The following is a 288,358-nucleotide window of genomic DNA, read 5'->3' as shown; positions in this document are numbered from 1 at the left end:
AGCATTGTCTACTAAAAGCTGAAATTTAGAATACTTAAAAGTACATTTTAAAGTCTAGCGACATAGCATTTATTTTCAGTGCTAAAATTCGTTTCTGGTACCCAAAGAGTTAATTCAGGACATTAAATGATTTTTAAAATACATACATAAGACAATTGATTATTAAATTATTAAATATTTTCTAAGTGTGTGGGAATACCAAAATAGTCTGAAGATGTAGTGCAATTAATTTTCATCTACTACTAGAAAGTGTAGCAGATGAAAATTACTACACTTATAAGATAGACAAGAAAGGTATATATTTCCTCAGGAATATCTTAGAGAAATGGATACATCTCTGTGATGGACCCTTCATATAAAACATTCTCAGAAATTATGTGTTTAAATACCACAGACAAGACCAATGGTTCACAGACACTCTTTCTGCCCCAAAATATGTCCCCTAACTATTTGCCACAGTATCAGTCCCCTCGCTTGAGACGGAAGTCCTTAACATTTAGCTGTTCTTTCGGATCCTGTCTGCTGAGAGACCATATTAAAACTCGCCTGGGGGGAGTGGGGAGGCCCAGCTAAGATGTTAAAAGAAACAAAGCTCTGTAGCCTTCTCTTGTGAGCATAGGTTGTTTTTATCAGATGCCCTAAGTGCTGAGAAACAGGATGAGTAAACTCTAGGGACAATGGGAATGGGATGGAAGGAGGGGTAGGGTCTGTCCCTCCAGGTACCAAGGCTGGAGGACCCTACGTTAGGGACAGAGCAGGCCACACCAGAACAAGTCATTAAAAAAGAACGACAGGAGGAATATCAAGGAAAAAAAATGTCTCCTTTCTGAATTTTGCTGACTGCTGGCCCCAAGTGGAAAAACATGATATTCTTTTAATCCATCAGCTTTGAAATGACTCTCCAAATGAGATTTTCTGCATTGTTTTCATTTCACCAAAATTTGTTTCTTATTTATTCACTTAAAATTTACAAAAGTATAATCATTTGTAATTGACTCTCTTAAAATTTGGGGTATACGTTCCAGAGATAATGCTTTACCTGTTTTTACAAAAAATTCTGAGAATATCTTAGTTTACATGTCTATCATCTCTACTTGTTGCTCTTTACAAATCCATACTAAGCTAGTCTAATTAATTCTTAATTTTATCCAGATTCCGTAAAATATCTATATTTTAATTTAATAGTGTCTGCAAGAAACAATCGTTTTACAAAGAATTTGGCTTTTAAAATATTAAATGGTTTAAAAAACCATAGCGTACTTTTATTCAGTGCCAAACGCTTATGTAGCTATTCATTCTTGTTAATGTGTAAGTACTACATGTGTTTATTCATGTGATGTTCTTTTGTAATAAAATGAAATCAAGTAATAACATATCAACCAAAACTATCTGAATTATTCAGATTCTATAGATGCAGAGGTTCAGAACCACAATATTGAAGACAGACTTAAATAATGCTTTCCATTGTGAGGAAATGCAACAAATTGAAAAGCTAATCAGAACATCAAAGCAAATATATGTTACCCAGGTCTTCCTACACTCTAACAATAAAAAATGTATTGAACAGCAAGTCTTAATCTCCATTTATTCATGATCATTTTAATAGTCAACAAGTAGCTAGCTTCAGGGTTGACAGTTGAAGAGGTCTTAAAATGGAGTGTATCAGTATGCCTAATAATTTCCTACTAAATTGACCACATCAAAAAGCATTTATATGTGTCTCTCAATAGAAGACAATAAAAGAAAAGAAAATTGTTGCCACTTATCAACTCTGTAACCATTTTTTAATAACACAAAAAAATAGGTGTTGTGGGGGCCATCACTTCCCCCATCCAACAGAACAATAAAAATAATATTAGGGAAGAGTGGATCATATCTGGAGCTTTTATTAAAATTCTTTCAAAAATGTACAGTTAGATTTATTTTAGGTATTTGTCTCCAAGATTAGCAATACTTTTATATTTTCTGTACATATGTTACAGCATACAAAGACATTCTGTAAAAGCAAGAAGTTAATATAAAAGTTCTTGTCAGTTTGTGATTGACAAGTCCTTTTCATTTCTAAGGTTATTATTTTGGGAAATCTCAAAGAAGGAAAACTATGTAATTACATAAATAACAAAAATGTATCTCTAATTTGCCTCTTTTCCCAGAAGTAACCTACGGTGAATTGATCTGTGACTTCTCTTTTAAACATAGAGTTTTGTTTATGAAACAGAAACTTGTTCTCTTTTCACATGATATCTTAAAGAAAATTTAGGGAAAAAATATTCAAATGTCATAATATAGAGCTTTCTTTTGCATTTTAAAACTTTCCTGCTTTTTAATAGCAATTTAATAAATTACGCCTTTTTGAGGGTTTCTAATGCTAACTTTAATACAACACTTTACATTGGGTATCTTTCACACTGCAATTCAGATGTTATTCTCATTGGTGCAATGTGCCTTTTTCTTTTTCATTATCTGGATCTTGAATAGTAGATATTTTTATAAAACAATCAGTTAAAGATGCAAAGGCCCACATTTTCTCTAGCAGTTATTTTTAAAAGCACTTTCAAACTAAAACTATACCTTATCTGTCTTTAATATTTTCGTATAAAATCTTAGCAAATGATCCTAGTATAATATCTTTTAAAGGACTTTAGATATCGACAGTTGCAAATATGAAAAGAATATTCTTTTCTGTACCAAAGGAAATAAAGCGCTGTTTCAATCACAGGTGCCAACACTTAGAAATGTTTCTATCTTCACACCAAAGCGTAAGATACTCTAGAAAAAAACATTTTTGAGTTTAAATTTCACATTCAATATGAAGTTAAAACTCACCTTTTCTCGGTGACGACTTGTTGTTGAAACTGCCATCAACTTCTAACTGTTAATGACTCTTTCAACAAAAACGGAAAACAGTAAAGTAGTCACATGTCGTAAGAGTAGGGCTGTGTTGGATGCTGCTTAATTTCAGTACTAGAGAAAAAAAAAAGGCAGGGGGTGGGGGTGAGCACAAAAACTTTTAAATAAAACCACTTCCTGCGCAGATACGGTTAACCACACACATCACATCATTACTTGATTTGAAGAAATTGCCTTGTATAGTCAACAATATCAGTATTTTTCAATATGATTTCCAATTTTCAAAAACACTTATATAGATTTCATCAATTCTGATTTAATGGGGAAAATGTGCGGTTAAGAATTTAGCAGGGGGAGGAGCAGGCTGTTAAGCCCCGAGGAAACTTCCTCTTTCTTTGCCTTCTAGCAAGGGCTTAAAAACCTAAGTCTCTACTGTCCTGTGGTTGGCTTGAGCATGTTCACATGCCATGAGGAGGCTCTGCTTACTAACTTGGGAAACCAAGAAGCCACCTCCAATTCACAGAGCTGGTGCTTCTGTCTCACTCGGGGGTGGACCCACAAAGAGATGCCCCAGCTACGAAGTTCATGCGGCCTTGGACAGGTTGCATTAGAACTTCAGAGAACACAGCCCAGGTCCCCGAAGCCACCTGGGAGAAAGGAGGGTGCTCATCTAGCATATGCTGTGACGTTCGCTCTGGCAGTGGCTCTCACACTGGTGTGCCCACTCGGGCAGTTTCCTAACAGTCCTGAAATCCACTGAAAAGCCTTTGCGCTAGCTGAACGTTTCTTTATGAAGAAAAATACAAGAAAGGATCCAAAGGGTATCATTTTTGACATGCTGCTGTGTGCCTATTTGTGTCAAACTTCAACCAATCCAAGACACATTTTGGGGGGAGGCCTAACAATAACTGTAAGATGGGCATCTTTATTGAACCACAGAGTTCGAGAGAGAAGCTCCTGGATGTCCAGGCTTGGATGGTTTTGTGAGATTTGCAGGATATTCACAAAAGGAAAAGCTTCCCTTTCAAATATGTGAGAAAGTTAAGTCATAATCTCATGTCATACAAACCAATTAGACTAGAAATCTGTGTCATAGCTTTCAGTGGTATGCAATGTTTGGCACACATTAAGACAATCTTTAAAGACTGGCACCTGAGCTAACTGTTGCCAATCTTTTTTTTTTTTTTTTTTAATTTATTTGGTATAGGGGCCAGCCGGTGGCGCAGCAGTTAAGTTCCCACATTCCGCTTCGGTGGCCTGGGATTCGCCGGGTCCCATCCCGGGTACGGACATGGCACCGCTTGGCAAGCCATGCTGTGGTAGGCGTCCCACATATAAAGTAGAGGAAGATGGGCATGGAGGTTAGCTCAGGGCCAGTCTTCCTCAGCAAAAAGAGGAGGATTGGCAGCAGTTAGCTCAGGGCTAATTTTCCTCAAAAAAAAAATTATTCGGTATGTATGGCCCAAGTTAAGGATGACATGTCCCTGCAAGTTAATCTCCAGAACCCTCCTTTTTAAAATCATATTTCAGATCGACCCCTAGAACTCACCGTTAATTGTCATTCCAGGATGCACCTTTTTGAGTGTTCAGAGCCCTGAAGGTTTGTCCTCAATGTTCCTCCTTAATACTGAGGAGAAAATGGAAAAATTGTGATACCGAAAGTGAAGAAATCAGAATGCAGGCCTCTATTCTGACACTGTTATTTATTCAACCTTGGCCAAGTCACTTAAGCTCTCTGAGATTCAGATTATTTATCCATATAATAGAACATATAAATAAAAAAGACCTTCCTTTGGAATAAAATTGTTGGTTAGCAATCTTGGGAGCTTCTTGGACGAAATCTGAAACTGGCCCCCCATGCACAGAGGGCGTGGAGAAACGGAAGAAAGAGGGAGGCCCCTCCAGCTTGGTAGGCGGCAAGTCTAATAAACAAGGGAACTTACATCTGAGGCTTGTCTTGAGCCCTGGCAAGATGGAAAGATCTCCGCCCCGCCTGTCAGAATCTTAAAAGTTTACGTAGGGGCCTTCACGGGGTTCAGCCACATCTACCGCCCAGATGGTCTCAACAACACATTGCTCTCTCAAGGCTGCGGCCTTGAAAATGGCTCCCACTGTGGGAACGGTGGGTAGAATGTACATTTCAAGGACAGGGGAGGGGGTTATGGAGCCTCTGATTGCCCCGGTCGAGCTCGTGGGTCAACCGGCAGTCTCGTCCTCTTCATGACCTCCTCCAATACTCCACACTTCCTCGTGACTGGCACTTACAATTTTGTGTGACCCCTCTTTTGTAATCTGCCCTGAGAGGCCAGCAAGGGGTTTATTAGCCCTGAGGTGGTTCACTTGGCAGCTGTCTGGCTGCACTGGAGGCAGATACCATAGCGACAATATAGCCACATGCAACAGAAAACATGGATTAAGATAAGGTTCCAAATAAGTTACAATTTTTTTTACCAAGAGCCCCATGATATGAAACCTTGATTTATTAAGTCTGCTAGGCTGGGGTTGGATCATTCGGGGTGTTCACTTGTGTTTTTATGTGATTTAATAAAGATGATACATTAAGGGCCGGCCCCGTGGCCGAGTGGTTAAGTTTGCGCGCTCCGCTTCAGCGAAAAAAAAAAGAAAAAGCTTGGCAACAGTTGTTAGCTCAGGGCCAATCTTGAAAGGAAGAAAAAAAGAATACTGGTTCTAGCTTGTTCTTCCTTAAAATACTGTTTTAGGGTAGTTTAATTACCTCTCTGGAGTGGTGATACACACCATGGCAGTCCTGATGAGCTAAAGAGGGGCAGCTGCCCTTATACCCAACAGTTGGATTGATTCCTTTGTCAGGCCCACTGAAGGAAGGCATTTCTATCAGGTGCCCATCATGTGACCAGATGTTATAGGAGCAGCAGAAGTTTAAGTTCAAAAAGACACAGATATTCAGTAGGAACTTGTATGAGAAAGTCATCCTCTTCTATGAGAATTACACTTGTGGCCTTAGGTGATAATGTGGCCGCAGCTTTAGGAATGTAACCTGGTTGTGCATGCCATACACGTTGGTCCGGGGGAGCAGCACTGTCAGTTGTGAGGAGGTGAACTGGGGTGGGATATGAGAAGGTGGTGCAGGTTTCCTTCTAGGTATAATGCGTCTTCATTGTTCTGGCTTGCAGCAGGACAGTGGGATCCCATGGAGACCAAGTAGTTCCCCCATTGAATAGTAGGGGTGTGAAGTGACTCACTCATCCCCATGAATTCCATGAATTGTAAATTCCAGTAGATAAGGCCTTTTCCAGGTATGATGGGACTTGGTGTTCTCAGCAGCATAGCACATTGATCCATGGTGTGAATCAGGGCAATGACTCTCTCTAGAGGCTCCATAATTTTATGGTGTTGGGTGTCTTGGCAGGGGTCCCTAGTCTGGGATGCGGGGCAACAGGCCCTACTGGTTGGTTGTTTAAATGCATTAAAGCCTGGAACAGTACTTCAGTCCACCGGACCAAGGAGGTTTTAAATGTTAGTAATTTAATATTTTGCTTTAATATTATATTTTTCCTTTCTACCAACCCTGCTGCTTACAGGTTATAGGAGAAACGGAACCTCCACTCAATGTCATGGTCTGTTACCCAGGCTTGCATATCATGATCCTTAAAATGTGACCCCCAGTCACTGTTTTTTCTATGAGGGGATCCACACTTGGTACTCAGCTTCTCTAATTCCCTAATGGTGGTAGCCTGGTTTGAACAGCAACAGGGAAAAGCTTGGGTTAGGCTAGACTTGGTGTCCATATAAACCAAGGCATATTTAGAACCCTCCTTGGAGGGAGGGGGCCAACATAATCAATTTGCCAGTCCCTTACCAGCTGGGAACTCTGGTGGGTGGCCCCAGACTTCTTTGGTATTTGACTTGGGCATTGTTTAGAACACACAGGACCCGCTGTTACTGCATTAACCAACCAAGCCACCATATTTCAATGGCAATATGGCATCCTTGGCAATATACCATCTTACCCAGGTACTGCAGGGCCTCTGTGTACCCAATCTGCTGTATCTACTGAAGGGTCGGTTGCTAGGGCTCATCCCCAAGCTAGGGCATCAGCTTCCTGATTGCCAGGTGTGTCAGTGCCTTATGAGCCGGGATGTGGAAGACAGTTGGGACTGCCTCAGGCTCTTGCAGGTGAACCCAAATGTCTTTCCACATATCCTGACCCCACAAGGCTTGTTCATGATCGTCCATCCCTCAGCTTTCCATTGTCCAAGTCATAGGGTTAATCTCTTTAGCACAGCTCAGCTGTCACTGCAAAGGGTTAATGGCCAGAGCTGGTGAGTGCTCACCAGCCTAACCATTTTGGATTCAGCCCACTGGCAGTTCATTCCTGTTTCCATCCAGATGGTGTCGGTGTTGGGCTGAATAGCGACAGTAATACATGTGAGTGGATTGCCCGGAATAGATCCATCTGGATCCCAGGCATCAGTAGAAATATTTTCCGTTCTCTCTCTACAGGCTACAGAGGCCACCAGAAATAGGGGTGGGGCATTTGGAGGATCTACATATTTTACAGGGCCTGGTAGCTCTCGCAGTGTTAGAGACAATGGGCTAGTGGACAGAGTGCTCTTCTGCTGCAAATAGACATGGCACTTACTCAAAGTGAGAGTCTGAGCCATGGCAGAGGTGGACCAATGAAACATCTTTTCAGCACACCCCTTGATAGGAAGGAAAGTTCTAACCATGGTATGCTGTTCCTTCATGAGAGACTCTACCTGGAGGAGCACTAAGTACATTGTTGGAGTATATCGGGTTTCACACCCTTCCACAGCTGGGACCAAAACCCCGGGGATGCTCTCTCCTATTGTCTCTGCCTCAGTGCCCACCCATACCTTCCAGAGTCACAGGCACCTTTAGCTCAAATGTTAGCCCTGCTTTGGAGATGCCCAGAGGTTTAATCGGCTTCACTATTATTTTCACCTTCTCAAAGGCAGCTTGCTGTTCTGATCCTGTCATGCGTCGTTCTTTACCAGGCAGTATAAGGGACGAAAGGCTCTGTGCTAGGCAGGGAATAAAAATCCTTCAAAAATTTCAAAATCCCTACAAAGGCTTGTGTCTCTTTTATGTTCTTAGGGGTTGGATAGTCTTGCACCTCGTCAGTCACAGCTTCTGGAACAATGCACATCTTACCAGATCAAATGAATCCCCAAAACTCTACAGTGGTGCCTGGGCCTTGATTTCCTGTGGATTTACTGCCTATTGTCTCCTTCGAAGATGTTCCAACAAAGCCTGCAGGGTGGCCTGTGGCAGAGGCAAGTCTTCACATTTTAACATTATCTTATCAATGTAATGGGCCCATTTTACTGATGTAGGGAAGGAGAAAAGGGACAGGTCTCAGGCTACCGACCCCTGACATACTGTGGGGCTATGTAGGTAACCTTAGGGAAGTACTCGAAAGGTCCACTGCTACCCCTCCCACATGGAGGCAAACTGATCATGTGACTCAGCAGCCAGGGTATACTGAAAAAAGCATTTGCTAAGTCCAGTACAACACAGTATGTTCCTAGGATCACGGCCAAGGTATACAAGATGGTGGCAATGTTGGACACAGCTACATGGATGGGAGGCAAAACTTTGTTCAGTTCTCAAGAGTCATCTCCACGAGCCATCTGACTTTCTTACCGCCCATATGTGGCTGTCGAAAGCACTATGTGCAGAGTGTACAATACCCATTCAGTGCAGTTCTTGGATAGCTTCTCTCATTTTCTTATGCCCCCAGGCAATGTATATTGTTACTACCCTTTATGGAGGTGGTAGATCTGCTGGTTCCCACTTGGCATTTTCTCTCAGCACTGGTTTGATTAACCCGGAGGCAGAATTCGCTGATGGAGGTTTGCAGAATTTGGCCTTGTAGGAAATCAATGCCCAATATGTTCTCTGGCATTGAAGAGATAAAAACCTCATGTTCTTGTCGGGGAGAACACCCGATTTGTAGTGTTGGAGAGACCTTCCTGACTATAACCGTTCCCGTCTGTAACCATTGATAGTGCTGAGGGGTTCAGAAAACTTCTGAGGGTTACCATATATTAGAGTACATTTGGCTCCAGTGGCAACTGGAGCCATCACCTTTTGTTTATTTCTGGGGGACCAGTGAATAGTGAGCTCAACATGGGGACTTCAATAACCCACAATGGCCCTCACCTGGAGGCAATCTTGGCTTGCATTCTATACCTGTGGTGTTGGAGGTACCCATCTTGAATAGGACTGTATCCCTGAAGCCTCTGCTGTAGCAGGCAGGGCATCAAAGATAGTAGAGGCAGGTCGGGCAGGTGTAAATTATTGTTTAGGTTTTAAAGTTTCCCACAGACAAAATTACATAGCACTGGGTTGTCAGTCTTTCTTTTCAGATAGGGTCCCAGCACCAAAGAGGTCAAATCATATTTGTTTCCAGATTATTTTTATTGGGCTCTTTATAGGCCAAATAAAATTTTTATAAAAAGTTTTATAAAATAAAAAATAAAAAAATAAAAAGTAAATAAATTTTTTTATAAAAATTTATAAAAATCTTTATGAAATTGGGATAGCTTTTCGCATTCCCTCTCTGTCTCAAGCCTTTCCCATAGCCCGTACACATTCTCAGGATTTGTCAGTTTCCTCAGATCAGCAATGGGTTGCCCCAAATCATAAATGTTTTGTCTTACAGCTAGGCTCAGTGTGGATATCAGCATCCCATACAAGGTGCTGGGGCAGACTGGAGTAGCTTGGACTTCATTCCTGAGGTGAACGACCACCAAGACACGGTGTAGATTTCCTGTCTCATTTCCAACTCCCTAAGAATTTACTGTACCCCCTTTATGCATTTCCAGGTTCCCATGGGCCCAGGGAGATCCCCCTCCTTGGGCCAAGCCTCCCTGCAAGCTAGAATAATCCAATCTATAAGGGACAGGGTGGACATGAATTCCTTGAGCACCAGGCAGGAGATGTCAGAGGGCAGGGTATGTGGTGATGTTGCTCATTTTCTCTACCTCTTGCCAAGTCAGAGAAATGCCATGGCTCTCCATATCCCATAGCTGCACTAACCATGTCTGGATACTTTCCCTGGCCTTTGCTGGAACTTAGCAGCTATATCAATAAGCTCAGTGGAAGTATATTCTCTTATCATGAATGTTTCCTGAACTGGGGAGCTGTCCTGCTGGCTGCAGTTGTTATTGCTGTGCTTTTGTTTTCCTTGGTATTAGGGGTCAGAGGGCACAGGGCCTTCCATCTGTTTCACTGTCAATCTCCACAACATCCTCCTCTTAGTTCTCCTCACTTCCCAGGGATTCCACCTCTCAGCATCCCAATCAGGCTTTGTGACAAATGCTCAGACTTTGATCTGCTGCAGCTTGTGCCCTCCCAGCTTTGCACCACCGCACTCTAAGGTCTCCAACCTATTATCTTGCCTTCCCATCTCATCTGCAGCCCCGAAGTTAGCAGAGTAGTGGTAACCTCACCTCTTTCTCTAACCTTAACTCTTCTTCGAACTTTGTAGCTTGAGCTGCCGCCTCTAGTTGGTGATCACTGACCAGTCAAGCTGCCCACAGATGAGGCCAGCCCACTGCAGCAGCCATTTGTTTCCCTTCTTCGCCACAGTGCACTCGGCACAGTTCCTCAAACAAGCACGCTAGACCAGCTGGTGTTTTCGGGGCACACAGTGGTCCACAAGCATCTAACATCCAGGCCACCCTTCCTCACATAGAGGTCGATAGCCAACTCAGGATTTCGTCTACTGATGTCTCTTTCTCAAGGCCCATTTCTTCAGTTTCCTGGCTGGTTTGCCAATTGTTGGTTCATAATCTCAGGAGCTTCCTGGGTGACAAATGGGAAGCTGGCCCCATACACAAAGGGCAAGAAGAGACCAAAGATAGAGGCAGGCCTCTGCAGATTGGTTAAGTGGCAGGTTTAATAAGCAAGGGAACTTACATACAAGGCTTGTCTTGGGTGGCAGCAAGATGAGTAGATCTCTACACCTACCTGCAAGAATATTAAAAGTTTATACAGAGATTAAGTGGGTTTAGTCACATATACCATCTAGACGGCCTCAACAACATTGAAGAAATTAGAAGAATGTCAGGATAAATGGAAATATACTATGTTTGTAGATAAGAAAACTAACAGTGGAGGAGTCAGCCTGGTGGTATAGCAGTTACGTTCACATGCTCCACTTCAGTGGCCAGGGTTGGCAGGCTCAGATCCCAGGTGTGGACATTCACACTTCTTATCAAGCCATGCTGTGGCTGGAGTCTCACATATAAAATAGAGGAAGGTGGGCACAGATGTTAGCTCAGGGACAATCTTCCTCAGCAAAAAGAGGAGAATTGGTGATGAATGTTAGCTCAGGGCTAATCTTCCTCAAAAAAAAAAAAAGGAAAGATAAAGAAAACTAAATAGTGGAAATGAGTCAATCTGTCCAAATCAACATACAAACAGATTCAATAAAATCCCAGTTATAATTGCAGCTGAATTTTGTTTCTGTTTTTGTTTTTGTTTTAAGGGGGATTAGCCCAGAGCTAATTGCTGCCAATCCTCCTCTTTTTGCTAAGGAAGACTGGCCCTGAGCTAACATCCATGCCCATCTTCCTCTACTTTCTATGTGGGACGCCTACCACCACATGGCTTGCCAAGTGGTGCCATGTCTGCACCCAGGATCTGAACTGGCAAACCCTGGGCTGCCGAAGCGGAATGTGTGAACTTAACTGCTGCACCACAGGGCCGGCCCTGCAGCTGAATTTTTAAGGAATGCAGCAAGCTCTTTTCAGAATATCCAAAGAAGAACAAATGTCAAAAAACCCTTATGGGGGCCAGCTCCGTGGCCGAGTGGTTAAGTTCATGCGCTCCACTGCGGCGGCCCAGGGTTCAGATCCTGGGCACAGACATGGCACCACTCGTCAGGCCACGTTGAGGTGGCATCCCACATCCCACAACTAGAAGGACCTGCAACTATGATATACAACTATGTACCGGGGTAGGGGGGAGGTTGGGAAATAAAGCAGAAATAAAAAAAACAGATTGGCAACAGTTGTTAACCTGGGTGCCAATCTTTAAAAAAAAAAACACTTGTTAGGGGCTGGCCTAGTGGTGTAGTAGTTAAGTTCGTGTGTTCACTTCGGCAGTCTGGGGTTCATGCATTCAGATCCCTGCAGTGGACCTACACACCATTCAGCAAGCCATGCTGTGGCAGCATCTCACATACAAAATAGAAGAAGATTGACACAAATATTAGCTCAGGAAAAATCTTCCTCAAGCAAAAGAGGAAGATTGGCAACAGATGTTAGCTCAGGTCCAATCTTCCTCACCAAAAAAACAAAACCCGAAAAACAGAAAACCTGTTTATTTTGAAACAGAAGAGCAAGAATTGATGACTTGCAATATCAGATACTGACATAATCAAAATCACATTATTAAAACATTTCAGTGCTGGCCCAAGAGTAGCTCAGAAAAAGACTGTATTTGTTTGAGTACTTGATACATGACAAAGATTGCATCATAAGATAAACAGAAAGGAATAGATTGTTTAGTAGATGGTGTTGGCAAGACACACTCAGTAAATCAAGAAAAATAGAGCAGGGCCCTGAATTAGACCACATGCAAAGCTGGACCCCAGATAGACTAAAATCTACATTTGAAAGGTAAAACCAAGAAGTTGATACAATAAGATTAAGGAAAACATTTTGCACACTGAAACTTTCTTAAAAGGTATCCTTAAATCAAAAGGAAAAGAGCAAAAATATATGGATTTGACTATACAATAATTAAAGAGTTCTGTTAATCATAACACACTACAAATTATAGAAAAATAACAGACTAGTAAAAAGTACATAGACTCACAAAGGAATCGTGCACATCAATAGGAAAACAATGGGCAAGCCAACTGGAAAATAAGGAAATAATTTGAGTAAACAAATCATGAAAAGGAATGCATTAATATCTGACCATTATGTAAAGAAATGTACAAACTCCCTAGAAATCACAGTTAAAACAAGTTAAATTAGCTCCTATTGAAATGGCAAAATTCTGGATGAGAATTTATAGAGAGAGGAACTCTCATACATTACTGGTACAACTGTAAACTGAAGCCATTCTAAACAGGTAATCTGGAAAAAATTAACAGAGGACAATATATGCATGCACTATGTTCCAGCAACCCAACTTTGGTGTAAATATATGGTCCAGGTAAATTCCTTACAAAGATTTGTTTTCTTTCTTTTGTCAGAGCAAGCTAACTGATTTTGTGGCTCTGGAGTCTTGTGGCTCAGGTAATATTTTCTTGTATTGTGTCTGTGTCTTTGTGTATGATTGGGGGAAGACCAGAAGTTTCTAGGCCCTTTGAACAGATGTTGTGAGTTCAACACTAAAGGAGAGTAGAAAAAGCAAGAAAGGCTTGACTTAGACCAAGAAAGAGATTCCCGGTGACTAGGATGAGAGAGAGAGATGGTTTCCCTCATAGGAGGAGAGCTGTGCTCCACGTCCAAGCAGCTTCCCAGCACTGGTGAATGCTGCAATCTGCAGGCACTATCTGCTCATTTATTGAACACTTACTATATACAGGCAATAGAGTAAGCTTTAAATATACTATATATTAGTTAGAAAAAAAAGCATTAAAATATATCACATTTTAGACAGTAATCATTGAAAAGGAGAAAAAAATAAAAACAGTGAAATGGCGCATGAAATGTTGACATATAAAAATTTTGTCAGATGAGAAGAGAGGTCTCACCAAGGAAAGTAAAGAACTAAAGAAAGTGAGGGAGCCAGTCATGTGGATTTAGGGGTGGAAGCAGGTATTCCAGGCAAAAGGAATAGCAAGTGCAAAAACTCTGGATGAGGATTGTGTCTAGAATAGTTGAAAAACTGCATGGAGATCAGTGTCACTGTAGTGAATTGAGGGCGAGAGGAGTATAAGGGACAATTTCAGAGAAATACAGAAGCCTAGACCATAGGGATCCCTCCCTACCTTTCTGAAAATCTGAGTTAGAAGGGGAAACACTAAGATGATTTGACTCGCGGTTTTACAAGACCAGTTTGTTGTATAGAGAATTGACTGGAGGAGGTAGGAATAGAACCAGGCAGACCAATTAGTAAGCTGTTGCAGTGATCTATGGCAGAGATGATTGGGCCTTGGACCAAGGTAGTGGCAGCAGGTATAATGGAGAAATGGTCAAATTCTGGATGTGTTTTGAAAGTGGATTCAACAGAATTTCCTCTTGAGCAGCTGAGGATAAATCAAGTGTAGAGCCTGAACAACTGAGGAATGGAGTTGCTATTAACTGAGATGGGAAAGACTTTAAAAGAACTGCTTTTGGTGCATTGGGGCACACTGAGTTGTAGTACATGTTAACTTTGAGATTCTTATTTGTCATCTCAGCAGAGTTGACCAATATGCAGTTAGATATGAAGATCTGGAAGTCAAGAGAGGAGTCCAGGTTAGATATAAATTTGGAAGTCATCAGCATAAAAATGGCATTTAATACCATGAGACTGGATATGACGGGCTGTAGAGTAAGTGTCTATAGAAAAGAGGAAGTTTCAAGGACTGAGCCCAGTGCTCAATCTAAAGATTGGGAGAGAGAAAAAGTTAGCAAAAGAGACTTAAAACGGGCAACCAGGAAGGACAGAGGAAAAACAGGTGAATTTGATGTCCTGAAAACATTTTTCAAAAATGGGAGATTTGTAAGTTGTCATATGCTGCTGATAACTCAAGTAAAATGAAAGTGGCAAAATTACCTTTAGATATAGGAATATAAAGGTCATTTTAACCTTGACAAAAGATATTTTAGAGGGATATGGATAAGAAAGTCTTATTTTAATAGATTGAAGACAGAAGCACACGTATCTTTCAAGAGTTTTACTCTATAGGAAAGAGTAGACGTAGAAGAAATAGTGTGGCTTCTTGAGGGAGAGATGCAATCAGAGAGTTTTGGCTTTGTTCTTTGTTTGTTTTTAGATGGGAGAATAGAGGCATGTGCGTATGCCATTAGGGGATAATCCTACAGAAGTAAAAACTGATGTTGCCAGATAAAAAGGAAAGTGTTGTAGGACACTGTCCTCAAGCAGAAGAGCAAGAATAGGATCTCAGGCACAGGTAGCTTTATTGGTCTTAGTCTTGGCTGGAAGCGTGGGCAGCTCATTCTTTGTAACAGGAATGAAACCAGAGCACATGGCAAGGTGCAAAGATGCAGGCAGGTGTGGTATTTGGACTTGGTGGAAAGTCTCTTCTGACTGCCACAATTTTGTCAGTTAAAGTAGGAAGATAGGAATGAGAATTCGAATGAGGGAAAATGGGGCAAAGAATTAGAGCTTTTAGGGGAGAGAAGAAAATGTGAAACAGTCCAACACCATGAGGCTTCTGGGGTGGAGGGTAGACACATCTCCATACGCCACATTTTTCCAGGAGCATCAGAACCATCTGTTTCAAATTATGCCCCTGTACTTGGACAAGGAACATTGCAGAGACATTCATAATGGTCTGAGGAGATTCCCTGAGGTCATGGAAGCAACTGGAAAGCCTGTATAGTTTCAAGGGCTGAAGGCTGGATGTAGAATTGGGGAGCAAAGTGTGATGGAAATATAATTTCTCACTAAGGAAAGTGGTTGAGGACAAGACCAGATTTAGATTATTTATAACAAGAGAAATAAAAGAAATGTGACATTTCTTGCAACCAAGTGTTATACTGTTACAGAAAAAAACCGTGTGCACTCAGTCATTTGGTTATTCATTCATTCAACACATGTATAAGGGGAATTTACTATATTCTACACTCAGCACAAGCTCCAAGGGTACAATTTTTTGGAGATTTTTAATGTCATTTGGTGGAATGTGACAGATAGCAAACAAATATAATATAAAATACATTAATAAATAATATGTCCAAGAGTAGTAAGAACCATGGAGAATGTAAAGCAAGATCAGCAAACAGTAAGTATACACAACTCTTCCAAGAAATCATAATCTAAGAGGAAGTTAGATATGTGTTAGATATGCAGGGCCTTGAAGAAGAAGAGGTGACAAGAGGTTTTGTTTTTCAGATGGGAGAATAATAGCTTGAATCTATACTAATTGGAATGATGCAGTATGGAGGGAAAATTTGTCAATGTAACACATAAAAGGGATGCTCACTGAAGAAATGACCCTGAGTAGGTGAAAAGAGAGGTATTGGTCTGAGCACCAAGTCATAGATAATTCATAGAAACAGGAGAAAAAGGAGATCATCCAGATGAAGGTGGATAGGTAAGGGGGTTTTTAGTAGCGACATTTCTGACAAGATGACTTTTGATGCAAGACATGAAAAAAGTCAGAGGGAGCCTGGTGTGTATCTGGAGAGCCATAGTCCAGACGAAAAGAAACAATAAATGCAAAGTTAGAGCATGCTTGGCAATTTGAATAATAATAGACGTGTGTCTCTAGAAAGCAAGCAATGAGGGCGAGATTCTACAGGGCACTGGATGCCCAGTAAGAATAATAGTTTTCATGCACATCATGCAAGTCACTGTGCTAGGTAGTGAGAATTTAAAGACAAAGACTTCACCTCTTTTCTATCCCCTTCACCTCTATCAAGACTTTGTCATCACACCTTGGCTTATTCTTTTCATCTTACACATTTGGATATTGTAACATATATAAGGGCAGTCTTTCTTTCATGGCCACAAGGAGTAGCTTGACTTAAACGGCCACAAGGAGAAGTATCAAGGAATGTATTTCTGGAGCCATGAGGTTCTGGGTATCTGTACCTAGCCAGGTCCCAGCAACATAGGCCTTACTTCCTGGTTTCCACCTCTACTTTGGGAGTCTCTGCGTATCACTCCAATGAAAGGAAGAGGAAAGGAAACAAGCTACGTACAAAACATTGCACTTCATACTATAGGAGTATGTGCAAGCTGTAATGGAAAGACTTCTTGTTCTAGCAAAACTGCCTACGGAGCTGATACGGATCTGCCATATCACTGCAAACACTTAGAAATGCAAGAAAAACTATGAATTAAACATATTTAATACATAGCTAAGCCTCCCAGAAAAGAAAGTCAAGTCACTGAAAGACAGGATTGAAAAGGAAATCTGAGGCTAAAGGAATAAAACTGTAGGCTGCTGCTATGGCAGACCAAGAAACCATGTAGTTCCTGGGGTCAGAAGTTTTCATGCTCATTGAGGAAATGAAGAGATGGCACTGGACTTGCCCAAAGCCAGGGGTTAGAACTGAGTCCTGCTTAAAGATAAGACCTGAGAATGGCTATGACTGCAACAAAAGAGGAACTAAAGTAGATAAAAATAAGAAAGCTTGTCAACACTATGGTCCTCAGTGGAAAAAAAAAGTTGTTTGTGAGAAGTTGAAAACGGATTCATGTTGAGAATTCAGACTCAAAATATCTTTTCTAATAGTGCAAACTCCAAGTCCACAAGTTCATGAAACCCTGCTTTTAGACCACTGAAACCAGGTGGCATTTGGAAGAAGAAAATGCAAAATTACTATGTAGCAAATACTTCCTCAACCAAGAGCACATGGAAATCCAGCTCCATCCACATACTTCCACTCCCTGCATAAGATGCTTTCACAATGAAAGCTTTCGCAATGAAAAAAAGGACATATATTCCTCAGAATTTGTGATTATAGGAAGTCTACAAAGTAAGGATATTTAAGATGAATACAACAATCAGAAATAAGATAGATTCCACTAGGAAAATCAGAGCTCTACAAAAATAAAGACTGGCATATTTATATAAGAACTAAATACAAATTTTTAGAAATCAATATTAAGGACTTATATCATACTATCTTCTTGATTATCAGAGACTTTTCTAGCAGTAGATACATGACCCTCTTCCACTTGTACCAAAGAGAGTATACCTATATTGGATCATGAATTAGAATGGAAGTCCTGTATTATGATGCCTTCTAACTGAAATATTCTACCATTGTATGATTTTCCTTGATAAATAAGTAGCAGATCATTATAATTCAAAAGTTCACATAATTCTTTTCCATATGTAACTCTCAGAGATTAGGTTTGACCCAGCAATGGATATTCTTGAGTTCTTAATGAAACAATATAACCTAAAAAATAACTTCAAATAAATCTGTCACTCTTGAAATATGACAGAAGTATCATTTGCATCATCATAGATGGAACATACTTCATTCTTCTAGCTAAAAAATAAGCAATACTATGAATTAGTAAAATCATAATTTTTATTGTTCTTCTTTCTATTTGCTTTCTGTAGAAATGAAATGGAAAGTAAAGATGACTTCTGTGTAAAAACTGCTCACGGGAAAAAAACACTTCTTACGTTTATCAGCCTCCTGAATTTCACATCTTTAGAATTGAAGTAGCCTTAAAATGTATATGTACTTTCTAATGAGTAGATGACAAGCACTGAAATTTAAATAGCATTGTAGGTAGTAATCTTTTTCTTTTAATTTCTAAAAGTAATGCAGATGTAAAATATCTAAAGATTCCACTTTATCACTTTATGTCAATTGTGTTGTAATAAACACCAATTATCCTAAACTCTTGGCCAAAAATTGCAGTTTTCCACTGTCTTTTTCTCAAGTAAAATTTGATACTAAGACAAAAAAATACTTAGTAAGATTAAAAATTCAAAAGATATATTAAAATCAAAACAGATGAAGGAAGAATTAGCAAATTTGAAGATAGACATGAAGAAAACTAGAATGTGGCAAAGTGCTGAAAAGGTGTAAAATATGAAAGAGTAGATAAGAGACATGAAGGATAGAATGCATCTCAAAGGAGTTCCAGAGGAAGGGAACAGAGAAAATGGGGGAGAGCAAAATATAAAGAGATGACAGCTGAGAACTTCATTGACTTGATAAAAAGACTTGAAGATGTTATGGGAAGACATGGATTAGAAGATGGTGGATTATGATGAGAAGTAGGTTCAGGTGTGACTTCTGTGTGCCGAGATTTTTCTGAGCCGAGTTTTGAAGAAACAAGCTGGTGAGTTATCAGAAGGTGTATGTGTGCACATGGAGGAAGGCATTGACTGATGCAGGAGTGCCTTCTATTCTGGTAAATACGGTAACTTAGAAATCTCACATTCACCACTAGAAGAGGACTGTAATTATTCTCTCTGTGATCACCCGGCTGTCATTATACCTGGGTAAAAATTTTATTTTACCAAAGACAAATCAAATAGTGGCCTTCCTATTTTCCAATGAGCTATATTATGAATGGAAAGTATAAGTCATTGAGGAAGATATCTGATGGTGTGCTGGAGCAGCCTCAAACCAACTTGCAAGAGCCAAGTGTGCACGTGTCTTCTCAACCCTGTGCTCAGTGACATCATGTTGGTAGCCTGAAAGTGGCCATTATGAGGGTATTTACACCACGAAAATTGGCAAATTCTACAACTTGGGGCTTTAGCTTTCAGAGAGTCAGTTATTAAATAATTTATCACACATAGTTAAAGCTATCATCTATTGGTGGAATGAAGCAACACACCAAACCTCAAAGCAACAATAAAAGGTTAAATCTACAATATTTTCCTAACTAAAAACAATAACAAAAAAACTTTTAAAAAAGTTGCATAACTTATCAGAAATAGAGTTTGGATTATTATTTCAAGATTTTAGATTACAACTAATCACTACTGTGATTCATGCTGGAACACAATAGAAGCATTTCTATCTTGTTAGGTTCAAATGTACTGTTAGGTCCTCTGTGAAAGAACAGTAATGAGGTTAAAGAGCCTTGTTTTTGTTCACTACCAGAAATGAGAATGATTAGGACATGGAGAAAATTATAAATAGTGGATTAAAGTTGCTAGACTTGGCAAACACCACAATGATATATTTTCCTCTACAACAGTGACAATAATTAGAATAAATAAAAATAATTAACTAGAATCCTTTACAATCACTTTTAAAACATGTATGGTGAAAATACCTAAAAATTTTCTCCCGAAACTATGTCTTTATAAGTTTACGTGGGTCTTATACAACTGTACGTCTTATAAACTGGCCAAGATATCTTTGTTTGGGAATGTCTCAGCTAGGCAGAGTTTTAAAAATATCATGTGGAAGAATGATTTGTGCCAATGATATTTTGGTCTAATAAAAAGGCCTATTTAGATATAAAGTGGCACAAGATTGCAGGAATGCTAGTTGAAACTGCTGTCTACATCATCTTGGGAGACAATTTTCCATGGCTCTCTTGCATTTCTGGTCATCTATGAGCCAGAGGCATTAATGGCTTTGTTCTGGAGTAGATTTTCAAGGATTTTGTACAGCAAACAGCCTTGGAAGATCTAGTGTCTTCTCTGGAGCAGAGGGGAGTTTTGTTCATTGCTCAGGATGGTGGAGATTATGTCTCCCTTTGGGGCAAAGGTTAGTTGAGCAGGTTTGCCCTGATATATGACTGGGTGCTCCTAATTTCAAGGTCCCTCAGCTGTAACACAAACTCACTGTGTGTACTTTATCCACCTTAGCCCATCTCCACATGTCTCCACAGGGCCTTCAAAGCAAGGGAAAGTGATGTGGACATGAAGTGCGTGGGGCCTGCTATACTGGGAGTAAAAGCCCTTTGTCTCTGACCCAGGAATCTCTTGTCTTCTGCTACCATCTATGAAACTGCAGCAGACTAATTTGTTAGCTTGTAAGGAGTGCAAAATCTCAGACCCTTCCTAGTTCTCAACACATCTGACACTTCCAATTTTGACTTTTCTTCCTTACATTGTGCATCATTTCAATCACTGGTCATTTCATCCTTTCCTCCCTATTTCTACTCTATATCACCTTATTTCTCACTATTTTTAATTTACTCAACCTGACTTCATCCTCTGTATCAGGGCACAGCACCTACTACAGAACTTGACAAATAGCATACATTCACTGAATGAACCAATGCGTTTAAAAGGTTCTGTCTCTAAAGAGCATTTCTCCCTTGGTTTATCATTGACAACCTGAATTAGATGTGCATAATGTGAGTTAATTCAGTTTTGAATTTCAGTTGTTAATTTCCTTTTAAATTGTAAGATAGTGGACTGATTGTAGCAATTTCATGAACTATATTTTTCAAGAGTTTGCTGCACCATTTTCTTCTTTCTAGGGGATTTTTTTCTCTCTCTTTTCCTTTTGATGTGCAGGGCCGCTTAAGTCCTCCATGCGTTTCTGGAAAACTAAAACCCCAAATCTAAGCCTGTTGAACCTCTTGTCACACAAGTATTTGAAAGAATGATACTTAGGGGAAATAGAAAATGACACTTTTTCCCTCATCTTTTGAAGACGAAATGATCCACCCCCCTTCAATTCTGCTAAAAGAGATTCCCAGCTCATTTTCCTTAGCACAGCTTTAAAGTGTAAAAAACTCATCAAACATCTTTTCCTCTGAGACAATGTCATCTGAGTTCAAAGGATGTACACAGCTCTGCAAAACTGCTGTCTTGTTTCAGTGATAAGGCCTTGGCTTTCATTTTATGTTTGATTCCAAGAAAATCAAATCTGTTTTTATGTACACTATGACTATAACTAAATCAGGAAATTAGGAGAAATAATCTATTTCTGCAGACAGCTGGAGGCAAAAGTTTCCAGTTTTGAAGAAAAATCCTAAAATGACTCTTCAGCTAGGTTACATTTTCACTCTCAAGATATGCTCAGTTATTAAATTTGAAAACATATATTTATTCTTCCAGACAATGAACAAAACCTGTCCCGTTGCCCTTCTCATGATTAACTCTGTGGAAACCTTTACTGGCTACTTAGAAGACTGAGGGCAATGCTTGTTTGTTTGCTTATTTTTTCCCAAATCTGTTCGAAACTCCTGCACCGTAATGATTAGGAGGTCATTTTTTTTAAATAAAAAGTTCAACAGCCATCCAATGATGTACTGAATCAGTGTTTCTCGGCATGCATCACAGAAAATCTTTACTTTTAAAAGACATCCTAGAACGTGCAATTTTATCTTATATCTTCTGTTTCATTCAACGTAGTAATACTCATTATAATGCTTGAGCTACAACATATAAATTTTCTGACACGTTCAAAAGTAGCCTGCAGATATTATGAAATAAACTCCATCTCAACAATACTCAGAAGATGAAGAATAAACATCTTCCTCATTCAAACTCCGTTATAAACACTCAGCTATAGAAATTAGCAAATTAGTTTACTTCTTCCAAAGTGAAGATGGAGTTGTAAATATTTTTTCTCTTCAAGTTCATGTATATCTTGAGTAAACTAAAAATATTAGGATAATTTAAAACCTGCAAGTAAAAATATTCACCAAAATGACATCAGGAGTAACTTTGCTTTAAATGAATTTATTCATTTTCAAACTCAAATATCATATTATACAAATATTTAGAAAAATTTACACTGTATATGTCCTGATCAACTATATGCATATACTTTTGGAATGAAGGGGGTTGACACCTTGACTTTTCAGGAAAGTTCCTCCTCCCTTTTCAACAAACTTTACTAAAACTCTTTTAGTATCTGATGGGGCATCATCATGCATAAAGAAGATTGTTGAAAATTAACTTGAATATCTCTGTTATTCTAACACCTTTCAACCTCATTTATAGATTCTGATAAGTTTTGTGAACACTCTAATAAATGAATTTACAGTACTCAAAAGGTCAGTTGAACTCTGAATAATATTATAATATTATCAGTGTTATGAAAGAGGTCTTTTATTGTTATCTAGTTATTATATTTCAGCTCATAATCAGGAGAGTATTATCTGTAAACTGTTAAGTTACAGATTAAAGTTTAAAAATCGAGCTATTTTAACCTGTGACTTTTTAGATTTTAGTTGTTTTAATTGTCATTGATTAATTATACTGATGGAATTATTTCACTAGTTATTTCAACTATATCAATAGTTATAACATTTGTTTATTCAGCAAATATTTCTTGGGCATTTAGAACATGTTAGCACACCTCCCTTATGAGTTACTCTCTCCTCGCTCATCTTTCAGTTCCTTGAATGTGCCAAGTTCTTCCCTTCTGGAAGCCCTTATCCTGACTCTCTGCTCTGACTCAGAGGCTCTGCAGCCCCTTCCCATGCCCCCCTCCCCACTGTTTCCGTAGCTAGTTCCCACAGACCTCAGCTTAAGATGTCATTTCTCTGTTCACCTTGTCTATGAAGCCCACTATCCAGTTCGACATTTTCTGTCTTGGCCTCCTATTTCTTTTTTATCATACTGAATTATTTCATTTATTTTTCTATTTATTCATTTCACTTCTTCTTCAAGAATGTGAGCTCTATTAGTTTAAGTAAGTTTTTGTATTGCTTATAATAAGCATCCCCAGCACCTGATTCAGTGCCTGGCATATAGTAAATGCCTAATAAATAATGAATAAATTACTTGCATTTTTGCAATGTTCAAATGAGATAATGTTTGTGAACTCAGTTTATAAATAGTAAAAAGCTACAGAAAACATCAGTTCAATTCATTTCAATAAACACATATTGAGTACGAACTTTTGTTGAGTTTTGGAGTATCTATAAGTTTAAGATGGGTATATAAAAATGATTACTATTTAGTCTCTATATTAAGTAGGATTAGATTCAGTTATATATAAAAGAAAACTTCAAATGGTAGTGGCTTGAACACATAAGAGTTAATTTTTCTCACATAATAAATTAAGTAGGAAGTTTCTGGCGCTGATTCAATGTCTTAGGATGGTGACTCTTTTATCTTTGTCCTTATAGTCTCAATATGGCTGCCTTAGCTACTGCCTTCATGTCCTACGTAGCACAACAGAGAGATGAGAAAAAAGCACTCTCCCAAATGTTCCACCTAACAGTTTTGTTTAATCTTATTGGCCAATACTGACCAGAAAAAAATATTTGTAAATGCGATCTCTCAGTTGGGTACACCGACACTCAAAAAGAAAATTGGGGTTCTGTTACTTAGGAAGAAAGGAAAAATGTTCATTAGATAAATCATTGTTTTTAGTCTTTAAAATCAGAGTTTAGCTAAAAAGCATTTTAAATGGTTAATATGATTGCTTTTATTTTTACTGTACAGATAAAAAATCTAGCAAAATACAAAATCTAACAAGATACCTTATCTTCAGCTATGAATAAATAAGTAAATTCTACGTAATTAATGAAAAAATAGTTCTGTGTACCTAGAGTTTATATATATGTATATATAAATATATATATGTGTGTCTCCGTGGGTGTACACACACACACACACACACACACACAGACACACACACACAGACACACACAGAGACACATATCAAGGAGTCAAAGGAAGGCTAAGTCCTGGGATTAGGCCAGGGTCAAGTTTGAGAGCATTTTATCCTAGATGCTCATTCTTTATTCTTAAATCAAAGGGGAGCCATCAAAGATTTGTTATACAATCTTTGTTAAATATCATTCTGGTGGATGGATTGTGGCTACCTTTTTGTTGTGTGTGTGTGTGGTGTGGAAGATCAGCCCTGAGCTAATATCTGTTGACAATCTTCCTCTCTTTGCTTGAGGAAGATTGTCTCTGAGCTAACATCCATGCCAATCTTCCTCTATTTTGTATATGGGATACCATCACAGCATGGCTTGATGAGCAGTGTTTAGGTCTGCACCTGGGATCAACATGCAAACTGCAGGCCACGGAAGTAGAACGTACAAACTTAACCCCTATGCCACCAGGCTAGCCCCTGTAGCTCCTTTTATTATTCCGCTTGACTCAGGAAGTTACCTCTTGAGATACTGGCTGATCCACGGCAGTGTCACACAGTAAGAAAACGCTGCCAGTATGGGAAGATGTAAGTGAGTCCTTCCCTTTGTAGAGTCACATATAGGCATCCTTCACAGGTGGTGAACATTCTGCTATCCAAACTCAAACTTGCTATATCTCTTTCACCTCTTATTATGAAAAACTTTACTATTTGGCTTTACTAATTGACTGGCGTCTTCATCTCCTCTCCTTGCTCTATCTATTTGTAGAGTAAAATCCCTCTAAGTCAAGATAAATGGGATCCAGACAATAATAGATCATGCAAAACCTAGGATTGTATTATTATGAGGTTAATGAAATGGCAGGAGCTCTCCCGTCAACCAGCCAGCTGCAAGTTCTGAGAGGTGCATTTACCTACAGAATCCCAATAGCTGTCGGTTTCATCTGTGATTTGGTGCCACCTCGTGGCACTTGTTTACTTCGGTTTAAATATAGACGGGGACCATTCTGGTTTTGTGGCTGCCTGGGACTTCCTCTACAAAAGGAGCAAATTCAGAAATCTCACTGTTACATAACTTTATAGTTAGTTGGAGGCAGGGCTAGTTCCATTAACCAAATCCAGTGAGATTTGGGCAGAAAATTACTGGAAATGTGGAACACACCTTGTCTCCTGAGTAAGGGCTGCCTGTGCTTGCCATCTGCCCACTGTCCCCAAAAGGTGAAAGAAAGCTCACTTCCTAAAGGAAGGCCAAATAGTGGAGGATGAGTACCATTCTTTTTACATATGATTCTAATTTGTTGCAAGATTTTACTATATTTAAAATATACTTCTCACTTTCTGGTGTACGGCTAATTTGACATTATGTTTTAGGTAACTTCCTTCTTTCATTTGTCCTAAAGACAATGAGCAGATCCAACAAGCAAGGATAATATTCAAAATATTCAAATAGTGGTAAGCTATAGAAATTAACCAGATGACTATTGACGTGAACAGATATTGCCTATAAATAGCAAATATGGCCTTGTGCCCATACTGGCTGGGTACCAGTCATGCCCAAAGGCAATGCTCCAGGGTCAAACTGTTCAGAACAATATAGGGCCAACACCTTACCCTCTTAGAAGGCTGTTAGCAACTATCGCCAAGATGAAAAGTTACCACTGAGAGATTTCACATTTTATAAAAAATTACAGAAAACTAAAATACTTCTCAGTTTATTTTCCTTTGTTTTATATTTTTATATGTAATTTAATAAACCAGCATTGCAAGATTAGTGTCCTCTCTCATTTTCTTTTCAATAGTATTTCAGCTACCTATATTGTGAACTTAGCAGGCTTTTGCTGACCTGACAACAGAATTCCAAGTTTCAAACAACTACCTTACAAATGGATCTTAAAAACGCAAAGCTGGTGACCTCTTTTATTTCAGAAGTAGGGGGTAATTTCAACCCTATTGAAGGATTAGTATCACTGACCACTCACATGTTAATACGAATGGCCTTAGTTCTTCTACTCTGACATGCAGCTGAGACCAGAGGAGCGCCTGCCTTGAGATGAGACCCATGTTTTAGGGGGCCTTGCCCTCGTTCTCTTGTAGCAGTGCTCCACCTCATGAGTGAGGCGTCCATGGGGCCAGGAAAATGTGCCCAGCTGGAGTTGTGTCTCTGGCCCCCTAGACATCTACCGATACTGAAAATTTGGGAATTTCCTGCCCAATGAGCCAAATTCTGCTTCTAGATCTTACTAAAGCCGCTTCCTTGCTTCCATCTTTCTGAGGGTTGGCCACACTGGCAGATGTGTGCACCACTAGGCCTCAGGCTTGGCTAAGGAAGAGCTGTTTTGGAGAGAGGAGTTGGATGAAACAGATGTCCATGCCAGGGAGGTCCCGCCTACTGTGGGATGGAGCCCAGGGTGGGAAGAGAGAAGGGGGCTCAAACTGAAGAGCAAGGGCAAGGGGTTGGCTCCCCTCCCCCTCATTTCAGGGTGGACTCCAAGGAGCACAAGAATTCTAACTTTGAATCTGGTTTTCTGGGTCTTTATAAAGGAATACATGTCCAGGTAGGAAGATAGAACTAGGTATTATTTAATAGTTTGTTAATTTGTTTTATAACTTTTAAATACTGAGTATTATAATATCTGAGTCTCTATTTGTCCTCCTGCCGGGGCCCTGCAAATGTTAGGGGCGGATCTAGGAGGGAGTGGGGAAAAGGAGTATTATTTTGGTGCTGAAGCACTGAAGTCAAGGAGGTAGTTCCGTGGAGGGTTTTGGAAAAATAAAGGCTTATGCACCACAGTTGAAAGACAGGAGAAGGTGTCCAGAACCTAAAGGTTGGGTTCAGAAAGTCAGATGTGAATATTTTATGGGGATAGTTTTCTTTGTAACATTTTTCTAGATCTGATACCAGATATCATCTTGTGCGTTTGGGCACAGAGAGGCAAATGAGCTTGGTATATTTCCATATAGTGCTACTTCATCTTCCTTCTTGCCATCTCTAGATCTCATCAATTGCTGCCAACATCTACTCCTAAGTGCCTGATCTTTTTTTTTTCCTTTTTTTTAAAGAAAGAAGCTCAAGAGAGAGAAGTTGGCAAATGGAGATTTGAGTCACAATAAATGGAGACATGTGATTAGAATTTATTGATAAATTTGATGAAGTTTGACCAAATTCAATTCAAAGACAAAATGTACCAAACAAAGTTCTCCTTAACTCAGGCAGGAAACCAAAACTATTGAAGAGAGACAGGACAGGAAAGGACGAAATGAAATATAAAAATATTTTCTGAAAATAAGTAGCGGTCAATTAAGTTTATATGTATATAGGTTTTGCCAAGGTAGGTTATAAAATATATTTTTTCCTAAATTGTAGTCTCCTCTTCAAGATCCAAAAGACCTTGGTGATCTCTTCAATAGTCTGCAACGTTAGAAGTTGACTGGGTGCCTAGATTGAGCACTCAATCTCATTTCTCCCCTAGAGCCCAAATGACAGAGGACCTTGAGTAGTTAAACAGTATTAATATGTAAACAAATCAGATTTTAGAGTTTGAACAGATTCCACTAGCTTAGAAAACACCTATGTATTTAGAGAAGTATCAGACGTGTTGCCTGACTCTGAGGTACTTCATTCATAGTGTGCTATGATCCTTTACAGAAGAAATACCTAATGACGTTCTCCCTATTAGACTAAAAACTGATATTGCCTGGGTTTTCTAACTTCACCAAATTTAGTGCTAGTACAAAATATAATTTTTATAACATATATATATGTTTTATTCCATATAATTTCATTCTTAAAGAAAGGTATTGACTTATTAGGAATATCATCTTGCTTTGATAAGTTGCTAAAGAAAATCCCCATTAAAAAGGGGTCTTTCTGTAATTTTAAATGGGAACCATTTTCATGCTCATATTACTCATTGTAATCCTTTATAAATTTTCCCTCTTATGTAGTAGTTTTAGGTGCTCTGAATTATGCTAAATATGTGTTTCATGTTTTCAGTTATTCTGTTTACCTTGCATCTCATGCCACTGCATATTGAGGTGTTGAAAAACATTTGATGCCACATTGGTAGAACTATAGTGTCTTAATCAAGAGACGAAAGTGTTGTACGTATAAATCAGTCACTGCAAAGATACATTAGCCATATTTAATGAAATTTTAAATGCAGGATCTGTTTTTTACTTTTAGCCTTTGCATATTGATTCATTACTTAAAACTGAATACAAAGACAAAAAGAACTTTGAAATACATACCTCAGAGTATTAACAACTACTCAGCTCTTGATGTAAATGTCAGAGAAAAAAGGAAAAGATTTGGTGAACTCTCTATCGGTGAAATACCGAATTGTTGCTGAATAGCATTATAAATGCCACTGAGATCATGCTTCATCTTAAAGCAAAATAAGCGTAGTGTCATTTATATGCTATGTGAATGTTGGCGCAATAGTTGAAAAATCTTGCTCCAGAAGCAATTTAAGAAGGTGGGACCACTATGTGACTGTCCAGTTCACTCTTATGTCATAATGTCTTAGGTTAGAAATTGTCCAGGAAATAATATGTTTTAACTGTTGGAGTCTTTTCTCCCCCCAGCAAATTACAGGACCATAAGTTTTCATTTTCCCCAATGTCTTTTCTGCTATAATAATGGCTTGAGGATTTAAATCCTGTGCTGTTATTGTGACTTCAAAGCTTTAAAACTGCAATTGAATGAGGCAGTTCATCTGTCATTATTCAAATATGAAGCAATTATGATGAAATAAAGATAAAATTCCGCTGAGAAATACTCCAATCAATTTTCACTTATATTTAACTAGAAACATGAAATGATGCTTAGAAGGGTAAGTTTAGGTAATAAAATTGAAGAATAAAAAAGCATGAATTACTGATGTATAACTGAGTCGTTTGTGGAGGTTTCAAGGTGTGTAAATAAAATATGTCACCAATATTGAGTGAAAGTTTGGTGCATGATAAAAAAAAAAAAGCCAAAAAACAAACATAACACTAAGAACAAAAACCCACCCATTACTTAAGTGGTCAGAACAGTAGTTAAATTTATGTTCCCCACAGGAAACCTGGTAGAATATTTACATTTTTAACACTTGTACCCCACCCAACCAACATAAAATTCAAAGATCCGATGTGACCCTGTGTTTTTTTTAGAAAAGATGTTAAAGGCAGTGAAAGACACATGCCACAATTACCAATAAATAAAGCTTTTATTTCTTTATTCTGACTGAACGTTTTACATTCCCTCGCTTGTACCAACTTCATTTTTTTATAATTGTTTCTCTATCTTTAACTTTAATATTTTCTTTTTTAAAATCTAAATTTTAGTACCCCATTTGTTTAATCAAATTGTTCAAAGGGCCATCCAATAAAATGCTCAGCTGTGTTGTAAGAAGAGCTAGAAATAGAAGAAAAGTAGAATATGCAGCATTACGTCAAATAAGAATTTTATAAATATGTTTTTTATTAACTATTCTTCCAATAATTCAGCACACTTTTATTTAAAACATTTCTACAGGGGCCAGCTTGGTGGCATGGCAGTTAAGTTCATGTGCTCTGCTTCAGCGACCTGGGGTTTGCAGGTTCAGATCCCTTGTGTAGATCTATGCACTGCTTGTTAAGCCATGCTGTGGCAGGGGTCCCACGTATAAAATAGAGGAAGATGGGCCCAGATGTTAGCTCAGGGCTAATCTTCCTCATCAAAAACCAACCAACCAACCAACCAACCATCCATACAAACAAAAAACATTTCTACATTGGGGCCAGCCCAGTGGCGTAGTGGTTAAGTTCATGCACTCTGCTTCAGTGGCCCAGGATTCACAGGTTCAAATCCCAGACACGGACCTATGCACCACTCATCAAGCCATGCTGTGGTGGTGTCCCATATACAAAAGAGAGGAAGATTGACATAGATGTTAGCTCAACGACAATCTTCCTCAAGGAAAAAGAGGAAGATGGGCAACAAATGTTAGCTCAGGGCCAGTCTTCCTCAAAAAAAAAACAAAAAACAAAACATTTTTACATTAATCTTACATTCTCATGATGTTCAAACTCATATAAGCATAATATTCTACTGTTAGTAGCCTGATTTATTATTTTCTCATTTTTTGCTTTAGATATATAATTTCTAATATAAGAAGGACCTATTAAAAATCTGTCTCAGTTATTGAAGTTTCCTCTACTACACTAATAATAAATATGATGAGTAAGTTTAGTATTTCAAGTAAATAAGCCTTCTATGAATGCCTACTGTGTTCCAGATCTCTATCCAATATTTAGAATTTGAAGACTAATATAATGAATGGGGATGAAGACAGAGAAGTAGAAAGTTGCAATGGAAACACAAATAAAGGAGTACTTAATTTTGCTATGAGAATATTTAGATAGCTCATTTGGTGTCCCATATTTTTGCCACAAAAGATAAAATAACTGGTTGCCAGTTTGGTTCATTTCTTCATTGATGCAGTTCTCCCATTCGTATATTATATAAATCTCAGTTCCACATTTCCCATAGAACTTTGGAACATCTATCAGTAGACATGTGACAATATGTCAGGAACAAATAACAGTGTAGAAGGCTTTTCACAACTCAATACAAAACTCAGTTACAAATACGCATCCTAGTACTTGGAAACTGACAGCTCTCTTAATGAACGAAGAAATTTTAGCAAAGAAGAAAAAGTGCAATGCATTCCAAAGGAGACGAATCAGCAAGCACAGAAAAATAAATAAATAAATAATGTGTAATACCATGAATTAAAGACTTAAAAGACAACTGCTTAGGTACAACCCACAAAATGAAATCAGTTGTTTGCACAGCATTGACATGAATCCACACACATTTTATTTATTTTGTATTTATTTATTTTTATGAGGAAGATTGGCTCTGAGCTAACATCTGTTGCCAATCTTCCTCTATTTTATGTGGGATGCCGCACACTGGGCGCTAGGTCCCCATCGGGATCCAAACCTGCGAACCCCATGTCACCAAAGCAGACCACGCCAATTTAACCACTGCACCACCAGGCCAGCCCCACACACATTTTAAATGTGTTCAAATATTTTGTATTTCTCAACAAAGTCTTTAATTCTGTTATGCATTTTTCATGTTTCATTATGTTTTTTTTAATGTCCTTCTTTCATTTTTTTTATTTTATGTTTTATGGCAAAGTTGCCCTACAATCAATTAGTTATGCAGTGAAAAGCTGCTTACGGGAAAAGTACTGAGAAGCAGCTCTTGGAACTCTGCTGTGGGAGATAAGGAAGATACACATCAGCAAGTTTAGTTAGCAAGTTAAGGCTTAGCTGAGACCTGAAAGAAGGGTGGAATGCAACTAGGGAACCAGGCATGAGAAACGTCTTCTAAGCAGAGAATGGCAATTGCCACAAAGCAAGAGAAAACATGGTTAATTCTGGCTGAAGAGTAGTTTGGAGGAACTGGTGAATAATGAGACATGAGGTTTGAAAGGGTATCAGAACCAGATAGGTATTCTGTCCCCAAATTCCTGGACCTATTTTAAGATTTAAAAAAGGGATAGTTTAAAAAAGGGTTCCAACTGGTACACATTTGCTTGTTAGAAAATATGTTCGGCTGTAGTGTGGAGAACTCCAAGGGTGGGATATGACACAAGACAGAAATATATAAGAGGCCCATTTCATTAATGCAAGGCAAAAAAAGAGTGGCTGAACTATAATCCTGACCATGGAAATTGACAAAAATGAACAAATTCTCGGGGTGGTAGGAAGTAGCATCAATAGAATTTGGTGAGTAATTAGGGAAGTTGAGGGAAGGGGCAGTCAATAAATGCCTCTCTGGCTTGGGCAAATGAATAGATGGGAAGGTTCTTAAATGACATAGAGGATGAAAGAGGAAGAGCAGGAACAAGGTTTATTTGGGACAGTTGGGAAGACAGTGAGTTTAATTTCAACCACGTTGAGAATGAGATGTCAGTGAAGTCCCACTGTAGACTTGATTAAGAGGGATGAGAAATGCATCACAGTAAAGTTTTGAGGACCCTCTGGAAGATAAAAAGCCCTTAGTGGCTTGCAGGGTAAAGGATGCGTAAAAAGTGAGGTGAGAGGTTATCAAGATCAATTTGGCATATTTTACATTTTCTCAAATGACTGGCCCGGTATGAGGATATTGCATTTAAATCAATTTAGCGGAGGCAAACAAGAACTTTGCTAAAAGAGTTCTACTAAGAAGGCTCAGCATTTGGGTAGGAAATAATTTCAACAATTAGCAGCTTTCATTATTCAGTTTATGATCAAAAGAAAGACTCTTTCCTTTATTACTCAAACCAGACACACCAGCCTCCAACGTCTGGTCCTGACACTTACTTGATTTTTATCCTTTGACAAGTTCCTTAACTTCTTTAGTGTCTCCACACAATAATAGATAGATACAACTATCTTGGCACATTATTGAAAGGCCTGAATGAAATAATGTGTAAATGCCTAGCATGTTACAGAACTAACGCTTAGTGTACAGCAGAACTAAAAACAAAAAAATACAGTTTTAAAGGGTTCATTTTCTTCCCACTCAGAATATCTCTTTTGCTTTAAGTACTAAATAACATGAATCTGTGTTCCGTTTTTATAACTGTTTGTCGCATTCATTCAACAACTGCTTTCGTAGCACCTACCACATGTATGGAGTGATGTTTCTTGTCACCAAGGAACTCCAAACAATGTAAAACATATTCCCTGCCTTGGAAGAGCTTATACACTCAGTAATATAAGCCCTGCAAGGGTGAGACAGTAAAACGGCAATAAAACATCATCTGTGGAAGTGAAAGAAATAGTGGACCACTTCCACACAGATCTGGATGGTCCAGTTTACACTGATCATCCCTCTCCTGGTTGCCTAGAGTGCTTAGGTAAACTTTTTTGAGGCCAGTGCTCATATAGAACAGAGGTTAGAAGAGCTGTCTTGATAGTCCATCAGATCTGGCTTTAAATTCTGGTTCCACTGTATTAACAACATAACTATGGGCATAACTTAATGATAGGTTATAACTAAGTAATATCTTAGGGTCTCAAAGCCTGGTTCTGAAGTAGAGATTGCTATGAGGTTGCTATTATCTGTCACCTAGCATTGTTTAGACACTTAAATGGGTAATATAAAACCTCCATTGTGATATCTGACATACAGTGAAAACTCAATAAATGTTAGTTAGTAGTTGTGGTAAAAAAACAGCAACAGGAACATTTTAAGTTTAGGAATACACACAGACACACACACACGGATATAACCTCAACAGAGAAAGCTTGAAATTGTCCAGCGTAGAATTTGCAACAATTTGGAAATGAAATTTGATACAGGCACAGAGCTAAATTTTCTGGGAAAAAAATTTCAAATAGGAATATTTTACTAATATTTGTATTTAATTTAATATATATCTTTTGTATTTGTATTTGATTTAATATATGTCTCTAGAGAGAGGGAGAGATATACATGCACACACACACACATATATAAAAGAGTGGTAAGATATCTTTTTTAAACTATATGCACAAAGGAAAAAAAAAGATGTCTGGTGAAAGATCATTGAACTCTTGACTATCATTCAACTGAGTGGGATGAAAACTGGTTTCCCAGAAGAGGTCTTAATACCATTAAAAGTTTATCTGAAAATTGCTTAAGCAGTTTATCAGGAATGCTAATTTCTTCCCAGAAGGAGGTTGTGAATTAAAAAGTCTGTGCTAGACCAGGTTAGGGACAATATTTCCTTTATAAATCTTTTAAATTATTAAATTTATTAAATTTTGTGAATTTATACATAAAACAATAAATTTGTGAGCTGACTCTAGCAGTTATAAAATAGCTGTGTTTCATTATCCTTTTTTTTAACAAAAGCAGCTTCAGATTAGACTTTTAGTCACCCCAAAACCACCTGCAAAGATATGCCTTGCCCCAAAAAACCACATAAATTTATCAAGCAAGATTAGCTTTTTCAACAGACTTCTGAATATGTATGTGTTTCTCTGTGTATTTGTGTGTGTGTGTGTGTATACACCATGGTTCATTTATATTTTATAACATTTCTACTTTAAACGTGAACTTCTGATGGCTCGTTATAAACTATACACCTTTACTCGTGTACCTGGGCTCATTAAATTAAAGATGAAAGATCAGAAACCATTCAGGGAAAGGGGCCATCAACATAGCAGGTAGCAGGAATGAGATCCTGATGGCAAAGCCTGACATCTCACGTAGACCTGTACACACAAACAACAGCAAATAGAAGTGTTTGGATAGGAGATGCTAGGCTAGCCCACCTCCATTTGACCTCAAATCTTTGATCTTGTTTTCCTGACTCCAGTCTTTTGTCTTTGTTCACTGACTTCAATGCCCATTTTCTTACTCTTTAGCTGTAAAGCACTCACTCCTCAAAATACTTATTGCTGAGAATGTTGAGGACTGAAATCTCTCAGTGAATTTCTGTGCCTAAGCTGAGGTTATGCTCCCCTCCTCCTCATGCCCCAGCTTTCTGCATCTATGGAGAGGACATTGGAGCCCCATACAAAGGACCTCAATTGGAAGGCTATTTTGAAGGACCATCTTGGCCAAGACTCCCTGTGAGATTGGCTGAGAAATTTGTTGTAACTGTTAAAGTTCATCTTTTCCCATCAGCACAGTCCTGCTTCCTTGGCCCCCCCACTCCTGCACACAGACACATGTTGAAAGCATTTCCCAATAAATCTCCTGTGTACATATCTCCATCTGAGTCTACTTCCTGCAACTGTGGACCTCAAAGAAAACATGGAGGAGTGATCTGGAAGGCTACCTTCCAAGGAAAAATCTGCCTTTGGTTACTGACAGTAGTAAAAGATGGAGGCAAAGTGTTTCAGGGTAAAAGGGGATCAAGGATTCTACAAGGCAGCAAAGGAATAGTAAGGGAGAAAGGGGAATGGTCATAAACCAACCATGATAGGTAATCTAATGACCTCCAAAGATGCCCGTGCCCTAATCCCTGAAAACTTCAAATACATTACCTTACATGACAAAAGGGAATTTGCAGTTGGGACTAAGATTAAGAACCTTGAATTGGGGAAAGCATCCTGAATTATCCAGGTGTGCCCAATCACACGGCTCCTTAAAAGCTGAGAACCTACTGGCTCTGGTGAGAGACTCTGCAGCAATGATCAGAGAGATGCAATGTTTCTGGCTTTGAAGACAGAAAGAGGTGCCATGAGCCATGGAATGCAGGCAACCTCTAGAAACTAGAAGAGGCAGGAAATGGATTCTCCAGAAACGAATATGCCCAGCAACACGTTGATATTAATCCAGTGAGACCTATGTTGGCTTTCTAACCTATAGAACTGTAAGATAATAAATGAATTGTTTTAAACCACTAAATCTAAAGTAATTTGTTACAGCAGCAATAGAAAACTAATACACCAATCTGGGAAAGAACTTGAAGGAAACAAAGGCTCATTGAGGAGGTGCTAAATTGCAGTAACAGAAACCAATGGCAACGTGGAGGAAGGAACAACAACTTGGGGAAGGAACATAAGTCAGTTCTCATGTAAGTGACCTCCCAGAGGTGGGAAACTAACAGTGATTGCTATTAGATAATCGTTTTTCCTCCTTAGTTGCTGCTTATGAAAGATCTGAGAAGACCGTTCCCCATTTCTGATGCTGGCAGATTATTAAAATAAGTGAAAGTACCTACTCCAGTTAGTAGAAAGGGTTATGTCTGGACACAAAAGGCATCATGTAACCCAAATGTGCTGCTTAACGTGCACAAACAAAACGACTCCTTAGAACTCAGTGAAGCCAGCCTAGTCTTATTCTTGACAGATGACTAAGTATTTAAGGGCCAGGAAACTGATGACTGTTTTTTAAACATTATTTTTAATTCTGTTGCTCATGAAATCTAAAAAGTATGTAGCTATTGAGGTGGAAGTAATAGTCCAGTTAAGCAGACAAATCGCTCCGTGAGAATGTCAGGTAGCAGTTGGTTCCAAGAGAAGACATTTTTTGTGTTTTTAATATTAATTGAATTAATTAATAATCTATTATTACAGATTCGATGAAAGTTCGTAGGTGGAGTAAGATTACTCTATTTTCCATAATTTCCTGCTTACATGTTTGTTTCAAAACTTCCAGGGCTAGCAAAAAATACAACAACTAAAACAAAACTGTCCAATGTGTCCCTAAGGGCCTAGGGACTTTTGACTTTGATAACTAAGCATCTAGGAGGTACTCGTGCTCAGAGAGTATCTCCCCTTCTCTGTAGGTTGCAGGGAGTGGGAGTAGGTTATCAAGTCCCTTGGATAGCAGAATACTTGAATTATTGTTTCCTTCTCTTCAAAGCGTGAGAGCAGTGGAAATAGGTGGAGGAGAGAACAAAGCAATGCTCTTACAGGTGGGACCACCCCTTCCTAGCTGGGATGGAGGGTAGTGTATGGAAAGGGTTGCTCCTGTAATTCCTACAAATCAATGCATATATCCTGCTTTCAATGCTAAATCTCCCCTATTTGAAATGTGTGTAGTAATTGAAGCAAGAGAATCCTCTGAGTTGCTGTTCTGTTTTCTGACAGGAGAGAAGCAGGTTTATGAGGACGCTTAAGCAGCTAATAGAGTCATCAGAAATCTCCATTTGTTATTCTCAGTGAGGAGTTGTGTAGCAATTGAGAATTCTGGAATCCACACAGAAACACAGTGTAGAAGAGAGAAGGAAAAGTAACATGCAGAGAGTGAGAACTTAAGGGTTCTAGAGCTCAGCTGTGTTGGTCCTGAGTTTCTACATCAGTAAAATGTGTGGTTGTAGAGTGTAAGGGCCCCAGTGACCCTTAAACAAGCCACAAATCCAGACAGGAGGCAACAATGTTGGAGACACATATTCTTTAAATAAAAGTCCAATGTGAATAGTTTTTCCTCCATTATTGGAAAACAGGATGCTGTGGTTGATTTGCAGATAAAGTGACTAGCTTGTGTTTTGGAAAAAAATGTTATTAAAAAATAGACTTCATCTTTCAGCACTAGAATCCTGTTCAGTGTGGGACTTGCTTGTGTCCCGAGAGGCATCTGGGAGGTGAGGAGGCATTTGTGTCAACTTTTTGTCACATTCTACCTGGGTCCTCAGCTTGTTCTGTGGAATGTGGGCTGAATTAGTCACCCACACAGTTCAGGCTGTTCCTTATTTTTAATCTTTTTGGATTAAGAACCTTTCATTGAATTTTTGAAAGTGAAACCTGCTCTATGCAGCCGTACCACCACACTTAGATGACAGTCTTCTCCTTGAATCATGTCCTCCTTCCCTTAAAGAAAATCCAGGAAGTTGGGACTTGTGAGGATTTCCAGCAACTAGAAAAGAGAAATTTTCACTTATCCCTTTAGTTAGGAGTAAAACTCTCCTCCTGTCTCTTCACTCTCATAAAACTTGGTAAACGCACTTCTGTTTAGTTCATTCTCACTTAGATTTAATGATATTGATGTATATTTCTGGTTCTTGATTTTTTGGGATGGGAATCATGTTTTCTCTATTTCAATATCTATTTAAAGTGTTGGGTATAGTGCACTTAAAAATATTTGAAAATTCTAAAACAGAATTTTTTCTTTTCTAAAGATTGGCACCTGAGCTAACAACTGTTGCCAATCTTCTTTTTTTTTCAGCTTTTTCTCCCGAAATCCCCCCAGTATATAGTTGCATTTTTTTAGTTATGGGTCCTTCTAGTTGTGGCATGTGGGACACTGCCTCAGCATGGCCTGAAGAGCGGTGCCATGTCCTCGCCCAAGATCCAAACCAGCAAAACCCTGGGCCACCAAAGCACAGTGTGCGAACTTAACTGCTCGGCCACGGGGCCAGCGCCTGAAACAGAATTTTTAATGATAGCCTAATAAACTAGTTCTTAACAGTTGTGCATTTAAGTTGATTCCAGTTGTAAATAACAATCTATAAAACTATAGATTTATTATATACATCTATAAATAATAATAAACCTATATTTATAAATCTAAATCCACATCTACATAAATAAATCTATATCTATAAACTCTATATGATAAATATATAGATTTATTTTATTATTATTATTATCGATTATTATAAATCTAGTCTATAAGTAATATTTGAATAAGTTTGCCTGAATATAAGTTCATGTGAATACATTTGCATTTGCTTGTTATTCCCATTTTTCAGATGGGAAATTAAGGTACAGAAAGACTAAGTAACTTGCCCATTGTCATACACTGACTCTGAAATTATATGTTTACCTGCTACATAATGTAGGCTCTCAACCCTTTATTTGAAACTTTTGGGTCCACTTGTGATTTAGAATTTTGAATCTTTCTGAGTTTATACAGTAATATGAAACATATACACTATGTAATACTCCCAGTGGGGTGTAGGACAGCACTACTTACATGCATTAATCTACCTGTAGCAAATATACGAGTATTCACACTAAGTTTAATAAATAAAAGCAATAGATAGCCTTATGTAAATTAACATCAAATGAGTTTGGGCCAGATCAGGTTTTGACATCCAATGAGTTAAGAATACCTTTCCTTAATTAGTAAGCTTAGTCCCCTCACTACCCTATTCCCAGTTGCTTCGTAGGGCTTCCAAGCTTCGGGAGTAGAAGGATAAGGATGCGGTATTTTGTGCTTACTTGAGTAGTAATATTTAAATTCTTACTCTTTTAACTTTATTACCAAGTTATACGGAGCATTGCAATTTAAGCTTCTGATATCTTCTCCATGCAATCTACAACACTGGAGACAGTCCCAATTGTTCTGATTACCTCTTCCTGTTCAACAAGTCACCTAGAATTTAGAAGTTAAAATCAATACACCTCATGAACTTTGGGTCCAGAATTTGAGAAAGATTGGCTTACTTATTCTTCTACTGTATGTGACATCAACTGAGGGCACTCAGTGGTATTCAGCTGGCAAATGGGCTGGTCTAGAAAGGCCAAGATTTCTTTACTCACATATCCGGCACTTTAGTGGGGATCACCAGATGGTGGGTTCAACTAAGCCTGTTGATGGGAGGCTGAAACGCTTTCTCCAGGATGATGCTCTGAAGGTAGTGGAGCTTCGTCCATGGTGGTCAGCTTGCCCTCCAGAGAGTGATCCAAGGGATGAGTATAAACAACAAGGCTTCTATGACAACCACAAAAGGTTCACATCTTAATGGTCAAATAAGTCACTAAAGTCAACTCAGATTCAAGAGGATAATTTGATTCCACTTATCAGTGGGAATAGTAACCAAGAACTCTCGGCCACCTTTAATCTAATAAGTCACATAAGAAAAGGAAAAACAGATGAACATTTTCTAGCAATTAGTTTTCCAACTTCAATGTTTCCATTTTTGCTTCATTTTTTATTACTGAGATTGAATATTATATTAAGTACTTTTTGACCATTGGAATTGTGTATGTATGTGTGTGTTATCTGTTTATATTCTTTCTCCTTTATCGGGGTTTATTTTTCCCTTATTGATTTATACGGGTTCATTATAGTTTTTACATCTTTAGGAATCTTTTTTGTTTATATGTGTGTACAGATACAAAGGCACTAAAATGAACTCAGACTAAATAATTTTTGTAGAGATTTAGAATTATGGAATCGATTTTATCTTATTTAATCTCTGATTCCTTGGGAAAATACTCCAAGCTTAGTGACATAGACGCAAATAAAAGGCCTGTGAGATACACACAAGGCACACACTCACACACATACAACACACACATGAAGTTATAAGATTTTGTGTGATTAAACAGTTAGAAATTTTAGAAAACTTCTACTTCTTAAAGACCATATGCTACATCTGTTTTATGTGTTATATTCACTCATTTATTCAAAATAATTTAAAAATAAAAGAAATAGGAGATGGTGGGAGGGAAGTGCTAACATTTATGGGTTGTCCATTGAGCCGGCTGCTTTGACAAGTGGCTTATGAAAAGGCGTTAGGATTTTTAATTCTCAGAATGACCCTTCAGAGTCGAAACTAGATGATTACTCGTTCCACCCACAATATTATAAATTTGAAGGTGAAGGAACAATTTTCACCATGTTATGAATGATAAAGTTAAGGAAATTGCCCCTTATCATAAGTAGGAAGTCAAACTCCATATTCTGTCCTCTTCCCTATAATGCTTCCCTGAATTCTCCCTATAAAACCACCCTGCCGCTAGTGGTCTCTATTTGGAAACTTCATTCAGATCATTATGCAGCACATTTAAAAGACACTTGTTAGTACTACGTCAATATCTATTCCTACTCACAGACATAATATAAAAATGTAGCAGCAGATATCTAAAAAATGAGGAGAAGTTTTAAAAATCTGCTTTGTAGGTATCATAAAGAGCATTTCAATAATAAGAAAGCAAAAAAAAGTACAGCAAGCATTATAACGAGTTGAAATTTTCCAGTGAAAATGCTGTTTGTAATTTTTCAGTGACACACACTTACTAAATAATATGTAAAATACTGACACCTAATGTTAACTTTTTGTATTATAACTTCAGAAAATTTTTCAATCTCCAAAAACAGAATTTAGGAAGCTACTAAAGAATTGTTAAATTAAAAAATTATGTGGTTTTTTAAAAATAAAGTTATTTGACTGTCTGATGTATTAATGGTATAATATTCCTAAAAATTAAAGGTAGAAAAGGCAGCTCATCTGCATTTAAGGCTTCCAATAAAGCCATGGGCACACAACTGAATTGAAAATTAGTGGCATGAATGTGTTATTGATAACACCTTAACAAACTAATGTTTTAACGCAGAGGTCAGTAAAGCTTTTCTGTAAAGGACCAGAGAGTAAATGTTTTAGGCCTCGTGGATGATAAAGTCTCTGTCACAACTGTACAACACTGACCTTAACAGACCTTAACTGACCTCACAGAGTAAGAGAAACCATAGATAATATATGAACAAATGAGCATGGCACAGTTCCAAGGAAAAGGTGGCAATGAAATTTGAATTTCATGTGCCATGAAATATTATTCATTTTTTCCCTCTTTTCACCACTTCAAAACATAAAAAACCATTGTGAGCTTAACAGGCTGATCAAAAAGAGGTGGTGGGCTGGATTTGGCCAACAGGCCATAGTTTGCTGACCCTGTGGTAATGACTTTTAGTTGAATGGTCAATGTAGGACAAAATGGAGAAACATTTTTCTCCCTTTGGGATGAGAACAGATTAAACAAAAGGAAAATTCAAAGGTCGAATAGATGTTTTGGTTCATATGATTTCCACTCACCTCAGCTGCTGGTGCCCACTAACCTGTTTAAATTAACTGAATTGGCTACAGAAACACTGAAACTAAGTTTTAAAACTACATTCACACATTGGTGTTTTTCTATTATTTCATTTAACTATATAATGGTCAAACTGGAAAGGATCCTAGAGAACTTAGAAAAAGTTTTTGAACTTTTAAATAGAAAATCTTGCCTGTTAAATATGTTTCTCAAAAAACTGCAGCTTATTTTCACGTGAAGCTCTTTTGCAATGCACGGAATTTGTTCAGGATGCTCTTTCCCCAACCCTCTGTTCCCTGTTTCTCGTCCTCCAGGCCTCATTTAATGTCACCTCCTGAGTGGGGCCTTCCCTGAACAAATTGTTGGTAAAAGTTCCTCCTTGTCCATCTCCCTTTCTGCACTCTGTTTTTTTCTTTACAACTCTTACCCAAACTCGGACTGCTGTAACATCTGCAGTGTGTTCATATTATGGCCATCTCCCGCAGGAATCTGGGCTCCCTGGGACTGAGATGCGGTGCCCTTTTTCATCAGTCTGTTCCCTGAGCCTAGCATGGGGCAGTGTCTGTAGCCAGGGCTCAGTTAATATTTTTGAAGGACGAGCGTGTAAATCAGATGAAATCAGATCGTCTTTGGTTGAAGTGCAGCGGTGAGGGTCCTGGGCCTCCTCCTGCTCCGATTCTTGCCCTTCTCTCAGCGCTTTTAAGGAAACTGCAGAAGTTCATTTTAACATGAGGAGACTGAAGTCCAATAAATTAATATCTACTGTGTGGTTACTTAAATATCCTTAGCAAAATTATGTTTTCTTTTCCTTTTAGGGAGGCAGAATCCGGAAAACTTAGTATAATTAAGGCTACAATAAGTAACATAAAGATGACAGTTGAAACAATATAAGACAGGGAAGCAACAAGATGACTTTAAGAGAGAAAAGAAACCAGTGGATATCACTGACCTGTGGCAAAAGACCTGAGAATGGAACTCCAGAGTTCACCAAATGCTTCCTTGTTTATTTTTCTGAGAAGTGAATGGAGTAAGGAGTCATTTTATCTTATTTTACATTTGAGGAAATGGATGTGCAAAGTTAGTACTTTATGAGTTTACCATGCATGTTGTAAAAGATGAGGAAGCTATGAATAATTAAAAGAAACCACATTTTCAGTGTGCTCCGAGAGAGGAAATACTGCGCGTTGGTGAGGTATGTGAGCCTTAGAGAGAGACTGCCAGGTTTGGATTCCAACTCTACCACTTTCTGCCGTTTTGGTCTTGGACATATTACTTAACCTTTCCTGCTTTATTTATCATATGAACACGATGATATTTATCTCATAGGGTTGTAATAGGGATTAAATACAAAGTGTTTGGGTAAAGGTCTGGCACACATTAAGCAAACAGTTAACTCTAGCCATTATTGAGCTTTATTATTTATCATACCTAATAGATACTCATTAGATGAAGCAATGATATCTATTAGAGAAACATGAGGTTTTTAACTTCTAAGAACTCAACTGAAATGAATAGGAAAGCAACAGAAGTAGTTCTTGGTTAAACAAGAATATATTTTCTCTCGTGGAATTCTAATTGTTTCAAATATTCTCCATTTCTCAGAGTTTGGTCATCAGTCCTAAAGTGATTCGCCCATCCATCCATCCATCCATCCATTCATTCATTCATTCATTCAATGTGTTAAACACTGAATTAAGCTTTGGGGATATGAAGATGGGTCAGCCATGATTCAATAGTTAAGTGAATCAAAATTACAATAGAGTATAATACAAGCATTAATAAAGATATCCCCAAGTGAATGAACATAGTGTGGAAGATACTCAACATGGCCTAGAAGAGTCAGAGCATCTTCCAGGCAAAGTGAAGTTTCTATTGATTCATGAAAGTTAATTGAAATTAACTAAAGAGACAAAGGTGGAAGAGCATGTCAAGCAGAAGGAACAACACGGAGATAGTAGACTGATGGAAGAATAGTTTTAGATACATGTCTAGTGGTAAAAACGGGCTAAGAGGAAGTTAATATGCACAGGTACAAAAGATCATATCTAGAAGAACTTTGAATTTCATGTCAAGAAAATGGATATTTTCTAAAGGTTGTAGAGTTATTAAAGGAATTTTAAAGTAAAAATTCATGTACAGGTTTGTGTTTTAGAAATACTTTCAGTTACCTCTTTCTGAGTAACATACCATCTTAAACTTAGTGGCTTCAAACAATAAGACTTTATTACTTCCATGACTCCATGGGCTGACAACTGTCCTTCTCCTTTACATCATGGTGGCTTAGGTGCTAGACGGCTAGAAGGTTCATCTTGGCCTCATTCATGTTTGGCAGGTGTGTGCTGACTTTTGGCTAGGAGCTCACTGTGGCTATTACTATGGCTTTAGTTACCTTAGGCTGTTCCACATGCCCGATTAGGCTTCCTCAGAATGTAGTATCTTGATTTAAAAAGGATTCCAAGTGGCAAGAGCAGAGCTGCAGCTCTTTTAAGGCTCAGACTTGAAAATTTCAGAATGGCATTTCTGCTGCATTTTATACATTAAAGGAGTCTAGTGATAGTACCAATTCCAGGTGGAAATGGACCACACAAAGGCATGAATATCAGGATATATAATGTGACTAGGTATTAGAGTCAATTCTCTGGCCCCTAATAACTCAGGGCCTTTCCAAATACAAAATATGCTCACTTCTAAGACTCTCAAACTCTCACTCCATTACGGCATCAGGCTAAAATCCAGGGTCTCATTATCTAAATCATGTTCTGGTAGGATCGAGGCTCCTCAAGTGTGGCTTCTATTAATCTAAAAGCCTGTGTATTAAAGAGACACATATCTAAGCCAACACACCCAACATAATATGGTGAGGCAGGAACAGAGAAACTACAATAGACATGCTCGTTCCCAAAGGGAGAGAATATGGAAGGCACGTAGCAATCACTAGTCCACAACACTTCTGAAATTCAACTGGCACGTGTCACCAGTTTCTGGATTAGGGCTCAGGTCTACTCCCTTGGAGCAGTTCTCTGTAGTTCTTGGCGTCACCTTCTGTTCTCTTGATTCCACATTCTGAATCTTTATTCCTTTTCCATGAGAAATAGACCATGTCTGAACCTGAGTAGCCATCTCAACCAGCTTTCTGCTTACATTAGTTATCTATTACGTTAGTTACCTATGACTATGGTAGAAATTACCTGAAAACTTAGTGGCTTGAAACAATAAACATTTATCATCCTATAGTTTCTGTGGCTCAAAAATTCAGCAACAGTTTAACTAGGTCCTCTGAATCAGGGTTGCTCAGACTATGTCAATCAATGTGTTTGCTGAGGCTGTAGTCATCTCAAGTCTCAAACAGCAGAGGATCCACTTCCAGCTTCACTCAAGTGGTTGTTGGCAAGATTCAGTTCCTCATGAGCCCTGGGACTGAAGGTTTTCATTCCTCATTGGCTGTTTGTCAGAGGCCTCTTAATTCCTTGCCACATGGTTCTCTCCATAGGGCAGGAAAGAATATAGCATCTGATTTCCGTCAAACTGAGAAAAAGAGAGAGCCAGAGAGGGCAAGCAAAACAGAAGCCAAAGTCCTTTTGTAATCTAATCTTTGCAGGGACATCTTACTTTTGCCATAATCTAGTTATTAAAAGAAAGCCACTAAGGGGGCTGGCCCCATGGCCGAGTGGTTGGGTTCGCGCGCTCCGCCGCAGGCAGCCCAGTGTTTCGTTGGTTCGAATCCTGGGCGCGGACATGGCACTGCTCATCAGGCCACGCTGAGGCAGCGTCCCACATGCCACAACTAGAAGGACCCACAACAAAGAATATACAACTATGTACTGGGGGGCTTTGGGGAGAAAAAGGAAAAAAATAAAATCTTTAAAAGAAAAGAAAGCCACTAAGTTCAGACAACACCCAAGGGGAGGAAATTGCATGGGGAATAAATAACAAGATGTAGGGATCATTGGGAAACATCCTGGAAGCTTCCTACACACTACCTATAAAATTTGGGGAACCCATGGACCTATTTTCATTTTGAACGGTCTTTGTCTTTCTAAGTATGACTGATACAATTCTTTAGAAACTGTGTAGACTTTCTGCATATCAAATTAGAATCCACTCCATTGAATAAAAGCAACATCCATACGTAGCATTCCCTATTGAGCTAAGAGTCATAGTGCTGAGAAAAAACACTATCAAGGGCCTCAGAAGTGATCTTGTCTAGTTGAGAGGTCTATAAAATCTCAACAAAAGATCTGACAGCCACACCTTCCATCTGATCTTGAGCCTGAGGTCATGTTTAATGGAAGAATTTGATCTCTACCCTCAGCTTTTATTTTAATTTGGGAATCTTTTTTTCAGAATGAGGAAGTCCATAATTGAGAAGCAGTTTTATTTCCCAACCCTGGAATTCCTGGGTTAAAAGTGCTCCCTTTTTATTCTGATTGAATCTGAACAGTAGTTCTTTCTTTACTTCTCCTCTCTAACTCCAGTTCTTATCATGTGGGTATGATAAGACATGGATACAATATGAGCAAACAAAAAAATCGAAACAAAGCTGTTGGCATTTTTAACATTCTGTCTGGAAATCTTAGCTAAATACACAAATTAGTTAGATATATTTTCTCTCTTTCATGTTACCTCATGGAAACCAGATTCCCACCATTTTACACCTAACTGACAGGGTTCAACATTTTTCAAGCTTCCAAAGTCAATGCATTCACTATCCTTCCAATTTCCATTAAGAATCTTTTAAAAACTTTTCTAGCTCCACGTGCTTCCTGGTCCTAAAGCCAGTGCCAGCTGTTTTAGGTTTTTGTTACATCAGCACCTCACTTCTAAGTAGCAACTTTTTGTTTCAGGCGTCTATAACCACGTAACTACCTCAGAATTTAGTAGCTTAAAACAGCAATGGTTTACTATTTCTCACAACTCTATGAGTTGACTAGGTCTTTCTTCTGCTTAATATGATATGCGCTGAAGTGCTAGAACAACTTAAAAGTCCAAAATGGTCTTACTTATACAGCTGGTGATTAGTGCTGGCTAGATGCTGGAACTCAGTTTGAGCTGTTAGCCGGCGCCTCAGTTCTCCCCCATGTAGTACTCTCCGTGCAGTTGCCTGGGTTTCCACGTAACACAGTAACTGGCTTCAAGGAGGAACATTCAAAGTGGCAAAGCGGAAGCTGAGGATCTCTTAAAATGAAACTTTAGAAGTTACATAATGTCACTTCTGCTATATTCTATTCATTAAAGCAAGTTACAGAACCAGGTTGGACTCTATGTGGGAAGGGACTACATGAGAGCCTAAACACCAGGTGGCACGTTCATTAGGGGACATCTTTGGAATCTAGCCCCCACAGAAATGTATTGGCAGGGGTGTGAAGCATAGATTATGGGGGGAGGAGACGGAAAGCAGTGAGAATAGGATTCTGTTAGCCTAACCCGGGCAGGAGATGTTTACAGCCCCAACTAAGGTGTTTATAAGTGGGTGGAGAGACACAGAAGGCATTATGAGGGCCGCCAGTAGACTGAGAGGCTAGAGGGAGTGGGAGAATTCTAGGATGACTTACAAGTTTTACTAGTGTAGTTTTAATTACAGTGGCCTCATTTAACAACTAGGATGAGAAATAGTTTAATTGGATGCTTAAACCAACCTAGAGTTCTTCCCTCTTGAAGTTCTGAATGCTCTTACTCAGTTATTCACAGGCCTCCTCTTCTCTGAATCATTGTGTCCCACCAGCGCTAATGAGACAGGGCAGTGATAAGCATATTGAGCTCCTACAATCTAGCTCAATGATATTCTCCTTTGCAGTGTGCCTCCATTCCCATCAAGGCCTAAACCGGAATCTGCTATTCCCAACACTATAGCCATTGTGTCGTTATTCAATTCCACAGAGTTCTCAAAAATCTACAATTCACCTTTACTCCTAAATAAAGAATTCAAAATGTCTTTCTATCATTTCCAAAGCAGCTTTAACTGAGAAGACAGAGAAACTTGCTTTAACAGAACTCCCTCACAAAACACCTTTTACACATATTCCTGTCTTCCTGGACCCCAGAGGAGAGAAACCCCAGTCTCAACACTGAGGAAGCCTAAAAAAGACAAATAGGTGGTTACTTGCTCCAAATGTAAGTCAGAGCATACTTAGAGCTCCCCAGAGGTAGGCCAAGAATTCTCTTTCCTGACAGAGTAATAACCAGATAACTTTTGGCTAGTACCTGAGCGGAGATTTATAACCAGAAGAACTGGATATATAATCCAACCAAATAGAGCCGTCATCAGACCTACCAGATAATTTTAGGTAGTTCCTAATGCCATTTAAACACGTGGAGACTACAACAGATTATTGGTGATACTTGGATGGGCAATTGCATGTGCAGACTCCTATCCAAAACACAGAGTTTACCTAATTCACATGAGTTGCCTATAGTTCTATACATGACTCAGTCTATTCCCTTCTTGCTATGTTTTGAATTCCCAGCCTGGTCTATAGCTGCAGAAGTTTAAATTCTGACAGTGAGATCAGGATTCTCAGTTTCATTACTCACCTGTCCACTTGCGGGTTCTTCCAGAACCGGGACTACATGTCCATTCTAAGCAATGGTCTGCTGGTAAATGTTTAATGGTTAAGTGGTAATGTTTAAGCAGTGTAATTCCAGTATGAATGTTGGTTGACTATTTATTAACAATAACGTGTAAGCTGAAAGTGAAACAACAAAGATATAATTAACTGGTTCCTCAGTGATGTGTGACGTTTGCTCAAACAGATCAGTTTTGAATATTGAAAAAATATTTCCTCATTATTTTGTTATGTGTAGTGTAGAAGCTACAGACACGATACAGTTGTAAGTTTTATCTGCATTATTGTTATTTTCTCCTTAAGTCTAGAAAATCAATAAAACAATAAAATTAAACCGTGATTTGTAGGGTTTACCAATTTCCATGGTATAAGTACTGCCATCATAGCTGATTTCGACCTACCAATGTAATGTTGAGGCATGCAGAACTAGAAAGAGATATGCAGGCCATTATGGAATGTTGATACTATTCAGATATGATAGACGTAAACTCAAAACTATAGATAATAGTAAAATAAGTAGGAAGTAATGTCTTGAATATTTATTATCATCTTTCTAAAAAACTTTTTATTTTGAAACAATTATAAATGCCAAACTATAAGTTGCCAAGATATATACAAGGAGTTCTGGCATACCCTTCATCTACCTCCTCCAATGTTGACATTTTCATAACTATAGTACAGTAATAAACTAGGAAATTGACATTGATACAATCTATAGGCTTATTCATATTTCATCAGTTATATACATACTCTCGTGTGTGTATGTGTGTAGTTCAATGCAGTTTTATCACACACATGGCATCATATAACTATCACAACAATCAAGACATAGAACTCTTTTATCCTACAAGGCTACCTCATGCTACCCCTTTATAATAAGCCACTTCTGTCTTGATTTTCAATCCTTAACCCCTGGCAACCACTAATCTGTTCTCTATGTCTATAAATTTATTATCTAAAGAATGTTAAAAATATTATATAAATTGAACCATACATTATGTAACCTTTTGAGATAGACTTTTTTCACCCAATATAATTCCCTTGAGGTCCACCTAAGTTCCTGCAACTATCAATAGTTTGGATTTTTTTATATGTAAGAGTAATGTTCCATGGTATGGATGTACCACAGTTTGTTTAGCCATTTAGCTATCAAAAGACATTTGAGTTGTTTTTCAGTTTTTATCTATTATGAATAAAGTTGTTAAAACATTTGCATACATATTTTTGCATTAACATAGGTTTTCATTTCTCTGGTGTAAATTCCTCAAAGTACCCTTGCTGAATTGTATTGTAAGCACCTTTTTGATTTTAGAAGAAAACCAGAGTGAGTATACCATTTTACATTCTAACCAGCAATGTACAGGTGATTCAGTTTCTCTGCATCCTCATCAGCATTTTGTATTATCACTATTTTTTATTTCAGCCATCTGTACATGTTTTTGCATTAACATAGATTACACAGCTTAAGCACTCAATATATATCAAATATTTTAAAAATTCATACTATACGCAGGATTCTATATTAGGAACTGATTCTCTACTAAATCTCTAAAAATTGCAAATAAAATGAATGAATTTTCTTTATGATAAGTGTTCCAAAAGGAAAATCTATGTAAAAAAATCTATGAAGGGCTGGCCCTGTGGCCGAGCGTTTAAGTTTGTGCGCTCCCCTTCAGCAGCCTGGGGTTTTGCCGATTTGGATCCTGGGTGCGGACATGGCACCACTCATGAGGCCACGCTGAGGTGGCGTCCCACAGAGCACAGCCAGAGGCACTCACAACTAGAATATACAACTATGTAAAAAAAAAAAAAAACTATGAATATAATTTTTAAATATTTCCTAAACTGTAGATAACTAAATACAATATGAGTTGCATGAACAAAGGACTATGAAGATTATTTTTTCTTTGTCATATACTTTCTGTGTACTCAAAGTTTCCTTACTAAAAATGTCTTTAAATGTTGTCATATATCTGGTAGCAGTGACTGGATTAAGCTTTGTCCTTTGGATAACCTCTCCTTCAGTCATTGCACATGCATATATATACAAACTCACTGGCTTTATTTTTTTCATGACGTGTATGTTATTCTAAATTTCCAGGATGTACCTAGAGTTACAGAGATAAATATGTCTCATTGTGATTCTTCCTTGAGTTTCTGATAGTTGGGATAAAAACGCTTCTACGTCTGTACTAGGTGTATGATGCTGGACATTGTCATCTGATGGCTCTCCTCTTTTTCAGATTATGTACGTTAAATACACAAAGGGAAGAGCAGGTTTCTATTTACATGACACCATTCCTCCTCAATTTGCTCAAGCCTGGATGACAGTATGTTGTCTAGCTTTTTCCAGAAATCTTCTTTTTTCATCTACAATAATAAAAATTCAATTTTTTGTCCACATGTTTAAAATGTTTTAAAGCTGCCATTCACTAACAGCCTTAGTTTAGTTACACACAAACTGTTTGAATGCCATCAGAAGTTCATAAATTACAGCTTTCTCTCTAATTATGAGCCATACATTATTGTCTAGATCATCTGTCGAACAAACAGCTTTTGTGCTTGCCAAAGAAAATATGGAGGTGTTCTTATTTACATTGTATGTCAAAAATATAAACAAGAACACAAACATGGTTTACTGCTTGTTACAATTAACAAAACCACCACAATCAAAACATTACCTGTTTTCCCCCCACTGAACAGTATCTTTTTAAACACAGTTGATTTTTGCAAAAAATTTGTGTCCTTAACCCACATTGAAGAGAAAAAAATCAATATCAATCTTGCTGAAATTTTAGATTAACTATACATGAAAGAGAAGGTACATGTGCTAAAATATGTTGAGAATCTAGAATTTTCTTAATATTAAATTGAAATGTAGAGGGCATACCTGCTATGATGTGAGCATATCTAAAATAGATATAGGATTAAGGTTCAGCAGAACTGAAGAAATATTAGCATAAGTATTAATTAGCCTTCTGAAAAACATTAATTATTAGTTTGTAATCAATTTTACTGTCTTCATTCTTTTCAGTGAATAAGATTCTGATTTTCTAGAAGTCTATTTTTTGTTGTTGTTGTTGTTGAGCAAGATTGGCCCTGAGCTAACATCTGTTGCCAATCTTCCTCTTTTTGCTTGAGGAAGATGGTCACTGAGCTAACATCTGTGCCAATCTTCTTCTATTTTGTATATGGGACACTGTCACAGTAAGGCTTGACGAGCGGTGATAGGTCAGCACCCAGGATCCAAATCTGTGAACCTTGGGCCATGAACAGAGGACGTGAACCCAACTACTGCACCACTGGGCCAGCCCATAGAAGCCAGGCAATATGTTCATATACTGTTAGTTAAAATGGATACAAATTAATCTTTCGTGATTAGTGAAATGCTCTTGTTTACATAGTAGACAATAAGAAACGTACTTTTATAGTTTAAGATGGCTTTATTTCATTATTGACTATTTACCAATTTTTAATTTCTAAATATAATGATTCTTCTTATTTCTTGACTACCTTCTTTGTATCACATAATGTGTGATACTTTCTTTTCAATTTTATTAAAGTAATTCATGTAAATAGTTAACAGTTAAATTGTACTGCCTGTACTCTTAATGGGTGCCACATATTATTTAAATGATTTCATGTATTAACCTACTTAATCTGTAAGAGAACCCTTTGAATTAGTACTATTCTTGTCTAATTTCACAAACAAGGAAACGAAGGCATTGAGCATTTAAGTTGCAAGATCATATGACTGGAAGGTAGTAGAGTCAATATTTGAACGCTGCATTTTGATTTCAGTCTTTGAAATTAACCCTTTAGTGTACCTCTTTGCATGTTTCAACTCTCATGCCCAAAACAGTAGTCCTCTGACCCATTCACACCTACTTTAATTTCTGTTAACCAAGAGGCCACAGCTCTCAATGATTTTAGCTGTTTCTACCTATATTAATTCCATATTTTTAAATAATATGAATTTATTGTTATTTCTTTGTCTTCAAATTTGCAACATTTTTTTTCTGACTGTGGAAATCGAGGATTTAGTTATTATAGCTCTTCCTCTCCCCACAGCCCGTAAACACATACACACAAATACACTCTTTCTTCCCTCTTCCTCCAAATATAGTGAAATCATGATTTAGATTACATCGATATTCATTGTCTTCATGTTTATAACTACATAAATATTATTTACAGCTGGTGTTGTGTGTATATGAAGGAATAGGAACATATGTTAAAATATATTGAGAACATAGCTTTTTTGTAACATTAAATTGAGAAATAGCATCACTTCTATACCACATGGCTTACTTTGATAATGTTTCTCTTATTGTACATTCCTACTTTTTAGAGTTAATAATTGCTTTCTTTTACAATTGCCCAATATTGTGATCTCTGTACTAATTTGGATCCTCAAATTAGTTCTGACAGAACTTAAAACTCTCCTCAAAATGGTGAAATATATCAGACATTAGGTATTTATTCAGTTTGTGAGCATGTATGTGTGTGTGTGAAAGAGAGACAGAGACAGAGAGACAGCGACAGAGACAGAGACAGAGAGGTAGGTATCCATCCCTGGAGCCCTCTGAGCATTTGCTCCAATCTAGCGTGGTTCCTCTCTAGGGCTGATGGATTGCTGTTGAGATGGGACTTTTCCTCATGCTCGTTTTGGGAATCTTAATGCCTTATTTATTTATTTTTTGCCACTCAGTCTTTTCTGGTAGTTTCTGAGAGATAGTACATGGGAAGAAAACATTCTAAGACATCGCTCACCTAAAAATATCTTTCTTCTGTCTTCACATTTAATTGATAGTTTGGCTTGCCATAGAATTCTCAATTAAATAATTTTCCATCTAAATTTCAAAAGCATTCTCCATTATTCTCTATCAGATTTGGTGGCAAGAATCTCTATATCACTGTGATTGTGGATATTTTTAATGTAACAATTTTCTCTGTAAAATTTTTAGAATCTTCTTTTTATCCCCAGTGACTTTCATTTTTCCTGTGATGTGATTTACATTTTTTAAAACAAATTTATTATGTTTAGTACTCATTGAGCCTTTTCTTCTGAAAGCACAATCTTGTTGTGGGAAGAGTTTCATTTCTTGATAATTTCTCCCTTTTGTTTTATCTGCTCTCTCATTTTGTAACTACTGTTAGACAGATGTTTACCTCTTGCTTTAATCTTCTAATTATCTAATATTTTTTTTGTTCTACTTTTAAAATAGTTTCTCAATTTGATATTCCAGAATTTCTTTTACATTTTTTATTTCTGATACCATATTTCTTAATTTTCAGGAGATTTTTCTTGTTCTCTATGAACTTTTAATGTAGTTTCTTGTTCCATGGTTTTCCTTTTCCCTAGGAAGATATTAATTATAGCTTCTTTCCTTTTTCTCTTTTTTCTTCCATTGTATTATATGTTTCCTGTTTGTTCTTTTGGATTCTAGCCTGCATTTGAAATGTTATTGTCGAATGTCTGGTGATACATTGTGTCCATTCCTTTCTAAAACTGGAACTCTAAAAACCAGGTGCAAACATTTTGTGAAGGGGCAGAACTGTTTCATTGGTGCACAGCACTAAACCACAAAGAGACCCATGTAAGGATTGTAGCTTTTATCAATTGGACTGGATTGTTTTCCCAGAGAGAAACTTATAATCATATTCCTGAGGCAGGCTGGAGGGGAGGTGGATGTGAGCCTCAGTGCACACAAAATTTCTTGGGAGCCAAGTGGGAGAAGGGAGTTAGGGCTTTCACCATTTAGAATGCAAAATTTTGCTAAATCAATCTATTTTCAGTCAAATTGCTCATCTATCTCTTATGTTATCCTCGTGTCCCTAAGCCTAGAACTACACTAGTTTATCCTCTCCAGAAAGTAAACTCTTGCCTTTGTGTGAATGGGGAAGATGCAATATTCCATTTGCACAGCTGGAAGAAGGGATTTGGGGTCCAATTATTAATTTTACAGACTTTCAACGACCTGTTGCCCATCCCACCATGCATGCTGGCCTTCAGAAATAACTGGTACCTCCAATTCCTAAATATTTCAAAGAGTCTTTGACCTGAATCAGATTACTACTGTTTGGTATCCTCCCCTCTCACGCAGGCAATTATATTTCAGCTTTCTTTATCCTGCTCAGTGAGTTTCCTTTACTTTCTAGCTTTGAAAGTGTGTTGACATCTTTCGTACACTCTTGCCCTTCTCATTTCGGGGGATATTTCTATGTTTATGCCACTTTTATGCATTTACTATCATTTTTTGTGAGATAGATGACTAGTATCACCTGGAAATACAGATTAGAATACTGTAATTTTGCTCCCCTAAAATGATTGTAAGTTATACAACTTTCCCAGAAAAAGTACTGTAAAACATTGTTTTCTTATTCTGTGTTTACTTTCTCTGACTCAAGAATAGATTTAAATCTTTGAAGAAGATGAAATTTTCTAATGGGTAGGTAAAGACACAGGTACCGGATGCTGAACTGCACAGAAGTGCATGGATCCATCATAATGCACATACCAGCTTTGACTCGACTGAAAGCCATTCAACGGAAGTATTCACTAACCTTTAACGTGTTTTTCTTCAATTCTCTTAAGTATTGTTGAGAGAATAAACATAAGAAAGGAAAAGATAACAAATATAACATATAAAAATATATGTAATAAGTTTGCTATAAGTTCATATGGCCATCAATACAATCAAGTAACAGTTATAAAAAGGCAATATTATTTAGAATTCAGTGAAAAATGTGACATTTGGAGTCAGTTACCCGTTTCAAACAGTCTGGTTCTGTTGTTGCCTTCTAAAAAAAGACTGTCTGTGATTCTCTCTTTCTGTTCTTTTTTTTCCTCTTAATTGCCATTTTTTCCCAGACCAGCTGTAGCATCTATGTCCTGACTTTGATCCAACTACTTACTTTAACCCATAGAGAAAATGTCTCCCACAGACTCGGCATATATCATTGCAATGTCTCCATTCTTGACAAGCTTGCTGTTTTAACACAATAGAATGCATGGAGAGCTGCATGAAGTGAAGCTCCTACATACTTGGAAAGAGAAAATTAAGACCTCTGTTTAGTAAATATTGGCACAAAAATGAAGTTCTTTTCACCTAAAATAATATTGCGAGTATATGCAATCGAAATTTCAACTGGGGCCCAGGAATCCAATGCTAGTTAGCTTGTCATTCATGAGAAGCCATACTTTAAAGCATTATTCTCATCTGACTTAGGACAGTTAAGTCAGTCTCAACTTTGGTCCTAGGTAGGGCCCTGGGAGAGGGTCTTTGATGTCCTTTTAAGGAAAAGAAGCTGCAATGAGATGGTAAACACATAACCAGTATGTTAGATGACCTTGATTCTGAGAAATTTAGAACTACCTCCAAATTGGATGAAAGGATAAAAATTGAGTTTCTACCTATGGAAAACGGGTATCTATCTAAGCTGGGTACTCTAAAAAAATTTTTTTTGAGGAAGATTGGCCCTGAGCTAACATCTGTGCCCGTCTTCCTCTATTTTATATGTGGGACGCCTGCCGCAGCATAGCTTAATAAGTGGTGCATAGGTCTGCTCCTGGGATCTGAATTGGTGAACCCTGGGCCACCAAAGCAGATGGTGTGAACTTAACCGCTATGCCAAGGGGCCAGCCCTGTTCTAAATATTTTATATGTTTCTGACATATTCTAATGAGCTCAGGTCTGAACAAATTCAACAGTAAAGGATCCTTTATCAGCTGCTCTTTGGAGACAAAGGTCACAGGAGTGGCCTCAAGATAAATGTGAACAACATGCATGATGTGTTAGAATTGCACATTTCTCATTAACTATCTGCTTATAATGGGCTAACTATATATTCAGCACAGAGGTAAGAACTGAGGGGCATACAAAGAAAAACAAAATATTAACCACGTCACTAAGCAAGTTACATTAAGGTAGGGAAAAAAGATACATACACAAATATAATATTCCTTTCAAAATCCATCATAAGGAAATTATAAACACAATTTTTAGACATGTAGAGGCAGAAGGGATGTTTCCTTCATGAGGATATGTGGTGGGAAAGATCGCACACATGATGTGATTGAAATTATGGCTTTTGAGGCAAGTATCCTGGATTCTTGTCTAAGATATCATTTATTGTTTTTTTCTTAATTTTCAAGCATTAACAAAAGTACAGAGAATCCCAAATATTATCACTTGGTTTTAAAGCTTATCAAGATTTTGTCATACTTTTTTCTTCTTCCTTCCTTCTTTTCTTCTTTCCTATCTTCCTTCTTTCCTTCCTTCCACTCATCCTTTCTTCCGATGGTAGGAAGAATAATAGGCTCCAAAGATGTCCACATCCTAAGCTTCAGACACCTGAGTATTTTACAGTATACGGGAGAGGGGAATTATGATAGCAGATGGAATAAGGTCGCTAATCTATTGGCTGTAAGAGAGGGAGATACTCCAGGATTACCTAATTGATTCCAATGTAATCACAAAGGCCCTTAAAAGAGGAGAGGGAGTCATAAGAGTAGAGTCAGAGGAATCTGTCACTATGAGAGAATGACCAGAGAGCTGCAACATTGCAAGCTTTGAAGAAGGAGGAAGGGGACCAGAGCCAGAGAATATGGGCAGCCTCTAGAAGCTGCAAAAGGCAAGGAAATGGATTTTCTTCTAGAACCTTCAGAAAGGAATGTACCCTGCCACAACCTTGAGTTTGGTCTAATGAGATACATGTTGAATTTCTAACCTACAGAATTGTGAGTTAATAAATGTCTGTTGTTTTAAGCCACGGTTTGTGGTAACTTGTCTGTCATCATGTTTTTTTTTTTTTTTGGCAGATGAATTTTAAAGCAAATTCCAGACTTCATATCGTTTCATTCCTATGTACTTGGTATATATATCTAGAAGTAAAAATATCTGCTTATATCTATAGTACAGTTATCACAGCTAAAAAACTGAATAAAAATCCTTGTCATTCAAATGTTTTCAATGTATATATTTTTATATTTGGTCTTTGAATCAAGATCCAAACTAAGTCCATATGTTACATTTGCTTGTTATGTCTCTTCAGTCTCATAAAAATTCAGGATGGTCCCTTCTCCCTCACGTGTTCCCTATTTTATTCACACCATTGACTTGTTGAAGAAACTCGATGAGCTACCACGTAGAATGCCCTGTATTTGCTTCTTTTGAGGGTCATTTAACTTATTTCTCTATTCCTCATGGTTTTATAGACTGGAAAATAGCCTAAAAGCTTGATTGAATTCAGATTTATTATTTCCTGATTATTCCACATAAGAAATGTTGTCTACCTCATATTTCATCACATCAGGGATGTAGACAGGTTGTTCCAGCTTTAGTGGAACTAGTGCTGATCAGAGTTTAGAGGGCAACAATCAGATGCTCTCACTATGTAGCTTCTCATCAACCTTTCTTTGAAGTTTGATCTTTTCCTGAATCAATTATTCAGTTGAGTTGAAAACAACTATTTTCTAGTTATTATTCTTTCCTTAAGGATTAACTGTAATTTTCTATAAAGAAATGTTTTTCTATAGTGGAAGAAAGTATTTATAATATGCTATTCTATTTCTTATATCTAAGAAAGGAGAGAAATGTGTGTGTGTGTATATATACATACACACACACACCACACACATATATATATTTACCTATATTTTATATTTTATATATAGACATTTCTTCTATTACTTTATATATATATATTAACAGAAAAATAAACCAAAACATGAAAAATATATGCATAGATAGTGGGAGGGATGATGGTGAAGAGGTAGGAGCAGAATCTAGACTTTTCGAGTATATCTTGCTTTGAAGATTTGAAGTTGAAATTATCTGTCTTACACAATTCTGAAATGAATTTTAAAATTTAAAAAGATATTTGTAAATATTGAAAAATATTTCCAAAGTGCCAAACCTAAGCATGTATGTAATTTGGTGGTGTAACCATACAGAGAAAAGTTACTACAAGTGGCTTTAAAGCACAGTAATTTGACTTTCTATTCCTGGTGAGATGTATTCTAAGGACTAGGAAAAAAAATCTTCAAAATAATCTTAAGCTGTTCTAATCAGATTGTTCATAATAGCTTTCATATTATTAATTCTAAAACTATATATATATACATATGATAATGGTAGTATATATCATATCTGATAAAACCAGTAATTAATACTACTAGAACCAAAATTTTCAGCATGAGATATAAATATAAAATCAATTAAGTTCAATTAAAACATCCTGTTATCCTAAATTAAATTTAAAATATGAATATGAAGTAAAGACATAATTTTTCTTTAAAAACCTGTATTTCCTAACTCTGTTAACTGAAAGTGCTGGAAACGATGATCAACCCAATTATAATGAGCACTCTTACTGTTAAGATTATGGTTTCTAAATACCGTTTTCTTCGAAAAGGAACTGAATATTCTCAGAGAAATCACTGACGTCAAATTTGATGTATATTACAAGGTAAGCCTACATCTCGTCAAAACTAAAGCAATTAAGCTATCAAAAAACAGTTGAGGTAATGTCAAAAAGACTCAGGAGCCACCTTAAAGAGTAAAAAATTGGAAAACTAGAGTGTTCACAAAAATACTAATTGCAATAAAACAAAGATGCGTCAGAAATGTTTAAATCCATTAGGTCATAATGATCCTCTTTATTATTTCGTTCTTTGAGACTACATCTTGCTGAGATTAAAAATAATATTACTAGGGGCTGGCCCAGTGGCACAGCAGTTAAATTCATGCATTCTGCTTTGGCAGCCTGGGGTTTGCTGGGTGAGATCCTGGGTGTGGACTATATAGCACTGCTTGGTAAGCCATGCTGTGGCAGACATCCCACATATAAAGTAGAGGAAGATGGGCATGGATGTTAGCTAAGGGCCAGTCTTCCTCAGCAAAAAGAGGAGGATTGGCGGCAGATGTTAGCTCAGGGCTAATCTTCCTCAAAATAATAATAATAATAATATTACTAGAGGGCAGGGAACATATCAGGTATCTTTCCCAAAAACATAATGTAGATGCTAATGGCCCACACAAGCATCAACTCCATCATCTGAGTAACAGGGTGCCCTAATCTACTGATTTCCATGTATGCTTTATGATGTGATGCTTCCAGGGTGTTTGCCAGTTTCTTTCCTAAGGTCATGCAAAAATCCGTTTACTTAAAAATCAATATTCTAGCAACTTCAGTTTATGAAACAAAGACATAACACAATTTAAATGTAAACCCATATAGTTTCGCACTCAAGAGTAAGTAGTAAGTTATTGAGTAGAAAATAGCTGTAGAAAAATTCATTTCTTTAATTTGCAATTAAGTTATTGACTCACACCCAGGCTTTTCTCTGTTCAGTTTTGTATAGTAAGTATAACTTAGTGTTAAACAAACAGCCCTATGTATTACAATAGCTCCCAAGGGCATCACTGGAAAAGAACTGTTATTTATATGAATGTACATGAGTTATTGAGAAAGCATATTTCATTTTTCACATATTCTACTTACGAAACCTGTAACTACACAATATTTTTTGTTTTCAGTCATAAAACATTTCCTGGCAGTTTAGCATGTTGTGGGGGATTAGATACCAGAAAACAATTAAAAACAACAACAACAAAAAGCCTTTTAAAATGACATGGCCCAAAAGTAAGAAATTCTCAGAACTCCAAAATAAAAGCAGGAACCTGGGAAGGAAGCAAGGATCAAAGTACACTTGGGATCAAAGCACGACTTTCATTCTAAGATTTTCTGCCAAATCCTGGCCATTGAACTTCAGTGTTGATAACTGAATGGGACATGGATCAAGCCTAGGACTGGCCAAGATAAATAAGCTGACAGGAGAGCCCTACATAATGCTGACAACCAAAGAATACAGACAGGGTCAACAAGAAAAATTAAAGTCTTCTGAAAATTGGTAACTATAAATTGGCCCTCGCATAGATTCACATTATCAGTTTCATGCTCTTCATGTGAAAACGTGAACTCATCTGAAATACAAAATATTCATCTGAAAACAATAATTTTAAATGTTCTTGTCAGAAGAGACCCTGGCCAACTGGCAAAAGCAAACAAGAATGTCTTTGGAAAAACACACTTTAACTCAGTTGTCAAAGGATTCCAAAAGGGTCAAGATAAATGAGCAGTTCAAGTTAACAATTAAACATACACAAGGAAACAAGACATTGTATGTGAAAACCAACAGAAGCAGAGCTGTAAATTCATCAGGTATTAGATATAGAACACAAAATACTTATGATTATTAAGACTAGATAAAGGAAATACTCTCTTAGATTGAGTCCCATAGAAACAGAGCTTAAGACAGAGATTTGGATAATGATGTTTTATTGAAGGAATGCTCACCAGGAAAAACCTGTGAAGGAGGGAATAAAGGAGACCATGGAAACGGAAAATGCTGGGCAAGCATATAAGAGGCAGATAAAATTCTAATCTTGGCTTAACCCACAGATTAAGGTTGGTTTCAGAAGCATAATCTGCAGTGTGTGTGTGTGTGTGTGCGCGCGCGCGTGTGCATGTGTGTGTCCTCATTCTGGTTTTTTTCCTTTTACTTGTGTGGAGGCTTTACACTTATTCTCTGTTATTTTAATAATCCCTCTGGTTATTTTAACACACATACATGACAGAGACAATCAGTAGTTACTATTGGCAAGGATTTGGAGCCAGGGAATTCTCATTTCCTACTGGATGGAGTGGAAACTGGTACAACCACTTTTGAAAAGAGTTTGATATTACATAGTAACGTTGAACACGTGTGTGTGCCCCCTGACCCAGCATTTTTACAGTTCTATGTCCTAGACTAACTTTGGAACTTGTGTACTAAGATTATCAATAGCAGCATTGTTGCAGTATTAAAAATATTTGGAAGAACTTAAATGTTCACTAGCAGAGTGAATAACTCCAATTATATAATAGAACACTAAGCAGCAATGAAAATAAATGAAAAGCTATATGCAACAAATGGATGATTCTCAAAAAATACGATGCTGAGCAAAAGAAGCAGAAAAATATATACTGCATTATCACATTTATATAAAGTTCACATACAGGCATAATTAGCTAATACGCTCTTATGGGTACATACACAGGTGTAGAACTTTAAAGAAATAAGGGAATGATTAGCACAAAATATGCTTTGGTGATTATCTCTAGATTTGGGGAGACAGGGGCATGCAAGCTGGGAGAAAGGGAGCTTCTAATGCTCTGTTTCTTAACCTGGGTGACAAGGTCACAGTGCTGATCATGCTTTGAATGGTTTGTATATATAATTTGATGTAATTTTAATGTGATTAGCATGAAATATTTTATAATTTAAACTTATAAGAATCTTCATACACCTTCCCTAACTCTACCATCTAATTATGACTCCTGAGATTTTTCTTTCATAGGATAATCTGTTTGTCTTTCATAGAAGTCATTGTTTCTAATTATATATTTACTTGGGTGTTTCTACGTTAAGTATCTGTTTCTTGCCCTAAACTGCATGTTCCATGAGAGCTGAAACCACGTCTGTTTTGTTTACCATTGTGAGGTTCAAAAATGCTTCCTGCTGGGGCTGGCCTGGTGGCGTAGTGGTTGAGGTCACGTAGTCCACCTTGGTGGCCTGGAGTTTTGGGTTGGGATCCTGGGTGCAGACCTAGCACTGCTTGTCAAGCCACACTGTGGCAGCATCCCACATAAAACAATACAGGAAGGTTGGCAACAGATGTTAGGTCAGGGCCAATCCTCCTCATCAAAAGGGGAAAAAAAATTCGATTCCTTCTACATGTAGTCCTGTATAGTCAAGTGTTAAGGTTTTGAGAACTTTTCCATCTATGAAGATGAGTTTTGTCAAAAGTTGGAGTGGGAAGTTTTGCTATAGCAATTATGCAAACACTCAGTTAAGTGAGCTAACATATAAATAGAGTAGCACAATACATGGTCATGGCAAGTACTTGATAAATATCAGTAGTTACTGGTGTTGGTGTTGAAGTTCTGCATCTTTTTATTTAACTCCACCATCCAAAGTGGTTGTCGAAGTTTACTTCATTCAAATTGGTTTCATCAGAGGCAATAATTATGACGTAGTCACTCTTCCTTGCTGCTTATGTACAAAAACAGAATATTTTGCAAATTCATGAATAGTGATTTTGACATCAACAGCTGAAACTAAGGAAGTTCAACACGCTGAGCCTAACTGTAGGCTTCTTAGCAGATAAGAAAGGTCATAGATTTGGGACAGAGGTTGAGAGATGAAGTACTAATTTCCTAATTTTAATCTTCAATTGCAAGTATCTTGGGGTGATTTATTTCACTATTTTAAAGTCTTATCAGTGAAAACTCCCATTAAAAAAACCAAGAGATTATGATAACATTAAATAAAAGGTATTCTTGAAAAATGGATTAGGACCCAAGAGTGAGTGGAAAAATCAATTTAACGAGTTTCAACCAAGATTTGTTGTAGTGAGATAAAATAGAATAATAAATATCAGAGCACAGGCAAATACTTTATGAAACTTTTGTTTTAGCTACATACACCTTTTTTTTAAAAATTGGATCTAAGATGCTATCTATTTACTGTGAGCACCATGCTAATGTCAGAGATAGTAACGTGAAAAAATGGCCAATGGCAATGGTAAGGAGCTGTTGATTGAAAATTGAAAGATATTTCTTCTTTCACAGATGCTAAAATATGATAAAAAATTGTGTATTAGAATTGATGAAATAAATACTGGTCACCGATATTAAATATATTTCTTAGTGTGGATTGTGGCCAAAAATATTTGAAAGCCACTTCCCTAGAAAATGTATTCCTGTTCCTTAGATTGGAATTGGATGAACATGGTAAAATCATACATATACCAAACTGTTCAACTATAGTGCTGATAAGAAACTTCAGTAAATTAAAGCTAAAGTAATATTCCCCAAATCAATACAAAATTTCCACATATTATGAAGTTATCAGTCAAATTATAAGTTAAACCAACAACAACATTTCACTGAGTGTGAAACGTGACAGCTACCAAGACTGTGTACATAATACTGGGACCAAAGAAGACTTTAATCCACTAAACAGCGAGAAATTGGGCAGCTATGTGGACTCCTCAGGGCCACAGATGCTTAAAAAATTATAATAGATTTTTCTGTAAAATATACAATTCATTGCCAGTTATGTGAAGTCATTTTGAATGCTTTCAATAATTAAAATTTGAATAATAATAAAATAGCCACAGCAACTTTCAGTATTATTTACTTAAGCTGTTCTAGAAAACACAGCTACTCTTTCGTTTCTGCAGAGTCAAGTACAGAAATGAGCAGATTGATAAATTTGTAGACATCATGGAAGGAATTGTAGAGAGGAACTGGAGCTACTCGGATGCCATCTGGTTCCCGCTTGTCACACTGTGGGGGCAAAAAATGAAGCCACGATAATGTTAGCATTATTCACATAATAAAAATTTACATTCAAGATAAACTTACATAAAGCTGTCATGGGATTTTTCTAAAACTTAATAGATAAGCAAATTTGTATCACTTTGAGTAAAACATAATGTTTCTATATTATTTGAAACTCTCTTCTTAAGAGTAAGTTAAATATTAATGGATTGTTACATGAATATCCAATGTCCTTTCCTGAAGTCCACTCAGCAGTCATCTCCTTTAAACATTCAGTAGATCACATACACATCTATTTGTGGGGAGACCCTGGAGAGACTGGAATCTCGGACATATTTAAGTGAATGAGAACCTCACAGTGATCTGGAGAGTTTTAGTCAATTATCCTTATATTTAGTTCTCTAATCCCTAATCTTGCAGGTAAGGAGTCGTCTACACCCCTGGCAATGCCAAAATGTCATGAAATAGAAAACAGGCCAGATAATTTGGCCTAGCCTGAAGATGCCCGTGACTATCTTTAAGAAATACCCACTGTAGGTTCAGCAACATAGCAAATAGTTTACATACGCTGGTCCATTTAACTCCCATAACAACTTTTTGAGCTCAATAGTTTTGCACCCAAAATACAGCTGAGAAATCTCAAGCCAATAGCTGTCCACCAATTTTCCCAGGAGCACACAGCTTGGAAACAGTAGATCTTAATTTGAAATGCTGACATTCTGATTTGTGTCTCTGGAATCTGGGGTGACTACTCCTACAGTTTTGGAGGACTGCACGAATGAAGCAGTTCCTAAATTACATAATCACTGGAAATAGAGACATTGTTACCATTTTTTCCTGAAATTATTCCATTGGCACTTATTAGTTCTCTTCAAGAGACTAAGAAGACTACTTAGGGCTAGCAGCTAAAGAAATTTATTCCATACAATGTTAACGTTCCTGAGATATGTCTGCAGATCTTTTTTGACTTAGTTCAATCAAACAACTAAATAAAACTGCCTTCTTTTTCCCCCTCCACTATATTGATTTTACCTACTCAATAAATATATATTGGGGCTTTCACTAGTAAAAACTAGTGAAAACATGTCCTAATTGATTATGATGAAACCATTCTTTCTGTTCAAACTGTAAAGAAAAGAACGAATAAATCACATAACACTGTATCTTATATCCAAAATTTGTGTTTTCTTGTGTTTTATCACAAATGACACATCTCTAGGTCCTTAAATTAGCATAGTACTGAGTACTCAGGTGGCAGTTAATTTACCCTCCCTGACTGATCGATGTGAAATAACATGCAGCAGTGAATAAACCACAGAACCCAAAGTTTACGCCAACTATGCAAGCCACCGACAAACCTGGTAGCGAAGCAAGAGGGATACTTACAACCACTCCTCTCTTTTCTAGGTTTTGGAATACATATGTCATTGGAGCAGAAAATGTTAGTGTTAGCTGGCAGCCGCGCTCCTCTATACGGGATGGAGTAATGATGCTCACGATAGGTTTCCTGGTGTCTGCTTTGTCTTTGCTATAGTAGTGCTTGATCATATATTCCAGATAACCAGTTAGCAAAATAGATTTTCTCCTCAATGCTTTCATAGTTGCTTGCCTAAAGATCTTCAGAATGAGAAACAATCAGATCAACAGTGTCTTGCTGATTTACAAAGAAGCAAAAATTAACTGTAAGTCACACATAAAAGAGGAAATGCCTACTTTTGACCTTTGCAACGAACAACCCATTTTAGATCATCTTTTTGTAAAAACATGTCCTCTTTTAAATGCTTTGCCATGAAAAACTGAATGCAGAGTTTCCATGACAGAAAAACTATACAAATGTCAATAAACAATACTTGCAAAAGAAGAAAAAAGTAAGTTAATATAGTGTTTCTTTAGCCAGCCCTGGTGGTCTAGTGGTTGAGATTAGGTGCTATCATCGCCACAGCCCAGGTTCATCTCCTGTTCAGGAATCACACCACCCATCTGTTGATTGTCACACTGCGGTGACTGTGTGTTGCTGTGATGCTGAAAGCTATGCCACTGGGATTTCAAATACCAGCAGGGTCACCCATGGTGGACAGGTTTCAGTGGAGCTTCCTGACTAAGACAGACTAGGAAGAAGGACCTGGCACCCACTTCCAAAAACACTGGCCATGAAAACCTTATAAATAGCACTGGAGCATTGTCTGATACAGCGCCAGAAGGTAAGAGGATGGCGCAAAAAGACCGGGCAGGGTTCCACTCTGCTATATACAGGTTTACTAGGAGTTGGAATTCACTTGATGGCACTGACAGCAACAAAAACGTTCCTTCAGAGTTATTTTAAATTAGTTTAGCATAATTAGTATAGATAAAACATACTTTAATAAATGTACTTAAATATCATAAAATTCAAACATTTCCTCAAAACTATCATATACCATCCATAATCAAGAAGGCTTTCTTCTATTCCAATGTAAAGTTTGTTTGATCCACAAAACAGTAGAAAAAAGCTAAACATGCTGCATATGTGGAAGGCAGTGTTACTAATACTATTTATAATTGCCTTGCCAATTCATCTCTTCTAGTTTAATAGTAACAAAACAAACAGTTAAAAAATATTGCTAAGTTTTATAGGATAAGGAAGCAAAAAATGTTAGGTAATACATTTATTAGTACTGAAGCATTGGGCTTTCTTTCTTCTTTCATCATTTTTTTTCCCTGTTAAACTCCAACACTGGTGCTATTTGCTGCCTGAGGTGTCTTATAGTAAGATGAGTGACAAGGGCACACAATAACTGGTGCTGGAACATTAGAGGTCAGAACAGATATGTTTGCTAGCTTATCTCTTAAGGTCAAGTAGAGTTTAAAAATATATCCTACGTATAAGAATTGAATGAACTGCAAACAGAACATGATGCACTGACATGCCTCTAAATGTCCCTTTTCTGTGTCGTGTTATGCCACAAAGCAAAGATGGGGTCATTTAGTGATAGCTAGACTTTGTGAAGTCTACGAAAATAGTTATTTCTGTATCTGCCTGTGGCATGTGTGGGTAGGCATACTAATGGGGCTCACACCATTCGGTCATAGATTTTCTTGACCTGCATTTGCATGGAGGCTGTGGATTTGGCTAAAGGAGAGGATGGGCATTGCATTGAAGGTAATAGCTTCTAAAGAAGAGAGGAGAAACAGAGGACAGAAGAGCATCTGTCTTTCTCCCCAAGCAGACCTCACAGACTATGTCTGCAGCCTGGAAGGAGGCTCAGCAGCAGGTTGAAGCTGATGTCTCTGTTTCAGACAGCGTCTGAGATCGGCAGTGCCCACAGTACTGCTGGAGGCCTCAGGAAACCCCCGTATCCTGGAGTTGGGTAGAAGCCATTTTTTCCTTTCCTGGTGTAAAACAAAATGTAAGTGGATCTGACACAATGATGACTCAAGAGAGCCCAGTCCAAGAGCCCACATTCTCACCCAGGGCAGGAGCAGGACAGGCAAGATGCAGCCCACCAGCGAGGGGTTTGACTGTCAGGTTCGGAATAGAAGAATAGGAGAGGAAAGCTTTTCAGGCTTCTCTTTAGGGATCAATAATAATTCAAGGAAAATTTCATTAGTAAATAATTCTGGGAAATGTTCTGATTTTGTTAAGGGCCCCAGAAGATGCAGATAGGAGCAATGTGTGAAGTAGTACTTTTAACGATATTTCATTTGTATTCATACGTTGGTAAGACTTTGGGGAATATTACTTAAGTTTATAATTTTGTTTTAAAGAAGGTTTTGCTCTTGCGGATTTCTTTTCATAACTAGAAACCAATTTTTTTTTAATGCCAATATCTCAATTGTAACATACTGTTACTCTTTGTTAATAATAAAATAACTTTTAAATATAAAGCTATTTTCCACATTATAACCACAGTAAGGGCAGCTGAATTCTGAGATACTCTTACATTCTTCTCACAGAGTGTGAAGTCTCTTCTGAAGCCTCACATAAAAATATTGAGGGGCCAGCCTGGTGGTGTAGTGGTTAAGTTCATGCATTCTACTTCGGGGGTGCAGAGTTTGCAGGTGTAGATCCTGGGCACAGACCTAGCATCACTCATCAAGCCACGCTGTGGCGGTATCCCACATAAAATAGAGGAAGATTGGCACAGAAGCTAGCTCAGGGACAATCTTCCTCACCAAAAAAAAAATTGAGGAGCTAATAGGAGTTGACAGGGAACTAGAATAAGTATCCTCTTTTTTGTTTCTTATTATTCCTATGCATTCTGTACTGAAAAAGGACAATTTCTCAAAATTAGAAATATGAAAAGTATAGTTTGAAAATATTCAGTTTACAACAGAACTTTTGGCAAAGATTCAATGACCTGTTTTTTTTCTTACTGAGTAAAACGAGAGCAAAGCATTGTCTCCCTAATAACTTCCTAAGGAAACACTTTGTACATTTCTTCTGACTTGCTGTGTACTTTAATTGAATGCTCTAATTTTGTATTTTGAAGATGATTATTCTTGTACTGAATGGGTCTAAAAATTGTCTACTGATTGCCACCTACAAATAGGACTTTCAAAACACAGTGTAAGTATTGTTTAATTTCAAGTTAGTACTTGGAAAATTGAGAGGACCTCTGAAGTAATCTGGTCCCAATATCTTCATTTAAAAATTGAGGCAAGTAAATTCAAGAGTAGTTGTCACTCATTTAAGGTCACACTCAGTGTCCCCATGAGGGATGGAGTATTTGCCTCCTGGTTCCTACCCTAGTGTTCTTTCCCTTGATCCACAATATTTTAAAAATTATTGTGTAAGTGATTAAAGGCAACAGTATAAAGAAAAGACAGTTTGAAACTGATTATAAGGTGTTATTCTGAATGGCATCAATCCAATGCACATGTAATTGTAAACAAACCATATTAATCTTTTTAAAAAACTCGTATTGCAAATCTGAGTTCATAACCATGTACATTGATTCGTAAGTATAGAATCTTTCCTCCAGTTGGTATTTGACTATATAGAAAATTTTTCAAAAGGGAAGTAGAGACGACAGAGAAAGGTAGTTTGATTCATGTATTTCTTTCTTTCAATTATTCAAACTTCAATGACCTATCTCTTATATGCAATAACTTTTAAACAAAGAGGGTAAGTACCAACATGTTTAACTCACTGATGTTTGTTCACATGGCAAACTCAGAAACATCTAGAAAGTAGAAGATTTTAACAGTGAGAGAATGGGAAACAATGAAATGAATTATTTTGCAATTTCAGAATTTTGAAAATTATAATGTGGAGGAAGAATTTTGGAAAACACTTTCTTCAATATAAGATTTGATTAACCTAAAGTTACTTAGAACACAGCCTCAACAGTGAATGACATAAGTAAGGTATTTCCAAGGGACTCTAGAGAAATACACAAGTGATAAGAAGCTCCAGACAAGTGTATACCCCTCTTCTCGTGGCTTTCAGGGTCCTTTGCTAGGTTTAAGTTTAGATATCAAACGAAAAGATAAATCAGACTTCAGATTCCAGCTGAGAATAAAAACCTTGTCTAGGTGACTATAATACAGTGTGGTACGAACCTCGTGGGAGGGAAAATAAGAATCTGACTCTTCCCATGGCAGCAGGGCTGAACGCTGGAAGAACAGGCAGCCCTCTGTAGGGCACACTGCAAGGTGAGAGAGTCTGAGAGAAAATCTCTGATATGGCTGAGAAGTCATTTGCAAAGATAAGGAACCACAGAGGAAATAACTTTCAGTACTAGTTCTTTCGGAGGTATGCCTTGGTGCCTTTCTTTCATGTTGAAACTCACCTTCTCCCTGGTTTAAACTTGCAGAGTAAGCAAAACTTTCTTTTGTTTTAATGTTTAACAGAAGTGTGTCTCTGAATGGATATTACAAAAACAATTCAAATATCATTATCTGAATTGCTAAGCAGATTCTTCCCCCACCCCCAGCAAAAAGAAAAACTTTCAAAGAAATGTATCACTGCCTGAAAAATCTTATCACTGGGTCTGTTTCAACTTTAAAAAAACCAAAAAAAACAAAAAAAAAAAAAGAGAGATCCGCCAAAAGTGAAAACAGCACAAGCTCCATCTAGTGGTCAAACTGAGTAGGTGTTCTTTAAATTGGAATGGAATGAAGTGAGTTGATTGCCATTGGTGGCGAATTTGTATACAAACAGTGAACTTGACGCTGCCGTCCAGTGGCCAAAATGAGAAACTGCTACAAGTGTTCACAGAATCCTAGAATATTAGGTTTAGAAGAGATTTTGGAAGTTTTTATTCAGTCACTCATAATGGAATACTCCACAACAGAATTTCCTAAAATATTATAAACTAGATTATTCGAAGAGGCTTTAAAAAAAAAGCAAACTTTTATTTGAATAGCTATATATTTAAAATCGCTATTAGAGCTATATATGTATATTTACTTAAAATATATTTCATTTAAATGTAGGTATATAAAATATATTTTATTAATATTATTAAATTGTATATAGTTATTAACTATATATTTAAATAAATTTAGTCTCAACCTGAAATTACTATCCAAATACTTAGTTAGATAGATAGATATAGATAAGTACCTAGATATATAGAAATAAACAGATAGATAGATATACATATCTAGAAAAATAAATTGATTACTTGGATCTTATTATTTAGGGTGAGATTAACTTTAAGTAAAAATATGAATGAACTATGAAGAAAAATATTGAGCCAGTAACAGTAGAGATTATACACGGATATAAAGGCGTAGTAACTCTAGTTAAAAAAAACCCATCCTACCTCATGAGAAAATGTTGCTCAATCTTTGGTTTACTCTGACTATTCATAGTTTGTTTTTTTCCCCCTTAAAGTAAGGTTTGCTATAGTTTTGTCACATGGCATTTTGTTAGTTCATTGACTCACAGAACTAACTAGAAGCAACAGAGTTCCGAGTAATCACAAGGTCTGGCACATAGTACTTTCTTAATAAACAAATGCTGAATGAGTGAATTAATCAAGAATTAAATATTGTATCCTTCTTTTTGTATATAGAGAGACCAACAGAAGATTAAATAACTTCTTCAAGTTCACACAAATTCTAAGTGGAACTAAAAATACATCTCCCCAGGCCACTTCCATTCAACATTTCTTAAGGGCCCACAATGTGCCATGCACTGTGGTAGGGGCTGGAGAAATAAATTAAAAAGTGACAGTTTGCCCAGGGTCACTGACCTAAAGGAGAACACTGCCCTTTGCCCACTGGTCATGCACGTGCACACTTATAATCTTGCTGTATAGCAGAGAAAGATAGTACTACAACATGTCACAATCAGGTAAAGAAAAAGGTAAAGGTATGGGAAAGTTGGAGCATAGATCTCTTACCTCTAAACTAGCGTGTAAGGAACAGACCAGCAAAATGGGAGGATTGGAAATTCGGAATCCATTGACCCCAGGGATTAACTGCAGTTCTGAAAAATTAATATCATGTCATTCTTATAGAAAATACCTTAAAAAGTGTCCTTCATAGATTTTTTTTTTAATGACAGTAAAGTAGTAGGAAGAAAAAATAAGACTTAAAAATGTTTATTCCTAAAATTTCTGAGATATTTAAGAGAAACTTTTTGGACCTAAAATCCTGGCACCTTTCCCCTTTGCCTGCAGTTTCTGTCTCCCCTGCTCCCACCTCCTTTGCAGCCTACCAAACACCACAGCTCTTAGAAACGAGGTAAAAACGCCTCTTCTTGAAGCTTTTCTGGGCCCCATCTACGCCCTCCCGATGCCAAGGCAGCAATCCTTATTCTGCCCCATCTTTGCTTTTCTATTATGAGACCATGCCAATGAGAGGAAAACAATATTTGAATGGCTTATAATTGTAATGTCACCAAAGGCAGAAACATGAATGAAATGACCTATGAAGATGACTTTTAGCACTAGGATTATTAGGTCAAGTGACCTCTCTTAGGAGGGGAAAAAGGCCTTTTAAAAACTGATCTGCCTAAGTATGATGTATTAAAAAGGTAAATTAATAGAGGTTATTACTCTAATTAGAATTAATTAGATTAAATAGCAGCAATTTAAATCCAATAGCGTTAAGATTGCTAGTTAGAGATCAAACTAAAACTAAGACTGACTAAAAGAATGCTAGAATACTCTGAGTCTTTAGAGAGTCACCTAATCCAGAGTTAGGCAAACTGTGTAAACAAAGTTTGATTAGAACATAGTCACACTCCTCCACGTATGTGTGTCTGTCACTGCTCTGCCACTACAATGGCCGAGTCGAGCATTTGCCTCAGAGACAGTATAGCTCTCATAGTTTAATATATCTCCTGTCTGGCCCTTCACAAGAAAAACCTTCCCAACCTGATCTATCCCAGTTCCCTCCTTTACAGATAATAAGACCCATCAGAAGGAACTGAAGTAACTGGCATAAGAGCAGAGCTGATTATTTCAGCCGCCAAGATAAAAAACAGGTTTCATTATTTGACCGGAAGAAGCCATCTTGATCCTTGGCATCTTGGTTGCTGCAAATGGGAATATATTTAAAATAATATCTCAGATTCGGAGCAATCTAAAGGATCACACTGAAGTTGAACTGTCAAAACGTTTAGGAAGCTTTCTGAATCCCATGTGACTGAAGAATATAGTCACTCAGGAGAAAGAAGTAGGGCAGTTTGGGATCCCCCTATGCTCCCTGTACTTTCATTTCTAACCACTGGGGTGTAACTGTTACGGTTTGATACATGGCAAAAGTCACAAAAGGAGGAAAATTTGGGTAAAGAGAGAGACAAAAAGGAAATTTATAAAATAGCACTCCTACGTGCTACTTGATTTACAGCTTTGAACTTGTCTTATCCTCAAACAAAATCCTGACATAGATATTATTATTTATATTATATATATAAGAAGGAAAAAGTCCCAAGATGATATAATGTGAGCAGCATCACAAAATTATTAAGCAGCAAAGTGGGATTGACATCTAAGTCTCCCTGGGTCTGACTCCAAGCCAAAACTTTCTTCCTATCCTCACTGCCTGACGCGTTGGGTGCTCCATATTGATGAGATCTGAACCTTGCATATTAGCTCTCACTTTCTCGTATCTCCCTACAAAGGGGTAGATTCAAAATCATGCTAAAATCTACAAACACTTAGTCTTACACTCTGGAAATGTCATTTCTTATTTTAAGAATTCTCAGTGGCATTTTCAAAGTGCACTCTCCATGAGGCATGTATATTACGTATCATACAAAGACAGATGAAAATTGAAATAAAGTTAAAATAAAATGACTTGTGAAGTAAAATTGAATGCACTTACTGTTATCCATCTTAAATCTGGTGCTGAGTTCGTGGCCAAACCATCCCACTAACCTGAAATATAAATAACAACATTAGATATTTTGGTCTACAAAAATAGCCACAATTAACGTAGGACTCTGGGGTCTGCATATTAAAACAATTTGTGATATGATTTATCAAATGTGTAAAGTATAAATGCTACAAGATATCATAAGGTTATTAAAATTTATAACCTTATCAAGAATGAGGATAAAATCAATGTATTCATATTACTAGATATATTATTTTTATGAAGTTAAATCATCCAAAGAGCTCCATATAACCACATTTTATTTAAAATAAAATGAACGAAAATATTGTTTTTCTTAGATTTTAAAACAATGATAAAAGCTCAAAAAGGAAAAGCAATTAATACAATAATATGTTTTTTGCAATCAATCTCCTAAAGAGAAATGGTACAAAAGCGACCTATATAATTGTTGCAAATTTTTGAATAATTCCCTAAAGAAATTGGTTACTTTCATATTTTAATAAGAATGTTAATTGGCCACACATAAAATACAAAAATATAGGAAAAATCATACATGATGTGTGTGTGCATATTACATGAAAAAAATTACAAAGTAGTTCAACAAAAATATAAAATTTGAGAAAAAGTGACACAATATTTCTGATAATCAATTCTCCCTAAAAAATCTTTTAGTTTTAATGTTGCCAAAATAAAAAATTCCAAGGCACTTTTTTTGGAACTTGGTAAAATGTTTTTAAGTTTATATACAATATATGATTTAGAATAATAAATTTTGATATAGAAGATTATACAGGTGAGTATGCTATATATTATATAGCATATTATAAAGTTCATTAAATGAATGACCAGAGTACTAGTAAAAGAAGTAGACAGAATGACAGAAAATATAATAACAGCCCTAGATTATATGAGAATTTAATAAGTAATTGTGACATTTCAAAAAATGCAAAGATGAAGACAATATATTCAGATACTTAGTTGGTTTTCAAAAGAGAAATTTCTTTCTAATTATATAAACAAAAGAAAATATTCAGGAACATATCAATAGATTCATAAACATTTAAAATTCTGTATTAAAAAGACAGACAAGGGACCGGCCTGGTGACATCATGGTTAAGTTCATGCACTCCAATTTGGTGGCCCGGGGTTCACAGGTTTGGATTTCAGGTGTAGACCTGCACACTACCCATCAAACCATGCTGTGGTGGCATCCCACATACAAAACAGAGGAAGACTGTCACAGAGGTTAACCCAGTGACAATCATCCTTAAGTAAAAAGAGGAAGATTGGTAAAAAATGTTTCCAATTTATCCAAAGGACCATTTGGATTACACTATTTAGAGTACTCTAAGATGTATGTGCTAAGACAATTAGCACAATACTATTCACAGTGTCAAAGCAACCTAAATATCTTGTAAAAGAGAATTAATAAAATAAATTATACTGCTTTCATATGACAGAATACTCTGTAGCCATTATAAAAAATCCTATTTAAAATAATATATATTCAAAAGAATAAAGTGGAGACAACAATATTTAGAGTATTATTCCAATTTTAGAAAAATAAATATAATGTATACATTTATATGTAACTCTGACCAAGATGCTAAAATTTTTAATTTCTGTTTTATTCACATCTACATTTTCCAGGATTTTCTAAAAAGCTTTTATTTTTCTAGTTTGTGTATATGTGTGTGTGCGTGTGAGGAGGATCAGACCTAAGCTAACATCTGTTGCCAATCTTTCTCTATTTTATGTGGGATGATGCCCAACATGGCTTGATGAGTGGTGCTGGCTCTGCGCCCGGGGTCTGAACCTTTGAATCCCTGGCCACTGAAGGAGAGCACGAGAGCTTAACCACGACGCCACCAGGCCGGCCCCTGAGCGTGTGTTGTTCTTGCATCAGAGAAAAGTTCTAATTATAACTATAACCCATATTCGTTAGTTCAGATTTTTCTTAACTTAAAAGTTAGTTTAAAATAAAAGAAAGGAAAAAGAACTAGCTTATTTTGTACATTTTTCATATGTATATTTTTACGTAGAAGTAGTCAGCAGAATCTGGTTAATTATGTAAAATGATTAATCTTTTTACCCTACCACTTAAAAATATTCTATGGCTTCCCTTTTTTAAAGGGAAAAGTGTATAGCATATCAGCCATTTCAAAAAACTCATAGCATATATACCTTTCAAACCTTGTTTCTAACATTTCTTCTCTCATTTCAAATCATTCTTTCTCAAAATCTATCAAACAGCTCTCCCTTCACTCCTGTTTTCTGCCTGAGATGCTAACATAGGCTGAAGCTGCATACGAGGAAGTAGAGAAAAGAATCAGGGCAGAGTGGTGAAAGCCCATGAGGTATAATATCTAAGGAAATTCCGGTAAAAATATACTTTCTGAAGTGAAGGCAAGGTTTTCCAATTTGAATTTCAAAAGCGATACCCTTGATACAACCACAGGTAAAGAACAGGGGTGAGCAGGATCATTTTCAGAATGGCTGCTGTATTAGACCTTACGAAGAAAAGGAGGAGGCAGAACCATAAGAAGAATCGAGAGGAGCCCTAAGAGTGAGAAGCATGAGAAACCTGAAAGGCCACCCAGTCCTCTCCCCTAAGCTCCATGCAGGTATTGCTGACCTAGAAAAATTCAGCTCGTTCAGTGATGAACAATGAAAGAAGAATGGGGTATTGCACTGCCACAAAGATTCTACGTGAACAATGTAAAAATAGCAAAAGAAACAAGCACCGGAAAAGGTTTCCAGAAATCTGATGAAAATGAAAATAAGTGAATAAATAAATAAATAGAAACTTAATGAAACAATAGTCCATATGATGAAAAAATACCAAGTAGAAATACCGAAATGGGACTGATACAGCTTGACAGTAGGAGGATGAAAATGAGCTCGTAGAAATCAAGAAAGAATTAGAAAATAGAAATAAAACACATGAAAGAAATAAAGAAGAATTGGAAGGAATGCCAGGAAGTCGGGAAACTACAGAAAGACAGCAAGGGGCGGAGCGTGGCTGTGAGGAAAAAATAAACAGAAAGAAAGAGAAAACAGAAAGATTTAAAATAATGTAGAGAGAAAATGATAAATATAATAAGCATACAAAGAAGTTCTATCATAACCAAAGTGAGTTACCAAAGAAGAAAAGCAAAAAAGGAAGAATTTTTAAAAAGTTATAATTCAAGACAACTTTGATTAAATAAAAATTGATTTGAATCTACATATTGAAAAAATGCAACATTATCTGAGCAAGTTGGGGGAATTAACCCAGAGTGGCAAATTTCATTTATAATTTATTAAAATTATTGGACTTTAAGGATGAAGAAAAAAATTGTGGCACAAAGGTGAAGACAGGATAAACGAAAAAACATAAGATTGGTTTCAAATTTATTATATGCAACTGTTCAGTGGCAGAACATATAAAAATACTTATGTAATACTCGAAGAAAAAGAAAGAAAACATAACGCACGAATATTACGTTTAGGTAAACCAAACTATAAAGGTTATTGGTGCAAGTAAGAATTTGGCTAATATTTTTCCCATGAATTCTTCATGAAAATCTTCCTGAGGGTAAACTTAAAGTTAGCATGAAATGACTGAGGAAATTATGACAAAAAAATATGTGGTGGATATTGAATGTATTTAATTATAGGACAAAGATTAAACAAATATGGGTATTAAAGTGACAGAATAAAATGAAAGAAAATGTTATGACAGTGTAAAAATGAACAACCTGCAAAAGGGGAAGTAAACTAATTTTACTGATCATCTGTAATTTAAACCTGATGAATTAAGTAATAGAAGTATAATCAGATCTAAGAATGCAAAGTAAACACCAAGAAAGTGAAAACTCACTAAATCACCGGGTGATGGGAGGTTAGGCAGAAAAGGAGGAGAAAATCTGCTACATCTACGATTGCTCATGGAAGGGAACCAATAAAAGAAAGAAGAAAAAATTTTAAATTAAAATCTTCTTAAATATTAGAATAACTATTAACCGAAAAAAAATGGCCAAAAAAGCAAAACAAATCTCATGTCGAAAGACTTTAAAAGCTCTAGGAACAGAAAATAGAGCATTAAATGACACTGAATTAAGACCAGCCATAGCTGTCAGAGCAACAAAAGTCAATGGGTTAATTCATGTATTGAAAGACTAAATTATCAGGTTATACCACAAATCAAAGAGAATCAGTTAAAATGAGTGATTCAGAAAGAAACAGAATAAAAGGATGAACACAGGTAAAAATGGAAAATGCAAAAATAAAGCAAGTGTGGATGTAATCTTTATATCAGCAGACCGAAAAGAATTAAATGATTTGAAGAAGTATGATTTATAATGCCAATGAATTAAAATAATTTACAGTAAAGATAAAATTTCTAGACATCACGTAACAGAGCAGTAACATTCATAAAGCAGACATTACAGAAGCTACAAGGAGAGAGAGAAATATCCTGTGGTTGAAACATTTTACTAACCTCTGAGTTTATGACAGATCAAGTGGACAAAAATATCAATTAAGAAGGTAAATTTAATTGATAAATGTTTAATGCTTTGCCCTGAAATGCAGATTATAGCTTCTTTATAAGTGCTCATAAAATATTGACCAGAACTAACTACACAAAAACCTTAATATTTTTAAAGTGGATATATTGCTGACTATATTTTCTGATTGCAGTCCAATAAAACTAGCAATTAATAAGAAACACACAAACGAAGAGACTCAATTACCTGGTAAATTAAAATAAAGTTTATCTCAAATTACTTTTATGATCAAACTAAATTGGTAGACTTTCCTTAACAGAATGATAATGAAAACATTATAGATGTTGCTAGAATAGTGCATAGAGAAAATTTCATAGCTTTAAATTTCAGATGAACAAAAAAGTTAAAATGTTAAAGAAAATAAATCCATAATGTTACAAAGAATAAGAAAATAAACTGAAATAAAGCAGTCATATGCAGTTAATAAAGACAAAAGTTGGAATTAATTGTTAGAAAACATAAAATAAGTTACATTGATGCTTAAGTTAAAAATCAGTTTGGGAGAGGAAGAGGATATCAATCAATTGAGAACGCACAAGACAGTGTAGCCATGAAAAATAAAACATTATGGGAAGGGGTAATCACAAAATACAGAAAAGGAAAAGCATCATGAGAGATAGATTGCTAAAATCAGTTTTAAAACCTATATAAAAAGGGATAGTGTTCTAAGTGAATGTTATTTATCCAAACTAATACCAAAAGAGAACTAATATCTAAACCAATGGATTTTAACAGACGAAATAAATATCTCAAACATCTAAAAGTCATAAAAGAAGGTGGTCTCACAGGGAAATTCTACCAACACTTTCCAGAGTCGGTAATTCCAATGCTATTTAAACTATTCCAGAGCATTAAAAACAAAAACAAAACAAAAAAGCATTTTGGGAGGGATTTCCTTTTTTTTTTGAAACAAATATATTAATATCAAACCAGTTAGAATTGCACACACAAATTACAAGCAAATATGACTTAAGAATATTAATACAAAAATCTTAAAAAGAGATTCAAACAGGACATTCAAATAATAATGTGTTAGGAACAGTAGGGTTTATTTAAGAAATGCAAGAATGGCTCTACATCAGCAAATTTATTAATATGCAGTTCATTATATTAATAAAGCTAAAAAGAAATCATAGGATTATCTCCATAGACCCTGTAAAGACATTTTCAATGTTCTGCAACTATTCTTAATTAAAGAAAATCTAAACTAAAAAAAATAGTAATAGGAAGATACTTATCGCAATGAAATAAATCTGTCAGCCTAAAAGTTAAACTTGGGCTTTAAGGAGAAACACCAAAGGTACTTTCATTAATACTAAGATTTTGCAGTTATAAAAATTGGAAAAGAGGAAGTAAATTATCATTGCTTTCAAATTATATAATTTTATACCTTATATGAACAAAAATATAATTTATTAGTCTGGTATGAAATCAATATGAGAAATAAATATCTGAAATTTGATATTTCAACAGACAAATATATTACCAACAATTGTTCCATACCTAGACAAAGAAAATTTTACAACACTCCTGAATCTAAACACCACCACCAAAAAACCTGTGTGGTATTCAACATCAAGAACAAAGTCAATTCTCCTCAAATTGACATATAAATTTAATGATACCAGTAAAAAAGAGAAAGGATTTTATTTCTTTTATACAGTACTGGAGAAGCTGATTCTAAGGCCATATGGAACAACAAATCACACTAAGCTCCCTAAAAAATAAAAGCAAATGAAGTTGAATATTTCTACAAAATATTACTATATTATAAAACCTCAGAATGCAAACAATGTGGTACTGTGTTAACAAATCAATTAATATACAATTCATTATATTAATAAAGTCATAAGATCATTTCCATAGACTAATGAATTATAAAAGCAAGTTCTATCAGGCAACAATCTATTTAAAAAATTTATTTGCAATCCGTGTCACAAGAGGTTAATCTTCCTGGTATAAAAATATCTAGAGATCAATGATACAAAAATAATGACTGAAGAAAAATGACCAAAAGATGTGAATAGACCATATAGAAAAGGAAAATGGCTCTTAAAAGTTAAAAAGAAAAAAAAAGAGCTCTCTGCTTACTAATGATAAGAAAAATGCAAATTAAAACTACATTGAAATACCATTGTTCACCTCTAAGATCAGCAAATATTCAGAGGTTTGAGTATGCACGCTGTTGATATAAACATGAGTAAAGAGTAACTCTCACATATTGTGGGAGTATAAGTTGATGCACTCCTCTGGAGAACAAATGAATAAAAGCTCTAAAAGTTACAAATACATGTATCCTTTGACCTACCAAATTCACTTCTGGGAATTTCCTCATCATAACTTGTACAAGTACGAAATAAATTATGTATAAGTATAGTCATTACATTCCTTTTAGTAATAGCCCAAGATTGAAAAAAACCTAAAATTCCTTCAATAGGAGGCTGTTTTTATAAATAACGGTAAATCTATATAATAAAATACCATATAATTGTTAAATTAAAAGTGAATGAGGAAGAGTTCTATGCCCCGAAAGGGAATAATCACAATAGACAGGAAACCAAGAAATCAAGATGTAAAATAGAAGTTACAGTATTTTTTATGCATACTAAATAATTACTTGCTTATTTTTGTTTTTCTCCCCTAACAAGAGCGTAAGCTCATGAGATCAGACACATGCCTCTCGCAGTTTATAGGAGAGTGTTTGTGATGTAGGTGCTGTGACGTGTAGTAGATAGTTGGAAGGTGAAGCATTAGTTAGGGTAACTGAACCAGCATGGGATGGTCAGGGGATGCTCTGGCGAAGAATCTGAGCAGAAGGATGAGTATATTTTAGTAAAAGAAGAAGAAAAGAGTGTTCCGGATAGTCAAAGCAACCTGTACAAAGTCCTAGAGCTAAGAAAGGATAAGGCTCTCTAGGAGTTAAGTGACTTTCTCAAGGCAGACTACTCCATGTTGCGTAATTGACAATTATGTCAACCATTTGAGATGTAGCCAGTCTGTATTGAAGAGGCGTCATCTGAAATTTATTCAACATTTTTTAAAACTTGTTTTTCTTTTAACTTTTTAAATCTCTCATTTAAACTGGAACCAAACTGTAAAAGCACAATTACCAAAAGTTAAAAATATTTTTTGGTTAGAATACAAGTCAGAACTTTCTCAAGTCTAATATAAATGAGCTCATGTAACTGAACTCCATCAATGGGGTAAACTGAGAGAAAAAATATTTATGACAATTGTTTATATGACATGCTGAAGTTTATCATAATGGATATTTACATTGAAAAACATTGAGAGCTGATGTATAGGACAATTATAACAAGGTACCTGAGACTTTTCTGGTAATGATTTATAAAATCCACGTGCACTTGGAGAATCCTCAACTTATATTGTGTAGAAGAAAGGAAAACTTTAATAATACTAGTAGAAACAACCAGATCTTTTTCTACATTACATATTCACCCATTGAAAGATGTATCTATGAAAACACAGAATTTAAATTACGACTGCATATGAAGTTTTGCTGCAAATGTGAAGAAGAGATCATCTCATTCCAACTGAAATAATCAGCAACTGTGAAATTTTACATGACAATAATCAACTTAATGCTTCTGAATAGCTGTCCACTTTCACTTTTAAAAGCCTCAGGGCCAACTTTATTTTTAAAATTAACTTGCCAAAATATTTCAACAGAGTAAATTTTGAGAGCAAGCTATATTCTAGAACTTGTTGATGTTTAGACTGACAGCTAAACGATAGATGTTGAATAGTCTGTAGAAAAGTAAAGATAGGATATACTTCATAACAGAGAAAATAGAAAAGGCAATTCCTCAGTTCAGGCAAAAACATTTATTTGGCATTACTCTAAATTCAGCAAAAGCCACTGAGTTTAATTCAAAGAGCCCATCAATCAATATCTCATTGTTTGAAGCTGGCATTCTGTCTAAACTACACTATTTGTTTCTAGTAAAATCTGAGTTTCCACTTCTAGATGACTTATTTCTGTCTATACCAAAATAGAAAAGTTTTGCTTTGAGGGGAAGTGTGGATGATCTCATTCCAATGCTCAAAAATCTACGATTATATTTCAGCAATCTTACCTACGGCCAATCCTTATCTCCATAAACAAGACAAAATAAAAAGGAACAAAATATAGGGGAAAAAAATCTTACCATGGAAATAAGAAGGAATACACTTTACATAAGTAAATGAACAAATATCTAAGCTTACATTTAGCACGTCTTTGTGCCTCCGGGAACATAAGGAAGTTTAAGGGTGTTAAGAGGTTGCTGTTTGTTCTTTATCCATCACCAGTCATGAAATATTTATCATTTGAAAGCTGACCAGATTTTCAGTTGTATGCAATGACTCTGTTAATAATCGTCATAGGTCCACTCTGTTTGGCTCACTGAGCATTTTGCATGATGTCTCTGATCTGTCCTCCACCTCCAACACACATACAGACTATGTGGGTCAATTTGCCTCCACCTCCCTTTTCCACTCTTATTTTTGTTTTTGTGTTATACTGGCTGACCTTAAATGAATTCTGCTGATTTTTTTTTTTTTTTTTTTTTTACTGTTTACTAAATTTCTAGGTGTGTACTTAATATTCAACTTCAGAATTGATGTCAAATGATTTTTCCAAAACAAAGTACTAAATCTGATGACAAAACCGATGGTCCAGTTTGGATTCTGTTCCTTCTACCTATGATATTTTTAGTCACACATTAATTGCCAATTTCCCCTGATTTGAAAAATCTCCAGATTCAGGGACAACTACTGATGTAACATTGTTGGAAAAAAATGTTTGGGGGCAGTAAAAACTTTGAGGATATTAATTAAGAATTTTTCTCATCATTTACAAATAGTTTCCTACAATTTTCTTCTTCTCCACAGTAAATCAATACATTTTATTGCCTTAGGATCATTTCTTACGTGGAGAACATCGAAGGACGTATATAGTAACGAAGCTTTTTAGCTTTGAGTTCCAAAATAAGTTTTTGAAACGTAGAGCAGAGATAGTAGTCTTTAACAGCCAAGGTTTCAGATTCGCAATAGACATTTTAGAATTCTCATCAACACATTTCTTGTATAGCCTAGCACAAAGTTTATGCAGTAAATGGCAAAGAGAAAAGAGAAAAGAAGATACAAGGACCCTAACCCGCAAATAAAATAAAATTGGTTCACGCTAAGGAAGGAGAAGCTGCAGAAAGTCAAGAGAAATATTGGATTCAAGTTCACAATACTGAGCCAGGCTGCATTGTCTGCCTCCAGTTCAGTTCTATGGAACGGAAGTTGGCATGGTTGAGAAGTCAGTGGGAACTCCAGACATGCTTGGACATATCTGATGAAAGCAATTGCCTGAGCCATGTTTCCTTAGACCTAGGAGGCAATCCAGAGGGCTTGCGTAGAATCCGTCCAGGCCAGCTTGGTCTCCTAGTCTTCATGTAAAAATGTTAGCAGAATGGAGCTGTGATAGCACCTTCTTTTACAACCTAGGAGAGTATCCAGAAATTCCTATGACCCCAGAGAAGGGAGTAGAAGTGACCCAGAGACTCAGCAACCCCAATGGAACCAGAGGGTTGGGGTAAAGAGCATGTGGTTGTGGTAGCTCCACAGACATCTTGGAAGATGCAGTAGTAAGGGGAACAGATGACCGAGGGTGTGCCAGGTACATTTTAACAGATTCCGGGAGACGGCTGTGGGCCAGATGCCTCTCCCTTACCTAGGTCTGAGTGCTCTGTATTTCACCTACCCCTGCAACCTCAGATGCCATCCTAAGAAGAAAAGGACAAGAAAAGAATTCTGAACTGTCAGAGCTTAAAAATTTTGAATTTACTGAGAAAAATCACAAAAGTTACTAAGCTTACCTAGAAGTTACAAGCCTGAATTTCCTGCCTCAAATAAGTTAATAGATAAAAATAAAGAAAACAAAATTATTTGCTCACCTAAATTTATGACCAAATGACATTTACATATATAACTTAAAAAATATATATCAAATCTATTGTTAGAATCAATAATAAAATATATTTATCAAAATTCTGAAATGTTATTATATTAAATATCAGAATCAGAACCTATCTTAATTTGAACACACAACGGATATAGCAAAGAGTTAAATTGAGTGGGAAAACAAAACCACCATACAAAGTAAGTGTTTATTTGAGGCACTTATGTTTATCATGATGTGTATTTATGAAAAGCCCGTTCTTTCAGCAGGCATGGAACGAGCTGGGTACTGAGGGGACTCAGTCTCCGTCCTTCTACTGAGGGTAAGATTATGTTTGCATAAAAAGGAGGAATTAAGGAAGGAGTTCCAGCCTAAATGAATTAGACCCACTCACCATCATTTAAAGCAGGGGCATTGACTATTACTGTTATTATTATTTTTTACTTTTTATCTTTTGAAAGAGAAGAAAAATACTGCAGTTTGTAAAAGAGAATGATTTCTTCTGTAGTTACATATCAAAAAATAATATATGAATCCTTTTGCACATAATGCTTTCTGTGGAAATGGATTCAAAATTTTCCTCCTGGCATTTTCTTTGTTAAATATCTGAGGCAAATACAGTGGCTGTGAGACAGGGTACTGAAAAAGAAATGGCAATATGGTTTTTTCCCTATTTCTTTTTAATAGAATCAAAATAAAAACTTAGACAAATATTTCAATACTTATTTCTTATTTAGCAACTTTTCTTTCATTTTTGTGTATTCGCTAAAGGACTAGGCATTTGTCATTTCTGTTTGCGGAGTGATATTAAAAATTCAAGATTATGAGTTATGATGATTGCTGGGTGTATCTGACAGAAACATCAAAGACCTGGTGTGCGAACATGGTGTCACAGGAGGAAATAATAGCTTGCGCTTGAAAGTACTGATGACATGTTCATAACCCAAATATGAAAGAAACAGGTGACTACAAGCAGGGAAAAATGTGTTCTTTAGAAAAAAAAATCAGAACTGATTCTCTAACTGAGGTTAAGGAATCATTTTTTACACTTTATTGACTGAATCTATAAAATTAATTTAATTTTATATCTGAAAAAGTAAAAATATTATATTATGATTGTTTCCAAGTTGTCTATCTCATTATTTGATGATGATATGCCCCTTTTGCATTTATTCACTTAAAAAGATTTGGTTATTTAACACTTGGTGTGAAAGACTCTGGACCATCCGCACTGGAGATTCTAATGGTTTACCAACCATCACCCTCTGCCATGACATCCATATTGCCACTAGATGGAAGTTATATAATCCCATAGAACATTCAAGAGTGGTCTAGCTAATTAAATTATTGGTTCTCTTGTCAACAGGAAACCCTATTCAAAAGGCATGATTGAGCAAAGCTTTTGCACAGTGAACTGCTAAGGAGAAAAGGATGGAAACTAAGACATGTTTGCTCGGAAATGGGCACAACAGTTTCATATCATCTCACTTATCTTTGCAACAACACTCTGAAGTAGGTATTTTTTCCACCGCTTAGATTTGAGAAAAGTAAGGCTTACAGAGATTGAGTGATCATCCAAAGGAATATAGCTAGTTAAGCCCACATCCTGCAGGGACACTGACCCATCCTTGGAAGCTGAGTAGAAGCGTACAAGTTAGAAGTAGACCTGGATAAAGTAAAATAGTTTAATGGAACTTAGAGTAGAGTTGATACTTGCTATTAGTGACTCCATTTCTATCATTTGTGTTTCTAATTAAGCTATCTTTTTTTTTGAGGCTTATTAGAGTTTTTCTATATTTCATTCATTAATTCTTCAAAAATAGTTAATGAGCCAATTTGCTAGAAACTGGAGATAGAGAAAGTACAGTGAGCTAAAACACAAACGGTCTCTGCTCACAAAGAGTGTAAAGCCTACTGGGTGTGAGTATGCCTGGGGGTAGGAACTAACTAAATAAATATTAATTCAACAATAGGGTCAGTGGGTGACCCACCTTCACTACCTCCTGGCATTCATGCCTCTGTGTGGACCTCTTCCCTCTTAACTATGGGTGGGACCTGTGACTCTTCATCAAGAAGCAAGAATCCAGGAGACATAGTGAGGTGGAAAGAATTGAGAGAAAGAAAATGGACTCTAACTTAAATGTTTGATATTAAGGAATAGCTAAGGAAGACAGAATTGCTGACATGTGACATTAGGAGTGAGACATTGAGTGGACTAAAACCCTGAGAGAAATGAAACTGGGGGCTAAGGAAGATGCAAAGTTTCAGTTTCATCAACATAAATATTGAAGTTATTAAAAGAAGGAAAGTAGACTGAGAGAAACAGAAGAAAGAAAATCACATCTCTTTATAGATGCTATTTATACCGTAATTCCCTATCTATTAGTAGGAAATGGGGTCTGAGTACTCCAGAGCAGGAAGGTAATATAATTTTCTATCTAACATGGCACTAAAATATAACATCTAGAGTTGACACTAATGTCACTGAATTCAGTGATCAAAGTAATTACTTGAAGAAAATATTGATCAAAGCTACTTAATATGCCATAAATACAAAAACAGTCTTCTGCCATGTAGCCAGAAAAAAGGCAGGAGGATATATTCCATCTTGTATGTGCTTTGAAGTCCTGGGCCAGTAGTAGAATTGTTTCAACTGTCGCTGATTATTCATGTGATGTGTTTCGTCCTTTGCACATCTATTCTGATACAAAGTATTAATCATTACCATGTTCTTTTAATCATTGGAAGTATCCATCTTCAATCGTAATGAAATTCTAAATGTTATTTCTTCTGGAAATAATTGCAACTTTCTAAAATTAACTGTTCTATACTTTTACTTGATAAAAAGAAATTTAATTATTTAAATGGGATATTGTAAAAAGAGAATGACATTTTTTAGTTTATTAACATTTATTTTTACCCAAAACCCCTTGTGAAGTAAAACAAGTCAGGATCTCTTCTTTAATGTCTGATACTTGTAGGTTACTCTGGATATTTTAGTGGAAAACAGCATCAATGATATATCTTTTAATATAAGACCCCATACTAACATAATTCCTACCGTAACTAGATTAAACTTTTGAAAAACATTGTTAATTTAAATAAAAAATAAAAGTAAAAAAAATTCTATTTACTACAATAATCTGTTAGAGAGATGAACTTTTTTCCCCATATTATCTTTCAATTGATAGAAAGTGAACAATGTGAACCCAAGTGATTGACTCCTCAAAGATCTTGGAAAAATAGTCGAGCAAGTTTAACTTAAGGATGCATGGTTTTTCTCTGATTTAGGTTCTTGGAGCTCTTTTAATAATTTAGGGAGCAACAAAAATAAATGTTAACTGAGCCTTCATTATGAGCCAGACATTGTTGTCAGTAAATGCTTAATCTTCAAAATAATCCTATGAAGTAGACGCTGTTATTATGCTCATTGTACAGATGAGAAAATTGAAGTTCCAACACAATTGATAAATAGTCTAAGATAAAACAATTATTAGTTGTTGAAGCCCAAAAGTAGATATCAACCATTATGACCAAGGATATTCACAAACAAGTGCGAAATCATCTGGTGCAGATTTTTAAAAAATGAATCAGAGATTCTATAAAGCAATAGTCCCCAGATTACTTAAATACTGCACCTAGGGTCCTGAGCGGGCAGAATGCCAGGCTAGATGACAGCCACATTCTTTTCATACACAATGCTATTTCTTCCCCCTGAAAAACTGTTCTTTTGACTTTGTTCTTTTATATCTCTGTGGTTAATTCCTCTTCTTCAAAATCCATCTAATTTAGTGAATGTGGGTAAACATATCACTCATAAATTACACCTGGAAGTCATCACAAATGGAGTGGGGCTGTTTAAAGTCAAATAAAGAAATTATTATTTCAAAAAAGTATTCATTCAAATCAAAATACATCACAAAGAACTTAAGGGAAAGTTAAATTCATTTTAAGACCCTTCTACTTGAAATGTAAGAAAGGTAAAATCAACACACAAAAGAAATATAATCTAAATGAAATCTTGGTATGAATTCTTAAAGACAAATATTCTAAAGCTACTAAAGCAAAATTAAAAATCATTAAATTATTTCATTAGTAGCTATTATCACAACAAGTTCATAAATCCTATTTACAAGCTAAATATGAGCAACAATAATTAAGCTGCAATTTCATTGTACTTGGATTAGGAATTTGAATTTTTTGCCATCAAAAATTAAAAATCAAGCAGGGAGTTAATTTACTTAGAATGAAGATATTAACAGAATTTTGAGAGAAAGTGTTGGCAGAGATCCAATAAATAATAAAAAGTAAAGATTTTAATATGCTTTGGTGTTCTTTGAACATCATAAATTTCCTAAAAGGAGTTTCAAATAAGTATTATCAAATGGAAAGTATCACTTATTATAAGCCATCTTTGAAGCATGATATTCAAATTCAGGAAGAGAAAGTCACCAGGGATCCACTGAATATGATTTTGGATGCAAAGAGTTATGAAATGAAATATCCAAACTCTCCTTGATCTCCTTAACGAGACTTTAATGGCAGAATCTCCAGTATGAATCCCTAAATATTTCATGAACGGAATTAATTTAACTGATTATGCAAACCCCTTACCTCTCCTCGTCCCATACCACACCAAAACTAAACACAACAACTATCCCCGTTTTCTTAACCTATGCTAAATACGCAGTTCATCATTGGAGCAAAATCTAACAGATAGAGAAATTAGATCACAATCTTTTTAAAGAAAGTACATTTGTGTGGAAGACTGCTTTCATAGTATCCTTTAATTTGACAATTTATCACCATATGTTTAATAATTTAAGTGTGTGTTTAGGAATATGAACCTGACTAGGAATAAGTTTCTTTTTGTTCCTTTTCCTTTTCCTCTTCTTTTTCCTCTTCCCCTCCCCCTCCTTCCCTCCCCTCCTTCCCCTCTCCTCCCCTCTGTCTCTCTCAAGGACACAACTTAGAACTAAATACAATTGTCGTACTGCTTTCATGTCTTCAAAAAATGTGCTGAATGGGACAAACTGTTACAGCATTGCAAAAAACACAGAACATTTGGGGTACAGCATAATTGTTTATTCTTAAACAAAATCTGCAATAGCAATTGGGGATAAGTTGGAATGTTTGTCATCTTACATCCTAATGTCCTCTGTAACCTAATCTCAAGTCAAAGCACGTTACTTAAAATCCTCATCGAATAATCATGTTTCACAGAATCAAAAGTTCCACAAAGTTTTTTTATCCAGGAAGTAATGAGAAATTTATTCATTCAAATAGTTTTTACATTGTTTTAATTCTCATAAGAAAAATTTGGACAGCTGAATTTTAAGAAATGTATAAATAGCACTGTTTCATACTTGAGAAAATGAAAAAGACGAGAAAGCTATAGTAAAGTCTGAACTTACTGTGCCTTATTGCATCCACCTGTTACAAAAAGGTGGAGGGGAAGAGGGTCACCAAGGTCAATGACAGTCAATGACACATAAATTTCCATCCAGTTGGTTTTAATTTCTGAGCTATCCCTACCAGCAGTTCACCTTATTCTGATGTTTCATTTCAATCCCTTCAGAATCAGAGTTTTAAAGCCGGAAGGGAACTTCAGAAATCCCTCAGACCTAACTATTTTTCCCATGAGAAAACCAAGACCTGGAGAGGTGGAGAGACCTGAATTTGCAATTTTGTTCCACATAAGCAGTCAGTGGCTCCCTTTACTTTATGATAAGAATCAAAATTCCTTACTTGGAATGCAAGGACCTCAATATTCTGGTCCCTGACTGTGAAGACGCTCATAAAATCCCCTGCATGGAACACCCCACCACTGCCTGGTCCCCTTCAGTCCAACTAAGAGGAAGATTTCTCCAGTCAGCTCAAATATCACCTCCTCCGACTTCTCTCTAACCTCTCTTTTTTCTTTTGCTGCTCACACTGAATGGTAAAAATGGTAAGTTCCAGGACAATGAGGACTCATTCATGTCTGTATCCCCAGTGCTTTGCATGCTGCTTTGCCCATAGTAGATGCTCAATAAATACTATTCTATTGATAAATGAAGTAACTGTATGACATCTGATTAACAGTGTACCAGCCCTTTACCCAAACGTCAAGTTAGTCATTGATTTGCTCTTCATTCTTCTCTCTCTATCCAAACGTTTTGCTGTGTCTTCTTGATTCAATTTCCTAATAACTCTTAACTCGGTCCTGCTTTCTTCGCCCCATTTGCCGTGACCATATTTTAGATAGTGAGTGGCTCACTCTCATTAATTGTAAACCTCCCTTAACTGACACCCATGTTTCTGTTCTTGGCTTCCTTCTGAGTGCTGCCACCTGTCTTTTATAAAAGATCCAGAATCCTACAGCTTCTCATCACCTCCTCTGCTACTCCCCTGCTTTGAATTGCTGTTACTCTTGCCTGCTTCCTACAATAGTACCCCAGCAGGTTCTCCAAAGTCCACCTTTACCCTCTTACAGACCATTCCCACAAAACCCACCTGAGTAATCATTTTAAAAGTTGTATGTCATGTCACTTTTCTGGCAAAATGAGTGTGGTTTCTAGGTCTTTATATTGCCATATAAGGGCCTGCATTTTCTGGACTGCTTTATCTCTCTAATTTCATTTACTAATCTCTGTCTTGCACCATCTATTCCAGCCATGCTGCCCTCGTTGCTGTTCCTCAGACACTTAAGACACTGTTGTGTTAGAGCCTGTGATAAACTACTCCCTCTGCCTGGCCCTCTCTTCACCAGATAACTGCGTGGCCCACTCTTCAACTCCTTGATCTCTTTATCCACATCTAAATTTCCCAACAGGGGCTTTCCTGAATGCCTTTTTAATAATGCACATCGCCAAGGATCCCACATAGAGTCTTCCTATCCCTCCTTTTTCTGTCCTGCTTTTCCTATTTCCATAGGACTTATCAACCTCAAACATATTATATAATTTGCTGTTTGTTATATTTATCGTCTGTCTTCCTTGCTGGAATGTAAGCTCTACGGGGGCAGGGACTCTTGCTTTTTGTGTCCATACATCTTAAACACTTTAAAAATTGCCTGGAATATAGTATAACTCAATAAAAATTTCTTTAATGAGTTCATGGGTAGTCTAGGGGCATTATGTAGCTGTGCCTTCAAGGATTATGAGCCAAAATTCTTCCACAATGTTCAGTGAAAATACTAATTTCATTTCATGAATAATTATAGACTTTTTTGCACTACCATTTTGTTTGTTCCAAGCTCTACTCATCTCTCATGAGCCAAAGTGTTTCTTCCAGCCTCTACTGACAGTCTTTTCTAGCCAACCAACCAAATTTGGATGACCAAGTGCAAACAAGGATGGGTTTGAGCATAGTAAAACTCTGCCGTCAGGGAACTAAATTCCGTTTGGTAGGATTTGAGCCTAGTTTCATGGATACACAATCCCCCAGTTCAGTTCTTAGGCCATCCCTCACAGCAGGGCATTAATGTTGCTAAACTACCATGTGGAGTGAGAAGAAAGGCTTGAGAAACAGAAACACCATTGCTACAGTTCCAGCTATATCGGAATCCAGAAGTAACAGTAGTTTTGGTAAATATAGGGAAGGTGGAACTAGTGCATAGGAATAAGGATCAGAGAAGGCAGTAGCTATAAACTACAACAAGAGGCCAACAAAAAAAACAACTAAAAATCAGAGAGAGTAAGGAGAGCTTAAATCCAGGCAGTTGATGACCAGCATATTTGTAGGAAAAGTAAAAGCACAGCTAAGTGACAGAACCAGATTCAAACATACTAATGACAAATAAGAATCTTGAAAACTGACAGCATAGGTTGCATGAGTCTGTAAATTATACATTCATCCATAATGCCAGCAACCAGTCCACGAGCATGACTATTATAAGGCTTGATATATCCACGACATTAGACAGTTAGAAGTTATCAATTCACTCTTAGTTGGTAAAGAAGATCTCTATTAATTCCTGTTTCCTTTTTCTTTTTTTTTTTGCAGAAGGTTAGTCCTCAGCTAACATCTGCCAATCCTCCTCTTTTTGCTAAGGAAGAGTGGCCCTGAGCTAACATCCGTGCCCATCTGCCTCCACTTTATATGTGGGATGCCTACCACAGCATGGCATGCCAAGTGGTGCCATGTCCGCACCCTGGGTCCAAACCGGTGAACCCTGGGCCACCGAAGAGGAACGTGTGCAGTTAACCGTTGCGCCACCGGGCAGGCCCAATTCCTGTTTTCTAAAAAATATTCATCTATCCACAATTGCTCTGCTCTGCTCTAAGTCAACAAATTTAACACTCCTCTGGAAAGTAGTTTGAGGAGCTATCACAAAGTTCAATTCCTTTTCCTCCTTTCTTTTGCCCACTCTTCTGTAAATATCGTTAGGATAGAGTGCTTCACTAGCTCCTGTCACATAGTCAATTATATCTTCCAATCCTATTCAACAGGAGGCTTGCTCCCATATGTCCAGTGAGCTAACAGTATAAGCACAGTTATAATGAAGCACTTCCTGATATCGTTAGTTTTAGTTAATGAAAATTGTTTACTGAAGTTTCAGAATAATATATTGTCCTTAGAAGAGCTAAGTCAATATTTTCTTGACATGAAAGTTTTATTAACAAATAAAGCCTTTGAAAATCCTCCTCATATACTTTCTTGAAATATATTATGATTTTGAAATACTAATTTATTATCCTTTGAGATAATATTGATGTTAAAAGCACAAAAACAGAGATGATGTCTGACTTTAGGACTTTAGAAAGAACTATTTGCAATGTTGATTAAAATACTTGTGAAGGATTTCTTAAGTTGTCTGTAGCTAGCTTTCATGGATATATTTGGTTTTTGTAGAAACATATGGAAATGCATATTTAATTTGACAGTATTTTGCAAATCATACCCCCTTCAGAATAACTTGCGAAGTAGAAATGCTTCCATATGCTAGAAGATGGTTTGTCTCTTATACTGAGAGTAAAGAAAGAGCCATATATTCAACGACAAAATTTTAAAAAATATTTTCTTAGGCATTGTGGATTGTGAAAGTAAAGAAAGATCAAAAGGATAATGTCCCTGTACTCAAAGAAATTTATAACCAGTTTTTCAAGCAATCACATTGGACATGCCAAGATGAATTGTCAGAAGGATCACATGCCCCTTAAAAGAAAGAGCCAAATGGCCATTTTCTGCCTAAGTTGCAATGGCTTGTGCCAATTCTCCTGAGACCTTGACCAAAGCTGACTAGAGTAGGGATTATATGGGAACCAAGGCAAGCTCTCTATACATGAACTGGTCGTGATGGAGACAGATCTCAATTCTAGAGAAAAGGATAATTCCCACTCAATCAAATTCTCTCCTCTGGAGTCAAAACAGGTGAACAAAGAGAAAATGGGTCACGTGAGTTCAGACCTTTGCTCTTAGCCACGTATCAGAAGTGTTCTCGTGGTCTGTGACATTAGCCTGCCCCAGTCTTGCAAGCGCCAGGACCCAGTGGGTTCCGGTGTGATGAGCGTTCCCCATGCTGCTCTGCTCGGCATGTATCACTGCACTGTGGCTGTTTTGGCAATCATAAAGAGCCAGAGAGAAACACATATTTTCTCAACAAGAACAAATAAAAGTTTAGCAATAGCTCTTCATAGTTAATATTTTAAAAACCCCTGAAGATTCCAAAGGTCGCTTTAGGGACAAAACCTGAAGTAATTAAAACAAGAGCTGAAGCTCTTTGACAAGTTTTACTTTTTATGTTTGAAAGGTTCATTGACCTCATATATCTTCAGAGACACTAGACTGCAATTTTAGAAGGGAAAATAAATTTTGAGGTTTCAAAGGACTTCAATTTTCCCAAATTAATGATTATGTCATCATTATCTGAGAGTAGTGATTTGTGAGCAAGAATGGCTTTATGTAACTTTTTAAACTGATAGTTACTATTTTGGCTTTCTTTTAAGAGCCAGGATTACTTTATCTCTTGAGCTGAAAAATCAGATTATTTACTGAACTTATTTTTAACTGTGATCACACCTCAGTGCCTAAAGGTTATTTCTATGATCACAGTTTAAATTCACCTGACACAAAAACTATCTGGATGATTTTGCATAGTAAAAAATTGTCAAGTCAAGAAGATGAGAGATCCTTTTAAAGTTCTTGATCTAAAATAGTTTCTGAATGAAGACACATGTAGGTTATATGTCATGATTCCATAGATGAACTTCCTTCTATCAATTTGTCTTCTTTTGGATCCCTAACAGTGAAGATTTGGGGATTAGGGCTTACAGCAGCCATAACCCACTCCATGTTCATGGCTCTGGAACTAAGAGACAGCATAAAGTAAACTTGATTTTGCCACTGTTTATAATTTCTAAGATATCGTAGAATAGATAAAGAGCAATTTTATCATAATAGGCAGACTTTTAAATGTTAAGTCAATAACTCAGATTCCATAAAAATTCTAGTGGAGAGTATAAAAAGGAAAAGATCACTTGACATATCCCTTTAAGAAATGTCATTTAAGTAATTCTTTCCTCTTCTTTATACTTCCTTAAATTTATGAAACTAATCAAGTGAAATCTCTCTCATAGGCAACAACAATTTCATCTTTCAAAGTAACAGAGAGTAAATTTCTTCACTTAGTTACTATAGCATTCCATTTTGCAGAGGATTCATCTCTGGAAGTTTTCCCGCTGCCTTGCTTGAGCTTTTCTGAACAGCTCTGAGTTCGTCCTCCATCCCTCTATTGCTTCTATGGCTGTCTGAGAATTCACCTAGCAGTTATGTGTTAAGAAGTTGCCTTATGGCACATATTCCAAACTCGTGTTACCTGTCATTTAAATCATTTATTTGGCTATTGAATGGTGCCTCTCCAAGTGGATTGTAAGATTTTAAAATCAGAGGCAATATCTTATATTTATTTCCATCTATGAAAGTTTCTTGTACAAAAATAGTTGTTGGTTATGTCTCCTTAGTTGACTCAGGATCGTTCTGTTTACATGAGAAAGCAATGAGCACCTTAGAAAGGATACTTGTGTTGGAGTAAAATAAAATGGAAGTTTCACCAAGTTTAATTCTTGAGATTAGAAAGATATATAGATATGTTGGAAACTCTCATTATTTGATGATAACAAACGGAATCCTGGGAAAAGGTCATTTAAAATAAATTAATTTTAAACCAGTAACCAAACTTTTATAGTAATTAGTGGAGAAAAAAATAGAAGATTTGATTGAGATACTCTTGAAATATAAAGTTTAAAATTATATAAAAATTTTAACTAATACTTTAGATTAAAATTATAACATGCTAATTATTAAAAAGAATATATAATAAGTCAAGTATTGATTTTTGGTGTATTTTGACAAATATGATGATAGCAAAATATAATCTCTTTCAAATTACATTTAACTTTTTCAAATTGACCATAAAGATGATCATTTCTACAAGAATTTTTGAAGCTTTCATCATTTCCTTTAAATCTTTGGTATCCAAGTAATTTGCTTCTGAAGTACCGTGTCTAATTTCCTCTCCTTCATCTGCTAATGGTTGTAACTCTGACAGAGTCTCGTTGTCTGTGATTGTGTGATTCAGCCGTTCTTCAGCATCACTCGCATCATGAAATAGTGAATCTCTTTAAAAATTTTACTTCACAACCATTTTCATTATCTGTTATTTAAAACATTCTATAATCAGCAAGCGATCAAGATTTTTTATAATAATTCATAGAGATAGATGCTGATACTAATTGGGAAAGGGTGTTCAGTAAGGGCTAGTTTTGTAAGTGGGTAGTTCATTAATGACTATTTCCTATTATGATAATCTTTGCTTTCCTACATTAACACATATCTTTGGGAACTGGGATAATACTTTGATAACCAGGCGATCTTGCAATTTGCAATAAGGTGAAAATAAGAGCTAAAAAGTAAGCAAGGAGTAAAGATGAAAATACAAATTGGTGTCCTTTGCAAATGTCTATTGTTGAAATCATGACTGTAAATGAGACACTCCTGGCAAGAGGACCAAAGGTTGAGGCATGGAGAGAATCAATGAAAAAGCGAAAGTGCAAACCTTGTAAAATATAGAAGAGTGATCACATACATTGTAGCAGAAGCAAGAGAAAATGGTACACTGGAAGCTTATGAGGTAAACATTCATGGCAAAGGGGATGGCCAAGTATATCTAACACGGCTGAGAGGTCAAGAAGTTGTGGCTGAAAAGCCACGCACGTTAATACTGATCACCTAACTCCAGAAACAGGCTAACTAGGTAGAACAGGTGCCCTGGGAGGCCTTGGTCATATTTCAAATAGAGATTCTGTGAAAACTCTCATTGAGAAATCTATTGCTATTGGCTCATCCTATTTGAAAGCATCTGGAGTCTTGTGAATTGACACACCTTGCTACTACCACCTACACTCCTTGTTCTCTCAGCCTCTAACAAGGAGACCTAATGCAGGTACTAGACAAAGACGTGATAAATAGTAAGTCTGAAGGAATCACTAAGAAATCAAAATGAAGATTAAGTTACAGATAAGTTTTGAGCTGTGGCATTCTCCAGCATTGCCTGGAGAGGAATGTAGAATCGAAAATATCAAGTCAGCATTCTCCAGAGCAGCTGTGCATTAGATGACCTCCCCATATAACATTAACTGTACAGTTGGGCCAAGCATTGCATAAGCTTATAATTTTTTCAATTCTTTTGCTAAATTTTCTTGATGCTTATTTTTATCCTTTGCTAGGTTTTCCTGAATATTGTTTGATGTGTCTTCTTTTTTTTAAGTTGCCAAATAATAATACAAATTTCTGAGTTCTAAAATTTGCCTTAACCATGCACTGAAGTCAGCCTGGCTCTTCAGTTGGTTCTTCCTAATCTGCAAATCACTTATTACAGTAAAGGAGATGACTCAAACCCTTAATAAAGCCTTTAAAATGTCATCTCTATTTAAAGACTTCAATCAAACACCTCTAGCTGATTATGGAAATGTGTTAGCAGGATTTGAAATTCTAGCATTTTCATCAAAATTATCAGCAGAACCCATTCTTGGGCACTCAGAAAACTTCAAAAAAAAAAAAAAAATCCCAGGGGAAATGAGTATTTCAAGAGATGGACTACATGAAAGCATTTGGAAGTTTGTTACACCAGCATGGAAAGTGAGGAACAGCAGTTTTCTAGTATGTGTGATTTCTCTGGACACAGAAAAAAGTAAGTGATAGAAGAAATCTTAATAGCTCAAATTATCCTTCCTGTTTTCATACTAGAGTCTCTCTAAAAAAGGGGAGGATTTAGAATTGCAGTCTATGGGCTCTTACAGAAGAATCTTTTTATGGGCTTCAGATATCTTTGAATCCCCTAAAATCAAAAGGTTAAGTATTGACCTAAAGTGTACCTGAAAAGAAAACATTTATAGAGTAAAAAAAAAGAATTCAAGAAAGTACATTTTTTAGTGATACATTTCTGATTGTCAAATTCTTACAATTAAAAGTATTTCCCTTCATAACTCAGCGTAATAATCGTTAACGTTATAGACTGAATTCAAGTCAGCTCCAAGGAAAAAAACCAAGATGGCATTTATTCAGAACCAGCCCTAATTTAGTACAATTCTTAGCTGCAGAAAAGGTTTAGAATATGACACTGGAATGAGAAAAGGTGATGATAAACTAGGAAAAGGTCAACTTCTAGTTGACAATAACAGCTTGAGTTATGACGCTTAATGCAGTGGATTGACTCTGGTCTCATTCTCTTTATTGGCAAAGGGTTCTGGGAAAAAGTCTTAGGTCATCAGTTGTGAACAATGGCCAAAATTGTCTATTTAAACAAAAAAAGAAAGTGAAATTTCTTGGTACAGATGTAATTTACCAGTTGCTAATGGAAATATCATATAAAAGATATTTCAAAATTATACACTGAATATTAAACTTTTACAATGCAGGGTTACATATCCTGGGATCCACCCTCTACATTAGGTGGGCCAACCATTCCCATAATGCTCTTCTTCCTCAGACTTCGCATTCTGTTCAACCATGCACCTAGAATACCCCTCACCTAGCTTCCACCTTCATCCTATTCTACCTCTTTATCAAAGGATTTGACTACACCACTGTACTGTAAATATATAGTCAAAAGATATAAAAGGAAAAATAATTTAAATATGTATACTTTAAAAATACTTGATAGGAATGAACGACTGGATCAGGAAATGTTATTTGGATACTATTTGTTTGAAATAACATGTTTGGCCACCAGATGTCGCCCGTTTGTAAGCAACAAAGTTAACTTCACAAAGTTTGCAATATCAATAGCAATTTACATTCCACTACAGGGTAGAAGTGGCAACACTGGAATTAGTCACTCTGACATCATATCAGGAGAAATCTTGAGTCAAGCCTGATTTGAGTCGTCTCAGTCTCCAAAGCCAGATAGTTAAAATGCATCGACAATTAATAACATACAATTTTCAAAAAGTTAATAGCATGGCTCTCATACAAACATAAAATGAACACACTTAAAGATCTCACTCAACTCATTAACTAGTGAGGGAACTGGGAAGATGGTAAAGCCAGTACAAGAAAGAATTCAAGGAATGGAGACTTACACAGACTGTCTGTCAAAGGTCTGATGAAATGAGCTTGGTGAAAGATACGAATCTGTTTAATGTCCTAAAGGTCACAAACCGTAACCTTTGGGGTTATGTTTCCTGTTGAGAATAATGATTTCTACCTGGCAAAAGTCTACGAGTTTACATGCAGCTTCACTGTGAGGCAAGAAAGTACTTGGCCTCCTTGTGTGTACCACTTACACAGCAATGCTTAAGGGGCTGTGCTTAGAGCTTTCCATGCAACATCCCATTTTATTCTCACAATAATTGCCTGTGAGGTAGATGCTGATGTTATCTTTATTTAGATACTAGAACACTGAGAGGTCAAGGAACATTCTTCAGGTTATGGACCAGCAGGGATCTAGCTGGAGTGGGAATCTGGTCTGTCTAGATGGTCTTCTCCTGGGAGCACAGACTTAATAATTAGAGTGTCTAGAGGATGTTGCACTTCTGTGAGATGGGGCACATGTGAGCACACTACAACCCCTTGGCCTTCTTCTGTTCCTCATCCCCGAAGGGCAGTTAATGGTGAAAGAAATCTCAAATGTAATAGACTTGTGCTGTAAGGTCAGAGTTAAACTGCTAACATTTGTGCTCTCAAGAATTTGTGTAGATTACTACCACCCCCCTGAGACTCCACCTGCTTGCCCTTTGGGTTGATATAATACATCAGATCTTCAATTACAATGAAAATAAGTGGAGAGTGGAAAATGGTCAGAGTGGTAAGTCTTCATACAAAAGCGAGCAATATCTTATATACTGTCTATTTGGAACACAATTACACTACACAAAATGCCATCAATAGAGTTTGCTAAAAATGAAAAAGAGAACTTGTAAAACATGGATGGTATTGTTATAATATATGCTTTATATTCTTTTCAGAGAATTTGGGACATGGGGAGAAATCTGATGAAGCGACAATATATTCGAGGAAGATGTCTGCCTGACAAAATACCTGTGTAAAGAAAATGCTCTATTTAATTTTAAAACTTTAAAAACTGAAGAAATTTTAGACACGATTAAATGAACTATAGAAAACCATCTTAAATTTCTAGGAGTTATATGCATAGAACCTCAGAAATGTGAGGGGCTCCAAGCTTTATTACCAATTCAGCTTCCATTCCTGTAAAGATTATACTTCTCAACCAGTGGCTGAGAAGATTCAGAAAACTAATCAAATATCATTATATTATTAGGAATCTAGACAGCCTCCTCACCACACATACTCTGATACAACTATGAAAAGCTTTTTTTCCAGAATATAATTTCTTTATCTCCATACCATAAAAATGAAAGGAACACTTATGAGTCCCCAAGTCAAATAAAAATGTGTGAATTTGTTGGTTTATCACATTTGCAATTATCCTTGCTCTAAAAAATGGAGAAAGTTATATAAAATAGAAAAGTACTGCTTTTTATGCAGTCAGTCTGTTGTTCAGCGTTCAGCTTCCTCAGTTTTCATGGATTATAAAATCTTTTAGGACAGGAGGTATTCCTTACAAGACCATCATATAATGTTTCCAGCTTTAAAGGTAGATGTAATTTTAATAATAACACACCACATTTAAGGCTCTATTAGGCACAGCTCTGGTTCCCTTTGATTTATTCATCAATGTGAGGAATCTGAAATTTTCTAAAGTCTAATTTTTGAAAAAAAACTAGGTAGTCTCTTTGCATTTAACCATCTGCTTTACATGATTACAGTGACTCATTTTTTAGCACTGAAGCTTCCCTTTTTGTGATTAAATTTCTTTTTCAACCCATTGAACTCTTCGGAAAGCATTTATTTCTGATAAAGCATATCATTGTTAAAAGAGTAGTAAAATAATTATAATCAATCCAGATTCTTATTGGATAGCATCTTAAAGAACTAATGTAAATTTAGCATTTTATTGATGCAGATTAATGTATTCATCACCAAAGAAGAATCTGAAGATGGTACTCACGCAGGTTTAACTGTATAGGCATGCTTTTCATGGATAAAGGCACCAGCAAGACCTCCTGCTCCTGCATTTAGATACTGGACGGAAAATAAATTACATTTATGGGTTTACCTGAATATATGACAAAAATAAACAATGTAATCATTTGACTTTTGTGTTATGAAACCAACTTTTGACCAGTTTCAATATGTGTGACTATTTGAGCTTTAATAATAAAACAGAATTTTGGGTCACCTTGTTCACAGAAAAACAAATGAGACAACATTATTAATTAAGAATAAATAGTTAACACTTTTTAGGCAAATTTTGCAGCAACTCATTGACAACAGTTCTCCTGAAGTCTATCCGATTTCAAAGCTCATTCATGTCAATTATTTTGTCACAAAAATTTTTAAATAATAATAAGAGGATTGTGTTTTAAAAACACCTAAGTTAAAATAAAATTGGTTTCATGTCTATGTTACCTGCCAATTAAATAGTCTTCAAATGTCAATACCAACTTGATTCCATAAGAATTATCTATACAAATGTAGAAATTTCACAACATATCAACAAAAAAATTAAGAACCTAATCAATTTGAATTAAGTTTTAAGTGTGGAACTTTTTCTGTAGAACCTCCTGACTTTTTCATAGTAGCCAGGGAATTGAAGGAATAAGTACTCTATAATAGATGGAAATACCAGGATTTAATTTTTTATCATACTATTCTATCATATGACTCTACAATTAACTGAAATCCGAAAACACGGCAATGAAAGAAATGGAGGAAAGTAATTCAAATAGTTTAAATTGGCCACCAATCCAGTTTTTCATTTAGATTTATGTCAGTGTGGAATAAAAAGATGTAAATATATTAACTAGTTTGTACCTTGTAGGAGCACCAGCAGGCAAAGTCAACTCCCCAGTCATGTAAGTGAAGTTCAACATTTCCAACTGCATGTGCTAGATCAAAGCCAACAAAACAACCCTGGGCAAGAACATAGAAAACAGTTCTGAATTTGCTTGATGATTAGGAATAGTAAGTACAAATGTCCTTAAGAAAATCTTTGACAAACAGTGGTACCATAAATACTGTTTATCCTGCGGTGCAGTGGTTCACAAAGAATGAACCGCACAACCCTAGGCATTCTCAAGACCCTGTCAGGTCAAAACAATTTTCATAATAAGAAGACATTCTTTGCCTTCTTCACTGTGTTGACATTTGCACTGATAACGCAAAAGCAGGAATGGGTAAAACTGATGGCACCTTAGCATAAATCAAGACATGGCATCAAAGTGTGATAGCAGTCATTGTATGTCAAAGCCATTCTGTTGCAGGGGGGAAGAAAAGAGAATTTCACTTAAAAATCTCCATGATAAAGCTGTAAAAATGATAAATTTGTATTAAATCTTAACACTTGAATTCTCATATTTTTAAGGCTTAATGTAGAACATATGCTTAAAACATTTGACCACATTCTGAAGTAAGATGGTGGTCACATGGTAATACACTTCTGCAATTATTTGACTTGCCAATCGAAGTAGCCACTTTTACTTCATGAAGAACCATTTTTGCATGAAACAGAAACCGATAGACAAACAATAGTAATTCGTGTTTAGGTATTTGACAGACACTCTTTTGAAAATAAAGGAAGTGACTCGGTCAATTCAAGGAAAACGACTCGTAGCATTTGTTGCCAGGGAAAAAACTAGTTTCCAAGGGAAATTAGACTTTTGGAAAACTTGTATCCACTTCTATGAGTATGACTACTTTCCAGTATTCGAAGATACTTCTGATGAGTTTAAGAAGTATTTATAATTTTTAAAATAATACATAATGAAATACATAAACATTTGGAAAATACGCCTAACTCAGTGATGCAAATTTTCCAAATGACCAATAACTTGATGTCATGCATGAATAAAATATCTATTCAAAATGCAAACCAATGGATTTCAATGTAACAAAGCACAGGACGTTCAGTGATTTGGTTTCATATTCCACCCCACAGCTCTCAAGAAGTTCTCACTTGTCAAATTCTGGTACTGTAGCAAAGAATGTTCACAATTAGTTGAAAAGGCTATTAAGCTACTTCTGCTTTTCCCGACTATATCTGTATGAAGACCAATTTTCTTCATGAAGCAAAGAAATTACGATATTGAGTGTAGAAGCAGATATAACAAACCAGCTGTCTTCTATTGAGCCAAACAGTAAAGAGGTCTGACAAATATAAAATGTTCCTGGTTTGTTTTAGAAAATATAGTTTTGTTTCCTAACAGTAGATTATTTATGTTACTATGTAATGAGTTTATCGTTATTCTAAAATGGGTTTCTTACTGTTATTCTAAAATAAATAAATAAATGCATTTAAAAATTCTCTTTTAATTGCAAATACAGTAAATACAGACAGACACAAACACAATATCACAATCCCTTTGAGGTCCTCAATGATTTTTTTAAGCCTGTAAAAGGTTTGCCTTACTAAAAAGTTTGAGGACCACTGCTTTCGTGTATCCTACTAACCTGAAGCATTTAACAGAAGTTTTCAGTTGATCACTTAACCCCACATCAACTTCATATTTAATTTAACCAATTCAAGTATATATACACTGCGGTAAATTGCCTTAATGGTTCCAATTCTTTGTCCCTTGTGTATCCACATTCTTTGCCACGTAACTTTCCAGTTCTTCCCACTGTGGGCAGGGTCCAATTCTCTGCCATGAGGATCAGACAAGGTGACTTATTTTGACCAATGGAATATTAGCACATGTAATCCAAGCAGAGTCTCGAAAGCACTTGACTGATTACGCTTGCTCTCTCTTGCCCTCTGTCATCTCTGTGAGAAAGACTTGCTTGGGCCAACCTGCTGGCCCACATGGAAGATGAAAAAAATGGTGGATCAGAGTCATCCTCATCTGGGCTCAGTCTGGATCAGCCACTCTCCCCACCTTCCCTGCGTTGGTCAGAGATGCATGAGTAAGCTCAGCTGAGATTAGCAGGATCCCTGTGACCAAGTACTGCCTAGATCAGCTGAGAAAAAGTGACCCATAAAAATGATGTTGTTTTTGACTCTACACTGTGTTCCCCTATACGTTGACTCGAGACCCCAACAGCCTCTTACCATCTGACTCTGTCTTAGTTATTTACTTATATGGTTTTATGGTTTCAAGTGTTTTGTATGTCTGCCTAATAGAATTCAGTGTTTTAGAAACTAAACCTGTTTCCACTAAGTTTCCAGAAGGACAACCTGGAGCAGTGAATTTATATTATCTAAATTGTACCCAAATAGTAACTTTCTAATTTGATGGCTTACTATCAAAACCATTTAGCTTTCTGCATATCAAAATATGAAAAGTTTCACTTAGAGAATCTAATGATTCATTCCACATTAAGACAACTTTGTACATGAACATGAATTAGAAAAGAAAAAAAAGTGATCATTAAATGAGGGTGATAGTTCACTTTGCAAAAATGTTTCACCTCTGAGTTCTTTTGTTAGCTTACTAAGTGCACATATTATAATTACATTCTCAAAACTTTAGATCTCTTGCAACTTTGAAGAAACACATCTATTAATTGAAGTTTTTGAAGTAAATAATTGTGGAGGGACCAATTTTAGATTGTTCTAAGTCCTCTTAAGAATAAATAACCCCAAACTCTATTACAGGTACTTTTCCTAGAACAAAGGGATGCAAACTATAACCTCTTTTTCATAAAAATATATATATATATATTTGAACACAAGCAGTCTCATTTGTTTAAATATTGTGTGTGGCTGCTTTTGCAAGCGGAATAGAGTAGTTGCGACAGAGACCATATGCCTGACAAAGTCTACAATATTTACTATCTCATCTGTTACGGAAAAGATTTGCTGATCCCTAACCCTACAGCATTAGTTTCCATAAAGAAAACTCAATATATTGAAGAGTCAATTAATTAGAACCTGACTCATTATAATGAGGCCAGAACTAGCATCTCATAAAAGACAAAGTTCTTACCAGCACCTAGTAACTGATTTTTTTGTCTTTTGAGGCTGGGGTTGGGAGTTCTTTGTTTCTCACACACAAAAAATGAGCAATAGGTATCATAAAAATATGACAGATGACCCATGGTAATATAAGTCTTAGGAGTGACAGGAAAGAAATACAATTAATCTTCATCAAAATTTAGAGGTTATCTAAACCTGATTTTCAGACTAATGTTTAGGTTGAATAGATACACACACACACACATTTGTTTGTATTTTAAGATACATTTTTAATACTGAAATTCCATTTGGAAAAAAAAGTTCTAAATTTGAAATCTTTTTTCTTGCCAACATTTCTAATTAAAGCAGCATTTTTTATGAAGCAATTTTTACAACTCAACTTTTCATATATATATTTGTACAATTCAACTTTTCCTGGAAAACTCAAGGACTAGAAAAGGCAGCCCTTCTATTTTATTATCAATTATTTATAAAGAATGGCACAATGAGGAACCCATGAAGCTTTACCTACCACAGCCCATTATTAAAAGCCCCGTGGTCACATCTGTGGTACCACATAAAAAAATCACTTGAGGCTCCTACAGGATGTTTTAATGCATATACAGTTCTTTCCCCATGGATAGCAGAAAACATAAATTATTAAAATGTAACTGTTTTGAGTAAAGGACCTGAAGATACAAACTTGAGTGAGAACACCACAAAGTGATTTTACCAAAGTTTCACTAGATGGCAGCATTTTAAAAATAAAGTGCTACTAGTTCTCCGAAACCTCTCCACAGCCGTCCAATCAATATTTTCATTATTTTACCGCTAAGAGTAGGTAAAATGATGTAACTAGGTGGAAACAAACTCCATACTTGAGTTCCTACTTTATTCATTTTTTAAAATAAATGTCAAATATTTTTCAACAGATTTTTATTAAAATTATCCATAAAAGGTCACACTCATAGTGATAAAACCACATGCAAGCACAGCAGTGTTCAGCCACCATGTCACCTTGCTTTATAGTCAATCCCCAAACTGCTGCAGTAGACTTCTAATCATTCTGAGTACTTCCAGTCTGCCTTCCTCCAATGAGCTTTCTTTCTTTTTTTTTTGGGTGAGGGAGATTGGCTCTGAGCCAACATCAGCTGCCAATCTTCCTCTTTTTGCTTGAGGAAGATTGTCACTGAGCTAACATCTGTGCCAATCTTCCTCTATTTCACGTGGGATACTGCCACAGAGTGTCTTGACGAGCAGTGCCAGGTCTGCACCCAAGATCCGAACCTGTGAACCAGGGGCCCCCTGAAGTGGAGTCTGTGACCTTAACCACTATGACACTGGGCTGGCCCCCAGTGAACTTTGTAAATCACACATTTGATTATAAGACTCCTTGCATCCCTTCAAAGAATCCCCCATTAACGTCAAGATGCAACTCATTTTCCTTGGTATGACTTTAAGACCCTTATGATCTGATCCTTTCCAGCTTTCCTGTCTCAGGGGCCCATACCTACCTCTCTCTATTTGGATAAACCTTTCTCTGTCTCTGGGGTATTCTTTCCTTCCTTGTTTGCCTGGGCAGCTCAGACTTTGATCTCACGATAACTTCTATGGGAAGATTCCTTTGCCAAACCCTCTCTTCTCTCTCATCTTACAGCCTTGTTTGCATAGATTTCTTGTAGCAATTTTCCAATCTTATTATCTTCTACTTTTACACAATATGAACTCAAATAATTGCTGAATAAATAGGTAAACGAATGGATGAATAATAAAGTCATACAATTGTCAATATATATTCTCTAAGCTGAAGTTAAATTTTTAAAAACCATTATTTGAGGTCCTTTAATTCTGTTTCAATTTTATTGTATAAGCTATTTATTCAGACTGGGCATTTTCTAAAATGAAATTTTTTGGACAATTAATAGTAGTTAAAATATGTTCAAAATCCCCCTTAGTAAAACCAGGAATAGCATGTGTTTTTGTCCTTGCCATCTTCATTAGCACAATACTAAAAATTTGTATAAGCAGTGGAATAATATTCTACACAGAGCCTGTGTGGAGCTAGCTGTGTAGAGCCAGGCTAAGAGCTAGCTCACTGTTTCTCAAATTTGATTTATTATTTGTCTATTTACTAAAATGAAATATGGAATAGCACTGCTTAATTTTTTTTCCTAATAGCGTTAAAGTCCTGTTAACTTTATTGATTCATTCTGTAACAGACTGACTCTGGATTGATATTATTAGTTTGTTCCTTCTTCAGCAAAAACATCCTATAAATTATGAAGACCATCAATAAGTAGCAGATTTGGTGTAAAAAAGGGTAATTATCCAAGATAAGATATTTGTGGCTATATACAGAACTGAAGTCAACGGGTATGCATCAGTATGCTCATTTAATTGTTAAAATAATAAAACACTTAAGGTAGGTAAATAGCCTTTGTCCTGAGCGACTTGAGTAATCGCCATGGGTGAAGGCCCTGTGATCCCTAGGAGGTGCCTGCAAGGGGTGTTTGCCAGCTAAACTGTAGCAATTTATACATGCCCTCCCCTGCATGCTCCCTGCTCAGTGCAGGTCCAGACTCCAGTGGATGTCCTTGGCAGTGGGACTAGAACCATGGTGGGTAAATTTCAGGTACCTATAAGTCCTTTCAAGGCTAGTAATGGGTACTAGTAACGAGAGTGTGACCTTCTTGTGCCTGTTTATGGGAACTACAGCTTCCACACTATACCAATCAGGTCATTAAGTATTCTGAATTATCACTCCTGATTTGATATAAAAGTCATAGAAAACAATCAAACAACTACAGTGCTATAAATTTGGACAATATTACCTTAGAAAGAAAAACTGATGGGAAAATTTGAGAAAAGTGAACAAAAAAGAAAGTTATAGGAGTGTGTGTGTGTCACCTCTACATAGATGGTATGAACACATGGTGGATTAACAATAACAGATTGGCTAGTTAGCTCTGATCTCGGGATTTCTCAGAGAAGTTCATAATTAGAGAGCTGCTGAATAGTACTGGGGGAGGGTGAGAACGACGTGAAGGAAGGTGAAAGTTGGTAGCTTTCTTGCCATGGTCTTGAATCACTTAAATTTCCAAAATTCATTCAAGTGCTATGATTCAAAAGCATACATAAATGCCAAGTTTAAAATAATCACACCCAGTAAAGATCTTGGGGCTGGCCCCATGGCCTAGTGGTTAAGTTCAGCACACTCTACTTTGGTGGCCCAGATTTGGTTCCCAAGCATGGACCTACACCACTCGTCAGTGGCCATAACCCATATACAAAATAGGGAAAGACTGGTAGAGATGTTAGCTCAGGGCGAATCTTCCTCAGCAAAAAAGAAGAAGAAAAGAAAAATCATAATACCCAGTAAAGATCTCCATAAGAGGGGTCTCTACCATCTCTGTAAATATCTCATTCCAGAGTAAATTTGTATTCTGAAAGTCTTTCCTTTCATCCAGCCTAAATTTATCATAGTCTTCAAATATTCTTCTCAGTTTTTTTTTCTTTTCATCTAACTCTGTGGTTATAAGTGAGAACTAAGCATTATTTCTTATATATGTTCACTCTGTACATAGAGTCATTAAGTTACTTCTAGCACAATTTCCTTCCAAAAATTATTTAATACAGCCATCAACTATTTTTTGAAGTAGTGTGTTAAGCCCTCACTTATTTATACAATAGTTTGATAAGAATAGCATTTCCTCACTATTAAAACATAAACACAAAATGAGAATAAACACAAAAGTAAAAAGGGACAAGATACACTCTTCCAAGTGGGGCTGCAGGGAATCTTTTTAGAAGTCAAGAAGCATAGCAACCAGAATCAAAGCTTCAAACTTTCGATAGAACAGAGCTAAATGCTACTCAAAGTCATCTTAGTCCTGAAGCTCTTATAGATAATATATGTGACCAGAAAAAATGAGTAATCAGCATACATACTGAAAAAAAAAAACAAAAAAGGAAATACACGCAATATTCCATCCAGGAAGCTAGCCACCTAACAATCAATTCCAAATGCTCATACTGAAGTTCACCTGCAAATAGGAACAGAAACAAGGAAAACTGGGAGGGTAGGCAAGATTTTACCCTGGACCAAATGATGAATTATTCTAAGATTAAGATCTAATAATTTCAAATGTATCTTTTATCAAGATATTATTTTAAAATGCCAAGTGTCCAGAGGACAATATCACAAATAATTCTTATCCTACACGATAAATTGATTAAGAAAACCTCCCATTGTTCTAGAGCCATTGATTGACGGTATTTATGCTAATATGTGTGTACAGAGAAGACAAGCAGCCCAGATAAAGTGAACATTTTTTTTAAAGATTTTATTTTTCCTTTTTCTCCCCAAAGAACCCCGGTACATAGTTGTATATTCTTCGTTGTGGGTCCTTCTAGTTGTGGCATGTGCCTCAGCGTGGTTTGATGAGCAGTGCCATGTCCGCGCCCAGGATTCGAACCAACGAAACACTGGGCCACCTGCAGTGGAGTGCACGAATTTAACCACTCGGCCATGGGGCCGGCCCCTAAAGTGAACATTGTTCTGTGCCTCTTGTGTGGGCTGATGCTAGGGATTTTGTGAGCTATAACTATATTTCAGAGTTTAAAGAGAGCTTAATTTTTAAAAAAGATAAATCCAATAAGGGAGAATTTTGAATCAAGAATGAGTCTTTCCTGAGAAAGGGTATGCACAGAAATCAAGGAATTAATTAAATTAAAAATGAGTACTTTTAACACAAAATGAGAATAAAGGTTTTCACTTGGTGATTGTAAAATGCTGGTCTGGATTCAAGGGTAGGCTAAAAAGTGAAAATGGAATTTACTCTGAAATATTCCTTTATTTGTCAATCCACACAAATTAGAGTAAGACAGTATTAAAATTTATTACTCACTTACATCAAGCCATACCTTCATATTTTCAAAAAGTGTGGCAGCTTATAGTTATAGTTACCCCATAGGAAAATATGAAGCAAGTGTCCTGTTGGAAAAGTAAAGTGACAATAGAATGAGATGTTGGGAAGCAGGGGAGGGGCACAAGCAAGCTGAGGAGCTTGTCTTTGGATGGAAACCCTGGATTCCTGAAGAGGGCGGTAAAACCCTAATTGGATGTTGAATATGGCCAACCTATTGCATTTTTGGAGGCCTTCCTGGGCTCTATTTATGTCACAGGAAAGGGAGCCTTTCTGTTTTTTGAAATTAATATGTAACCCAAGTTACTCTTTGTTAAAGTTCGAGAACTGTTCTAGCACTGCAATCTACGCTTGGTAGCCTGTGAGGAACACTAGTGACACGCATCTGGGATGATAGATATGTTCCCTAGTTATGTGACTAGAGACCTGGAGGAAATGATGGCTTCTGAACTTGAGTGGGAATGTATCCCCTACACTAGCTGACTGTTCCCCTGGAGTCAATTTACAATATGTGGTTTTAGCCCAATCTTAAGGCAAAATGAATTGAAGCACGCAGAATTACTTGTTGTGATGTTAGATTGGATTGTTTTTTCTAAGACACTTGAGTAGGATTTACTCTTATCTTTGTCAAGTACTTAACACAGTCTAGAGCAATTTTCTATTTATATGTTTCTGTGCCCCATCTGACTTTGAGCTATTTAAAGACAGGGACAATGGAGTTTTTCTTAATCTCTATTTTCGCTGTCATTCTTTTAAATCCCAGTGTCTGACATAAAGTATGGTGTCAATATACCTATGAAACGATGAAATTTCTTGAGTACTCTGCAATTCAGCTACCATTAGAGGGTTCAGTGGATTTCCTGCTGAAATTCTCCCCAGTGTCATATAGATTAGTTTCCCACTCATATAGGGGTTTATAAGCTCTTTTAAGGAGACGAGAGCTCCTGTAAATATCTTTAAAGTCTCTGAAGAGCTGCTAACAGGAGTGACAATGGGGCCATCATTGGTGGGAGCTATTGCCAATGGAGCAGCTGCCTGAGAGACCCACCAGAAGGAGCTATGGAGGGGGTCAGGGTCTGGGGTCTCTCTTAATGAGAGCAGTTGGGAGAAGAGGGTTTGAGGTTCTAAGGTGGGGCACTGTTGAACTCCAGCACTGTACGAAACCTTATTTGGCAATAAATCTAATTCCTATCCTTAGATCTAAGGGCCAATTAAAAATTATGGGTTTTCAATAGCCTCTGAACTGAAGAGACAACCACATCAACTATAATGACAAAGACCTCTGGTTCCCAAGGAAAGAGATGACCAAGAAAGGAGGACTGTATATATTTTCTTTGACTTTTCTAAATGTTGATACCTCTTTGCCATTACTTGATTAGTTTACATTTATAAAAGGAGACAATATAGTGGAAAGAGAGGTGTGGTATCAGCCAGCGCTAGACTCCAATCCTAGCCTTCACTGGCTGGCTAAGTTATCTTGGGCAAGTGCTTAACCACTCTCAGACTCAGTTTCTTTAACTGAGCCACGGTAAAAGTTTACTGTTAAGCTTCCTAGGAGGATTGGAGATACTTTATGTCCAGCGCCTGAAGCACAGTACCATCGCATCACGTCACAGTGCCGTCGACAGTACCTATTTATTATTCACTTTGTACAGAGCACTATTGCAGACTTGAGAGTCATCTTTTTAGCCCAGCTTTCTTAAAGCACATACTGATGAGATGAGCAGATCTAGAGATGAGAAATAGGAGGTGGGGAGCATGGGAGCATTTTGCTAATGCAATTTAAGGGGAATGTGTCAGTTAAGAAGGTGTGAGACAGAGCTAACAGCTACACAGAGAGAAAGAGTAAAGGATTTGGGAGAAAGGAACCAAAAAATCTTGAGACTCTAAAGCGCTGTGTAAATTGCAGGTGAAAACATCTTACTATCTAACAAAGAGTGTGCTTTAAAGAGCAAATTTCAGCTATTTCTTTTACTGGAACAAACAGAGATTGTCTTCCCTATTTATTGTCAGAAGTAAGTATGAAACTAAAGGGGAAAAATAAAACAAACTGATCAGCACTGGAGTTTTTCTCCAGCTGGGTAGGACCTCACACAAAATACGGTTTGTTTGATTTATTTCAGATACCCAAGATGGGAAAAACAGCTCCAGGTAATTTTTCAAGCTTAATTTAGTCAATTTAGTATCTAATGACTTAATGGAACAGTCTGCATGTCCTAAGTGTGTCAAAGAATAGAAACGGAATTTGAAAAAGAACTCAAAATTTACAAAAAGTATTTTGATTTTTAGAGTAATTATCCATTATAAGTAATTCTTCAGAATTTTCTGCTTCTATTTAAATAGGAGTACAGTTGTTCTTTTTACGCAAGACATATGTGATCCATAATAGCCTGATCCAAAATAGCCTGAACCTCTCTAGCTGGTGGACACACACTTTCCATTCACTGGCCAGACAGTGTTTAAAGAGCAGTGACAATGTGCAAAGCACTAGTGTGAGTCTGGGAAGTTTGTAGGGTCCATCCTCAGTCCATCAGTGAACACTCTACTGACATAAACTTCCTAAATTTGAGAGTTAAGATAGGCATAGAAATAATTACAGCATAGCGTGATAGTGTGAAATGTGGTCAATAATACATTTTCCATCATACCATGGCAACACAACAGGAAGATAGGTTTAGCCCGGCACAGCGGAGCAAGAAGATTTGATGCAGGCCAAGGATTGCACACTCATGCTTCTACAGGAGTTAGTCAAGAAATATATGAGTTGGGCCCGTAGGAAACACTTCACTTTACCCTTTATTGTAAGAATACTGCAATGTAAGCATAAACATATATGCCAGCTGTCACTCTGCTTCAGTGTCGGGGTCAACAGGTAGAGGTAGGAGTTGTGTTGAAGGGCTCAAGACCCATTTCAGAGCTGTTACTCAGGCTTGCCAATCCTTATTCTACAGAAAGGATGTCTCCCCAGTGTTGCGAAATTTCCAACTTTTCAGAAGACATTTGAAACTAAGAGGTTTTATATAAAATCTCTTGATCTTTCTTTGTTGGCAGCTGATTCAAAAGATTTTAAATATGCCATGTTTCCATATACAAAGAGAGCAAAACAAAGCAAATCTCTAGGACAGGTTGTAACCTGTGAAGCAGGTAGTGGTTGAGCTGAGATGGAGAAACAGAATCTTCACATGCGGAAATTCTAGGAGGAAGGAAAGCTAAGAATAAAGTCACGGAGGCAGAAAGTATGACATCTGGACAGGGAACATATGAAACATTTGGTATCACCGAAACGTAAGTTATGTGAAGGAGAGCAGAGGAAAACATGATACTGGTAATGTAGGTATACGCAAAATCATAAAAGGCTCAAGTGATTTGGACTCTATTCCACAAATGGTAGAAGAGTGATGGTCATCATCTGGAAGAAACATGAGGCAGGAGATCAAACAGGAAATACACGGGCCTAATCATAACCTTCCCAACAGTGAGCAGTTGACTTTTCAGATATCTGGTGACTTTTAACCTTTCTTATCTAATTTTTTTTAAAGGCATTTCTTTTTAAAGATTTTATTTTTTTTCCTTTTTCTCCCCAAAGTCCCCCAGTACGTAGTTGTACATTCCTCGTTGTGGGTCCTTCTAGTTGTGGCATGTGGGATGCTGCCTCAGCATGGTTTGATGAGCAGTGCCATGTCCGCGCAACAAAACACTGGGCTGCCTGCAGCGGAGCGCGCGAACTTAACCATTCAGCCACGGGGCCAGCCCCTCTTATCTAGTTTTATCTACCTGTCCTGTTATAAATTGGATTTAAAGCAACTATTTAATTTTTCCATCACACGGTAATGATACTGGTCATGATACTTACACTTTAGATGTGAAATGAAAGTACACTCTTCTATAAGAATTTTTCTAGTGATTGCTATGTCAATCTACATGGTCAATTTCTCAACCAACTTTGCTTATATTTTTAAATTTACTTACATACTGAACTTGATAATATGGCAAAGAAGTCTATAAGATAGACTTGAAGACATCACTCAAATTTCTTCCCTTGAAGCTAGTTTTTATAGATGATGTGATAGTATCTTCTTTGCTCACGACCTTAAGATAGATTATTTGCTAGAAAAATGAACATTTTCTCTTCAACTGAACTAAACTTTGATATCCTTAATCTTTTTTACATAAACTAGCTGATTAAAGAAGGACGTTATGAGAAATCTCTTATATTTTAGTGGCGATTTTTTTTTCTGCTCAAGGATCTTTTGAAATTCCACTTTGCCATGAGACACAGCCTTCCCTTTCCATTCTTATAGTGGTCAGTAAATAAATTAGAACTCATGTGTACATTTCATGTTGGAACTCTTTTTCAACTTAACAAAGACTTACTTCAGCCTTTCTTTTGTTAGTCAAGCGTCATGAAAAACGGAATATTGGAGAAAATAGCCTAGGTATTAGACAACGTAAGTATTTTATAAAATGAATATCATCTACCAAAAACAAAAACAGAAAAACCTAAAAGAGTAATATTTCACTGAGGGGGCTCTGGGTTTGGATGAGGCTGGATGAGGAGAAGTATTTATCTACCACGGCTTTGATGAGAGGGGTTGCAGAAGCGATGATCCTGATTGACAACTGAGAGGCTAGTTTTTCCCAGATCTGTAATCCTAAAACATCTTGAAACCAAATTTCTCTTTTATAGAGAATTAATCAGTCCTTCTCACATGGTCCATTTAATGAAAAGTTTAAATTAAATAAAACATCTGATGAAAACTTCTCAGAAACATCTCAATATTTTTAGATTCTTGGGCAATGATCATCACTAACATATTTTGACTTATTGACTCCAGGCTCCTACCTGGCTGAATTTAAGACTACAATTGGTTTACTTTATATTTCTGAATACAACAATCTTCCATTGTTCCCAAAGACTATATTTCATGTAGTCTGAAATGGATCTGTTCTCTGGTAGCCCCATCTTTTGAACGGTATTGTGAGAGAGAGTTTTTAAATTCTTGCATAGAGACTGTGATTGCCTCCTTGCTTTCGCCCATTCTTATTCTACTGCTACTCATTCCTTTTGGCAGGAAATGTCTTTTTAAAATTAAAACAAAATCTAGTTCCTTTACTATCCAAAAGCTTTCAATGGCTCTCCATAGGTCTTCAAGGAGAAGCTCCAGATGTATAATGTGGCATCGTGGGCTCTTCTCTACCTGGCCTTTGTCTGCATTATAGACTCATTTCTTGTCATAGATTTTCTAACTATCAAATTACATCATCTTTTCTACAATCAAATTATACTGAAATATTTGCTTCCTTGCAATCCTATCATTTCTTTTTTAACTGTCTAGAATGGCCCCACCACACTGTCAGTGCCCTGCAAGGGGTTTTACCTGGTTAACTCCTACTTATAATTCTAGAATTGTCTCAGATCTCATCTTCTCTAAGAAGGTCAGTGCCGCTCCTGGTTAAATTAGGTGTTCCTATTTGGAGCTCCATCATTATAATTTACTACTCAAATATTTACTGATAGGAAGAAAAATGAAACATCCAAATGCGTGTCACTTTACTATAGAAAATACAGAGACAAGATTCTTCTTATGCACGAATGATAAGCTCCGAGTGGGTGAAGTGGCAGAGACTTTAACAGAAGAATATACTCATTATAATTTCTAGTAAAGATTACTTCATATTGAACATTCCAATATTAACCCTTTTTGGAAAAGGTTAATTTTTTATGCATAATATTTTCGCATAACATGGTAATTTATATTATAGCTATATACAAATGCATTTGGTACCAATTTTTCCTAGCTGATTCATTGCTCAAAACCTGACACTGAAGCAAGTATTACTGATCTTATTCTATCATAATAGTCTGTGAGAGTTGGCTCCCCTTCTCCAGCACTAGAAGCATCTTGGCCCGGCTTTCTGTAGAGTTTTGAGGCTCTCCCAATCATTTATTTATCTACTACAAGAGTCTCAAAATTGTGTTTAACAAGAACTTAGGCCTTCCCTGAAGATAAGTGAATGGTTTAGTGTGGTGACAATTTACCCGTGAGTGTTGTTTAGATACCTTGGATTTTACTAAATGATGTTAAAAGTACAAATATCTTTCTTTTTTTATAAGAACATCTTTACTCATATTTCTGCTTTTGTGTTATGTTACTCTGGATCCAAAATTAATTCATTTTTTTCTTCAAATTGTTTGAGCTATGATTGTGATTATTATTAATTAATAATTTAAGCAGCTTATGGTTGGGTCTAAGAGATGTTCGTACTCATATCAGTAGAGAGTGCCACATGGCAAGATAGACGCTAATAAAACAAAGCGCAACTTTGCAAAATTTAGTCTTCTTTTTAGCCATCCTTTGCATTTCAGTTTTCAGTAAGTTAAAAGAAAGGTAACATTCCAGCATCCATATAGGTAGAGTAAAACAGTGTAAAAGATGTGATAAATAAAGGAATCAGTCATTCATTCAACAAACATTTATTTGGTTCCCACTGTCTGCCAGGCACTATGAGTCCCAGTGTGCCATAGGCTGTTTGATGTGGCATTGGAGAGAGGAGGTGGAGTATAAATAGTTGGCACTGAATTTTTTAGGGATAAGATTATTAAAATTTTTATTAGTCCATTACCCAACCTTTTAAAATTTCAGTCTAGTCTCTTGAGTCTTAACCACACTGCTTAGATTACTATTTTATTTGCTAGTCTAGTGTGGACGCACCCAGTGAGAGTCTTTAGTTTAGAATTCTGAATATTTCGCTTTCTGTCTAAGGATGCATTATTTCTTTCTCTGGTAGGTTGGACATTCCAATGTGTCTTTTTTTCTATACTAATAATTATTAATATCTACTGAATACTTACCATGCACTAAGTATTTTAGGAATACTATCTTCTTTAACTCTCTTTTGAACAAACCTATGAAGTAGGCACCATTACCTTCCCCACTTGTTAAGTGGAGAAATTAAGTTACATTGGTAAGTGAATTAAGCCAATCATACTATGCTAGAAACTAATGGAGAGACATGGGTTCAAGACCAGGTCTGACTCTGTCTCCACTATCTAACCATTTTATTAACGCAAATGCTACCCTGCATCCCAGAATAAGTATCCTACTCCATCAGCAACACAAAATACCTGAGTTGCAGGTGTGGCAAAACTAAGAGCTGTTCTTCTTGAGCATACAACTATATTTCATTCCCCAGAAATGGCTTGGTGTTAGTCAATGGAATATAAGTGGAAATAAATTTTGCCATTGCTAAGCTAATGCTTTTAAGAAGTTAGCATGCCCTTTCACATCCCTTTATCTCGTTCTTTAGGCTGAATCCAGACAGAGGCTCTAGGATATGAAAACCATAGGACACAACCTTGAATCACTAGAATCCTGAATCACTGCCTGGGAGCAAGCTGATCACCAGGTGCTGCATGAGCAAGACATAAACATCTATCCCAGTGTAGGCGTTTATAGTTCTATTTATTTGTTACCAAGACCTAGTCTACCTAACATATCAAGAGTTTCTATTGAAAATAATTCTATTTGTTACCTATTTCTTATCATAATCCAAGTTGAGAAATTATAATTTGTGGGCAGTTTATCTATTTTTCCAGATGATCCAGAGAGATTAGCTTTATTTCTCTCTCTTTATATTTCATTATGTTGCTTAATTAATTTCCCATATATTGTTTTCAAACGCTTTTGTGAAATGAGGTGAAAAAGAAAGTAAAAAGTAAGAAAGTGGGGCCAGCCTGGTGGCACAGTGGTTAAGTGCACACGTGCTGCTTTGGTGGCCCGGGGTTTGCCGGTTGGGATCCCAGAAGCGGACATGGCACCACTTGGCAAGCCATGCTGTGGTAGATGTCCCATGTATAAAGTAGAGGAAGATGGGCACGGATGTTAGCTCAGGGCCAGTCTTCCTCAGCACAAAAAGGAGGATTGGCAGCAGATACTGTTTCAGGGCTAATCTTCCAAAAAAAAAAGTAAGAAAGAAAGAAAGGAAGGAAGAAACAAAAGGAAAAAATTAAGGAAGAATGGAAGAGAGAAGAGGGAAACAGGTTAGAAACAATGATGCTCCGTGGGGATGTCATTGGGAGATGTAAGAACTACGGGTTAGTTAAACCCAATCCCTTCCCATCCCCTTCTTCTCAGCTTCTCTCTACTACAGGGCCGTAAAGACTAAAAATTTCTTTGCTCATGCTCTTTTGAAGTTGCCACTTCAGAAGGCGATGAATCATAAGCAGGAATCTGCTAGGCTTTTCTGGGAGAGATTTTACACTTTGGATAAAGGGACAGATGAAGTTGCACTGCTGCTTCTCCCGTCTTCCTTCTCTCTGCCTTAAATAGAACTGTGATTAGCTGGATTTGGGACAACTGTCTTCTGACTTGTGACCATGATGTGAGAAGCCTGAGAAAAATCTGAGAGCGCTCTGGAAATGCCAATCAGACATTACTCTGCTGTTGGGTGCATCCCAGCAGCCTCCTGCCTCAAGTCTTCCATGGCGAGAAAAAGAAATCCCTAATTTTTCACTGGCATCTTGTAGCTGAAAATCTTCATAATTGGTTCAGGAATATTAAAGGAAAGACTAACCCTGACAGGGTGGAATGAAGAAGTAATTAGTTGAAAAGAGAAAGAACAGGAAAGTGTCATAGTTGAGTCTAAAGGTCTAGAAGGATGGTGGCATGAAACAATAGGGTCATTTTTGGGGGAAAGAAATCTGGAGTGTACCGATCTCAAGATGCACATAGGACTTCCAGGTGTAACAGGCAGATGGGCATAAATAATGATTTTCGAGTGTGCGAGCAGCCTATTGCTTTCACTTGGCAGCGAGAGCTAAATCATGGCAGTGGTTAAAATCTCTAGGGATAGTAACTCAAAGGACAGTGGAGAACATTCAGTGGGTGTAGAAAAGAAGAAATGATTAGTAGAAATGAGTAACAAAACATGAAAAGTATAGAAATACGGAAGTAACACAGAGCTCCAAAATGAGGGGTTGGCCAATAATATAAAATAAAGTAGATGGCTTCAGTGAGAAAAATGAAAATCTATCTCCAACCTGATGTCTCTTTCATATGCTGGCATTCCCCTATAAATGGGTCCTCCAACCTGACCCCATGTTTAATTTTCCTCAGCCCCCCCCTACTTGTCACCATCTCAAGTCTTCTCCTCAATAAGGAAAAGCCTTAGCATCTTAAATTCATTATGTGAATCAAAGCCATGCTATCAATTGTTCTTTTATTAATTAATTTATTTTTCCTCTTAGATGATCACTAAAAATTTTTATTTTCTCTCTCCTTCAAAATCAATTTCTATACCATCTACATCAAATAACAAGACAGAAAACCAAAGGGAAAATTGGGCAAGACACTTGCACAAGCATTTCATAAAAGAAGATACTCAGAGGCTAAAATACATTTGAAAGATCCTTAACTTCATCCACAGTCAGGGAAGTGCAAATTAAAACCACAGTGCCTGACCATTTCAAACTAATCAGATAGGCTATTGGTGAAGACAGACGTAGAGCAACAGAAATGCTCAAACATGCTGGTGGCAGTAGATGCCAAATAGATACAAATCTTTGGAAAGTTGACATTATTGTTTAAAATTGAACATACATTAACTTATGTTCCAAGAATTCCAGTTCCAGGTATATATTAATAAAAATGGGTATGAATGACTACGAGAAGAAATTTCTAAGAATGTTCAGAGTAGCATTTATTGTAATCGCCCTCATATGGAAATAAAACCCAATATCTATCCTGATTAGAATGGAGAAAAATAAATTATCTATTTCATACATTGTAATAATATATTGAAATGAAAAGAAAAACAAACAAAACTATTGCTAAATCCAACATGATTGAATCTCACAAACACGGCAGTGAACAAATAAGACAGACACAAAGGAATATATATTAACCCACTTATATAAAGTTCAAAGATGGACACAGCTAATATATGTGATTAGAAGTCAGAAGAGTGGAACTTTTAGACGGGAGGTAACAGGCAGTATTTGGGAGAAGACACTACTGAGGATGCTGAGTGTTATATACATTCTAGAAGTTTCTTGATGTGGATGATGGTTATAAGGCTTCAAAATAACTCAAGCCACTTACTTATAATTTATGCTCTTTACATATAAATATATACATTTCTTTAATTAGTGTATTTTTCAAAATTCATGTCCCCACTTCCCTTTCACATGATTTTGAAGTTTTTACTTCAAAATCTACTCTTGTTAACTTTCATTGCTCCATCTCAACATCATTTTTGATTCCTACCATACATCATTTCTGGGAACCTTCCTCTTTTTTATCTCACTTAGCCATTCCGAACAGTAGCTCTTTTACGCCTTTTTTCCCTCTAGGTTTTCCTGACTCTTTCTTGATTGGCATCTTTAATTTTCTCTCAGTCTCTCTGTTCAGCTTTATCTTCACAGACTCCTCAAGAGAGCTATGTACCTCTATGTTTTAAAGAACTTCTCAACCTCCACTGAGAATGGGGGGAATTGTCTAGCAAGAGTATAAATGTTTGTTAGAATAATTTTGAGAATGGATAAATTGAACTCTGCTATATCACCATTGCACTCCCATAGTATCCATCACTTCTGTGCAGTTACATTTAGATGAAACTGCTCATTCCTACCTTCCTTTATTTGACTGAAAGCTCAATGAGAGTTTCACTTGGTAGGCACTTTTTCTAAGTGAATCAAAGCCTGCAAAATACTGAGAATGGTTTTAGCAACCAAAGTAGTTACGAATGAGAATTATACATAACACCTAAGTAAACACATTTATTTTGTTTTTTAAGGGGAAACAAAAAGAAAATATATATCTGAGCCACCTTCCAAAAGTTCGGATTTGTTGAAGACACTGGAAACATCACTTAATAGCAGCAGGTGTGCAAACTCTTCATTCTCAATGCTGAATTTAGGAAGTGGGTCCTGTTATTCCAAATTAACACTTCTGAAAACAGACACTCAGAAAAGTCAAGTAACTTGCCCAAGGCCATACATCAATTAAACGACCTAACCAAGATTGGAACCTGGGACTGTGTGCCTCCAAAACTTAAATTCTTTCTTCTCTGTGTTCCTGCCTCATTCCTATGAAGGTTAATGAGACGTGCATGTATACCAAGGGGACCAGGGACTGCTGATTACATTCATAACGTTTTAAAATACGATTATTTATTGGCTTCCCTTTATTTTGGTGCTTAACATTTAATACCTAAATTAAGAAGACATTATCTTTATATCTTTTGTAATGCACCACTTTCACAGTTATCCATCAAACCAGTTGGAAGTTGAGACTGGAAATTCCTAGAGACTGCTGATAACGGTACTAAATTTCTTTTCATTAGTTCCATTCATTAGCTTCAATAACTGAATATATTAACTAGACCTCACACATATATTAATTCCATAACTTATTAATGTTCAGAATAAAATTCGATTGTCACCTTTTTAAATGCATGACTTGATTGCTGAATCAAATATAACTGTTATTTAAGAATTTTAAACACAAATTGTAACTGTTGAATGTTCTTCATTTGATTTCTTTTTTCAGGCAAACAAATACTAAAAACACTTTTTTACAAACACAAATATAAAGACATGATTTCAAAATAGTAAACAATTTAAGTGTGATTTAGTACTATGTGGGGAAAAACTCTCGTAGAGGCAGTATAATAATTTCACAAGATTCTTAGAGACAAGTTGGCTTCCTCAAAGTAAACTGTAAAACCTGACCTACTGATAAACTTTTATTCTGTGATCTCTCCTTCTTCTTAGGGTATTTAGGGTTAAGTGAGAACTGGATTATATTTAGAATGCGTTACAGTATGACAAACCACCAGAGCTGAGTTTCTAACGGTCCTAGCATGCAGTTACTATCCTAAGTATGCTGTCTGCTTCCTGCCGACTGAGCAGCTCGGTACCAATGACATCACCTGCAGGAAGCTCATCAGTCCCGCTGACTAGAGGCAAACACTGGGAGAGCAGATGCTAGTAAGGAGGTGAGACCACAGAAGTGACAAAGAGGTTTAAATAGAGATGCCTAAAGCAAAAAAGAGTATAGATATCCTTTTATGTAAAACTGACTTTTTTTGTAGCTCTTTAAATACTTTTACATAGACACAAACAAAGGTATTTCACCAGAAGTGCAGTTACAGTAGTCCTCAGTAGGGTGAGGTTTGGGGTGAGGCGGGAAGGAGAAAATGATGAGCATACCTTTGCTTGTCCAGCTTTGGTGATGGCAGGTATATTAAAGAGCTGTCCAGTATAAAAATGCAGCCCGCTGAACAGAATTACTGCAATCGAGTCTCCTTCCTTGTCAATTACTTCAAGGATATCCTCTATTCTCAAGGTTTCTTCCCCCTAAAGTCAAGTTGGGCACAAGTTACATCATATCCACAGTAATAAATTTGTCACTTCTTACTTCCCAGTCTAAAATTCACCATGAACTCCTTCCTACCACAGGAAAAATCAAAGATAAATTCCTTTTCGAGATTAATGATCTTCAAAAATCTGGCAAAAGAGCAGCATTTGAGCTGCTTTTTGTTATTATTAAGATGATAATAAAATAGTAAGAAGAGGATTATAAAGTGTATACCCTTGCAAAACCCTACTTCCTTGATTTATTCTTCAGTTTTTCAATTAATCTGTACTATTTGCATGTCTATAAATTGTTTCCTCCCCATTCCCATCCAATAAAATACCAGAAAGTACAAGAAGTCCATGAAATATTAAATGGCAAGAGAAATTTATTAGAAATCATTATTTCACTTATCAATCTAATATCATGTTATCTTTTGCAGAAAAAAACACTTATATATCTTTCATCTGAGTATAACCTAACCAATATCTTCTATTAACTTCAGTAAAATCTCCTCCACACCAATCCAAGGTTAAGACTCAAACATGAAGAAAAATATTAATAAAACTCAATTATTAAGGTTGCTTTTCTCTACATCTGCCCACCTAAGACTAATGATTTTACTTAGTGAAAATTGTGAATAAATCTAGATTTGGTCTTGCAAATAATTTGAGTAAAAAGAAATCGGCTAAAGATGAAGTATCTATTTGTATCCTAACAATTCTTACTTATGAAATCTTCATGAATTTCCTCCAGTGCTAAATCTGACATGATTTTGAGGTCAAAGCATCATTAACTCCATTAATATCTGGGGGAAGCTCATTGAGGTATTTATAAATTTTCCTTCAGTTATTTTTAAGTTTTGGTAATTCTTACTATTTGCCAATTACTGTGCCCCATCTTAGATATATATTGTATATAACACAAATATAATACATACTCTAGTTTCTACTAGAAGCCTGGAACTTGTTTACAAATGAGAATCTATAAAAACAGTATTGATATTGAAATCTCGGAATTATTAAGTGACACGAACTTTGTATATTAAGAGGATTTCAGTAATTCTAAGAAAATTTCTAAGTAAAATTAATGACATGATAATCCAAAACTCTTTTTTCTTAGAAGAATCTAATATGGTTTATTCACCATAATTTCCAAAAACGAGTAAGGAAAGTACACATATACTAATGCTTAATTTTTTTCTTTAAAGAATCAGTACTGTGCGAATAAGAAATCTATTCCTTAATGATAGGTTATGGTCCTCTCTCATGTTGACTTGCTCTAATCTAGTAATGCTAAAGAGTGCTCCCAAGATTATGACTCACTCATGAGGCTCCACAATACCTGTCACTTTTAACATTAAAACTTGTGTTATATTAGGCTATATTCATTTTTGCTGGAAATTAGCAATTTATATTATATTATATTATATCATATTAGCAATTATGACCTATGAAACCAGATATCCTCTCACAGGTGTGAAAACTTTCTATTCCATTAATTTATTACATGTTGGCAAACAGAAGTGAATGGAGTAGATTTTAATTTCTCAAAGTATTGAGAAATAATACTTTGTTCAAACATTGGTTTAATAGCCCGGGAACATCATTTGTGAAACCTAAAATTTATTCTGTGTGGATCTCTTGGTGCCCAATTACACAAGCTGCAGGGTTTATATGTCAAAGTCTGTACAACTTATCTTTATATCTTTATTAATGTAAAGCGCACAGTATTTTAGATCTGGAACATAAGGTCAAGCTTGATTAGGTGTTTCCTTTGTTAGCTGTTTAAATATGAAGGAATCTCAGAGAGATAAAGTATCTTTCCCGAATCCTTTACCCAGTAAGTTGGTGATTCTGAGATTTCTCTGGGATATACTAGCCAGGCTGTAAAGCCCAAGCTTTTCCCGCTACACCACATCCCTTTCTACACCCTAGTCCATAAAAAAAGGAAACATTTGATGCTTAAATTAAAAGGAGACATAAAAGATAGGCATCATTCAATTTCAACAAATATCACTAGTCTTTAACATCATTTAATGGTATCCAAAGGTAACGGCATTTGAATATGAAAGTAATATATGCAATTTGTCATCCCTCTCATCCCATTGAAGAATATGGCAGATTCCAGTGGCATTAATAGAAAAATAGTTTGCTTGTAATGTGACTACCCTTTGAAAAACTAAAATAAATACACTTCTGAGTTAATTCTCCCTTTCAAGCAAAATGACCTAACAGTAACAGAAGAATAGGTCTTTTATACTTCCTTGAAATTTCCATTAAAGTAATGAAGACAATAAACTTTTGAGGAAAACGAAGAAAAAATCAATACTAAACAGAAGCATGATGAATATTTCTTTCTCTTTCTCATATACCTCTCTTGGCTTTATAATCCGCATACTTTCCTCAATGGGAAGTCCATGCAGTTGAAGCTGTGATTCAATAGCATACTGGAAAAGAAGGATGATTTATTAAAGCAAGTCCAGTGCACAGAAGTGCATTGAAATAACTTGGAAAGGAAGTGATAAAATAACAATAAGAGCATATAATTATAACAAATCCAAGGTCAAAGTTAAAAGGGACTAAACAGAATACATCAGAGAAGAGCTGTTTAATATAATTTACTTGCAGGAATCAGAACATCCCATCAAACACTAAATACTGAGCTGAATGGAAACACAGGGGTCAACCACACTTTAGGGAATTACAAGAGATTTTTGAATAAGATATTAAATCACCCGATCTAAGTCAAAACCAGAGTTTACAAAATAACCAAAGTGAGCAGTGTGGATGTGATATGCTTGAAAATAGGATAAAGAAGTGGCTTACCTTAGAAAGAGTAAGCTAGTAAAAGGAAAGAACATCAAAAAGCTCCCTTTATTTAGAGTACAAGATATGGATGGGGACAAGCAATTACAGGGACGTTGAATTTTTTAAAGATATTAGGATTTTGATCCTTTTTAGTAAGATAATGGCTATTAATTAGTAAGATAATGGCTATTAATTTGTACATAATTAAATGACTTAAAATTACAAGATGCAGGCTAGAATAGTTAATGGTGATAACACAAAGGCACAAATCAAGTTTCTTTAGCCCTAAAACGGAAATAGCAATATACTTTTATTTGTGTAGGTGTCTGGAACAATCAGATTTCTTATCAACTAAATTGCTGATAAAGTAGCAAGATTTTTTTAGTGAACGACAAGAATTATTTTTAATCTTTAATAAATATTTATTCTATAATAATGCACCAATAATTATGCTAGCATGCAATGGAAACAAATGCACAAATAAAAGTTTATATTCCTATTCCATGTAGCTAAAGGGTTAAGCACTGAGTTATGTATCGATTTGATTTTAGAAAATAAAACAGCAACAAGAATTAATAAAACATTTATAACTGCACTTGATTTAGACCAGTGGTTTGCTCAATGTCTTTAAAAAGACTAATAAATCAATGTTCCTATTCAATCCTTTCCTCCCTTAACACATGTTTTACTTGAACAAAAGAAATAAAGCTACAATCTATTAAAAATGCCTAAATCAAAAGCATTTGTCAGATCTTTTTATTATAAGGTTACTTGGAAAAGACTAGTGAGTAAACATTCAAGTCAGGCAAATGATATGCTCCTCTAGAAGAGTACAAAGAATATAAATACAATTTGAAAAATCCTTACGTGATCTGAAGGGAAGGCTTTGGCTTCTAGAAGAATTTTATACCGTTTTGGCGTAGGCTTAAAAAACGATAACTGCAATGAAATTGATTTATTGAGAAAAGTGTTAATACACAATTTATACATTTGTTCATTTTACACCACACTTTCATTTTACAATCTCCAGCATTTTAAAGGCATTAATTAATTAAACATTTAGACGTCTTTCAAGGGTAACTTTTCCAATTAGCCTTGCTTCCAATGCACTATAAAGAGGAAGAGGATATTGGCTCTTTTGTCAATACAAATTACATTTGTCAATGGAAATGCAAACTTGGGGGAAAATGTGAATATGATAAAATCAAATTCTCAAACTTAAATTTTAATTGACAAGTTATCTTCCAAATGCATTTAATAGTAATTCTTGTATTGTGAGACTGAACTATCATGTTGTATGTATGTCTTAGTCACTGCTGACTTGGTTTTGAGTATATAATATTTCCACTGTTTTATTACTTTATGAAATATTATTTTAGGTCCAATGAAAAGTACCTATCCCTCATGAAACATTTGACATTTCTAGAGGCACCAGGAAGAAGTAGCTTGTTAGTTCCGGGAGGCCCTTTCATTGCTCCTCAGAGTTCCTGGAGAATAAATACTGACTGACGATAATAACAATGGAAATGATCGCTACTGTTAATTGGGTGTTGATCATTGGTCAGGGTGCTAAAGCAATATTCACATGGTACCACATTTTATACTTGTGCATACCTATGAGGTAGGTATTATTGTCTGCATTTTTACAGAGAAGAAAATCAAGATTTAGAAATGCCAAAACCTGCGTTCCAAAGTCAAACAGCCATTAAGTAGCTTAGCTGGGAGTCAAACGTAGGGATGTCTGAACTTAAAACCATGCTGTTTACCATCTTACTTAACATACTCCACAAGCATGCTCTTTCAGGCATATTTAATAATCATTTCTCCATTTTATTAAAATAAAATATTAACATCTTCTCGTGCATCTTGGTCATGTAGGCATGTTTTCAATAACTCACTTAAAAAATGAAATAATTTTTCCTAGCATCAAGCAATTACGAAAGGCATATTATTCCAAATCAAGAATATAGTTGAGAATTTAAGGTTTACATATTTATTACATACTTAGGACATAAGAAGCACTTTAAACACAGTAATTATTTAAGATACTAGATCTCTTTTCTCCAATTTAGTTTTATTTTCTAATTTTTTTAACCTACTCCTTAAAAATTAATCTACAAAAAATACTGATCAATAATCTCACCCTACTAAATTCTGGCATATTGAAAAACTATTTCTCTGAAAAACTCAGTGTTTGCTAGCATTTGTACATGATGGTTTTGTGGCCTTGAAAGCACTTTTGCTTTTCACCCACTGTGACTCTTATTCCTTAGGTTCTGAGATAAGAGCTATTCATTTTTCTAAAGCTCTTTCCAAGCGTCGACTCTTCCATAATTATGAAGAAGCCATTCCATTATGGTCCGGCATTTCCTGGTAAAAAATAAATAACCTCACAACTTATTTTTAAATAAGCAAACCACCAGATGCTCATGAATTAAAGATAGAAAAATGTCAGATTCTGTAAATGAGTGTATACTAAACATTGATGGGAAAGGAAACTTACCAGTAGAAGATGTAAATTAACAGTCAAACCATTCATTAGGCCTATTTCCTTCTCGTTGGCTCCTGCAAAATAAATATATCATAATTTAGATTTTTCTATCAGTTCTAAAGACACATGGAAAAACGAAGTCAGGAGGTTTCACTTCATCCTTAATGTTTTTAGAGATAAGGGCATATTTGATGTGTCATCTCAAAGAAATGGAAGTTTTCCCACTTGACTCATTTTATCAAACAATATCTGGACTCACATGCACATAGCTAGCTAAAAATTGTATTTCCTTTTTGATATAGTAAATAATAACAACAAAATAATGAAGCATTTCCTTTTTCCTGTAAACTAAAAATGATTTATCCCATTATCAGCTGGTTTGTCAAATTCCCACAGAGCACATTTTCGAGGTAAGTGTATCTCTAAAAGGAATCTAAAAAGAAATGAAGGCCAATCACATTTTTAAAGCTGGTTGTTTCTAATGTCAAATTCAAATGCAGCTTTCATAAAAGAGGGCTTTTTTGCCAAACATAATTCACTGTTATTACAGTGAGATATACAAGAGTTTATAAGACAAAAGAGCCAGGAAGCAAAATACAAAGAGCTAAAGAGCTCTGGGCTTTATTCATACACACTGATACAAGATAATTAATATAGATATGCATTGTCTGATGGAGAACACAGGCAAAATTAAGATATCCACTACACAATCGTAATCAGATCTAATTCCTATAACAAGGGTTTTGGCGCTTAAAATAGATCCAGAGACAATACTAACACTTTCCTTATTTTTAGTTCTTATCATGTCTCTCTTTTTTTTTTTTTTTTGAGGAAGATTAGCCCTGAACTAACGTCCGCTGCCAAGCCTCCTCTTTTTGCTGAGGAAGACTGGCTCTGAGCTAACATCCATGCCCATCTTCCTCTATTTTATATGTGGGACGCCTACCACAGCATGGTTTGCCAAGCGGTGCCGTGTCCGCACCCGGGGTCTGAACTGGTGAACCCTGGGCCCCTGAAGTGGAACGAGCGCACTTAACTGCTGCGCCATGGGGCAGCCCCCTCTTATGATGTCTCTTAAAGGCAATTAGATCTGTGTCATAGGAAGGATGTCTCTTTACCATCAATGAGAAAAACGAGTTATGAGCTTTAATGTTTGTAAGACTGGACTAGGATTAGAGAAAATGTATAATACAAGTCCTACATTTTGTATCCAAAGAGATACTTCTGATAGAGTCCTCTTTTAAGAGAATGGCCAGTAAGAGGAATAACTAATCTAATTAAAAGATAGATTCCAGCATAAATTCAGTTGAAAGGAGGCCACTGGGATTAAGTGCGTAACTTAGGAATTTATATTTCAACATAGTCATTTAGGACTATGTCATTTAGGAAGGACCTGTGTCTTCATCTAGTCAAGAAAAACTTCTTGCTGCATTTAGCAGAGGATTTCCCCATTTGATATGCATGGTTGGTAAATAAGTGGTGAGTATTAAAAATGTATCCTGGTCACTCTAAATTGATTGTATCTGAAGTCCAGGGGCAATAGGAACAATCTCACTTCACATTCCTATTACTAAATAAAGTTTCTCTTAAACATACTAGATAGATATGAATGTGATAAACTTACGTCATATACAGTGGCAGATGCCCTCTCCTACAGTATGAAAATGTTTTTGACATACAATAAAGGAAGTGCAGCCAGCTTTATTATATTTGTGCCTTTGTATTATGGCATGAATTTTTCTGTTGTTTTTAAAACAAAACATTATCTAAGATACCTAATCTGATATTATCCTTACCTTCCTGTTAGCTGTTTACATGCACCTTTTCTGAAAACCATTTATTTCAATAAAAAATATTTTGTCAGGGAGAGTGGAAAGGGGGGAGTAATAATATAAAGAGAGAGCAGAATTAGCAGAAAGGGAAGCACTTGAAGGACTTTAATGAGAAGGAAACAAAAGAAGAAAAAAATTCAAAAATTAGTTATCACAAATGAAAGCAAAGAAATGGAAGAGTCAGGAAGATAGGGAGAGTTTCCATAGAATGTCAGGCATTCTGTTTTTGCTTAATGATTGCATCTTGATTAAAATGACTAGATTCCTCGGAAATTTTAGTCCTGCAAACAATACAGTGTTCATTTTGGATCACCTCACATTTTTCTTGCCTGGAATGTGATGAACAGATGTGCTGGGCTGAATTAATCTAGACAGACACTTGGCATTGTGTCCCCTCACTTTTAATGGCATACTAACACTTGGATCAATTCTTTGTAACTAACCCCTCACTGACTTGAATAATTTGTCTGCTCGCACGCACAAAGATTCTCTCACCTGAAACACTTTAAATTGAACCATGAGCTTCACAAAATGCTCTCCTCACCTGCTACTGAACTTTGTCAAGGCCGGTCAGGCCATTTAACATGTGTGCGTGCCCACACACGTATGTGAGGATGGTACAAATATTAAAGTTTCAGAACATTAACAGAAATGTTTATTCCAAATATAGCCTAAGGGCAGGAAAGAATCAAGTGTTCTTAACATCAAAGGGCAACAGATCAGACTGATTTTTAGTGTATTTTCATAGGAAAATTTACCCAATTGACCTCTCTCTTTTGGTTCAAATTGTACGTCTGAAATCAACATATGTTCTTCTAAGATAGTCCAGTACCATCTGCATTCCATAAGAAAATAAATCTTTTTTTTACAGAAATTCTTTAAAATTGCTTTTCTTTGTTCTTTTTCTTTTTCCTAAGAGCTCGTTTTGAATTAATGTTGAAACATCAAGAACTACAAGTATTGGGGAGCAAATTGTTTTGAAAACTTCCTGAAAGCTTCTCAGGTTTGGAAGAGTCTCTACTGAAGGAGACCATCCACAATTCACCGCAATAAATGTCAACATTTGAATCACTTCATCTGAGATGAATATGACGCAGGGTTCTCGTTTGAAGGGTGCTTTCCTGCTTGTTTATTTATTGAACATAATATTTTGCCTTACCAGAAGGTGAACCTTAGTTAAATGCAAGCACTGCCTTCTGATCTCAATGCCTGGCACACTAATCTGTATTGAGCCCTTGCAATGTGTCAAGGCTTCTAAATATGTGACTTGTATTGTCTCCTATAGTCTTCACAGTAATCCGATAAAGTATCTACTTGATTTTCCATTTTTATCAACGAGGAAACTGACATCCAAAGAGATGAATTAACTTGCCTGAAGTCTCACAGGTAGGAAGCAGGAAATAGAATCTTATCCTCTCTTAAAAAAAAAAATAATTAAAATCTTTGTTCAAGATTAGATTTGGAAGCATTGTTTACATTCAGTCCCTATAAGTCAAATAATGGAAGTCCCTGTTCATTATCAACATCCTTCTGCATCTTTCTAATCCTAATTTAATTTCAAATATTTTGCAAAGTGAAGATAACAGGGCCCCAAGTTCCTTAGTGTTTGATAAGAGGGTTCCCAATGGATCTCATAACTGCCATACCATGCTCTGTATATTTTATTAAGCAGATGCAAATGTTGTGGTGGATTTAGTTGTAAGGATTGTAGTTAGGCTATGTCCGAGAACTTTCCACTCTGTTTTTCAAGCAGCAAATTTCGGTGGCCTCTAGAGGAAGCCAGTGCATGGTTGAGGATTCGTAACTGTTTGGAGAGAGTTTCCAGGGATTATTGCTTCTCTGCGGGTCAACCAGAAGTTTCATAAAGCAAATTTATGTTCACATTACCACATTTTTATAAGCTGAAATTCATGTATGTAGTCCTTTGTGATTTTTATGTACCCAGGGAAAAGTAGGCTTAATAATAATACTAATAATATTCTTCAGCAGTTCTATTTCTAGTATCTTGATAATATGACATTAATTATAAGGGAAAGTTAGTCCATGTTTTGCAGAATTGTTGGCACTATATAAAATGTTTTATTAATAGTTTTTCTTCTCATCTGAAATTGAAATGCTTTTCTATGTCTAAGAATAAATATGATTGCTCATTGTCTCTTCCTCCTCTCTATCCATTCCATCAATTTGTACACATAATAATTTTTATTATCTTCCTGTTACTCCTTTTTGAGAAATTTTATGGTGAAATAAAGGCTGTGGTTTTAAGGACATGGAAGATTCAATCATAGGCCCAAATATACAACTTGTCTGTCTGTTTGCTCATGACACATTTAGACAGCCTAGTAAGTAGCAAAAATAAATTTGACTTCTGCTGCTCCTTCCTGTAGTTACCATATGATTATTTTAATTATTTTCTAATCTATACAGCATCACTTCCAAAGAGGATTTGAAGTTTCTTATATTACAATGTGAGGAAGGATGACAAAAAGTAGAAATAGAGTACAATATATGCAGATGAGAAACAAATTAGAAGCTGTTAAATGCTTTGCTACTTCAAATTTTCTCAGAACTTCCTAGTAACTGAAGCAAAAAGGGAATCTGCCTGGGATTTATAACAAACAAGATAAACACAAACACACATACAAACACCTTCTAAAAAAATCTGCTCCTACTAAAGCAAACAGAGCAAACTCATTAATTTTTCAACTCAACTTAAGAACAATTTCTCTGATATACACAAATATAAAAGCATAGAAATTTGGGGGATAATAGTTACTGAAATTAAAAAAGAAATCAAGCTTTTAAAATATTGCTCATAATACACTTTGCAGACGCTGTCAATTTGTATTCTTTTGGTTAAGAAAAAAGTGGTAGAAATATTTCTCCTAATAAAACATGAATTACAGAGAACAAAAGAGACATTTAATAAAATAATCAGGGGCCGGCCCTGTGGCAAATGGTTTAGTTTGTGTGCTCCACTTCAGTGGCCTGGGGTTCGCTGATTTGGATCTTGAGTCCATACCTACGGACCACTCATCAAGCCATGCTGTGGCAGCATCCCACATGGAGGAACTAGAATGACTTACAACTAGGATGTACAACTATGTACTGGGGCTTTGGGGAGAGGAGAAAAAAAAAGAAGAGGAAGATTGGCAACAGATGTTAGCTCAGGGCCAATCTTCCTCACCAAAAAAAGAAAGAAAAATTAAACAAAACAATTCACATCATCACAACTTAAAATAAATAAATTAATCAAATAATCATTAAACTAAATATCACCTTCATTCACTGACAATATTTCAAATGAACTATGACAATGCATTTGTCATGTAAGGCTTGATACTTTGGGAAGATACATATATATAATAAACAATATATATTTATTGAATTTCCTGTCTACAAAAGTGAGTACGCCTATTTCAAGGGATAATTTTTATCTTTTACATCCCTTATTATTAGAACCAAATGTGTGTAATTTAGTTAATACAACATTCAAGGACAAAAACACAGAAGAAGAAATGAAGTTTATCCCGTATGTGTTATAACTTTGTATGGTATTTCAAAGACACACAAAAATCTTTAAAGCTAGAGTTGATAAATATTCTTTAAAAAAATTTAATAAGTATAGTCCTTTTACTTTTCTAAATTGATTTGACATTTAGTCTTTTTTTTTTTCATTTTCCTTAGTAATGATAACGAGAGGTAGCTGGTTTGAAATTTCAGTGATCATTGCGACACAGAGGTATTTGCTGAGCAACAAAACACTTGCACGTTTAATAAGTTGCAATAGAGCTATAAACTTTTAAAGGGTCAAAGGAAATCTTTTTGCAGGATTTATTGGCTTCCTAAATAAATCTCACTCACTAACATCACCTTACCACTTCCCTGGCTTGTATATAAACATCCCAACTCTGTTAGAAGATGATAAATATTAAGAACAAAATAAGAGGATGAAAACACAATTTATGTTTTGAAAGCAAAACTAGTAAAGAAAAAAACAATCCACAGCTAAGGATAACATGTATGCTCAGGTCAAATTAATTCAGGATGTTTTTCAAGTTTTTTCTTTGACGTTTGAATAAATATAATTTGTTTCTAAAAAATGAACACCAATAAAAGCATTATTAAACAACGATTTAATACACCTTTAAACGTAACCCAGGATTGTTCTGGTGATTTCCTCCGTCAGGATATACACTCATCCAGATAAGGCTGATGGCCTGATCGCATGCTCTGTGTTCCCAAGAACCTGCCTGGTATAGAAGGACACGCTCGGTTTTCATCTTTACCTGCTCAGGTTGATAAAGATTCTGGCCTTGGGTCCCAGCCCCAGGAATTGACAGCTGTGCAGTTTCACCCTGGGGCTTCCTGTGAGTGGCCTGGACTCAGGCCCTACACCCTCAGCCTGGCTCCATGTGCTGCCCTGAAAATACTGTGCTTCCCAGCTTCCAACTGCTCCTTTCTTCAGCAATGGCTATATTTCTGGTCTATAGAGATTTCTGTTTAATTTTTTTTAGTATTGCTACATGTTTCTTAATCTAATTTTTTTCTATCATTTTTCTGTGTTTTGAATAGAAAGGAGCATTTTCAGTTTGTATTTAATCTGTTATCTTATAAAATGCAGAAGTCAATATTCTGATCCTATAATATAACAACATAGAACGGATAGAAGTATATGTAGTGTAATGATTACTCAATAATAACTAGTAGGAAATAGAGCTTGTTCTTTTGCTTGCAGTCCTTTTATGGAATGGGGTTGTTTTTTCAACTTTTTGAATAGGTATCACATTCATATGGTCCATAAACTAAAAATAGATTTTCCTTAGAAGTCTGGTAATTTGGGCTGTATTAAACATAAGAGCGTTCCCTGCTGTGCATGCGGTGGTGTTTGTTGTAAGGTGACCCTACTGGGACACTGTACTGGGAAAACTCATGTCAAAATCTTCAGGTTGTGGAAGTATCACAGAAAAGACTTTTCCAGTCTTCTGCATGGAAACTAGGAGCTAAGTTAGAGTAGAAGTGGATAAACGTTTATTTAACTCCTGTTTTCATCATGGAATATGTTATGGATTGAACTGCGTCCTCCCAAAATTCATATGTTAAAACCGTAACCCTCAATGTGACTAGATTTGGAGATAGGGCCTATAAAGAGGTGATATAGGTTAAATGAAGTCATAAGGGTGAGGCCTTAATCCAACAGGACTGGTGTCCTTACAAGAAGAGGAGGAGGCATCAGAGATCTCTCTGAGTGTGAAGAGAGGAAAGGCCAAGTGAGGACATAGAAGGTGGCCATCTCCAAGCAGGAAGGGAGGCTACACCAGAAACCAACCCTTGTCTTGGACTCCTAGTCTCTGTTCAGGACTATAATCAATTCGTGTTGTTTAAGCCGCCCAGTCTGTGGTGTTTTGTTATGGCAGCCGTGCTGGCTAATACACTGCACATACCCTCCCCTGAGACCCTCCCCTCTCCCTTCTCCAGAGACTCACCCAGGCTCTTCTGGAGGAGGGGTTGGGGACTCGCCCAGCAGCATGGAGTGGGCATGGGGATCTGGGATTCTAACTGCATTTTAAACAGCCTTTCAACAAATATCCCTGTTTTTATTCCTATCTTCACTCCCACTCCTCGAGTTGCATCTTGTGAGTAATTCTCAATCCTTTGAAGAATCAGCAGTGTAAAGCAGGTGACTTTCCATTTTGTCACCAATGGGAGATTAGGTTTACTTTTGTTTTTTACAAAGACAGTTACCACATGTGCAGCTGCCATATAACTACCAAAAAATATTATTACTATCATCTCTTTTGCCATTCTACTTGTCCTTTAGGGTTCACACTTTTTAAATTTTTTCTAACTTCATTAAGAGTTGTTTAGTGAGATTTCAGCAAAAAAGAGGACTTAAATGTGTGTGTTCAGTCCTCCATCATTACCTGGAAATTGCCTCTTTTTTGAAGCGCTTATCCCATTGATTAATTCTATATTTCTTTGCATTGTGTGACTATGTTTATATATTAATTTTATATTTCTTCCTTTACAGGGAGTCCCATGGGGATAAGGGTGGTGAGGATTCCTACCCATCATTTTATCCTCAGTGTCCACCACAAATCCTGACACACAGCAGAGATTCAATAATTATTTTTTGAATAAACAAGATATTCCCCAGATTTTCATCACTTGCTAATTGCCATAATTCTTCCCGGATGTAAGTCTTACTTTCCCCACTGTAATTCCATTTTCCTCCCAGCTCAAGTTGATTTTGTCTTCTGATTATTGGCCAAGATACAATTGGAACGAAGCGATAAAGACATTTTTAATGCTTGCCTCTGAGGAAGTGAAGTTTGAAAAAGCATTTCAACAGCAGAGGTTCCCTAAGTCCTCCAAATATTTCCAAGTAACACCGCTCCAAGTGCCTAAATATCGTTAATTTTTTTGTTCAACATCCTAAATTTTATATGAGATTTTGGGCAATGCTGAATATTCAGCCCAATTAAATAAATAACTTTTCTCAAAATGTTAACACATTTACCATCTAAAACTATCTAGAATACCACCAAGAGTACAGAGAACTCACTTTAGGAAACATGCTATAGAACATAAAACAGCATCCACTATATTATTTTCAACAATATCCAGCCTAAGCTTAAATAGATCACCATGGATAAAGCTGAAATGAGCCAAAAAATGATTGATGTTTTAGACCTTTAGCATGTGAAAGTTAGGGTTTATTTTACCATATAATAAAATCTTAGAAAATTCATTTAAGTTGATTTTTATAAAATTTGTCTGATTATAAATTAATATGATGCATGTGTTTTTCACTGGGGAGTAAACATTAGTGTCAAAATATACAAAAAATAATAACTTTTCTTTTATTTTTGTACCAAGTAACCCAGTTACGTTCATTATAGCAATCAAATGTCAGTTAAAGGTACACTTACTCTGTTCTATTACGGATTAAATAGAAAATCAGGACGGCCTTCAATAAGATTTTTACTTTATAAGCAATGTTTATAACTAAATGATAATATCTTTACAATTTGGGGGCAAAAACTCACTTTGTACTTACCTACAATGTCATTCATAAGGCCTACAATGGTCTCGTCTCCTGTAATCCAAGGACGTTTCCCTACCTCGTGACCATAGCCTCCCCTGGAATTGGAAAGGGACACAAAGAATCTTAGCTTCTGGGTGTGTGGGTATGTGCGCAAGATTTTTCAAATATCAGCATTAGCAACGGGACATTTCTAAATGAGTCTTTGTAACATTTTAGCAATTACTTGAAAGCATACTTTTTTAAAAACCAAAAGTAACACTTGAGAACTCTGTTTTTTAACTTGTCATTTTTAAATTTCTTTGATGTCTTTTTTGTTAGGGTTAGAGAAGATTACCCATATAATATTTCATTATTTTTCTCTATTTTAGAGTCTAAGATGTTCTTTTTTCTTTTGAAATTTTTGAGTCTACTTGAACACTCTACTTATATAACTATAGCACATACTAGTATCTATACTAAAACATACTATTTTTTGAGGCTGGAGATTAAATTATTATAAATTAAAATTTAAAATATAGCTACAATCTATAAATTAAATAGAAGTGTATAAATGTTACTATACTCATGATGACATTTTAAGTAGATAATGAAACTTGGCAATAATCAAAGCCAACACTACAGCTTGACTTATTTTCTAGCAATTTCCTCTATCATATTCCAGCTCAATTTTATCACTCTAGTACGTATCCCAGTAGGCATAAAGGAAAAACACAAAACATACGAGAACTTCAACTCTCAAGAAATTTCCATCAAATGAGGAAGGCAAATATATTTGAAAAATGTAAAAGAAATTAAAACAAAGGATCTGCGGAAGTGACTTTGTGCACTATCACAAACTTGTATCTTAGGGAGCTCTGAATTAGATTGTTCTTCATTCTTTTGGAATCCAAAAATTATGTAAACTCTGAAGAAAGGAGTGTGTGCTTTTTGTATAGTGCAAACAGTGTTTGAATCCACACTCTGGAATTCAGTGGACTGGCAGTGGCGAGCTGGGAAATCTGCTCTCAGAGGCGGAGAGCAGCGGAATATTCCACCCCCAAATATGCCACTGTGATGTACTCATTATCTTGAGCTGAAGGCACGTGAAAAACAGCAAATGCAGGGAGAGGCTTGCTCTGAACTCCCCTATCTGCCTATAGATGGATTCTTCAAAGGGAACTCAATTGTTATAAAACTCCTCCCCAGGAATTTTATCAACCAGGGAAAATGGACTCCTACCACAGAAGAGGCTAGAAGTGGAGACCACGCCCACACAGACTTTGTCACAAACCTCATATCTGCCGTGTATTCTTCAAGGGCCCATTCATCTCTCCTAAAAATTATTTAATATCCTGGAAGCGGCCTTCATCCGCTTCCCCTTTCCCTGTTAAGATGGTATTTAAGCCTGAATTCTAAACCACCTAGGGGAATTATTTTTCCCTGGCTATCTCCCTTTTATACAGGAGGTATTCATGTTAATAAACTTCTGTTAGTTTTTCTCTGGTTCACCTGTCTTTTGTTACAGGGGTCTGAGCTAAGAACTCAGAAGGATAGAGAGTGAAAAGTATTTTTCCTCCCTTATAGGGCAGGGGAACTGGAGCAGAGGAGCTCTGTTTTTTAGCCTTTGCTGATTTTGTCACCCAGAAAAGTTCCTAAAAACGTTTTCCACTTCTAATGCTTTGTTTTTAAGTTGCGCTTGCTTATAGGAACCAAGGCAGAACACTGCCAGATGGCCAAACTGCAGAACCAGTCCAAACCAGAAAGGTCCCAGACAGCCACCAGAAGCCATGCACAAAAGGAGGTGCCGTGTGCAAGAAGGCGAGCTCTGAGAATGCCCCAAATGCCCCTGCTCCCGAGTGATGATAGGGAGACCTCTCCCCCTTCACGTCCCATAAAACCCTTGTTCACCTTCCATTTGAGAAGGGGTTTTAGAACACAAGCACTGCCTCCTCCACTCATTAATCATAGAATAAACGTTTCTGCTCTGCTATTCTGAACCCAGTCTCCTTCTATTGGCGTGGGTGGCTCCGGGAAAAAAGACTCACTTGCTGTCACCCATCACTTGGGTCTCAGTAACAATTTTCCTGGCATGAGTATCCCCATTGCGCTCAATTTCGTGATATCAACAAAAATCCTGGGGGCCGGCCATTGGCGCAGAGGTTAAGCACGCACGTTCCGCTTCTGGGCCACACAGGATTCGCTGGTCAGATCCCGGGTGCGGACATGGCACGGCTTGGCAAAAGCCATACTGTGGTAGGTGTCCCAGGTATAAAACAGAGGAAGATGGGCATGGGTGTTAGCTCAGGGCCAGTCTTCCTCGGCAAAAAAGAGGAGGATAGGCAACAGTTAGCTCAGGGCTAATCTTCCTAAAAAAAAAAAAAAAAAATCCTGAATATTTAGCAATTGTCTTACATCACCTGGTAATGAGCCAGTTCCAGGTCACTGCTGGTTACGAAAATACACTTATTAGAAGCTTATAGGGCCTAATAATTTTCTCCTTTTGTAAAAATAAACGGATGACAATAGGTACCTTAAAGAATTGCTGTGAAAAATAAATAACATGTAAAAGAGATTGGTACATAATACCGCTTTTCTGAGTCTTCTTTCCTAATGTAAATTTAATGCTAAAACTCTTTTCATTATCATGTGATGTACAACATAATTTTTAAACTAATATTTAGATTATGATATAAACTTAGATGAAGGAAGAGAACTTTCTTTGGGAATAGACAGACTATGAGAGCTAAGGAGGAAGAGAAAGGCAATTGTTAGCTATTATTATTCATATTATTATTAGATCGCCTGCAGCTTGCCTCTTTCTTGACTTCCAGTATAAATGCTAAAGACAAAAATCATTATCATTAAGTGGTAGTTAAAGGCAGATACTTGGATCCTTTTTTATTTTAATCACATACAGCTCCACGGCCTTGCTGATAGCACAATACATCTTATTACATTTAGGTAGTAAAATTCTATGTTCTGCCTCAGAGAATTTATATCTCAGAATATTATGCCACCTACTTCTCACTCTGGTAGACACGGTAGTAATAATCTTTAAGGATGCGTTTCTTCCCGCAACGCTTTTGGCATCTCCCTCTCTTTAAAATATCACACACATAGTCTGCTCCTTCATTTTGCCAGTCTACTAGCCTGGGGTAGTGAAATGTATTTAGGAAGTGTTATCCAAATAAACTCAAAGTAAAGTGGCCTGTCATTAGAAAGACGATGTAGATTGCAGTGCAGTTATAAACATATGTATTAGAGTTAAGAAAAAGATTATATTGCTCTCCTTCAAAACTGCTTAATATAGTGGCAAGCTTCTTTTACAAATGCTGGAAAGGAAAGGAGTGCATGGGAGAGAGTTAACTCACTACCATGGCATAAATCATTGCCATGAGTGGGGTGTTCTCTGAGACGTCTACGGAGCAGTATTTGCTCACAAAATTAGATGTCAGGATGTAAAACCTAATTAGGAAGTTAATAAAAACGTGGATTCTCTTTGAAATAGGACTAGGCTTTAACCACCCTACAAAATGAAAAGTGGTCCTGCTTTTAAAAGCTCCCGCAGTAAGTAAATAAATGACTTCGGGCTTCCTTAATGATATCGCAACTTTTTTTTCTGTGACCCAATGGATGATTAGCCAACACAGACGTCAGGAAAATCTTTGTAACATGTCATACCATGTATTTTCCTAGTCATATTGAAGGGTAGCAGAATAAGCCACACTAACATTTGCCTCTTTAGCTTAAGGTTTATTTTGAGCTGAAAGCATTTGAAAAACAACAAATGAAGGGAGAGGCTGTCTCTGAACTCCCCTTACCAGCCTGAAGACAGATCTTTAAAAGGAACTCAGTTGTCACACATCCCCACCCCAGGAATTTCATCACCAGGGACGACTGACTCTCCCACAGGAGAGGAGAGAAGAAGTCAACACCACACCCAGACAAAGTTCGTCACAAACGGTCACACCTCCCATCTATTTGAAGGGCCCATTCATTCTTTCTAAAAATCATTTACGCTCCCCTAAGTAGCCTACGTCTTCCCATATTAGATGACATATAAGCTCTCAAATCTCACCGCTTTTCTGGGTATTCACTTCTTTTTGCCCTGTGATGCCCTCATGCACATAATATTAAAAATTAATAAATTTTTATGCCTTTTCCTATGTTAATCTACCTGTTCTCAGTTTATTTCACAGACCCAGCTATTGGACCCAGGAGGATAGAGAGAAAGTCTTTCCTCCCCTAAAATACACTTTTTTTTAAAGAAAGGAACACTCAACTGGAAGGGGACTACAGTGTCTGCTTCGCCACGGTCCCTCTGCACACCTTTCGCCATGTAAAGTAAGTCACTGTCTGCAAACGAGATGGTTTGTTCCTAATATGTGATTCAGTGGCCCATTTTCCTCTTTAAATAATCCTACCTAAAATGTCACAGTTCTTAGAAGAATCCCTAAGAAGACATAACTGTGGCAAGTTTTTGCTCCTATGAAAAATAAAGAAAACCATTTATCTAGCAGATAGGTAGACTTAAAATATTGTGATTATATCTTAGGGACATAACATACATTTCTCACTTAAAATGTACTCTTTAAGACTATTTTTCCTTTCAATTTTATCACTATGACTATTAATCTACGTTATTCTCCTTTAAATAATCTGGGCCATTAGTAAATATCTACTATAAAACGTTCTCAAATAATTCTTTAAGCTTATTGCCTACCCATTCTAGCATACCCACAGGGTCCAAGCATATTGATATTGTTGCTTCCTATTATTATAGCATCATTTTGCTGATAATTATTATGAATCAGAGGGGTCAAATCACCCTAAAAGCTTTCTATTTGAGATTATTAATATTATCTAAGTACTATCTTTTCACAAAACAAATATACTCTCCAAAGCAAAGTGCTATCAATCTACTTTAGAAATTACGTACAGTTGAAAATAATAAGCATTTTTTTAAAAAACAGAGGTAAGTGCTTTATTTTCAGCTTTTTCTTGAGCAACTTGAAGTTTTAGAAGAAACGTTTTGGGTCCTAAAATATTTCCAAGTGTGCCTCTATTCTTGACTTTCCTTTAGGATAAGTAATCAAAGATGGTAGCCATATGAATTATAAGATTGGGCTCCATCATGACCAGTGATGGTTTATTTTGTAGATAGGTAGGGAATATGTCTGCAATTGGCCATTGGCCATAAAAGATGACAACCATGAGCTAAATGTCATTTCCTACCTTATAGGTCGTGGATGGCCAGTCAGAAGCTTGCTACAATATCCCAGAACAATATCTCACTTAGTCCAAGCACTCTAATTTTTTATGTACTGTTAAAATTATACATTTTTAATATGATTTCTTTTCCTGTTAAGCAACTAATTTCAATGTGTATTAGAGTATTTAGCGACTGCATAGCTCTCTTTGAGTAGTCTCTCCTGAAATCTTCCTCTGGTGAAGAAGAGAGGAAGGCACTGAGCTGGCTTGGATATCAGCTGAGAAGAAGGGCAGAGATGGGGTTGGAGGAGGTGACAAGGAACAGATGATCAGATAAAACTCAGCACAGTAATGGGAGAACCCAGATCTAGAGGAAAACCAAACTTATGCGGGGGAGATTTAGTATAAAACAAAAGCAACGATCAGAAAAAGAAGTGAAAGGATCTATAGCCCACCAGAGTGCCATGCAGATTACTTTAAACTGAAAGCACGGAACCAAACGGCAACCAAAGAAAGAAATATTATCTAAACTTAAGCAGAGCCTCCTGACAATACAGCTGCCGTTGACCCACCCTCAGAATGTATGGCCCTTAGCACCAGGTGGTGTGAATTGAGTTGCTATCAATCTCCTTCCCAGGTGGCTTCTAGCAAGCAAGCATATATACTGTCCGTTTTCATGAGGATGAAAAAGCACAATAGAACTTTCCGTACTTTCCCCCCGCTTTTGTTGGCCGATCTGTCACCCTTACCCCTGGCTGTTCCGTGAATCACTCCTTGTGGAGTGCTGCTCTGTGCCTGTAAAATAAACTTGTCTCCTGATAATCTGCTCGTCCTCAAATAATTTGCAGGCCCTCAATCACTAGGACATAAATTGGTAGAGGAAAAAGTTTTCCTCCCAAAAGAACCTTAGCTGGGAAACGCCAGAGTGGAATTTTAAGCTAAATGTTTAGGAGCAAAGAAATAATGAACATTTTTGAGATCAAAGATGGGGCATGGGACAGGAGGGAACGGGCTTGTGATCTTGCACCTGGAACACCAGCGACATGGACAGGCAGGCAGGGCCATGATGTGGACTGGGCCACCACAACTTAAAGCAAGAAGACTAAATAAAACAAAATAAACTAGCTGCCTAATCTTTTTCTCAGGAGAAGCCTTTTTTTAAAATTTAATTGACATTATTTGAAGCATTGAAATCATTAAAATGCACCTCCTTCCTGAATCATCTAATGAGAAATAGGTAGAAGGGTTTACTATTATGTAATTTTCTATTGTCAAAAGGTAAAATATGAAATTGAAGGGCATTAACAATAGAAGGGTGTTATAACAGGAGGCACTTTCCTGGAATATAACTTTAAAGTCATGAAAATAATCAACCTGTCCCTTAATAAATTAGGATAATCATAAGGATTTGATTCCTTACACAGGGCAGCATCTTTCTTAAATGCCTAAAGGAGGAAAATGCACAGCCTTGCTGAACGAATGTCCAAGAGGCAAGGACACTCTCTAAAGTTCAAATTCAACCTAATTCTCTGCTCTCTTTCACATTAAGGCCAAAAATGAATATTAACCATTTTTATTAACTATGGCCCTCATTTTTTAAGCACTAAAACCTGTTAGTCCAAAATGCTTCTCAATGTGGTCATATTTATTTTTCAATTTATGCATAAAAGTTATGCAGATAAAGTTATAACAGACTCAGTAAATTATATAAATCCTCTATCGTTCTTGCATTGAATTGTGAACTTATATCTTTAAACATTAAAATTCAGAACTTTGCAGTGCCATCTAATAACCACGGTAGCAATCATTAGCACAGTCAGTGTATACAGAACTTTGGAGAGGTACTGTTCCCAATAGGAAAGGCTGGTGGCGAGAAGAATGAAGAGAGATGGAGAAGGCATTCTGAGTTTCTATGAAAGCCAAATGTCTTGCTTAGAATTCTTTTCTGGTTTGGTTTCATCTTTCTGATTTTTTTTTTTTCTGCCCTTCAGCTGTGGCTCCTCCTTTGTATCCAGTTTTCAGATTCTAATAATCAGAAAATATTTTAAACATATTTCTACTTATTTTAACTATCTTAAATATTTAACAATTTTAAAATAATATGAAAAGTTTTAAATAGTTAAACTATTTTAAAAATATTTCTAGTTCAGCTTTGTCAGTAATTACTAGGGAAGGACAAGAAGCACATAAGCGGAGGTTATTTTCCTTAAGGGATTTATAATATGGCTAAGAATATGAAACTAATGAAAATACCACTCCTGTAAATGGCCTATCTTAGAGCAGTGATTATTAATGCAATGGACATTCTGGAAGTGATGATCAGCGTGGTTGAGAAGGTTGAGGTTAAGCGGGGTAAGCACTCAGGTGAGCAGAAAGGGAAGGGTTTCATAAGCAGAAGAGTAGCTGTAGAACAGAAGAAATGGAGAACAAAATACATCCTGATTCAAGATTCCTTCATGGTTGGAGTGAACCTGCTTGGCTAAGTCCAAATGGAGCATCTTCTCAATAACCACGTTCAGCTTGGGAAGGAAGTACCTTCTGCTCCACTCAACTTCTTGTCTCCCCTCAACAATTTTTATTTCTTTACTTATAAAAATTAGTATGATAGAGTTTAGCCAAGAGCTAATCATGAAAATGCTAAATTGAATCCTAAATATTAACTCCCTTGTTAGTCACTAAAGAAATAAAATAAAATGATTGCATATGATTTAGATGTGTCAACTCAGAAGAAGGACTTAACTTTTTTTTAATGTTTATTTATTTTTATTTTATTTTATTTTTTTGGTAAGGGAGATTGGCCCTGAGCTAACATCTGTGCCAGTCTTCCTCTCTTTTGTATGTGGGTTGCCTCCACAGCGTGGCTTGATGAGTGATGTGTAGGTCTGTGCCTGGGATCTGAACCCATGAACCCTGGGCCGCCAAAGCAGAGAGCACAAACTTAACCACTACACCACCGGGCTGGCCCCAAGGGATTGAAATTTTTAAATATTTTACGTTTTCCTCTTGACTCTGTCAGTAATTTACCATATGATCATACTGATTCTTAGCTATTTCAGCAATAAGGGGAGAGTATTGAATGACATGATCCCTAAGGTTCCTCTCTGCCCTAAACTTCTAAGATTTTATTACACATCTTTTCAAATATTAGACAACCAAGTGTGATTTTTTAAATTCTTGTAAGAGGTGTTGAATGATAGCTTTTGCAATAATACTTACATTTTGGCCCACTTATCTAATTCTTCTTCCAGATATGTTTTAACCATTTTTGGTTGAAGGCCAAGAGAATTTCCCATGAAATAGATTGCGTTTTCATCCTTATTCACTAAAGATAAATCAACTGAAAGAGAAGAAAATGTAAAAAATGCTTATTCAACTAATTAACACTTCTATTTGGCATTGTTAATCCACTACCAACAATTAATATAATTAACTCCAAGAACAATAATAAATAACTTACAATGCTTCCCAAGGATAGCATCAGGCTTTCTGAAAAATAATAAATCTTTTATATTTATATTTAAAAAAATAATTTAAACCTGTAGAAGCTTTTGCTGAGATCTTTCATATTTATTGTGCTCCATGAGGAAATCTAAATTAGCAACTACTCCCAATCATAAATAGCCAAAGGCAACAGAAAAGAGTTAAAAACAGAATTTTGACAGGAAGTATATCAGCCTATTTAGTCATAGTAGAAAGTTACGAGAATTTAGGCAAGTACTAACCTTCTGCATTTATTGGTGGTGTAGATATGGCAAATAATATCTAAATAATTACATATCTGAAGTAGATATATTGGATTTTTATATTTTTTCATTCTATACCTTTGTACCTCTATATTAATAGATATATAGGCAACGATTGTTCTCTATACCTACTTTTTATTCAAATAAATCAGAACTTAAGTGATTTGTCTATCTTACAACTCTCCCCTGCAATGAATGCAGTTCCACTAGCAAACCAATCCACATGCTTAAAATATAGTCCAGAAATGCACAAGTTTATCATTGCATTCTACTAAGTTTTCTCTTAATTCTATGGGAAAAAGATCCCTTCTTGCTGATATTTCATTGGTATCATTTGGTAATATACTTGTCTTTACTTTAGATTGCTTAATTAAACCTCTACAGACTTTTTAAAGGCATACCGTCTATTTCAACCTGATCCCTTATAGATACTGTGCCTCTTTTTCATTGGGTTCCCTTAAATCTGACCCAATAAGAGATGTAAAAATTATTCACACCTTTAAATTGGATTTATTGACAGTTCTTTGTTGACCTAGAGAACAAATATTGAAGGATTTTATTTAGAATTCAGAGCTTTTTAATTGGTGTACCATGGCCCAAATTTCAAGTAAGCATTCAAATAAGTACAGTTCGAAGACTAAACATATTCTGTGCCTTTCAGCCCCATCAGTGACGCAGGGGGATGAGGCAACCATCTAGATCTCTGCTTCTGTTGCATTGTCTTGTTCTTTTATTGCTGATGCTTTTACAGACAAATAGGTAGCAGGCTGCTTTTATTTAGAAAATCATTTTAAAATTGTATTCAACGTGAAAGAAAAGCAGAATTGTAAACTAAATTATCTTGTCCCATGCCAGCCCACAGTATGGTTCCCCTTCTACTTTCACTACATTCTTTTCACTTGGTTGAGCGTTTTTTTTTTTTTTTAAAGTCTCAAAGTACATCAAATGGCATTATGTGAACCATCAACTGGCACTAGGTAATATGGTAGGTTAGAATATTAAGAAAGTGCATTTGGTAAAGACCCACCAGAATGAAGAGATAACCCACCACTCTCCAGCCCAGTTCCATCAGATCTATACAACATGAAAGACAAGCAGGACCCTAAACCTTGGGGCCCTAGCTTTCTCTTCTGTCTGAAGAATCATAAGCAAGTTTGTTATAAAAAGCTGATGCTTTTGGCAGTCATGGGGTTCAGGACACGCCACCCCAAAACATGGCAGCTTGGCATACTGAATATTTTAAGCTGAAGCAATTTGAGACATGATATGTGCAGAAAAGTCTTTCTGCTTTTCCTCTAAGCATGTCATAAAACACTCATGCAAGAGGTGCCCTCCCTATATGTCCTTATCTCCAAGACACTGGGAGGAAGTGGAACAAATAGGCCTTGTTGTTTCCCCCACTTTACTACACTCAGCTCATACCCTTTATCTTATCACATTTTTGCATGACTTTCCCCTCTTCATCAAACTTAGCACAAAAACATTCAGGTTTAACTGCTTCTTTGGGTCTTCATTTCCTTATGAGGTCTTCCATGTCACGTAAAACTTGTAATAAAAAATTTTCTATGCTTTTCTACCATTAATCAGTCTTTTGTCTCAAGGCCTTAGCTGAGAACTTAGAAAGGTAGAGGGAAAAGTTATTTTTCCTTCCCTACAGCAGCTTAGGGTTCTAAGGAAGAACAGGGAAGAGGGCACCAAGGGCTGAAGAAAAAGTTCATGGACCAACTTGATGTAGGTGCTTTTCAGAAGACTGAGAGAATGAAGTGTTTCCTCTGCAAGTACCTCCACTGAAGATTCCAGGGCTTTCCATGGATATGTTTGGGGACTGGATAATAGACTGATGGGGAGAAGAAGCTGCTGCCAGTGAAGCCACTTGCCATCAAATGGCCATAGAAGTTGGGGCAAGGAGAAGCAAGAGTATTCCTCCTGGCCTCACAGACTTCTTTCTAGGACACCAAGAGGCCTCCAAAAGTTTGTGGAGCCCTAGGAAGAGCGGAGAGAAATCCTAAAATAAAGGAACTAAAATTTTCCAAGAAATCTAGTAGGTGTCCAATTTGACTCCATTTAAAAAAATCAAAATCTATATCATTTTTATACCTTCAGGGTGAGATTGCAAATTATACCCATTATTGTATATTTTAATTGGCATACCGTGGCTCAAATTTCAACTGAGCATTCAAATAAATACAGTAACCAGACCATTATGAGGACATTAATAAGAATAAGTTTTTAATTGCACCAAATAAAAGATCCTCTTTCCCATAATGATCTCTCATTCCTTTTAATCTTAATAAACACATAGAACTGGTTTATTTTACAGTTGGGTTCTGTAGAATAAATTATGAATGAGTGTTTTTCTCACACCACTGCCCTTCAAACAAGGTTTACTTAAGACCCATTCATCCTCCACCTGTATATTTCCTGCAAGTCCCATACTTGTAGGCATTACAGATTCTTTTTCTTTTCTCTCTCTCTTTCATAGTACTGCCAGAATGTCTTGTTTTCTTGGAGAAATGAGAGAACGAAGTCAGCAATGTGAAAAGGACAGTTGGGATCTGAGGTTGAGTAGAACCCCTCGCCTTCATACATACCTATTACACTACCCCCTCACAACTCCTCTGCCAGGAACCAACTATGAGAAATGATAGCTTGGTTGGGGGGAGGGTGTTGCGAGGAGGAGATAGAGAATTCAAGTGACAGCAGCAAAGAGTCCTTGAGGATGCTGAGAGGGCCCGCAGACAGCTGCTGTGCAAAGAGTATATCACACACACAGATGGTTATAATTATATGGATCAAAGTTGTTCTCCTTTATCCCCTTCTCTCCTTTCTACTCCTTACTGTTTGTTGCAGCCCAGCAACTCTTTCCGCATCCCATATATGAAGGGGGAGGGAAATAAGTTGAACAAGGCATTCTCAAATCGTGATCAGCTTCTAGATCTTCTTCAATTACAAGATTCTTTACACGGTCCCTGAGTGTCTGGGAGTTGTTCTGCATTTGTGCCAAGAGGAGCTCCTTGGTTAGGATACTCATTATTTGATGAACTTCAGGATCAGCCACAACTCACAGCTTCCCATCCTCAAGGTTGTCATGTCATTTGTTATTGATTGTCAGATCAATCATTACTAATAATCATCTGCTGCTTCTTTATAGCTAGACCCCAAGTCTAGAGACTTCTGGAATACATCCAGGAGAATGGGTGAGCTCTAGATGAGAACACACTTCCTAGTCTTTCAGTGCTGGTGAAAGACTGCCTAGTCTTTCAGGCCGTTACACAACTCAACGTTTTGTGGGTTCTGTTGGATGGCTTGTTTATAACTTCAGCTTCATGACCTGGGATGAGTGTCTTTTCTGAAAACATTCACTGCATTTATTCTTTCTTCCAAAGTCAAATTAGTATTGACATAAACTGGGCATTCTTGTTCCTCAGGATATTTTCTGTCTGCTAACAATTTTTTAATATATTGAGGATTGGTGTTCTGCCAAAATACATAATTTAGAAATGATGGCATTCATATTTATTTTCTTTGAAGTAGGAGTTGCCAATTTGGGCATAAGCTTTTGTAATTTTTCAATAGTCCTCTTGGTTTTCGCCCTCACTTCAATGACGTTCTCACAAAGGACATCGAGCTTACTGTAATCTCTCTCTTTTCAAAATAAACTTCTGTTTGATTAACACATCATTTTGGTGAGTCCCAAAACCTTGGTTAAGTCACAATGCCTTTAGAATGTGATTAGGGGCTGGCCGGGTGGCACAGCGGTTAAGTGGGCGTGTTCCACTTCAGTGGCCCGGGTTTCACCAGTTCAGATCCCCAGTGCGGACATGGCACCCCTTGGCACGCCATGCTGTGGTAGGCATCCCACATATAAAGTAGAGGAAGATGGGCACGGATGTTAGCTCAGGGCCAGTCTTCCTCAGAAAAAAGAGGAGGATTGGCAGATGTTAGCTCAGGGCTAATCTTCCTCGGAAAAAAAGCCCAAAAAACCCCACAAAAGAATGTGATTAACTCTTCTTTTCCAACTCTTCTTCTTATAGTGCCTTTGCTTCTTTTTCTCAGGAACATCTTCTTCCCTTAGATTTGGTTCCATCTGTTTTGGGGTTGAGGCAAACGAAGTGTCTCAAATTCTTCCTCTTAATCCGTACTGTCCAGGTCTACTCTGAGAAAACACTGAGAGGTGTTCTGCTCTAAAGATCCTGTGATTTTTGTGTCCAGATCAGACCATTTACTGCACTCTCTCTATTAGTCCCTGGTAGGCAGGCTTCCCAACCAGTGATCTTGCTCTAGGCAGGGCAAGGCAAGCCTTTTCTGTAAAAAGCCAGAAAGTAAATATTTTAGGCTATGTGGGCCATACAATCTCTGCTGTAATGTCTCATTTCTGTCACTGTAGCATAAAAACAGCCATAGGACAATATGTAAATAAATAAATGTGGCTGGGTTCTTGTAAAACTGTATTACAAAAAATGTTTGGTAACCCTGGTTATAGGGTCACTCTCCAAATTCTAGCACAGATTAGGTAGGCTGAGAGTTCATGAATTTCCTCTATCAGTCAAATCTCCATCTTCTGTGAATCCTCCTTGAGCTGGGAATACTTGCTTCCCGTCATAAATCCTCTGTCTTAGTTTGCTGGGGCTTCTGTAACAAAGTCCCACAAATTGGGCTTTACAATAAACAATAGAGATTTATGATGTCACAGTTCTGTGGGTAAAAGTCTAAAATTGAGGGGTTGGTAGGGTTTGTTCCTCTGAGACCTGGGAGGGAAGGATCTGTTCCGGGCTTCTCTGCTTGACTTGTACGTGGCCATCTTCATGTTCACAGGTGTTCTCCCTGCATGGCTCCGTGCCGGTCTCCAAATTTCCCCTTTTTAAATGTCACGTTGGATTAGCACCCACCCTAAGACCTCGTGGTGACCTGATCACATCCATAAAGACTCCATCTCCCAATAAGGTCACATTCTGTGGTACTAGGGATTAGCACTTCAACATGTCAACTTTTAGGGAACGCAATTCAACACACAACACCCTCCTTAAGGGTTCACTTGGCTTCAAATGGCCTAAGAACTTGAGTTTCAGCTTTCTGCAAATAGGCATCACCTCAATTAAGCCTAAGTCAACAGTTTTAAAGCCATTTGTCTGCAAGTCTCATCTCTTGACAAAGTTTGCGATGTGATTTCTATAGAGCTCATGATTCTAGAGATTCCCTTGATTGCTTCTGAGTAACATTTTTCTTTAAATTTTTTTTTATATTTTCCTTTTTCTCCCCAAAGCCCCCCGGTACATAGTCGTATATTTTTTATTGTGGGTCCTTCTAGTTGTGGCATGTGGGACGCTGCCTCAGCGAGGTTTGATGAGCAGTGCCATGTCTGCGCCCAGGATTCGAACCAACGAAACACTGGGCCGCCTGCAGCGGAGCGCGCGAAATTAACCACTCAGCCACGGGGCCAGCCCCGCTTCTGAGTAACATTTTAATGCACAGGAATGTCCATCATTCTAGACCTTATTAGCTTACGTTTTTAGTTTATTTATATGTTCCAAGTCTAACTGAGGAACCAGTTTCTTTTTTGCTTCTTAAATATAAATCAAAATTTTAACGTGACTTCAGATTCAAAGCTTCTCTCCATCTCCAGCTAGGGGCTAGTTTACTTCAGAAAATTGTAGTCTGGAACAAAAGAACCTGTCTATTGTAGTTTGTTTTGCCTGTTTCTCACTGCTGCAGCCTTTAATTCCTCCAATGGAGTGAGAAAATAAAGGTAAGCAAACTTTAATGTGGCTTTGATGCCTTTATATTAGTAGCTCTTTCCCTTATGACGTGCTTTTTTGTGGGTTCTTTAGAAATCCCTCTTCACTGGAGACCTCCAACCTCCAGTTGCCTGAAGTAGTCAATGCACACTTCAGCTGAGTCTTTTGATCCTGCCCACTACCACCACCTCCCACTTCTTACAGTATATTTCCAGACTCTTTCTGCTGATGTTAGCATAATTCAACAAGCAGCCTTCTCAGGTAGCATCCTTTTGGAGTGATTTAAATTCTTCCACTTTTCACGGGGGTCACTTGACTCAAAGGATCATTTTCTGAAGCTCTCTCTTTGCAATAGGCCTAACACTTTCCTGCTCCCAGAGGCCCACCTTCGTTTTCCTCTGGCTAGAAAACTAACACTTTAATTTACCGATTTTGTTATGCACTTCCCATGATTATGATCTCTTCTGGTGCCCAGAAGCAAGAGGACAGAGTGCCAACAAAAGCAACCAGAGTTATCCTATATTCTTAAAACGATCCTTCCTCTGATTAGAGAAGGGTTTCCTTTCTCAGTGATTAATGTACCTGTTCAGCTGCTGCTGTTATAACTGCCCCCACTGTCATAGGATTGACTGGTGGCTACCATGGAAGAGAACGGGAAAAAACGTGTCAGTTCAACAAGAAGATGTAACAATCCCAAATGTGAATGGAAGAAGAAGGACAAAAAGAAGGGAAAATCGCAAATGTGAATCCCAAATGTGGATGCATGTATCAACAGATGTATGTCAAAGATTTTATATGTCAAAGCAAGGATGGATAGAACTGAAGGGAGAAATGGATAAATCCACAATTAATGTTGAAGACTTCAACAGTCCTCTCTCATTAGTTGATATAATAAGTAAATTGAAAATCAGATGGGATATGGAACTGAAAAACACCCTCCAAGCAAAAGAATGTAACTGACATTTATAGAACACTCCGGCAAACAGCAGAGTAAACATTCTTTTAAATGCACAAGCCGGGACGGCCCCGTGGCGGAGTGGTTAGGTTCGCGGGCTCCACTTTCGCGGCCCAGGGTTTCGCTGGTTCGGATTCTGGGCACAGACATGGCATCGCTCATCAGGCCACACTAAGGCGGCGTCCCACATGTCACAACTAGAAGGATCCACAATTAAAATATACAACTAGGTACTGGGGGGATTTGGGGCGGAAAAAAATAAAATAACTGCACAAGCAAATAACAGTGGAATAAACATTCTTTTAAATCCACGTGGAGAGTTAACCAAGATAGACTGTTATCCTGGGTCGAAAACAAACTGAACAAATGTAAAAGAACTGAAACGATACAATGAATGTTTTGTGACCACAACAGAATTAAACTAGAGATCAGTAATAAAAAGAAAACTGAAAAATATCCAAATACTTGGAAATTAAACAACACACTTCTGAATAAACATGGGATGAAGACGTCTTTGGGACCTATGGTTAGGTGAGGAGTTCTTTGATATGGCACCAAATGAACAATCCATAAAAGAAAAATATCAATATATTAGGCAACCTTGACATGAAAAACCATTATTCTGCGAATGAGAATTAAAAGATCAGCTACAAAAAAAAAAGATAAGCTACAAACGTTGAGAAAATATTTTCATATTACTTATTTAACAAATGACTTGTATACTGAACATATAAAGAACTCAAAACACAACAATAAGAAAAACAACTCAATTTTAAAAATGGTCAAAAGATTTGAGAGCTTTTTTTAAAGGTGATACATACATGAGCACATGAAACAATTAATACTCAAGTCCGTTAGCCCTTAGGGAAATGTATATGAATACCAAAATAAGATATTACTACACACATTGGCTAAAAAACAAAAGAAAAATAACAAAAATCTGACAATATCAACTGCTGGTAATGATGGCGGAAAAATAGATACTCCTGTACATTGCTAGTAGGAATGCACAATGCAAAATGGGACAGCCACTCTGGAAAAGAGTTTGGCGGTTCCTCATAAAGTTAAAAGCACATTTTCAGGATGACCCCCCAATCAACTTGTAGTATGCTAGAGCAGGGGTTGATATGTGCCAACTCCAGCCCATGGCCTTTTTCGTATGGCCTGCAAGCTCAGAATGTTTTCACATTTTTAAATGGAAGAAGAAGGACAAAAAGAAGAGAAAATGAAGGTATGTGGCCTGCGAAGAGTAAAATTTCTACTGTCTGACGTTTCGCAACACCAAATCAGTTTGATAAACAATCTGTGTTCGCACAAGATCCTGACATGAATGTTTACCGCAGCTATTCATAATCACCAAAACTGGACACAACTCAAAGGTCCTTTCTGGAGGAATCGATAAACAACTGTGGTGCATCCCTACAATAGAATACTATAAAGTAATAATAAAAAGGGATATTATTGATACAAGTTTGGTGAATCTCAAAGACACCAGTCCCTAAAGACTGCATATAGTATATAATTCATTTTGTTTTTCCCAAAGATTGGCACCTGAGCTAACAACTGTTGCCAATCTTTTTTTTTCTGCTTTATCTCCCCAAATCCCCCTGGTACATAGTTGTATATCTTAGTTGCAGGTCCTCCTAGCTGTGGCATGTGGGACGCTGCCTCAACATGGCCTGATGAGTGGTGCCATGTCCGTGCCCAGGATGCGAACCAGCGAAAGCCCGGGCCGCCGCAGCGGAGCGCGCGAACTTAACCACTCGGCCACAAGGCCGGCCGCAGTATATAGTTCATTTTATATTACATTCTGGAAAAGGCAAACTATATCAATAGAAAAATAGATCAGTGGTTGCCAGAGGTTAGTGGTGTAGAAGAGGGATTGATTACAAAAGGCGAGTATGAAGTTTTTTTGGGGAGGTGATGAAACTGTTCTATATACTGATAGGAGATGTGTTTATATGATTCTACATAGGAGTTAAAATTGGTAGACTGTATACCAAAAAAAAACCAGTTTTACAGAATGTAAATTTAAATGGTAATATTAATAATAAACTCTCCTAATGAACAAGTAATTTACTTTGTACTTCTGTCATTAGGTAAGAAAGGATTCCACCATTCTTTCCTAAGTTGGGGACAGGTTCTTAGATGGGTGGATGAGAGCAGATCGTAGGATGAAGTGGAAAAAAATATTCAAGAAACATTGTGGTCCAGTAGCCTTCTGATAAAGAGAAGGTTGAGCAGGAATAGGAGAATTAAAGAGGACAAGGGCCAATTTAACTGTGTCTGGCTTAAAGAACTGGACTATAGTATTAGTTAAAAAAAACATCATGGCAGAGTAGAAAAACATGTACGAGCTGTCTCCTTCAGACGGGTTAGCCCAGATCCCTATGTTTGAGTCCTTGAACAAGTAACAGCTTGGAGTGGATTTTAGATGAAACTTGAAAGTAGATATTCAAATACTGGCTATAGAAATAGTGGTCCACCCCAAGGGGAATAGCACCCGAACGGGATACAAGGCAGTTTTCCAGGTGCTGAGAATGTTGTTTCTTGATCGAAGATCTTGTTACACAGACATGCTCATATTGTAAAATTCAGAGCTGTGTGATTTGTGCATTTTGCTAAAGAAAAAGTCTGTTTTTCTCGTTACAGTTATTTAGAATGTAATGAGTGAAGACTTTTTTGTGTTGCTGTGTGCCTTATAAGATTAAGTTTCCTAGTGTTATTCTGAGGGAATATTGGTGTCATTTTTCTTTATAGGAATACAAGGCTGCGGTCCCAAAAATCTCCTTGGACTTTGAATATAATTCTGAGAAGAAGCTGGAGAAAAATATATGATCACTACAGTCATTTGCATACCCTCCTTATATATTCTTGTCCAATTGTGAACCTAATAGTCCTTTCTGGGATCTGGAATGGTGAGTGGGATAGCATGTGATGGAAGGACCCTCTGTATTTTGAGAATTTACAAAGGAATACTCCACACACTTGAGGACCAAATTCCCTACGGAAAAGAGCTCACAAGGCCAGGTAAGATCAGACTTTGCCCCACGAAAGGTTAAAGTCTAAACTCTCCTAATAAAAATCTTTCTTTTTTTTTTGAGGAAGATTTGCCCTGAACTAACATCTGCTGCCAAACCTCTCTTTTTGCTGAAGAAGACTGGCCCCGAGCTAACATCCATGCCTATCTTCCTCTAACTTTATATGTGGGGCGCCTGCCACAGCATGGCTTGCCAATTGGTGCCATGTCCGCACCTAGGATCCGAACCAGTGAACCCTGGGCCGCCAAAGTGGAATGTGTGTACTTAACTGCTGCGCCACCAGGCCAGCCCCTAAAAATCTTTCTTTTCCCAGTCCTTTGACCTCAGGCTGTGGCGGGTGTGGTAAGACATTGCCAGAAAGATGGGATGGTTGGGTGAAGACCAGATTTCTTCATGAAATCTCAATCTGAATCATATTGACCTTGAACACTGGGGCCAATAAATCTTTTAAGATTAAGCAAAGAATGTCTTTAGCAACTTACATTATTTTAGGGCCTTGGGTTCCCTGAGGTGAAAAAGGTGGGGGCAGACAATAGATCCAGTATAGATGCTGGCTGGCCCTACATCACATTCACTTCTCTCTCTGTCTCACTCTCTCACGACTTCTTTTTCTTAATGTAAAAGCATAGGCAACCCCTGTCTTCCTTAGACAAAGACATTCCTTTGTTCTAGTATTTCACTCCTTCAATTACTTCCAGAAAAATAGTTTTCCTCCTTGTCATTTCAATAAAGTTGTTAAAGTTAAACTATTAATAAGGCTCTTCCTTTTTTTTTTTCTGAGGAAGATTGGCCCTGAGTTAACATCCATGTACATCTTCCTCTACTTTGTATGTGGGATGCCTGCCACAGCATGGCTTGTCAAGCAGTGTGTAGGTCCACACCGGGGATCTGAACCAGCAAACCCCAGGCCACTGAAGCGGATCATGTGAACTTAACCACTGCACTACCAGGTGTACCCCAATAATGCTCTTTTAACTGCTAAAAGGAAAGGCCTATTGTAAACTCTCTGTGATGTGTGATGCTGACAAGTACTCCCATTTCCTTGAACCTATCTATTCACTTGGTTTGAGAACACCACATTTTCCTCGTTCCCTCTGTCTCTCTAGAGTTCTTCTTCCTTTGTCAGTGCTTTAAATTTTGTTTTTACCAGCCTCTTTTAACTCTAGGTGAGATGCCTGGGTAATATCACCCCCACCCACAGCTTCAACTATTACCTAAATGCTGATGACTCAGCTTTTTATCTGCAAACTGAACTCAACTGCTAGCTGTGCCCTAAATTCATTCTAGTCGTCTTCTATACTAAGAGAGTTGATAGCTTTGCATGTGGCTTCCAATCACAAAAATGATGTTTTATATTCAGTCTTCTTTGCAGAGAGGTGAGGCCATGACCAGACAACTGGCCCATGGCAGGTAGGTAGATACACAATGAGGCTACTTCTGGGAACATTTTTCAAGTGAGAGCACACATGCACTCTTTGTCTTTTCTTCTTTGACCCTACCTGCTTTCTACTGCTTGAAACATAATGGCCAACTTCCTGGACTCTGAGTTAAGACCTCAAATGGCAGAGCAGCAAGAGAGAAAAAAACCTGAGTTCTCTTCAAATAAACAGTTCCCAAACAAGCTATTCATATCAGTAAATGTCACCACTATGTACCTAAGTCAAAAAGTTTGACTCCTACTATGTTTCTTCTACTTAACAGCTTATTCAATACAGAATGCATTCAGGTTTATTCCATGAGTCTTTCAAATATTTCTTGAATCTCTTCTTTTTTTCACCTTCAATGCATTTACTTGGATTTTCACAATTCCTTTTGGATCTTTGAAAAATATTTTAAATCGTTTCCTTAATTCTATTTTTGCTCCCTTCAAAATGATTCTACACTGTTGATGAAATGATATTTGTAATGTAAATACACAATTTTGTTGTTCCAAGCTTAAATATTTTCCACAGCTGTGTCTAAACTCTGCATACATTTCAAACATTATAGAGTAGTTAATAAAAACCTCTCTAATTCTTCAGCCTTATTGCCAGTTGCCCACACCCACCTATTTTCTATTTATCCTATTATATCAATTATCTTCCTTTCCTATTTACCCTATTATATACCCTACTATTTATTACTTACCCACACCCACTTATCTATGTGATATCTTTTGATCATGTAAAACTATTCCTAGAGGTCAAAGCAACTATGCTTTCTCTTCCTTGTGTCTTTGCAAATGCTGTTCCCCCTGAGGGATAAGACCTCATTGGTTGCCTCCACCCTACCTTATGCCTAGATGACTCCACTCATATGCAGAGAAATAAGACAGACTCTACTCTCAGGGAGCAGATAGTCTACTACAAAAGAAAAGATTACAAATAAGTCGACTAAATTGCAGAATACAAGCGCCACGAGAAGTTCAAAATGTCTGAAAAATTAAACTTTTACTAAGAAATCATCTTAATTGTTTTTCTTATGGAAATTAGATATTTAAGTCATTATTAAAATCACATAGTCATAAATATAAGTCTTTTTAGAACTGGTTAAAGCCTTTATTTAACATAGTATTAGCTGTTTATTTAGTTAGTTGTTTTAGTTAGTTTAGTTAGTTAGTTAGTTGATGTTGAAAAGCGCACTTTCTCAGGCTGCATTCACTGACACCTCATACTTGTCACTGTCAGCCTCACGCTGGTTGAGTGAAGAGGCTCTGTGATGTTACACGGGAGCCCCGGAGATAAAGTCAAGCATGACAGTTTCCTATGCCCATTTTATCTGAGAGTATATCACAAATTCAGAGTAATAGTAGCTCTTGTTTGGACAGGATTAACTTTAACTTGCTAAAGTTGGTTGGCGATTGATTCATTTTTCCTGAATATGTGATAAAATTAAAGGAGGGAAATATTTGAGTGTGAAAGGAACAGTGATAGGAACACTGTTGAAATAACTTTTAGGCCCAAGACGGGGCTGCTCCTGCCTAGGGTGCCACAACAGCAAACCCAAACTTGAATAACGTTCAGGTCCTTCTGAATGTTCCACTGGACCAGGAATGCAGTATATTCAGTTAGCGAATCCCCAAATGCCAAGCCAACTCTACACTCTCTCTATATTTATTTCCTTGTTCCTTCTCACCCCAAACAAGTTTGACTACGCGGCCCCACCTATTCAGATGTTTTCTATTTTCTCTTCCTTGTTCTTTATTCTTTATCCTATAAAAGTTTCCTGCCTTCCACCCCGTTTTGTAGTTCTCTGGACCCTTGGAAATGGAGATTGGCCCCTTTATGAAGTGTTAAATAAAGTTTGTATCACCTAAATTGTCTTCTTTAATCATTTCTAAACTATTTGCTTAAAAATATTATCCAAATACAACATACTGCTAAGGACATTCCTTGAGTTAATAATCTTATATACAGAGCAAAATAATAGCAATTTAGTAGATTACTAGCCATCTAGGGCTGGGGGTGGGAAAGGGGAGTGAAGAATGTTCTAAAATTGGATTGTGATGATGGTTTTGCAACTATATACACTTATTGAAAATTATTGAACTGTGCACTTAAAATATTAAGTGAAATAAGTTAGACAGAGAAAGACAAATGCTGTATGCTACCACTTATATGTGGAATCTAAAAAAACCTGAACTCCTAGATACAAAGAACAGATTGATGGTTGCCAGAGGTGGGGACGGGCAGTAGGCAAAACTGGTGAAGGTGGTCAAAAGGTACAAACTTCCAGTTATAAGATGAATAAGTCCTGTGGATGCATTGTAGAACATGAAAAAAAAAGGTAGGTTTTATGGTGTGTGAATTATAATTCAATAGAGTAATTTTTATAATGTAATAGTTTTGAGTCAAAAGAACTGGGCCAGGAGTCACGAAATTTACAATCCATTTCTAGTCCTCTTGGCCATCTACATGGACTAGACAAATCCACTTAAAATCCCTTAGATATTTAATAGAAAGAGTTGATAAACCTGAGACTTGCAAAAAGATAAATCAATTAAAAAATAAAGTCGATAGATATAAACTTCTTACATGAAGAGGAAATTAAGACAAAAAGCAAAGCAAATGTCCAAGGAGTTTATTAAAAAAAAAAATGTCCAACGCTGACCCAAGAAATGCAAGTTCAAACAAGGAAGGAACAGTTTTTGATTATCAAATGAACAAAGATTTTTAAAATTGTTAATACCCAGAGTTAGTAAAGCAACTGCCTTTATTTCTGGGGGACATGTAAAAGTAAATATAAATCTGGAAGGCAATTTGATACTTTGATACAAAGACCTTAAGAAGTTTGTCTTGAGTCTCTGCAACAGCAATATATCTTTTGGGACGACCCAATATGCTCTCAGAGATTTAGGTACAAGGATGTTGCAAACAGGAATATTTATAATTTCAAAAAATTTAGACAGATCCTTTCCCATATTTATGCCTTACATCCTTTCCTTCCTTTCTTCCTTCTTTTCTTCCTTTTTTCTTTCTTTTTCCGTGTGTGTGTGTGTATGTGTGTGTGTATGTGTGTATATGTGTGCGTACATGTGTGCGTGTGTTTTGTTTTTTTTGGCTATGGGCCTCCAGAACAATGTTGAACATAAAAGCCACACCAGCGTAGTAAAAATAATTTTGACCCTTTTTTCTAACAGTATTTCAGAAAGCATCTAGGAATAGAAGGGAACTTACTTATTCTGATAAAACTTTCTATTAGAAACCCAAAGAAAACATCATATTTGATGGCAAAATATCCAAAAATCTCAGGCTGTTTTATAGCCTTTCCTTAGGTTTTTTTTTGGTCTATATTCGGAGTCATAATCTTCATTTTTCCAAAACTTGTTTCTTTGTTTTTCATTATTTAGCATTGCTAAAGAACATTTGTTCTAGTCCTTTACAATAATTTGAGGTGCAATGTTGTTTTTAGATGCTCTTGGAAGGTCTTTTTTTAATTCTTTTTTTTTTTTTTGAGGAAGATTAGCCCTGATCTAACATCCACTGCCAATCCTCCTCTTTTATGCTGAGGAAGATTAGCCCTGAGCTAACATCCTCTGTGCCCACCTTCCTCTACTTTATATGTGGGATGCCTGCCACAGCATGGCTTGATAAGCTGTGTGTAGGTCCACACCCAAGATCTGAACCAGGGAACCCCAGGTCTCTGAAGCAGAGTGCATGAACTTAATTGCTATGCTACCAGGCTAGCCCCTCTCGGAAGATTTTAATAAGAAAGGAAGTACTGGATTTGTGAGGAATTCTTGTCTTGTCAAAAAAAAGAAGGAAATTTCAACACCATCTGCCCCTGAGCCTGGTGCTCTAGCAAAGTGCAAACTTAAACAGCCACTGATCTCATCGTCACCTCTATATCCATGAGGTTCACTCCCTTACTTCATTCTCATCTCTGCTCAGACGTCATCTCATCAGTGTTTCCCTCCCAGACTGCCTTGGGTAAAACAGCACGATTCCCACTCTCCCAGCCGTCACAACACTTAGAGCAGTACCTGAGAGTAGAGCATCTATTAAGTTGCTTGTAAATGTGTTTATTCTCTCCTTCCTCATACTAGTGTACGTAACAACCTTGCTCTTCAGTTCACTGATAAACTATTTTGAGAATAGTGTCTTGAACAGAGTAAATGCTTAAGGAATATTTGTTGAAAGGATGAACTGTCAGAGAGTAAGAAGCACCTCGAGTGAGAATAGTGGGAATAGTAGTTAATTGATCCAACTGTCTATGACACCATCCTAAAGAGATCTAGAACAGATGACCGGCTCCCCGCAAAATCTCCAATTTAGTACTTCTGAGGTGGGACTCAAGAACTTGTAAGTTCTAGTAAATTCACTGGTGATCCTCCTACAGCTGGTCAGGAGACCACACACTTTGACAATAACTAATTCAGAAGAACTCTTGGGGTTAATGAAGTAAATTTCAAAAAAAAAAAAACAAAACAAACCATTCAAAACTGTATTTTTTGAAAAAATGAAATTGTTAAATTCTTTATTCAATCAATTCATCCTCTTTCCCTTTACATTTCTTTAAGAATCAGCAATAACTTATTCAAGGTTGTTATTTTCTTTATATGTTTTCTATTGGATATCTAATTAGAACAAATTGTTACACCTATAATCAGGACACTTGAGTCAACTTTTAAGTATAATGAAGTGATTATATGTACAATGATATCTTTACCTGGCTACTGAATAAATTATCTCAATACTTAGAATATTCCTGTGTTGACCTGGTATTCAAAATTCCTATTAAAGTTAAAAGTCTGTAATAAAAGAACAAAGAAATTAACATTCTGGCCCTATTCTAGGTTCACTTAACATAATATTATTTTTGTCCTCAGAAAGACTCTAAACATTTTGAAGCAGTATTTGTCTTTTCCAGATGAGGAACTGTGGCTCTGAGAGGCCACTTGCTTCTCAAAATTCACACAACTAGAGAGTTAGAGGCAGGAATTCACAGCAATCTCAGGCCACAGTGCCTCCCAGGACAGACGCTATGAGTTTTGTCAGTTGTTTATGCCGCAGGACCATTGAGCTGGGACTGGGAGAGATGGATTGGAAAGCAAGTTTCAAAGCATGAGGGGGAAGGTGCAAAAGTAACTAACAAATACTTATTGAATGAAAGTGACTCAACATGAGGATGAAAGATATGTTAGTTAATGATTCTTAGGTTCAATAATGGAAAAAGTAATAAATTCAAAATAGGATTTCAACTTTCTGTATACATGTTCATTTCAACAGTCTTTTGCTCCTGGAAATTCAGGGTTAGACCCTACCTCAATATCCCTAATTCTATTGTATCGAAGAAAGGCGTCATAAGAAAAGAAGGAGACAAAGAAAAAACTCCTTAATGCATCACGCCCAGTGTCCAGGAGGTAGTCATTGCTCATAAATGTGTGTCTAGATGTGTCCATTATTTAGCATCATTTCCCAAGACATCTCAGCCCAAGCTGCAGCCACAATTGTCCACTAGCCATTTTCTCTCCTCAGTGTTTCTGCCATGTTCTCTCTGTAATACTATCATCCAACCTCATTGAAAGATTTTGTTTGTATTTTTGTTTGTTTATTTTGTTATGTCTGTTTCTCTTGTTACTCAGGAAAAGGAATAAAATAACATTTTTTAAATTCTAAGGAAATTATACCTTTAATAAGTGTCATAAAGTTCTAAAGCCCTGATTCCCGATTTATGCTTGTTGCGTGCTGAGAAGGCAGCTTTAAGCTCTGTGACTATCCAGGGTTCTGCTGTCATCTCTGAACTAAGAGTTGATCAAACTTCCCAGGCAGCCAGCCGGTAGGCTAGAGAGCACATTGGGGCAGAGCTGACTTGTCTCAAGTGGATTACAGGCATTTCAGAGGACTTCCGCGCTGTGTGCTGCCTGTCACTGGGCACCTTCCCTCCCATCGCGGCAAGAATAGCCCTAGACTTAACTTCATCATTTTTCATACATTAATGGTTCTTCTTTCCCTTTAGACACAAATCAAAATGTGCTTTCATTCTAGATTCTAGAAAGACCTAGATTTTTCCTGTAATCTCAGATCACTTCACTATAGCCCCGTTTTATTTGATCTCATATAGCTGCCATTTTTATCGGTCTCCCTCAATTGATATTAAATAACTTTAAATTGGATGTAGGGCTTTCTCTTATTTCATCCTTCCATAATTCTACAGGGTGCTATCTTGTGTTACATAATAACATATAAGCCAATAAGACGGCTATGTGACCCACTCTCAACCTAAAATTATATTAGCTGATGCTCTTGGGTTATAAAAGTATCAAAAATTATAACTACCTCATTTAATCTGAAGAAAAATGGAAATTAGGCTCTATTATAAAATATGTGAAACCCATTGTGGTGGATCAATTCCATTCAACCTGGTAAGCTTTTTCATTGATGTAAAATGGAGCAAAGCCAAATATGAAAAATTGTTTTCTATTTTTATACTTCTGCTACCTATGTTTTGTTTTTCCTAAACAGGACATCCTCAAAACCAAGAAAAGAGTCAGCTTACTGTATTATTTTTTAAAAAAGTGCAGTATGCATTTCTTAATCCTTGATTCTTTCTCTTTTTTTTCTTTGGTAAGCCTTATATGTGTCATCTTTACTCACAGCACACAAAGATGGCTATTCACATAAAATTGCTCTTAGTATACCCAAGTCCCAAAATAATATTCCCTCTAACACAAATATCATGCTATTATAACTAGGTGCTACGAAATAAGGGATATTCTAATACTGTATTGAAAAGGAAGTGTTTTGAGCTCTAAGTGCTTAGAGAACAAGTAAATGCATCTACCTATAATTTTCAATCAGTCACTCTATTGTTCAGAGAAGTAGATGACAGTGTAAGAACCCTGTAAGTGTTTTATTCAGAAAAGGAGAGGAAACATAAAGAAGCTGAAGCTAAGGTAGGCTGACAGGTTGATTTAGTAGTAGCAGGAACCTGCTGTTTTTCAGACACAACTGTAATGGCTCTATTATGTAACAGAACAATGACTTTCAAAGATTTATGATAAACACGTGCAGTAGCAAAAAGAAATTAATAAATTGATAAAAAAAATAAAATCCTTTTCAGTATTCTTACTCGGAGGCAGATCCTGCATTTTGGGGATATAAAAATGCTCCCTGAAGTGCCTCAGCTCATCTTCCTCATCGAGGCGGAGGGCAACCCTCTCATCTGCTGGGTGACATCGAAGTTCAGATGCAATGCGTTGCACTGTGTCAGCTGGTAGCTCAAAGGGTGAGGGCTCCATCACAAGCTGTTCTCTAAAAGTGAAAAAAGATAATCTTGCCACCATCATGGTTTTCTGCAGAAAATTGGCCTTTTAGATAAAACGGCTTTTGTTTCAACTAAGATTCCCACCATCCCAACCTCAGGAATAATATAATTAACCAAACAGCATTAATCCCATGCCTGAGTTTTCCTCATGGGCAAAATAAAGAAAATAATAGTAACTTAGGGATATTGAAAGGACTAAATTAGGTAATGGTGGTCAGGACAGGGTAAATATTCAATATATGTTAGCTCTTTCTATTTTTTATTTTCTGGAAAATGGACCAAATTATCTACTTTCAAACATATATAACTTCATCAATTTTTTCTCTAGATGTCTTACTAGGAAGTAACAGTAAAGATGGTTTTGTGAAAAGGGTCGGAAAACAGTGCCCCACCTAGCTTGTTTTATTCCCTATCCCATCTCTACTATCCCACTGCCAATGTTTCTTGGATTATAGTTTTCAAAGTATGGACATAGACGGTAGAACCTTAAGAAATTCTTTATTGTGAATGAAAATATTGATGAAAAAGGTAACTTTACGTTAAATTATATTAATAATTTTTACCACATGAAGACCAAAGAGATCTACCTGCTGCTGATAATGAGAAACTTCTCTTTCACAAACACATATACCATTTTAAAACCAAGCTGAACCCTGTGGTGTTTCTTGAAACCACTCTCTGCTCCCTTTAATCATCATTTAACATTTCCCACCTTTTTGGAAAGACAACTTAATTTTCTGAAGGAGGTAAATTACAATGAAGCTTTAAATATCTGTTTATAGACTTCACTCAAGTTTTACATTTGTTTATTTATATTTCCCAATGTTTTAGTTTTTTGAAATTGAGCAAGAGTAGCATTAAAAAAAAAACTTCTTAGGCTAACTTTATTTACATATTTATACTTTTGCTGGCTCCACTCATACATTCTTCTTCTTATTTATTCTTTCAACAAATATTTATTGAGTACCTACCACATAGCTCCAAGCACTGGTGGAACAGTAGTGTATAAGATAACGTACAAGTAGCGTCTTTTGTAGAGTTTACTCTTTAGTGGAAGAATGGAAAAATAATAATGCAATTTCAGATAGTTTGAAGAGCTGTGAGTAAACAGGGCAGAGGAATCAGATAAAGAGTCACTGGAATATGGTATAGCTCCCCTGGGTGGGAGGAGCCAAGTGCAACTCTCTGAGGCAGGGATATATGAGCATTTCTGAATCACGTTATGGAGTCAAGAACCTGAAGACCTGGACTTGGAGGAAGATGACAGCAAGTGCTAAGGTCCTGAGGTAGAGATAGGCTTGGCCTGTTCAGCTAATGCACTAGGAGAGGTAGGGATGAAACTGAGAACAAAGAAGTTGAAAATTCTTCCCTAGAGGAAAAAACTTTGAGATAAGCTTTGCTAACTGCAGCTGTGCATACTCAGCACAATCAACGGTTGTTCAAAATTAACCAGGTCTTTCTGTCCCTCCTTAGTATATCAGTGAGCTGTCTTTCCCAGGAAGTCAAGATCCAGCCTCACAGGCCAAATGCAGGCTAAACATGAAAACTAACCAGACAAATCCAGACAATCAAAGGGAAAGAAATTTAGTCTTCAAGGCCAAATGCAGGCTAGTGGGAAGGTGGCAGCCAGCAAGGCCACATGCTCCCTCTCCCCTATATAAAACCCCAGGAGAAAACCCCTACCTTTTTCCCTTCAAGGAGGTGGATATGAGTTTTAACTCCCATCTCCTCGTCTCTCTGCCTTTCAATAAAAAAACCCCTTCCTTGCCACAAGCCTGGCATCCTATTTTCTTTTGGCCCCCCTGGTGTGGCAGGTAAATGAACCTGTGTTTGTGCTCGGTAACAGGGAGAGGGGAGGACTATGGGGTAAGAAAGGAAGAGACGGAAATTAATCACAAGGAACTTTAAAGACCAGAAAGGAGTTCAGATATTTTTCTAAGTTTTATGGAAAATCATTGGAGAGTCTTGAGTAGGAAAGTGATATGATATGATTTTATATTAAATAAAAATCACTTTATATGCTCACTGATGAGTTACAAGAGTTTAAAAAAAGAGGCAAATTAAGGCTATTTTAGCAGTTCAGAGAAAAATGATGGTGGATTAAATGTGGTGAGGGTAAAAGTAGAGAAGCGTGTGGATTTATGATATATTTTGGAGAAAAAGTAGATTGATTGTCATCTCTGGTGAAGACAGGAAAGAAAGCAACTTTTAGGGCTGATATTTGAGCAAATAGGTTAAAGGCAGTGAAATAAAAAATACCTGGGGAAAAATCCAGGTAGAAATACCAAGCTGGCAACTGGATGCTTGTAATTCAGGGGAAAACTGGATCACAAGATATAAGTTTGATATTTTTCAACTCATAGACTGTACTTAAAGCCTAGGACTCCTGGGGACCAACCAAAACTAACAGAGATGAGGTTCTAAAGTCTCAAGTCAATCATCTTTCTTCTACTGCTCACTCTCCTTCCTCCCAACCCCAACCGATACACACAGTGTTAGGCAATAAAGAGTTGCATGTCTGAGTGTTGTATAATGCCAGGAAACACACATACTTCCTGCCCTCTAAACTTAAATTTTTCTGCTTATTTATTTGGTCTCTTGCTTTCTCAGTTGCCAATGGACTCCCCTGATGAGCCATCCTTTATATTCCCAGATAGGGACACTGGGCATGTTTTTTAGCTTTGATACCAATAATGGCTTCCAATTGCTACAATCCGTGCTTTTGTACAAAAGTCAATGATTTCAACGTTGATGCTGATGGTTCTCTCAATATCTGACCATACTCAATTATTATTTGTTCTCTTCATGAAATTTTCTCTGTCTGTGATTTTTCTCAAGGCATTCCCTTTCCCTAAAATGTTCTACTTTCCCTTCTAATATTCAGATCCTAGTCACCCTTCAAAGCCCTAGCTCAAATGTCACCTTTTCTTAATAAGACCTGTCATGATGTCTCAGCTAAAAGTAGTCTTTCCACCTCTGAACACCTGTAACACTTATGAGCATACCTCTTATGATAAGCAACACATTCGGCTAGGTACTATATTTATTTAGATCCATATGTGGATGGAAAAGACCATCTTGCTTGTCTTGCTTACAGCTTGATTCTACATGGGTCCACACCTATAGCTTTCTGATGAAGAAATCTGCTTTTTGAATAAGATGACTGTGTCTTTACCACTTGACATTATCAATTGCCTGGTCAAAGTGGATTAGTCCTCTTCTGGACACTTGACCCACTAAGGGCAGTCACTGATCTGTGAGTGACCTCCTGTGAAAGCTTTAGCCAAACAGTCATGATGGTGTTTAGCTGAGCATATAATCAAATTCTTTCAGGAATCTGAGCTGTGAGATAGAGTTAGTCATTCGGTTAGATACAAGAACAAAAATCTAAAAGAATCATAGAGAGAAGTGATAAAACGGTAGAGTCTAGGAGTATTGTCATGAGTGACTCATTTTTCAGAGTCAGACAGAATCACTGACTGCTAAGGCATGAAGCGATTCCAGCAGCAAGTAAGAATCACTTAGTTATGCAATGGCTGGGGGTGGAACAGCTATGGCTCCTGAAAGGGTGACAGGACAAGCCAGTCTGGAGAGTCACGAAATCCTTTCATGGAACAAACTATGTGCAAGGCCTGGGAGGCTGCCTGCTTGACTGTTAAAGAATCCCAACAGCTGTTTTTCTGCCTATCAAATATGTCTTTACTATAAACCTATTACTTATGATAGCTTGAGTGATTTGCTGGTCTCCCCTACCGAACTGTAGTCTACCTGGGGGCCTGATCTTGTTTATCTTTGTAGACACCCCATTCCTGAGCAGTGCCTTCTAGACAGAGTATTCCACCTGAATGGTAACTGAGTAAGAATATACAAAATAGCTTTGTGAATTATTTGACATGATTAACGATGTGTTACTAGAGGGATACCCTCCTCATTCCAACCATGTGGGAAAGAATTAGAGGAACATTTTCAGTGAGACTTAGAAACAAGAGAGCTTGCCTTATATTTGGGACTTTCTTTGGAGAATCAGTGCTTGGAGAGTTCATTGGGCAGACTCTAAACTCTCAATGGGTTACGTAAATAAATATACAGATTAGTTTGCTGCCATCATAGTCCCAGTAAAATCCAACTTTCTTTCTTTAAAAAAAAAGTTACATTAACTCAACCTCTTTATATTTGTTTCCTATTTAATCCTTGTAGAAATCCTTATTAAAATGAGAGTCATTTTCCCCCATTTCAAGACCAAACTTGAATCGACAGAGTAGAAACACAAATGGGATAGAAGGATCACTATGTTCACTATTTGGGACAGCACCCTGCCTGAGGAACTGAGTCAACTGTGCTACTCTTTGACAGGGCCTGTGGGTGGAATGTGCAGAGCAGAATTCCTGGCCTGAGTCTTCAACCTCTTACGTTATTTTCCTTTCTTCTTGCTTCCTGATTTTTCTAAATGTATTTTTTTGGCTTATCGCTTCTTTCCCCTTCATTTCTTTCTTCATTCTGTACTCAGCCTGCAAAGCACCACAACATATGAATCCATCTGCTCTTTTTGATCAATCATTCCAGTCCAGACCCAGCCAGGCAAAGGTTGAAGTGGCAGGTTCCACGTTGGGCCTGTCACAGTCCAGGTGTTACAACCTCTCCTACATTGATAGTGAGATGTTTCGAGAACAGCACACCTGGTCTCACACTGCCAACATGCATAGCCCTCAACAGAGTAAACACAATCCTCAAGGCCCATGACAACACAATGCCCTCATCCCAAGGAAGCAATTTATTAACTCATAATATTCACTCCACTAGCTAGGGCAATTAGTGCTGCGAAAGCCATAATTTCATGCTTTGTTTAGGTTTATCATTTGCAAGTAAGTTGACATGCTCTTATTTTGAAATAAATAAATTCAATGCAACTTGAAACACTCCAAATTTTATGTGTCACATATTTAGTGATAATTTTATTAAGAAGTTGGGCATATACACATACAGTTTTAGGCAAGTCACCTAAACTTTCTGTGTGACGTTACATAAAGCTAACAAATTCTACTTTCTTCAGAGGATCATGGTAGGATCAAATGAAACTACTTAAGTAAATTCCTTTATAAAGAGATAAAAGATATGTTCATAATATCTTTTACTATTAGTACCTTGTGATGGAAATTGCCATTTTACCCTCAATTTAGCTTTTGAAATTTTGTAAATTGTGTTTCCACAATTTTATTTAGACAGCTTAAACTTTAAAGCTAAATCCTTTATAATCATAAAAACTGATTGTTTTTATGGAATCGCAGCATTCAGGATCTCCTAGTCACCCTTGGGTCTAAAGTTAAATAGTTAAATGAATGATTATGAGTGCTTAATGGTTGGCTAATCTTTACACAATTTCAGGTTTCCCATCTGAAACGTGCAAAATAACACATGTGAGTTCAAAGTTTAGAACCTAATATGTTAATTATAAAGAAAACGTGCAGCTTTTCATTGAGAAAGAAAGAAATGTTATTTAATCTATGGGCACAGCAACGTTCTTTAAATGTATGATTGTTTGAGAAATGGTGACATCACTGTCACAACTGCACATTTCATATTTAGGATTATATGAATTACATGTTCAGCTTCACATTAATAAGATCAATGCATTTGCTCCAAACTTACGACCTAAATAACACCCCACCCTCCTCAAAATAAAAGCAGACAAGACAAAAAAAAAAAACCTGTTTTAGCTATATAAAAAAAAGTGTATCAACGTTCCATTCTTAGGCAAATATTTCAGAAAATGAAAGGGGAAGAAACCTTGCTCAAGAAATAGACATTTTCACTTCTCTAAACAAATATCTAAGATGACTAATAGCACCATTTGACAATTAGACTTACCAGAAAACAAAGGACTTAACGCTTATATTAAGGATCTGAATTTTGATCTAATCTTACCATTCAAACTCAAGTAACTACAGGATTAACTTTAATTATTGAAATGTAACCATAGGTTAGTAGATAGATTGCAGTGTACTATTGACATCGATTCTATTTCACTATATTGGTAAAGCTCTCTTCATTTAACCCCAAATTTTATAGGTGGGAGCCATTAGGGGGTTGTGCCATTTTGGTGAAGATAATTTGGAGAAGAAGAAAAGAAGAAACCGGCAGAAGAAACCCCTAAAGCACTGTGACAAGCATACCAGCAGAGAATTTTCCTTTGGACAAATAACTGAGTGTCTATTTGTGTGCAGAGTGTGTATCAGTGTCCCAAGGCTTACCGGCTAGGATCCTGATGAGGTCCACAGCTCTCAGTCCTGTTTTAAAAAAAACCTCTCAAGAGTTTTTTGTATAATTATAGGCCAGACCTCAGGGTGAGAAATTCAAGGCACTCGTTTTCAGCCTCCATCCTGTGGGGAATTTGTGAACTAACTTTAGTTCCTCCCACCCTGACTGATCCGATTACACATCTCCAGTCACTGACAAACAGCTAAGTAAACAAAATGCTGCTCTTGCTCTCTGTTCCAAACACTAGAGGCTCTGCCTGGGCACTCTCACCTAAGCAGCCTGCCCTTTAGACTCAGGTAAACCCTTCCCTGCCCTCCCTCTAGTTAGATGCTACAATCATCCTTATAGAGTAAGTAGTATATCCTTATTTCTCTGTGAGCTCAACCAACGAGTTTTCTCAGGGGGTAAATTCCAAAATTTGCATTTCTTCCTAGCTTTGGGCTCTGGAATACACTAAGCACTGGAGAAAAATTCTTTCCCAACTCGGGCGGTAAGGGAAACTTGGATTTTGAGGCAGTACCCTGCTGTCAAAGGAGTTGTGAGTTTCCACTCTGAAGGCAGAGTTTGACATTTAATGGATGAACATTTTTGTCAAAAATTTAACATAGGCTCTCCATTCTAGAATATAACTTATTGCTCAAGAGTTGAGTTTGAAAAAGTCCTAGATCATGAATCTAGATGGGTAACAAGACAATCCAGGAAGAAAGAGTGAGAGTTCCAAGATAAAGTGGAAAGCAGCCTGGGAAACTTCATAAATGCAAATTGTTCCTTTAAGCCTGTGGGCTGTCTATTGTTTGACCTCCATTATCTCTTTATGTTTATTCTGGAGTGAGATCTTTTGGTGAATATCCTTTTAGGTACAAAAACCAAGAGCAAAAAGTTTTAGAGGAAAAGCCAAAAATAGAGACTGAGCTGGAATAACTGAATCACTTTTGTTCACCTCTGCCACGTTGAGCCCCCACGACACAGCAGGAAAGCATTATTTGACTTGGTCCTGTCTGCCATGCATTTGCTATATAACCCTAGGCAATTCAGCTAACCTGTGCGGAGGCTCCATTTCCCTTCCATCAAATACACACAAAAGTACCTTCCTCACAAGATAACAGAGATATAAACCAATGTGTGTAGAACACCAGTGTATGGAAATACATAAGACAATAAGTGATACATTTTTTTTTTTTAATTAACCGGACCAACAGTACTGCCCTCCATTCTCCAAAAGAGGGGAACAAAACACATGAAATTACGTTAATACAAATAACTGAACATTGGAAAGAAAATATGTTTCATCTCATCAATCCTATCCTTACAATAATCCCATAGTGTAGGTAGAGTATCCTCATTTTATGAAGTTGAAGAATAAAATTTTGAATCTAGTCAGGGTGTCTCAAAATTTGTACCTTTCTTTTTTCCGTTTTGCTTATTCCTCATGCTGTAAGAACTTTACACCATTTGCTGGGTTCTTTTACTTTTTTTTTTTTGAGGAAAATTAGCCCTGAGCTAACTGCTGCCAATCCTCCTCTTTTTGCTGAGGAAGACTGGCCCCGAGCTAACATCTGTGCCCATCTTCCTCTACTTTATATGTGGGATGCCTGCCATTGCATGGCTTGCCAAGAGGTGCCACGTCCGCACTCGGGATCCGAACTGGCAAACCCCAGGCCGCCAAAGCAGAAAGTGGAACTTAACCACTGTGCCACCAGGCCGGCCACCCATTTGCTAGGTTCTAATATTCAGGAAGGGAGCCTGAGGGTGGAGTCTGTGTCATTTTTGATTGGAGAATCACACACAGTCCTTGAACTAGTGACTATGGATATAGAGGCAGAGATGGACAGACACATCAGGGGCTTGCTTTCATGATGCTTCTTCCAAAATCTTTTGAATAATAGTGTAAAAGCCATTCCATCAAAATATTATCTTAGAAATTGTTGGTTAACACAGCCACTTTTAAAGAACCTGCTTGGAGGTCTAAGCTCCACTCCTATTTCTTATATTTTGCAAATCTCTCTCTTTTTAAATTTGTTACTCTCATTCATTTTAAAAAAAATATTAAGCATATTCTTTGCACCAGGCATAAAGCTAAATGCTAGTGATATAATGGTGAGCAAAATCTTTATAATATTAACATAAACCCCTAAAAATATAAAGGGATTGTGAGAGAGCAAATCATGGGCGGAGTGATGAAAGCAAGATCCACTTCAGGGCCAGAGTGGAGGGAAAAGAGAGAAACGGGTGAGCTTGCGTTCCTTCTGATAACTAAATGATAAGCCATAGGATATACTGGAGTATATGAGGAAGCCATTTGGGTTAAAACTAATTTGGCCTGACCTTGTTTTTCCAAAAGGGCCTGAAGTGGACTGTTGAGCATGCACTGTACATCTCCTTTAAATATTACCATGTCCCAAAGACAAGAAAGATGCCCTTAAAGATAGGGATGTAACTTCCCCCCCCCCATCGGATTTCTTTAAGGGTGAGCATCTCTTCCTAGGAACTAAGGATTAATAAGTGACCTGCTGTGCTCACCTTGTAACCGCCAACCTGCCGACCACCAATCTGTTGTGCCAGAGCAATCTCGTGACTATTGTAAAGGGACCTTCCTGCCATATGTAACGTATGCTCTTTATTCCAAAACAGTGTATAACCACTCTGTCCACCCCATTTCTTTGGTGCCCTTCCTTCCTTGGGGAATGAAGGCCCCAGGCTAGTGCTCAGATATGACTTATAATAAACTCACCCCAATATTGATTTATAGATTGAATATGGATTATTTGCATCGACACATCTTGATGTAGTCATGGCAGAATTTCAGAGAAACCCACCAAAGCCCACCTGTAATCTACACTGAACCAGTGTTCGGTACCAATAGGAGCCCACTGAGCCCCCCTGGATCACTGTATTCTTCAGGTAACCCTGGTTAGTTCTCCTGAAACCCAGACCTCGTTACTTTGATGATCCAGAGTTTATATGAGCTATTTCAAACCTTAAGACCAGGTGTCTTGGGGGGACCGGTACATACCCTAGGTAGGGGGGGAACTCCTAGGAAAGAGAAATCTAGGGGGAATTTCCTGGGCCTGGGGAGCCTAGGGGGAACTTTGGAGTGAATGGGGCAGGCTGACCTGTTTGATTTGGCCTTAAATTGGAAAGAATCGTGCTTATAAAGTCTGAACAAACTGCTTGATACAGAAATGAAAGTCTGCACTTGTTCAGCTCTGAAGAGAAGGGATACCAGCTCCTTACACTGTCCCTAGAAATTTTTCAGACTTTAAAGTAAAAGGGAACTAAAAGAGAAGTGGGAAATCAAACTTCTAAAGGCCAACCAGTTCTAGCTTCTGCTAGGAACACCAGCTGGCTTCATGCGGAAACTTGCAAGTGCTTAATGAAATAAGGATAGCTGTAAATGGCTGGCAAGATAACCTGGGATAATTCCAAATTACAGTGGCCACTTGGGCCTCCTTTTTTTTTTTTTTGTGAGGAAGATTCACCCTGAATTAACATCTGTTGCCAATCCTCCTCTTGTTTTGCTTGAGGGAGATTATCCCTGAGCTAACATCTGTGCCAATCTTCCCCTCCTTCGTGTGTAGGATGCTTCCATAGCATGGCTGATGAGAGGTGTAGGTCCGAACCTGCGACCCGAACCCGCGAACCCAAGGTCACTGAAGATGAACACGTGGCACTTTAACCGCTTGGCCACAGGGCCATCTCCTGTGGGGCTCCTTTTAAGAGCTAGACAGAGAAATTTTTAAAGAGTCAAGCTCACCAACTTCTGGTACAATTGCTCAAACTAAAGGTTCTGGAAGCTGTAAATATTTACAAAGAACAGCAAAAAAAACCATCTTACCAAACTTTTTTCATGTCCTGAGGACTTTGGCTTAATAATAGTCAGGCTGGAGGTCCCAAAATATGGTCTGACACAATGCAGTTGCACCCCATTTTGTGGTCAGGCAGAAACGTAGGTTGCACTCCAATTGTGGCTAGGGGTCATACCAAATTGCCACCAGCCTCAGGGGAGTTAGGTTGGCCATCAGAAGGAGTGTGCTGATTAGATAAAATCATTTAAGAAGGTCACTTAAAATCAAAAGCTTTAACATTCTAAAATAACCTTTTTGAAAGTTTTGTTGCAAAAAAGTTAATAGAAAATTAAGTTATAAAAGGTCCTAAAGGAAAATATATTAGGCCATGACTTTACAGACACCCCCGTAATCTACTTGCCAAGTTAATGAGACTCTGAGACATTTTCTCAGAAACTGCTGTGTTAACGATTACCGGAATTGCTCAATACCACCAGGTACTTACTGTTTGTCCTGGCTGAAACCTGACAAGGTATTTGAAAAGATTTAACAACTGACCATCAGAAATTTGGCCACACTGGAAGCTGATATTCAAAGCCTGATAGTAATTTTTTAGGCCTTCTTCCCTAAATTAAAATGAAATTAAGCACCAGAAGGCAAAAAGAAAATTAGGGTGATGTCGTTGGAGGGGGAGAACAATTGTCCATATCTTACAAACCCTTGAAAAACTAAAAAGCAGGTCTAGAGGCAGTTCAGATTCCACCCATTTCCTTTATCTAGAAAAGGATTATCACTGGGGCTGGCCCAGTGGCAATAGTGGTTAAGTTCAAGCATCGGCTTCAGCAGCCCAGGGTTCACGGGTTCAGATCCCAGGCGCAGACCTACAGACTGCTGTCAAGCTATGCTGTGGTGGTGTCCCACATACAAGATACAGGAAGACTGAAACTGGCAGACAGCCATTGATGATTAAGTATCTAGGTACTAAAGTTTTTTCCTTTTTGCAATTACTGATTACAGCTTTTAGCTGTTTATCCCACCCATTGTTTACTGTGCTGCTTAGGGAATATCCTCTCTGATTCCCACTAGGTTCCTATAGATAACATCTCCCTGGAGCCTGGGTCACCATGGTAATGGGTGTGTGAGCTGTTTTTCAGGAATTAGAACTACTTGTCCACTTCAGGCTGGTTGAGACCACTAACTCATCAACTGGGCCTGTGCAGATGTCCAATAGTTGACCTTTTGACATTAAGAGGCTAAAAACTTCACCCTCAGATGGTGCTAATGCCACTATTTTGTGAACATGGGTCATATGAGGAGGCATGGAGTCTGACTATGCTTGTACAGATCATCAATTCCCTCATGCCTTCTCATCTCCAATCACCTACGTCCACATTTCAGACCGCCTTGTCCACTATCCTATAAATATCCCTGAGTCCCTATTTTCAGGGAAGAGAAGTTGAGGTTCATGCTCTCGCTTCCTCATGTGGCTGCCTTGTGAGTAAACTCTCTCTCTGCTGCAATCTCTTCATCTCGGTGTTTGGCCTTCTGGGCGGCAGGCAAAAATGAACCTGGTTCAGTACCAAATGGCGAGCCAGCCAGGAGCTGAGTCCAGATGGAACTTTCTGCCCAAGATTCGTCAGCCCCTTGCCACGGTGGAGGACCTGTTGACGAGCCCAGCAGATGCCAGGAGCATTTCTCCTGGGAGTGGTCCAGGATTCTTTCCTGGCTTGGCGCTGCTGACTCCTTGGTGCATATTTTCACTTTGCAGTAGAGAGGTGGTTTCTTGGTTTGGAAGATGTCTTTTCCATGAGTAACTTTGGTACAAGTGACTGCATTCTTATTTCTTCTTCCTTTAAGTCTGAATTCCAAAAGGAAGCCTTCGTCTGGTCTTCATTGTGATGGTCTTGGTTTTGAGGACGCTTGAAAATAAGGAAGAATTAGGGGATCCACTCACAGAAGTGCTCTTAGCTTGGCTTGGTTTGGTTTTGTGATCTAGTTCTAGCTGCAGCACAAGTATGTGCTTTGACTGGATGTGTCTAAATTCTGAAACAATGGGTAACACTAATTTCATTCTTGCCTGCAGACCCCTAGGCTGCATTCTTCAAAATTGGACCACTTTCAGTTACGAGTCCATGAAAAAGAAACAGATGGTATTTTTCTGTAACACCACGTGGCCACAATCAGAGAGCTCTTACAATGACTAGTCTTAAGAACTTAATCAAATTTGGAATCTCAGCCTCCAGTCGTCGTCTTACAGATGCTAATGAAAGCTCCACACCCCACTCCCACCCCCGGGAGCTCTCCTCTGCCTGGTTTTGGAGAGTCGTGGGAGTCCGTGTTCCACCCCCAGAGCTCTCCTCTGGTTTTTGGGCACCTGGAGTGATTCCAGGTTGGCCCTTGGTCAATCCTTTGACCGACAATCTGGAACCCTGTTTTGTCTCCTGTCAAGAGTTTTTTGAGTATTTTAGGTGCCCACTAAGTCAGTTCTGGGGACAGGAGACTGGCAATTTAATCTGTAAACTGTCTTGCCTGAGAACTGTTGTTTGTGTGACCTTTATCTGATAACTCTTGGGAAGAGGCTAGGAGAGCTAGGCCTGATCACCTCTTTCCCTTCTTTGTCTGTGTCGTTCACCACCTCTTCTGTTGTCACCAAGTCAGGGTTCAGTTCAGGCTGGACCTGAGAAGAACCTAGACCTTCTGTAAAGTCAAAACTTGAAAACTTTCTACTAGGGACTTAACTCTGAACCCTGGCATTGGGAGCCCACCCTGGCCAGTTCCAGGCTTTTGCCTCTTGCCTCCCTGGCTTGCTTTGTCCTGGCTCAGGGACAAAGTGCCTGGGCTGAATGGTACTTGACTAAATCTTATAACTACGTTGACACATGCAGTCGTGCTCTGCACCCTTCTCCAGCCCACTGTCTGTCAGACACTGATAGTGCTTAACCACCATGGGGAATGCCCCAAGATCCCCAGAGACTCACCTGTTGGGTACATTTTAATTAATTGGAAATGCTTTCAACTTTGGATGGTTTATGCCCCAGAAACTCCATCTTGGAGAAAACTTGAGTGGTTTCTCTGTGCCTTTATGATGTAGTGGGACAGGTAGATCAACCCATAATGTCATTTGAGCTACAACCCAATTTCTGAGAAATCAACAGCAACTGTTCTTGGAAAATCCTTGTAAGACTGGAAATGCAGCTTTAGAGGCAGTTCCATCCATTTCCTTTATCTCAAAGAGCTTGCAAATCTTCTGGGGACTATGGAACCCATCACTAATTCCTAAGACTGAAGAAAAAAAGGAAAAAGGCCAAAAAACTGCCAGAAGAACACCCTCACCAAAAATTTGGCATCTCAAGTGTCTTCTCCACAAATATTAGTAAAAAGGCTCAAAATAAAATTTGGGTTCATAACTAGGGAGCCTCGTACATGATTCATGGCAGTAATTTTAAAACAATAGCTGTGCAGTCTCTGTGTATGTTTGTCTATATGTTTGTTATATGTGTGTGATGTTTTTACCTTGGGATGGTATGGCCAAAAATTAAGAGCTCTATTTAATTGGCTTGAAGTAAGAACTTACTTAAATTATTTCTAAATGGAAAAGAAATTAACCCAAGTGTCTTTTAAGTTAACATGATATAAAATTAATCTTTGGTAAATGAAAGCTTATTTAAATTTGTTGGTTTGATTAAAATGGACATGTCCTCCAGAGTTAGCACTGGATATGATGCAGAATTCAGCCTTTTTTCTACATTTATTGGCCAAATAAGCTGATGTTATCTCTATTACAAGACTGTTTAGCAAAAATAATAACTTAAAATGATGACTAATTTTGTCTAATATTTCATGAAGTTTTATAGGCAATCTAAATAATTATTGGGAATGAGTAAACATAAAAGTATTAGGTGAACTTTTTAAAATAATTATGTCTTTTGACATGTATATTTGAAATAACTTCCAAAATCTTTTTGATAACTTGAAACTTTGAAGTGTTGCTAGGTAAAATTGAATGATAAAAATTCACTGAATATCTGGGTCATTTTTCAAGTAAGATAAAATACTGAAACGTTACCATTAGACATGTCTAGATTTATCTACTTTTGGCTTCTTATTACAAAGAAACTAAAAGCTGTTTGGGTCTATTAGTAAACAGTTTTGTATTTTATTAATATTGTAACATGAAGTAGCATGTTTCTGGAAATTATAAAACGTGTTTATAAATTTGCCAAGCCACAGGATGCTAATGTAAAAGACAGTTCATAATTGCTTAGATTTTACCAGGGTCTGTAAGTGATAAAAATTCTGATTAACATATATAATTAAAGCTACCAAAAATTAATAAGGCAAACATCTCTGTATACAAGGAAATTAAAATGTATGTTTTCAGTAAAGAAGGTATAAAGAATGGAAGTATTTTTGTTTGTTGCATTAAGAAAGATAAATTTGCCGTCAAGTACTAGAGGGAAGAAAGGAAGCACGGGATGAATACTGAATGTACAAAGAAAGTTATAGGTTTGTGAAACAGAAATTCTAAAAACAGTTTTATGCCTGGTCAAGTTGACTGAGATTAAACTATATCCAATTAAGTAAATGAGCTGGTGCAAAAATTAAGATTTAGTTTTCTCTCTCAAAAGGATAATTTTCTTGAACTTTTGGTCTGCTGTTGATAAAGTGGTTATAAAAGTTTTTTTTCCTTTATTTTTGAGAGGGTCTACCCAAAAGACAGAAAATTTATGTTTTGTTAAAATAATTTCCTATGTTCAGAAAGACTAAGATCTCGCTCTTAAGATTTTTTTTGACTGTTTTAACTGTTTGCCCTTGACTGTTTCTGTTGTCACTCTGATTGAATAGAGTGAACATTGTTTCCTATTTGACTATTGAATGGAGTGAACATTGTTTCCTATTTGACCAAATGTTTTCAAACCTTTAGATATTTTTGACCAGATCTCCCCACCACCAAAATATTCAAATCCTGAATAAAGTCTTCTTTTATCTTGGAATGAGGAAGAGAATTTCTCTGAGGATTTTCAGAGGGCCCCTAAGACTTCTTAAAGAGATTTACTCTCCCTTCCTATAAGGAGGAAGACACTAAGCTAATTAAACTTATTTGATGTGTTAAATTACATGAGAAACATTGTCAAATAAATGATGATATACTATCTAGGGTGGTATTATGTGAGTAAATGTTACTGTTATAAATGTTCTAAAATTATATAATATTCCTAAAATTCTGATCAGTCCTGGTTGTCAGCCATAATTCTGGTTATTATTTTAAAATATTGGATGTCACAAAATTAACCAAATTTCTTTATCAGTTGCCATTTTTGGATCTTGTTGTTTACAGACAGTGTTTTACTCTGATGCTTTTGCAAAATGTTTCTTTTTCAGAGAAATTCATGGAAAGGACTCTGGCACTCTAGAACATAGGTTTCTGATAAACTTTCAGATCATAAAACGGAACCGGGTAAGAAACTACAGAACTCTAACAGAGAAATTGATGACATCATAAAACTGCTGACAGAAGATTAAGATCAAGAATTGATTACACAGGACTGAATGAACTGATGAGGATGACTATGATTTGTATGACTTTTCATTTGAGATATTGCTGATTTTTTCGATGCTCTGTTTTGTTTCCAGGTTTAAGGAAGTCTTTTTCTCTTTTTCCTTCATGCTAACTATGACTTATATCAATTTGATAAATTACACCTTTGTAAGCAGATTTGAAACATTTATTTTTCTCCCTACTTGATCCCTCCGAGATTTGGAAACTCTTAATGAGTGAATATTGTTTTCATGGCAATGTAATTATTTGCATAAGTTCAATAAGAAACTGTTTTCCTTATAACAGGACACAATTGGAAACATTGGTTGTCTTACCAAAGCTTTGACTGGAGCCTCATATTTGAGAGAAGCAGGCATAGACTCAGATATGACCAGACAGTTTTTGAGAGACAAGGATTGGACTTTGTGGAATAAAGCCACTTGGAAATATCGGCCTGGTACCTTGTTTACAAGGATTTCAGTGCCCTGGGTAAGTAAGGAAGGTCGCTTATCTGGCAGATTCCTGGAGCCTTGAAATATTTTGGGGGACCTCAAGAAGAGGGGAATCCACCCAAATCTGTAGACACTGCAGGAAAAATCTGATTACAAGTCTTTGGCTTGGATTTACTGGCTTCAAGAGTCCTTTATAGTTCAATCTGAGATTCTTCAGAAAGAGTTTCAGCAAAGCAGATTTGAAAGAACCTATATAATCAATTGCTATTCTTGCTGTACTTATGTAAATAATTAGGCCAAGTTTATTGAAACTAAACTTATTTTGAAAACTAATTAGTCTTAATTTGGCTATCTTTGGTAAAAATGAGGGTGATTTTAGAGAGAAAAATTGTTTCAATACAAACTATAATATACATTCATGGATATTAATTGTCTTTGAGGTTTTTATTTTATATTTGTTAACTGGACTGGATCCTGAATTCTTCTAGTCTCTTGAAATATCTGGCTGCAAATCTCCAAATTAACATTTTCAATCTTTTCCCACCATTGTCATTTGGAATCATTGAGAACTGAACCTGCTCTTTTTCCTGAAGCCTTGCAAACTGAAGCTGGACAACTTGATATAAACTTAAGAGAGATTCATGTTTGTTACTGTGTAAGACACTCAGTAAGATACTTGAACACCTGATGACATCATCAGAGACATTTCAAACTGCAAAAGATGCTTCTACTCTGACACCTAAAAATCTTTTGACTGGCTGCCACCTGGGCTCAGAAAGTTATATAATTTGCTGGTTTATGATTTGCTCCCGTCATTAACTTTGTTTTTCTTTTTGTCTCTCTAGAAATACTTCTTGTTAAAAACCTGGTTACTTGCTTACACAATATAGGCTGAACTTTGGGAGCCCTCCTGTGTCACCATGTTACTAAGAGACTGGTTCAATGAGATGGAAAAATCTATGCCCCTCAGCAACAGGATATCCCTCAAGATTGAAGATGAACAACAAAAAGGTGAATTGATACTGGCTCAACACAATGCTGACATAAAGAAAGCCAAATTGTATAAAAGAAACCATATTGTAACTTTGAATGATCTCTGATTAACTAACCCAGACATGCTCTGTAGATTTTATGGACCATCTCAGCTGTTATAAGTTGAGAACTTTGTTCTTTTGAGTTCCTTAGGAATATGATGACCCCCAGGCAGAGAGTCTGTGCTGATGGCCACCATCAATGACAACTTAAAGATCAAGGTATAGGGCATTGCTCTGGTCTCTGATCATATCCAGTAAAATAAAAGACTATCAGGAACTGAGACAAGATGTCTGCCACCACCTGGAGATCAGATGGAGGCCCCACTGGGATTAGGTCTATTTTTCAGGGACTGTTAAAATTTGCCTGTCTGTACTTCTTACCCTTCTGGTAAGCTGGGAACAAGAGAACATTTCCAAATAAGTGCTAAACAGTTTCATTCCTTTAACCCAGATCTATGCCTCAATTCAGCAGGAAGTAGCTAGATCAGTCATAACCCCAAATCCCTCAAGAACGAAGAATGACCAAATAATAGGGGGGATTGAAAATGGCAAACAGCCATTGATGATTAAGTATCTAGGTACTAAAGTTTTTTCCTTTTTGCAATTACTGACTATAATTATAATTTTTAGCTGTTTAACCCACCCATTGTTAACTGTGCTGCTTAGGCAACATGCTATCTGATTCCTACTAGGCTCCTATAGATAGCGTCTCCTTGGAGCCTGCATTGCCATGGCAATGGGTCTGTGAGCTATTTTTCAGGAATTAGAACTCCTCGTCCACTTCAGACCAGTTGAGAGCACCAACTCAACTGGGCCACACAGATGTCCAATAGGCGACGTTTGACATCAAGAGTCTAAAAACTCCACGCTCATATCATGCTAATGCCACCATTTTGTGAACATGTGTCCTATGAAGTGGTATGAAGTCTGACTACGCTTGCGCAGATCATCAATTCCCTCATGTCTTCTCATCTCCAATCACCTACCTCCACATTTCAGACCACCTTGCCCCCATCCCATAAATATCTCTGAGTCCCTATTTTTGAGGAAGTGAATTTGAGGCTCATGCTCTTGCTTCCTCACATGGCTGCCTTGTAAGTAAATGCTCTCTCTGCTGCAATCTCGTCATCTTGGTGTTTGGCTTTCTGGGCAGCGGGCAAAAACGAACCTGGTTTGGTAACAAGATGGGCACAGATATTAGCTCAGGGACAATCTTCCTCAAGCAAAAAGAGGGAGATTGGCAACAGATGTAAACACTCAGTGCCAATCTTCCTCAACAGCAACAACAAAAAGGATTATCCTCTTGCCTCTCCGGGAACTGTTACCCAGCTCATCACCAATTCCTAAAACCGAAGAAAAAAAGGCCAGAAAAATGGCCATAAGAGCAGCTTCACCAAAAATCCACCATTTTGAGTGTCTTCTCCTCAAATATTAGTAAAAAAAAATCTTAAAACGAAATTTGGATTCATAACTAGTGAGCCTCCTATTACTCTACCTGACTCATGACAGTCATTTTAAAACAATAGCTGTAGAGTCTCTGTGTATGTGGCTCTACATGTATGTTATATGTGTGATATTTTATCTCTGGATGGTATAGTTTCTAAAGAGCTCTGTTTAACTGGCTTAAAGTAAGTGCTTATATAAATTATTTCTAAATGCAAATAACCCATATATCTTTCAAGTTAAGGTGATATGAAATAATCTTCAGTAAATGAAAGCTCATTTAAAGTTGTTGGTTTGATTGAAATAAACATGTTTTTGGAGTTGTCAGTATTTGGGTATGATGCAGAAATGCAGCCTTTATTCTACATTTATTAGTCAAACAAGCTGATGTTACCTCTATTACAAAACTGGTTAGCAAAAATAATAACCTAAAATGATGGTTCATTTTGCCTAATATCTCATAAAGTTTCCTAGGCAATCTAAATAATTATTGAGAATGAGTAAACTAAGCAGATGGGAAAAAAGTGTCACATGAACTTTTTAAAATAATTGTGTGTTAGGGCTTGGCTCCATGGCCGAGTGGTTAAGTTCGCGCACTCCGCTGCAGGCAGCCCAGTGTTTCGTTGGTTCGAGTCCTGGGTGCGGACACGGCACTGCTCGTCAAACCACGCTGAGGCAGCGTCCCACATGCCACAACTAGAAGGACCCACAACAAAGAATACACACCTATGTACTGGGGGGCTTTAGGGAGAAAAAGGAAAAAAATAAAATCTTAAAAAAAAGAATTAAAAAAATAATTGTGTGTTACAGCATGCATATTTAAGATAATTTCCCAAATCTCTCTGAAACTTTGAAGTTTTGCTAGGTGAAATTAAATGATAAAAATTCACTGAATATCTAGGTCATTTTCAAATAAAATAAAATGCTAAAACATTATCACTAAATGTATAAATTTGTCTACTTTTGGCTTCTTATTGCAGAGAAATGAAAAGATGTTTGGGTCTAGTAAAACAAATCCTGTATTTTATTGAAAGATTGTACTATGAAGTAGTATGTTTCTAGAAATTATAAAAGGTATTTATAAATTTGCCAAGCCACAGAATGCTAATGTAAAAGATAGTTTATAATTATTTACTTCTTAGGTTTTCTTTTGTTGTTGAGGAAGATTATCCCAGAGCTAACTACCGCCAATCCTTCTCTTTTTGCTGAGGAAGACTAGCCCTGAGCTAACATCCATGCCCATATTCTTCTATTTTATACATGGGATGCCTACCACAGCATGGCTTTTGCCAAGCGGTGCCATGTCCACATCTGGGATCTGAACCGGTGAACCCCGGGCCACCGAGAAGCAGAACGGGCTAACTTAACTGCTGCACCACTGGGCTGGCCCTACTTCTTAGTTTTCACTAAGAATTACGGTCTATAAGGGTTAAAAATTCTAATTAATACGTGTGATTGATTAAAACTCTAAAAATTAATAAGGAAAACATCTTTGTATTCAAGGAAAGATGTATGTTTTCAGTAAAGAATATATAAAGAATGGAAGCATTTTTGTTTGTTTTGTTAAGAAAGATAAATTTGTCCCAAAGTAGTAGGAGGAAAAAAAAAAGGCATGGGACAAATTCTGAATGTAAAAAGAAAATTATAGAAGGTTTCTTGAAGAGGAACTCTGAGGAAAGTGTTTTATGTATGGTCAAGTTGGCTAAGATGAAAATAAATTTAATTAAATGAACAAGTTTTAATATCAGAAGTAAGCTGGACAAGAATTAGAATTTGACTCTTTTTCTAAAGATTGACACCTGAGCTAACATCTATTACAATCTTCCTTTTATTCCCTTCTTCTCCTCCCCAAGCCTCCCAGTGCAAGCTTGTATACTCTAGTTGTGAGTGCCTCTGGTTATGTTATGTGGGATGTCACCTCAGCATGGCTTGATGAGTAGTGCCATGTCCACACCCAGGATCCAAACTGGCAAAACCCTGGGCTACCAAAGAGAATCATTGTGAACTTAACCACTCAGCCATGGGGCTGACTTTCTCTCTGAAAAAGTATACTTTTCTTAAACTCTTAGTCTGCTCTTGGTAAGGAGGTTGTAAAAGGTTTTTCTTTATTTTTGAGTAAGTTTATCTAAAAGACAGAAAATCTGTGTTTTGTTAAAATAATTTCCTATGTTCAAAAAGACTGAGGTCCCTCTATTGTTTTTTTTTTTTTTTGACTGTTTTAACTCTCTGATTGTCCTTGACTGTTCTGTTGTCATTTTGGTTAAATGGATAACTAGGAGTTCTTTCACAGCGACCCTTGTTTCACAGTGACAAGATCAGCAACACTTTGATCTGGTTTGAGTGTTTTAAAACCTCTTGATATTTTTGACAAGCTCCCCAAAATCCATATCCTAAATGAAATGTTTCTTTTCACTTTCTTCTTTGAGAATTTTCGGAGGGCCCCTGGGACTTCTCAAAGAAATTTCTTCTCTCTTCCGATAAAGAGAGAGATACTAATTAGTCTTGTTTGATATGCTAAATTGCATGAAAAGCATTGCCAAGGAAATGATGATAAACCTTCTTAGGTTATATTTGCATAGGTAAATATTATTCACTATCTTAACCCTGTTACCTTGTTTCCAACATCAGAAGAGGAAAAGACCATGACTGCATTCTGTTATTTAATTTGGTTTACAGATGGGTCTTACTTAAATGATAAGCAAGGATGTTATCAAGCTGTATTTACTGTCCAGCCTCAAGAATGCCTGCTACTTTCCATTAACTCTGCTAATCCGGGAAAAGATTTCCTTCTATAGGCTCATGAAGTTGCCATGGAAGACATGAAACAAAGGTGACAACAAAAGGGGGAAAACAATACTTTTAGATACTTTTTATCCCACAATGACTCAGAAACCCTATACTCATTGTGCTATATAACCAAAATATAATCTAGGGACACTATTACATGAATCACAAGGCCACTTTCCCCTTTCTAAGGGACCTTTTGACATATGGCAATTGGACTTTGTTCAAATGCCACTATCTGAAGGGTAAATATATCTTGTAATGATCTGTATGTTCTCACATTGGGGTGAGCCCTTTCCTTACAGAAGAGTGATGGCTTTAGATAAATTATTATTGGAAAGAATAATTCCTGTTTGAGGAATTCCTGCTGAGATACAGAGTGGCCCTGGAAGTCATCTCATCAGAAAAATAATTAAATCTACTTGTGACATTTGGTCAATAATACAACATTTTAACTAATGGCACAATCAAAATTCAAGTGGCAAAGCTTTCAGGAGCATTTAATCTCTCATGGCCAAAAGCTCTTCCGCTAGTGTTCCTCAATCTTAGATCTACACCCTTTGGTAAACATCTGCTATACCCTTTCAAGATAATAAGTGGGCGACCTATGCAATTAGATGAAGGAATGTATGAACTAACTTTGCTTAAAGGAGATGTCTTAATTATTCTCAAGGTCTCATTGAGACACTTAAAAGAAATGAGAGCTTGATAGCTGATTCTTTTTACAGAGAGCTCCCCAGAGATGAAGACCTTAAGGATCATGGACTATGACCCGGAGAATTTGTTTAACAGAAGAGGCATCAGGTAAGAGACTCTGCAGCCCCAAAGGAAAGAACCATGGAAAGTACTATTAACCAATCCATGCACTGCAAAATTAAAGGACATAAACTCATGGATTCACATTTTTTCATTTAAAAAAAGGCTTCTCCACCTGAGTGGGTTTCAGTTCCTATTTCTGATACCGACTTCAATTCACCAATGCAAGTATCTCCAAACCAGGATGAGAAGAAGATGGCATTTGTTTTAGACAGCTGTCCCAAGACTCCAGGCCAGGCTTGTATTCCCAACCTTATATATCATCATTTAAATCTTTGTAATGCTTAAACTGTATACTTATTTTATAATTGTTCCATTTAAAGTTTTCAGAATACTATCATACTTAAAGAAACTGATTGATTTGGAACAGGCAGATCTCAAAGTTCAGGCATTTATTGGGTAGCTCCTAATGGAATTCACTGGTTATATGGAACAAATCTCTGGCCTTGGCTACTGACTAGATGGCTAAAACACTGCACCTTGAGCTTCCTTTGGATGCAGGGAAGGATTCATACTGACTAACACTGGATGTCAATCTTCTTCTCTTTAAGGCCAGATGGGCTCATTCAGTGTTCCACTGGCATGGCCACCTAGTTGCTATATCTGTTCCTTCTTTGGGGCCAGAGGACATCATATCACATACAGAAGCACTGTCTAAATTTAATCAACAAGCCCTTAAAGTTAGTCAAACATGAATAGCCTTATTAATTACTAAAATATCTTTAATGAGAAAGGCTATCCTTCAAAATAGAATGGATCTAGATATTTTAACTGCATCCCAAGGTGGTATATATACACTCATTCAAACTGGAGGCTGTGCTTTTATGCGTGATAAATCTTCCAATGTGTCATCTCTGCTAAAGCACATGAAAAAGCAGGTGAATGTCTTAAATGAATCTTTTATAATTTTAAACAATATGAACATAAGGAGTCAGGTAAAAGCACATGTACAATCTTTGTGCAGCAACCTAAAATTAATTGAAAAATTATACAACTTACAAAAAGCTTCCTCTGTTAACATATACCTCTTGCTTGTCTGACTACTTCCCCCCAATGTGGATAACTGGGCAAATAAATGAGATAAAAACCTAGCACTGAGGGACACGATGGACCCAGGCCAGGCAGCAACCACCCTGGCACTGAGGGACAACATTTTGATCATCCATGCTTTCTATTGAAAGATTATATATCAAAAGTGGAAAAATGATAAATAAATGACAAGCAATAGGATATATTGGAGTATATGAGGAAGTCATTTGGGTTAAAACTGATTTGGCCTGACCTTGTTTTTCCAAAAGAGCCTGATGCGGCCTGTGGAGCATGCATTGCACATCTGCTTTAAATATTTACTATGTCCCAAAGACAAGAATGATGCCCCTAAAGATAGGGATGTAATTTCCTCCCATATTGGCATTTCTTTAAAGATAAGTATCTCTTTCTGGGAACTAAGGGTTAATTACCAACCTGCTGTTCTCACCTCATGACCACCGACTTGTTGTGCCAGCAAAGCAATCTCGTGAGTAAAAGGGATATTCCTTTCATATGTGATGTTTGCTCTTTGCTCCAAGATGGTATATAACCACTCTGTATACCCTACTTCTTCGGTGCCCTTTCAGGGGAGGAAGGCCCCAGGCTAGTCCTCAGGTCTGGCTCATAACAAACTCACCCCAATCTTGATTTATAGATTGACTATGGACTATGGATTATTTGCATCAACATTTCTGTTTTGGAAACAGGAAGAAGAAACATATTGCCAGGATAAATCATTGCACCAGTTCAGACTTGTCTATTAACTTCCATGTATGTCATCTCACCTACAACATGATATGTCTCTGGGAGGCACTGACTTTGATTGTATCTTCCTCAGAGCCTTGCCCATGAGTGAAGCTGAATATCTGTTGAATTAATTTGGTTTTATAAAAAGAAAATTCAGTTCCTTCCATCAAAATTGATTATTGGGGACATAAGGAGGTCTTTTTCTCCCAAATGGTAATTTTTAAACTGTGAGTTTTATCTTTATTCTTCAGGGCTTATTCACCATGGCTAGGCTAGTGCCTGTGTATAATAGGCTTGAATGGGTGCTTGCTGTATTATTAACCAAATTAAATTCAGTGTAGCAAACTGTTTTTGTAAGAATCTAAGGCTACAGATTCAACTATGACATTCTAATGCTGAATGTTTGATAAATAAAGATGGGTGATAAGATTGAAGACAAAGATACTGCTTGGTGGCTAATTTAAGTTCTGCTATAAAAAGTGTTCTGTAGAAGTGAAAGGGAACCCCGGCCTTGGGGCCAGTTGGGAAAGGACTGACAAAAATCTACAAGCTCAAACATGGGTGTTGAAGAGTAGGAGATATGCCATCCCAAAATACAGCTCTAGAAGTTCAGGACATGCCACTACAAAATATGCTGCTGTGGTATACTGATCATTTTGAACTGTAGGCACTTGAAAAAGAGCAAATGCAGGGAGAGGCTTTCTGTGAACTCCCCTTATCTGCCTAAAGACAGATCCTTCAAAAGGAATTCAGTTGTCATAAATCCCCTCCTTGGGAGTTTCATCAACCAGGTAAGACTGACTCTTCCCTGGCTAGAAGTCATCAATCACCACGCCTTTGTCACCAACTCTCATATCTCTCATCTATTTCTCTAAGGACCCATTCATCTTTCCTAAAAATCATTTACTTTCCCTGAAGTAGGCTACCTTCCCCCTTCCCTATTAAGATAGTATTTAAGCCTGAATTCTAAGTCACTTAAAATTTGGCAATTCTAACTCTCAAATGAGGGAGTTACTTATTTTTCCTGGTTTTCTCCCATCTATACATAACATGTACTTGTTAATAAACTTCTGTTTGTTTTTCTTTTATTAATCTGTCTTTTATTATTGGGGTCCCTGCTAAGAACTCAGAAGGATAGAGGTAAAATTATTTTTCCTCCTCTACAGTATATAGAAAATTTCACATTAATCTATTTTTTTAATTACATAAAAACTTTTTAGGAGTTTACGTCTCACTTCTGTAGAGGGAAGTTTAATCTGAGTCACTATTGGGACTCTCCTTTCTCTTTCCAAGATGGTAATGGAAATTCCCCAGATGTTTTCTGCACAGCAAAATACCCTGGGGCCCAGCCAATTAGCTTTCTTCTCTCTTCCCTTCTGCCTCTCCCTTCCCCACCCTTACCCTGCACACCCAAGCACTCTTTCTCTTTCCTCTTGGGGTTGACCAATATAACATCACATAAGCTTTCTCAACAGTCCGGTCAGGAGGTTCTGGTCAAGTAGTTTCTATTCTGAAATCAAGGAATGCAAAATCTTGTCTATGTGAGTAGGAAAAAAATCTACAGAACAGATCCCCACGCACAATTGTCTCTCTTCTGCCCTTTCTCCTCCCCCTTCCCTTTCTCCCTCCTCCCCATCCCTTCCCTCTCCACTTCCTCTTGCCTCTTTTTCTTCCCCTTTCCCTCCTTCTTCCCTCCTCTCCCCTTCTCCTCCTTTGTTCTGTCCCTAACCCTCTCCCCTTGCCTTCCCTCCCTCTTTTCTTCCCTTCCCTTTTATTCTTTCTTCTTTCCTATTCCTTCCTCTCCTCTTCCCTCCGTGACTCTGCCTTCTCCTCCACTCTCCAATTCTCTCTTTTCCCTCTCCCTCACTTCTGTAATAGGGAAAGCAAAGCAAATTAATGTACCAATAAATCACTAGGCTATATTTCAATGATCTCTTCTCTCCTTCCTCTGAGGTATATATTCTGGCTATTAGAAAAATTTCCCAGTAATGGGCAGGGACTTTCCTACCCTCTATATGTAGTATTTTCTGAGAAAAATACAAGGACTCATTATAAGCAAATGAAGTTTTGTGAGTTGGTGATGAAACGTCATTTAGAAACTAAGATTTCTGTAACAAATTCTCTTCTTCCCAGATGAAAGTTTCTCCCTCATTGTTAAATTCACATAGGCATTTAAAGCAATCTGCATGTTGTACTCTAGTAGGGAACTTTAATATTTCTCTCACAGATGTCTGTGTGTTGACTTGGCCAAATGTCTGATTGTTTACATGAAGAGCTGGAATTAACAAAACAATCTATAGTTTCCTCTGTATTCAAGTAGTAAGCAAATAAAAGAATCAGAGCTGAGCTACAAAGAGTTTTCAAAATAATCTTAAATAAGCAAATACTTCTAAAATTGCTGGCGCTATTTCAGTAAGTCATCACATCTGAATACAGGGAATTTTGATTAATTAGTAAATGACTATTAAGCATTGTAAACTCTCACTGTAGAGCAGAGATTTACCTTCAAATAAACCATTTTGTAGTAGTAGTTATTGCTTTCACTGTTTGTTTATTTAATGCCACAGATTTTCTCAAAGTAATGTTGTTACTACTATCATCACCCTCTTGATAACTAGAGATTCCCTGAGGTGGTTGTTTCCTGTAAAACGTAGAAAACACACAGTAATGAGTCATATTGACATCATTGACTTCCTGACATTATTGACATTGTGATGACTCTTCACAAAATGAGAACAGACAATACAAATTTTCCATTTGGAGGAAGCTTTTATATATTAGGATTTTTCCACATTACACACTACAATACAAATGCTCTTCTTTTACCATAACAACTCATATATTATTAAAAGATTTTTTTCAAATATTAAAAATGACCATCAAGTGAGGATGTGAAGGGTGGATGTTTGGAGGTGTCTCTTCAAGATCCTCTTCTGGCATTTGACATTTCTTCCTGCAATTGTTTGGCAACGTGGTTTTTAGCAACCCTAATAAATGCTCTGGAAGTTCCCATTGCGCATGCGTCCAGTATCCGGACACCAATTTTGCCTGTTCATATTCATTAGTGACTTCCTACAGCTTATAATACACATCTACCAAAATACAGCAAATTCTTAAATCTTCTCAATCCCACACTGCAGACGGGGCAAAGATTTTATTAGACTAAAATCCAAAGAATGTTACCATAAGTCCTCAAGAGCCAAAGGGAAATGTTTCTAAGATCTCTTTAGATCAGGAAGGTGCATTGTATATTAGAACAGAGTTAAGAGCTAGTAAGAAGTGGAAAAGGACATGCATAAACTTGAAATTTTAACTTGCATTTATACAAATATAAATATTTATAAATATAAATACAAACATATTTCTATAAAATATTTTTGTAATTAGGAGGGAGAGCCATCATTTTTTAGCAAGATACACATTTTCAAATTTGACTGAATTAGAGAAACACTTGAAAAGCACAATTTCTTTAGAAGAGATTGAAAATGTGTTTAAAGAATTAGCATATAGAGGCAACATCAAGTCTGAATAGTTTTGTGTAACTATTGTTGAGCTCTAGTTCAACTTTAAATAGGAGATTCCCATGTTATATCAACTATTCCATGCCAAAAAAATGAGGTTTCTTGTATATTTGCTGAGTTATAGTAAACTCAAGTCCAAAATTTGATAAGGGTAGGACTCTAAGCTGTAAAAGTTGTTTCCACTAAAAAAAAAGAAAGTTGATAAGGAATCTTGACACTTGACTATTTTCATCAGAATTATTTATTTTATTCAGGATATATTAATTCCGTTTAAAATGAATTATAGGCATTTGCTACTGCAAATTATTTTAGCATCATTTGTCCTGTTTCACATCGCTTAGAATGTTTTTTTCCTTTTTCAACTCATCTATTCCTTATCTTTTATTTTCTTATATAGACTGTACGTGTCAGAGCAGTTTGACACTCACAGCAAAAGTGAGCAGAAAGTGCAGTGTTCCCATATACTCCTTCCCCCTACGTATTTTTTAATAGTAATTTTTCCAATCAAATTTCTTGTCTTTACTTTTCATTTTTGTCCAATCTGTTATGTTTTCTTAGTATTATTTATTATTCTACTAGTGATTATTTTATAATGTTAACTCTTTGACTCCTTTTCTTTCTTTCTCTAGTTTATTTCATAACACCTTTATGCTCTCAATTTTTATTTTATTGATTTTAGTTTTCATAATTTTAAATTGTTTTCTTTTGCACTGTTTAACCTTCATTATTTCTTGTATAATGCTATTTATTATTATTTATTTTGATTCAACCTCTTAGTTTCTTGTATTGTTTCATGTTATCTCATTGGACTTATTTCATAATTCTTTAATTCTTTCCCAGTTATTTTAAACATTCATTATTAATAAATTGTAATTGTTTTTAATTTTATAAATTGTCTTTTTATGGTCTATGGAAAACAATTTAATATGAGTGGCCTAAAAAAGAAGAATCTGTGCTACTAAAATGTGGCCTTGCATCTTATCAAACTCCCCATTAAGATTAGTTTCGAATCTCGTCTTTGCCGCAACACACAGAAGAAAGAAGGTCCATCAACTCTTGGTAGCTCTCAACTGGGATGGAATATAGTGCATTTCATAACTTCTAGAAGGACACTGAAAATTAACATCTTCATTACCTATTTCACAGAGTTCTTTTCTTTTGTTTTTATTCCCCATGTTTTCCCTGTTTGGGTTACTGTTCATTCTATTTTTTTTAAAGAGTTTATTTTTCCTTTTTCTCCCCAAAACACCCCTAGTACAAAGTTGTATATTTTTAGTTGTGAGTCTCCTCTAGTTGTTGCATGTGGGATGCCACCTCAGCACGGCTTGATGAGCAGTACCATGTCTGCACCTAGAATCCAAGCCGGCGAATCCCTGGGCCACCGAAGCAGAGAGCACAAACTTAACTGCTCGGCCACGGGCTGGCCCCACACTATTCATTCTTGTTTAATTGGATGTTCTAATATAGTTTTGCATTCCACTAATAACTAATTCATTTCTGTGCTCATATATTTAGATGCATGTGGATCTGCCATTATTTGAAAGCAAAATATTGATATTTTTACCCACAAGCCTCACCGTTTTCCCCCATCAAGACTCTGCTTCCTGTCTATGACCTTCCCCAACCCTGAAAAGATAAGACATAGAAGATTTTTGCTCTCCTTCTCTCCACTCCCTGGAGAGAACTTTGTGAGTCTTTTACTTCCCTCTTCTTCCTTGAGCACCCAAGTTCTAGGTTTGCTGAGATAATTCAGTACTCATTAGAATTTACATTAGAGTTCTTCTGTTTGAAGAGACATTATTTAGTATGTATATTATATTTTCCAAGGCCATCATTCTCCAATAAGATATGTACAGCCAGATAGAGATATTAATATTGGACAATGTTAGCTAGGTATAGGATGTTGGGGCAACTCATATCTCTCATTAATCTATAGATACTCTTCTTTTTTTCTGGGTCCATGTTACAATGAGAAATCAGACATTAACTTGTTCCTTTTGTCTATGGTATATAACTTTTTAAATCAATCTTTATAATTCAGGAATTTTCCTAGAGTATACCTACATGCATATCTTTTCATTATTAATCCAGTTTGGAAATAAGTAAGTATTTTCAACCTAATGACTTGGTCTTCTCTGCAAATCTGTTAAACATAAATTATATCCTTGTAAACAGAAATCACACACACAATACATATATACAGACTTGCTAATGGGCCATTCAAATCCCCTATGTAGCTAATTAGTTAAGTCTGCTTGATTTGTTCATATATAATGGCACATGAAATATGTTAAATTTTAAAACTTTGAAGATTTATCAATTTATCATATTTTTATTGATTTAATATTTAAAATTTTTATTTTGAAATAATTTCATTCCTATAGAAAAGGTCAAAGAATACTACAAAGAATTTTGTATATTCTTCAAGATTCACTAATTTTAACATTTTGACACATTTTCTTTTTTCTCTCAGACTCTCTCTTAAACACACCCACAGCACCCCTCCATACAAATATGTGTGTGTCTTTTCTTGAACCGTTTAAGACTCAGTTGAGATCTCATATCCCTGTATCTCTAAAACTTTATTATGATTTTCTAACAAAAATATTCACTTACATAACTTCAGTATAATTATCAATATCAGGAAATTCAACATTGATATGATACCACTATCTAATAAACAGACTTTATTCAGATTTTTCTAATTGGCATAATAATGTCCTTTATTACTTTGTGTGTGGAGGATTAAATCCAAGATTAAACATTGAATTTAATTGTCTTGTGTCCTTTAATCTGGAATAGTTCCTCAACTTGTCTTTGTCTCTTTTTCTCTTTTGTGGTAAAAAACATGTAACATAAAATTTACCATCAACTGCCGGGGTCCAGCCTCGGCAGAGTCCAGGTTCCCGCGGGAGAGACGTCGTTGGCGAAAAACTGAGGGAGGGGAAAATAAAGAGGACGTGAGACTTGGGTTGGTGTTAGCAAGTCCAACTTTCAGTGCACAAGTGTCGTTTATATATTTTTCAGGATTAGTACAGAAATGGTTCTACAAATATTCTCAGAGAGATAAGGAAGTAAAAAAATGAGCACAAGAATATTTATTAGCATTCTATTCTATAGAGCATAAGGTTAATGGTAGTCTTCTCTGCAATTAACTAGTGTTTGTTGTCTCTAAACTAAAGGAGATAGGTACCTAGGCATCTGTTGTAATTCATGGTAAAGTTAAATCAAAGAGAGAAGGTCCAGGCCTCCGGACAGGACAGCAGTCCATCTGGTTACATCCTGGTGGAGCCACCCCTGCCTCCCTCAATCATTTACGCCATTAGTGTAGATGGTTAATGGGAACAAAAGGCGACTCCAGCGTGTCTTATCCCCAGGGCTATCTGCATTCTCAGTGGGCAGTTAAACACTTTTACTTTTTCACGCCCTTTAGGAGGTGGAAGCATTCCTTTGTCTTTTAGATTGTGGAGCTAACAGTCCCTTAAGCACACTGCCGGAGAAAGTATCACTTTGTTAGTAAAGTAAAGGGCTGAAAAGCTAAGCTAAACTATATATCTTCAAGAATAAAAACAGAAATAAGTATAGACATAACCTTGCTAGAAAGCATGCATATAATTCAGAAAATATCAGGGGTGTCGGCCGGCCATTCTTCACCGAGGGGCATCCCTGCACCCCTCGGCCCTTCTACTCATCGTTTATCATTTATTGCTTTTAGGAGAAAACCTCTATAACATTTTAACAGAAAGCAGAAGGTCAAGAATAATATATAGATACTTCTTGATCATCCAATTAACCAGCAAACTTAGAAGGATGATGCATATATATATTTAGACAAAGAACTGGAGGGAGAAGGAAACATTAACCAGATGGAGGCCATAAACCTAATTCGACATCTTATCTGGGCAGGATTCCTTTCTGATTGTCTCAAATGGGATTGTGTGCTCCTCCATTAATTAACTGAAAAATATCTTGAAAGTTACCTGCAGGTGGTCACCTTCTCTTACTATATCTAATTTTACCGGGAGGTAGTTCCTCCCAGGCAGCCACCCAAAGGAGTGAAAACTGGAGGTTAAGAAAGGAAAAGGAATGAAGGGCAATTAGAAGCAGCACAGGTTTCAGAACTATGTGAGGGGCTGGCCGGTTATTCTTCACCAAGGGGCGACCCTGCACCCCATGGCGTTAATCGGCTGGACCCTGTCAAACAGCCGATCAAATGATGTAGCCACGGCTCCCGGCAATCAACCATTTTTAGGTGTACAGTTCAATAATGTTAAGTATATGCACATTGTTGTGTAACCAATTTCCAGAACATTTTCATCTTTAAATTTCAAACTCTTTACTAATTGAACAACTCCCCTTTTTGCCCTCTTCCAACTTTTGACAACCACCATTCTACTTTCTGTTTCTTTGAATTTGACTCTGGGAGATACCTCATAAAAGTGTAATCATATGGAATTTTTTGTTTTTGTCTGGTGTATTTCACTTAGCATAATGTCCTCAAGGTTCATTCATGTTCTAGCATGTGACAAAACTTTCTTCTTTTTTATGGCCAAATAATGTTCTATTGTGTGTATTTACCTCATTTTGTTTATTCATTCATCTATTGATGGACATTGGGTTACTTCTACCTCTTAGCTATTATGAATAGTATTAACATGAACATGAGTATGCAAATATCTCTTCCACACCCTGCTTTCAGTTCTTTTGGATGCATACCTAGAAATGGGATTGCAGAATCATATAGTAGTTCTATTTTTAATTTTTTGAGGAAGACTTATACTGTTTACCATACCAGTTGCATCATTTTACATTCCCACCAATAGCTCACAGCTTCCAGTTTTTCCACATCCTTGTCAACTCTTGTTATTGTCTGATTCACTGACAGTATCCATCTTCTTTTTTTTTCCATTTTTTTCTTTTTTGAGGGAGTTCAGCCCTGAGCTAACATATGCCACCAATCCTTCTCTTTTTGATGAGGAAGACTGGCTCTGAGTTAACATCCATGCCCATCTTCCTCTACTTTATATGTGGGATGCATGCCACAACATAGCTTGACAAGCGGTGTGTAGGTCTGCACCCAGGATCTGAACTGGAAAACCCTGGGTCACCGAAGTGGAACATGCCAACTTAACCACTACACCACCAGGCCATCCACTGTGTTATTTTTTTTGAAGCTATCTCTCTCTCTTTTTTGCTACGAAGGATTTACCCCGAGCTAATATCTGTTGCCAATCTTCCTCTCTCTTTTTTTTCCCCTGCCCAAAGCCCCAGTACATAGTTGTCTGTTCTAGTTGTAAGTCCTTCTAGCTCTTCTATGTGAGCCACTGCCACAGCATGGCTATTTACAGATGAGTGATGTGGTTCCGTGACTGGAAACTGGGCCACCAAAGTGGAGAGTGCTGAACTTTAACAGCTAAGCTGTCAGGGCTGGCTCAACAGTAGCTATTTCAATGGGGATGAGATGATATCTTATTGTGGTTTTGATCTGCATTTCCCTGATAATGATGTTGAGCATCTTTTCATATGCATATTGATTGTCTTTGTCATTTATAATACTAATATTTTCAAAGTGAACAGGATAATAATGCTGTAGAATATTTCTCAATTTGAGTTTATTTGATGTTTCTACTTGAGTCAATTTAGGTCAACAATTTTTTGCAAAAAGTTTCATTAGTGATATTTTAATCTTCTTGTCTCTCATTAGGAAGCACAGAAGGTCAGTTTGTCTCATTATTGGGGATGATAATTTTGATGCTCAAATTGTCTTGCATTAATCAGGGAGTCTCCTTCAAGTTAGCTCCTATGTTCTTTTGACATATCATCATTTTGTTTTTGAGCACTTGCTTACATTCTGACACAAGATGTTCCAAGCTAATTTTGGGCTTTTCCAATCTCAGCCCTGAAATCAGCCATTTCTCCAAGGAGCTTTGGTTCTTTTGGGGGGACTATGTAAGAATCAAATCTGAGCTCTAGATACACTTATTGCTACCAGTTCTCAGGGACCCTAGGCGCATAGGATTGTAAAAGTTACTTAGATTAGTTCTAGCTGTTCCCCGTTCGGTGTGGTTTTATTACATATGTAAGCTATATTTAGGTTTATTTGTTTTGGTTTGTATTAAATTTTAGGATTTTCCCCTTTCTTATTGATTTAATTTTAAATTTTTTTAATATTTAACATACTGTCTTGGTCCCATAAGTTGAAGTTGTAAGTTTTATCCCTAGGAATTTCGTATCCTCCCCTTTCTCTTCCAAACTCTTTCCATTCATGGGTCTTTAGGCAAAAAATATGGTTAAATTCTACTCAGTGCTTACCTTAATTTTCTCTAAAACTCGGGTGAAGAGAAAGGATTCCTTGCCATTATTCAAAAGGCAGTATCAGAAAATTTGATAAATTTACTTTGTAAAAATAATTTTTTGAAATCCCTTTACACAGCACAGCTAGAAGGACCTACAACTAGAATATACAACTATGTACTGGAGGGCTTCGGGGAGAAGAAGGAAATAAAAAAAGATTGGCAAAAAATAAAAATAAGGAAAATAAAATCCCTTTACATTGCGAAAAACAAGCAAAAATCCCTCACAATAACTGAAGACAAAAGATAAACTGGGAAAAAATAATTTGACATGTGAGTTAATATATATGGATTAATATCTTTAATATACTAATGATTATTAATATTCATATTTACATTACTCAAAAATATTCCTTTTATCATGTAATACTTTTTACCATTAATTTCATTTTTATATTAATATAGGTAAAACTACTTTTTTATTGACATTTTTATTTCCTCATTTCAACCTTTTGGAGTCATTTTATTTTGTTCATGTGTTCAAAGACATATAGCTAAATAACTATCTACGTACCACTCTATATTTATCTGTCTATCTATATTGCAAGGTCAGAGATATCTGTTTTTTAAGAGGACACTAACGATCTCAGATTTAGTCAAATGCTGAAGTATATGGAAGAGAAATTTATGAATCAGCATTTCTTGTGGTGGCTGTGTGGAAGTGCTGATGGGATGAAGTCTCACGTGGGCTGGATGGACTATCACAGAGATGCAGAAGTCTTAAAAGCTCTGATGTATACAGTGGCCAGGATGATTAATGGGTGCCATCCTCTGGATCCTGAAAGGACATCCTGAAAGCATGTGTAGCAGCTATGCTGAGTAGGCCGTATCTGGGGACCTCAGTCACAGTTTCCTATTATAGCTGCTTTTTGGTTTTGGTGCAAGGTTGGTCTGCATCGCACATTCTCCGCTGCTTCTATACGTAGCCATTCCCATCCGCAGATTGACTGCTGAATGAGAGGACAGTTTTGGCTCCTGTTTGCCACCATATGAAGCCAAAGCCCAAGCATCTTTCCCTTAATAGCTCTCTCTCCATATGTATACATGTTTGTGTGTATATATATATGCACATGAATATGTATGTATATAAATACATAGATTTATGTATATAAACACACACACAAACTTTCAAACACAAGAGAATGATTACACCTTATTCCTTGAATATGGAGTTATATACTTATATATATCTATATATATATATATATATTTTTTTTTTTTTCTGAGAAAGATTAACCCTGAGCTAACTTCTGTGCCGGTCTTCCTCTATTTTGTATATGGGTTACCACTACAGCATGGCTGATGAGTGATGTAGTCTGTGCCCAGGATCCCAGCCCATGAACCTAGGCCACCAAAATGCACTGAATTTAACCACTATCCCACAGGGCTAGCCCTTACCTTTATATTTTTAATGGCAGATTCCCTAAGTGTTTTGACTAGATCCTACTATTCTCTGGGTGAAGCAGGAAACTGTATTTAGTGAGTGAAAAATGATGTAATATCTTCAAGAGATTAAGGCAAATTTCTGCCCTCTCAATCCCTTGAGCATAGAAGAAACAGTTCAAACCAATACCTTGAATTTGCTGTCAAGCAACTCATTCTGTAAAGTGCGTATAGCGAAGTTGAGCTGGGACAGACAGAAAGCAAAATTTGTCAGCCATTTTAAAGTGGAAGCAATGTTAAGATTCCTGCAGGTGGAAAGTGATGGGCAAGGAGATAAAAAGAGAGAGAGACAAAGAACTTGGTAATTGTTCATGCTACTGGCTTGCAATGTAAACCTTTTTCTACCTAAAATTCCAGCAAAAAGTCATGTGTCATGTTACACTTGGTGGGAATAAAAGTATAGAGTTGATGTTTAACAGAGTATGATTGGATCGAGTAACGAGGCAGTCTCTAGAGGGATGAGATAATCTATGAAGGTGATGATAAGCATCTTCTCCCCCCACCACATATATCCTTGGAGCATAAATCCTTGGGGCATGGGAAAGCTCTCTCAGGATGAACACTCTGAAGTAGCAATGTCGTTTAAAGGAACATGATGAAATCAGTTGATATCTGGGTGACTTTTCAGGATCTTTAGATTTTTACCTCAGGCTGGGCATTTGAACCCCACTGCTTTTGGCTCTTAATGAATTTGGTTCTTATAGAACTCCAATTGGACTTTCTCCTTCAGTGCGTATGGAGAAGAGTAAAAGAAGAAGCATGAATTTCACTTTATATATTCTACCTCAAAACATGATTCTGCTTTGAGAAACCATGGGAGAAACATTTAGATCTTAGTTTTGGAAAAGTAATGAGGAATTGTGTTCCTATTTGCTTTGACTCCTACGGAGGTTCAAATCAACTTTTTGTTCTCCCTTTAGCATCCTTGTGGGATCTTTCGTTTACATGGCTGAGTTCTAACTTCGTCTTGTATTTACTGTACATAATCTTTCCATTGCATCAATCTCTTTATTTATTTATTTTTCAATCTATGTGTGACCTGTTGCATTTTAATTCCTAATTTAAATTCCCCAACTGTGATTAAATGGTCACAGACAAATGAAAAAGAAATAAGAAAAGAAGAAAGGAAGGAAGGAAGAAGAAAGAAAGAAACAAACAAACAAGAAAAGAAAAATTATTGCTCCATACAAATTTGCCCTCTGTCACTTCGGCCCCTAATTGCTGCTCAGTAATCCATTTACTCTTCACCTGTTGACTCAATATTACGTTCTCTAAAGAACCTGTTTGTTTTACCCTCATGATGCTTCATCTGAGGAAGGTTTTAAAAAGCAGGGTCATATCTCCGTAGCCCTCCCTGTTTAGTCAGAGCATCCCCAGGCCATTCTACATGACATGGGGGCTTTATGGTCTGGCTGTTTGTTGTGATATCCAAGCCGGGGAGTAGCTGTAGAGTGGTCAGTAACTAGCTACCTCTCCCATGCAGTTTACATAAGACCGACTTCCGATAGGGCAGTTTATATGTCTTCTAACTTCTAAATTTCAATTAGCTTTGCTATTTGCTGGAATGTAATTCTTCCTAAGACATTCCTTGTAATGATTCCCTTCACATGAAACCCCTGTATCATTATTATGCTTGCAAAAATGGACTTTTGGACTCACTGCCCTCACCCAGGGTGGACGCAATAGTAGGTTAATGTTTTACTAACACCAATGAGTAACTAAGCAGGACATTCTAGAACTGAAATTTATAGAAGGACACTGATACAAAACAAAAATATCAGCAGGGAGACATATGCAGGAGGAATCATTTCCTAATTTCCTTTTATCCATGACTCTTTTCAAAGGTCGTGTTTTTGAATCATCCTCCGTTTCTACCATCACTGCCTGCCCCAGTCTAACCTGTCATCACCTATGACTTTCCTTGCACAGTCTCCTAACTTGTTTCCCTCTCTTGATACTGTTCTTGTAATCTAAACTCCATGTGATCCACAGGTTAATCTTTCAAATGATATCGTAAAATGCTACTTAAAGGCTTTTTAAAAATAATGTCCAGAAAGGATGAAGTTCGTGACATGACATCCAGGGCTCTTATGCTTTGGCCTGTGCCTACCTCTGGGGTCTCATTTGGGGCCCCTCTTCCCCGTGGGTGCTATAATCCAGCCATGCTAAACTCACTACGAGAATGTGGCTCCCTGGAACTCTCTCACCCGCCTCTGTATTTTCCCTTATTCAGTGGTCTCCTTATGGCTGAAATATCCTTTTCTCTCTTGAGTGCCCTCTTCCAAAAATCAACTTAAGTTTTCGTCTTAACTCTGAGACCTTCCTTTCTACTCCAGTCAGAGTTTATTGTCTGTTTAATAGTTCTTCTCACGATATTTTATTTAACTGACTGATTATGTTCTGAGAGAGTTAAAGTCCTCTATAACTCAGAAGCACGACTGAGGTATCCAAGAGGTATGAGGGGATTTATCTACCCAGTATGGTCCAATCCTACTTTGTTGCTGTTGAAGCAATAAATCAACCTGCCTTAGAGTTTAAGTCCAGGTGACATAGGTTCTTGTGTGGTGAGATGACTTAGCTAACTCGTATCAACGTGTGTAAAGCGAATTGCCTCTGCTCTTTCTTCCACTACTATATTGACTGCAATTTCTTATGATAATGGCTGATCTATGTACTTTGTCCTCCAGTCTTATGTCTCTTTCCTCTACTCAGAGTGAAATGGAGTTTAGAGATTGCTTCCCAGGCCATCTAATTTCCCAGAATTACTGCTCTGGATATGATATTCTTCATTGCGTCCCGTACGACTATGCCACCTGCCTTGAGAGAACTCCACGGCTCACATGAGATATGAGTGTACTTTTCGTACCCAGACACAGGTCTGAAACTTTATTGTATTCAACAGATATTTTTCATAATTTGTGGTTTGGAATTACATCTATTACCTTTTTTATTAAAGAGAGAATTTTCTTCTCTGTTTTCTAAGAAGTTTTCGTCTTAGTTTTCTCTTGGCTTCACAGAGAAGAGTAGAGTAGAAATGCTTTTAATATGCCTCCTTAACAGCAAGCTCCCCTTAAATCTTGCTTCCACTTCTACTGTATTCCTGAACCTCCTCTCTCGAAAATCTCTAATGATTTATTTTGTTTTTCCTTTTTTTTGAGGAAGATTAGCCCTGAACTAACATCTGCCGCCAATCCTCCTCTTTTTGCTGAGGAAGACTGGCCCTGAGCTCATATCTGTGCCCATCTTCCTCTACTTTATATGTGAGATGCCTTCCTCAGCATGGCTTGACAAGCAGTGCATAGGTCCACACCCAGGATCTGAACTGGTGAACCGCAGGCTGCTGAAGCAGAGTGTGCGAACTTAACCACTGTGCCACTGGGCTGGCCTCTCTAATGATTTCTTTTCTCTTCTTTTTTTTTTTTTTGAGAAGGATTAGCCCTGAGCTAACATCTGCTGCCAATCCTCCTCTTTTTGCTGAGGAAGACTGGCCCTGAACTCACATCCGTGCCCATCTTCCTCTACTTTATATGTGGGACGCCTACCACAGCATGGCTTGCCAAGTGGTGCCATATTCGCACCCAGGATCCAAACTGGGGAATCCCGGGCCACCGAACTGGAACTTGCACACTTACCTGCTGAGCCACCAGGCCAGCCCCTCTAATGATTTCTTAATTGGCAAATCCAAACTGCCTTCTGTGCTGGCAGCCTCTACTTCCAAAGCTCCTGTTCCTGTCACTGGTTTTACAGTGCAAATCTCAGTTTAACCTCCTCTCTCATTCTCCTTTGCCTCTTCTCTTCCAGTTTCAGTCTGCAGCCTTTCCCCTGGTTACTAACAAAAATATATCCCTTCATTTTTGTACTCACAACACTTTTTATACTAATCTTAATAGCCTTAGCACAGGCTGAGTTCATAATTTATCTGTGTGCATGATTACCTTCTTTCTAGAATATTTGTTACTTGAACATGAGATTTTATCTTTCTTTGCTGCCTTTTCCATAATAGGTAATCAAATGTTATTAATTAATTTGATTAATTAGATTGCCTCTTCATTGTTTCTATTCACTAGGATCTATTATTAACTTATTAAATTCATAAATTAAATATATTAAAATGTCACTAATTGTAATGAAAAGTAAAAAAAAAAAAGCATTAGGTAATGGGATAGAAAATTTAAAGAAACAAAACAAAAAGCTCTGAACCATAAGCCTAGGAATTTGTTTAATGTCTCGGCCCAACATTATTGGAAATGAATATGGGATCTTAGGATAAGTAGGCACAAATGAAGTAGAGAAAGGAGAAAGTTATTCCACATGCATAATATATGTTTATTTTTAACCTGTTAAATTTTAAGGTCCTAAAATATTCAAGGATTTATTTTTGTTCTTCAACTTGTAAAGTACGTTGAAATACTACCGCTTTTTTAGTCGTTGGTTTAAAAATACTATTTTAGTCTATATTTTCACTATCACAAGATTTTACAAGTGAAATATTGCAGAGGCATGATAAAATTAAGGTAAAATAAAACCCACCAATAAAACAGATATATTCTTTAGGAAGCCATCAGATTAATAAAAATATCCACTGTGTATTAAACTCTAGCTATAGAAGAACTAGGAAGAGAAATATGTTTTATCAGAGCTTCTTTCTTCATTATCACACCATCACAGCCAACTCTTTCAACAATGAAGTTACCTCTATTATGCGAAATCATAAGGATGGTTGGGGAAGCACACACATACATACCCACACAAAGTCAGAAGTAATCCTTTCCACTGTATGCCTACAAAAATGGTAGTGCTTATATTTTCAGCTAAAGAGATTTTATGACAAGCTTATTCTTTGCATCTCTGCCTCTTAACCTAAGAGTTGACCCAAGGTCTTTGCTTATTAAATAAGTCCCACTCATGATTTATGAGATATAATTAGTGTGTGTATTACTATTGCTTCTTGTGCTCTATATCTGGATTACAGTACAATTATAGCACAACGCAATAAAAGAAACACTTCCCATTATGTTTGTGGTACTCAAGCTTATTGACATATGGTTTACAGAATAGTGTGCTAGCTAATCAGACCTTTACAATCCAAACGCCATAAGAACATACCTACATTGCTCATTGAATTACATGAGAGGGTTAGCTCAGTTAGGAAAGTCCTCGAATATGCACAATCTCTAATCCATAATACCTAGTAATCCACTGATTAATTAATTGAATTTATTGATTAATATAATAAGGTTCGTAGCTGGTCTGAAAGCTTACCAGAAAAGTAGTTATTTTATGTTTATATTTGATCTATTAGATCTCCAGAGAGCATGATTAGAATAAAATTATCCAAAGTATTCTGAAAGTACATTCCCATGGAATTGGGAAAAAGTGATAATGATTCTGCTTGGGAAAGTCAGAGAGTGTTCCAGAGAAAAGTCTATAAACACATGAAACTACTTCCTTCTCCCTTGTTTGTGGCAGTCACTGCTAATGGAGCTCACATGCTACCTTTCCTCTTGCCTAGGTGTGGTCTTTTATCTTCCTAACAGAGTATTCCAGGAACTAATTCTAAGGGATAAAATGTTTTTAGCAATCTAAGTTGAGCATACACAACCTGGGACAATGTGCATCTTAGTCTAACCTGATATAGATAAATGAATATAATATGCTCCCCAGAAATTCTTGCTGCTAAAGAATATGACCAAGAACAGATGTATTGATTGAAAGAGCCAAGACAGGACATTGGAGTGGGAATTTATCAAACACTAGCAATTTATCTTTTCTTTTTCTTTTCTTTTTTTATTGAGCAAGAGTAGCCCTGAGCTAACTACTGCCAATCCTTCTGTTTTTGCTGAGGAAGACTGGCTCTGAACTAACATCCATGCCTATCCTCCTCTGCTTTATACGTGGGATGCCTACCACAGCATGGCTTTTGCCAAGTGGTGCCATGTCCGCACCCGGGATGCGAACCGGCGAAATCTGGGCCGCCGAGAAGCAGAACATGTGAACTTAACTACTGCACCACTGGGCCAGCCCCCACACTAGCAATTTATCTTAATGATCATTCTTGGGAACTTCGGAAGTATTTTCAGTGTTTCAAGAATTTGTTTAGTAACTTAGAGGAAAAATTTCTACTGAGAAAACTGCATGCACTTGTAAGAACATTCCAACTGTCCCATTGTTTTTCATATCTATCTCTATTTACCAATATCTATAACATAAATTTTAGACAGCATATTTTGCCTCATGCATTTATGGATGATTGTATTTCCTATCATGACATTAACAGTGTACTTTTTTTCTTTCCTTTCCAGATTTGTTCTTCTTTGGTAAAGAAATCAGACACAACTTAGACTTTGCATTTCGTGATACATTCTTCAAAATGTTTTGACATATTGGGTGATAAATTATGCACTAGGGGCAAGAGCAATGGTGACGAAAGTGTTGCAGTTTTGAAAATATAGATATATATGGATTCAATGGATACAACTGTGCCCAAATGGAAAGAGTATGGGTCTCTCCATCATCAGCAGGTCAGATGCTCGCTGCAGAAAGGCAGGTCAACTTTAAGGACAGGGTCTGCTTCCCACACAGGCAGGAGTGCCAGGCTAATGGGAGTTCAAGGGCAGACTAATGGCTTCTGATTTCCCAGCCGCATGCTCCTCCATCTATCACTGTAGTCTACATTCTAAACTTCCTGTGACTAGCCTGAGACTGTGCTCTGGGATTAAACGTAGTACAAGACAAATCACTCAATTTAAATCTAGACTAAAATTAAACCTAAGTTTATATGTATGACTAGGTCCAACAAAAGTATCAGTTCAATTTAAAAGAGGCTTAGTAAATAACTAGTATACATTGAATCCTCACTAAGTGTCAAAGATTGTACTAGTGTTTTATCTATATTGTCTCATTTAATTCCCATGGGGGAGAAAAGAGCTATACGTACTATTATGTTTCTACTTTACAAAGGAGAAAACTGAAGTGGAGATATAATAGATCCAGCTAACAGAAAAGTGGCAAATTAGGAAAAGATTAATATTAAGAATATTTAAGGAGCTCTTCAGGAAAAAAGAAAGCACAATAAAAAATGGGTAAAAGAATTAAAATATGCAGTTCATAAAGGGAAAACCTGAATAGCCAATACATTTTTGAAAAGACACACTAACACTTGAAGAATCAGAGAAGTGCACATTAAGGGCACGCTGAGATACCTATATATATTAATTTACTCAGTTGAATTTTGTTTCCAACAGTTTTGGTGGCAAGACCAAAGGAGACTTTTGATCACTTTGAGGGAAATGAGAAAGACAGGTATAGTACACCATGAACCTTTTGAGTTCAAGGAAATGGTCTTTGTCACCATTTCCAAGGGCCATAGGTAAATTCCTCTTGGTTCTGTGCTCTGATCTCTTTGTGTTGCACTCCTGATCTAACTGGCTTTTCAGTCCAGGGCTGAGCAGGTCAGCTTGAGCTGACAGACAGTTCCCTCCAGACCCTGAGTCCCTAGTTCTTGGTTCAGCCCACAATTCTCCAGTCATTTAGAATCCCTTGCCCAAGTTCCAATCCACAGTCCCCATTTGCTGTGGTTTGCTGCTTTAATCCTTTTCCCAGTTCCAGTCCACAGTTCCCATTTATGGAAGTCTGCTGGTTTAGTCCAAGCTGGGAATTGCTGGTAGTACAAACAGCCTTCTACTGGCCAGTTCACAGTAACACTTCTTTGGTTACTGCTGGCTTGTTAATGTGCACATGTTTGTGCTTTCTTTTGTGTAGATAAAGGCTAGCTGCTAATGGGAAACAGAAATCAAAAAAGCCACAAATGTTGGTGGACACAGGTTGGACATTTAAAGATTGTTAGAGAGCTTGCCACTGCAGGAAGACTCCCATATTGGGATAAATTGGTCATAGAATGGGTTAGATTGACACTAGTTATCCTGTTAACCACAAGAAAATTTCCATGCAATGAGGTACACTGTAAAACAACACATAATCCCCAACCCTGCAGCATATTCCTCTTGGGTATTAGTCTGGCTCTGAGAAACTCAAAGGCCCAGATAAAAAAAAAAAATGGGATCTTTAAATTCCAAGTGTGCTACCTCTGGCATACCTGCTTATTTCATGTCTAAGAACTGTAGTCCTGGAAGCTGTAGAAATCGAGCAAAATGGCAGATTCTTACTAAAGACAAGTTAGAATTTTGTGTCCTGAGAACTTGGCTTGGTAATCATCAGGTTGGGGGTCCCAAATATGGCCAGGCAGAGGTATGGGTTGCATCCCATTTGCAGCTAGATATGGCTGGACAGAAATGGAAGTTAAACTCCATTTGTGGCCAGTGTGCTACCAAACTGCTGCCAGCTCTCAGGGAAATGCAAATCAGAACTACAATGAAATACCACCTCACACCAGTCAGAATGGCTTACTTAACAAGGCAAGAAATAACGAGTGTTGGAGAGAATGTGGAGAAAAAGGAATCTTGTACACCACTGGTGGGAATGTAAATTCGTACAGTCACTATGGAAAACAGTATAGAGATTTCTCAAAAAATTAAAAGTAGAAATACTAATGATCCACATATTCCACTAGTGGGTGTTATTCAAAGAACATGAAATCAATAATTCAAAGATTTATGCAATGCAATGTTCATGGCAGCATTATTCACAATAGCATAGACGTGGAAGCAAACCAAGAGCACATGAACTGATGAATGGATAAAGAAGTGTGGTATATATATACAATACAATACTATGCAGCCATAAAAAAAGACAAAATTGTGCCTTCTGTGAAGACATGTATGGACCTCGAGGGTATTATGCTAAGTGAAATGTTAGACAGAGAAAGACAAATACTAGGTGATTTCACTCACATATAGAAGATAAGCAAACAAACATATAGATAAGAAGAACAGAATAGTGGTTACTATGCAGAATACGGTAAAGGGATAGGAAGAAGGTGAAAGGGGTAAAGGGGCACATATTTATGGATAAAAACTAGACGATTGATGTGAACACGATGTAGTTTATACAGAAACTGATATACAGTAATGTACATCTGAATTTTACACAATTCATAAGCCAACATGACCTCAATAAAATAATGTTAAAAAAAGGTCATACCATTACACTGGATAAGAATTTCCACAACCAACGGAAAAACTGGATTCAAGCCAAAGAAGTAATAATGACATGGGACTAACTGGACTGATGACAATTATTATAGTTTTATAAGTTTTTTTGATATCCAGATGTAAAGAAACCTTTTCTCTGAAGCTATATAGGATTTATAGAAATTTGGTAAAACATACCTCTGTAAACAGGAATGAAACATTTATATATATATACATTTTTTTGCTGAGGAAGATTCTCCTTGAGCTAATATCTATGCCAATTCTCCTCCATTTTACATGTGCAATGACAAGTCATATAGGTCTGCACCTGGGAACCAAACCTGGGCCACTAAAGTGGAGCATGCTGAACTTAACCAATAGGTCATGGGGCTGGACCCTGAAACATTAACTTTTTCTCTCTACCTGATCTCTCCAAAATTCAGAAACTCTTGAGTATTCTTTTCAAGGCAATACAGTTAGCTATCTGCATAAGTTCAATGAGCATCCATTCTCCTTGTAATAGGACACCATGTTTGCTACTAATATTTTACTAAGGTGTTGACTGGACTTGTCATATTTGGGAGTGATGTACATAGACTCAGACATTCTCAAACAGCTTTAAGGAACTGCTTAGAAAAATCAGCCTGGTAACTTGCTTACAAGGTTCCAGCAGAGCAACCTTAAAACGAGCTTATATGATCAATCACCATTCTTGCTGCACTTATGTAAATAATGAGGCCAAATTTAATGTAATTAAGTTAGTTTTACCGTGGTTATCTTTGCAAAAGAATGGAGATATTTGTAGAGAGAAAAAATTATTTTTGCACTTTTGTAGCTATTAAATTGCAGTCCTGTTAATTGTCTGAGACTTTGTCAAATACCTGTAAACTCAACTGGATCTTGAATTCTTCCTCAAATGTCTGATTACAAGTCTCCAAATTAACATTTCCAACTTTTTCCCATCCTTCTGATTTGGAAGCACTGAGAACAATGACTGCCCTTGAATCTCCTTACAAGGGACTATATCAGGTCCTCCTCGCTATCCAGATGGCAGACAAAGTACAGGGACTTGAGCCTAGGGTACACACCTTACAGCTGAAAAAGGCTCCACCTGACATCTGATCCTGTAGAAACACTGGAGACCTCCAAATCAAATTGACTTGGAAGAGAAGTGGCTAACGTTGAGGCAGACTGCTTCCTCCCAAGTCACCAGATCAAGACTTCTTACTTTAATTAAACCTGAAAACCTTTCTTCTTCTCTTCTTTTCCTTTACTCTGGCATTGGTCTGGAAATACAACACCATCATCCATATCTTCCAGGCCATTGCTAAGGGGGTACATTTTTCCTTTCAGACTGTTGGATTAGTCGTCAAGAACTTCTATCAGTTCATTAACAGTGCCCCCGAGCGGGAATGGTTTGTGCCCTGACAGGATTCATCTTTGTCTATGATGGTTGTCATTCTCCTTGGGCCTATGGATTTCTAGATGGCTGGCACTTAGCTGGGCAATGCCTCTTAGGTTATCTAACTCTGCCCCTAACTTTCCATAAACAAATTAAGATACCTCATTGGTTGACTGGACTTACTGAATTCATCAGGTTAGAAAGGAATTGTCAGGAGGCATTCATGACACAGGATTTGCTGCCTTTGGCAGAGCCATACTTCTCTGTTAGGAGTGAACACAAATGGGACCATGATCAGGAACCTCTCCTTAACTCCTGTAAGTGACAGAATCTGTTGCTGGAGCAGTAGCTACCCCAAAAAACTCCTAAGACTTTCTGGCTAGAGCTATTCTTGATAAGAGGGTAGCCCTTGATTGCCTTCTAGCTGAGCAAAAAGGCATCTGTGCTGTGGCTAACACCACCTGCTGCACCCAGATGAACACTTTTGGTGAAATTGAAACTCAGTCACGTAAGGCCACTGAGCAAGCTACTTGGCTTCGAAAGGTAACTCCTTCAGTGGGGTCCTTATTTGATTTTGATTGGTTTAGGTCTTGGAGACCCTGGCTCCACAGTGCACTCCTGATTTTGGGAGTGATCCTGTTTAGAATAGTCATAGTAATCTCCCTGGCACATTGTAGTCTCTCAAAAGATTTAAATGCATGTTTGTAGCCCCTAACCACCAAGCAAATAATCTCCCTAAGACTGAAACATCAGAAAAGGATTGAAGAGAATGACTAACTTAAAAATTCTGAGCCTGAATTCATGACTTTTGATGATCACATAGATTAAGCAAACAACACCGACCTGTGAATGCCACACAAAGGATCAAGAAAAGGTGTAAAACTACTCAGTTGAAGCAAATGGAAATTTAATACTTAACCTAATTTCAGTTTCAGCTTCCCAGGAATGTAACCTTTAATCAATCCATATTGAAGTGCATGGTCAACATTAGTGAACTGGGCTCAAGCTTTCAGGTGGAGAAACTTCAGCTTGAGTTACTGCTTTTCTTCAACTACTTCTGAGTTTTCTTATTTCAGAACTGCTCATCTGTGGGAACGGTGCATTTTGTTTGGCTCACCCATGTGGTAAGCTTATCGGGACAGGGTCTGCCTTGAAAAGGATGAAGACCTCCATTTATTATTGGGCAAATAGATTTGATGCATTGCAGAGTAGAAACCCACGGCCACCACACTTCAAACCAGCTTTGGACAGTAATAGAGCTCTTCCGAACTTAGAAATTAGATAGTAGTGGACTTAATGATTCCCCCATTGCCTCAGTACCCAGCAGAGCCTGAGACCTCAACAATCTCTTCAATAACGCTTCATCCAGGAGCAGCAGTTGAGGATATGATTGGAATTGAGAGGGTAGGATGGTAGCAAGATGTTTTTAGGCATGACTTTTCTAGACTCTCTTTTGAATGATTACTTTTTTACTTGATGTTTGTGAAGTTCCAGTTCTTTTTCCAAACAGTACCAATACACAATCTGTCCACGTTTCATGGAGGTGTCACACTGATGAATCCAACTTCTTCCTTTGTTCATCATTGCATAGAGATTGTTCTGGTGTGTACATTTCAGATCTATCCGTCTTTCTTCTCCCAAGACACTTTATGTTCATTACAAAGGATCTATTGAAAATATAACCAATGAAAAAGTGCCACTATCATGCCTCATTTATCTTCTTCAGAAATGACTTCAGAAAACAAGCACACTATTTTACAGCACATCCCTGTAATTATAGACACTCGCTGTGGTCCCAATTCATGCTTTAACTTCAAACTGAGAGGGAAATCAACTTGTTCTTATACCATTGGTCTTATTCTTTATTACCAAGTTGTTCATGTAACTGCTCATGTAAATGCTTCTGAGCTGTAGTTATATCGGCCATTAATTTCAAAGGAGCCCTCTTCAGTGTTTTCTATATATAATATCCACACCATTGTTAATGATGATAATTGTAGGCAGTGCTATAGAAAAGTCTTGATTACTAGGTCACAACCTGAAATTGTTCAGATGTGTGTTCTATGTAGTGAAGTCTTTCAGGAGAATTTTACCTTACATCTAAAATTCATTATTTAAGAACTCTTTGTCTTGATAACTCATGCTGACTTCTTTATTCAATTTCAAATTTTGATTTCTTTTGCCTACTATTCAAAACATGCTTAATTGCATCTATAGATAAAATCATAATAAAACTGCATAAAATTTTACAAAGAAAGAAATTGCATTTAGATACGAAAATTCCCAGCTATAGTTTATATAAATCGGCTTCCTTAAAAGCCAGACTTGTTACAAACATTGTGGAATATTTCATGGAACTCTTATTAAAGATAGAAAATGAGTTTTACAGCTCAGGAAAAGAAAACAGAAACATATAATTCCTTTGCATCAATATTCAGCGTAATAATTTCTCTTAAAGGAAAACAATTTGCATTTAAAATACATAAACATTGGATATACACACAGAGACATAACTGCACCTGCTTTGTACCCTGAAGAAATGTACTGTACTTCTAATCTGTATTACAATCTATTGTCTAGCTCCTGTATGAAAATGGTTTTAGCCATGTTGTTTTAAAAATTAAACTAGTATAATGTAGCTCAAGCAAACAATAGATCCTAAAGTCAATATTCAGAGTACGGCTCTCTACCAGTGATAGATATTGATCATCTAAACCTCCAAAGTCAGAATATACTCGGGAGAGAAAAGTCTCAATGTGACTTTTCAAGTGACACACTTTATTCTGGCCAGAAAATAATTCTCTAGCATTATTTGGACATCTCTTACGTGCAGAATGTCAGCAGGCCAACCGTAAGAAAGATGATTTTCAATCTGTTTTAATTGCTGAACTTTTCTTCTAACCCCTTTTGCTCTTTGTCCCTTGAATTGTGGCCCCTTTGTCTATGCTGAGTGAATCATGACATTGCGAGAGCTGAACAGAGGTATTCTGTTACTTCACGCTCTGTCTTAGGGAACGCTTCTCTTAAATGAAATCTCCTTACTATTTCCAGAATATGCCACCCTTGGTCTTCATCTTCTTTGCTTCAGCGCTTCCCACTTCTGAAAATACCTTACATTTTTTGTTTCTGAAAATTCCCCATCTCAAATCCTACTATAAAGACCCACCAAAAAAAAATCTTTCTCTAAACCTTTCAGTCCTAATGATTCCAACATTAATATTTAAGTCTTTTTAATATCACCTTTCTCTCTTAAAAGTTTAATTTTGGAATATTGGAATAAATCTTTGGAAATATTGGAAAAAGTTTGGATCGCCAAATCAGATCTTCTAAGTTACAGTACATCTGCTATGTTATCGCCTCCTTTGATACCTGGCACAGACCCTAGTAGGAGCACCACATATCAATGTTGATTGGCATATTTTTGGGCCAGCTCCAATGGCCTAGTGGTTAAGTTTGGCACATTCTACTTCACTGGGCCAGGTTTGGTTCCCAGGCATGGACCTACACCACTTGTCTTTCAGTGGCCATGCTGTGGTGGTGGCTCACATCCAAAAAGGAGAGGAGGATTGGCAGTGGATGTTAGCTCAGGGTGAATCTTCCTCAGCAAAAATAAAACAAAATAAAGTGGTATATTTTGGATTGGCATGGTCTGCCACCCTATAGTGATTAAGTACTATGCCCTGACCATCTGTTTACAAGACAAAGTTTAAAGTATCCAGGTTTCTGAGGTGAGGATAATTCAAAGATCAGAAATCAACATGTCTGAGTGCCACGTAGGCTTTTTTCTTTTTCGATTGATTCTATTCACAAAATCCTCCAAGAGGAGGCTAAAAAATCCTCTCTCTCTCATTTTGGAAGACTACTATGCAAAGAACAAGGCCACAAACACAATGCACTCAAATTGGAAAAGTGAAACTAAAACTTCAAAAACTATCGAAGGAATTAGCAAGAAAATGTTGACAACTATCTGATGAGCATTAAGTATCTTGAAGCGAGAGTGAAATACACAGGCAACAAATCCAATCAGATCATTGGAAAAACTCAGACCAATGGTTCCCATTAGTTCCTTCATGGGAAGCGCTACTGTGTGGCTGTTATAATTCATTGTGCATAAATATTTAAGCTAACATGGACTTCATTGTTATAACAGCTATGAGTTCAAATATTTTTTACATACTTTTTATCTCTGTTTATATAATTCTTTCAAAAACCCTCCAAGATTTTGCTATGTATACCAGTCTGGCTGGACACTGACTTTCTATTAGGTTCCTATTGTAGTATACAGAAGAGGAAAAAACAAGAAAGCCACAGCCTATCCAGAATGCTTGCTTAAAGATAATTAATTCTTTTTCCTCACTGTGCTACAGGTGCCTCTGTGTTGAGATGTCAAATGTGATATGAAAATAAACCCAAATCATGAAATTCAATAACTTCAGTAAATTCCACAGTTTTAAAGTCATCTCCTATTAGTTAACAATTGAACTATATATCTCAATCAGACTAACATTTTAACTGTGCAAAATACCCCTCCTCTTTTTAACTCCACCACTTGCAACCCCCTCCCAACAGAGACACAGATACCATGGTGACATGCTCTTCCTGTACTATCTGTCCCTGCTCTCCTTGGATGGCTTCTTCTTTCCTCTCAGCCCATCTGTATCCTGACCATCCTTTGGAAGTCATGGATCAGGTGACACCCACTTGACAATACTGATGCTTCTTTCTCTAATCCCCTTTTATTGTTGTCAGTCAATTACATCAAACACAGTCAAGCAGATGAACATAAGACACACTCAGTCAACTTTATGATGATTTATTTCTCTGCAGATGGCATCATAAAAGCAGAGGCCATGCATATGAATCAAAAGTATGGTATTTGCTACGTTGAGTCAGTTGGGTGTTACCCCTATCAGAATCCTGTCACTTAGTAGGCCACCAAAAAATTGCTATGGGGAGACATAGTTGTACTTAATGTTGACCTCAAACGTCAAAAAAAGCTGCTAAAGCACCAGTGTTTTCCTTGAAAACCTGTATGGAACTGCCATCATTTCATCTTTTAAAGACATTTATGATGCTATTTATGTTTCTAGCTCATATGATCACTTGATTTATGAGCAAGGTCAAATATAGGGGAAATTGTGAGATGGAGAGGCCTTTTTATAGATGTCTCCTTCATTCTCCTCTGTCTCCCCCTTCAATTTATCCAGCACTCCCATACTTTTTGCCTCTACAATTATGCAGAAAACAAATAGGTTACACCAGTTTCAGTGCTCCACTTGTTCCAGAAATATTTGCATCTCGAAGCACAAGAAGAAAATGCCTAACATGAAATAATGAATTAGGACTGGTGGAATTTGAAGTTATTGGGGACAGGCCACTGGAGAATATATGGAGAATTTAAACATTTTTTTAATTAAAAAATTATATATATTACTGCTTACTCTAATGGACACAAGACTGACCCTTATTGGATTTTATCTTTCTTTTTCCTTTTTCTTTTCTTCCTTTTTTTTTTTTTTTTAACAAGGACTGATTCTGTATAATCAGGCCGCTAAGTTCTTAGAGACCAGAATAATAGGGCTTAGTAGTTCATTGTGCTCTACTGACATTTCCAGCTGTGCTGAGATCTGCTTTAGGGGCTGCATGATGTGGAGGAGAGAACGTGGACTTTAAAGTCAGAACATGCAGAACTCGTATTGAGAATCTGCCCCTTACTAGAATGTAACCTTTGCCAAAAGACAACCTCTTTGAATCTCAGTTTCCTCACCTGTCTTCTTCCCTCACAGGACTGCTGTGAGAATTACATGGGATAATATACATGTAGGAATATTCCCATTGCAAATTCACTAGATGAGTCCATGGTCATAGGAGTAGTGTAGGCATAATAACATGCTCAGGGAGTATTTGTTTCTCCCATATCCCATCCAGCTCTTAGTGAGATGTTTTGAGGATGTAAAAGATGAAACACCAGGTCTAGCTGGAGAAGAGTTTTATTTGAAAAGAGCTCACCTTCAGAGTGTTAGTAATTTTTGACAATAGGCTCTTTTGAGCCAAAAGGAGCATGCTATTTTCCTTTTAGTAGCGTGAAGGATGCCTTGAGACAAGACACTGCTGTGTTAATGGTGTAGTATTTTATATAACTGATCTCTGGTTGATGAATCTAAAGTTATTGGGTTTTTCGTTTGTATTTCCAGTGGGAGGAGGAGGGGATTGGAGAAGATTAAGATGGAGAAGATAAAATACGTTAAATCAGTGTGCTGTTAGAATGTGCCAGCACGAAAAAAAAAATGGTAGTCAAATTAGTTTAAGTTTGGCATAGTCTAAAATTTCTTTGGATTCAACCAATAACAGCAGAATAGCGAGAAGTGAGTTTTTGTAAGAAGGCCTCTATAGATTAATGACTTCTGGTATTTACCTATTTTTTGCAATCCACTCCTCTGTCCCTCACTCCACCAAACATGTGCAACACACACACACACACACACTCAACTCATAACCAAGAAGAAAAAGTTGTGATGTGCCCAAGTTACTTTGTATCTCTAGAGATATGTACACTTTGTGGGGGAAGGCAAATACCAACATCTTTGCTGAAATGGGTAAACAGTGTTACTACCCCAACACTAGTCTATATTTATAGATCAATAGCAAAATGAGGGAAAGAAATAGAAACAAAAGATATCTATAAAATTTTTCATTATTTTTCTCAGTGTTTGGTGAAAATGGCTTTCATGTGATCATACAAGGAAAATAAATTCCCCCAAATACACTGATCACTTAAGGCACACACACACACATTAACTTATAAATGTGAATACTGATATGTGACATGTAAATCATGAGTGTTTCTAAGAACCATATGCATCTCTGGGTGGTTTATAAATTTTTGAAAATAAACTTAGGATTTCTACCAAAAGCAACCATACATATTGCAAAATATTTTAAATTTAATCCAGTGAAGAAAAGCATTTGTAACAGATACGAGCATTTTTGATTATTGACTTGCGTAATAAGGGAATTCTCTTAATGGGCAGTGGGGCAGACCTTTACTACATAAAGATTTCTTTTTTCTAATTTAAGAAAGGTAAAAATGGATGGATCTTTATTTAAAAGTTCTGATAAAGTTTAATAGAAATATTGGTGTGATTTTACAGAAGAAAAATGGGCAACCAGGCCGAATTAAAGTTCACTGCTAAGTAGACTGAAAATATTAAAGATATGAATGAGTATAAATGGAAAGAATAGTATAGCAAATGCTGTAGAATTCATCCAGTGGAAGAAACAGAGTCTAGTCAAAACCAAACAGCAATAAATATGTAAGAACATAGTAAAAATGCACTTACAACAGGAAATAAAAGGGACAATAGCTAAACTCATAAGTAACTAAATTAATATTGATTAATAGTCATGGAATTTTAGTCATCCAGACAACCAAAACATGGCAGAAAAACAATCTATAGTATTGTTTCTATCTTTCATTTTAATTTTTGTTGTGTGTATATTCTGGCCAAAGTTACCTATAACACACGGGTGATTGTCATGAAACTTGCCAGGAAGATCAAATGCAACGCCAACAGTAAATCCAGATTAAATACCCTAAAATTTATTTGGATGCTAGTCATCATCTTGTAGACTTAGAGTTGATCCTTCACTTAAAGAGGTGACTATAAAGACATTAAAAATACGTTACATTTAATTGTGTTTGAATCACAAATTTTATTACTTTTTTTCTGATTCTGCCACTGGAAACTGAAGGACCCCAATTCCAGCCCTCAGTATAATTAATGATGGCAGTTTTCCGATCTTTACTTGTTAATGTTGCCTACTGCCTATGATGTCTTACTAAGATAAATCTCTTAGCCAATTGCAGATAAAAATGTTTTCCATCAGAAGTAAGCTGTGACATTACAATGGAGAACAAGCTCAACCTGACTTTATGAATGATAAACATTTCCTTGCCAGAATGTGCAATGGTAAATGATATTGCTAACATTGATTTCTATCCGTACAAGGGTAACAATGTCAACAAGATCAATTCTTTTATTCACATCTGTTGTTGTAAGATAAAAAATATCTACTAACTGCCAAAACTGAATTTAATACAACATTGTGGTTTAGATTTTAAATTTACTTTAACCCGCCAGGTTTTAGTTTTTTAGGAGGAGTAAGAAGTGAAATATTGATGATTTTTTTCATTGCAATCAGCCAGGGTTAATGGTGAATGTGCAATTTCACTGAAAAGCACCGAAGTAAACCAAGATTTAGGGTTACTTCTACAGAAAGCAATATGCTTGGCCTGGAGTAACTGTCATTAATTTTTTTCCCACATCCAGGAGAATTTAGGTTAGTTCTAAAGAAGTGGACAGAGGTTGGTGTCAAGATGGTGGTGTAGGCAGACTCTGAACTCACCTCCTCCCACAGACACAACAAATTTACAACTACTCTAGGAGCAATTACCCCTGAGAGAGAACAGAAATCTAGGTAAAAAGAACCCATGCAACAAGAGACAATCCTTACTGAGGTAGAAGATGCAGAAATTCCTTTCTGGAGAGAAAAAAAGCCACCTTCACAAGCTGTGACACTTCATGGCTGGCCAGGAGCAATCATAAGGAAAGTAACCTTCCCTGGAGTTGTGGGAGACATGAGCGGGGAAGCGTCTTACTGCTATAACCATCTTTTGGACTCAGCACAACTGAGACTAGTGTTATAATATCTAGCTTTGCTGGCCACTAACCACAGTGAGGAATACGTCCAGAAAAGCTATCAGACATAAGGGAGAAAAAGGTCACTCTGAAAGGGTCCATGGACAAATTCATCCATTTCAGAAAGCAACCTAACATCATCATCAAAGGAACACAGTCCTTTGGTGAAAAGACTCATCTGATAAGCTCTGGCTGCATCTTGGTGAGAAGTGAGACCTCTCCAGGGACTGAGACATTGGTGGCAGCCGTTATTGTGACCTACTACAGATGTACTGACACGGACGCTGGTAGACACCATTGGAGTTCTTCCCCTGGCCAGTTAGTCCAAGGTCTGCCCCATTGACTAGAGCACTGATTTAATCAGGGTCAGCCAGGGCAGAAAATCTGCTCCACGACCTGGCCCACCCAACAGCAAGCCCTCAGGCAACTTGTGGGCTAGCATAAGCTGGGTGCCTGGATCCTTTGCAGCCAGGCGGATAGGTCCACCTCTGAGGAGTAGGGCATGTGCGAGGAATGGGTGGAGTCTGTGAGGCATAGGTGGATTGTGTGGGCCCTCTGCAGTGAGATGTCTGGGCCCACCAGGGGGTCAGGGATGGTACACAGGTCAGGACAGTGTTGACAGTGTTTGTGGCCCTGTGGGCAGTGGGCTTGTCAGCTGCAGAAACCTTGAGCTTTTCAAACACCCACATAGGGGATCAGTCCCACCTTCCAAAGCCTAAAACAATTCAGTGCTCCTGTGCCTGGTCTCAACCCCACTCAGCTGCAATCCTGAGACAGCTGACAACAGCCTTGCAGGCCAGAGGTCTACAGCAATTGTAACTCTCTCAGCCTAGCAATCAGCCACACTGGGGGCCTACTCACTTAACAGAAAAATTGTGACAGGAATGTGTTATTAGATCTTGCAGACAACTGTGCTTGGGCTCCCCAAACCTGATAAAGTGACTGAAGGGACCATAAAAACCACACATAGTTGAACATTACAACCAGCTGGCCAGGGTGACAGCCTAGCCTCCCTGGGCACCTGCAGCAACAGCAACCCTGCCACAAAAGAAGGACACACATAGCCCACACAGGGGACATCCCTGGAACATTTGGAACTGGTGACAACAGTGAAGCACACTCATAAGACTCATGGACCTCATAAGGCATCTCTGACATAGGCTTCCTCTCCTAGATTAGGATATGTAGCTGATCTACCTAAAACATGAGTATAAGCACAGAGAAAGAGGCAAAATGAGGAGACAAAGGAATACATTCCAAGCCCGTTTCATTTCATTTCTAAATTAAACAGAAATAAAGAAGCTACCTGACAAAGAGTTCAAACAAAAAGTCATAAAGATGCTCACTGATCTTGGGAGAAGAATGTATGAACTCAGTGAGAACATCAACAAAGAATCAGAAAATATAAGAAGAACCAATCAGAAACAAAGAATACAATACTTGAAGTATAAAATTCACTAGAGGGATTCAATAGCAGAGTAGATGATAAAGAAGAATGGATCAGCGAGCTGGACAAAAGACTAGAGGAAATCAATCAAGCTGATCAGATAGAAGACAAAAGAATTAAAAAGAAGAAGAAGAATCTAAGAGACCTCTGGGACAACATCAACTACAGTAACATTCATATTATAGGTTTTTGGGAAGGAGAAGAGAGAGTCAAAGGAGCAGAGAATGTATTTGAAGAAATAATAGCTGAAGACTTTCCTAACGTAAGGAAGGAAACAGACACCCAAGTACAGGAAGTACAGAGAGCACCAAACAAGATAAACCCAAAGAGGTCCACACCAAGACACATTATAATTAAAATATCAAGAATTAAATATAAAGAGAGAATCCTAAAAACCACAAGAGTAAGACAACAAGTGACATACAAAAGAAACCCTATAAGACTATCAGCTGACTTCTAAGCAGAAACCTTACAGGCTAGAAGGAACTGGCACAATAATATATTTAAAGTGCTGAAAGGAAAAAACCGACAGCTAAGAATAGTCTACCTAGCAAGGTTATCATTCAGAATGGAAGGAGAGATAAAGAGTTTCCCAGACAAGCAAAATTTAAAGGAGTTTATCTACTAAGAAACCAGCCATACAAGAAATGCTATAGGGACTTATTTAAGTGGGAAAGAGAAGCCCACAATTAGGAATAAGAAAATTATCCAAAAAAAACACCAATAAAATCACTGGTAAAGACAAAAATACAGTGAAGGTAGCAGATCAACCACCTATGAAGAAAATAGGAAGCTCAAAAGAGAAAAGTACTAAAATTACATATTACTGTGATAAGGGGGTAACGGAAACACACACACACAAAAGGAGGTTAGATATGATATCAACAACATAAAATGTGGGAGGAGGTGAATGAAAGGATAGAACTTTTAGAAAGAGGTTAAACTAAAGAGACCATCAACTTAATATAGATTGCTATATATGTAGATTGTTATATATGAACCTCACAGTAATCACAAACCAGAAACATATAATAAATACACAAAAATCAAGAGAAAGGAGTCCCAACATAATACTAGACCACAAGGGAAGAGAGCAAGAGAAGAAAGGAACAGAGAGTAACTAGTAAAACACTCAGAGAAAAAGTAACAAAATGACAATAAGTACATACTTATCAATAGCTACTTTAAACGTCAATGGACTAAATGCTCCAATCAAAAGGCATAGGTGGCTGATTGATAACAAAAACAAGACCCATATACATGCTGCGTATAAGAGACATTCTTCAGACCTAACTACACTTAGAAACTGAAAGTAAAAGGGATGAAAAAGATTCTCCATGCAAATGACAATGAAAAGAAAGCTGGGATAGCAATACTTATATCAGACAAAACAGACTTTTAAAACAAAAACTGTAACAAGAAACCAAGAAGGGCACTGCTTAATGATAAGCAGCACAACCCAAGAGGATATAACACTTGTAAATATCTATGCATCCAACATAGCACAGAAATATATAAAGCAATTGTTAACAGATGTAAAAGGAGAAATAGTAACACAATAATAGTAGGGGACTTTAATATTCCACTTACACCAATGGATAGATCATCCAAACAGAAGATCAATAAGGAAACATTGGGCTTAAATGACACATTAGAGCAGATGGACTTAGTAGATATACAGAGAGCATTCCATTCAAAACCCACAGAATACACATTCTTTTCAAATACACATGAAACATACCCCTGGATAGATCACATATTTGGCCACAGAACAAGTCTCAATATATTTAAGAAGACTGAAATTATACGAAGCATCTTTTCTGACAAAAATGGTATGAAATTAGAAATCAACTACAGGAAGAAAATAAGAAAAGCCTTAAATATGTGGAGATTAAACAAAATGCTACTGAATAACGATTAGGTCAATGAAGAATCAAAAAATGCCTGGAGAGGGGCCGGTCCGGTAGTGCAGCAGTTAAGTTCGCACATTCTGCTTTGGAGGCTGGGAGTTCACTGGTTCGGCTCTCAGGTATGGATATGGCACTGCTTGGCAAACCATGCAGAGGCAGGCATCCCACACATAAAGTAGAGGAAGATAGGCACAGATGTTAGCTCAGGGCCAGTCTTCCTCAGCAAAAAGAGGAGAATTGGCAGCAGGTGTTAGCTCAGGGCTAATCCTCCTCCTCCTCAAGAAAAATAACTGGAGACAAATGAAAGTGAAAATACTACATGCCAAAGTTTACAGCTAAAGCAGTTCTAAGAGGGATGTATATAGCAATACAGGCCTACCTCAACAAACAAGAAAAATCTCAAATAAACAATATAACAGTGCACCTAAAGGAACTGAAAAAGAAGAACAAACAAAGCCCAAAGTCAGTAGAAGGAAGGAAATAATAAAATCAGAGCAGAAATAAATGAAATAGAGACTAAAAGAAAACAATAGAAAAAAATCAACAAAACCAAGGACTGTTTCTTTGAAAAGATAAACAAAATTGAAAAACTTTTAGCCACATTCACCAAGAAAAAAAGAGAACGCTCAAATACATAAAATCAGAAATGAAAGAGGAGAAATTACAATGGACACCTCAGGAATATAAAAGATTATAAAAGATTATTATGAAATCTCTAGACCAACAAGTTGGATAATCTAGAAGAAATGGATAAATTCTTAGAATCACAGAAACTTCCAAACCTGAATCAAGAAGAAATAGAGAATTTGACCAAACCAATCACCAGTAAAGAGACTGAAATAGTAATCAAAAATTTCCCCAAAAATAAAAGTCCACACCAGATGGCTTCCCTGGTGAATTCTGCGAAACATTCAAGTAAGTCTTAATACCTATTCTTCTCAAACTCTTCCAAAATGTTGAAGAGGATGAGAAGCTGCCTAACTCATTGTGCTAAAAGTCCAGGACGAGATGGCTTCCCTGGGGAATTCTACCAAACATTCAAAGAAGACTTAACACCTATCCTTCTCAAACTCTTCCAAAAAAATTTAAGAGGAGGGGAAGCTTCCTAACTCGTTCTACAAAGCCAAATTACCCTGATACCAAAACCAGAGGAGGACAACACAAAAAAAGAAATTTACAGCTCAATAACAGTGATCAACTCTTAAGTCTTCATTGCATTTAGAACTTTCTGAAAAGATACAGTTTATTTGTTTACATGTGTTTTCAAGCGGTCAGTAATACTGTCTTTCTTTTTCAGAGTTGTACACCTGACATATAGTAGATGCTTAATAAGTATCTGATGAATTGATGGATGAATATGTAGACCTTCATATCAGAATACTTTAAAAATCCCTACATTTGCTTATACAAATTATTCCCTCAGTTTTTCACATTATTTTCTTATATTTTAATAAAAGATCTAAGTAGTCAACGTTACTTATACATAGTTATTGTATCATCCTTCTACAGGTGAAAGGAAGGATAGTAAAGATTAAATGGGGCTACTTACCTTAAGAGAGTTTTAAAAAACACAAATGAAAGATAGTTTTAGAATTCATCCAATGTTACTCACTTTGAAATGATCAGATTTTTTATCATTTTATTTGCCCAGTTACTTACATATTCCTTGGGTTAACAAATATTTATCGAGCCCCTGCTATGAGTCAGGTAGTAATCATGGTGCTTGACATCCGTCAGACAAGAAGACCCTGATCTTGTGGAACTCACAGTTTAGTGGGATAAATACGCAATAAGCTTGGTAAAAAAGAAACATATACAGAATTGTTGGAAGGGGGTTAAAACTCTGGAAAAACAGAGCAGATAGGGATGAGGGGGGCGAGCGGGCTGCTCTTGATGGTTATTGACTATGGCATAGGCACAGTTTCATTTGCATGGTGTATGCTTTGCTACCTGCTCCTTGAAATCAATACTATTTTCAAAAAGTTCACCCCCTCACACATACGCCAAATTTCTTTACATATTTAATTACTTTTATTGCAACCACCTTTAGTTTTCACTAGAGTGAAATGTGGTTTTTTTACCTGTATTTTCAACACTTACCCAGCTTCTATACTTTTTAGACATAGTGGAGACAATGATATTCGCAAAAAACAGGATCATATCCAAACAACACACTATGCTGGACAAACCACGCAGTGACTGAAAGGATGCCATACCATCGCTACTGCCATCTGTTTGTTGTTCTGCACAGCTCTCTTTGTCTTTCACAAAACTTGTGGCAAACCATAATAATATTCTGGTTTTTATTATTTCTCTAACAGTAGATTTTTAGCTTCAGAAGACAGGCTCACATTTTCTTTTTAATTTTGCTCAGCTGTTTTTATTTACCAGTGCCAAGTGCATCTCAAGGAATTAAAACAATTTTTGTAATAAATAAATGAGTGTAGCTGTAAATGTTCATGATGTCCCATAATGTACCCGACCATCGTTCTAAGGCAAAAGCTGAAGTGTCCACTAACCTAAATGCAAATGATTTAGTTGGAGAAGCTAAATATTCATCTTTGCAGTATAAAATTGTGTACTTTTGGTTGAGGCAGAGCTTTCTATCTCTGTTGACTTTGTGGCTGTTTTTTGCCTAGATGAGAAGGCAAGAGGAGACAGATGGGGAAATGTTTCTTTTCTTTAGAAGACTTAGAATGGATTAAACTACATTAATCTGCATTGTTACATTGTGAAGACGGGAGTTTTTGTTGAAAATGGACGGAAAAGCAGATTCTTGGACAAGAAATGAGAAATTGAGAGACATGCCTTTGTTTGCGGTAATGAGAGAATTTTTCTCTCCCAGCCTCATAATAATTAAACCTAGAACAGAATGCTTCACTGCTGTTTTGATGATGAGAACTAAGCTGACTTTGCTACTTGTAGGCAAGTTGTCAGCTAGAGTGCTAGGCTGTTAGGGAATCTGTGAGGGTAATCCTAGGCCAGTGGGCTGTGAAATGAGCCATGTGAATTAGCACTTGTAAATAGCTGCTGGTTGTATAGCCATTTATTAATCATGAGCTTTCAGTTAAAATCTTTTTAAAAGTTGCAATTCAATTGCAATCCTGCAGAGGGAGTTTTAGTGGAGAACGTATTTTATCTTGTGTCAAAATGTTACAGTGGAGGGCTGTGCCCTCCCCACCTTCATCTGGCATTCCCGCCTGCCTTTAGGTTCACAGATACAATGGTCCAAAGGATTTGGGGGTCTGGGGAGAGAGCAAGAGCACGAGGCAGTCATGCAGGCTGACGTTCAATACGGATAATTACGGCGGCAGCAGTCACAGCAAGAACCAAAAGAATAAAACAATTAATGTTTATTGAATGCTTAATCTTTTCTAAGAGCTGTAATGTATCAATTCATCTAATTCTCCCAGTACTATGAAGTAGTACTATTGTTCATATGTGAGTTATGACAACATTGAATGGAGAGGGAAAAACCATCAAACGAGAGGCTGCCGCTCTGACTGTGGCTCAGAGTCATCATAACGTTGATATAAATAGATAGGCATCTAAGTTGATTCTCATTAGCTGATGAAGACCATCATACTTGCTTTAGAAGTCCTATTTGTTGAGGGTCCTTTGGGACAGCTTATGTGTAAGGTTAGATTAGAACAGAAAACCATGGAATAAGCTTCTACCAAAATCTAAGAGTTGTGAATTATCTACTTGGATTGGAACATTAGCTTTCCAAAGGGTTCAGAAATCCAAAGGACTTTGTCTTGGTTATTGAATACTCTATATCTCCCATTCTCCCGGGAGCTTCTTTGTGAACTACTCAGAAGAATAAAGACTAACAACGTCAAGGCTTTAACTTATGAAAGGATTTGTACCAGCATAAATTGTTACCTGTTCGCTCACAGGGCCTTCCTGGGGAGCATGCTGATCAATTCACTGTGAGTATAAGAAAAGATAGCTGGGAGCTGCATGCCCTGGTTACTCCATTTTCAGTCATTACCACATATCAAAACCAAGAAGTTGCTGAGGAGACTTGAGCCTCAGGTCTCCCTTCCTATCCTGCCTCTCATCTTGCTGGGACTAGCAGAGAGAGAAAGGCTGTACCATTTTTATATTGAAACTCTGGTGTCAAAAGTGGGCTAACATAAATCTATTTTCTAGAAAATGTTTGTAGATAAAAGAGAAAGAATGAAAGAGAGAGAGTGACAGAGAGAGTTCAGTGTCTGGAACCATGACTGCCTGGCTTAGACAACTGAGCTAGGATGCAATATAGTTGGAGGGATGATCCCGACTGTTTTTACTATTGAAATCAATTGCTATTGTTGAATTGCTTTGGCAGTAACTTCTCCTGATTATTAAGGTGGCTTTGTAAGCAGAATCCACTAAGCTTTAGTGATGTTTTGGTTATACATCCATAAATCCACCTATTTACTTTCATTTTCTGTATGTGGTGAACTAGTTTAACCCCTTCATAAGTAATTTCAAAATAAAAGCATTCATTGCTAAAAGACATAACTAGCAACAAACAGGCACTAAAATAGGTAGTCTCAAGGGGCTTTCTAAGGTTAGGGGGGTGAAAACTTAATGGAGCAGAGAATTCATAAACATTCTAGGATAAAACATGAAACACACTGCTCAAGTTGACATATCTTTGCGAAACATTTTGTTTTGAACTTCATTCTTCAAACAAGCATAAAAATATTATAGAGATTTCTTAAGGTCCTATGATATATACACATTAAGAAAACTACCAGCTAGTATCATCTAATTATATAGGTTTAAACCTCTATAAAATTTTTTCATTACCTTGTTAACTGCTCTGCTTTTTCTTGCGTGTGTCTTGGCCCAGGGCACCAAAAGTCACACCTATTCAAGAGCATGATCTGTATATTCCTGTGAAATTGCCCAGTGTCACTCTGCAGGCACAATATATAGTGTGCTTAAATATATTTAATTCTTTTTCCCTTTGCTTCCTTTGTTAATATATGTTGTGCTTATAATGGAACTATGTAGTTAAGGAAAATAGCTATACAGAAAATAGATAACCTAAATATCTGGGAAGTACCAAAGACTGTAGGATACAGAACTGAATACTTATATCAATAACCTCCGCCAAGAACATAAGCCTCTTGCCTGGAACTGGAATTAAAAAAAACGAAGTAAAAAATAAAAATAAAAAAAGAAAGGAAAATGCACATTATGTGGAAAAGAGTCAAAAATATTGTTTTATTGTTTCTAGCTAAATATATTCTTGAAAAGGATTCCACCTAAATTAATTGTCATAGCGCTCATGAAATCTACTTGCTTCTATGGGAATAGTTCATCAAAGCTCTCGCATCAGGTTTCCTGAGGACTGGAGGGGAGAATCTCTGCCATGCTGATGTTTTCCCTGCCCACTGTTATATATCTTAGGGAAAAGACCTAAGAAAAAAGAAAGGGAAAAGCTTTCTTTAGGGGAACCTATGAGATTCCAGACCTTACAAACTTCCTTCCCCTCAGAATTTTTAGTTTTCTCCCAGCGGTTGAATATGCATCATGTTTCTCTGGTTTTATTGCAAACCCTTTGAAGCAAGAGACTCATTACATCTTGTACTTGTTTGTATACACCATAGAAACAATTGAGCTTTCTATAAGTAGCCAATAAACATATATTAATTGTTGATTCAAGCTGACTGAACACTCGTGTCTCATAAAATTGTAAAGGGGAATTTTTTTATCTGTGTAATTTTATTTGTACAACTTGGACAAAGAGCTCACATTTTAAATGCCTTCGAATATGTTGTCAATCAAGCTATAAATATTTACTGAAAGGTTTCTGTGTACTTGGTAAGGCACTGGATCAATCATAACAGGGTTGAGCAAATCCTTGAAATCTAGTTTTATCCCAGTTCTATAGAACACGTTTCTCTCCCTATATTTATGCCAATCCCTAGGTGGCTCTCAGTTTTGCATCATATGTGATATTTTTTCTCATGTGGTTTGAGGTAATCATTTAACATCATACCATTTTTAAGAATAAATAAAGTTAAATATTCAATAACCTTTGAAAACAAGGATAATGAATGGTACTTTGTCCAGGAATATATTAAAATATATACGTAAAGTTGAGATATTATATGCCACATTTAATTATTTAATTTGGTTACTAAATAAATATTAAGAAAAGTTTAATGACTAATACAATATGTAATTTAATCTTATTTAACAAATAGTCGTTATGAAGTACTATTATAAAGGTTAATGGATAAATCAATTAAGCAAAGCAAAATGCCTAGATTCAGGAGTATGTGTGTATGTGCTGAATACATATATATTCATATATTCATTATATGTGAATTGAGCATTTCATGAAATTGATATCTTAAAGCTATGGAGAAAAAATTATTTTACAATATATAGTGATGATTGGTTGACATTTAGGAAATAACTTAGATTGTTATTTTACCATTTAAATCAAAATAAATTCTAGATGTATTTAATAAATATTAACAATGAAATTTCAGGATGACTTAAAAATTGAATGCATCTTAGGGTAGGAAGCGCCTTCTAAGGACGACACATCAAGAAGAGCCATAAAGAAAAAGCCATAGATTTAACCAGACAAAATTCAAACTTTTAATATGGCAAAAATGTCAGAATAAAATTAAAAGTCAAGAAATTTTAAAATGTGTACAACATATGTGATAAAGATCTACTAATCTTTCTGCAGAATGAATATGTAAAATACTTTGGAGACAGTTTATAGTTGAGAACAAAAGACTCCATTAATTGTAGAAAAGATTTGAGAACAAAAGACATTACTAAATGGTAATTTTCTTCACTTGCAAAGAAGAAGATGAGGACACACAAAGCAAATCTCGTCTAAGTATTGATAAAAATAAAATAGGGGCTGGCCCCATGGACCAGTGGTTAAGTTCGCATGCTCCACTACAGGCAGCCCAATGTTTCATTGGTTCAAATCCTGGGTGGGGACATGACAGTGCTCATCAGGCCATGCTGAGGAAGCATCCCACATGCCACAACTAGAAGGACCCACAACTAAAAATATGCAGCTATGTACCAGGGGGTTTGGGGAGAAAAAGGAAAAAAATAAAATCTTTTAAAAAAAAAATAAATAAATTTTATGTTTGTTAATTGTTCATTTCAGACTGTCAATCAAAACTTGCAATAATATATAAAAATAATTTTAATTTAGTAAATGTACGCATAAATAGGAAAGTTGTTGAAGGTACACAAAAAGAGAGTTCATAAATGTTGAAATGCAATTAATAAATATAGGAAAAGATTTTAAATTTCTCTTAGAATCAAAATGAGGTTGTCATTTTCCCGCCAAACTGTCAAAAATGTTGAAAAACAACAATATCCTGCATTGGAAAGGATATGGCAAAACACTTACATTTCTTGCATGATGCTCTTTATTTGTAAGTTGGTATTTTCAGTCTTGGAGTATTTAGACAATAAAAATATTTAGCCTTAAAAATGTAAATAATCTTTAAATTACAAGTTTTACTTTCTGGGAGTCAATTCTTTGAAAATAATCGAAGAAATGCACAAAATCCCTCTCTCAGGTGCTTAAGAAAACTTTAGCCATGGTGGCCAAATCTTGGAATCAACTTGAAATGTCCTGACATGTGGGAACATTAAGTGCAGCCACAAAACATGACGGTATCACTGCGTATTTCTTAATTTGGAAACTGATTTGCAATGTATTGCTAAGTGAAAAACAACACAAAACTTGGTAAAGAATGGTCTCAAGTCCTAATTAATGCTCATTTGGATGACTGATTACAGGGCAAAAGCAAATCTCCTTAGTCTTTCACACAGAACACTGTAGAATGTAGCCAAGATCCACTCCTCTCTTTGCCTTAGTCATCCTCCTCCCTTGGACTTGAATTTTATTACTAGTCTCTTCCTTTTAAGTGTCTTTGCAGATGTTGTAATTGAATTCTCCCCTTCTCTGTGCAGTTAAATCCCCTTTATTTTTCCTTAACTTTCCCCAATTTTTTGTATATGATTTTGCTCCCTGATTTATTATATTGTGATGCACACTGAAAGGGAAAAACAGAAAACAGTGTGCAGAAATAATGAAGAAAAAGGGAGTACAAAGTGACGTAATGTGATCAAAGAGGACCTCTCTGAGAAAGCTGCATTTAGGTCAATCTTGGGGATAGGAAGATATCAACCAATAGAAGAGATGGAGAACAGTATTTCAGGCAAAGGTGAGAGGGTAGCAAACATAAAGCCCTCAAGACAGAAAGCAGCTTGATATGTTTTAAGAGCTGCAAGGAGGGACATGTGGCTAGATAACTGTGGAAGCAATGTGACAGTGGCTATAGGTGAACTAGGGGAGATAGGTGAGGATCAGATTACGCAGCCCTTGTAGGTTGAGGCTAGGCATCTGAACTTGTTCAAATGTAGTTGGGAGCCACTAAAGGATTTTTTTTTTTTAAAGATTTTATTTTTTTCCTTTTTCTCCCCAAAGCTGCCCGGTACATAGTTGTCTATTCTTCGTTGTGGGTCCTTCTAGTTGTGGCATGTGGGACGCTGCCTCAGCGTGGTTTGATGAGCAGTGCCATGTCCGCGCCCAGGATTCGAACTCACGAAACACTGGGCCGCCTGCAGCAGAGTGCGCGAACTTAACCACTCGGCCACGGGGCCAGCCCCGCCACTAAAGGATTTTAAGGTTAGGGGGTGAGTTGGTATAATTTCTATTTTTAAAGATTGCTCTGGTAACCTTGGTTTTAGCTGTGACGTCTCTAGAAAATAAATATGGAAAATTATGCAAAGCAACTGTTGGGAAGCACTTGAGAACAACTGAGACAGACTAGATGTAGGGCTCTTTTCCCTAAGAGAAAGCAAGCAAAGATGATGTTACTTAAGTAATTTGGCTGTTTTCTCTGAAGATATTTTCCAGTTTTCAGTTCGTGGGAGAAAACGAAAAAAAGAAAACGGCCGATTTTACAGGATGAGAAAATGGATGGGACTTGAGGGAGAAAAATCCTGGAGAGAGGGAACTTCAGAAAAATGAGTACAAAAATCTGCATGCAAATTTCTCTCAAGAACGTGGCTTGGTCTTGAGCCATGGCTGTGTAGAGCAAGATTCCAAGAAACCCAGCAGAAAACTGTAGCTAAAAGCCAAACAGGTGAGCAGAGATTTCAGGTACGCAGAGCTAGGGAGGCAGACATTGATATTCAGACTCTGCCAAGAAGGAGGGTCCTGTAAACTCCAAGTGCTGCCAGCTGGGACCCCCGGGGGGTCATGCCTAGCAGTAAGACTCTGTTTTAGGAGAGTAGCCATAAGGACTATGATCTGGAAGTAGGAACAAACTAAAATAGCTACTTAGAAATAAATTTCCTGGAGGATAGTGACTCAGAACCTTCAAGAAGTAAGAAGTTGGGTAGAATAAATTGATATTATTGGCGGAATGAAACCTCAAACAAACGTCCTAGTAGTAGGAATATTCAAGGTTCACAAAGAAAAACGAACAATATTTTTGACTATCTCTTAAGTGTACACTCTGAATCTTAGCTTGGAATGAAATCTATTGACTTGGAAGGATTTCCTTGAAGAACCAACAGATTGTTTCCAATGGATTTACTCTATATTATTTTTTGGATTTGAGATATGTATTAGTCAGTGTTCACCAGAGAAATAGAACCAAGAGAATCTGTATATACATATATAAAAGATTTATTGTAAGGAATTGGCTTACACAATTAGGGAGGCTGGCAAGTCCAAAATTTACAGTGTAGGCTGCAGGCTGGAAACCCAGGAGAGCTGAGGGTGCAGATGAAGTCCAGAGGAAAGTCAGCTGGAGAATTCCCTCTTGCTTGGGGAGCTGAGTCTTTTTGTTCTATTCAGGCCTTGAATGGGGCCAACTCACATTACAGAGGGCAATCTGTTTTACTCAAAGTTCACCAATTTAGACATTAATCTTATCCAAAAATACCCTCCAAGTTGAGACATAAAATTAAAAATCACAAGGTATAATTTTAATAAAATGCAAAGGTGTTAAGTGTTTAATGAAATAATTTTCACCAAGTATATGCTCTCATGTAATCACACTACAATTGAAAACGTTTCCATCACCTCAGAATATTTCCTCATGCATCTTTGCATTCAGTCTCTCTCTATGCCAAGCAACCATTGTTCTGATTTCTATGACCAGTTTTTATGTTCTATAGTTGTATGTAAATAGACTTATAAATACCTGGCTTTTTTTCTCAATATGATTCCTGTGAGATTCATCCATGCTGTTGTGTGCCTCAATTGTTCTTTTATTTATATTTCTGACCAGTATTCTCTTATATAATATCCACGATTTGCTTACTCATTCATATTTTAGTTTCCAATTTTTTGCATTATAAATATAATTGTAATAAGCATTCTTGTAAAAGTATCTTTGGGAGCATAGGTTTTCAGTTCTCTTGGGAAAATATCGAGGAGTGAATTTTCTGGATCATGGGGTAGGTCTATTTTAACTTTATAGTGAACTGCCAAATAGTTTTCCAAGTGATGGTACCTGTTTCTCTTTCACTAGCAATATATGAGAGTTCCAGTGGCTTGCTAACACTTGGTATTGTCATTCTTTTCTATTTTAGCCATTCTAGTAAAGTGATTTCTTGATGTGGTTTTTACTTACATTTCCATGATAAGTAATAATATTGAACAGCTTTCATGTGTTTATTGGCCAGTCGAGACTTCTGTTAAGTCTCTTACCCATTTTTGGGGGCCTTGTCTTTTTATTATTGAGTTTGAGGGATGTTTTAAAAATATATTCTAGACAAGTTCTTTATCATATATATGTATTGCAAATATTAATATCCAAGTCTATGGTTTATTTTTCATTTTCTTAATGATTCCTTTTGATGAGCACACATTATTTTGTTGTTGTCAAGTTCTTATTTTTTTCTCTTATTGTTAGAGCTCTTTGTGTTCTGTCAAAATCTTTGTTTATCCTAACGTCACAAAAATATTCTTCTCTTTTATTCTACAAGTTTTATACTCTTAGCGTTTATGTTTTTTTCTGTCATTCACCTTGAATTATTTTCTTCACAGTTTTATTAGGGTATAATTGGCATATGTTAAACTGTACATATTGTGCAAGAAGCCACGTATGGCAATAAGCCAGGTATGGCATCTCAAGGGAGTCTAAGGTCTCAGTCTAATGGAAATTATGTTATTTCACTTTATCACAGTCCTAAGCACACATTTCCAACATATAACATACATTTATATATAGCATAAAATTGATCATTTTAACCATTTTTAGCTGTACAGTTTATTGGTATAAGTACATTCACATTGTTGTGCAGCCATCACTGCTATCCATCTGGAGGACTTCTTCATCAACCCAAAGTGAAACTCCGTATGCATAAACAATAATTCCCCATTCCTCTCTCCCCCAGAGCCCCTGATAACCACCATTCTACTTTCTGTCTCTATCACTTTGCCTTTTGAACTATTTTTTATGTATCGTGTGAGATAGAGGGGGAGGCTCATTTTTTTTTTTTAATGTTAATACTTAGTTATTCTAGCACATTCCAACTTGCCAATTTTTTTTTTAAAGAAATTGCCTGCTAGGACTTTGGTTGAGATGGCATTGAATCTACAGATCAATTTGAAAGGAATTGAGAGCTTAAAAATAGTGGGACTTCTACTCTATAAACAAGGTTAATCTCTTCATTTATCTAGGTCTTCTCTAATTTTTCTCTGCAGATTTTAACAGTTTTTTATGCAGATATAACGTACGTCTCTCATTGAATACATTCTTAATTTTTGTTCTCTGACAGTCTTGTGAATGAGATTTTTTTAAACTTTACTTTCAGTTGCTTGTTTCTAACCAACTTTAAATCTTCAAATAAGACTTCTTGAAGCACAAGATAAATCATAGCTCCAGATGTTGGGAAACCACACCACATATACATGCCTGGCACTTGAAAATCATTTCCTGGCCTAGTTGGGGTATCCATAATACATCTCTTTAAAAAGTGTGGAAAGATGATGGAGAGGTTAGATAGTGTTTCTAGAGTATTGTGTTAAGCCAGCAACAGAGCCAAAAAAGAATCCAGAGTTGCTAAACCCCATCCCAGGGTTCTCATTGGAGGGCAGTTACGAAAATATCACTTTAAGCAATACTAACAAAGCTACCAATAGACATGTGGTGTTTATTGGCAGGTAGAAAGGACTGAAGTCATTACAATTATACTTACAAAGGGGTATAACATTTCCTGTTGTAAATATTCCTGATATTTAAAGGTTATTCTGACACAAAGTTCTGGGTTAAATACAGAAATGCATTCACAGGTCCGTTATCACCAGGAGCTCCATTATCAATGGCTTGGTGTTCAAGAGAATATTTTGATACCTTTCTTACAGGGATTGTAAAAAAAGAAACACATAGATAAGGAGAATAGATTAGTGGTTACCAGAGAAGAAGGGGGTGGGAGGAGGGCGAAAGGGGTAAGGGGGCACTTATGTATGGTGATGGATGAAAACTGGACTGTTGCTGGTGAACATGATGCAGTCTATGTAGAAACTGAAATATAAGAGTGTACACTTGAAATTTGCACAATGTTGTAAGCCAATACGACCTCAATAGAATAATTTTAAAAAAATAGAAAAAAATTGAGATTAATTCTGTACTACTTGACCTTACTCATGTTACTATTTCTGAAGTTCTTTGTCAAAAAGTAAGTAATTTAACTCTCTTGAATGATTTATCAGCAATCTCTTATTTATTAAATAAATCAAAAAAGTTTACGTGTCGCAATTAATAACATATAATCATAAAGAAATTTTATCTTCCACTGACCCCATAGATTAAATAGGGGCTAGATCTTCAGTCCCAGAGTTTGGCCAGTTTCAATCTGTTTCTGTACAATCTGAATAGCTTTTTGGACACTTTGAATTAAAAAACACCATCTCAACTTGGAAAATAGCCCAATTCTATTCAATAATCAAAACTTTGAGTTTAATTTGACATAAGCTCTTTCCCCACCATCCCTGGCTGAGATTTGCTTCAGCCAGTGGCTGGCTTTCCCATCTGGCCCTTTCACATCCTCCTTCCCTGATTTGCCTAAAAATGGTTTCTGATGCTGGCGGTAGGACCCGAAGGGGAGGAAGATGTGTGTGGACAGAATGGAGAAGAGAAAAAGAAAGTAGGAAAGTTCTTATCTACTTGACAGTTTTATAAAATGAACCTCACTTTCTGGAACTTGCAGACATCTGACGCTGCCTTTCTCTTCTGAATGCTTTTGTGTCTTTTTCTGAGAACGCTGGATGTCATTCAATCTCACTTGATATGAGTGACTGCACCTCCATGCAGATTAATATGAAGACCTTAAGCATCTGTCCTTTAGTTTCCCTCTGCTCTAGCCTATCACATTCTAGGCAGCCCTGTTCTGTACGGTCTAAGTCAATCTCACAATAGCTTTTGCTTATGTGCATGGCCCACAACTGGTTCCCGGAAAATATTCATGCATCCTTGCCCAAAAGACTCTGATTAGGTATACCACTCAGGCTAATGTACTCACCTTGCCTTCAACCTAAGTTGAAACAGGTAGCTCGCACTTTAGATTTGCTGGCAAGAAAGGACACCGGTCCCTTCTAACCTTCAAATTATCGGGGAGACACAAACTCCCTAAGAGATCTCCTTATAGTTCTTCTCTATTGACTTTAAATAAAGAGAAAAGTACCAATGTGAAGGTAGAAATTACAGCAAAATCATGACTTACTCCATAAATCATTTTCACAATCTCTATCTTCTACTGACCCTTTTATACAAGTGAGAGGTTTAAGATTTTTCTATCACTTTTTTATCATTGATTTTAAACTATACAAGCATCTTAATTCAGAATATATATTGTCCTCACTCACCAGTTTAAATTGAGACAAAATCCATTTTTAAGAGCTTTATTGAGATATAGTTGACATACAATAAGCTGCATGTATTTATAGTGTGTAATTTGATTAATGTTGACATATGTATACACATGCGAAACCATCACCACCACCAAGCAATGAACATATTCATCACTCCTAAAAGTTTCCTCACATATGTGTAATTCCTCCCTCCTGCCCCCTCCACCTTGCCCTTCACCAGTTTTGTTTTCAGTTTGCATTATAGAAACGAAATCGTACAATAAGACTACATTTTGTTTGGCTTCTTCCATAACACATAATTCTTTTGAGTTTTGTCCATATTGGTTTGTGTATCAGTAGTTCATTCCTTTTCTTACTGAGTACCATCTCATTGTATGGATGTAACTGAATGTGTTTATGCATTTATCTCTGATGGACATTTGGATTTTTTCCAGCATTTGGCTATTACAAAACAGCTACAAGGAAATTCATGTGCAAGTCTTTGTATGGAAATATGTTTTCACTTCTCCTGGATAAATATCTAAGACCAGAATGACTGATTCATATGGCATATATATGTTTAACTTTTTAAGAAACTGTCAAACTGTTTTCAAAGGGATTGTACCGTTTTACATTCCCACTAACAGTGTATAAAAGGTCCAATTCTCTCAAACTCTTATGTCCATTTTTAAAATGTTAGCCATCCTGATAGATGTGTAGTGGTATCTCATTGGAGTTTTAATGTGCTTTTTCTAAATACTAATGATGTTGAGCATGTTTCTTGTGCTTATACGTGATTGGTATACTTTCTTTGGTGAATTCTCCCTTCAAAATCCTCTCTCATTTCTTCAAACTAGAGTTTTCATTTCTTATTATTGTGTTTTGACAGTTCAGTTTATATACTTTATCTAAAATATACTTTACAAATATTTTTCCCAGTCTGTGGCTTATTTTTTTTTTTCATGTTTTAAACGGAGTCTTTCAAAGAGCAGATTTTTAATTTTCAGGAAGTCTGATTTATCAATTTGTTCCTTTTAAAATTAAAAAAATTTTGTTCAGCTTTATTGAGGTGTAATTGACAAGTAAAATTATAATATATTTAAAACGTACAATGTGTTGATTTGGTATACATATACACTGTGAAAGGATTCCTCCCATTGAATCAATTAACATATCCATCATATCCATCACCTCCCGAATGTACCTTTTTGGGGGGAGGGGGTAAGAACATTTAAGTTCTACTCTCATAGCAAATTTCAATTGTACAGTACGGTGTTATTATGTTATAAACTAGATCCTCAGATCTTATGTTTTTTAAACTGAGAGTTTGTACCAACCTCTCTTATTTCCCCCACCCACCAGTCCCTGGCAACCGCTTTTCTACTCTGTGGAATAACTTGAAGAGATGGATAGTCAAGATGCTGAGATGGGGGGCTGGCTCCGTGGCCGAGTGGTTAAGTTCGCGCGCTCCGCTGCAGGCGGCCCAGTGTTTCGTTGGTTCGAATCCTGGGCGCGGACATGGCACTGCTCGTCAGACCACGCTGAGGCAGCGTCCCACATACCACAACTAGAAGAACACACAACGAAGAATATACAACTATGTACCGGGGGGCTTTGGGGAGAAAAAGGAAATAATAAAATCTTTTAAAAAAAACAAACAAAAAAAGAAAGATTGGCAACAGTTGTTAGCTCAGGTGCCAATCTTTAAAAAAAAAAAAAAAAAAAAGATGCTGAGATGACAAACACAACTGAGCCAATGGATCACTCAATTTAATTAGAAGCTAATAAAGGCAGACTATTTATTGAGAATATGTAATATTTGTTGGCTGGGCCACATAACTTGATTAGTCTTTAAAAATTTTGTACGTATATATATATAGAAAAATTAGTTTTGCACCTTTGTCAAAAATCAGTTAGGTATATTTGTGTGGGTCTATTTCTGCGTTTTCTGTTCTATTCCACGATCTATGTGCCTATCCATCGGCAATACTACACAGTCTTGATTACTCCAGCTATCTAATAATTGAAATTGGGCAGACTGATTCTTCCCACTTTGCTCTTTTTCAAAACGTTTTAAAGCTATTCTAATTCCTGTGCTTTTCTGTATAAACTTTAGAATAATTTTGTCTATTTCCACAAGTAATTCTTCTTGGATTTTGATTATTTGGGAAGAATTTATGTGTTTTCTACATTGAGCCTTCCAATCCATGAACATAGTATTGCTTTCCAGTTATTTAGATGTTTGTTGACTTCTTTCATAAGCATTGTATAGTTTTTAGTATACAAATTGTGTACAAGTTTTATTGGATTTACTCCCCAAGAACTTCAGTTTCTTTGAGCACATTTCTTAGGTTTGAGGTCTCTAGCCATTCTGCCTTCTCTCTACTTTTCAGAATCTTTTTCTATTTGTCCTATATAACGTATAGTGTGCTTGTATTTATTAGAGGAATAAGGAAGATCACATTTATTCTATCTTTCTGGATGTGGAAGTTGCAATTATTTTTAAAGAGATTTAAATATTAAGAAAAAAATCATATATTTACTCAGTTATAATTTTTAGTGCCTCCCATCTTCCCCTTGCTTTGTGCAGATTCAGTGTGCCATTTTGTATTATTTTTCTTCTGCTTGACGATGTTCTTTAACATTTCTCATAGTACAGTCTGCTAGTGATGAATTACTTTAGCTTTGAAGATCTGAAAACATCTTTATTTCACCTTTGTTTATGAAATATGTTTTTGCTCAAAATAGAATTCTAGGTTGATTTTTTTATTGCTATTCAGTATTTTAAAGATATCCATGCATTGTTTTCTCACCTTGCCTTGTGTCTGAAGAGAAATCTGCTATCATCATTATGTTTGTTCCTCTGTTGTCTCTGGCTGCTTTTAAGAGTTTGCCTTGCTGGTATTGATTTATTTGATTATATTCTGTATAGGTATAGCTTTCTTCAAGTTTCTTGTATTTACAATACTTTATGCTTGTTAGAATTGCAGGTTTATAATTTTAATCAAATATGGAAATTTTTCTTCGAATATTTTCCCTGTCTCCTCACTCTTTCCTCTCATTAAGAAACCTCAGTTACATGCATAGTAGATTATTTGAATCGTTCCACAGCTCTCTTATGTTCTTTTCATTTTCTTAATCCATTTTTCTTTGTTTGGTTCACTTTGGATTATTCTATTAGATAAAAGAATTTGAATAATTCTATTACTGCCCTTCGAGTTCACTAATATTTTATTTTGAAATTTTTAATCTGCCATTAAACTCATTTTGTATATTTTTCATCATATGTGTTGTAGTTCTTTTTTTTTTATGAGGAAGACTGGCCCTGAGCTAACATCTGTTGCCAATCCTCTTCCTTTTGCTTGAGGAAGATTGTTGCTGAGCTAACATCTGTGTCAGTCTTCCTCTATTTTATGTGGGGTGCCACCACAGCATGGCCTGACCCGCAGCACTAGGTTTGCACCTGGGACCTGAACCTGTGAACCCAAGGCTGCCAAAGTGTAGTGCATGAATTTAACCACCGTGCCACCAGGGCGGCCCCTACACTGTAGTTTTGAACATACAGAGTACGGTTATAATAGTGGTTTTAAAATCCTTCTCTGATAATTCTAATACCTGTGTAAATTTTTGGCTGGTTTTAATTGATTGATTATTCTCCTCATTGCAGGTTTTATTTTCCTGCTTCTTTGCATGCCAGGCAATCTTCAGATGCCATTAACTTTAAAATTTATCTTGTTGTGTGTATATTTTGCCATTTATATAAATATTGAGCTTTGGTGACTCAGATAAGTTACCTGGAAAAAGCTTAATTCTTTCAGGTATTGCTTTTTTGTTTTTTTAATCTGTGTCTGGAGTGTTCTCCATCTATGAATAATTATTCCCACTACTCAGATAAACATTTTCTGAATACTCTGCCACATGCATTGTGCATTTATGCAGGCTGTCTGGAGGAGTCAGACACTATTCCCACCCATGTGTGTGTTCTAAGCCCTAATTCTCGTGGTCGGCATTTCCCCAGCCTTAGGTAATTTCCTCAGTAGCAGAGCTCTAGAGCTCCAGGTCCCTGCAGCCGCTCTTTCTTTTCAGGAGCTCTGTTCTGTGAAATCTTGCTGCCATGTTCTCCTCAGACTCAGCGTTCTCTCCTCAGCTCAGTGCATTTTCCACGTTACGCCTCAATTCCCCCTCACTGTGGGCCGTGGCCTGAAAGTTCTCCCAAGCAGCAAACTAGAAAAATTGTAGGACTAATTTTATTTGTTTCCTGCCTCTCAAGGATGACTAGCCTTTATTGCTTGATAGCCAGTGTTTTGAAACTGTTTTTCATGTATTTTTTCTGTTCTTTCTTTGTTTTTTCAGTTTGTTGGTTTGCTTGTTTTTGGTTATTTCAGGTATGATGGTAAATCTTGGCCAGAGGTAAAGGTATGAGAAGTTTTATTTAACAACCATAATGTATTTGTTTTCTACTGCTTCTGTAACAAATTATTATAAACTTAGTGGCTTAAAACAACATGACTTTATTCTCATCATTGTGGAGGTCTAAAATCAAGGTTTTGGCAAGGCTGTTCCTTCTGGAGGCTTCAGAGGAGAATCCGTTTTCTTTCCTTTTCCTTTCTGGAGGCTCCCTGCATTGCCTGACTCATGGCCCCTGCCTCTATCTTCAGCCCACATCGCTCCAACCTCTTCTCCCATCATCAGACCTCTTTTTCCTGACTTTGATCTTCCTGCTTCCCTCTTCTAGAGGCTTGTGATTACTTTCGGCCCACCCACATAGCCCAGTATAATCTCCCCGTCTCAGGATCCTTAACTTAATCACAGCTGCAAAGTTCCTTTCATCATGTAAGGTAACATATTCACAGGTTCTGGGGATTAAGACAAGAACATCTTCTTTTTTTAATTTATTTTTTACTTATTTATTTTTTTAAAGAAGATTAGCCCTGAGCTAACATCTGCCGCCAATCCTCCTCTTTTTGCTGAGGAAGATTGGCCCTGAGCTAACATCCGTGCCCATCTTCCTCTACTTTATTTGTGGGACACCTGCCACAGCATGGCTTGACAGGCAGTGTGTAGATCCACAACCAGGATCCGAACTAGCGAACCCTGGGACACCAAAGAAGAATGGTGAACTTAACCACTGCACCACCAAGCCAGCCCCAAGACAAGGGGCATCTCTGAGGGGTGTATTCAGTTTATCGCACATGTCAAATTCATTTTAAGAATCCATTGCAGAACTAAAAAGTAGATATTTTATAGGCATATATATCCTATCTCAAATTTTTTTGAATAATTATTTTCTGACATGTTATTACTGCTGTTCATTTATTAAAAATATGTACTTAATATTTATTACATGGCAAATGTTCTGATCTATAGGTAAGTGTATGAATGTGTTCTGCAGCTTACTTTGAATGAACTTGCTTTCAAATATGTTTAGATAGTGTGACAAATTGTAAGGCAAATGAATAATAATTATAAAAACAACCCATATGGATGAAAGGAATCACCTATGCTAAAAATTTTGAGCCGAATTATGATGTATTAAAGATACAATGTGTTATTTTACTTAGAATAGCAAAGGAAGATATACTGGAGGTCTCCTTATTCAACTTAAATATCTGCTTATCATAGTAGCTGGTATACCTCAGTATTTTCTCAAATATGGATTAGTCTAAGTCCTCTCAAGTCAGATGTTTAAGACACAGGATAGTTAGGAATAACTCTAGCAATGGTTTTAATCAGCCACATTCCATTGTAATAAAATTTTCTATATAAGTAACAAAGTTGTATCTTATAAAATAACTACTTATTACATGGTATTTCTTTATAGTGCCATGGTCAAGATCTGGGATCCAGAGTTGGAAAAACCTCTATTTAAAGCTCTCTAATCTAAGGTGAGTGTCTTTACCCCCTGTGACATATATTGGTTTCTGCTCCCAGTTCCTGGCACAGAGCTCCTAAAAACCTTCTAGTTTCCTAAGTGGTAAAAGCACTGGGAACTCCCTTGTTCTATTGAGGCGAGTCTGGGTGGGCTCCTGGATGCTCCTGGATGCTCCTGGATGGGAGCTGGTCACCAGAAAGACCAAACCATAATTAGAAGCTTGGAATTTTCAGCCTCACCCCACTGCCCCCTCATCCAGAGAGGGGAGACCGGCTGGAAATGGAGTTAATAATTGATCATGCCTACATGAGGAAGCCCCATAAACTCCCAGGAGTAGGAGGTTTGGAGAGTTTCCAGGTTGGTGAACACATCCATGTTCCAGGAGGGCGGTGCACCTCAACCCAGCACTGAGACAGATGCTGCTGCACTCAGGACCTTCCCAGACCTTGCCCTGTGTGTCTCTTCATCTGGCTGTTCACTGTATCCTTTATCATATCCTTTAATAAACTGGGAAATGTAGGTAAGTGTTTCCCTGAGTTCTGTGAACTACTTTAAGAAATTAATCTAACACAGCAGGGGGTGGTAGGATTTGTCCCTCAGTTGGACAGAATTTGTGGCTAACTTGGGCATCTACTACTTGTGATTGGCATCTGAAGTGTGATGGGCGCAGTCTTGTGGGACTGAGCCCTTAATCTTTGAGGTCTGACTATCTCCAGGTGGATAGTGTTGGAACTGAGTTAAATTATACACCACCCAGCTGGTGGCATGGAGAATTGCTTGCTGTGAGGGAAAGACTCACACATATTTGGCAATCAATCAGAAGTGTGAGAAGTATTCTATGTGAAAATAAAGGAGACACGCAGGAGAACTGTGGGTTTTTCCAATACACCTCTCCATATTGCTTTTCCTAGACTCTAAAATATTACCTACCTCATAGGGTTGTTTTGAGATTAAATGAGGTAATAATATGTGTAGAGTACTCAGTGCTTCAGTTGTACTACTTGCCCTCGGGCTTAGTGACAAGTAGTTAGGAAATAAAAATGTTAGATGTAGTCAGTACTGTTATTGTGGCCTGAATAAGTTTAGACTTTTAGAGAGAGACAGGAAAGAGAGAATTCAACTTTTGTTAAATTGTTGTAGAAGAAGCTTAGTGTATTAACGTTCCTCCCAGTGGAAGTAATCTTAGACCTTGAAATGAGGTTAAATTTTGAAGATTCCAGAGGTGAACTGACAGGCCTTATTTAATGTCTCCTCTGCAGTAGATTGCATAATCAGGAGAGAAACATATGAAAAAGCATTGACAACTTAAAAATTTAATCAATTTTGTAGCTATAACTGTGATTAGATACATATCCAGAAGTAAAATATACTTACCCAGTATTTATTGCAGAAAAACAAAAAACTTCAAAGACTAAGTTTCTCTACATGTCCACAGATGCATGCTATTTATTCACTAATTGCTTTTTACAAAATTGTTTAGCTTAAGGTCAAATGTGTACTACAAACACAAAGGCATTTAAAATTATAAACAATTATTTCATATGAATGATACAAACATCTAAATCTAAAGAAAAAAGTGAAATAGCAACTTGTTCAAATTAAATTATTCAGAAAATAGATTAGTAATTTTCACTCATAACTGAAACATATATTCCAAATTAAAGCAAGAGGCAGAAATGCAAAGCATTAAAAAACTCTCTTTCTGAGAGTTTATAATAGAAATGCATAACCATAGCAATTCAAAAGAAAACAGAGTAATTTAAGTTTCAGTAAGTATGATATAAAAATTACTCTCAAAATTCTTAAAACCATCACCAAATTGTTCCATGTCATAGAATATATGACATTAAAATTTCTCTTAAACTCTGTCAAGATGTGATGGAAAACAAGAGAAGCCAGAGAATAAAAGAAAGATCAAGTTTGATTTTCTTAACCCTTGCCTTATCCTTTGGATTGAAAGCACCTCTCTCCTTGGACATCACAGATAAGTGGACTTGTCCCCAAATAAATACATATACTATATAAATGTGTCTTTGAAAACATAGGGTAAAGTTCATGCCACTCTTTGTCTTATTCTCAACCACATATTGCATGTATATAGTACTTGGAATTTTTGCTCAAGGATATTTCCAAACACCTAATTTATTCATTCATTCCACAAATTTTTATCGAAAATTCCCTATATCTCAGATATTTCCTAGGCGACAAAGGTATAGCAGTAAAGAAGCCTGACAAGTCTTTTGTTCTCATAGAGATTATGCTCTTGAGAGAGAGAAGGACCATAAAAAATAAAGAAATCATATAAAATGCTTATATAATACATGCTAAGACCACAATAAGGCAGAAACAGGTGACAGAAACTGACTAGGATGCTAATTATATGTGGTAGAAACAACATGACACAGTTTCTATTTAACTATAATGATTTTATTTTTCTATCATCAAAGAAACAAATGGACACATTTTATTTGATTTTGTAGATTTTCCAAAAGGATCATATTTTCTCTGGTCCCTAAAGAGATAACTTCACTGACTTAAGAGTTGATGCTATATTTGGGCTTTGATAAATACTTAATTTGAAAGTTACTATTTTGCACTGCATTGCCATATCTTTGTTAAAAAGATTATTATAGCGTTATGTGCCATGTGGATTGTTGTTTTGTGTATACGAAGTTACCTCCCCCCCGCAAAAAAATCTGCAAAAGTGTTTGGAAGATTAAGTAAATCTGCACAATTACCTCTTTCAGACAATTTATTTCTTAACCAAGTGTTTCCATTTTTGCATTAACTACCAGTAAAATAAAGCAAAATTTCATTGCCACCTTATATGTCGCAGCAAGTTAGTGTCACAGCTAGACTCTTGATTATCCTTTAATGTATGTTCTGTAATATCACAGTTTCTAAAGCTAAGTTGATCTTACTTCTGATAAAAAGCCATTGCTTGAAAGCATATACTGTATTTCATTGACTTTAAGGTACCATTGACTCTAAGATGCACTCTTACCTCTAAAAAAGATGCTGCCAATTAAACTAGAATTCAAGGCTTGTCACATATTTTATACTTTTAGACTGAAAGAGCTTTTTTAGACTTAAGCAGACATAGTTTTACCTTTTATCAATCTTATGCATTCATATAAGGAAAGTATAATCAAAGTAAATTGGTTGAGTTGTTTCTGAAAATTTTATACAGCCTACAAGTTTTCTGGGAATTTTTTAATTCAGTCATTAATATCACCCTCAAGAACATTGATGATACAGCATTTCTTAAAATCTTAGACAGAAGAATTAAAACTCATTAGCAATGGGCTCTTAAGACAAATTTGCAATTATCAAGATCTAGCTTACTTTTAAGCGCCATATCAAGAATTTTGCTAAGCACCGTCTCAGTCGATGTCTTTATTGGTGGTGTCTAAGAGTTTAAAACAATGTTCCAGTATTATCTCTGGTCTTTCCTACAAGCCACTGCCATTTTTCTGCAAGTTTTTATCTGGCATTTTCATGGTTGCCCATGCACAGGCAATGGCAACTATGCCACAATTGCAACTAGGCTGTTTTGAGACATTATTGATTTCAATACATATTCGTTGCAATGATGTTAAAATGCAAAACACCAGTGTCTTGTGATTGACGAAACAGAGTAATACAGTAAGCATATTCAAGTACCACTAAGAAGTCAGGTGATAGCTTTATGGGATTTCCTTTGTATGTCACTTGTTCCCTTTCTCTTGCAGCTTCTCTTTTTATCTTTAATTTTGGACATTCAAATTATAATGTGTCTTGGTGTGGGCCTCTTTGGGTTTATCTTCTTTGGTGCTCTCTGTGCTTCCTGTACTTGGATGTCTGTTTCCTTCCTTATGTTAGGAATGTTTTCAGCTATTATTTCTTCAAACTGATTCTCTGCCCCTTTGTCTCTCTCTCCTCCTTCTAGGACACCTATAATACAAATTTTAATGTGCTTGATATTGTCTCAGAGTTCCCTTAGACTGTTTTCATTCATTTTTCTCTTATCTGTTCAGCTTGGGTGATCTCCTCTAGTCTTTTGTCCAGCTCGCTGATCTATTCTTCCGTATCATCTACTCTGCTAATGAGTCCCTTCAGTGAATTTTTCATTTCCAGTATTGTATTCTTCATTTCTGATTGATTCTTTTTTATATTTTCCAGTTCTTTGTTGATGTTCTCACTGTGTTCATCAAGTCTTCTCCCAAGGTCGGTGAGCATCATTATGACTTTTTGGTTGAACTCTTGTCAGCTAGATTGCTTATTTCTGTTTCACTTAGTTTTTTTTCTGAGATTTTTTCCTGTTCCCTTGCTTGGAATGTATTCCTTTGCCTCTTCATTTTGTCTCTTTCTCTGTGCTTATATCTATGTATTAGGTGGGTCAGCTTTGTCTCCTGATCTTAGAGAAGCGACCTTATTTAAGAGATGCCTTTTGAGGCCCAGCAATGTGCTTCCCTCTCGCCACTAGTCTTAATGTTCCAGGAATGACCTCTGTGTGGGCTATGTGTGTCCTTTTGCTGCCACAGGGTTGCTCATACTGCAGATGCTCAGGGGCTCTAGACTTTCCCCCAGACTGGCTGTTTGTAAATGGGGTTTGGGGAGTCCCAGAGCAGTTTGTGGCAAAGTCTAATAGTGCACTACTGTTGCAGTTTTCTGTTAAGTGAGCAGGAGCCCAGTGTGGCTGGTTGTTAGGCTCAGGGGTTTACAATTGCTATAGGCCTCAGGCCTACAAGGCTGTTGTCAACTTTCTCAGGATTACAGCTGAATGGGGACTTCCCCAGACATAGGAGAACCCAGTTGTTTCAGGCTTTGGAAGGCAGGCCTGGTTCCCTATAAGGCTGTTTGAGAAGTTCATGTCTTCTGCCACTGATAAACCCACCTCCCACCTGTTCACACACACCATCAACACAGTCCTGGCTGGTGCACATGTCACAGTCCCCTGGATTGTAACCAGTTGCCCCACTGCAGAGGTCCAAAAACTCTCCAGCAACACTCTCCACACTCCACCTGCTCCTCACACAGGCTCTGCTGCATAGAGGCAGACAAACTCACCTACCCGCACAAGGTCAAGGCACTCAGTCTATGAAAGCTGACAAGAAGCCTGAGGACTTGCTGTTGGGTGGGGCCAGTCCCTAGGGTGTGCTACCTGCCCTGGCTGAGCTGGATTAAATCAGTGCTCTAGTGCATGTGGCAGATCCCTGGGCTAACAGGCCAGGGGAAGAACTCCAATGGAGTCTGCCAGTGTCTGTGTCAGCAGACTTGTACCAGGTCACAACAATGGCTTCCACCAATGTTTCAGTCCCTGGAGAGGTCTCACGTGTCACCAAAATGCACCCAGCGGCTAACAGGTGAGTCTCTTTTCATCAAAGTACTGTGTTCCTTTCTTTCTGGTGATTTTAGCTTGCTTTCTGAGATGGGTGAATTTGTGCATGGGCTCTTTAAGAGGTAGGTTTTTCTTCTTGTGTCCAATAGCTTTTCTGGGGATGTTCCCTGTTGCAGTTAATAGCTTGTGAAGGCAAATATTTTGACATTCATCTCAGTTGTGTTGAGTCTGAAGTATGCTTACAGCAGTAATGCTCCCCCATTAAGGTACCCTGATTGTTCAGGGAAAGGTGTGTACCTTAAGTTTGCTCCCTGCCAGCTGGTAGTGAAACTCTGCAGCTCACAAAGGTGGTTTTTCCTCTCCAGGAGGAATTTCTGCCTCTTCTGCTTCAGTCAGGGCTATCCCTAGTTGTGGTGATTATTTTTGTACAGTTTTCAGTTCTCTCTCAGGGGTAATTTTTCCAAGAATACTTGTAACTTGGTTGCGTTCATGAGAGGAGCTGAGTTCAGAATCTACCTATGCCACCATCTTGACAAGATCCTGGCAGCTCTCCTTTTTCTGTCTTCACACTCTTGTTTCTATTTCAATTTTCAGTTTTTCAAGCATCTTCTAATTCTCACTCTTTTCTTTACGCACCTTGATGCCATCATTAAGATAACATCCAGGTCTTGTTTTAGTTTTCTCCCTGCTTCACCATAGGAACATTCTTCTATGTTGTCTTCAACATGAAATTTGTTTCAAAAACATATTTTATTTGCATCTATTATTCCCAGAAAAAAATGTATTTTTTTTCTTACTTCCTATGATTTCTTTTAACAGCTGTTAGTTGAGAAAGAAGACAGAGAAGCAAAGGAAGTGAACTGCAGGGAAAAGGTTTGAACAGAAAGCAAGTAAGTTATTTCATGCCTTATAAGTATTTAACAGAGGTGAAAAGATCAGTTCTTTCTACCCTTAGAAGGTTTCCATTTCTATTGTTATAAAGTGAATCCTGTCTCTCCCATTTCTGTTTCATTCACATATTAACTACCTGGGAACTGTATGTGTTACTTCTGCTCTGCCCTGGGTCACTTAAATCAGTTTTTGTAAAGCAAAAGAAATGTTCTCAGATTGTAATCTCTTGAAGGACAAAGGGCATATCTTGTAGTTTTCTTTGTTCAGTTCCTGCAACAGTATTCTGCTGGTGAGGATTTTCTTTGATTCCTACTTCTTCAGAGTAAATAGTGGTTATTGAGTCACCAGAATTTTCTCCTCTCCTTCTATTGTGATGTACCCAAATACCAAGGCCTCTATTCATACTGTTACTGGAAAACATTCTGAACAAATAATACTTTTAAGTCTCCTTGCTGCCTCTATGAATTTAATACTAACATTCATGTAAGGATGACAGGCAAAAGACTTTATGAATGTCAAATAGTTTTATCCAAATTTATGAACTATATTGTGTTGGGATTTCCATGGAGCTATTTATCCATCAAACTGCTCTAAAAACTATATTTATACTATTCTCAAATCCAAAACTTATATAGAAAAAATTCAAATATTCTGCTTTTTATGAGGAGCCATATAAATAAAATTTTTCTATGTCTTTGGAATTGATCCCTCTGAAAAAAGTTAAAAAGCACACATTTTTTGTGTGTGTTCCAGCATATGACTTGCTTAAATACCAAAAGTAAATTCCTATTGATGCGGGCTCAGTGAGCCAAGGAGTGGAAAGAAAGATTTCTTGGACTCTCAAGGTCTGACAGTAGTGCTCTTTTATTTAGAGAATAATGTGGAATAGCGTGGGGACAGGACCCATGGGCAGTAAGAGCTGCTGCAAAACATGGGTTGAGGGTAGGGCTAAATTTAAGTCATAGGTATGTGAGCTATGTCTTTACAAGATAAAGGAAAGGAGATGTTAAAAAGCCATTAAAATGGTATCAGTGCAGGTGGGGTCTGGTTATTGGGTGGTCTTATAACTTTGGATAAGAATCAGACTGGATTAAATCAAGACGTCCTATGATCCCCAGAGGATGTTTGTGGTGGGGGGAGTCAGCTACATGAGGTTACCAGACAAGCACAATAAACAAGACTAAAGTCCTTGCTGTCCCCATTAAGAGTTTCTAGAGATAAGGTCATCCCCTCTTCCTCCTGGTGCAAAGAGGGAGACACCCCACGATGGAAATGTCTCTCATCAAAGGGCAAGCAAATTCCACTCCTCAGAGCCTCCTTCTCATGTGCAGTTTTTAAAAGTAACCAGCCCAAAATAATCCTCATCACTATGTTTAATGAAAGTAATTTCTATCAATAAAAATAGCCCAATTCTTAGATGGTAGGAAACCTATGCATAATCAATTTGCAAAATGGAATAATAGATGAGAAGGATCTCAGGAAATTAATAGGAGGTTAACCATTTCTTCTCTGTTCCATATTTCCTTTTTCCTTTAAAGAAATTTCTTTTTTAACACACATTTCCCCCTCCACCCAACAGATCATAAAAATGAACAAGTTATTTTAGGTAAACAAGCAATCTACCTGGAGATAATCTCATCAGTACTGGAAATACAACCTAGAACAGTGGTTCTCAAAGTTTAGCATGCATCAGGGTTACCAGAAAGGCTTGAAAAGACACGGATTTCTGATCACCACCCAGAGGTTCTAATTCAGTGAGGTCTGAGGCTGGGTCTGAGAATTTCCATTTTTACCACATTCTCAGGTGATGCTGCTGTTACCAGTCCAGGAACCACATTAAGAATCACTGACTGAGAGCAGTTCTGAGCTTAGGCAAGGTCAGTAAGATTCCCTTTACTAAGAATTTGGAATTGGGGAATGTCATCAGTTATCTGTGCATAAAATCTATGAATTTGGGGCGAAAGTGGCCATGTTGGGTCATGTTCAACTAGAGAAAGTCATTTTTGCAGATAGAGGAATAAATCAGATATTCACCAAGCAAAGCACAAAGCAGAGACGATATAGCTTCAGAAAAAAGAGAAATGGAGAAAGCCTCTCTTTGAATAATTTTCTAATTTCTAGTTCCAATCACTAGGTATGTCTGGGTGTTTTTCTTATTGTTGGGTTCTGAAAGATGTCCTTTTTAACTTTCTAATAAATGCCAAATTTTCTTTTTTACCCTCAACTGTTCTGTAAGGCACACAAACTCATTTAATAAAATTATTGCTGAATGAAACTAAGAATTTTTTTTTCTGGAATAAAGTTATAAACATAATAATTGAGTTGTATATATATTTTAACAATAGCACTGACATAACCTTTGCCAGTGTTTATAACTCTAGCAGAAGACCAAAATTTTTCACTGATCACCCTGCCTAAAACAGCATATAGCAGTATATTATAGATTTATTTGTATTTTGGAGACTGTCTTCACCTTTAGAATAAGAATAGGGAACTTCATTTGATTTGCTGCTGTATCCCCCATACTTGAAACAATGATAAATAAATGAGTAACTAAATGAATAAAAGATAACAATATCTTTTTTGAGAAATATTATTCCTTTAAAGTGTTGGCTGAACCCATTAGTTGCTTTTGTGTTATGCAAGTCCTGAAAAATTAATCACGTTTTCATTTTCTCAGGACTTTAAGTGAAATCACCAGATGTTATGCAGCACGTCACAACAGGTCAGAATGGTCAGGTCAGAGTTACACAGATAAAGATCACAGAGATTATCTATGTCAGCAATTATTTAGGGAGAAGTCAACAAGGAGGAAAAGCTAAAACATGGTAGAAATCTGTGGCATTAGGAGCTTTGTCTCCCTAACGACCAATTGCAGAATCTCAATGGCAAATGACAGCTTTTATTCTCATGATAATAAGCCTGTGAGTTGACAACTTCATGCTACAGGTGCACATGTGTGTTGGGATGGTCCCAATCCACGCATGTTCACTCTGAGTTCCCAGACTAGAGGGGTAGAAACCAATTGGGGCATGATTTTCTTCTGGTAGCATTCAGGAGCTCCCCTTGGGGCTGGTAGGTATGTGATTTTCCATAAGGCCTGGGCTCATTACTTTAATGCTGTAACTTACATCACATCCTATGGATCAAAAGGAAGCACATGTCTATGCCTAACTTCTACGGACCACAGAAATATACTTCCTATGCAGAGGTCATAGGGGAATGAATTTTTGTTGAATAACATACTAATCTACTTCAAGTGCCACTGGGGAACAAATGAATTGCTAAAACTCCTAGTAAATCCAAGGCAAATATTTTCCTCTGATAATTAAACCGGAGCTGGAACCCAAATGCTTCTGGGAAGTATTGTTCAGTCCCTAATTACATTGAAGGATGTAACACGTAAAGGATTGTATTAATCGGGGTTCAGTTAGGGATGCAAATAACCCCAGTAATCCAGAGGAAATTTAATGTGGAGACTTGGGTATACATGTATTGGAAGGATGTGAAGGGCAAAAGGAAGGAAGGGTAGTGTCATAGAAGTAAGAAGAGTATATTATAATACTCAAAGATCAAAAGCTGCAAAAGTCCTTGTACTCAAGTCCTGCTGCTATTCTGTTGCAAACTCTTGTAGTTTTATCCACCAAAGAAGTATAAGCTCTTTGAGGACGGATCCTGAACAGGTAGCTGCTTTTAGCAGATTGCTGAGGTCCAATATCACAGAACTTCTCTGAATCTCTAGCAGTTTTCAACAGCTAGCAGATTGAAGGAGCCAGAGGTAGGAAGCTTCTCCTTTCCTCTCACTTTCTGATCTTCTGTTTGACCTCCTAATGGTAAGAACTCATCAAAAAGCCAACTGTCAAAGGGACCTGGGAAATATGATGTGCTGACCCCAAGACTTCTGAAATATAGAGCAGAGCCAGGAAGGGTGGAGTTTGGAGGCCCACAGCAAACAGGCAAATGGTCCACACAGAGGACTGTTATCTTGTGGCTAGAGGAAGACACAGGGTTTCTTCAGGAATACTTAAGGAGAGGAAAGAAAAATGACAGAATATAAAAATGATGAGACAGTATCTGTTGCCCTGGCAGACAGTTGAACAAGGTTTGATCGCTGATTTAAAAAAATAAAAAAGGCAGACTCAAGTGAGAAGTTGAAAGAATTCAGAAAATGAACTGCACTATGAGACCCCAGGAATGAACCTCGGTGTTTCAGGGTCAACACGATACTGTGGATGAAATACAGCACTTGCAGAGACTTCAAGGACTGGCAATGAGTTCAGGCGCAATGCAGCTCAATGCCAGAGAAGAACGCCAGAGTAGAAAAAATTATACCAGAAAAGTCATGACACACGCGAGATACTATTAACCTTTCTATTCTCTACAATAACGGATGGGGAGAGCAGGGATTTCAGAAGGGATGAATTTCTTGCTTAAACTGATGAAAGTTTAAAGCCAATAGAGATTAATGCTTAATATGATATAGTGTTGTTATAACCTAGTGAAATCTGAGACAGTTTACAAAATGGTAGACCTTAAGAGATGGAATGAAACTAGTCTATCCAATCTAAACTTTATTTCCTATGACTTACAAAAGGAGATATATTTGTGGTGGAGTACGTGCACAAATACACACAAACACGACTTTGAAAAAAAGTTTTTATGAGAAAACATTTATCCTTACCATGTGATGCACTTTAAGATTTCTATTTTATCTATTCTATATTATTTTGTTTTGTAAAACAGTGCTTGTTGTGACCCATTCAATTGACTTCAGGACCACTAAAAGAGGTGTACCAGTTCCCTTTAAGCTTGAAAAACACTGCTCACATCTAATTCTCACCTTATAGTTTAGAAAACTGAGACTCAGTTTGAGCAGTAACTCTCTACCAATTTCTTAATGTTCCTTATGCACACGGTTGCATCATATTGTTTATAGTCAGAAAGTCCTTGGGAAACAAGGTAATAGTTAGTTAAATTGTATTCAACAGCACAAGATTTTTCCTCTATATTCTTAGCAAAATATTTCACAATGACCGCAATTATGTATTTGAACCACACCGCTTCATGGGTTTCTATTACCTCCCCAATGCAATTGTTAGAGGACACAGCCGTCTGCAAGACTTCTCTTTGTCTCCTACAGTAATAACGTGATTCTAAGCAAAGAATTCTAGGGCTCAATAAAGGTATATTTAATTGAGTAATAGGAAAAGAATTACAGAGACTAAATTTTTAAATTCATACGCTTTTCAGTGATAGCCGATAGGCTGGTGTTGCCCTTCCAAAAATAAAATATAAATCACAGGGTTTTCTCGATAACGTGGAGACCAAACTTTTCATTTCCCTACTCAGTATAAACTGATGTCACAGTGAGTCAAAATATTCTGGAGGTGGAGTCCATTACTATTAACAAAAAGCTTTTCCAGATTTATAAGAACAGAATTTGGAATAGGCGAGGCTTCTGACAATATGACCAGCTCACATTTTCTCCGATCAGTAGAGAGCTGGTGTACCTTAACAGCTTAATACTTATTCAAGATCCATGTTCTGTTAAAGTGTTTGGATTTCAGGAAGAAAACAAACAGGTAGGCTGATTTTATATGAAAAGGGAAGAAAACAATCTCCACAGAGACTGTCACTTCTGCTTTTCTATCAAATAGAATTTTTATAGCTCTGGCATAAACCCTTGAAAAGCTGGGATTTTAATAGAAATGCCAATGTAGTTTTAAATATAGCACCCCTGGGCTATGCTTCTATTACAGGGAAATTCAATGGCTCTCATGGCAACTGAATATTGGAAATACCTATGGTGGTGTTCCAGTCAGTGTTTAGCTATTTGATAATCTTTCTTTTGATAGGAAATGTATTTGTCACAGTTTACATTTGTCAAGTACTGAATAATTTTAAAAGTTGCTAGAATCATTTTAAGTCTATGTACTTAAAACTACTACTTATGCAAATGTAAGTTTTAAAGAAATAAATATGGTGAAATGTATTTATTACACATGAACTATAATTCTTCATATGTGGTCAGCACGATGTAGTACGAAGAATACTGCACTCTGAGAAAGAAAACATGATTGCTAGAATGAAATTTGACATACACTGTATGTGAGATAGTGGCAGATCACTTCAGCAATTCAGATCTCAGTGTTCCGTCAGCAGAATGGGAACAATAATGGCATTCTTAAATGGTTATTGTGCAAGTCAAATGAAACATAAGTGAGGAGTGATTTTTAAGTATAGAAAGTGGCTTAACAATGGAGGGACATATTTTTTACACATATTCTTATTTTAAAATATATAATCATTGTACATATTACAATACATTGTAAAATAGAAAATATAAAAAAGTTATAGACATCACTAATCATATACATGAAAAACATCAGTTTAGTATTTATAAATATTGCTATTTCTTTCTTTATGTAATTATTCTTTTATTATATGTTTAAATTACATCTAATTGTTTTTTCTTTTTTTTTGGTCAGGAGGGTTAGCCCTGAGCTAACGTTTATTGCCTATCTTCTTTTTGGTGCTTGAGGAAGACAGTCCCTGAGCTGTCATCTGTGGCACCCTTCCTCTATTTTGTATGTGAGATGCCGCCATAGCATGGCTTGATGGTTGGTGTGTAGGGCTGTGCCTGGGATCTGAACCTGCGAACCCTGGGCCACCAAAGCAGAGTGCGTGAACTTAACCACTGCACCACGGGGGTGGACCCTACATCTAACTTTTGATTGTTTTTGTCTTTACCATAAAAACTTTTGTAAATGAGTATATGTGTATACACATACGTATGCGTGTGTATACACATATAATTATTTCTTTAAGAAAATACTTGAAGCAGATTTATTAAGTTATCTTAGTGAAAATATTTACAGTTAATTGCCATCTATAACTTTCTGCTAATTTTTGATCCCACAAGTTCTGGAATTTATCACTTTAAAAAAAATCTTTGATAATTTGATAGTTAAAAAGTAATATTGATCTTTCAATAAGTATGTATTTCCTTACTAGGAAATTAAATATTTAAAAGTAATTATTAGGCATACCCTTAATGTTCTTTCTTCATTTTTCTGTCAGGAAGTTAGTCTCTTTTTTTATTAATTTAAGTTTTTCATTATTTGCTGAGCCTCAGTTTTCTTATCTGGAACATGGGAAGAATAATAATTCATGGAATTTTTAATTATGATAATTAAATGAGATAATATAACCTAGAGTGTAGGGGAAATTATTAGTAGAATGTCAAAGGCAGCATAAACATATAAGAGGTATATCAAATAAGTAGTAGAGGTGGGAGCTTAAATATTAAATTCCACAGCCCATGCTCTTTTCAAAATAGAGCTTTATAAATACAGAATTATGGCAGTGGTCACAATATGCCACTTCACAACATGAATTAATATAATTTTCCTATTTTTCTTTTCTGGAAAGCTATTCAACCAATAAATATTTATTAATCACTTAATGGATCTAGTCATCTTGCTAGGAGCTGAGGCTTTTAAGGGAACACATGTATCTCCATAATTTTAAAATATGTACACATAACTTATATGTCATTCTAATATCAAAAGTGAATTGTTAAATATTCTTCTTTGGGTGAAAGCGTAACCAAGTTCTGATACATTCGTACAAGAGAATACTACTCAGCAATAAAAAAGAACAAACTATTGGGACATGCAACAACTTGGATGGCTCTCAAGGGCATTGTACGGCGTGAAAAAAGCCAATTTCTAAAGATTACTTGCTATGCAATTCCACCTCTATAACATTCTGGAAATCATAAAATTATGGTGATAAGGAACAGATCAGTGGTGGTCAAGGGTTAGGGTTGCGGGAAAGGTGTGACTACATGAGTATAGCAAAAGGAATTTTGTTTGGAGTGAGGGAATATTACTATATCCTGATCGTGGTGGTAGTTATGGATCTATCTATATATGTGATAAAATTGTATGGAACTATACACACACAAAAATCTAGTAAAATCTGAATAAGATCCCTAGATCAGTTAATAGTGTCATGCCAAGGATGGGTGAAGCATGCATGAGAAACTCCGCATTATATTTGCAACTTCTATGTAAATAATCTTTTTAAAAGTCAACTGAATAATTCATAACCATTGTTCAATGCACTTGTCCAGCCTCAAGAGTATCATAATTGATGATGACTGATATGTAGTTAATTACAACAAAACAGGGACCATGAATAATTTTTCACCACTCTATCTCCAATACTTAGCACATTTTCTGGAATGCAGAAGGCACTCGATAAATGCTTGCTAAATGAATAAATAAATGTAAAAAATTTTAATCAGTAAGGTATATCTGAAATAAGAAAGCTAATTGCATATATTAGAATTCTAGATTGTTTCTAACATCTGCCAGTATAAATGTGGTCATCACAAAGAGCATCTTCATTTATACATTTGATCTCCCATCCCATATGGTTTTTATATATTTTCCTTAAGAATCAATTCTCAAAAATGCAATGACTGGGTTAATAATATGTAACTTTATTTGGAGCTTAAAACTAATGAATTGCTTTCTAAAATTCATCAATTTACTTTCCTTAAATATCATAATTTACTGTAACCATTTTATTGAAACTCACCTCTCACTTACCCTTAAATCATATTCTATATCTGAGCCTTACTTTATATCTTCTACTCAGGTATTCCCTCAAATCCTTATCCAAACCTGAATCTCACTGTAGCAGTAGACTTCATGATCAAAGATATGAGGAGAAGCTCCGTCAAGATTACATTGCTCTGTGTGTGTGCTCATGCATATCACACATGGGGCAGTAATTAGAGAACTGTGAAATTCCTTTCTGAAGTCAACTTTAGGAGCGTTTCAACTGAACTACATGTTAAACAATTTACTTGGTGTATCCAATCAGTGTTCTCAACACTGACAAATTCAAATTAAAAATCTTGAGTAAGTTTTGAGGATGAATGCTGTTAATATCATTAATTGAAATGTAGAAACGTCTCATTTTTTAGGTAATTCACTAACCAAGGGTCATCAAGATTAGGATAACATTGTACTTTTCAATATTTGATCATTTGTCTGCACTAACTTCTGAAATTAGATTTTTATACCATTTAATGTAACCCCTTTGCCAAAAAAGCTGCTGTATAAATAAATGCATTAACGTTTTTAGCAATTTAGAAAGAAACTGGTGTACATTAGAAAATTTTAATTTTAAAACCAGCTCATAATTGTTAAAAAACAAATATACCAATTTTTACTTTATATTAAACCATTCTTAACTGAATATGATTTTTACTTAAATCACAGAAACCTTTAGTTATGGAGACCTTATAATTTCAGGAGAAAAATTACTGGAAATAGTATTTAACATTTCTGAGTCATGAACCTGCAGTATCTAAGGCGACTTTTTGTAGCCAGGAGATTTCCATTAGTAGCTTAAAGTGATAGATGAGCACACCAAAATGAATTTCCTAGTAATATATATTAATCTAGGAAGCATTTAAAAGTTAATATTGATACATTTTCCAGTAAGATTGTGTAAGAATTTACCTTTACAAAAACTCATCATTACTCCATTTAATGAGATTTTATAACAAGTAAATTAAACATGTATTTAGTTTATTTTTTCTTTTTTGAGGAAGATTAGCCCTGAGCTAACATCTGCTGCCAATCCCCCTCTTTTTGCTGAGGAAGACTGGCCCTGAGCTAACATCCATGCTCATCTTCCTCTACTTTGTATGTGGGATGTGGTGCATAGGTCTGCACCCAGGACCCGAACTGGTGAACCCGGGCCGCAGAAATGGAAGGTGCGAACTTAAATGCTGCGCCACTGGGCCAGCCCCTGTATTTAGTTTCTCGAATAGTCTATGGAAGGTACACCATTTCTCATTTGTGTTAAAAATATATTTAAAGCACACTTGACTGTTTGGACAGCAATCATGCAACGGTTGAAAGTTAAACTCATTAACTTAAAGCACCAGATTTTGTGGCTGTCTGTGTACACAGGATATACCCACTCAATAATGATAATATGCCTAGCATGAGTTTACTAGTGGTAATCTCAATGATGCACAAAGTTTAATATTACAAAATGAGAATAAAGCTCACAGAAGCTTACTATGGGGAGTCATGCTAACTATCTGCTCAGACTGAGCAAAGCAGTGATTGTCAGTCTGTTATTAAGCGGATTGTCTCAATCGGTTAACATAGATCCCTTCTTGCCACAGACTGTGTTTCTAACTCTGACAACTGGCCTCTCAAAATATGCATTATTAGCCAAAGAAATACTGAGGGTTAGAATGGTTGATAAACTTAAATGAATCAATAATAAAGAAATCGTTCACTATTATTAATATCGTAAGTAAAATAATATTTCAAAACTTTGTTCTATTTGATGACATCATATTACTTGTCATTTTTCTGTATGCAAAATGACATATTAATTTTCTCAACAGGATGATGATATTATTTGAAAATAGTGTAATTGGAATACATAAATTCAAGTTAGCACACAAGAAAGATTTTATTAAATTGGGCATTGGATAATTTCTTCTTTACCAGCTTTTCTCACTTAAAAAAAGAGCCTAAGGACTTAAAGGCATTTGGTTGCTTGATGAATTGAACTTTAAAGAAACTCAGGACCAACAGGTCTCACTGCCAAGTTGTATTTAATCTTTTCAGGCTGAATAGTTTTATCTTTTTTAGATAAAAGGGATTATAAGAATTTTAAATTGCTCCTGCCTATGTAAAATATGAATAATACTACTTATAACCTGACTGCTGTAGAGAGACGTTATGGGGAGGATTGCTGAGGCACTTGTAAGGAGCTCCAAGCTTCTTGGGACAAAAGCTTCACGTACATACTTTTTGCTAATATAAAAATAGTTGAGCACCAATTGTGGCGTAAAAGATGATATGTTGTCAAAATGCTATAATATTAAACTCTACTTCTGATCAGATTTGAGGATTTTGTCTCCTTTTTTCCCATACAAATTCCATATCACTTAACAGACGTTTCCCATTACTACACTCTGATGAATTACTATCTAGTCTCCATTTTATAGGCAAATTTATGCTACCATGTTTTATTGTTATTGTTGTTGGAAGTAACAATAAATAACCATGGCAAAATTGACTTCAATAGTAAAAGGAATTTTCTGACTTATGTAACTAGAAGACTTGATGTAGCATCGTCTTTAGATAACGCTTGATTTTGAGACTCAGTGAGGTTCCCAAGGATGAGCTTCTTTTTGACCTTCCACTTGGTTTTTAATGCTGTTGGCATCATCCTAAGACTCTTGCTTTGTGATATGAAGATGGCTTCCAGAAGCTCACAAGACTGCATGCTTCTTTTTTATATCTTAGCCTCCGAAATCCTTGAAAAACTCAAGGGATGCAATTTGATTGGATCATCTTGGGGCACATGCTTATCCTCAAACCAATCACTGTAGTGATTAGAATGTACTGATTGGCTTAGCACAGGTCACCTGTTCTACCACGGCATCAAATGTTGTTTGGGACCACATAGATCCCTCAACAGAAATCAAGGCCTGTTATGGAAGGTTGAGTTCAACTTATGAAGTGGAAAAGGATTAAATATATATCAGGTTCAACAGTTAATGCCTATTCAGAATGTTATTTTATTTTATTAAAAGATGTAAGTCTAAACGGTATAGTCAGGGCTTGCCCACCTATGAGTATCAGATTAGTTCATATTTTCCCTCAAAATTGCATTTCAAAAATGGCAAACCTTATTTTATTTCTAAAAATATATTTTCCAATGAATTTCCCTTCTAAAGAATTTCTGAAAATTGCTGGAGTATACTTACATATTCCTGAGAGCAATCCTAGTTTTCATTTTCCATTTTACCCTCATTTCTGGTTCTGGTCTGTTGATCCATGCTCTTCCCACTCATTGGACATTTCTGCTCTACTTTTCCTCAAGGCCATGGAATTTGATGTTCCTCTGCCCAAATGCTTTTTACCCAGCTCCTCGCATGACTGTCTTCTCAACATTTCTTTTTAATCGTCCTTGACCAGTCTATCTAAATGATGTCTCCATCATGCATTATATTAACTTATTTTGTTATTCTGATAACACTAATATGTGAAATTCTTTATATTGTTTGTTTATTTTTAAATTACTGATCCTATATTTTGTTATTCTCTTCACATTGGAACGTTAGCTTTATGATGGACATTGTCTCATTCATCAACTGTTTTGCTCATCAATCTATTCCCTGCATCCAGATTAGTGTCTGGCATATCTCAGGTCTGACAAACGTTTGCAGAATGAACAAATAAGGATGTTGTCAGGCCGGCCTGGTGGTGCAGCGGTTAAGTGCACACGTTCTGCTTCTCGGAGGCCTGGGGTTCGCCGGTTCGGATCCTGGGTGCAGACATGGCACCACTTGGCATGCCATGCTGTGGTAGGCATCCCACATATAAAGTAGAGGAAGATGGGCACAGATGTTAGCTCAGGGTCAGTCTTCCTCAGCAAAAAAAGAGAAGGACTGGCAGTAGTTAGTTCAGGGCTAATCTTCCTCAAAAAAAAAAAAAAAAAGATGTTGTCTCTGCATATGGATTTTTCTTTCTTGTTCTTTATCTCAAGCACAGCTATGAACTCTCCCTTAATCTCCTACTAAGTACGTTGAAAATTAAGATATAATAGAAGAGAAGTAACACCATGGTTGTAATTTATAATCGGTACTAGAAATATTAGCTCAAAGTACCACCTAAACTGGACTTACTGTTAGGAAGTTCCTAACAGCATGGCTCCTGTTTAGCTTCCAGCTTGTATCTATGTGCTAACGGCCAATTTCCCTCCCTCCTAATCCCTCTGTTCCCCTCACACTTAAGGGAGTGTTCTTGAGCATGACAATCCTACTACTCAGAGTAGAGCAGACTATGTCTTTCTTTTCTTCTAATCTAAGACTTACCAAGTTCATCTTCTGTCCCCTGTTTGACCTCTTCCTATCATGGTTGTCGAGAGCATTTCTAGTTCCTTAAAGAAGGTTCTACCTCCAATCACAGAGGAGTAGTCTGGCCCAATACCATCAAAACAACAATTTTCTTGGAATATAATAGTCCTGCATCAGCCTCTTTCCTGACGAACAAAGTATTTGTCTTGAATAATAATAGTGTGGGACATCAGCAGTTCAATGCAATAGTCCGATGTTTAGCCAAGCCCAATTTATTTTCAAAGTACAATTTCTCTACAAGCTCAAGTTAATTGGGCTTTCCCATCTTTCTTTAAGTCCTTTGAGGTTTTTATTGCTCATGTCCTGTGGCCATTGTTTTCACAAGACTGTCCCCCAAGGGCTTGCTATAATTTTCAGAGACAGCGCATTCTAAATCCCTACTTTGAAAAAATTCCTCCGAGGGAAGCACAATGTGCAGATATGCAACTCTACTTGCAACACAGCCAACCTCTTGATATTATCTCGCGAGCAATTGCGTCCCTTGGAGTCACATCTCTGCTTTACATCTTCAAAATTAAAAGGCACATTTTCAGTGCTTGGTTTTCCTGGAACAATAAAACAGCCTCTCTGAAAGTACAGTATCAGTCTCTAACAATGGGAAAGCAGGAAATAACCTGACTGCTTTAAAAGGACAGGTTTGTTTAGTTTAGTTTTGTTTGCTCCGACACCCTCCCAACTTTGCTTATGTCTATCTTAGATTTCAAAGATATTAACGTGAAGCTTGCATCTAAGCTTGGATCAAAGTATCTGGTATGCCCATCCTCCACAGACAGCTCTGACAGTAGATCTATTTAAGCCCTTAATAAGCCTTCCCAGGGATCACTGCCTTTTCAATTTCCCAACCTGTTCTCATGTAATCAGCTAGTTATACTGCCTGCGGTGAGGGGGGGACAGCGTGGGAAGACCACTATGAGATTATCACGCCAAAGTGAGATTCTCAGGTGGAATACAGGTCCAAGCAGAATTGCTTAATAAAAGTTTTCACAAAAACCCAGTGTCTGTCTTATTATTCTTCAACAGGAGAAACTGCATCACAATTTTAATACTACTTACCTTCTTCCAAATTTGTAGGTTCATGACATTTGGAAGAGGGACAGAGGGATTGTGGTTTTCTCAGATTAGGAAAAAGGAGTATTTCATGCAAATCAAAAAGATTTTGGAAACTGGTTGGTCTATGGTGAAAAATTTGTGCAAATAATCAAGAGTTGTTGCTTGTATTCCCTGATAAACTTCACTTTCTCTAAAGGAAATCCAAATGGTTCTCCACATGTAGATTGCGAAGGCAGATTTCCTCTGGGCAATACAGGGTTGTTAATACTGGACCTGAAATAATTTGGAGGTTAACCATGTAGGCAGATTTAAGAATAGCTTTTCCTTAGGCTTTTAATGGCAAAGGCCAAACACTTGAACTTCAAGTGGACTAACCTTTAAGGTCAAAGGTTTTGAGACATAAGAGCCCATATTAATGGCTTAATGGAGAGTAGTGGAGACATCTGACAAAGGGGATTCATTTTAGCAGCACTTTAATGAAGTGAGAATTTAGTAGAAGGAACTGAGAGGCCGAGAAGTCAAAGGTTGAAGTGGTAATGGACTGGATGTCTCTTGAATTATTGGGACTTGAGTTTGGATGATTTAGTAAAAGATATACTTAAGGCCATTATGGGTAAAGCTCTCAAAAAGTGTCATTATCTCAATCCTTTCAATTCTACTGATTCAATACTTCATGAAATTGTTATTTCCTCTCACTTACTGCCTTTGCCCCAGCTGCTTGCATAGACTATTATTATATTAGTGTCTGAATTAGCATCCCACATATCACTGTTTCTTGCCATGATCCATTGTCCAAATTTCACAAAGAAGTATTTTTCTAAAACACAAATGCTTAAAATCATATATGAAAAGAATGTAATTTGCTTCTACTTTAATGGACAATGTGGTAATATCAACTGAAATTAAAAATTCACATATAACATAAACTGAACAATCTCACTTTTAAGAATTTGTCTTGTAGCTCTATTCACCCACGCTAAATGATGAATGCATGAGAATATGCATGGCAGTGCAGTAGAGATAGAAAAGATTTGGGAAAAGATAAATATCTATCAGGAAAGGATGAGTTAAATAAATTGTGGTTCATTAATACAATGGAATTTATTTAGCCATTAAAATGAATGAAACAGACTTGTATGTATAAAAATGCACTGTCTGTTAGATTGATTTATTTATTTTGAAAATAAAGAAAGTATAGAATAGTGTGTGGGAGAAAGTATATTAAAAGGTGGAAGGATAAACCAGAAAGTGTTCATAGCAATTACCTCCCAGGAAGGATCTATGAGGAAAAAGTAGGAGGGAGATTTACTTGTCATTGTAAACACTGTTCTTATTTATAAATTTAACTTTGTGCTATAATGCTCATTAAAACATAATTGATTTTTAAAAATCATACAATGGCTTTCAATAATCTCTTGGATGGTCTTCAAAATCATTAGTATTATATATATGTATATGTGCTATATCTAATATAATACAATTAGTATTATTATACATAGTGTATTATAATGCCATATATAGCTATAATGTCATATCCATCATAATGTCCTATAACGATATTATAAATATATATATATATAATTTATGTCTTATATCTTTATTTCTGTCTATCTATCCAGTCATAGTGATGTGTAGGGACATTTATGTTACTAGTTATCACTGAAAAAAGTACTTCCAAATTTCCACCAGTAGAGTTTTCTTAGTTTACTATTGGTCATGTAGTTAGGGAGTTTGGTGATCTTTGTTATAAATTAGTTCTATGTGAATCTGACGATTAGCTCCAGGTGAAACATTTTTAGCAAAACATTTTCTACATGGAGCTAGGAACCAAATATGTAATGTAGCTTTAAAAACAATTTATTGTGTATAATACACACACATAAAATTGCCCAAACCATAAATACACAGCTAAATGAATACCGCAATGCTACCCATTTCATTTAACCAACAAAAACAAATAAATAAATAAATAAAAATAGAACATAGCCAGAACAAAGACGGCCACCTTCTGCCACTTTGTCACTACAGTGTTGAAACTACCTACCCTGACTTCTAATAGATTAGTTTTAAAACTTTATGCAACTAGAATTATACACTATCTTTTTTTGTTTGGTGTATTTCATTCAACATATATTTGTAAGATTTATCCATGTAGTCACATATAGCGTGGTTCATTAATTTTCATTAATGCTTAATATTCCATTACAGGAATATAGTACAATACATTTATTTATTTTTCTACTAACAGACAATTAAGTAGTTTCAGGTTTGGAGCTATTATGAGTAGCACTGTCATGAGCATTTCAGTACATGTCCTTTGATGCACATATGTAAGCATTTCTATTGGATATATACATATCTGTTATATATGAGACATATATATGAGATATATGTGGTCTCATTCTGTTGTTGACAGAGAGGTGTGATAAATTTTTCCACTATGCTTTTGGACTTGTTATTTCCCCTTTGTGGCTCTCTGATTACATACACAATAGTTTATAACTGTTGTATCTTCCTGCAACTTGTTCTCATTATGGCATGTCCATTTTTCTCTAATAATGCTTTTTGACTTTAAATGTACTTTGTATGATATGAATATAACTATTGCTTTGCTTTTGACTAATACTTTTGTGTTCTATTAGTTTGCACCCTTTTATATTCAATGCTTTTGTATCTTCAATTCATCTCTTGTAAGCAGCATAGAATTAGATTTGTGTGCTTGTTTTTATTCAGATTGACACTTGGTTTTTAATTGGAGTGTTTGGACCTCTTACATTCAATGAAATTCTGATAAATTTGGGTTTAAATGCATAGACTTAATATGTGTTTTCTATTTGCCCGAGTGTTTTCTTTTCTCTTTTTCCCCCACCTTACTTTTATTTGGATCAGTCATCCTTGCTGATTTAAGGCTTAACCTTTATCTTTGGTCAGCAGTTTGAATACATTATGCCTAGATATGATTTTTCTTTCTTTTTATCCTGCTTGTGGCTTGTTAAGCTTCTGTGGGTTTATGTTTTTCATTGTATTTGGGATGTTATCAGGCATTATTTATAAATTTGCTTTTATATACTACATGAGCTGCAAAATAAGTAACCATTCTATCATTCCATAATATTTATTCTAATATTTAACTGAATTTTAAAGGAATACCACTTGTAATTTAATATCCATTAGTTAGCAAAACATAATTATAAAAAGCAAAGCCATTCCCATTTATTCTACATATATTTATTGAGTATTTACTATTTACAATACTGTGCTAAGACCCAACTAAAAAATAAACAGAAGATTTAAAGGGATATTTTCTCCAAAGAACATACACAAACGGACAATAAGCAAATGAAAGATGCTCAACATCATTAGTCATTAAGGCAATAAAAATCAAAACCATAACAAGACACTTTTTCATAACCACTAGGATGACTAGAATAAGAAAGACAGAAAAGTGTTGGTAAGAATGTGGAGAAATTGGAATTGTCATACATTACTGGTGGGATTTTAAAACATTGCAGCTAATTTGGAAAACAGTTTAACAACTCATTGAAATATTAGACATAGAGTTACTATATGACTCAGTAATTCCACTCCCAGGTATACACCCCAAAGAATTAAAGACTGGTGTTCAAAAAAAATTACACACAATGTCCATATTAGCATTATTCATAATAAGGAAATAGTAAAAGCAACCTGAATGCCCATCAGCTGATGAATTTGATTTTAAAAATGTGGTATATCAACACAAAGGAGTATTATTCAGCTATTAAAAGGAATGAAGCACTAGTACATGTTACAATTTGGATGAACTTTGAAAACATTAGTTTTTGTTTATATTGTTCTATACAGTGGGATATTTCAATTAAAGTATAATTGAATGGAGAAGTCTACAGAGACATAAGGTAGGGCTCGTATGCATGTGTGTGTGGTGGGGGCTGGTGAGAGAAGTCGTTGAATGGGAAGTTACTACTAATGGGTACAGGTTTCCTTTTTGGGTAAAGAAAATATTCCAAAATTGAGTTGTGCTAAAGGTTACACAACTGTGAATGTACTAAAAACTACTTTATTTATACACTTTCAATGAGTCAATGTTTTTAGTATATAAATTATCTCAGTAAAGCTGTTAAAAAATAAAAACAAATAGATATAAAGACAAAAGTTACATTTTATTAATAATAGGAATTTGTTAAAGACATTCCAAAAAGTAATTGATCTCTTAAAATATTTTTATTCGTTCTCTGAATTTGGAATCACATCTCTGTTTGATATAATTAATTGCCTATTAATTCAGTGAAACAGATGGCTAGGAGGTGCTTCTTGCTCTAAACAAATCAAGGAAAACTGACCATTATTTTTCAAAGATTAAAAAGGTCACTCAAATTGCACAGTTTGAAGAAAAAATGTAGTATGATTTGGTACAAATTTGAGAAAACTTCGAAATAAAGCAAATTAGTATATATTATTTTTGAGGTTTTTGATTATTAGTTGTGAGGAGTAATAAAAGAGAGGTCATATTTATTGAGGGGCTATATAAATATTCTTCCTATGATAACTAGTAAAGACCTTACATATTTGTGAAGTACAATATGCTGGTGAATCCATGAAGAAGACATAAGCATAATTAGATTGCATTTTTAATTTTTCTATCACATAATTTCACCTCCCACGTGAATGGCAGTCTAAAAAGTTTGGGTGACATCATTGGGATGACCATGAGAAATGTATATTTCTCTCAAAATTACATACTATGAATCTGACTTTTTTCTAGATTCCACATATAAATGATACCATGAAGTATTTGTCTTTGTCTGGCTTATTTCACTTGGCATAATGCCCTCAAGGTCCATCCACATTGTTGCAAACTGCAGAATTTCCTCCTTTATCATGATGGAATAATATTCCATTGTGTGTAGTATAATTGAAATTTGCTAAGACAGCAGAACTTAAATGTTCTCATATACATTTATATTTGGTGATGGATGTGTTTATAACTAGATGAAAGGAATTCTTTAACAATGTATATGTTTATGAAATCATCACAATGTAAACTTTAAATATCTTACAATTTTATTGGTCAATTACATCTCAATAAAGCTGAAAGACAATTACATATTAATCCCTTAGTCTTATATCTCTAGAGGTTACTTATCTGGTATGATGATTTCTCAATAAAGCCATTGATTTTTCTGCCCTTCTAGTATTTCTTTGTACCATCTCCTGGGCTTCCATGACCACCGCATCTCTTACCAATGCCACCAAGTGACAGGTACACAAAAATGTTTTGTCTTTTATTTTGCTGAGGAAGATTCACCCTGAGCCAACATCTGTTGCCAATCTTCCTGCATTTTTTTGTGGGTTGCCACCACAGCATGGCTGACGAGTGGTGTAGGTCTGTGCCTGGGATGTGAATCTGCAAACCTGGGCCCCCAAAGCATAGTGTGCCAAACTTAACCACTAGGCCATGCAGCCAGCCCCGATCTCCCTCTTTTTTATGCAAATTGCTCCTACAGCATGGCCACTAACAAACAAATGGTGTAGTTCCATGCCTGGGATCTGAACTCAGGCCGCCAAAGTGGAGTGCACCACACTTTAACCAGTAGGCCACTGGGACTGGACCCACAAAACTGCTTCTGCGTGTTTCAATTTCATGTTTCTTCTCCACTCTCCCAACCCTTAGAATACAAACACATACACATATAATACAAATACAGAAACAGGATAAATAATTTATGAACTACTAAAAACAGGTGAAGCAAGATGAAAAAGTTCAAAATGTAGCACAGAATAAAAAAGAATGAAAAAATAACAAAAGAAATCATGTGAATATAATGTGTTTTTAAGAGATTATTATGGGATAAATTGAACTATTTCAAACATTTGGTTTTCTGCTAGAATCAACAAAGGGAAAGCGATTATGATACTTTCATAATGATTCCTACTTAAATAAAAATTAAATTAGTGGGCGATGAAAAGAAGAGGAAAATACTAAGGGCATTAGAGAGGACGAAAAATTTCTGACTGATTAAATAAAGGATATGAGATTGTTTAAGGTTTTTGAAGTTATGTCATATTTCAAGTCTAGTTGTCTCCTTTAATTGTAATATGCACAGAGTATATTAGTTTTTGACAAATATGACATGATCAGAAATCACTTTCACAAGAATATGCAAAAAAATATAAAAACTGCAAGTTGTTATCAAAAGATTTGATGTTAATACAAAAGGCACACCCACTTATAAAGCTCTCTGATCTACCGACAACTCTTTCAGAAATTGTCAGAAATCGATTTCATTTTTAGTGTCATCAGATTCTCTAGTAACCTAATTTCTTTGTGTGTATGTGTGAGGAAGGTTTGCCCTGAGCTAACATCTGTTGCCAATCTTTCTCTTTTTGCTTGAGAAAGATTGTTGCTGAACTAACACCTGTACCAAGCTTCCTCTATTTTATGTGGGATGCTGCCACAGTGTGGCTTGATGAGTGATGCTAGGTCTGCACCCGGGATCCAAACTTGCAAACCCTGGGCAGTCGAAGTGGAGTGCACAAACTTAAACTGCTATACCACCGGGCTGGCCTGGTAATAACCTAATTTCTTACCACAAAGTATTTCACATTCTCATCTACAACTATTTTAAAAGATGTCATATTGTTTTAAAATATTGATGGTTATAACATACCAAAAGAAATTATCTGTGTATTACTCACAAGTTAACAATTGGTTAAAAAACATTTGTATGATTTGTTTAAAAAAAATATTTAAAGCTGTTAGGGGCTGGCCCCGTGGCCGAGTGGTTGTTTGTGTGCTCCGCTGCAGGCGGCCCAGTGTTTCACTGGTTCGAATCCTGGGCACAGACATGGCACGGCTCATCAAACCATGCTGAGGCAGTGTCCCACATGCCACAACTAGAAGGACCCATAATGAAGAATATACAACTATGTACTGGGGGGCTTTGGGGAAAAAAAGGAAAAAAATAAAATCTTAAAAAAAATATTTAAAGTGGTTAAATCTAAGACATTTTGTAATTGCATGAAAATTTTTGAAATGACAATAAATAATCAAGTAAACTAAAATCTATTTGAATTATTAGGTCTAACAAAATAAAGCTAACATCATTCAACAAACTCTATGTAAAAGTCTTATAACAAATCTTTGTTAAATCTACAATATTTTAATAGCTTATTTCCTGACATCGTAGGTGTATTTTTCACAATTAATATTTTTCAGTGTTAAAGTACAAAAGGAACTTGAGCGAGAAGCATAATGTAGAATATTGGTAAATTTGTTTAAATTTAACCTCAGACATTTATAGGAAAACATGTAAATGTAGTCTGATTAGCTGCGGTAGCATACATTACAGTTGGTCTTAGTTAACAGACCTTCCTAATCCACTTGTCCTCCTCTACTATGATTTTTGGAAAGCAAAAAAATAAATTTTCCATCCACCCTTGTATTTAGGGGCAACCAATCAATGCCTAAAAGTGCATAATTCACCAGCACAAGGAGGAGTGCCATAAAGGCAAGGATGAGTGAGGAAGAAGGATAGAAACAGTCGTCATCCCTTCTGGCATATCGAGCTGCTTCATTAGCTCTAGGTTGCCTTCCTTCAAAACTTCAAATGATGTGAAACGAACTCTAATTTTTCAAGCTGCCATTTGTCAGGTTTTTGGTTACTTGAAGCCAAATGCACTACCAAATGACAAAACTACTATGTGTTTTAAACTAATGTATATTGATTTAAATATTTTAAAATGCACACCATTTTGTGTACTCATCACTGATATAGGAATGCAAATTTGATGAAATGTCCAAAACAGAGATGACATATCAACAAAATCAAGAATTCCTTTTTTGGAGGCCAGCCTTGCAGCCTAGTGGTTAAGTTCAGTGTGCTCCTCTTCGGTGTCCTGGGGTCACTGGTTCGGGTTCCGGGTGTGGACCTACACCACTCGCCAGCCATGCTGTGGCAAGGACCCACATATAAAATGAAGGAAGATTGGCATAGGTGTTAGCTTAGGGCTAATCTTCCTCAAAAAACAAAAAAACAGAAAACAAATTCCATCTTTTTAACTTCATATGCATAATTTATTTTCTTTTTCTATGGAGTCTTTTAGTCATATGATGAAAATATATATACTTATGAAGAACTACCAAATATTTAGTACCTACAATGTGCCAAATACCATTCTAGGTATTTTACATGCATCTGTCTTTTCTTTTTCAGTCTTCACGACAACCCTATAATGGAGGTAAATATACATTTATTTTACAAATGACAAAGTGGGATCAAAGTAGTTAAGTAATCTGCCCAAATTCACATGGCCAGAAAGTGACTGAGGCCAGACTTTTACCCACACCCAGTCAAGGACAACAGTGTATGTTCTTTCCACTATGCATCCTACTTCCTGTGAATCTTGTTGATCCAGAACAGGTTTGAAAATTGCTGTGTTTTCTCCTTTCCCAACTAGCCAAATTACTATTTTAAATACATTTATTCAGCTGTCCTTTCACGTGTTACACTCCCATTTTGAAAAGAGAAAATAAAAACAAAACCCTTTTTCCATTTCATTGTAATGAGTTAACTTTCCACACTAACCTGTCCTATAAAGATGATGGTGTGATGAACTTGGCAGTGGAGGGAAATGCATTTATACCATGATATAAGTTCAAAGAGAAATCTCTGTTGAGTGTCATTTCTTTTTTGTATATATATTTCCATCTTGACACATGTTATTAAATAGTCACTCATACACTACATATTTGGTGACCACTTCTAGTGTGTTATATGCTGTGCTGCTTCCTGGTGATACAGGTAAAACAGAGATTCTTCCCTCAAGATGCTTATAGTTTACTCGGGACTTGTCTTTATATGGTGCAAATGAAAAGTGCTGTGAAGGGGTCAGGCCATCTAGATAGGATTTTGCATATTGTGCCCTTGCAAGGGATTCCAGCTGAGCAGTTTGTGGTGGTTAAAATTCACACCAATTCTTCTCTCCCAACCCTGTGCCTCCGTGGAAGTCATCAGAGGAAGACGTGTCTGCTTCTCATTGCATAAGGTGCTATCAGCTTGCCAAGCCATGTCCCTGTCTGCATCCTGCCGGAAGGAAAGAGTGCCTTTCCTTGATTCATAAAAAGACCAAGAAAGCAGTAGGATCAGCTGGTATTTTAGCACATAAAAGGAGACCCCTATCTCCTTCTGGATGGTCAAAGAGCTTATCTCAAGTAACAGCTAAGAATCTCATCTTTGCAGACAGTTTAGAGTTCTTTGGTCAAAAGTATAAGGAGCTTTACAGAGGAAGATGCATACCTATGTGGAAAGTCAATGAAATGTGCACAATCAAGTTGAATTCAGGACACTTTGAGTGTAGTAAATAGGTTGGTGAAAAAGCTAAAAGTATAGGCAAGGATTCAGATCTTGAAGGTCTTATATCCCATAGCAAGAATGTTATATGTGTACATTTTATACTAAAATAGTCTCTATCCATAAAAGGATAGATAACCAGACCATAAGTTAGAGATTTATTCATAGGAGACGACCTTACATATTTTAACTTACTGAGTCAGAATATCACCTCAAGGACCAAGAAAACAATAGTTATGGAGAGAAAGAAACAATCTCCATTCTCAAGACAAAACTGGTATATTGTAAAATGAAATGGGTTATAATTTCAAAAGAACTGTAGAACTCAGAGAATCAGTGTTTTTCAAATTTACAATGCATGATACATATTTATGCATAAAGAATATCCATAATTATCTGAAAAGGTTATTCAAATAGTCCTCTCATTTCCAATGATGCAGCTGTGTGAGGCTTTATTTTCTAGCGATACATTAATCAATATAATATTTAGCAATAGATTGAAAGTGAAAGCTTAAGAAAATCCAGTTGTCTTCTATTGTGAGAAGTAAAAAGGGATTTGCAAAAATGTAAAATAGTATCCCTATTTTCACAAACTTTTTTATCTTTATGGAGATATTACTAGTATACAATAATCTGCAGTTATTTACAGAGGTACAATTTGATAAATTTGACATCGAATATATCTGTGAATTCATGAGCATAATCAAGATAACAAATATATCATCACCATAAAAAATTCCCTGACGCCCCTTTGTAATCCTTTTGTCTCTTCCCACATCTGCTTTCTCTCCCTCTGGGTTAGTTCTGTTCTGTTTTCTACTGTGCATTGTACTAGCTCTAACGTCTTAAACAAATCTTTGACATTAACGAGTCTTAGAATGAAGATAATAATTTCAGTTGTCTGCATCAGAGATACTGTAAACATCGGATGGGGCAATATTATTTCTATTTTAATCTTTTGATAACTGGGAACCAAATTAGGTTCACCAATTACGGTTGTCAAATATTGAGATGGTGCATGCACGGATGGAGTGTAGGTTGGGGAAGCACAGAAACTGATGCATAGGCAAGGTCAGTCAACTCTGGACTGTAGAGATTATCTTGTCCATTCTTCCTTATTTTGATTCTATAGATAAAACTAAACCATTTTACAATTCTAAGATTCAATGATTTTAACATTTTAAATCCCTGTTATAAAAAACAATAAGAAAATTAAATCAATATTATGAAATTTAAAGGAACAAATACCAATATCTGCCTTTACTAGTTGGGATAAAACAATCAATTGTGTAGGTGAAGTCTGGAAAAACCTGATATGATAGCACATTTGAATAGAAAATTCTAGTGTTTTGTTGATTATGACACGCTCAGCATGAGTCAACACTCTGATCATGCCACTGAAAATATTATCATGGCATGGTATTAGATTGCATTAATCAAAGTCTCATGTCTGGATAAAGAAAGTTATTCACCTCATGTATTAAGCAATTTATACTTGGAATAATTTCTCTATTACTGTACACGACAATGTGAGAAAGACATTGGAAAATTAGTGTGTGTTCAGAACAGTGTGGTGTCTGAAAACTCCAACACGTGAGGGAAGATGAAAAGAACTGGGGGATTTTAATTTGGAGATAAAAAGACTTAGAAGACCAACAGCAGATGCTTTTAAATATTTGAGTAGCTATTCTACTGAAGAAAGAATAGATTCCATGTATTCCATATATCTTTCAGACATCATTGGTATGTATTATTAAAGTTTTAATGAAGCAGTTGCTACTTCTTACAAGGAAGATTCTTGGAATAATGAATGATCAGCAATGATAGAATAGGCAGACAGATTACATACATAGTGAAATCACCTTTATTCGAAACATTTGAGCAGCAGCTAATTCATTATCTGTATGAATGTCTGGTTAGCACGTGGGTTTAACAGTGGAGTATCCATAATTTTGAGAGGAAATTTAGAAAAAAATCAAAATGAAATTGATAAAATTAGCCCTCTGCTGAAATTGTGATAGCAACCGTCCATTAATATGTATGAAGAAGTATGGGGACATGCAATCTCAATCAAAGTAGGATTGGAATGTGATTCTCACTGAAGAGCCTAAGCAAATCTGAGACCTCTGCTGAATACAGGCTCCATATAGGATGCCACTTAATTCACTTGATTGCAAAATTTGGAGAGCTTTGACCATAAAGACATAAATAACTTTAGATTCAGTGTTAGCAATGAATGAATCATTTGAGGAAGATGCAGATATAGGAAGAGGGAGATAAATCTCACATGGAAAGGAGGTAATAAGAAAAGCTGAATTATAAGAATCGCTAAGGAAATAGGAGTGCAGACATCTACGTATAAGAGTATAAAAAAGACTAGGTCACCAGGTCTTCTATTGGATCATCATAGTAGATGTCAGACATGATATCCTAAATAATGATTTAAAATTTCAATTTTACAGAAGTAGCTGTGCAGCCGTTAAAATAGTTTTCTTTGTTCTTTTCCCTCCTGAGTAACTTGATACTAAATCCTGCGGTGACCTGAGGCTGTTTCTATCACTTGCAATCTAAGGAATCTCAGTTAGTATACAGTACCTTTATGTACAAATGTTTAATTTGAGATAGGTAGAATGTGATCAGCGCGGGGTCTAAGAAAAGGAGAGGGAAGAGCCAGGCTTTAATGGATGCATGAAATTAATGCTTTCTGAATATTATTAACCCCATCACTCACCACCCAACATAGGACTGACTTCTTTCTCAACAAGCAGTTTTGTTATAATTTGGCCTTCTGTGGAAATTTCTCCTTAATAGTATACTTACAAATGCGGCCCATGGACTACTTATATTAGAATCACCAAAGATATTTGTTAAAAATACATTGTTAGGCCTAATACCACAGAATCAGAGTCTACTCAACCAGAATCTCTGGAGGTGAGTCCAAGGAGTCTGCATTTTAAGCAGTTGCCCATATAACTTTTATGCACATGAAATTTGAGGACCCACTGATACTGCGAGGCCGGAGCAAAATGGCGGGGTGAGCTGACCCGGGATTCTCTCCCCTCCAAAATACAACAAAAGATTGGAAGAACTGAATTTCAGAGAATAAACATAATGCCAGCTCGTTAGAGACCTACAACACCAAGAAGGCGGAGATCATAAACCGTGCTTTACACCTTCAGAGGTGCTGGAATGGTAGGAGAGAACATCGCTCCCTCCCCTAGAGTCTGCGGCACAGGTCAGGAAGGAGCAGGGGAGGGGCTGCGCGACTGGGGGATCATCCAGGACTCCTGCCGCTGATTCAGTGGAGACCCGCTGACGGGGGGAAAGCTTCCGTCTGCGGGGACCCTATAAATCAAGGGCTTTGGGAGACCAGAGAACAGAACTGATCTGAACCCAGACCAGCGTGTGTGAGTAACAGCCCCTCCCCCCAGCAAAGCCAGTGGTCGCAGCCATCTTGCCCCAAGGCGGAGAGCTAACACGCCGCTCTCAACCCCCATCTAGTGGCGACAGGCTGTAACTGCAACTGAATTCTACCCCCATGAGAAAAAAACCGCTCCTGTACCATCCAGCAATTTATAAAAGCCCCAGACCAGAAGGAAAACAATAAAAACACAGAATTAAGTCCTGAGGACTTGGAATTAGGTAAACTAAGTGATAATGAATTCAGAGCAGCTATAATCAAAAAACTCAATGAGGTAGAGAGAAAGATAGAGAAACAAGCCGAGTTCTGGAGTTACTTCACAAAAGAGATTGAAATCATAAAGAAGAATCAAACAGAATTACTTGAGATGAAAAACACAATGGACCAGATAAAACAGAATACGGATTCCCTGAATGCCCGTGTAGACAACATAGAGGAGAAAATCAGCATAATCGAGGACAGACAGGCTGAATGGCGCCAGACAGAGGCAGAAAGAGAACTGAGAATTAAAAAAAATGAGGAAAATCTCCGAGAGATAATAGATTCAATGAGGAGTAAGAACATAAGGATCATAGGAATTCCCGAGAATATGGAAAAGGAAAATGGAGCAGAAAGTGTGCTTAACGAAATTATTGAAGAGAACTTCCCAAATCTAGGGATCAACGGAGAAATGTGTCTAGAGGAGGGTTTTAGATCTCCTAGATTTGTCAATGTAAAAAGACCCACCGCAAGGCACCTAGTAGTAAAGTTGGCAAGTAGGAATGATAAGGAGACAATACTCAGGGAAGTAAGGAAAAAAAAGAGAATAACCTATAAAGGAGCCCCTATCAGACTGTCAGTGGATTTCTCTACAGAAACCCTACAAGCTAGGAGAGAATGGAGTGATATATTCAAAGCTTTAAAGGATAAAAACCTTCAGCCAAGAATACTCTATCCAGCAAGAATTTCCTTCAGATATGAGGGAGAAATTAAATCTTTTCCAGACAAACAAAAGTTAAGGGAATTTGTAACTAAAAGCCCTCCATTACAAGAAATCCTCCAGAAGGCTCTCATGCTTGCAAAAAGAAAAAAGGGAGAAAGGGGACACAATCCACAGACTAGGGAGACCGATGGATAGAACCAGAACAGGATAGCAAATATTCAATTATAGCATTAGTGTAAAAATAAGGAAACTACCAAAACAAGGACGATCTTAGCACTCTAACTACAAATTAATAAGACGAGTTGGAATAAAAAATGAAAATAATTATTTAGGAGGGGAGGAGCAAAGGGTCTAAATCAGTATTGGTCAAGCAGGTAAGAGACCACCAGAGAATAGACTATATTATGCACGAGATTCTAAATACAAACTTCAAGTAGAAGTGCAACACCTGCCTGTTTTTCCTTGCTATTTGCTTGAAGTATTGTCCTCCACCCCATTCACATTGAGAGTGATTATTGATGCATGTGGACTTTATGCTATCAATCTGTCTCTCATTATCTTGTTTTCCTGTGTTTCTTTTCCTGTGTGCTTTAGACTACCCATTTAATACTGCAATTTCTTATGCTGGGTTTCTTAGATTTTTCCTTATCTATGATTTGTGACTCTGTTCTGTACTTTATTTTAGTGTCTACTTGAAAAAGGCAGGTGTTGCACTTCTCATATCAGACCAAGTTTACATTGTAGGGCACACGTCATTTCTTTGATCTCTAAATACTGGAGTGCTCCAGGGCTGAGTCCTTAACCCTCTCTCTTCTCTGTCTATACTTACTCCTTTATCAGCTTTTCTCACTTCTCGTGTCTTTAAATATCATGTCATCACTACGCTGACTGCTCTCAAATTAAATCTCTAGCTCAGAAGTCTTCTCTGTTCTCCATGCTCGCATAGCCAACTGTCTAACTGACATTTACAGTTAGATGTATAATAGGCACTTAAACTTAATGCATCCAAAATTGAGCTTCTGATATCTCTCATCTCGCAAACCACCTCTTCCTCTAGTAGTCCCTATTTGATTAAATAATAACTTCTTCTTTCTAATTTCTCAGGCCAAAAACCTTGAGTTACTTTTGATTTCTTCTTCTCTCTTAAGCCCACATCCAAAGACTTTTGTCTCCTCAAAATGTATTCACAGTTTAATCTATTCTCACCACCTTTCTTCTCTGAGATTTATTTTACCTTTTAAAAAGCCTTTCCCTAAGATCAATCCATCGATGTATCTATCTATTCCTCTATCTTTCTATGTATCTATGTATCTATCTAATCTATCTATCTGTGTAATCAGGGCCAACATCCTGCATGTGCGACCTCTGCAGTCTCAAAGGGTCTCAGGTTCAGGAGGACCTATGTTTTGTTTAATGTTCTGCTGTCATTGTCTTGAAATTATTCATAATTTTATCTTTGAACTTGTGTTTTGCAAGTGAAGTCCAATGAGAGAATGGAACATGAATCTTAGTAGAGAATATAGATGACATATGTAAGTTCACTACCATTGCTTGCTACCCCATTCACATGCAGCTTTTGTGATGCCCTGTGAGCACAGAATTTGTCTGTATGTAATGAACTTAGATATGTTTTCTTGTGCTCCTAAGAAATAAGTTCTAAGTGTATATCCCAAAGAAATTCTAACATAGAACACAAAGGTGACATGTTGAAAATAATACCTATAGGGGAAGTGGATAAAAGAAGTATGATTGTGGACACTATGAAATATTATGAATTACTTAGAAGCAACAAAACAAGTTATACAAATACTATTCAATGCTGTTCGGACCTTTTGACAGCTGGAATGGCCTTAGCTAAGGATCCTGTTATGAAAAAAACCCATGGACTCCCAAAGAAGAAGCCTTTCCATGAGAAAAGAGAGTGGAGGTGGTCTGGTGGTCTGGTGGAGCTGTGCCTAAATTTTATAGACTCATTGGACATGGAGCAAGGGCTAATTTTGACAAATCTTGTGATTGAATCCTATCCTTGTTTTGAAAAAAATGGACAAATATTTGAGTGTAATAAAAAAACCCGAAAGCTCTACTGGGAACACAAGCATGGAGCAACCTTGAAGGAATGCTACCCTGAAGTGAGTGTATACCAAATTCTACTTGACTCAGCAATAAGATTTGAGAGTTGGAGAGGAAGAATCATCCTAGTTACATTATGTTTACTGAACCCACCTTGACTAGCTACCAGGTAGGCCTGGGTATTTATCCTGGAGAAAGAGGCCAATGTATTTGTAATGCTAAACTGAACTTGAGAGTCAAGCAACCCTGCTGTGAAACATGTACCAAAGAGCCCACATGGGGAAAGAGAAGTTGTCTTCCTATCATTTTTCAGTAGAGCATCTCAGAGAGGCCTGAATAGGGTGGTCATTGGTGATGGCATCAATGGTCAGGGTAACAATTTTCAAAAATCAAGGAAAGAATGCCCCAGGGAAGCACAGCGAAAATTGTAGCTGCTTGACTATAGCTACTGCCACCAGTTATGGTGAAGCAATATGTAGGAGATCTGGGTTGTATTCTGGGCAGGTCTATAAGGCTGTGACCCAGATGCTAGCAATGGTAGCACTGTAGGCACTGGCCCAGTAGCTTGTAGGTGATATCAGCCCACAGAGAGGAATATAGGTGTGAGCTAGATTGATTTATGAGTATTGCGTTGTCAAGAACCATGAAGGGTCTGAAATTTTACACTGTTTGTCAGTAAATAGATTAGGTTACCACAGTTACATGAGTGCTAGCAGAAGACATGAGATTCCTGGGTCAGAAACAAAGGACTTTATTATTCGTGGCACAGCAGTCATCATGACCTTCATGATCACATCCATTCCCCTTGCCTCCCAAATCCCTCAGGGTGAAGCAGGTGGTCCAGGTGATAAGGTTCTAGCAGTGGGTTTGCATCACAGCATTACTCCTGGCTTAGGAACCCTCATCTTTTCAAGGTGGCTCCTAGCCAGCCTGACCAACTTTTTCTCTGGAAGGAAACATTTTTATTATCCTGATCAGAAAACAAATCTTTCCACTGCCCTGGAGGGAGACACTATCTTTATCCCCCAAGACCCTTTACTGTACTAACATCCTTGCTAATATATTCAGGAGCATAAATATCAATATTTTTTTGTTCAGGAGACAAGCAGAAATGTTAAAGAACATGGAGAATTTTCTCTCAACATGCGTGACACCCCTGGGGTCTGGCTGAGTTATGAGTGAGAGGAGCTGGGGATATTAGTGTGATCTCATTTGTATCCATTAGCTTGAGAGTTCTGTGTAATATTTATTTACTTTTTTTTTTAAATGATCCAGATCTCAGCAATATTGTGGGGTTTTTTGGTTTTTGGTTTTTGAGGAAGATTGACCCTGAGCTAACATCTGTTGGAAATCTTCCTCTTTTATTTTTCCTCCCCAAAGTCCCCGAGTACATGGTTGTAAATCCTGGTTGTATGTCCTTCTGGTTCTTGTATGTGGGATGCCGCCTCAGCATGGCTTGATGGACGGTGCTAGGTCTGTGCCCAGGATCCCAACCAGCAAATCCTTGGCCACTGAAGCAGAGCGCGCAAACTTAACCACTACACCACCAGGCCAGCCCCTACTGCGTAACATTTATAAAGGCAGCTGTGCAAAGCAGGTTTTAAAATTTTTGTCTTCTTGGATTAACACTGATTTTTCTTCTTTTAATATAAAATCAGTTGTGAATATAAAATATTGTGTAAATAGTAATCTATGGAGGAAAGTGAGTAAATGAATTGATAAATTAATACAGTATGGTTCTTTTGTACTTTGAACAATTGATATGCCTAATGATTGAACAGAGGTTGGGCAACCAAAAATGACAGTTTGAAAAGAAATTTTAATTAGAAGGTGAATTTTCTGGTACTTAATCCTTTCCTTTTTCTAGGAACTGCGAGGCAGGGAAGGAAAGCACTGGCACTTGGTAGCAGAGCTCTTGTTAAAAACTACATCTGTTACTGGGGAGACTGGTAAACAAGATTCTAAATGTAAAGCTTTCACAGGCCTTTGATGCCAAAGGTGGAAAGCAAATACCTCTTTGAGAGAGAGTTCTTTTATTTGTGATATAAGAAAATGGGAAGGAAAAAAACACTTCAATAAGTCTTTGATTATGATCAGGAAAAAGTTAAGATTTTGTTCAAATCAATGAGTGGCAAAAATGTCTGCTAGTTATTTTTTTAGTGAATTGATTCATTCAGTATTAAAAGATTTGAGGGTTATTTTAGAAAGTTTAGGAAGACAGGAGTGTAGAGATCCTGCAAATGGGAAACAAGATTAAGAGGAGCTAGAACTTCTGGTTTGAGAACGAGTCAGGAAGCAAGGGCTATGCAGCAAGAAGATGTCGAATAAAATCCTTTGAAGATGTTTTCAACGGATATCAGGAATAATATTGCACAGTATCCATTTTTTAAAAAGTGAAGTTTATTGAGGTATAATTTACATGTAGTAAAATTCCCCTTTCTAGATCTATACCTCTGTGAATTTTGAGAAATACTTACGGTCAGGTAAACACCATCACAACCGAAGTGTCTGACACATCTTCACTCCTTAAAATTTCTTCATGCCCCTTTGTAGTCTATTCCTTTCCCCTGCTCCTAGTGACCAGTGATCTGTTTCTGTCCCTATAGTGTTTTCTATGGAGCTGTATAAATTGGATCATACAATTTGAGCCTGGTTTCTTTTTCTCAACATAACGCACTTGAGGTTCATCTCTGTGATTGTATGTTTTCATAGTTCATTACTTTTTTGGTAGCATCTACTTTTTGGTTGTTTTCTCTTTCATGCTGTGATTGCCCTCACCAAGTTCCCACTCAGTCCTGTAAATCTTAAAAGAACTTTTATTCACTTATAAATTTGGTTTTAGCCTTGTCATTGCTCCGCCTTGGAGAACTAGGCATACTTTTGTTTGTGTTTTGTGATTACAGAAACCTAGAGTAAGCTGATACCGTGTTGAAGGAAATGATCTAAGAGTTGTTGGGAAGAGAAGTTTGCACCGAGAGGTGTAAGAAAATGATTGTCCACATTCCATCCCCTGGCCTGTCTTCATGAATTTTCAAAGCAGGGCTCTAATTTTTGCTACCAGATAGGATCCAGCTTGAATCATTTTATTTAGACACTAAGGAAAAGAGTAATGTCAGTAGCTAGAGAACTTGGGACTTCTATGGTTATAGATGCAATTGAAGGTTTCTTAAAATTGAAAACTAACCTAAATCAAATTCAAAGCATGACCTTAATCTCTGTCCTATGAAAAGAGATACAGGGAGAGTGATGTTGTCTAAATTTTATTTCTGCTTTTGTTCAGCTGCAACATTAAAACGTGGCCTTTATGTTTCTAAGCAAATGCGGTAGTAAATAATAGTTCTTAAAGATAAAATTTATTTTAGAATTGGCTTCAGGATTTCTTATAGAAAATCCTTTCTGCTTAAATATGAAAATTTAACACAAGGGAAGAGGGCAAATCTTAAGATTTCCAGTAGGGAAATTGAAAAATAATGAGGAGAAACTTATCCAAGTAATTTCATGAATTATCTCTTATGCTTCTCACAAGTTTGACATCATTTTATATTAGGTAAAAGAAAAAAAAAGTACTAAAAGTCTTGGAAAGGACTAAGAAGCAGTGAAATTTGAGGAAATATTTTACTGATTTTTATAACACAATGTTATTTAACAAAAGTAGTGTTTGCCTAGGACATCAATGAGTGAATGTGACTCATCAATTCATATTCCACCACTAGCCGAAGATTTGAGAATGGCTGAGAGTCATTAATTAGTCTGACAAATATTATGTAATAAAATGGAAACTCTAATTCTGAAGTTTTAATTTTTAAAATGAGTTCTAAAAAATTTAGGCCCTTATTATAGAGTTGATACTTTGTACGTTGTTTGAAATGGACAGGAGTTTTCTCCAATGACAAATGTTTCTATCATTTTAGAATATTTCATAAAATAATATCATATTGTTGATAAAAAACTACCAGAAAACAAAGAGTTAATTTTTTAATCGAAATCTGCCTCCTCAAAATAAAATCACAGCAATCACTCATGGCAACATCGATCACTTAAAATAAAGTTGTAAAGGATCTTTGTTTTTATATTTACATTTGATTAAAAAATAAAACTTTACTCCCCAGATGCCACTCTTTTTCTTTTAAACCAGAATGATATATTGATTTGAGTGCTTAATTTTTAAAACATTTTCTTCCTGAGAAATTAGTCTTCTGTCAACTCCGCCACTGTACGCAGTTGGAATTCATAGCATTGTGCTAAGAGGCTTAGCTTTCATCTTTTATTCTACAGTCTTTAGCTGTGAGAAAAGCTGCAGCTTGTTCTTCTTTGCAATCATTTCCCTTCAAATAATCCCTTTTCCTTATCTCTTTCATACTGAGTAAGCATTATATTTCTACTATATTTTCTCAGACTATTCAATGTTTTGCTACATTGGTTTTCTTTAAAGGCTGCATAACACACTCATTAACTATGTGCTGTTGTTTGCTCCACACCGTACCCTTGACTCAGGTTAGACAGGATGGACTTTGAGATCTTCTTTTCAAAACAGGGCTGCATTTTCTTTGATCCTGCTACCCTCTTTCACTCAGGTCCCAGATGACTTTGATGAATCATTTTCTGTTTTTTTTTGTTCAGGGTTCAAAGTGTAGATAGAAGGGGAGGTAAATTTCCAGTGGGAGGTCTTAAGACTATGACCTTATCAGCATTATCTTCCATCAATGTTTTACAACAAATACTGTTTGTCAGGCATTCATTAAAAAGTTGATTGCTTTCTAAGAGATACTTTTCCAAGAAGATACTATTGGACTATAAGATACTATATGGACTATTTTATATGGATCATTGATTTAATCTCTAAGCACCCCAACGATTATCCCCAATTTACAGATAAACATACTGAACGTTAGAGAGGTTAAATATCATCCCCAAGGTTATACAGTTAAGAAGTAGCAGATTCTGGATTCATCCATGTCAGTTGACTTTGAGCCTATATTCTTAAACACGAGGCAACACTGATTTCTTACAAAAAGTAAATATAAATAGTGGAAATGCATCACTTTTCTATAAGATTTATCATTTAAAAAATGATAAAGACCAATAACAGATACTAATATTTTAACAAAAATAAATGATTCTATTGCATAAATCTCTCTCTCCCTTTTTTTTACCTCTGGTTATTACCTAAGTTTTTAAGTCTCCTTGTGATATCAGTAAGAGTCTTGCTTTGTTTTTTTTCCCAAAGGTTGGCACCTGAGCTAACGTCTGTTGCCAATCTTTTTCTTTTTCTTCTTTTCCTTGAAGCCCCCCAGTACATAGTTGTATGTTCTAGTTGTAGGTCTTTCTGGCTCTACTATGTGGGACGCTGTCCTAGTATGGCTTGCTGAGCTGTGCTAGGTCCACGCCCAGGATCAAAATCAGTGAAACCCTGGGCCACTGAAGCAGAGCGTGAAAACTTAACCACTTGGCCACAGGGCAGGCCCCTCTTGCTTTGAAAGAATTTTTCCACTCTTATAATAAAAGAAAAAGCGTAGGACAATAGTTTCTTAACTGTGAAATGAACTGGTCCATGCTGGCCAATATTGGAGGGAGAAGGTGGTAGAGAAATTACTCTGTTCTTTCCAACCCAGACCCTTTGCTCAGTCCAGCTTAGATGGTGCCTAGAAAAGTCAGATCAGGTGCATATCTTAATCTAGTCATATTTGGCTAAATTATTTTATCCAAGTTATTAAATTTGCTAAGCCTCTATTATATTATTTGTAAAATGAGGCTAAAATTTCTTGTCACACATGTTTGTGAGAGGATTAAATGAGATGATATAGGAAAAGCTCTGTGAAGGTATAGAAACCCAATAATTGCTATCTTGTGTCCCCTACACTGTACTTACTGCCTCCTGTACCTCAAATGAGCCAGATGCCTTCAGTATAATGTATCACATGATTGTCAGCCCATAGCTGTAAGCCATGAACCAGCTTTCCCTCCCCCAACTTCTCAACCTCCTGTACCTCTCACTCTGATTTCATTTGGCTTGGCTTTGAACTTCTGACCTTGGTGTTTTGACGTTTTCTGTGTGACTATTTTTTATTTATTGACTTTTTGTAATTGATTTTACTGTGAGACCATGTCGCCCCGTGTGATCTTTGTTAGGAACCTCTTGCTTCTTGCATCTTTAATTTGGCCCCGTGGATCTAAGATCTAACCCTCAACCCACGGTCCTCTCCCTAGTTGGGTATCTCAGTCCCTGCCTCCGTTGCTTATGAGGGTAGCATTAAGATACCTCTCCCTCTATGCCACCTGATTGGTGTATTTTAACACTTAAAAAAGGGAAAAGACTCATCTTCATTTATTTCTAGTGTTTTTAGTATAAAGCTGTGTATAGTTTTTTGGTGGTCGCTTGAGATATCACAGTAGACGTATGTAACTTCTTACAGCCTACTGGCAATGTTTTACCACGTCAAGTGAAGTGCATAAATTTTGCTTCCATTTGGATTTCCTTACCCTTCCTACTTTTACAATATAATAGACTTGAGTATTTCTTCTGCGTACATTGAGCACCACATCAGATGGTGTTAAAATTTTCCTTCAATCATAAAATATGTTTTAAGACTCATGAAAAGAAGGATAGTCTACTGCATTTACCCTTATTTTCACCCATTCTAAAGTTCTTTCTTTTCTGAAGTTCCAAATCTTCTTCTGTGATCATTTCCTTACTGTTATTGAACTTCCTTTAGCCATTCTTTAATGATAGATTTGCTTGTGACAGATTCCCTTAGTTTTCCTTCATCTGAAAATGTCCTTTTCTTGAAGGATATTTTCAACAGATGTAGAATTTGTGGTTATTTTTCTTCAGCACTTGAAAAATGTTGTGCCACATTTTTCTGGCCTTTATGGTTTTGGATGAGAAGTCCTCTGTCATTTGAATTGGTGTTCTCAAATAAGCAATGTACTATGTCTCTCTCCTGTTTTCCAGATTTTTTTCTTGTCTTTAGTTTTCAGAAGTTACATTAAGATATGTGTTGTCATGGATTTCATTGGGTTTACCCTATTTGGAATTTGCCCAACACACCTACACACAGAGAAACAAACACATACACACACACACATGCACTCACAGATCTCCTTAAAAAGGAAGGGTACAGCTCAAGGATACTGAGTTTAAAGACTTTGTAGGTTTAATTTTCAATCTTTGTAAGTCATGCTATTGAACACAGCCTGGTAAATTAATGGTCTATAAATTTAAAAATACTCCATGCTGAAAATAATAATTTCATCTGTACTACTCAGAAATTACAAGTGACTCTTTAAACATATGGTTAAACTCCAATATCAATTTTACAAATAAGTTGAGAAAATTAATCTGTAAATGAGTACTTGATTTGAGACTAATGTTCAATTCTGAGATTTAAAAAAATAATCTAGTGAATTCCTTCAAAAATGACATCTTTTGGAATGAGTCAAAATTTATTTTTTGAAATTACTTTCAGAAGAAAATTGAAAAATAATGTCTTTATATGTAGTTGGTTGAATTTGAAATGCCATAAATTCAAGTATACAAGGTGAAAAATGTCTTTAAGTATCTAATAGAATTTTACTTGGGTTTTGTACAGCATTTACATTATGGATAGAAAAATCATCTACTGTTACAAAGAAAACTCATGGCTTCTAATGTTTTCTTGGTAAATATTTAATCAGTTCAGTAATTTCTACATCCATTTTTCCTTCAATTTTTGCCAGAGGGTGGTCTAAAGTCAAGATGAGGTGATAAATGGCACATTCAAAGTGATAAAGGAAGAGAGTATAAAGAGAAGATTATTTACAGCGTTATGGATAAGGATAAAGGATATCAATAAGGGATGGTGAACCATTCAGGGATTCAAAAGAGGGGGCACTTGTTACTAACTTTATACCTAAAGAGGCAACAAGAGTGGCGATATCTGGAATGCAGTGAAAATGAAAAGTCATAGATCACGGAGAAGAAGGCAGCCACTGCCAAAATGTGTCTTGGCAGGAACTGATGGAGGGGGTGAGGTATGGAGGGAGTAAGTGGGAAATATAAGTAAATACCTTGACCTGTTTCTTCTCTCTCTTATCTCTTGCCATGCTTCTTATTGTCCAAACCCAACCATGATCCAGATGGCAACAGAGCCTGCCTGAGTGAGGCAGTCCATACAAGTAAGCTTCTAGGCCCAAAAGCAAGGCAAATCTGGAGGGATAAATGAGCAGTATCATTTAAGGGTTTGCATATTATTCTCACATAGAGGAAAGATGTCTCATCTTGCATTGAAAAGCATCTTCTTGGCTTCTACTGTGGTATATAATTTCCACTGATTTTTAATCATGGGCTCCTATTTTCATTGCTCAAGTTTTGACTTCTGAGCCCTCGATCACTATGAACATATAGGCTTTCTGCTCCCTCCTCACCCCAACTTCAGAGTAGCCCTTAGCTATCTCCATGCTCCTATTTGGATAGAGATGGAGAAACATTAAAATTTTTGTGATTCTCTGAGTGCAAGATGTTTTGGGGGGCAGTAGGGGTATCGTTTTACCAATTAATACCCTGACATTCATTTTTGGAACTTTCTCCTACAGACTCCAATGTAAGACAGTCAGTCATCAGTCCTACAATTAGGTTCCCCTCAAACTACTGGTCTTTTGTCATCCACTCCTAACCTTAGTAGGCATCTTGGGGAATGAAGACCAGTGGGAAAGGGTCAGGTCATCCTTTGTGGCCTTCAAAGTTATCTAATTTTCCTTCAAAAGTCTCCTCTTATTTCAAACCATATATCTTTATCTAGTTTGGAACAAGAAATTCCTCTTATACCATCATCTATTTTTTCACCGTATCATTTACGATATAAACTATGTGCTTTGACTTCTGAAGAAAAAACAAAAATAGAATACTTCATAAAACATCAAAACTTCTTTCAAACAGGCAAGGTATTCACATTCAAAAATGCCTTCGTTGAGACTACAGCATGAGCTATGAGCTTTTAACACAATCTTTTCAGAAACTTGGCTGGTTGCTTTGCTTTCCCTTGTATCCCCCAACACCCACCTGTCGAAGCAATGGATGCCACTAAGTTAATGGGTAGGAGATTAAGGCGGCAAGAAAGAAATCATGCAAAGAAAATCAAATCTGTTATAATTTCCCAATATTACTGTGCCGTATATACCGAAGCAAATAGATTTACTTTGGGAAGTCTTACCCTTGGAAATACAGCACGGTATATAAATTGGAATCTACAGTGCCAGAAGTGCTTAATTTTATGTGCCTATTTTGCTAGAAGACAATTCTGTAATAATGGAAGCAATTTGAGTACACAACCACTTTACTTGTAAATCAGTATTGTACATTTCAAAATGAATTCATAATGGTATCTGCATACATCTTCTGTATAAACATTGCAAAAATGTACCTATACCACACAAATCTTATCAAAATTTATCAAAAATAACGTTTTTGGTTTCACCTGTTTTGAGACCAACTTTACATTCTACTTTACTGTAAAGTGATTATCCAGAGAAATAAGTCAGAAATTATAGACTTTGACTATAATCATAGAAATATAAGTTGCAACTGTCTTTGTGAAAACTGTTTTTTGGAGAATTTAAGTGTTCTATTGAAATTACCTTTCTCAACAAGGTAAAGAAAAGAAGGTCGAAACATGTTTACATTCTGGTGCTCACAGGAGCACAATGAAAGCAGTGTATTGCGTTCAACAGAGACAGATAGGGCAAAGTTTCTCATTTTCTGTTCCTCGTTACCTTGACTACAGGTCTTTTTCCTATAATTATTAACAGTTAATGAAAAGTAAAAAGAATCTCAAAAAATTTAACAGATTGATTACCAGTCTTTCAAATGTAATACTTTAACTACTTAAGCCCCCAAAATGTGTTTGCAATGGTTTGACTACTACAAATATAAAATGTTACAAATACAGTAGTTTAATTGTTAAGTATTTAAATTATGTGAATTATGAAGTATTCTATTAGTTCATTTAAATCATATATATCAAAGAATTTACAGCTTTGTGTCAATTATTCAACAATATTTATACAACAGGATAGAAAATATTTTGACTCTTTACTATAGTTTCAGAAAATAATACAGTCTCCTCTTTCGGATTTGATAGGTCCTATTTAAACACAATTTAATGATTGGCTCTTTGGACAGTAACCAAGAACTTCTTGAGGCTCACACACCAAACTATATTTAAGTCAAACTCCAATCTCCTTCTCTCAAAACCAACCAACAGACCCACCATCCAATGACAACCAGAACAAAATAAAGGCAAAAATATCCACTGCATATGCAGCCATCTGGAATAATAAATAAGTAAATATATAAGCAGTCACATAATAATATTCTCCAAATTTATTAGGAAAGGCAATGCCATTCTTAACCTAAGTTATTTGGAGAGATTTGTTTTTTAAAAATAGGTTCTATATAGATGATAGATAGATAGAGAGATAGAGAGATAGATAGATAGAAGTAGAGAGATAGAAACTATTTTTTTCTCTGTCTTCCTATATGTATATGTGTGTATCCAACCTCAAATAATTATACTTAATGATTTCATTTATGTAAAGCCTTGAAGTGACATTGTAAAGATATATCAGTGAGTGCCAGAGGTTAGAGGTGGAAGAAGGGTATGACTATTAAGGAGTAATATGGTAATATGAAGGAGATTTTACGTGGGTGCCGTACTTGAACAGTAGTCTGTGTCCTGATTGCAGTGTTATTCAAGTCTATTCACGAGACAGACTTTCATAAAACCATATGCCCTATTCAGCACACACGCACACACAAGAGTACATGCAAAACTTGGGAAATTCCAATAAAATGAGTTAATAATATTGTCCTAATGTCCACTTCATAATTTTGACCATGTACTATGGTTCTGTAAGATATTATCATTGGGGAATGTTAGGGGAAGTGTACATGAGAAATGTGTGTCCTACTTTTGCAACTCCTTGTGAGTCTTAAACTCTTTAAAAATAAAAAGTTGGGCCAGTCCCAGTGGCCTAGTGGTTAAGTTCAGTGAACTCCACTTTGGAAGCCCGGGTTCAGTTCCCAGACATGGACCCACACCACTCTGTTAGCAGCCATGCTGAGCTGGTAGCCCATATACTAAAAAATAGAGGAAAATTGGCATGGATGTTAGCTCAGGGCAAATCTTCCTCAGCAAAATAAAAATACTAAATAAATAAATAAAAATAAATAAAAAGTTAATTTTGAAAATGGGCCCAGAACTGACATAGATGTTAAAATTAGCAGCAAAGGTCATTAAAAATTATTACAACTATATTTTATATGTTTAAAAATTTACACAGAAACCTAGTAGATGTAAAAATGACCCAAATCAAACTTCTAGAGAAATGTTTGAGATGCTGTCTAAAATGACTGGGATGAAAAAGGCACTGAATTTTATAATTGCACTACAATTGTGGAAGACAGTATCTTTATTTTAAGAAATCACTAGTTTGAAATTATTTAAAAATATTTTGAAAAGAGAAAGACAATGGGGCTTAGAGTTAGTAGGTGACTTCTCCATGGTCTCATAGATATTGAATGTCAGAGACTACTTACCCAGCGTTCTTGCCAGAACAATACACTGTCTCAAGTGACTCTTTCCTTTCTTTTTTCCTTTTAAAATTTGATTAGATTCTTTTTCTTACATTAGATGACTTTCTTTATCTCAGACTATGTTCTCCTTATATATTTACTGAGAGAATTTGGGTGCACACACAAATTGGAGTTTTTCAAGTTGTCAGCTCCCTCTTATGCAAGATAAGAATAGTAGAAATCTGCTGGCTTCATGTATCTTCTATGATTTATTCAGATGAACGGTCTAACAATTTACAGTAAATTATTGTAGTGCTCATCTCATGGCAAGTTCATCCATTACTATAAAATCTGAAAATTTGTTTCTGAACTCTGAGTAGAAATCTGGTATTGATGGCAAGGAATTGCCTGATTCAAGACAACACTTTAATAGAAATGTTAACAAATGTGACCCACATGATGGGATTTTTCAACAGAAACCTTATGGCTTGTTGGTCTTTGACTTGATTTGTTTAAGAACAACTAAATTCAAGATGCGGTTTTATTTTATGCTTAGTCTGAATAAAAGATGTTATTTGGAAGATTTTTTTTCTTATGCCCATTAAAGGGTTAGATTTTGACGTGTAAATAAAACTATTTTAATAATCACTTCTTGTATTTCAGGCACCATTCTACACATTTTATATTTATCATCTTATTTAATTGAAGGAATTCTCATAACAGTGATAGTCTCATAGCCATTGTGAAGGTGAAGAAACTGAGGTTGGAAACACTAGGTAATTTGGTCCAAATCACAACAGCTGGTACATGGAAAAGCTGGAATTTAATCCACAGTCTGTCTGACAAAATACTCTAGCATTCCTCTAGTTCATCTGTGCCTCTATACTCTGCCTAAATCAACAGCTGCATTCGGATGTCTCACAGGCAACTCAGACTCAGTAGTGACAAACGGCTGCTTGAAGGAACTTTACATCCATTCCCTTTCCTGCGCCATGCGCACTCACACACGTACATTAATTCACATGGACACGTGATATTTTCTTCATATATTTCTTCATATGAACAAGCGATCT

General features: G+C 36.7%; 2 protein-coding genes and 1 long non-coding RNA gene across 7 annotated transcripts in view; 1 reads left to right on the top strand and 2 right to left on the bottom strand.

The window, feature by feature from the left end:
* The window catches only part of ARHGAP15 (Rho GTPase activating protein 15), a 607,848-nt gene extending 602,822 nt beyond the window's left edge, over positions 1–5,026 (bottom strand). Inside the window, exons 1-3 of one of the 2 annotated variants that reach the window (XM_008542643.2) lie at positions 4,794–5,026; positions 4,400–4,477; positions 2,827–2,964 (exon numbers count right to left, since the gene is read on the bottom strand). The gene's annotated coding sequence lies outside the window, so the exon portion shown is untranslated. The remainder of the gene's footprint in view (positions 1–2,826; positions 2,965–4,399; positions 4,478–4,793) is intronic. The other variant, XM_070581269.1, reaches the window with a different exon arrangement.
* Positions 5,027–59,855: 54,829 nt separating this feature from the next.
* Positions 59,856–172,724, bottom strand: KYNU (kynureninase). Of its 4 annotated transcripts, none has more exons than XM_008529944.2 (14): positions 172,356–172,724; positions 162,071–162,252; positions 143,263–143,383; positions 134,869–134,951; positions 125,989–126,050; positions 124,353–124,424; positions 123,050–123,124; positions 120,531–120,677; positions 100,316–100,414; positions 99,450–99,523; positions 72,428–72,480; positions 70,498–70,583; positions 64,553–64,783; positions 59,856–63,172 (listed from the first exon to the last, which is right to left on the bottom strand). In XM_008529944.2, the coding sequence occupies exons 2-14, from the start codon at positions 162,237–162,239 to the stop codon at positions 63,047–63,049; spliced, it is 1,398 nt and encodes a 465-aa protein (XP_008528166.2). In that variant the 5' UTR covers positions 162,240–162,252; positions 172,356–172,724; the 3' UTR covers positions 59,856–63,046. The 4 variants fall into 4 exon arrangements, with proteins under 4 accessions (XP_008528166.2, XP_070437367.1, XP_070437368.1 ...); XM_070581266.1 differs by lacking the exon at positions 172,356–172,724 and adding an exon at positions 168,514–168,854; XM_070581267.1 differs by lacking the exon at positions 162,071–162,252 and having other exon boundaries at positions 172,356–172,468.
* A 68,975-nt stretch (positions 172,725–241,699) lies between these two features.
* LOC139076698 (uncharacterized) lies at positions 241,700–256,892 on the top strand. The gene is made up of 4 exons (XR_011528585.1): positions 241,700–243,949; positions 245,883–245,953; positions 247,759–247,831; positions 254,622–256,892. It is a non-coding gene; the product is annotated as an uncharacterized lncRNA (long non-coding RNA).
* The last annotated feature ends 31,466 nt before the right edge of the window (positions 256,893–288,358 follow it).

Source organism: Equus przewalskii, chromosome 17 (assembly GCF_037783145.1).
Source record: "Equus przewalskii isolate Varuska chromosome 17, EquPr2, whole genome shotgun sequence".
Classification (NCBI taxonomy): domain Eukaryota; kingdom Metazoa; phylum Chordata; class Mammalia; order Perissodactyla; family Equidae; genus Equus; species Equus przewalskii.
The sequence above is the reverse complement of the archived record's forward strand: the minus strand, read 5'-3'. Positions and strand labels throughout refer to the sequence as shown.

What these genes read in the sequence shown, in the direction of transcription:
- KYNU (XM_008529944.2), bottom strand. Translation starts at nt 162,239, where the DNA reads ATGGAGCCCTCACCCTTTGAGCTACCAGCTGACACAGTGCAACGCATT. An exon ending in CCAAAGCTGGACAAGCAAAG is followed by an intron (nt 100,415 to 120,530) that starts GTATGCTCATCA and finishes GTTCTTGCCCAG; the next exon opens with GGTTGTTTTGTTGGCTTTGA. An exon ending in CCTTACACGCTAGTTTAGAG is followed by an intron (nt 64,784 to 70,497) that starts GTAAGAGATCTA and finishes CTCATTCTGAAG; the next exon opens with ATCTTTAGGCAAGCAACTAT.